The 274,948-nt window shown below is 39.7% G+C and overlaps 3 protein-coding genes and 1 long non-coding RNA gene across 14 annotated transcripts in view; 1 reads left to right on the forward strand and 3 right to left on the reverse strand.

Moving 5' to 3' along the window:
- Positions 1-2,186, reverse strand: part of LOC118891893 — a 15,960-nt gene extending 13,774 nt beyond the window's left edge. Inside the window, exon 1 of the long non-coding RNA XR_005019199.1 lies at positions 2,103-2,186. This is a non-coding gene — a long non-coding RNA (uncharacterized LOC118891893). The remainder of the gene's footprint in view (positions 1-2,102) is intronic.
- Positions 2,187-27,515: 25,329 nt separating this feature from the next.
- LOC118891889 (small integral membrane protein 30) lies at positions 27,516-27,837 on the reverse strand. Its single transcript, XM_036845779.1, has one exon. The coding sequence runs from the start codon at positions 27,759-27,761 to the stop codon at positions 27,582-27,584; it is 180 nt and encodes a 59-aa protein (XP_036701674.1). The 5' UTR covers positions 27,762-27,837; the 3' UTR covers positions 27,516-27,581.
- Positions 27,838-34,447: 6,610 nt separating this feature from the next.
- Positions 34,448-143,822, reverse strand: ALG14 (ALG14 UDP-N-acetylglucosaminyltransferase subunit). Of its 3 annotated transcripts, XM_036845764.1 has the most exons (7): positions 143,560-143,822; positions 139,939-140,090; positions 115,165-115,177; positions 110,452-110,475; positions 102,038-102,169; positions 37,679-37,760; positions 34,448-35,269 (listed from the first exon to the last, which is right to left on the reverse strand). In XM_036845764.1, exons 1-7 carry the CDS (start codon positions 143,693-143,695, stop codon positions 35,146-35,148), a joined length of 663 nt encoding a protein of 220 aa, XP_036701659.1. In that variant the 5' UTR covers positions 143,696-143,822; the 3' UTR covers positions 34,448-35,145. The 3 variants fall into 3 exon arrangements, with proteins under 3 accessions (XP_036701659.1, XP_036701639.1, XP_036701649.1); XM_036845754.1 differs by lacking the exons at positions 34,448-35,269; positions 37,679-37,760; positions 110,452-110,475; positions 115,165-115,177 and adding exons at positions 41,882-42,025; positions 62,946-63,108 and having other exon boundaries at positions 143,560-143,815; XM_036845744.1 differs by lacking the exons at positions 34,448-35,269; positions 37,679-37,760; positions 110,452-110,475; positions 115,165-115,177 and adding an exon at positions 41,592-42,025 and having other exon boundaries at positions 143,560-143,812.
- Positions 143,823-143,952: 130 nt separating this feature from the next.
- On the forward strand, positions 143,953-237,586 carry LOC118891859 (TLC domain-containing protein 4-like). Of its 9 annotated transcripts, XM_036845658.1 has the most exons (11): positions 152,914-152,975; positions 169,461-169,610; positions 172,558-172,615; positions 173,025-173,102; positions 173,526-173,559; positions 194,660-194,825; positions 198,805-198,894; positions 200,646-200,704; positions 202,891-202,985; positions 217,447-217,520; positions 232,495-237,586. In XM_036845658.1, exons 6-11 carry the CDS (start codon positions 194,671-194,673, stop codon positions 232,811-232,813), a joined length of 792 nt encoding a protein of 263 aa, XP_036701553.1. In that variant the 5' UTR covers positions 152,914-152,975; positions 169,461-169,610; positions 172,558-172,615; positions 173,025-173,102; positions 173,526-173,559; positions 194,660-194,670; the 3' UTR covers positions 232,814-237,586. The 9 variants fall into 9 exon arrangements, with proteins under 9 accessions (XP_036701606.1, XP_036701587.1, XP_036701553.1 ...); XM_036845668.1 differs by lacking the exon at positions 169,461-169,610 and having other exon boundaries at positions 152,931-152,975; XM_036845711.1 differs by lacking the exons at positions 152,914-152,975; positions 169,461-169,610; positions 172,558-172,615; positions 173,025-173,102; positions 173,526-173,559 and adding an exon at positions 143,953-143,971.
- The last annotated feature ends 37,362 nt before the right edge of the window (positions 237,587-274,948 follow it).

Genomic DNA, 274,948 nt, shown 5'->3' on the forward strand with positions numbered 1-274,948 from the left:
GAACATGTTTTCAAGTCCTACGTTTCTGAGTCTTTTTATGAAAATGATATGTTCATTTATTGACGTTAAGTTAGATAATGCTCTGGTACCAGTATTTTCCAAAAAAAATATTTTCCCTTCAGAGGCAACTAGTTTAGCACTGTATCTGGAGGTCTCTAAGACCACTCCCAAGTTTGATGATTCATGAGAGGGACTCACAGGACTCAGCAGCCCGTCCTCCTCACAGCTCTGATTTATTACAGTGAAAGGACACAAAGCACAGTCAGCAAAGGGAAGAGCAGGTAGGCGAAGTCTGGGGAAAGCCAGGCACAAGCATCTATGGGTCCTCTCCCAGTGGAGTCCCAAAGGACACACTTGGTTCTTTGATTAAGCAAAGAATTCTGCATGTGAGAGAGACGCCAACCAGATCTCCTTGGAGACTCAGTGCCCAAGGTTTTTGATTGTGCACGCAGGCAGCCTCTGCCTGGCACAAGCCCAAATTCCAGACTCTCAGAAGGAAAGCGGGGGTTGAGCATAAACCACGTTGTGTGTATAAACAGTTTGGACACAGCGAACCGGTCTTATCAGTTAAGGGTGGGAACCTTCTTAAAATCTATGTTCCCAGACACTAGCCAAGGGCCAACCTTGCAAGCAGACCTCTCCTTGTATAGCAGTTTAGGCCTGTGTATTGGTTTCACATGATTTCAAACCCACTTTTTTTTTTTGATCTAAGACTGAAGTTGTTTTGATCCAAGAGTGAAGTTGTTTACATTGAGGAAGCTGTGTCCTGATGTCATAAACATCTATTGTCGTCTCTAAGCGCTCAGTAGCTCAGCTGTTGGCAGGCACTGCTGGGGGCCTATGGATAAGAACGCGTGAGGAGCCACTCTGGCTAGGGGACATTTCAGGCTTAAACACCAAGAGTTGGTGAGGACTTACCAAGACCATTCGGTCTGGGCAAGGCTACCCTTTGCTGATCTAAATAGCTCTCTGAAGACCCTGGGGCACTAGCCCCTGCCTCGGCAAGGTGACTCTTTGCCAGCAGTGGTGAAAACTGTGCAGCAGCCTCGTGAAGGGGAGCATCTTGCCCGCCAACACCAATGCTTTCATCCCTAGCAACAAGGGACTTCCGCTTCTCTAGCAGCTGGAAGTCAGCTCTTGGTTGGCTAAGCTGACTATTCTGAACCAGCTCGTGCAAAGGCACACCTCAGCTAAATTTGGACTTTATTCCTTTCAACTCCCCCTTACCTGGAACAATACTGTAATTAATCCATCATTGGTTTGGACTATGTTATTTTTTTACTGGCTTATTAAGAGACTTATCCTGTATGCTATTGGCTTGTGAAATTATTATAATTCCCACAGTGAACCTATGTTAAATAAATTATTGGCAAACACATTCTCAGTCTCTGAGCATAATTTGTCTGAAAATAAAAGAGCCTGCTATGTTAACTCTTTTCTGCACAAATGTCATCAGAAGAACATCAATAAGCATGATAATGACATTAATAAGTTTGAAGTTTTTTCCCCTAAGTTGATGTCTAGTTCCTCTCTTTGATCATTATGTAATTAACATTTATGGAGTCCTTATCACATACTAGGCACATGGTTTAAGTCATTTAATTTTTACAGTAAACCTAAAAAGCAGGTCATGTTTTTGTCCCCATTGTACAGATGAAAACATTTATATCCAGTGCAGTTAAGTAACTTGCCCAGTCTTACAACTAAAAACTGGTAGTACTAGGATTGGCCAGGAAGGTCTGACTCTAGAACATGTGCTCTGGGGGGAGTTCTTAAAAATTTCACTGTACCCCTTTTATATCTTCTCTTTCTTCCTTTTAATGTGGTCATTGAAAAACCTATACACATATACACACACACACACACATCTATATCTCTCCATGTTGTGCTAGTAGATCACAAGGACAACCAAGAACAGAACCTGGTGTGGGCCGGCCTTTAAAGACATACTTAAATGAATAAATGATTAACCTTAACAACTGAACATCTAGTGTTTATGAAATTCATCCTTAAAAATAACATCATGTTGATTCTTGAAACTCAGCAGAAGGAGCCCAAGGCAAGAAAGCTGGGCCAGCCACACACATAAGTACTTTCCTTACCTGTCCATTTGGACCTTTTGTGAATTGCTGTGTATTTTTCAAAGTTTAGAAGACTTAAATCTTGTGCAATAATGCACATATTTATCATCACTTTTTGAGTTTTTCCAACGTGTAGAGCACAGGATTTCTGCTTTTTTTCCCTAAAAAACAAGAGCCATGAGCAATGGAAAGTGTTTTGGAGGCCTGCCTATCCACTGTTCACAGATTCCTCTGGAGCTCAACTTCCGCCCAGGTGAGGCCAGAACACTGTTGTTATACAGCACAATTTGATTTGTGAGAAAGTTACGTTGGGAACCCAAGTGCCTTTTGAAACAGGCCAACTGTCCTACAGAGGTTGCAAAGGGCCTGGAGGACCCTGCATCTTGGTCCTAGGGCAGGGAGGAAAGCAAGTTTGAAGAAGCAGAACCAAGAAGCGTGAGGCTGCCAGGAAATTAGAGTTGAAAAGATTCCAGAAAGTATGAAACTGAGGAAATGATCATTGTTTCCTTCTCTGTAATCGATTGTTTCAGGGCTCTACCCCAAGGTGATAAAAATACCTAATTTTTAGATGGTGCTTTACTGTTTCTTCAAAGTACTTTCACATCATCATTTCACATCCTCCTCACAGCAGCCTGGAAGGGAGGCCACATCTGTATTATTATGCCCATTTTGCTGATGAGAAACTAAGACTCAGGGATAAGGTGACTTTCCCAATACCTTGGGACTAGTGATTTATAGTCTTTTAAGCTTAGACAGTGCTTCTCAATCTTTAACGTGCAGACAATCCACTGGGGATCAGTAGGTCTAGTAAGTCTGAGGTGGGGTCCAGATTCTTCATTTCTAACAAGCTCCCAGGTGACGTGATAAGAAATCAGAATGCAGAAGGCACTATTCTTAAATTATTTTTTTTATGGTGAAATAAAACCTACATTCACAAAAGTATAAAAATTACGTGCAGAATGCGAGAAAATATTTGCAAACGATGCAACTGACAGGGATTAATTTCCAAAATATACAAACAGCTCATACGGCTCAATATCAAAACAACAAACAACACAGTCAAAAAATGGGAGGAGGACCTAAATAGATGTTTCTGCAAAGAAGACATACAGATGGCCAACAGGCTCATGAAAAGATGCTCAATGTCACTAATTATCAGAGAAATGCAAATCAAAACTACAATGAGGTATCACCTCCCACTAGTCAAAATGGCCATCATCAAACATCTACAAATAATAAATGCTGGAGAGGGTGTGGAGAAAAGGGAACCCTCCTACACTGTTGGTGGGAATGTGAATTAGTGCAGCTGCTATGGAGAACAGTATGGAGGTTCCTTAAAAAACTAAAAACAGAATTGCCATATGACCCAGCAATCCCACTCTTGGGCATATATGTGGAAAAGATGAAAACTCTAATTTGAAAAGATACATGCACTCCAATGTTCACAGCAGCACTATTTGTAACAGCTAAGACATGGAAGCAACCTAACCGTCCATCGACAGATGAATGAATAAAGAAGATGTGGTGTATATACACACATATATATATATATATATATATATATATGAATGAAATGAAATATTACTCAGCCATAAAAAAGAATAAAATAATGTCATTTGCAGCAATATGGATGGACCTAGAGATGATCATACTAAGTGAAGTAACTCAGACAGAGAAAGACAGATATCACATGATATCATTTATATGTGGAATCTAAAAAAATGATACAAATGAACTTATTTACAAAACAGAAACAGACTCACAGACATAGAAAACAAACAAGACCAGAGGGCAGACAGCAGAAGCGAGAAGAACTACAATTCTGCAGCCTGTGGAACGAAAACCACATTCACAGAAAGACAGACAAAATGAAAAGGCAGAGGACTATGTACCAGATGAAGGAACAAGATAAAACCCCAGAAAAACAACTAAATGAAGTGGAGATGGGCAACCTTCCAGAAAAAGAATTCGGAATAATGATAGTGAAGATGATCCAGGACCTAAGAAAAAGAATGGAGGTAAAGATGGAGAAGATGCAAGAAATGTTTAACAAAGACCTAGAAGAATTAAAGAACAAACACCTGGAAGAATTAAAGAACAAACAAACAGAGATGAACAATACAATAACTGAAATGAAAAATACACTAGAAGGAACCAATAGCAGAATAACTAATGCAGAAGAATGGATAAGTGACCTGGAAGACAGAATGGTGGAATTCACTGCTGCAGAACAGAATAAAGAAAAAAGAATGAAAAGAAATGAAGACAGCCTAAGAGACCTCTGGGACAACATTAAATGCAACAACATTCACATTACAGGGGTCCCAGAAGGAGAAGAGAGAGAGAAAGGACCCGAGAAAATATTTGAAGAGATTATAGTTGAAAACTTCCCTAACATGGGAAAGGAAATAGCCACCCAAGTCCAGGAAGCGCAGAGAGTCCCATACAGGATAAACCCAAGGAGAAACACACCGAGACACATATTAATGAAACTATCAAAAATTAAAGACAAAGATAAATTATTGAAAGCAACAAGGGAAAATGACAAATAACATATAAGGCAACTCCCATAAGGTTAACAGCTGATTTCTCATCAGAAACTCTACAAGCCAGAAGGGAGTGGCACGATATATTTAAAGTGATGAAAAGGAAGAACCTACAACCAAGATTACTCTACCCGGCAAGGATCTCATTCAGATTTGATGGAGAAATCAAAAGCTTTACAGACAAGCCAAAGCTAAGACAATTTAGCACCACCAAACCGGCTCTACAACAAATGCTAAAGGAACTTCTCTAAGTGGGAAACACAAGAGAAGAAAAGGACCTACAAAGACAAACCCATAACAATTAAGAAAATGGTAACAGGATCATACATATCGATAATTATCTTAAACGTGAATGGATTAAATGCTCCAACCAAAACACACAGGCTTGCTGAAAGGATACAAAAACAAGACCCATAAATATGCTGTCTATAAGAGACCCACTTCTGACCTAGGGACATATACAGACTGAAAGTGAGGGGATGGAAAAAGATATTCCATGCAAATGGAAATCAAAAGAAAGCTGGAGTAGCTATACTCATATCAGATAAAATAGACTTTAAAATAAAGAATGTCACAAGAGACAAGGAAGGACACTAAATAATGATCAAGGGATCAATCCAAGAAGAAGATATAACAATTATAAATATATATGCACCCAACATAGGAGCACTTCAATACATAAGGCAACTGCTAACAGCTCTAAAAGAGGAAATCTACAGTAACACAATAATAGTGGGGGACTTTAACACCTTACTTACACCAATGGACAGATCATCTAGACAGAAAATTAATAAGGAAACACAAGCTTTAAATGACACAACAGACCAGAAAGATTTAACTGATATTTATAGGACATTCCATCCAAAAAAAGCAGATCACACTTTCTTCTCAAGTGCACAAAGAACATTCTCCAAGAGAGATCACATCTTGGGTCACAAATCAAGCCTTGGTAAATTTAAGAAAATTGAAATCATGCCAAGCATCTTTTCCAAACACAATGCTATGAGATTAGAAATCAATTACAGGGGAAAAAAAAGTAAAAAACACAAAGACATGGAGTCTAAACAATACATTACTAAATAACCAAGAGATCACTGAAGAAATCAAAGAGGAAATCAAAAAATATCTAGAGACAAATGACAACGAAAACACGACGATCGAAAACCTATGGGACGCAGCAAAAGCAGTTCTAAGACGGAAGTTTAGAGCAGCACAATCCTACCTCAAGAAACAAGAAAAATCTCAAATAAACAAACTGATCTTACACCTAAAGGAACTAGACAAAGAAAGAAGAACAAACAAAACCCAAAGGTAGTAGAAGGAAAGAAATCATAAAGATCAGAGCAGAAATAAATGAAATAGAAACAAAGAAAACAATAGCAAAGATCAATAAAACTTAAACCTGGTTCTTTGAGAAGATAAACAAAATTGATAAACCTTTAGCCAGACTCATCAAGAAAAAGCAGGAGAGGACTCAAATCAATAAAATTAGAAATGAAAAAGGAGAAGTTACAATGGACACCACAGAAATAAAAAGCATCACGAGAGACTACTACAAGCAGCTCTATGCCAACCTGGAAGAAATGGACAAATTCTTAGAAAGGTATAACCTTCCAAAACTGAACCGGGAAGAAATAGAAAATATGAACAGACCAATCACAAGTAATGAAACTGAAACTGTGATTAAAAATCTTCCAACAAACAAAAGTCCAGGACCAGATGGTTTCACAGGTGAATTCTATCAAACACTTAGACAAGAGCTAACACCTATCCTTCTCAAACTCCTCCAAAAAATTGTAGAGCATGGAACACTCCCAAACTCATTCTATGAGGCCACCATCACCCTGATACCAAAACCAGACAGAGATACTACAAAAAAAGAAAATTACAGACCAATATCACTGATGAATATAGATGCAAAAGTCCTCAACAAAATACTAGCAAACAGAATCGAACAACACATTAAAAGGATCATACACCAGGATCAAGTGGGATTTATCCCAGGGATGCAAGGATTCTTCAATATATGCAAATCAATCAATGTGATACACCATATTAACAAACTGAAGAATAAAAACCATATGATCATCTCAGTAGATGCAGAAAAAGCTTTTGACAAAATTCAACAACGATTTATGACAAAAACTCTCCAGAAAGTGGGCATAGAGGGAACCTACCTCAACATAAAAAAGGTCACATATATGACAAACCCACAGCAAATATCATTCTCAATGGTGAAAAACTGAAAGCATTTCCTCTAAGGTAAGGAACAAGACAAGGGTGTCCACTCTCACCACTATTATTCAACATAGTTTTGGAAGTCCTAGCCACGGCAATCAGAAAAGAAAAAGAAATAAAAGGAATACAAATTGGAAAAGAAGATGTAAAACTGTCACTGTTTGCAGATGACATGATACTATACATAGAGAATCCTAAAGATGCCACCAGAAAACTACTAGAGCTAATCAATGAATGTAGTAAGGTTGCAGGATACAAAATTAATGTACAGAAATCTCTTGCATTCCTATACACTAACAATGGAAGATCAGAAAAAGAAATTAAGGAAACTAAGGAAACAATCGCATTCACCGTTGCAACAAAAAGAATAAAATACCTAGGAATAAACCTACCTAAGGAGGTAAAAGCCTTGTACTCAGAAAACTATAAGACCCTGATGAAAGAACCAACAATGACACAAACAGATGGAGAGATAAAGCATGTTCTTGGATTGGAAGAATCAATAATATCAAAATGACTACACTACCCAAAGCAATCTACAGATTCAATGCAATCCCTATCAAATTACCAATGGCATTTTTTACGGAACTAGAACAAAAAATCTTACAATTTGTATGGAGACACAAAAGACCCCAAATATCCAAAGCAGTTTTGAGGGAAAAAAACGGAGCTGGAGGAATCAGACTGCTTGACTTCAGACTATACTACAAAGCTACAGGAATCAAGACAATATGGTACTGGCACAAAAACAGAAACATAGATCAATGGAACAAGATAGAAAGCCCAGAGATAAGCCCACGCACTAATCTATGACAAAGGAGGCAAGGATATACAATGGAGAAAAGACAGTCTCTTCAGTAAGTGGTGCTGGGAAAACTGGACAGCTACATATAAAAGAATGAAATTAGAACACTCTCTAACACCATACCCAAAAATAAACTCAAAATGGATTAAAGACCTAAACGTAAGGCCAGACACTATAGAACTCTTAGAGGAAAACATAGGCAGAACACTCTGTGACATAAATCACAGCAAGATACTTTTTGACCCACCTCCTGGAGAAATGGAAATAAAAACAAAAATAAACAAATGGGACCTAATGAAACTTAAAAGCTTTTGCACAGCAAAGTAAACTATAAACAAGATGAAAAGACAACCTCAGAATGGGAGAAAATATTTGCAAATGAATCAACGGACAAAGGGTTAATCTCCCAAATATATAAGCAGCTCATGCAGCTCAATATTAAAAAAACAAACAACCCAATCAAAAAATAGACAGAAGACCTAAATAGACATCTCTCCAAAGAAGACATACAGATGGCCAAGAGGCACATGAAAAGCTGCTCAACATGACTAATTATTAGAGAAACGCAAATCAAAACTACAATGTGGTATCACCTCACACTGGTTAGAATGAACATCATCAGAAAATCTACAAACAACAAATCCTGGAGAGGGTGTGGAGAAAAGGAAACTCTCTTGCACTGTTGGTGGGAATGTAAATTGATACAGCCACTATGGAGAACAGTATGGAGGTTCCTTAACTAAAAATACTACAGTAATCAAGACAGTATGGTACTGGCACAAAAACAGAAATATAGATCAATGGAAAAGGACAGAAATCCCAGAGATAAACCCACGCACATATGGTCACGTTATCTTTGATAAAGGGGGCAAGATTATACACTGGAGAAAAGACAGCCTCTTCAGTAAGTGGTGCTGGGAAAACTGGACAGTTACATGTAAAAGAATGAAATTAGAACACTCCCTAACACCATACACAAAAATAAACTCAAAATGGATTAAAGACCTAAACGTAAGGCCAGAGACTATAGAAATCTTAGAGGAAAACATAGGCAGAACACTATGTGACATAAATCACAGCAAGATACTTTTTGACCAACCTCCTGGAGAAATGGAAATAAAAACAAAAATAAACAAATGGGACCTAATGAAACTTAAAAGCTTTTGCACAGCAAAGGAAACCATAAACAAGACGAAAAGGCAACCCTCAGAATGGGAGAAAATATTTGCAAACGAAGCAACTGACAAAGGATTAATTTCCAAAATATACAAGCAGCTCATGCAGCTCAATATCAAAAAAACAAACAAACCAATCCAAAAATGGGCAGAAGACCTAACTAGACTTTTCTCCAAAGAAGATATACAGATGGCCAACAAACACATGAAAGGATGCTCAACATCACTAATCATTAGAGAAATGCAAGTCAAAACTACAATGAGGTATCACCTCATACCAGTCAGAATGGCCATCATCAAAAAATCTACAAACAATAAATGCTGGAGAGGGTGTGGAGAAAAGGGAAGCCTCTCGCACTGTTGGTGGGAATGTAAATTGGTACAGCCACTATGGAGAACAGTATGGAGGTTCCTTAAAAAACTAAAAATAGAACTACCATATGACCCAGCAATCCCACTACTGGGTATATACCCAGAGAAAACCATAATTCAAAAAGACACATGCACCCCAATGTTCATTGTAGCACTATTTACAATAGCCAGGTCATGGAAGCAACCTAAATGCCCATCGACAGACGAATGGATAAAGAAGATGTAGTACATATATACAATGGAATATTACTCAGCCATAAAAAGGAACGAAATTGGGTCATTTGTAGAGACCTAGAGACTGTCATACAGAGTGAAGTAAGTCAAAAAGAGAAAAACAAATATTGTATATTAACGCATATATGTGGAATCTAGAAAAATGGTACAGATGAACCGGTTTGCAAGGCAGAAATAGAAACACAGATGTAGAGAACAAACATATGGACACCAAGGGGGGAAAGTGGGGCAGGGGTGGTGATGGGATGAATTGGGAGATTGGGATTGACATATATACACTAATATGTATAAAACAGATAACTAATAAGAACCTGCTGTATAAAAAATAAATAAAATTTTAAAAATTAAAAAAAAAAGAAAACCAAACAAAGGGGAAGAGGGGGAGGGATAAATTAGGAGTTTGGGATTAACAGATACACACTACTATATATAAAATAGATAAACAAGATCCTACTCTATAGCACAAGGAATTATATTCAATATCTTGTAATAACCTACAATGGAAAAGAATCTGAAAAAAAATACATATATATATAAACTGAATCACTTTGCTATCCACCTGAAATTAACACAATATTGTAAATCAATTATACTTCAGTAAAAAAAATTACGTGAATACTTTAAAAAATTGCTATGAAGCAAATGCCATGTGACACAAGCACTCAGGTAAGAAATGGAGCATTACCTGAAGCCTTCTCTCTGTGTCCCTCCCTGATCTTTAACCCACTCCCTTCTCCTGGGAGGAAACCCTATCTTGAATTTTGTGATCGTCATTTTCTTGCTTTTCTTTAGAAAACTACATTTTTGAGGTGATGCTTTTTCACCATCCTGGTTCCTGACACTTTGGAGTCACCAGTGTTTCACACATGATGATAGTACACAGGCCAAAGTGACAGACCTTGTCTTTGGAAATCTTTAGTAGGAGAAAATCCCTTAGAGGAGCCCACTATGCAAAAGTGTGCAGAAACAGCGGCACCCTGTCCCCCAAAATACTCACTATGGGAATGGAATGTCCTGGAAGAAATGGATCCTGGATCCTCGCTACTGTACCAAGTCAATATTTAACACATCAGTTACAGTTGGTCAAAGTCCATTACTGATGGCGGGACAGATAAGAAATGTCAGTATCCAGAGGAGACAATAAAACAGAGGAGGAGGGTGTTATTAAACGTTCCGTCTGCCTTTGGGTGGCCTTGCTCATGGGGGTTCCAATTCCCCTCACTTCATGGAACTATCAGCCCTGATTTTCAGTAAAACACATTTTCCTAAGACCACTGTTTGTAAATATGAATCTTTGCTTTGTGCAGCCCCTAGTCTGATTAAAAATTGGACTGGCGGCTTATTCAAAGGGGCTAGAGCATTGGAGCTGCCAATGCTTATGTTCAGCACTAGATGTCCAGGAAGTATTGGTGTAGCAAAGAAAGAGATTGAAACTTCCCAGGTAACTTGTGAATAGGGCTGAGGATGAAAAATAAGGGATGGGAAGGCTAAAAAAAGGCTCTTGCTTCTCTATAGACTGACCCTTCCCATGCAATCTGTACTTTATGTGTATTAGGTAGCTATTGCTGTATAACAAAGCATCTCAAAACTTAGTGGCTTAAAACAATAACGCATAATTTCTTATGCTTCTTTGGTTTGGCTGGGAGGTTCTTGTGCTGGTCTCACCTGGGCTCACCTTGGCTGCAGAGTCAGCTGGGCTGGAAGGATCAACAAGGTTTCACACACATAGCTGATGGCTGGTACTGGTTGTCATCTGGGGTACCACAGATTTCCTCCATGTGGCAACTCATTCTTTTTGTTTTTGTTTTTGTTTTTTTTGCTGTACCACGTGGCATGCGGGATCTTAGTTCCCTGACCAGGGATTGAACCCGTGCCCTCTGCAGTGGAAGCAAGTGTGGAGTCTTAACCACTGGACTGCCAGGGAAGTCCTGCAACTCATTCTTAAATGTTTGTCCCAGGACAGCTAAATAGTCAGGATTTTTGTGAGCTAGTTGTAAAACCTTTGGTGGTTTGAAATCAGCCACAGTGGGAGTGTTTCAACTACAAAAATTGGCAAATGCTATAAATCAGGGCATCTTTTCTGGAGTGCTGGTTTATCAGGGCACTACTACCTACATCTGTGTGGGCCCTGCAGAACCTCAGAGAGTGGGTGCTCAGCATGTGCTTCTGAAATTGAGTCTTTGGTTAAGAGGTAGAGAGTTGCAAACAGTGCTGCAGTCTTATTATCAAAAATGTCAAAAAAACTGTAAAGTGAGGGGAGTAAATCCAAGATAGCTGAGTTTGTTTGAGGGATGTGATGTGATTACTAAACACACACATCCACACATACCCTCCATATTGTAAAGAGTATCAGCTGCTCTGTTAATTTAAACTGTTATGGTGGGTTTTGGACGGGGAGTTTGTGACTCTGACATAAATATGTAAGTGTATACTTACATATCCTGAAATATAAAGGGAATAATTGAGTTTCCCACAGGACGTTATCCATAAAGCGACACTGATGTTGTATCTGAGAGAGATACGAACTTGAGGAAGAGGTCGCACAGTTCAAGAAACATGCCCCTTTGCTATGTTCATGTATCTTTGTCTCTTCCTCCCGGTGTTGTCTATGTTCTGTAGATTTTGATTTCTGTCCACCTGTGACTGCCTCTGCACACATCTCTGCCTCTTCTGATGTTGACAAGTGGCTAGTTTGTCCATATTTCTCTGCATTTGTTTGGGTTTTCCTCAGATCTCTGTTTGGGTGAAAAAGGAACACAGGCAGCAAGGTTGTTTAATAGTTTTTTCTCAGGGTTTGCCATGCCACTTTGCTGAGCATCTCCCCCGTGCCCTGGAATGCGATGGGGAACGTCTCACCACTGACCTGCTGTGTTTCTAGGGGTAGTTTGCATCCTGAGAATGACTGATTAGGTCCTTGGGATACTGTTCCATTACCATCCCAGGTAGAGTCTTGATTTCTTCTACTGCTTTTCTTCTTTTCCTCATTGATCAGCCAGAAAAAAAGGAAGAATAAAAGCAAAGTACATAAACATATTCTACCCCTTTTTAACTGTGTTAAAAAATTCCATCTCCTCTTCTGGCTTTCTTTCCTCTGCCCAATCTTAAAAGTTCGTGTTCCCCAAGGTTGTCTCTTCTGAACTTTGGCTTCTGCCTCCCCTCACTCGTTGGGTGCTCCTTGGTGACTTAATCCAATCTCAATTACTGAAAAGGATGATTCAATACAGGCAGCCCCAGACCCATGTATTCACCTACCGGCTGGACATCTGGACACACTGGAATATCCCAAAGGCTCCCAATGCTCATTACACCCTCATCTACATTCATTATCTATTTCTTTAAACCTCAGTTAATGGGAGTCATTCTAGTCATTTTATTCCTCACCTTGCAACAAATTCTAGTGATTCTACCTATTTCAGTTATCCACTGCTGCCTACCACAATGCCCACAAACTTAGTGGCCTAAAACAACAACGATTTACTATTTCTCATAATTCTATGGTTTGGCTGGGAAATCCTCTTCTGTTTCTCCTGGGCTCGTTACACTGCCTGCAGAGAGCTAGAGAATGAGCCGGCTGGGAGGTCCAAGTGGCCTCACTGACAAGTCTGGCAGTTGGTGTCGGGGGCTGGTTGTTGGCCAGAGAGCCTCAGCTCTTCCCCACCTGGCTTCTCGTTCTCCATTAGGCTAGATTGGCTCCCTCGTATCGGAGTCTCAGGGCAACGCTCCAAACAAGCAGCAGCTACGATGCAGATTAGGCCTAAATTTCAGAACTTTCATGTCACATCTTCTGCATTTTATTTGTCAACCCAAATCCCAAGGCCAACCCAGATTCAAGGAGGCAGAAAAATGGACTCCACTTCTCAGCGGGAGAAGCAGCAAAGTCACATTGCAAAGGAGCATACATACTGAGACAGGAGGAATTTGTGGGCATTAAACAAGCAACCACATGACCATACTAAGGATTATGGAATTTGTCCTATGTCAAGATCTATCACAATCTGACCAGCAATTTAGGAAGATAACTCCGGTAGACTGTACATAATGAATTAGAAAGGCCAGAGATTAGAGGTAGAAAGTCCAGTAGGGAGTTTGTCGCAGGAGGCCAGGGAAGAAATGTGAGGGCATCGGTCATAGGGTAAGGATGGGGAGGGTGAATAGAAGGATGAGTGTAGAATTTCTGGAGTAGAATTCAGAGAGAGTTGAGTATTTACTATATGCTCAGTACTAGCATAGGTGATATAGAGAGATGAGATGGAAGATACTAGTAAAACAGAATCCAGCCAATGTAGAAGCACTTAAATGTTTGTATAAGTTGGAACTTAAAACATATTTAGGAAAAGGAAAAACCTAATGCAAAAAATTAGAGGTGGTAGTGAAGTGCACCCCTCTTTTCTCCTTTTGATAACAGAAGCTTTCTCCTGGTAGACCCATTTGCATGTTTCAGATGGGACTGGTTAGCCTGTCTACATCCTCCCCCAAATACACATATCTTCCCACTCTGGGGGCACAAGGTCCAGCACTGGCCAGAGCAGTCCCCCACTCTGGCCATAGTACTGGTTCAGGGATGCACATATGTCCCAAACCTGGACGAGAAGCATCTGCCCCGGGATGGCCCACAGGCACTGTCTAGGAAGATTGTCTCTTTCTGCTGGGCTTGCCAAGCTGTGAGGACATGAGGCTGGAGCTGCCAATGCCATGTTGCTCATGAGGGATGGAAAGACTGAACTCTAATGGTACACTTTTTGCTCCTGGATTCCAGCCATGCTTAAAACAGATGTAGCCAAGATTTCTCTTTTACACAAACCAAGAAATCCTCTTTTTGCTTAAGCCACTTTAAGTTGCACTTCTTTCACATGCAACTAAAAATGTTCTGACTAATATAAAGACAACCACAGATTGTACAATCAGGGGTCATGAAGATTCTGGTCTGTTACTTCTGTGCACTCCCCTCCATACCATCCTGCACACTTTTCACTACATTGTTCTTCTAAAATATTTTTTTTATGCAAAAATATTCTGAGGATCTCCATTATTTATATACTACTTTGATTCAATTCAAACACAATCCAGATTTAATTTGCCTTTTTAAAAAAAGTCAATATTCTCCCTGGTGTTCTCTCTAGTCAAATTGTTTTTCTGACTATTCCCCAAAAAATTACTTTCTCATTTCTGTCTCCGTTTTCTTACTCAAGCCTCCTATTCATCCTCTTTGGAATGTCCTCCCCATTCCCTCTATCCATTCGGGACTTCCCTGGTGGCGCAGTGGTTAAGAATCCGCCTGCCAGGGGCTTCCCTGGTGGCGCAGTGGTTGAGAATCTGCCTGCCGATGCAGGGGACACGGGTTCGAGCCCTGGTCTGGGAGGATCCCACGTGCCGCGGAGCAACTGGGCCCGTGAGCCACAATTACTGAGCCTGCGCGTCTGGAGCCTGTGCTCCGCAACAAGAGAGGCCGCGGTAATGAGAGGCCCGCGCACCGCGATGAAGAGTGGCCCCCGCTCGCCGCAAGAAGAGAAAGCCCTCGCACAGAAACGAAGACCCAACACCGCCAAAAATAAATAAATAAATTTAAAAAACAAAAAACAAAAAAACTCTGGCAGTAAGATATTTAAAAAAAAAAAAAAAAAAAAAAAAAAAGAATCCGCCTGCCAGTGCAGGGGACATGGGTTCAATCCCTGGTCTGGGAAGATTCCCACATGTTGTGGAGCAACTAAGCCTGTGCACCACAACTACTGAGCTTGCGTGCCTCAACTAGAGCCCCCGAGCCACAACTACTGAAGCCCGCACCCCTGGAGCCCCTGCTCCGCAACAAGAGAAGCCACCGCAATGAGAAGCCGGCGCACCGCAACAAAGAGTAGCCCCCGCTCGCCGCAACTAGAGAAAGCCTGCACACAGCAACGAAGACCCATCGCAGCCAAAAAAAAAAAAAAGAAATCCCACTCATACTTAATGTCTCAGTTCAAGTACACATCTTCCATAAATGCTCTCTCTGAACATAACAGCCCAAGAGTCTTTCCTTCCTCTGAACACCCACTGTATTTACCTTCCGTCCTGCTCATTGCACATGTAATAATATGTTCTGCTTTCTGTTGTTATTTAACCTTGCTATCCTTGTGAGATTTTAAATCTGTGAAAAGTCTAATGATGTGAGGTCCATCACTCAGGAAATTGACACAAGAGGCTCTGTGTCATCACAGAAGGAAACAAATTCACCAGAGAAAACACAAGAGGAATTAGAGTTGAGGTGGAGTAAATCTTCTTAAAAATACATATAAGAAAGTGAGCATTCATGAAGATGACTGTGGTAGCTACCAAATTCTTGCTTCCTTTTCTATAGTAGAGAGTTGTTGTCAGGAAGTAGCTTCCTGGTCAAGGACCACATTTCTCAACCTCATCATCCTTCTTGATGGAGTCATGTGACTAATGTCCAGCAGTGGAAAATGAGTGGAAGTGATGTATGTCTCATCTGGCCAAGATGGTCAAGAAGATGTGCCTTCTCTACTCTCACTTTCCTTTCTGCTGGCTGGACATAGAGGACTCAAGCCTGGAGGAAAGTGGCTCATAGGATGAAAGAAGCCTGGGTCTCTGAATCACCACATAGTGGAAAACTGGCCCCTGACAAGGAGCCCTGGCATTGGGCAGCTCCCTGACTGAGCAAGACTTCAATTCTACTGTGTTCAGTCACTGGAATGTGCAGGATTGTTTGCTACAGCAGTGTATTCATCAGGGTTCTCCAGAAAAACAGAATCAGTAGGATGTGTGTATCTATCTATTTACAGAGAGATTTATTTTAAGGAGCTGGCTCACGTGACTGTGGTAGATGGCAAGTTCAAAATCTGCTGGGTGGGCCAGCAGGCTGAGACCTAGGAAGAGCCAATGCTGCAGTTCAAGTCCAAAGACCATATGCTCAGGGGTTCACTCTTGCTTGGGAAAGGTCAGATCTTTGTGCTAGTCAGGGCTTCAACTGATTAGATGAGGCTCGTCCATATCACAGAGGGCAATCTGCTTTACATGGAAGCAACCAATTTAAATGTTAATCTCATCCAAAAATGCCCTCGCAGAAACACCCAGAATATTTGGCCCCGTATCTGGACACCAGGGCCTAGCGAAGTTGACACATAAAATTAACCATCACAAGCAGCCAGTATTGCCTTAACTTACACCAAGATGTGCTGAGAATAGCGAGCCACCCATGCAGAAATGGCATATTTCTCATGCCCCTGCCTTCACTCAGAGGCTGTTCCTGCTCTGGTAGAGGAAGACGCGTTATTTTCAAAATATGCTGAAAACATCAAACTTTCTACAAAGGCATGATAAAGTATTTGCGAAAGCACTGGAGAGTACACTATAATCATTACACCATAATCCATCATGTCTGCATCAGAAAAGATACAGTCACCTGAGTTTTAATAAACAATTTGTCTCTCTTCTTAGAATCAGGCACAGTGAAGATTATCACCAAGGAGCCTGCCCTACATGTCCATCTTCATCAGAACTAAGTAATGTGTTATTCTTGTGATGAGTGGTTTTTCAAGTGAGATCACCTGACCCTTGTTGTTCACCATTGCGGATTTCATGACATGGTTCTTATTATGAAGCTTGTAAGGAGAGGAGAAAAACAGGACTGAAAAGAGGATTGCTGTACATCCGTATCTCAGGAAATAACTTCCTTGCCTTCAACAGCAAAAAAAGATCACTCAAAAGCTAAGTGTCTCCCTGCCCCCCATTACATCTTATAAGAAAGAGCTGGAAGGGAATTGGTATTGTTTCTTAATGTTTACACAACACTACAGGTTGTGTAGCTCTGACAATAACATTGAAAAGTTTACTATACCCGACATTCTGGTCAATGCCACATAATGATCTAGGTAACTTACTACCTTCTGCCTGAAACCCATCCTAATCAACCCAGAGCTCCTTATTTCAACAGGCATGTATTCATTTATTTAACAAATATTGATTGAGCATCTACTATGGATATAGCACTGTATGAGGAATTATAAAGGATTCAAAGAAGTATAAGTTGTAGTCTCACACATCTCAATAAACTCCGTACATGGTAACTTTGTGTGTGTGTGTATACATGTAAAGGATAAGGCTATTCTATTTTAACCATGTGTTCTGGAAGAAGGGGGCTGTTTTCTGGGTCTCCTCCCTTGAAGGCCATTCTATCTCTCTGGTCTTTGAACTGTAATGAAATTACACACTCACGGGCTTCCCTGGTGGCGCAGTGGTTGAGAATCTGCCTGCCAATGCAGGGGACACGGGTTCGAGCCCTGATCTGGGAGGATCCCACATGCTGCGGAGCGGCTGGGCCCGTGAGCCACAGTTACTGAGCCTGCGCATCTGGAGCCTGTGCTCCGCAACAAGAGAGGCCGCGATGGTGAGAGGCCCGCGCACCGCGATGAAGAGAGGCCCCCACTTGCCACAACTAGAGAAAGCCCTCACACAGAAACGAAGACCCAACACAGCCATAAATAAATAAATTAATTAATTAATTAATTAATTAATTTAAAAAAATTACACACTCACGACATGGACAAGAGGGGACATGGAGACCCGTTCTTTTGTGGGGTCTGGGTGGGAGTGCCCAGCAGCCCGTGGCCCCTTATCCACTTCCCAATGGCCCCTCCTCGATTCTAGAAGGACATCATGGCAGGTGTGGCATGAGGAGACAGTCTGTTCACTTGCTGACTTGCAAAGGGTGTTAGCAAAGAACCAGAGCTACTGCACTCCCAGACCACAGGGAAGGCCACCCCACAGACTCAGCTTGGTTGGTGCCCGTACAACCTGACCGCTGGAGACCAGATGCTGGAGCAAGAAGCCACCCGTCTGTTGCCTCCCTCCCCTCTTCTTCCTTTTATTTTCCTGTCATTACTTCTTGAAGCTCAGTGGGTCTAGTAACCATGAACCTGGAGCAGATCCTCCTTGTTTGGCACTGTGGCAGGGATACCCAGGCCTTCAGTGTGCAGGCCTGTCAGCCCGTCCAGCGTCTCTCATGCCTCAGGGAGGAGGGGGCCATTGGGAGGAGACTTCCTACCTCCCCATATGGTGCAGCTCTTGGTTTATTTATCAGACTGGAAAGTTTATACTGAAGTTTAGGTATTTTTGTTGAATTGAACCTTTAATAATTCCCCTGGCTAGGCTGCAATTCCAACATCTCAGCTTACCAGTCCTTGCTCCCGAATTTACGTGCTGCCCCCCTGCCCAGCCCCGCCCTCAACCCTGCTGAGCCTCAAAAGGGCAGGGCAGCCGGGAGGGCCTGGAGGAGGGTGGGATTCCCCCCTCCCCCCCGCATAAACAAGGAAGTGAAGGAAGCTTCTGTACTCTTACAACGCCCAGCATGAAATGCTGTGAGTCTGAGCATTTATATTACTCACCTGGGATTAAGCATGAAAGCCTTTACTTTTTCAAATCAGTTAAGCATGAGCCTCCGCGATCTGTTTCAGGACTCCTGGTTATCCCTGTAATTATACTTCAGTGCATGCACTGGACGTTCTGAAAAGCTTTAATAAAACAACAACAATAATAGCAGCTACCGTTTATATCTATGCTCCTGGCAGGGCACCAGGTGCTTTAATGGGTACCTTTAACATTTCCAAGCATTCTCATTTTTACGGAAGAGATAACTGAGGCACAGAGAGGTAAAGTCAACAAAAACTTGCCCAAGGACATACAACAGGTCAGAGGTAGAAGCAGGATTCAAATGTCGGGCCTTCCGTTTTACCAAAGTTCTTTTAATCTACTCCGCTATCTCATAGGAAAAATGAAGTAAATCAAATTACACTTTAAACCTGCTGAGATTTGCTATCTATAGGATCTGGGGAATCCTTTCATCAAGTAAACAACAGTCTGTGTGTAAATCCAGACTTTATATACATACGTGTATAATACATAATTTTTGGCATGTTTAAGGTGAGCTGCAATGTTTGGTCATCCTATTTGGGAAAGTAAAGATGTTTCAAGGTACACTAAAGAGGGCTTTGTTATTCCTTTGCAGATATTTATCGAGTTTTGCTCTGTGGGAATACAAAGGCAGGAACAGCAGAGGGTCCCTGTCCCCACAGAGTATATAGCTTTTGGCTTCCTGGAGTGCACAGCTCTTTACTACTGGGCTGCTTAGAAAGAGAACGTCCATTTTCCTTGTGGCAATAAGTCAATAGTTCCAAAAAATTTCTTTTCTACTTATCACAGTGATACATCTCACTGTAAAAGGGAAAAAAGCAAACATTACAAGAATATGAAATATACAAAGTTAGTTTCCAGTATTGCCAGCCCCAAAGGAACAACCAGAACTACAGATGAAAACCTTTCATATTTAAGTCTCTTTCTCCAAAGGGGAAACAGAGGATACAGGCTGGTACCTCATCCCCTGACACAAGCAGCCCTGCAGGCTTTGTGGAGACTTTGTTTCTAGACAGCTCCTAAGCTTGGGGCAAGCAAAAACCCAGCTGAAAGTAAATACGAAACAAAACTCTGGCCAGAGGGTCCGACAAAGGCTTTTTCCCCCCCTGCCTTGTTAATTTATTTCCATGAAAAGATGCCAAAGACATTTAAAATTGGGATTGTTCTAGAAAATCCAGGGTGGATGGCCACCAGATGTATATGGGGAATCAGGGCACACCACAGTAAGCACTCAACAGATGCCTGCTGAATGAAAGGAGCGAAAACTCTGTCCTGATATTTAGAAAATTAAACCAAAATAACCTTGAAATACAACATGCAAGACTTTACAGGTTTTATAGGTTTTCCATGTAACTCCCCCGCCCCACTTTTTAAAAAATACACAGCAAAGGTAAAAACAGCCAACCGTTTCTTGGCTGAATTTTAAAATTTTGCTTTCGGTTTCTGCCATTTCAGTTCCTGTATCACGCTCCGAGGTGCACTGAGGTGCAGCAAACCCCGGGGGTATCCAAGGCCGCTTGAAAAACTTTGACTGCAGCCCAGGCAGCAGGAGATACTAATAATGGGATGTCAACACAGTCCACACTCAGGAACCTCCGGGAGAAGAACCCAGAGATAACCCTGGGTCTGTGGTACAGAGCACTTTGTGAAAATGCCTGACTGCAAAAGGGTAGCACGGGTTTTACAAGGGCCACGAAGAAATGAATTTGAGTTAGTAAAACTTTTCATTGAGTGTTTACTGTGCTGCAATGTGCTTTACATCTATTACCTCACTTCATCTTCAAAACAACCCTCTGAAGAAATCACAACTATAATCCCCACCTTACAAATGAAACAAATGAGGCACAGAGAAGCTCTGTAACTTGACCAGGGTGGGGGGAAAAGGCAGAGACATGAGGTGAATGCAGGCAGCCTGGCCCCAGGCCTCAGCATTAAACCACTCTGCTACAGGGAACTAGATTCAATATCTTGTAATAACCTAGAATGGAAAGTAATCTGAAAAAGAATATATATACATATATATGCATGTATGTATAACTGAATCGCTTTGCTGTACACGTGAAACTAACACAACATTGTAAATCAACTATACTTCAATAAAAAAAACCCATCAAGCCAAAAATTAATTAATTAATTGATTGATTAATTGATTGATTGATTAGCGGGACCAAAGGGGGAAAAAAAAGCCAACCCCACTCTGCTAGAGTGCCTGTCAGATGACAAAGAAACTTGATTGATTACTGCGTTGCTAAGTTTTAGGTGGTTTTTACCCCCCAAAACGTGAACAAAACATAACTGAAATGTAGACAATAACATTTTTTAAAGTTCTTATGCTTAAATCTATCATTTGTTCATTCTTTTCGGGTTTTTTTGTTTGTTTTGTTTTTTTGGCTACACCATGTAGCTTGTGGGATCTTATTTCCCTGACCAGGGATCAAACCCGTGCCCCCTGCGATGGAAGTGTGGAGTCCTAACCACTGGACCACCAGGGTATTCCCTGTTCATTCTTTTTGACAGCATTTATCGAGTCCCTACTATCTGTCGAGCAATGTGCTAGCACCTGTCGAGAAAACAAAGGCGAATAAAGTGTAATCCCACCCAAGAGTGTTTCGAGTGAGTTTTGGAATCACACCTATGTAGGTTTGAATCTCAGTTCTGCTGCCTATGAGCTGTGGGACTTCAGGCAAGTTTCCCAACCTCTTTGAGTTCAGTTTCCTCGCATAGAAAAGAGGGATAGTAGCAGCTCTCTTACAAGGTTGCCCGGAAGAGTAAATGCGCTGAGGTGTGCAGGGTGCCAGCCGAGTGCCTGATACATCGTGCACACAGCAACCACTAGCCAGGCTCTGGCTCAGACACTTACACCCTGTGAGGGAGGTGAGACTCACTAGACAAAACGAATGATGCCTTCCCTCTGGGATATCCCAGTGTGAGCCGTAGAAAACCACTGGGAAGCAAAACCTCAGGGTAGAGAATTCTTTTTTCTTTTTTTTTTTTTTTTGTACTTAAATTATGCAAGTAACAGATAGTTACCTGATCAGGGAGAAAATTCAAATACACAGAAAGCTATACTCTAAAAAGTGACTGTCCTTCACTTCCCTAATTTTCTCTCCTCCACAGTATAACTTTAAATGAAGAAACTGATTTTAATGAAGTCAGTTTTAGAAATTGGTTTCTGGCCTGACAACCAGAATGACAAAGTTCACGCTTAGCCCTTTGCTGTGTTCTTGTTATCAGTTATTCAGTGACAGGCAGGAGTATCTTCTTAGCTTTCACTGCCATAGTTCCTATCTGAGTTCCAGATATGTAATTGTGTTTTTACTGCATATTCTTTAATGGCATTGTATGCTAAGTCAATTGTTCTCACTTTAGTTCTTTGGATGAGATGCAGTGGAAAGTAGGCCTAGGAGTTAGAACACAGGACTTTGTGACTGGCTGGCTTTGTGTTTTGGAGTGTCTTTGGTCCTATGTCCTCACCTGTTTAAAAAAAAAGAAAAGTGAAGGTGTCCACTTATAAACCTTCCATCTCTAAATTCCATGTTTCCACATCTGAGCTATTAACTTCTCTGTATGGTACTCACAGAAGAAGACAAATAGAATATCCAATTGAAATAATTTTTCTTTTGCTGACTGCAAGCAGAATTAGCATATTTGTGCTTTGGCAAACTGTTACTCCTATGGTCTTTTGTTTTGACCCCAAAATGGTTTATTTTATATCTCAAACTTATATTCAAATGATTATATCTGATTTATTTTGCATGTCAGCCTAACCACTAAGCATATGTCATCACATCACTTAATTTATAACAGAACATAAATTTGCTGTGTCGGCTCCTTTAGCTAAAATAGAAATCTAGTAACTTACAGTCATCCACAAAAGAATTCACAGTGACTACTAAATAACGATAACAATAGCCAAAAGACTCTGGAGAGAAATTTTAAAATTCAAGGCAGATTTCTGGAAAAAAATTATTTTCTTTAAAAAAATTTCCATTACTCTTCTTTTTTTCTGTCTTCTTTCTTGCATCCTGCTGCCTTCAGAGAAGGCTTTACACACACACACACACCATTCATTTTCAGAGGAGTGGGATGATTGAATAGGCACAGAGGGAAAGGAGATAGGTTGTTTGTTTTTCCATTAAATTTCAAGCCTCAAATTGAAGAAAATATTTTAAAATAAATAAATAAGTCCTTAAAAAGCCTCAAAATCTTAAGTATAAGTTTTGTTGCCTTTTTCTGGGGGGTAACAGAAGCATTACAGAAAATCTAAAGAAAGCTATGGCCTCTCTTTCCAGAGAATGCATAGATAAATCTCAAAATTTGCAAACATTTCCATGGACCCCAGTTTAAAGATCCCTGGCTTAGTCATTGAAGAAAAAATTATTGAAAAATATTGTATGTATGGGACTTCCCTGGTGGCACAGTGGTTAGTACTCCACGCTCCCAATGCAGGGGTCTCAGGTTTGATCCCTGGTCAGGGAACTAGATCCCACAAGCATGCCGCAACTAAGAGTTCGTATACCACAACTAAGGAGCCCACCTGCCGCAATCTAATAAATAAATAAAATGAATAAAATAAATATTAAAAAAATATTGGATGTATGATTATCAGATATATTACATAGGTAATAGTGGTAAGCTAAATCCTTAGTTTTCCAAAATATTTAATGCATAATTTGTGTATGGTGTAGATCAATTCCCATTTATTATCCAGTAAACTTATGAAAAAAATAATGTTTACAGGTTTGGTTAGACAAATCTGGGTTTTAAACCATTGTACCCCCTCTCTGGAACAGTAGAGGGAAAAGTAAGGAAATCTTTCCATTGTACTAACTTGTTTCTTTCTCAAAACTTGAATACACCTTTTAACACATGTTGCCTTAAATCTACACATTCAGTATCCTCTGTAAGCCAGGACTCACATGGTGACACTTTGATACTTTGTGTGGACATTCACCTCTAAGATACTGTTAGACAATAGAAGCAGCAACAAATCCATAAAAACCCTGACACTGAATAGGAATTGTCTTGATTAACATCAAGTTAGAACCTCCACAAATATCCCTGATGCTTGTAAGAATTCAGTGACTCCTGTTGCCCAAACCAGATCACTCTAGCCTATGTTGATAAGAAGAATGTGTTGGCAGCCCACCAAAGACGTGTTGCCACTTACCCCATTGTTTTTAGGACAGAAATAAAAACCTATCTTGGTTCTTTATGAATTCCTCCAGGGGTTCTCATTGATCTCCAGAGAGGCAGTCTTCTAAGAAGACTGCGTTCAAAAAAAAAATTGTAACATATGGGAAGTTGTAGTAATAATTTGAAACATGGGTACATAAAGAGAAAACCAAAGAGAAAGACAAAAGAGACTCCACTGTAGGGGCCTGGAGTAGCTTTATTAAGCCCATGACTTGGAAGCATGTTGAGAAGTAGACAAATTACTTCCATAACCAGTATCCTGAATAAGCTTTTTCCATCCAAAAAAGGCCTTTGAGAGGTGACTAGGTCATGAGGTTGGAGCCCTGTGAATGGGATGAGTGCCCTAATAAAAGAGACCCCAGAGAGCTCTCTTGTCCCTTCCACTACGTGAGGTTATGTCCAGAACACGGACGCCTATGAACCAGGAAATAGCTCACACCAGACACCAAATCTTCAGGCACCTTGATTTTGGACTTCCTAGCCTCCTGGAATGTGAGAAGTAAGTGTATGTTGTTTATAAGCCACCCAGTCTATGATATGTTTCATAGCCGCTCGAATGGACTAGGACAGAAAACATGGCAAAAATGGAACAGGCATATAGGTTCTAATGCCCATCAATATTCTCAACGATGCCACACTTTGGGTGGGAGAAGATGAGAAGGGGCAAGATGGTGCAGTAAAGCACAGAGGCTAAAAGCACAGCATCTCAAGTCAGGCACGTCTGGCTCTGAATCCTCAAGCTGCTGCCCACTGACTTCAGGTAAGTCAACGAATGTCCCTCAGTTTCTTCATCAAGGAAAGGGGAATAATAATAGTACCTATTGTTCATGGTTGTGAGGGTTCAATGTAAGTGCTAAGTGCTAGGGGCACCGTGAGTACCTAAAACATGCTTGTTAAAATTATCAGACACTATTATGAATTTAATTTCATTGAATCATAGAATTCTTTTAAATAAAAACTGAGCTTGGAGTCCTTTGAGAGCAAGTGCTTACTTCTCATTTTATATGTTAACATTAAAATAAATTATTAGTAATTAAATATTCCCTAGTCCCCCACCAGCTGCCTTTGGCTGGATGCAAATTTAAGATGCTGAGACCAGGTTAGATTACTCCATCTACTAAAGGGATAGAATGTATCAATAAAGTCTGCTGCCATATCCTCCAGCACCAGGAATAGTCCTGGCAAGTAGCAGGCACTTGGAATAGGGAGAAATCTTGAAGAGTATGGCTCGAGAAAGAAAGGGGCAAAAAGGTGTGTGTGTGTGTGTGTGTGTGTGTGTGTGTGTGTGTGTGTGTGTGTGTGCGTGTGTTTTAAAGGGAAAAGGAAACAGAAAAAGAGAATTTGGGAGGCTGGTAGAGGAAGAGGGAATTTGGCAGGAAAAAGAAGCATTTAAAGGAAACTGTAAGGATGTTTTGCTGGTGATGTGTGATGCAACCCTCCTCCCCCTCATCTTCAGGAGAAATCAACATTGTCATTCAAAGCCTTTGGAATCATACTTAGGGTATTTTGGCAGGTGACAAGGCAGTCACTGACCTCCAAGACAGTCCCTGGGCCCAGGAAGTTCTATTACATTTGTGTTGTATCTAGATCAGGGGTCCCCAACCCCTGGGCTACGGACCACTACTGGAGGAAGCACGGGCATGTGATGGGTCTAGGTTGCGCGCTCCCTATGAGGATCTAATGCCTGATGATCTGAGGGGGAGCTGAGGTGGTGATGTTAGTGCTGGGGAGCGGCTGCAGATACAGATTATCATTAGCAGAGAGGTTTGACTACACATAGACCATAACAAGTCAACTGCTTGCAGACTCATATCAAAACCCTATCAGTGAGTGGCAAGTGACAATTAAGTGCATCTGGTGGCAGGCTTCATAGTGGCAAGTGAGTTGATGTACTTCAATTGTACAGCTGCATCTGGTGGCAGGCTTTAAGTCAGAATCCGACACTTATTTTAGTCCACACATGGCCCGCCCATTATTTTGTAGAAGCAGAGTGAACTTTTTTTTTTTTTAATAATTTCCTCCTCCTTTTAGCTACTTTTATTTTTATTTATTTATTTATTTTTGGTTGTGCTGGGTCTTCGGTTCGTGCGAGGGCTTTCTCTAGTTGCGGCAAGTGGGGGCCACTCTTCATCCCGGTGCGGGGACCGCTCTTCATCGCAGTGCGCGGGCCTTTCACTATCGCGGCCCCTCCCGTTGCGGGGCACAGGCTCCAGACGCGCAGGCTCAGTAGTTGTGGCTCACGGGCCCAGCCGCTCCGTGGCATGTGGGATCTTCCCAGACCAGGGCTCGAACCCGTGTCCCCTGCATTAGCAGGCAGATTCTCAACCACTGCGCCACCAGGGAAGCCCCCGCCCATTATTTTATATACCACTTCCGTCCGCACCTCTTTCCTGCACTGCGCACTTGTCTCAGTCAGTTTTGGTAAGCCCACAGGCTAACCCTAGCCAAAATGAGTAAAAAACAAATGTTGCTGGAGAGCTTCTTTGAAAAGGGGGAAAGACCCAATGATGAGAGCAGAAGACTCTAACACTGCCAACAGAAAGAAAGCTGCATTTAAAAGAAAATACCAAGAGTCTTACTTAAATTACGGGTTCATTGCAACAGGTGATTCACACTCTCCAAGCCCGCTTTGTATAACATGTGATGACTGGCTGTCCAACGAAGCCATGAAATCTTCAAAACTGCTTTGCCACATGGAGACCAAGCACCCTGCATTAAAAGACAAGCCTTTGGAGTTTTTCAAAAGAAAAAACTGTGAACACGAAGAAGGTAAGCAATTATTGAAGGTCCCCACATCATCAAATGTGTCTGCACTGAGAGTATCATTCTTTTTTTTTTTTTCCATAGTGGGTTTATATTTAATATAGTACTACTCACCATGGAGATGTTAGCAGTTAATATAAAGATTTTTTTGTTTTTGTTAAACATTAAATCTCTTCTCCATTTCAATGTCAATATAAAGTATTTTTTTACATTAAATCTTTTCTCCATTTCAACATTAGATACATTGAATACATTTTCTAAACTTTTTCCCCCACAAAGAGATAAGTTTTAATTTTTGACCAACTGTATTTAATATCTAGGTACAATATTAACTTGGGAGATAACAAAACAAAAATGCATTAAAAATATGGAGAAAAGACTCCTCAATGATGCAGGAGGCAGTGATTATAACTAAACAGTGGCAATTTCCTAGGATTCTGGGCAAGAGTTTTCTTCTTCCTATTGAGAATTCTGAAACTATGAAATATTACTTATGCAAAGTTCAGCCATCTCATTTCTTTGACCTTCTTTCTAACTAGCAAATGCAAATTACAGATGGCATTTTTCAGTGCATTATTTGTTGTGAAAAAAACGTTTTGTTTTCCATTTAACATAATATATCAGTTTGTTCCTATTTATAGGGAAATAACCAAGACTATGAAGCTACCCTATTTACTATTTCTTGAGAACTTTCAGACACCAAAACTCAGTTCTGAACCTCAATAGCATAAAGGTTTTCAGGGCAAGGTTTGATTCAGGAGGCCCTTCAAAGTCACATCTGTCCATTTCTCTTTCGCGCATATACCCCCAAACAAGCACAAATGCCTGTAATGCTGAGAACCACACCTAACAAGAGAGCGATTGCATCTCCGGCTTCTACTGCTTCAACAACAGGCAGCACCAGAAGCAATGAAAAGAGGACTAGGAACAATTGTGTTGAAACTGAGATCATGATGTTGAGATCTTGAGGTGACTGGTTCTTAAAGGCTGAAGGTTCCAAAGAAAGCGGTTTTTGTTTAACTATCAGTTCAGGATGCTGAGGCTAAGAGGTTCCACGTGACAGCGCCTTCCAGGAAGCAGCCATTATAGGAATGAGATCATCATTCTTAGTGGCTAACTGCATTGCTAAAGCTAAGAAGTCCTTCACTATTGGTGAAGAGTGGATCCTGCCTGCTCCTAAGGATGTTTGTCGTGAACTTTTAGGAGAGGCTGCAGTTCAAAAGGTGGTATGTGTTCCTCTTTTGGCTAGCACCATAACTAGATGAACTGATGCAATGGCAGAGGATATTGAGGCACAACTGTTAGAGAGGAAGTCTACCGATGTTGACAGCAAGGCAACAATGATTGTTTTTGTTCGATATATTTTTCAGGAAGATGCGCATGAGGATATGTTATGTGCATTTTTGTTGCCAACCAACACCACAGTTGCAGAACTATTCAAGTCTTTGAATGATTACATATCAGGAAAACTGAACTGGTCATTTTGTGTCGGTATATGCATGGACAGAGCAGCTGCCACGACTGGACGGCTTTCTGGTTTCACTATTCGGGTCGAAGAGGTGGCTTCTGAATGTGAGTCTACGCACTGTGTCGTCCATGGGGAAATGCTGGCTAGCCGAAAAATGTCACCTGAACTTAACAACGTTTTACAGGATGTGATTAAAATTATCGGGGCTTCCCTGGTGGCGCAGTGGTTGAGAATCTGCCTGCCAATGCAGGGGACACGGGTTCGAGCCCTGGTCCGGGAAGATCCCACATGCCGCGGAGCAACTAGGCCCGTGAGCCACAATTACTGAGCCTGCGCGTCTGGAGCCTGTGCTCCGCAACAAGAGAGGCCGCGATAGTGAGAGGCCCGTGCACTGCGATGAAGAGTGGCCCCCACTTGCCGCAACTAGAGAAAGCCCTCACACAGAAACGAAGACCCAACACAGCCATAAATAAATAAATAAAAAATAAATTAAAAACAAAAAACAAAAAACAAAAATTATCAACCACATTAAAGCACATGCCTTTAATTCACGTCTGTTCACACAGCTCTGTGAGGAGATGGACGCGGAGCACACACGTTTTCTCTTATACACAGAAGTGAGATGACTTTCTAAACGTAGATCACTGGCCAGAGTTTTTGAGTTTCGAGAGCTGCTGCAGAGATTTCTTTTAGAAAAAGTCACCACTGGCAGCACATTTCAGTGACACACAATGGGTCACAAACTTGCTTACTTGTGTGACATATTCAGCCTGCTCAACGAACTCAATCTGTCACTTCAAAGGAGAACGACAACTGTGTTCAAGTAGGGGGATAAAGTGGCTGCATTCAAAGCCAAACTGGAATTATGGGGGCGACGAGTGAACACTGGGATTTTTGACATCTTTCAAACATTAGCAGAGATTTTGAAAGAGACTGAACCAAGGCCTTCTTTCTCCCAGCTGGTGCATGATCACCTATCTCAGCTTTCAAAAGAGTCTGAGCATTACTTCCCAACCACAAAAGAACCCCGAACTGGGAAGGAATGGATCCACGACCCATTTGTGAATAAGCCGGGCGAATCGACTTTGTCCGTGCTAGAAGAGGATCAACTGCTTGAGATCGCAAATGACGGTGGCCTTAAAAGTATGTTTGAGACAACTTCAAATCCCCATACGTTCTGGATTAAACTCAAGGTGGGATATCCTGAGATTGCCACAAAAACACTGAAAAGCGTGCTTCAATTTCCAACATCCTATCTTTGTGAAGCAGAGTTTTCTGCAGTGACAGCAAGCAAAACAAGATTACAGAGTAGAACGGACAGAAGCAACACACTTCGGGTGTCACTGTCTCCCATCACCCCCACATGGGACCATCTAGTTGCAGGAAAACAAGCTCAGGGCTCCCACTCTGCATTATGGTGAGTTGTATAATTATTTCATTATATACTACAATGTAATAATAATAGAAATAAAGTGCACATTAAATGTAATGCGCTTGAATCATCCCGAAACCATCCCTCCACCCACCCACCCTGGTTCATGGAAAAATTATCTTCCAGGAAACCGGTCCCTGGCGCCAAAAAGGTTGGGGACCGCTGATCTAGATGAATAGGGGTCCAGAGAAGTCAAAGGATTTGCCCACAGACCTAATTAATGGCAAGACCAGAACTCAGATCTCCCGATTCCTACCTCACGGGCCTTCGCATGAACTGGTGTGAGGCTCTCTTCATCTGCTGTCATACTTATTCAACCTCACTGTGAAGAAGTTAGAACATGGTCAGTACAACCTATTTCTGGTTCTGCCCACAAACCGGACCTCTGTTCACAGATGCAGCACTGTGACTGAGTGTCCAAAGATTTCAGACCTGGCTTGACCATGTACCATCTGTGGAGCCTTGGAAAAGTCATAACCTCTCTGAGCTTTATTTTCATCATTTGAAAAATGGAAGCCAAGACTACTTTCCTCTCAGTGTCTTTGCAGGGATCAAGTGAGATGATGTGAAAGCTGCATGTAAAACGGTAAGTATTAGACACATGTTTACTGTGTTTTTTTTTCTGGGCGGGGAGGGCCAAGCTGCGAGGCTTGTGTGACCTTAGTTCCCCTAACAGGGACTGGACCCGGGCCCTTGGCAGTGAAAGTGCAGAGTCCTAACCACTGGACCACTAGGGAATTCCCTAGACACATGTTTATTAAGTAGTTATTTCTATTATTATTGTTATACTGCTGTATAATATTTCTTAGAAGACATTATGTTTCCTTTTTTTCTACTCCCTAAACTAATGGTTCACAGGAATTGTCATTTTTTAAAATCTTATTTTCTTTCATTATGTAATATGTAATCAATATAGATTTTTAAAAATTATAGAACAAACTTCATACATAATTCCTTAACTCAGAGAGAGCCATTTTAAACCTTTTATATGTTTTTATCCCTTTTTAAACTTTGCGTATATTTACGTAGATTTTCAAACTGTGCTCGCAATATACACTTATTTGCATCATTTTAAAAAATTTACTTAATATAGCATTTTAAGCATTCTTTTACACCATTAAATATTCTTCAAGAATATGATTTTTAATGACTGCACAAATCGTCCATTATCTGGACATATCATACATTTTTTTAATTTATTTTTTTAACGAAGTATAGCTGATTTACAATGCTGTGCCAATCTCTGCTGCACAGCAAAATGACTCAGTTATACACATGTATACTTTCTTTTTAAATATTCTTTTCCATTATGGTTTATCACAGCATATTCAATATAGTTCCCTGTGCTATACAGTAGGACCTTGTTGTTTATCCATTCTAAATGTAATAGTTTGCATCTACCAACCTCAAACTCCAAGTCCATCCTTCTCTCTCCCCCCGTCCCCTTGGCAACCACAAGTCTGTTCCCTATGGACATATCATAATTTACTAAATGTTTTCCAATTTAGATTGTTTCCAATTTTCTTCTATTATAAATACTACTTTGATAAACCACTTTGTGTATAATCTCAGTTCTAAGCGTACAATCCTTTCTGTACCTCGGTTTACTCATCTGTGAAGACATAATAATATTAACTACTACATGTGGCTGTGTGAGGATCGAGTGAGTGAATTCGTGCAAAAGATGAAGGATTGTGCCTGGCACATAACAAGCACTCAATACCGTTAGTTACTATTATTAAGACTAAGTTTAGATATTTGTGCTTAATATCTAACACATAGCTAAATTGAGTACTTGGTGATAAATACATCAAATTATGACTTCTAAAAATACTGCAAGAATATTTTTATAGCTTTGTTCAGAAATTTGCTTTTTCAAATTACCTATAATTTGCTGGATGTTTCATGATGAATAGTCATTGAAAGCATGTTTCGTTAGATTTTATTTCTGTGCCTCAGGATGTCCTTGGAGGGAAGGTGGGGGTCTTAACATATTAGAAGTCATTTCCTGGTTTTAGAGTTTAAAGGAAATCAACAAAGGCCTACTTATTTGATTGGCCAAACACTTGTTTAACAGGGTTAAAATCTAGTTAAGTTACCTTCTTGATATTCCGTGGTTGGTCTAGCAGCTGTGGGTCAGAAGTTCAGAACAAAAAGTGAAATCCTAGGATTAACTGTCATACTCTTACACCAAATATTTTTCTGTTGAAACAACTTCCCATGGTAATTTTTTCTGGATGAGGCTTGGCCACCACTACTGTCTGCCACATTCTCAGTTGGCACCAATAATGTAGTTGGGGGTAGAAAAGCAGTTCAACTGGTGGAAGACAGCTTTTCAGGACCTTCCCCGTATCTCATGGGGCCCTCGGGGATCTGCGGGGTCTGCAGATTTTGTTGGGTGGCAGCATGAAAGGCAAGAGAGCCTGGAATCACAAGGACAACACTGAGCCCTGGCTCTACCACTAACCAGCTGTGCGACCTCAGGCAATCACTCAAGCTTTCTGCGTCTCAGTTTCATCCTCTGTAAAAATCGATGGTAATAATAATACTAATCTTATTATTCCCACCCCTAACATTTACAGGACCCCAGCCAAGAGCTTAAATAATTCCTCCCCCTCCCCCGCCATTGTCCTTCTCTTTCTACCTGTTTCCACTGAGGAGTTTTGTGCATTGTGTCCTGCCCCCCAGCCTGCAGGGCCTAAAAGCCTTCCTTACTCTTCCCCACCGTAAACCAACCTGGGAGGGCACACCTGAGGAAGAGGACCCCGCAAGTCCTAGAAGCAGGCCTGGGCCACTGAGGCAGGGGATTCTGGGGTCCTTGGCAGCCAGACCTTGGTCCAGAAAGGGAGTGTGGGCTCGGGTGGTCGCACCCTTCTGGTCCCATAAGGAAGGATTGGCAAGTGGAGGGGTCTCTAAAGTGTGGGAACTCCATTGCCTGGGTCTGCGGATTAAATGAGTCACTGCACGCACTGTGCTTAGTGCAGCACCTGGCATTGTTGCTAGCATGTGATAAATCATGCAAGCTACTGTTACTTTTGTTGTGGTGGCAGTGCTGTTGGAAGGGATCTCAAAGATGATCTCGTCCAAATCCTTCATGTTACATACATGGTGAGGAAACACAGACATATTACAATTAACCGTGATTAAACACATGCCTAGTGGCAAAGCCACAACCTGACCCAGGGCTCTTACCATGCAGCTGCCTTTCCTCTGCTCCATAATGCAATCTCCTCAGCAGCACGAAGACTTTAGAGTCAGCGCTGACTTTAATATTCCCAGTCCACGGAGGTGACCTGTGCTATGGCCGTCTTCTGAATAGGAGCAGGGAGTGTGTCCTTGGAGAAAGGGGACACCTTCAGTGGGAGCCAGTGCCGGGAGCCTCCTGTGAAGGTCTCATCAAGTTGAGGTGGGAACACCTCAAATATTTACTGAACAATGAGACGCACAGCCCTTACATGGATAAAGAAGAAGGTGACATTCTGTACTCGAGAGCAGTGTAGTGAAAGCTCCAGGACTGAATATTCTAAGTCAGAAAAACGTATTCTGGTTCAGAAATCAGATTTGCAGACTGACTGAATTTCTTCTCATGAGTTAAATATGAACAAAAGTAATTTGTAAATTTCCTTCCTTGTTCTCATTTTAAAACCTAGTTTGTTTCATTTTACCTGTAATCAATACATTCTTTGACTTTTTAGCAGTTGAAGACTGCTAACATGATTTATATTTCTGAAACTTTTAATTATGGAAATGCTCAAATACATACAAAAGTAAAGGGAATAATATAATATGATGAAGTTTGGGTATAATGATGCCCAGTGTACCCACTGTCCCCCCCGCCCCGCTTCCAGGGAGATCACCTATGGCTAATCCTGTTTCATCTGTAAAACTGCCTTCCTTCCCCACCCTGGCAATGAAGTTTGAATCAAATCTCAGACTTTTTATCATTTCATCCATAAACACTTTGTTTTCTATAAGATTTTGATGAATTTTAAGCTCTTTCTCCATCTGGCTGCTTTAGACTTTAGTTTGTTCAGCTGGGGAATCAACGGACCAAAGCTTAGGCCCTTCTAGAGGCCTTGCATGGTCATAGGTCCAGAGAATTCAGAGCAAATCAGCTTGAAAATGGAGCCTCTATCATTTGGCTGCCAGGCTGGAACTGAACAAGGCAACATTTTGGATACTTTTTATTCCTTGCTGAATTTCTGCCAACTCTGTATATGGTATTTCCATAAAAGTCTTGTTTTCTTTCTCTTTTCTTCGAAGAATGAAACTTCTTTCCCCTTTTTTCGAAAGAGAAGACTGTCATTGCAGACTCCATCCCTCCTGCTGCTGTCGCCTTTTCTTCTGTTTGATTTCTGCACTAGTCTCAGTTTGCAAATTCTGGGGTTTGGCAGTTCACAGGAGGACCCAGGGATGGGGAGGGTGGCCCTACGCAATGTCATTGAAAGATTACTGTACTTCAATCACTGGAGCTCAACTGAAAACTTTGAAAAGTTCTCTTTATAATCATTGAATTTTAAATAATTATCCTAAAAAGACTGAGGGAAGAAAAAGGATGCCAAGTTCACATTTCTCTGCCAGAAACACTGTTCTTATTTTCAGTTGAATGGCTTGGCTATTAATTAAGGCTTCATGCTCCGCAGCTATCTCTTTGTCTACATTCTTGCCGCTAATCATCATACATGTGACACATGACTTCTGTTTAAATGCTAAAGTTTATTAGAGTGGAAAAAAATATCAGTTATACAGGGAAGGAAAAGAGATTAGGAATCAAGTCCAAGCATTTGCTTATTCATCTGCATATGGTTAAAAGATTTAAAAGAATCCATTGGTTTCTATTTCACTGCTACATGCAGGCCAAGGAGCAAGGAGAAAAGAAAAAAAAAAAGCCTTTTCCTATCCATGGTGTAGAAATACATTTTCTTCCTTTTGCCTTGGAGGGAGAAATCATCTCCTCTCCTAATATTAAGCCAAAGTAACCAAACTTTAGAGGGACTGGCTCCTTCTGAAAAGTTATCGTTCTAATTACCTACTGCTTTGAAATGAATTCCCCGAAAACTTAGCGGCAGAAAACAGCAAGCATTTAATTCTGCTCATGGACGCTGTGGGTCAGAAATTCACTGGGCACAGAAGGGAGAGCTTTTCTCTGCTCCATGGTGTTTGAGCCTCAGCTGGGAGGATTAGAAAGGCTGGGAGTGACTCAAATGGCGGGGCTGGAATCATCCGGAGGCTTCTCCCCTCACACGTCTAGCACCTGGACTGAGATGACGCAAAGCCTGTGCTCAGCTGTGACCGTGACCTTGAACACCTACACCTGGCCTCTCCGTGGGGCTTGTGCTTCTCACAGCCTGGTGGCTGCGTTCTGTGAGGGCATCCCCCGGGGAATGTCTGAGTTAGAATGTCACTTCCCACTCTCGCTGCATTCTGGTGGCCGGTTTAAATTCCAAGGGCGAGCAACCAGACTCCACTTCTGCGTGAGGAAGCGGCCAGGTCATATTCAGAGCATGTGGCTGGCCAACTTTGGAAAATACAGTTCACCTCCGTGGTCTGGGTTGAGGCCCTTTAGGGAGGAGGTGGGAGAGGGAGTTACTGCGTGCCAAGGCCATCTTCTCCCTCCAGGCCCCCCACTGGCTCTTTTCACCCAGTTCTTACTCAGCTCTTTCCCAGTGGCCACGCTTTGTCCCCAGCACCTTCAGTGTTTGTTCGGTCTCTGGTCGTGGGCAGAGATGGAATCACAGTAAACAAAAACACTCCCTGTAGCAGCTTCCTGGCTGCTGTGCTTAGTTTTTGGTTTGTCTTTCTTCATCTGTATACACACCCGCAAATATCTGAGGACAGATTCCCTGACTACCGATGATAGTTTTTTTCATTGAGAAATAATTCACATGCCATAAGGTACACCCTTTTAAAGTGTGCAACTCAGTGGGTTTTAGTATATTCATAGTTGTACAACCATCACCACTATCGAATTCTAGAACATCTCACTTAGAAAATCTCACATCCATTTAAAGTCACCCTCATTGCCCTCTCCCACAGCACCTGGCAACAATGAATCTACTTTCTCTCAAAGGATTTGCCTATTCTGGACAGTTCATATAAATGGAATCATACAATATGTGGGTTTTTATGATTGGCTTATTTCCCTAAGCATGTTTTCAAGGTTCATTCATCTATGCTGTAGCATGTCATGAATTAGTCACATCCTTTTTGTGACTGAATAATATTTCATCGCACAGATATATCAAGTTTGTTAATCCATCCGTTAGTCTGGTGGACATCTGGGTTGTTCCCACCTTTTGACTAATATGAATAATGCTGGAATGAATGTTTGGGTACAGGATTTGTGTGAACATGTTTTCAATTCTCTGGGGTATATACCTAGGAGTGGAACTCCTGGGTCCCATGGTAACCTTAATTCTTTGAGGAACTGCCGGACTGTTTTCCACAGCTGCTGAACCATTCTACATTCCCACCAGCAATGTATAAGGGTTTCAATTTCTCCACATTCTTGGCAACATATGTTATTTTCTGCTTTGTTTGATAAAGGCCATCCTAGAGGGTGGGAAGTGGTTGCTGGGCTTAGTTTAAGGAGAGCCTTCCTCTAGGCCACTACATACCAAGGAAGCCACCTTGGTTGCCTGGAGACATAAGATAACTGAGGGCTTACTATGTGTTAGGCTCTGTGCTAAAGGCAGTACATGTATCATCTAGTTTGGTGTTCACAACTCTAAAACTAGGTACCATTATTATGCCTATTTGACAAGTAAACAAAGTGAGGCACAGAATAACTTGCTAGAAAAGGGACGAGGTTTGGAAGACATGAATTTCCCGTACTAAAAAAAAGTTAGAGAACTTGGATACTAATGAAGGAGTCTGGTGGTCTAAGTGAAAGTTTAAAAAAAACTTTTTTTTCAAAACAAAACAAAAAATACCAGGTACATTGTAGCTGACCAAATTCGAAGCTGGCCTCCAGTATTCTAACCATGATGCCCACACCCCGTACGATCCCTTATCCTGAAGGAGAAATGGGACCTATGAATATCATGGGCTATTGCTCTCCTGATTATGTTATATTAATACGGCAAAGGGGTTTTGAGGATGTTATTATGGTTCCTAGTCAGTTGACACTGATTTAATTAAAAGGGAGATTACCGTAGGTGTGCCTGACCCCAGTCACGTGCGTCCTTAAAAGAGACAAGCTGCAGTAGAGACTCTCCTGCTGGCCATTAAGAAACAGGTCACCATGAGCCCTACAGCTGCAAGGAACTGAATTCAGCCAGCAACACCCTGAACAAGTTTGGAAGATCTAGAGTTCCAGATCAGAACCCAGTCCTGGCTGTCACCTTGATTACAGCCTGTGAGACCCTGAGTAGAGAACTAGTTAAGCCCTGAATGGGTTTCTAACCTACGGAGCTGTGAGATAATGACTGTTATTTTAAGCCACTAAGTTTGCTGCACTTTGTTACACAGCAATAGAAAACTAGTACACAGAGCACAGACTGACTAAAGGCTGCTAGAGGAGATGAACTCATTGGTGTGTCATTATACATAAAGAACAGCACTTCTCAAAATGTGGCCCAGGGACCCCTGGGGGCCCTCAAGGTCTTTTCAGGGCTCCATGAGGTCAAAACTATTGTCATGTGATTAAGGCATACTGAGGTGTTATCGGTCATTTTCCTTCTCATTATTTTATAGTTTTCTAGATGCTACAGGACGTGTGATGATGTCATTGCTCTCATGGTTAACAGAATGTGTCCCCGTCTATTCCTATGTTTAAAAAATTTCTGGTTTAATTTCTAATGTGGTAAATATTGACAAATATAGCCCCCATAAACAAAAGTTCATTGGGGTCTTTCAATAATTTTTAATGAGGTCTTGAGACCAAAAAGCTTGAGAACCACTGGTCCAGATGAAATGGAACTAAGTAGGCCTAGACAAAGTCTGAAGGTATAAGAATTTATGTACTTACTTAATGGCTACATTCTGTCCTGAGCTGTGGTAGGTGTGACCAAGAGTGGAGCAAGGCACAAAAGCAGCATGAGGTACAGTCCCTGAAGTAAGGCAAACATAAAGAATTAATTAGCAAAAGCATCCGTGTCTTCCCTTCACAGGTGTTTATGTAAGTACAAGGTACTGTAATATGATGGTACATAATCCGTGCTAACCTTAGGTGTGGGCGGCTAGGACACAGAAGTGTGTAGAGAAGAAGCTGCTGAAACCAGGCTATGGGGGAACAGGGGATGTTTTACGGGAGAGGTGAAATGTAAGTTGGGAGGGGAAGTGGGAAGAGGACAAATATTTCAGGCACTCTGCCTCAAATCTCAGCTGAAACGTCTCTTTCTTAGAGAGGCCTTTCCTGATATCCCTCTCCAGAGCAGTCAGCACTGTATTCCCTTCAAAGCACCCTGTTGATTTCCTTTCTAGCACTTTTAAAATTTTAAACCTAACATAACTGTTCAAGTAAGTCTGGCTGGAGCTACAGTACCTTGGTTCAAATGCCACCTCTGCTACTTTCTAGTTGTAAAATCTTAGATAAGTTACTTAATCTCTTTATGCCTCAGTTCCTCAAAAAAATGTGCTAACAAAGCAAGGAATTTATGTTAAAGAGTTAGCTTAGTTGTGACCATGGGACTAAAAAGGAAGGTTGGATATGAACTAGTTCAAATGCAGAATCAATGGGTGAAATCAGATGACAAGGAGAGAAGAGGATGAAAAGATAAGGGAAAATTCTGGGGATATTAAAAAAAAAAAAGAAAGGCAACCAATTATATGTGGATTAAAGAAAGAGTAAAAAAACAAAAATTTTTCCAAAGTTTGTTGTTTGAGCGAGATGGCAGAGCCTGGCGTCAGGTGACTACTTTGAAGGGAAAAGGAGGAGGCATGTCAAATCCACGTTTAAAGTGAGTGGGAACAAGAACACAGACCACTTGATTTTAGAGTCGTGGGGTGCTGGGGCTTACAGAAGCAAGCTCATGGCAGATGACGAAATCTGGATGTCTGCTCATCGTTTGCCAAAGCTGAAATCATGGGGAAGAAACTACACAAGGTCCCCAACACCGAGCTGTATGGAGGACGACCTTCTTTAATATTCACGATGGCATTACTGTGGATAAAAGAAGCTTCATACATTGCTATCAAACTCTTTTTGGTGAGATGGGGCTTTTTAGGAGATATGAAGCACAGATTCAATGCAGGGAGCTGCACAGTAAGAGGTGGTACATTTCCCAACGTTAACCTATCTTGGTAAAGGCAATTAAACAGTGTGTTTCCAGTTGCTTTTATACGGGGAAGCTTGGGTCATCTCCCTTCTAGCAAGGACCTCTTGCTATTCAGTTTTAAAGTGTACAACATTCCTCTTGTTGGCATGGTTTCATAGCACTCTTCGTTCCAGGCGAAAGCTTCCTGTGATGACTTTTGGATGTCCCTTCTGAAACATTTAGGGTTTGACCTGGCAAGCTGCTGAGACCCTTTAGGACAGCTGAACTGTAGATAAAAATCTTCCAGGGAAGTAGGTGTGGGCAGGATGTGTGGTTTCCCTGCCTCTCATTTAAAGACTGATGCAACTAATTTTTCATGAATAGTCTCTTCCAGTAAGAGCTGCATTCCAGAGTGCCTCAAGAGAAATTGGAAAGGACAAGTTAGCTACTGATTTCTTCAGTTTCAGTTGAGACTAGAGCACTAGCTTTCTTCATGCCTCAGAAATGCACAGCAGGGATACAGTCCCTACTGCAATCTCAAACCAGCGCCCTTTGCTAGTGTGACCCTGAGGACTTGAATTAGCCATAACAATAAGACACAGGGGAATAGGCATTTGTTTACCAAATAATCTGGAACTGAGCAAGAAGGCATGATCCCATGTGCCTCAGCCGGGCTCTGAAACGTGTGCATAGCAGCCCGAACCCAGGAAGATATTTCTGAACTTTTAGTGATATAACACACACAGATTCTTTCTCTGACATTCCAGGCTAACCACTGTCTAAGTTAAGGCTCTGCAAAACATCTGGGACATACGTTTCTGGAAAAAATCATGGCTTCTTTTCTACAATTCTCCATGGCCTAAGCATTGTAAGCTCTGGCCCGACAGGAGCCAGTGCAGCAGGCTTAGTTGCGGGGGCCCTGGGACAGCTGCCCTGGAGCACAGACAGGCATTAACTGCACTGAACAAAGTCCACTCATCAACTATTCACCTAGTGCCACTCAGGAACAGTGACAGAGAAAAACTTTTCAAAGATGCATAAAAGGTACGTGCTGCTGTCTCTAAAAAAAAAAAAAAAAAAAAAAAAATCACTTTCTCCCTAGAAAAGTAGAGGCTTACTTCATCTCCGCTCCTGGTGGAACCACACAAATATGCTACCTGATATTTCAGACCTTTACGTCAGGTGACACAGAGCCAGTGCCTGAGATCTGAGATTTAAAGTCAAAGCACAGTGAACTAGCGCTTGGCCGCCCCGCTGGCCACGGAACCCAGACGGCAAAGTGCTTTCACTATTCTGAGAGTCTTCTGCCATGAGTTTCTCCAGCCAAAAACCTGGGAAAATGTCCTGACAGATGCGCCTACTTTACTTTATTCAGAGAAGGAGAATTTCTAAAAGAACAAGAAAGGCTAGGGTAGCCTCAGCATTTTAATTTTATGTCATCTTGGGTGATCAAGCCTCTTTTCACCAAAAGTCAATTTCTTTGTTAATTTCTTACCATTTCTTTATTACAATTATATCATACTTATAAGACAGATTTAAGAGAAAAAAAAAACAACTTAAACATCCCAAGAGGTCTTCTCATTGTTTGTTGCCTTGTTAAAATAGCAGGGAGGGGAATGGAATTCCTGTTTATTGCAGAGCTGCTGGGCCAGGCCCTGCATTAGGTGTTGTACTTCTTTTGTAGTTGACATGGCTCTTTAGGAGCACAGATTCTCAAGCAGGGCCAGCTAAATAATTGGCAAGGTCCAGTGCAAAATACAACGTGAGCCTCTTGTTCAAAATATGCTAAGAAATTCTAGAGAGAGACAGCAGAGTATTAAACCAAGTGTCGGGCCCTCCTAACTATGGGTCCCTATGTGGTCGCAGAGGCCACACGCCCATGAAACTGGCTCTGCTCTTAAGCTTGGGCTCGAATTTTCGATTCGGCACTTACTAGTCATATGAGCTTGGAAAGTCATCTGTAAAATGGGGGTAATAACAGTCCCTACCTCATTGAGTTGTTATTAGAGTTAAATGAGTTAATATTTGAAAAGTGCTTAGAAGAACACCTGGCATACAACAAGCACTTAAGTAAATGCTAAGTAAATATATACTCTCCTGAGCCTACACATCTTAAATTGCCAGAGATAGCTATAGCCACAAAATCGTGAACTTACTATAACATTAAAAAAAATGTTTTGAGAGTTCGGCCCTGATAAACAGAACCATGTTTTTACTCGTATGACAGTAGTCACCTTCTAATTTATTTTAACAAACAAAAGATTTTAAAAGATATCCTGGAGTGAGGCCAACTACTCACAAAGCAAAACCAAAGAATAAAAACAGATACTGGTTTATGCGCTCAGTTCTGGAAGCCTGTGGAGTGCAAATTGTCATGAAGCCAATTTAATATAACTGCTTCCTTTATGCTGAAAGGATTCACTAGGGACCTCTCTGCTTCCATACAGGAAATAAAGCCTGTTGTGTCTGAACAAAAACTAAGAAATATTTTTCTTTTTCTTTCTATAATGCAGAATACTGTAAGAAAAAAAAAAAAGCTGTAGAACAGGAAATGTGGCTAATCATACAAATTCTATATTTAGTTCTAGAAAATATTAGTAAAATATTAGTAAAACAAGTCAGAAGATAACTTGCAGGTAGTGGTAAACACCTTTATATAGAACAGAAATTTGGAGCACAGAGGCATAAACACTTAATGGTTTATTAATGTTTGTTTTATAAAAGCAACCTCAGTTTCCTCACTGGGTTACTTATACATTTCTTTACTCTTGACCACCAATAATTCTCAGGATTCTCAAAAGCTTTTACAATAAACATGCAGTTTTTTGTTCCCCATTTATAGTAAATATTGTTGACTGCAAAATTCTAAAGAAGTAAGTTGTCATTCATCAAACAATTCGCCCGAGGTAGACAGATTTGGGATATTTCTCCTTAAGAGTCGGCCACTGAACAATGAAGTAATCGGAGAGGTGAAACAGAATCTTTCCGGACAGGGATAAATGTTCCACTCGGCAGATGCTTTCAACGTAGACAATGATCACTTTCTTTATTCCTAGTATCCCAAGGAGAAGGGCAGATATACAGATAGGAACACATGTTCCTGGTCCGTTACATAACACCTTGAAAAAAAAAAAAAAAGTTGAAGGTCAAATAAAAACACAGAATACTGCTCTAATTTTAAACTAAAAACAGTCCAATATTAGGGAGGATTTTTTTATTATTCTAAGTCTTGAGCGATTCCTTGTTAAGATCCGGTCTGTAGCAAACTCGTGCAGTTAGAAGCCAGGTGGGGCTGTGTTGTCGGCTCTCCTGCTTACCAACTGTGTGAGTTGGGACAAAGCGGTTCACTTCTCTGCACCTGGGTGGCCTGTCCTGTGCTACAGGACGTGTGCACACAGTGCCTGGTGCTCAGCCAGCACCCACGGGATGGGTGCGTGTCGACCGCTTTGTGGATCTTGAATGTCACACAAACATATGGAAAACAGATAAAATCAGCTGTGATTCACAGTTTTCTCATATACTGACTTGTTCGTGTTGCTTTTTTAAAGTAATCTAATTAATAGTTGGAGGACTGACATGGTAAGATACAAGAGAAAATGTCTTTAAATGACTAATTATGTAGAATATTTTTGTTGGAGGTAGAATCACTGTAGGAGTTCAATCCAACACATGGGATATTCGAGAGAAGGTTACTAAATGAATGAGATTTTCCCTCAAGAGAATTTAATCCACACTTGTGATCCAGAGAGTTTTAATGCTTTTGACTTTGGCGAATTTTTATAGAAAGCCACTGATTAAAAACAATTTAGTTGGTGAACCTAATAAGAGAAATAAAAATTTAACTCATAGAGTAACTGCAAAGAATTTTTATAAGTTTTTTAAGAAAATGAGGGGAAAGCTATTACACAGAATTGTTGGTAAGATAATTTACTATTATTTTCAGAGGAGAAAAAGCATTTTGCACAACATCTCAATCATATGCTCATGCTGACTGAATTAGTACAATCTAATAAAGCATTTTTTACCCCACAAATCATAAAACAGGAGATCTGTGGTCGTCTACACACGCCTACTGGGTATTACCTACAATGTCACATGATCGCTCCAGCACAAGGCCCACAAAACTTATCAGACATCAGAGAATCTTAGAGAAGAAAGGGTCCCCAGAAATACTGTCTAACCATCCCAGCATTGCAGGGACCTTCCCCAACAGATGTCTGTTGGGGCTGTGAGACAAGGTGAGGGATATAACGGTTCGGTAAAGGTCATGTGAACTAAGCCCCACCCTTCCTGGAGGCAGGACCACCTGGAACACCATTCACAGAGCTTTGGGATCAGAGAGAGTAGCCTGTTTCAGGTAGGAACCAATCCTTTTTAGTCTTCCTTAGCTCCCACCTATGAGTTAAACCCCCTGCCTGTCTTTTATGAAGAACTTTTGTTCAGACTTTCTCCTGAAGTACCAGCTACTAAGCTGCTCTCCAGGCCAGCGTTCTTTAATCCCCACTGAGTTGCCCCTATAACCTTTCTTCATAGACCCTCAATGGAGCATAAAAGAAAGAAAAAATGGGACAGGGAGTCAGGAGAACGGGGTTAAACAAGCTGTGTACTAGCTCTGTGACCTTGGACGATGGTAATCGTAATTACCACCTCAGCTCTCACTACCACTATTTATTAACAACACATCGTGGTCAGGTACTTCACTGAACATTTCACATGTATTCTTTCAGTTAATCCTCAGAGCAATCATTTGAGGCAAGCTTTCATATCCCTTTTTGCAGAATAGGAATCTGAGGCCCAGAGAGATTGGGCCAGCTGCCTGATCACACGTCTAGTCCAGACTAGATGACCTTTCCGTTAGCTCCAGGATTTGATAATTCTTTGAGTCTCATTTGTTTCTAGTTTTGTCTGAAGCCTAAGTTACAAGATTGTTCTGAATCCTTTCAGGGTTTAGAATTCTAAAAATCCTATTAATGCAAGGTTTCTCTAATAATGGCACTATTGACATTTTGGACCAGATTATTTTTCCTCGTGGGGCCAGTCCTGTGCATCGTAGAATGTTCAGCAGCATCCCCGGCCTCTACCCACAAGATTCCGGTAGCCAGGAAGATCAAGAATGTCTCCAGGCATTGCCAACTCTCCAGTTGAGAACCACTGTGTTCATGTATTCCCTAATCCTTGGATTATCTGTGTTGCTTTTCTCAATTTTTTTTTTCCATAGTACAGAACAAAATAATATAAAGGTCGCATGTTGGATCTTGAATGTCACAAAAATATTTTCATGTTTGTTGCCTTTAAAAAAAATGTACATATCCACATGTGTTCCTTTCAGAGTCTGGTCGGCCCGCTATACACAAGCTGTGAATACATTAATAGAGATGTCTGGATACAGGAGCGGAAGTGACTGGCCACTGGTGGGAGATGCTTTAATAACCTGCCATAGATCAGAGGCAAAAGGTAAAAGTGGAAATTAAAGGTATTTTGTTTATCTCTGTTGTATCTCTATTTTGAGGTACTTTACTACAAAAGTCCCAGAAACAATAAAATCACAAAACCCTAAACCAAGTATAAAAAAAAAAAAAATCTTAAGGAAAACTTAGGCAAAGGAAAGCTTCTTTTAATTAAGCACAGGTTTTAACTCTGAGTTTTACAGTAGCCTGGGCAAAAATTTAAAAATTGGGGATTATGGAATTTCTATTATTTCATGGAGCATACCAGAGAGACTTATTCCAAGCACTAAACAAACTAGAATTTACTGAGATAGCCTGGGTAAAGACTTTAAACAATATAATGGTTAAGTTGTCTTTTTAATTTTATAAAAAACACAGAAATACTCTTCATATTTCTATTTCTTAAAACATAAGTTCTCAGTAAACGTGGGTACACTGCTCTTACTAACTCTCTACCTCATCACTTTGTAAGCTCCTTATGAGCAGGGTCAATTTCTAGGACAATCTATGTTTTGCACCTGGAACAAAATAGGCACTCACTAAATTCTGCTGAAAGGAAGGAAGGAAAAGGATTGAAGGATAAGGGAGGAGGGAATCCTTTGCCTATCATATATGAAGTCAAACGTTCGCTTTGCCAGACTTGAGCCTGTTTGTAAGCTCTATCATACACATTTATCATGAACATAATGGCTGTGACTGGCAACTTAAAAATTTTTTACTATCTCAGATCCATCGCCTTTTCCTCAGGGGAACCACTGTATCCCTTGCTCTCAACTTAAATGTTTGAATAGAGTTGACTCCACACTCAACTATAAGGAGAGGACATATGACTCCAGTCTGACCAGTGAGATCATCAAATTTCCCTGGCCAAAGTCATCTGTTCAGGGAAGAGCATATAATCCAGTGAGAAACCACAAGACGTAGTGGGACATTTGTTGGGGCTACTGAGAGAGCAGTACCTTTTCTATTGTACTGGCACCTAGGAGAATGTGGGCCTGGCAATGTTAACATCTATCTTGCCACCATGTGGAGAGCTTGAGAATGAAGCCATCGCAAAGCAGAAGAGAGCAGAGCTGAGAGATGAGACAGGCCAGGTCCCAAAGATAGCATTTAAGATCCATGAATCCAGCTGTGCCTGAGGAAACCAGATCTACCCCTAGACTTGCCAGGTATGTGAGGGAATATATTCCATTTTTGCTTAAGCCAGTTTGAATCAGGACTTCTGTCATTAGCAATAAAAAGCATCCTAACTGACACAGCCCTTTATTTTGTCTAACTCCCTGACTAAGCTCCGACTGTCTGCAGTGCCAACCGGTAGGTGGTTCATACGTGCCTGTTGGATGAATTAACAAATCAATAAACTTCTCTGAGAGCAGGAAATCCAAGAGATGTACTAAAGATAATATAAATTATGTGTCTAGAAAACTGAAGGAGGTCAGGGCTAAAATAAACATGAAGTCATGAGGATAGATGAGCCAGATCAAGGATCAAGAAAAGTTACAAGAGGATTGTTGTTCTGTAGATTTGGGTCACCACAGGTCAAGTCCTGTTGGCTGAGACATGACATCGGCATGCATGAAAAGACATATTTAACTAGGGTAGTCTGAACGTAACTCTTAGCCTAGTAGGAACCCCATACACAGAATACGGGCCAAGACCTTTGGGGTCCTGGGTTGGTTTGAAAGTCAGAGACCATAAAGTTGAGGGTGATCCAAGCATATGAAGGTGAGATTGAAAGCCAGATGGAGAGTCCAACTAGTCTGTAATCTAAAGAGACTGGACAGAAAAGCGGAGTCCAACTCTGAGGCACTGGCCTGAAAACCAGACTTTTGGACACCAGCCTCTTGCTGGTGGAGGAGGAGGCTGGAGAGAGCTAACGAACTGAGGAACACAGCTGCAGGCAAGGTTTTACTGAGCTTCCAGGGCCATGGAAGAAGCTGGAGAACTAGAGCCCATTGTCAAAGCTGAGCTGGCTTGGGAAGACAGTCTCTATGGAGGTCACAGGTTCTGTCAAAACCAACACTTCCATATATAGGATATTGGTTCCACTATGTAGACAGGTAAAAGGGGAGATGAGGAAGGGAGTAAACACTGAGATGTAGGACTAGTCAGGAGACACAGGAAGAAGAGCTCGGTTGTAAGGCTTAAAAAGAAGCCTTACAGGTAAGGTGCTTAATAATGCACCCTTCTTTTTTTTCTTTGTTTGTATTTTATTGATACCCTTTATTTACTAATTTATTTTTTTAACATCTTTATTGGAGTGCAATTGCTTTACAATGTTGTGTTAGTTTCTGCTGTATAACAAAGTGAAACAGCTATACGTATACATATATCCCCATATCCCATCCCTTTTGCATCTCCCTCCCACCCTCCCTAGCCCACCCCTCTGGCTGGTCACAAAGTACCGAGCTGATCTCCCTGTGCTATGTAGCTGCTTCCCACTAGCTATCTATTTTACATTTGGTAGTGTATATATGTCAATGCTACTCGCTCACTTCATCCCAGCTTACCCCTCCCTCTCCCCATGTCCTCATGTCCATTCTCTATGTCTGTGTCGTTCCTGTCCTGCCCCTAGGTTCATCAGAACCTTTTTTTTTTTTTTCAAGATTCCATACATATGTGTTAGCATACGGTATTTGTTTTCCTCTTTCTGACTTACTTCACTCTGTATGACAGACTCTAGGTACATCCACCTCACTACAAGTAACTCAATTTCGTTTCCCTTTATGGCTGAGTAATATTCCATTGTATATACGTGCCACATCTTCTTTATCCATTCATCTGTCAATGGACACCTAGGTAGCTTCCATGTCCTGGCTATTGTAAATAGTGCTGCAATGAACATTGTGGTACATGACTCTTTTTGAATTATGGTTTTCTCAGGGCATATGCCCAGTAGTGGGATTGCTGGGTCATATGGTAGTTCTATTTTTAGTTTTTTAAGGAACCTCCATACTGTTCTCCATAGTGGCTGTACCAATTTACATTCCCACCAACAGTGCAAGAGGGTTCCCTTTTCTCCACACCCTCTCCAGCATTTATTGCTTGTAGATTTTTTGATGATGGTCATTCTCACCAGTGTGAGGTGATACATCATTGTAGTTTTGATTTGCATTTCTCTAATGATTAGTGATGTTGAGCATCCTTTCATGTGTTCATTGGCAATCTGTATATCTTCTTTGAAGAAATGTCTATTTAGATCTTCTGCCCATTTTTGGATTGGGTTGTTTGTTTTTTTGATATTGAGCTGCATGAGCTGCTTGTATATTTTGGAGATTAATCCTTTGTCAGTTGCTTTGTTTGCAAATATTTTCCCCCATTCTAAGGGTTGTCTTTTCTTCTTGTTTATGTTTTCCTTTGCTGTGCAAAAGCTTTTAAGTTTCATTAGGTCCTACTTGTTTATTTTTGCTTTTATTTCCATTTCTCTAGGAGATGAGTCAAAAAGGATCTTGCTGTGATTTATGACAAAGAGTGTTCTTCCTATGTTTTCCTCTAAGAGTTTTATAGTGTCTGGCCTTACATTTAGGTCTATAATCCATTTTGAGTTTATTTTTGTGTATGGTGTTAGGGAGTGTTCTAATTTCATTCTTTTACATGTAGCTGTCCAGTTTTTCCAGCACCACTTATTGAAGAGGCTGTCTTGTCTCCAGTGTATATTTTTGCCTCCTTTATCAAATATAAGGTGACCATATGTGCGTGAGTTTATCTCTGGGCTTTCTATCCTGTTCCATTAATCTATATTTGTTTTTGTGCCAGTACCATACTGTCTTGATTACTGTAGTACAATCTGAAGTCAGGAAGTGTGATTCCTCCAGCCCCGTTTTTCTTTCTCAAGATTGCTTTGGCCATTTGGGGTCTTTTGTGTTTCCATACAAACTGTGAAATTTTTTGTTCTAGTTCTGTAAAAAATGCCATTGGTAGTTTGATAGGGATTGTACTGAACTTGTAGATTGCTTTGGGTAGTATAGTCATTTACACAACGTTGATTCTTCCAATTCAAGAACATGGTATATCTCTCCATCTGTTTGTATCATCTTTAATTTCTTTCATCAGTGTCTTATAGTTTTCTGCTTACAGGTCTTTTGTCTCCTTAGGTAGGTTTATTCCTAGGTATTTTATTCTTTTTGTTGCAGTGGTCAATGAGAGTGCTTCCTTAATTTGTCTTTCAGATTCTTCATCAAAAATGTATAGGAATGCAAGAGATTTCTGTGCATTAGTTTTGTATCCTGCTACTCTACCAAATTCATTGATTAGCTCTAGTAGTCTTCTGGTAGCATCTTTAGGATTCTCTGTGTATAGTATCATGTCATCTGCAAACAGTGACAGTTTTACTTCTTCTTTTCTGATTTGGATTCTTTTTATTTCTTTTACTTCTCTGACTGCTGTGGATAAAACTTCCAAAACTATGTTGGATAACAGCAGTGAGAGTGGGCAACCTTGTCTTGTTCCTGATCTTAGATAAAATGGTTTCAGTTTTTCACCATTGAGAATGATGTTGGCTGTGGGTTTCTCATATATAGCCTTTATTATGTTGGGGTAAGTTCCCTCTATGACTACTTTCTGGAGAGTTTTTATCATAAATGGGTGTTGAATTTTATTGAAAGCTTTTTCTGCATCTATTGAGATGATCATATGGTTTTTATCCTTCAATTTGTTAATATGGTGTATCACATTGATTGATTTGCATATATTGAAGAATCCTTGCATTCCTGGGATAAACCCCACTTGATCATGGTGTATGCTCCTTTTAATGTGCTGTTGGATTCTGTTTGCTAGTATTTTGTTGAGGAATTTTGCATCTATGTTCATCAGTGATATTGGCCTGTAGTTTTCTTTTTTTGTGACATCTTTGTCTGGTTTTGGTATCAGGGAGATGGTGGTCTCATAGAATGAGTTTGGGAGTATTCCTCCCTCTGCTATATTTTTGAAGAGTTTGAGAAGGATAGGTGTTAGCGCTTCTCTAAATGTTTCACAGAATTCACCTGTGAAGCCATCTGGTCCTGGACTTTTGTTTGTTGGAAGATTGTTAATCACAGTTTCAATTTCAGTGCTTGTGATTGGTCTCTTTATATTTTCTATTTCTCCCTGGTCAGGCTTGGAAAGTTGTGCTTTTCTAAGGATTTGTCCATTTCTTCCAGGGTGTCCATTTTATTGGCATATAGTGGCTTGTAGTACTCCCTCATGATTTGTTGTATTTCTGCAGGGTCAGTTGTTACTTCTCCTTTTTCATTTCTAATTCTGTTGATTTGAGTCTTCTCCCTTTTTTCTTGATGACTCTGGCTAGTGGTGTATCAATTTTGTTTATCTTCTCAAAGAACCAGCTTTTAGTTTTATTGATCTTTGCTATTCCTACATTTCTTTTTCTTTTATTTCTGATCTGATCTTTATGATTTCTTTCCTTCTGCTAACTTTGGCGTTTTTTTGTTCTTCTTTCTCTAACTTCTTTAGGTGTAAGGCTAGGTTGTTTGAGATTTTTCTTGTTTCTTGAGGTAGGACTCTACTGCTATAAACTTGCCTCTTAAAACTGCTTTTGCTGCATCCCATAGGTTTTGGGTTGTTGTGTTTTCACTGTCATTTGTTTCTAGGTATTTTTTTATTTCCTCTTTGATTTCTTCAGTGATCTCTTGGTTATTTAGTAGCATACTGTTTAGCCTCCATGTGTTTGTATTTTTTACAGTTTTTTTTCCTGTAATTGATATCTAGTCTCATAGTGTTGTGGTCGGAAAAGATACTTGATACGATTTAAATGTTCTTAAATTTACCAAGGCTTGATTGTGATCTATCCTGGAGAATGTTTCATGTGCACTTGAGAAGAAAGTGTATTCTGTTGTTTTTGGATAGAATGTCCTATAAATATCAATTAAGTATATCTTGTTTAATGTGTCATTTAAAGCTTGTGTTCCTTATTTATTTTCATTTTGGATGATCTGTCCACTGGTGAAAGTGGGGTGTTAAAGTCCCGTACTATGATTGTGTTACTGTCGATTTCCCCTTTTATGGCTGTTAGCATTTGCCTTATGTATTGAGGTGCTCCTATGTTGGGTGCATAAATATTTACAATTGTTATATCTTCTTCTTGGATTGATCCCTTGATCATTATGTAGTGTCCTTGTCTCTTGTAACATTCTTTATTTTAAAGTCTATTTTATCTGATACGAGTATTGCTACTCCAGCTTTCTTTTGATTTCCATTTGCATGGAATATCCTTTTCCATCCCCTCACTTTCAGTCTGTATGTGTCCCTAGGTCTGAAGTAGGTCTCTTGTAGACAGCATATATATGGGTCTTGTTTTTGTATCCTTTCAGTGAGCCTGTGTCTTTTCCTTGGAGCATTTGATCCATTCACGTTTAAGGTAATTATCGATATGTATGTTCCTATTACCATTTTCTTAATTGTTTTGTGTTTGTTTTTGTAGGTCCTTTTCTTCTCTTATGTTTCCCACTTAGAGAAGTTCCTTCAGCCTTTGTTATAGAGCTGTTTTGGTGGTGCTGAATTCTCTTAGCTTTTGCTTGTCTGTAAAGCTTTTCATTTCTCCATCAAATCTGAATGAGATCCTTGCCGGGTAGAGTAATCTTGGTTGTAGGTTCTTCCCTTTCATCACTTTAAATATGTCATGCCACTCCCTTCTGGCTTGTAGAGTTTCTGCTGAGAAATCAGCTGTTAACCTTATGGGAGTTCCCTTGTATGTTATTTGTCACTTTTCTCTTGCTGTTTCAATAATTTTTCTTTGTCTTTAATTTTTGCCAATTTGATTACTGTGTGTCTCCGCATGTTTCTCCTTGGGTGTATCCTGTATGGTACTCTCTGTGCTTCCTGGACTTGGGTGGCTATTTCCTTTCCTATGTTAGGGAAGTTTTCGACTATAATCTCTTCAAATATTCCCTCGGGTCCTTTCTCTCTCTCTTCTCCTTCTGGGACCCCTATAATGCGAATGTTGGTGTGTTTAATGTTGTCTCAGAGGTCTCTGAGACTGTCCTCAATTCTTTTCATTCCTTTTTCTTTATTCTGCTCTGCAGTAGTTATTTACATTGTTTTCTCTTCCAAGTCACTTACCCGTTCTTCTGTTTCAGTTATTCTGCTATTGATTCCTTCTAGAGAATTTTAAATTTCATTTATTGTGTTGCTCATCATTGTTTGTTTACTCTTTAGTTCTTCTAAGTCCTCGTTAAACATTTCTTGTATTTTCTCCATTCTGTTTCCAAGATTTTGGATATCTTTACTATCATTCCTCTGAATTGTTTTTCAGGTAGACTGTCTACTTCCTCTTCATTTGTTTGGTCTGGTGGGTTTTTACCTTGCTCCTTCATCTACTACATATTTCTCTGTCTTCCCATTTTGCCTAACTTACTGTGTTTGGGGTCTCCTTTTCGCAGGCTGCAGGTCTGTAGTTCCCATTGTTTTTGGTGTCTGCCCCAAGTGGGTAAGGTTGGTTCAGTGGCTTGTGTAGGCTTCCGGGTGGAGGGGACTGGTGCCTGTGTTCTGGTGCGTGGGGCTAGATCTTGTCTTTCTGGTGGGCAGGGCTGCGTCCAGTGGTGTGTTTTGGGGTGTCTGTGACCTTAGTATGATTTTAGGCAGCCTCTCTGCTAATGGGTGGGGTTGTGTTCCTGTCTTGCTAGTTGTTTGGCATGGGGTGTCCAGCACTGGAGCTTGCTTGTTGTTGAGTGCAGCTGGGTCTGAGCATTGAGACAGAGATCTCTAGGAGGGCTCTCGCCGATTGATATTACATGGGGCCGGGAAGTCTCTGGTGGTCTAATGTCCTGAACTCAGCTCTCCCACCTCAGAGGCTCAGGCCTGACAACAGGCTGGAGCACCAAGACCCTCTCAGCCACACGGCTCAGAAGAAAAGGGAGAAGAAAAGAAAGAAAAAATAATTTTTTTAATAAAATAATTAAAATAAAAAGATAAAAAAATTATTAAAATGAAAAAGGTAAAAAACATTTTAAAAAAAGGAAGAGAGAAACCAAACCCATAAACAAATCCACCAATGATAACAAGCGCTAAAAACTATACTAAGATAAACATAAAAGTCAGAAACAAGTGAGCTGCAGACAGCAAACCCCAAGTCTATAGTTGCTCCCAAAGTCCACCGCCTCAATTTTGGGTTGCTTCATTGTCTATTCAGGTATTCCACAGATGCAGGGTACCTCAAGTTGATTGTGGGGATTTAATCCACTGCTCCTGAGGCTGCATGGACAGATTCTCCTTTCTCTTCTTTGTTCGCACAGCTCCTGGGGTTCAGCTTTGGTTTTGGCCCCACCTCTGCATGTAGGTTGCCCTCAGGCTTCTGTTCCCATCCAAACAGGACGGGGTTAAAGGAGCGGCTGATTAGGGTGCTCTGGCTCACTCACGCCGGGGGGAGGGAGGGGTATGGTAGTTATAATTGGAATGCGGGGCAAGCCTGCGGCAGCAGAGGTCAGCATGACGTTGCAACAGCCTGAGGCGTGCCGTGTGCTCTCCCAGGGAAGTTGTCCCTGAATCACGGGACCCTGGCAGAGGCAGGCTGCACAGGCTCCTGGCGGGGGTGGGGGGCAGGGGGTTGTGGATAGTGACCTGTGCTTGCACACAGGATTCTTGGTGGCTGCAGCAGCAGCATTAGCATCTCATGCCCATCTCTGGTGTCCGTGCTGAGAGCCGCGGCTCGCGCCCATCTTTGGGGCTTGTTTAGGAGGTGCTCTGAATCCCCTCTCCTCGCGCGGCCTGAAACACTGGTCTCTTGCCTCTTAGGCAGGTCCAGACTTTTTCCCGGACTCCCTCCTGGCTAGCTGTAGCGCACTAGCCCCCTTCAGGCTGTGTTCACGCCACCAACCCCGGTCCTCTCCCTGGGATCTGACCTCCGAAGCCTGAGCCTCAGCTCCTAGTCCTTGCCTGCCCCGGCAGGTGAGCAGACAAGCCTCTCGGGCTGGTGAGTGTTGATCAGCACCGATCCTCTGTACGGGAATCTCTCCGCTTTTCCCTCCGCACCCCTGTTGATGAGCTCTCCTCCGTGGCTCTGAAGCTTCTCCCCCCCTCCAACACCCCCGTCTCCACCAGTGAAGGGGCTTCCTAGTGTGTGGAAACCTTTCCTCCTTCACAGCTCCCTCTCAGAGGCGCAGGTCCCATCCCTATTCTTTTGTCTCTATTTTTTCTTTTTTCTTTTGCCCTACCCAGGTACGTGGGGATTTTCTTGCCTTTTGGGAAGTCTGAGGTCTTCTGCCAGCGTTCACTAGGTGTTCTGTAGGATTTGTTCCACATTTAGATGTATTTCTGATGTATTTGTGGGGAGGAAGGTGATCTCCTCATCTTATTCCTCTGTTATTTTGAAGGTCCCCCCTCTTCTTTTTAAAAATTTTATTTATTTACTTATTTTGGCTGTGTTGGGTCTTCGTTGCTGCGTGCGGGCTTTCTCTAGTTGCGGCGAGCAGGGGCTATGCTTCGTTGTGGTGCGCGGGCTTCTCATTGCAGTAGCTTCTCTTGTTGCAGAGCACAGGCTCTAGGCGTGCGAGCTTCAGTCATTGTGGCACACGGGCTCAGTAGTTGTGGCTCGTGGGCTCTAGAGCACAGGCTCAGTAGTTGTGGCACACGGGCTTAGGTGCTCTGCAGCATGTGGGATCTTCCTGGACCAGGGCTCGAACCCATGCCCCCTGCTTTGGCAGGCGGATTCTTGACCACTGCACCACCAGGGAAGCCCAAAAATGCATCCTTCTTATTTTAGAAAATAAGAAAACCACAAAGTCACTTGCCTTAGCCGACAGAGACAAAATCTTCAGATTTGGGTAAGAGAAGCGTAATGGAAACCCCAGAGATGCCTACTTCCTTGAATCACTGAGCTAAAATACGGGGAGGGGAAGATGAGCATGAGGGAGGGAAAGCTCAGATAGGAGCTGGGTGAGCTAAGCAGGGCTGGGGAAAGGCTTACAGAATGGAACGAATGATCTATACGTGAACATAAAGACTGCGGGAACGAACTGGTGGTGAGGGAGGAACTGATTATATAGAAAAAAAGTGAGTTCTTTCAACACCAGGAGAAAAGAGTAAGAATTCAGAGTATTTAGTTTGAGATTGGTTTGGGAAAAATTGTACCTTCTGAGAACATGACAAAGGATAAAAACGGTGGCACAGGAAGTTTGCCCTCAACAGATTTTTCTTTCAATATTTATAACTTTCCAGCTCAATGTGAAAAGTGAGGAAAAGCAAAAAGAAGATAATGATCCTTCTAATTTCATCAATCTGTTAACATTTTGGTGTATTATCTTCATATACACATTTATATTTCACTATAAAATATGTTCATGTATGCATATATATAATCTGAGAGCTTATATATAAATATTGTAGTTTTTTTTTTGAAGTTTTGTTTAGTTATATTTTTGTGTGTTGTGGAAAATTTTTTAAATTCATGATTTTTAATGACTGCATATATTTAATCCTATGGATATCTCATAATTCATCTAACTATTCCTTCATTGTTGTAAATCCAGGCTGACTCCTTTTTTTTGCTATTCTAAATCATGCTGTTATGAACATTTTTGTATATAAATCTGTGACCCCTAAGGTTTTACTTTTGCATTGAACTATGTTCCAGAGTTCTTGCTGAGTGAGAAGTTAGAAGAAACAGCTTCAAGGACTTAAGGAAGTTGTAGAAAGTTTAATAAAACAACTGTCCTAAATTGGGGATGGGCCATGTGGCCTTTTGTTTTGTTTTTTTTTTTGTTCCTGTCTGGAAACTGAGTGATTTCCCACTGTATGAGTTGTGACAGCAGGCAGAGCCCATCTCACAAGTGAGATACTCCTTTCTGTGTTCCCTCTGCAGCTAGTGGATGGGCCGTGACTTGGCCAGATGTTTCTGCCTAGGTGTGATCAGGAGCTGGTGGTGCAGAGAAGCAAGGCCAGAGGAGAATCTGTTCTGGTGGCAAAGGTGCCACTGGCAGAGTCTGGCATCCAGTACCAGTGGGGCCAGCTACACTGTTCACTATCCAGCAGTGGTAGCAGCAGTGTTCCCCCAAACCAGCTCTGAGGCCATGGAATTTTGACTGTGGTTCTAGCTGCTCAGCTCCCACCTTGTCCCTACATGTTTACTAATCCTATTTCGTTAGCTTTCCCAGTAACTCTGAGAGCTCTCAATAGTCTTTCCCTAAATTCTTTTTCTGTTTCAGTCAGCCAGAGTGGATTTTTATGGTTCGTTACCAAGAACCTGACTGGTATGGAAAACAACAAAGGCTTTGAGAGCAGCAGATGCAGAGTTAGAGAAGGAACAGGTCACATCAGAACCGTCGCAGGATTTCCTCAAGCAGGGCTCAGAGCGCTGCACGGTGAGCACAGGAAGAGGCAGAGTGAAACAAGGATGAGGACCAAGCAGCAGAAAGCACCCAGGGTGAGTGTTTTGGCGTAGGGAAAGGATACTCGAAAGTCCTCATCCAAGAGAGGAGGAGGGCAAGAGCAGTGGGATAAAAGCCGTAGAAAACTGGATAGAGAAGCATCTGTGAGTAATCAAGAGAGTGAGGAAGAAAACGCAGTTGGAGGGCAGGTGGTCTATAACATGTAGAGGATATCGTCAGAGGACCGGAAGGCTGGGGGTGCAGCCTGAGGAAAGGCAGCACTGAATGTCAGCGCTCAGAGGAGGTGGACAGCAGGAAGGAACAGGACGCAGAGCAGATGGGATGACGTGTTCGCTTGGCTCACATTACGGTACACTGTATTTCTTCTTTTTTATGTGTATTTAATCGTCTGAGTAGTAACAGTTCAACAGGAACATCTAAATATCAAGACCAACATGAAATAACCAAATAAAGCCCTAAACACTGGAATCACCAACTATTTATGAACTTCAAGGTCTCTTACAATTCTATTGCTAACACACAGAATTTTCAGAGCTGTCATCACTGTGTATATAGCATTTGGAGGTCTGCTTTTCCAAGTATACCACTCCTTCCTTCCATGTCGCTCCACAGGCATCAGCTGCTTCACCGCTTGAACATGTCACGGTCCACCTAGCCCCTTCCTTACTTCTCTTTACCCAGGCATCGCTTTCATCTTCTTTTAAATCATATCAAAAAGGTAAGTTATAAATTGTTTGTATCTAGGCTAATGGCTTATGTTGTAAAGACGCTGAATTTATTGCTGGCTCCTCGAATATCTGTTACTTGCATTTCATTTGATAACAACTGGACCCAATTCTAATGTGTGTATGCGTGCGCACGCGCGTAGGCTGCCTCACAACGAACAATGCTCTGGACACCAGCTGGTTGTCCTACAATTTAACTCAATTCTGACACTACCTACCTGGATATAGAATCGGATTCCACAGGTTAATGGCTCAGTCCCAAAGACTGCCCTCCCCCTTCAGATGCCTGTCACAAGCCCTGGCTGCTACCTGTACTTCTGGCTATAAATCAGAGGTTCCCACGACCCACTCCTTGAGATCAATTAATATGCTAGAATGGCTCACAGAACTCAGGAAAGCCCATTTACTCACTAGCTTACTGATTTATTACCAAGGATATTAAAAAATACAAACCAACAGCCAGATAAAGAGATGCATAGGGTAAGGTATGGGGCAAGGGTGTGGAGTTTCCATGCCCTCTCAGAGTGTGCCATTCTCCCTAAGTCTCCACATGTTCGTTCACCAAACTGGAAGCTCTCCCAACACCGTCCTCTTGGGTTTTTACGGTGGCTTCATTACATAGTCATGGTTGATTAAACTATTGGCCATTGGTGACTGAGTCAACCTCCAGACCCTCTCCCCTCCCCAGAGGTAGAGGCTGCAGGTGGGACTGAAGTTCCAACCCTTTAATGACACAGTTGGCTCCACTGGCAACCAGCCCCCATTCTTGGGTCCTTTCCAAAAGTCACCTCATTAACTTAACAGGCACCTTTATTGCTCTCATCACTTAGGAAATTCCAAGGGTTTTAGGAGCTGTGAGTCAGGAACTGTGGATGAAGACCAAATATATACAAAAAATATATTTTGGTCATCTGAATAACCAAATATATATTTTTCTTTTAAATCACATAATCATATAATGTAATCAAATAAAGAACAGTAAACTTTGGCCCTGTAGGATCTTGCCCAATTGATAAGTTCCTTATACCAACACCCCAACACTGATTACTCCCAGTCAGCCAGAATATTCTTGCTCCTGCTGCATTCACATAATCCATCAAGGAGCCGAGCAACATGGTGCTTACGGGCCAGGGCTTTGCAATCACACAGATCTGGGCGGTCTGCTTAACAGCAATGTGAGCAGTCCATTCTATGTCTCAGTTTTCTCATTCATGGATTCATTTGTTCAAGAAATAGGTACTGAGCAAAGATAATATGCCAGATACTTTCTGGGTATTAGGGATCTACTAGTGAACAAAGGTCCCTGCCCTCACAAAGTTTACATTCCAGTGGGAAGACAAAAAATAATAGGTATACGTTTATATAATATAAAGCAGGATAAGGGAACAGGGAGATATGGAGGTCAAAGAAGATCTGGGAGGAGGTGACCTGTAAGCCAGTAACTGATGAAGTGGTATGGTATTCTGGGTAAATCAGACAGCAACTAGAGCAAGACGGAGGAGAGAAGATGATGTAGATTTTGTGAACCGACCATAAGTCTGGGCCAGCAAAAAGGGTTTAGGAGGTTGGGGAGGGGTGTGGGCTTGAGACAGATTATAATTTAACAGAGCTGTTAGGTCCAGGTAACACTCTCTCTCAGGGGCTTGAACTTCTTGTGGTGAATAAGGTAAACAGAGACATATATATAAGGGCAAGATGAGACTGGTCCTGATGGTCCTTCAGGGGAGGTGGACAGTACGTTCTAATGTATTCTCCTTCTTGGGAATTAGCAATGGTAAGGTAGAGAATGTCAGGGGTGGGGAATGGTAATCCAACCAGAAACAAATATAAACACAGGGAAGACAGCATATCTACTTTTTAGTATTGCTGTGGAGATCAAATAAGATAACACATGTAAAACATTTAACATAGTGCTTGGCCCATGGTAAAAATTCAATAAATGGTAGCTATTATTATTATTATTATTATTATTATTATTATGTGTATATGTATTTTAAATTATTTCTTTATTTTTGGCTGCGTTGGGTCTTCGTTGCGGTGCGTGGGCTTCTCATTGCGGTGGCTTCTCTTGTTGCTAGAGCACAGGCTCTAGGCACGCGGGTTTCAGTAGTTTTAGCACGTGGGCTCAGTAGTTGTGGCTCGCAGGCCTAGTTGCTCCGCAGCATGTGGGATCTTCCCAGACCAGGGATCGAACCCATGTCCCCTGCATTGGCAGGCGGATTCTTAACCACTGCGCCACCAGGGAAGTCCCAGCTATTATTATAATCCATCCAAAAGTAAAGTAGAATGCTTGTGGCATTTTTCAAATTCTTAAGAGTACTATGTGGCAGAAGGCTTGTCCCTCACTCTGTCACAGACATGGCACTGACCCGGCACGATCTATCCTACCCTTCAGAGGGTACCTTATAAGACTAACCCAACCATCCATTTTAGCCTCTTTATCTTCAAGTCATATTTTTTGCTCTGCCTGATCCACTCCACGTGACGCTTATGTAAAAAAATGATGGAAGGAGCCTGATTACCAGGAGTGGTGTTTTCTCTTTTTCCACACATGGTGAATGACTGAAGGATTCTTGAGCTCCCCTGCTCTGGATCTGGGGAGCCACTGTAGTGTCCTTCTCAGCCAAATGGCCATGAAAGTCTGTGGCCATAATCCGGTAAACAAACCTGATGACCTGGTGAGTAAGCCTGATCTTGTTCATTTCAAAACAAGGGTCGGCTATTTTGCCCTTGTATGGGGAAACTAGACTTCCCAACCTTCTGCGACCATCCTGATTTGTTGGGTTTGGGCTGAGTTACAGGGGTGGAAGTTACGTAGGTGGGAGACATACAGACAGCAGTGTGTCCAGTGTCCCCTCCACCAACCCTGGGATGCCCACCTGTAGTCTGAATGCATGTTAGCAAGATCCTACAAGACCCAGGGCTCCACACGGTTTGGCCACTCCATGTATGTTTATGGCTCCTCCAACTGTAAGTGCAGGGTAGGCAAAAGAGCTCAGAGGTTGTCAGTGCCGAAACTGGGGTGACATTTTATTTCCTGGACCTGATGATCCATCATAAAAGATATATAGATAAAATTAAAACTTAAAAGAATTTTTTTTTCTCTGAATGGTTAAGCTGTACCTACTTTGCATCATCGTTAAAGATCAACGTCAGGCCAGCCAAACATTGTTTTCCTAACCTTCCTGGCTGATTCTACTTTCAGTTGAGGAAACTGAATCTTTTAGTTTTCCTGTTCTCTGGGCCAAATGGTCAAGGTGACGACTTCCTGACTTCTTGGTCTTTTTGTGTTTTCATTGTATTTTCAACACTCTGAAATGTTTTCACGGAGGTCTTTGAATCCTAGTAATCCAGTATTTTTTCCTTTTGTTTTCCCCACACCGTATACTCAGCAGCTCTCGCAGAAGCCCTGATTGCTAACGCTAGATGCAGTCTCAGGAGTCACTTAGTTCAATCCTTGCCCTTTAGCTTGAGAAGGAAGGGAGAGACCTTGACATTCACAGGGCACATACTACTTGCCAGGCCCAGAGCGTAAGTGTGGCATTCTGCGTAATTAGCCTTCTTAAACCTTACCACGGCCCTTTGAGATGGATGTCTTTATCCTCATTTTTTAGACAAGGAGACTCAAGACCAGAGCAATCAAGTGACGTATGAACGATCACACAGCTGAGACTCAAACCAGCTTTAGAAAACAAGCCTGGGGCTCTCCTGTCCCCCACCCTGGTCCTGCACCCGCCAGTCAGGACAAGCATTAGTTGGAAGTGGGCTGAAGGCAAGGTAGGCTCCAGGGCAGATGTGACACAGGGAGTTTAACTGAAGGCAAAATTCTGGCAATTGTTATTAATATTTTATAGCTTTAATAAAGAAATTAGTGGCAGACTATAACATGCCATTGGACTAAGATGGATTATGAAAGCTTTTCAGCAGATAAAATGGGGGCAAATGGTTAACATTTTCAAAAGAACAGGGAGTATCCTTTCTAAACAGGAAGAACTGGCTTGAATTCAAAGCAGTTATGTAACTCCTGACTTCTGTCAAGGCCCTCTCTTAGGCAGATAAGTGATATTTTATTCATGATCCTTCCCTAATTTTTACATCCCTAATTTTTACATTTTTTACATCTACCTATGAATAAAATTGCTATCTTGCTGAACTGAAAACTAGTCAGCAGTTTTCCTTAGATAATTTCTTTATGTATAGATTATGTCTGCAGTATTAAAAAAGGCTTACAAATTTTTTTATAGAGGAGTATCTAATTCCTTAATTCTAAATCAAAAGGATACATAAAAACACTTGTTTGTGAGTTTCTCGTTTTGTGTGTGTAGAAAAGAGAGGTAGACATAGATGCTGAAAGACAGACAATGAAATGGAGGCAAGAAGATAGAATTCAACAGAGTGAGATGTATTAAGGAGCTGGACCTCGTTGTGGTTAAAGAAAATGGTACTCTGGAGCCGAGCTTGGATTCCACACCTAGAATGAACGGGCAGGGCTCTCCATAGAACATGTGCTTCACTCTGTGCATTGAGGCATTCAAAAGGTGTTTCCCTTTCATCGTCCACCACGCATTTATCAAGATCTTAGCACTGGTGCACCTGACTCCATTGGTAACTTGCAGAAGTAGAATGACACTGCTTGTCAAAATCAGGGTGTCTCCTGGAGGTTTTTATTGCCTTCAAGCTTAGCTGAGTTTTGCTAGGTGTGTTTGGCTGTACTAACGACTCTCTCTTATTATACTCTTAGAAGACAGGAGCATTGATAGGAACTGAGAGAAGTGGTAGGTCTGTCCCAGTTCTATTCAGAGAGGACCCCTTTAAACCAGCAAGTAGAGAAGTGACTCCATGTTAGTATTTTGCAGGCCTTCAAGTCCCATTCACCCAGGGATACTTGTCAAAAATGCAGATTCTTGGGGGAGGGAGGGGGATGGACTGGGAATCTGGGATCGGTAGTTGCAAACTATTACATTTAGAATGGATAAACAACAAGGTCCTGCTGTATAGCATAGGGAACTATATCCAATCTCCTGGGATAAACCATAATGGAAAAGAATATTTAAAAAAGGAAGGTATATATGTGTAAAACTAAGTCACTTTGTTGTAGCGCAGAGATGGGCACAACACTATGAATCAACTATACTTCAATTAAAAAATAAATAAGTAAATAAATAAATAAAAATGCAGATTCTTTCCAAATCAGAATCTCTGGGTCTGGGGCCCAGGAATATGCATTTTAAACAAACTGCCAGGTGTTTCTGGTACAAATTAGCACTTGGAAACCTCTGCCCACCACTACAGGAAGGGGGCTGGCACTCTTCATAAGTGGCGCCTCGTCTACATTCCTGCAAAGGGGTCCGTGTGTGCTGAGGGAGAGAGCAGTGGCGGAGGAAACGTGGGGACTGGTAAGCCATCAAAGGCCATTCTCTCTCTCATCTCACCCTGCTCAAAACCACTTTGGGGACAAGCAGCCCAGCTGAACTCATCTGGAAGAGCTTTCCAGTGAGCCTGAGGTTCCTAATAGCAGTGAGAACTGCCAGGAATTGAGGAGCTCCGCCAGGACGCCCCTCCTTCCCTCTGTTGTCTAGATTTAGAGATCACCTCTTAGAGAGCCAGCATCCCTGGCAGGAGTCCTATCTTAAAGACTAGAAGTTCGCGCCTTAATTATCTGTTAATTCTTTAAAAATGATTAGTTGACAACATTGCGAGAATAAGGACAGGTTACAGGGAAGGAAGGCACCTGAGGGAGGGCAGAAAGGGACATTAGTAGGGAGGTGGCAAGGCGGCATATCCTCTGCCACTCAAAGTCACCCTAGCTGTCAAGGTGCCCCATCCCACTGGTGCTGAAGGAGCACCTCTGCAGATGTGCAGAATGGTTTGCTCACGCTTCTCTGCATCACAGTCTGGGCCTTTGGGGAGGGGAGGGCTGGACAAGCAGGGCCTCGGTGGTGGGGCTCAGTCTGTCAGTAGCACCAGAGTGAGTCCTCTACCAGAGTCATCTTAAGGGCAGGGCAACAGGTTTTAATCCAGCAGGTGATCTGGGGAAATCACCTGATTTGACCAAAAGCCAAATTTTGTTAAGAAGAGATTCTTAACCACTATGGAGAGAATAGCAAACCTGCAGCTTTTCTAATTCAAATGTGGAGCTCCCCCCCCACCCCCACCCCCGTTTCTTGAAACAAGTTTTTGTCTTATGGTAAACAAGACGGGGTATCTGAGTCATTGACAGTCCAGGGAAAGGGCAGTGATGAGAGGATGGGCCCTGGAGCCAGACCACTGGGGAGTGAATCCTGGCTCCACTGCTTCCTACCTGTGTGACCTTGGGCTAGTTATTTCACCTCTCTGTGCCTCAGTTTCCTCATCTGTAAAATGAGGATTCAAGTAGTGCTTTCCACATAGCATTATAGTGAGGATTAAGTGAAACAGAGTTTGCCAAGCACTTAGAACTCAGCAAGTCCCTTATGCATATTTGCTGCTCTTATTTTTCTTAGTCTCTCTGCCTAAGGCTGCTTCACAACAAAGACCAAAAGAGGGGTCTTAGAGTTGAAGGGGAACAGAAACCTTGTGTCATCTGTACGGCTGATGTTCTTTCAAGATCAACAGTGGCTCTTTTGACTGAACTGCAGTCTTCTCTCCTCCCACAAATCCTGCTGAGGGCACTGCTGGGCCACAGTCCAAGCATCTTCTGTTGGGGCAGCAGGTTCTCAGGTCCTCTTTTAAGAGCCTTTTAAGGGAAAAGGAGGTGGGATGGCAGATGAATCAACCTCCTATTTTGTACAGTTCAGCTAACAGGGCAAATAATGTACACCAAATTATTACTGGTAGGGCTTCCCAGGACAAGACTGAAAATAAAATTCTGTTAGAGGGACAGTCCATTCAGGGTATAAAATGGAATTATCTTCACCAAGATTAAATCACACTTCCTGACTGTGACAGAGCGTTTCCAGGGAGAGTAAGCGCCATGCAGCCCTTAATGCCACTCGTTCATTGTTGCTCAGGACTCCTACCCCCACTGGCTGTCTAACCCCATTCAGCCTCCCCCGCCCGGCCCACTGCGGTTTGAGTCTTTGAAACAGAGAGCTGGGTGCGGAAACAAGACTAGGCTCCCTCTGGTCCGGGGAAATGTTGGCCATGGGAATTCTGGAGGGGAACTGGAGCCAGACACTCACACATGCTATAGATGCTAACTTTAAATTTGATGTTAATTATAATCAAGGATGTTTAAAATCCATGTTGTAATTCTAATAACTACCACTAACCCATCATTCTGGGTGGTCTCATCTGTATGACCCTGTTAGGAAATTTATTCATGAATTCAATAGTTATGTCCCGGGACTTCCCTGGTGGCGCAGCGGTTGGGAATCCGCCTGCCAGTGCAGGAGACACAGGTTCGAGCCTGGTCCGGGAAGATCCCACATGCCACGGAGCAGCTAAGCCCGTGCACCACAACTACTGAGCCTGCACTCTAGAGCCCATGAGCCACAACTACTGAAGCCCGCACGCCTAGAGCCCATGCTCCACAAGAGAAGCCACTGCAATGAGAAGCCCGCAAACCGCAATAAGTAAGTGTAAATAAATAAATAAATAAGCTCACAACTCAGCCAATGAAAAGCCACTATTCTTCGAACTCTTCCGATGGACTCTTTGTTTACTATCGCCCTTCCAGCTTCCTTTTCCCTTCTTTAAAAGAGTTCCCCTCTCCTTGTGTCCTGGCAGCAGGGATCTGCGCATAATTGACCATGGTTGCAGACCCTCAGATTGCAATTCTTTACTGATCCCAAGTAAACTCATTTTTGCTGGAGAAGTAACTGGCAGTCTATCTATTTATGGTCAACAGGTATTATAATGATGCTTGGCATTTTTCTCAGCACTTGGGCCTGGGAAGCTGAGTAAGCCATCAGGGAGCCCACAATCTGGCACTGTGGCACTGCATTCAGCCCCTGTCAAGCACTGTGCACAAAACGGGCACACAACAAAAGTCTTAGGGGAGCTGGCAGAAATCGCTGATTCACTGCTGGGTCTCTCTAGTTTTGGTCAGTTTAACATAACAAAATACCTCAGAAAAAACAATGGTTTTAAACACTGCCTCTACAAATACTGAACAAAACCCTTTTATAGTATGTCATTAGTTAAAAATTCCCCGCTCCAATACTGAGTCTTTAAAAACTAGGAAATGGCGGGATAAGCTTTAGTCTTTAAACAGAGAAAATAGTTTTCCATTGTTTTATGTAATCACTTACAAAACTAAAATATATGTTCACCATGGATATGCCCAATACTGCTCTGTTAAGAGGGGCACAGAGTGCTATGTCCAATTAATACAATCTATGGATATAAAAGGGTGAGAGAAGAACATCATGGACTGTTCTAAAGCCATAAAGTCGTTCTCCTTTCCTTCCCCTTCCACCTTGCAAAAGTATTCACTGATCTTTTCTTGTTTACTGTTTTCAGATCCTTGTTTTAAAACTGAAAAGTTCTATAACATCCTATAAAAACAGACTACAAGGAGAGAGCCTGTCCCAGGGATTGAATTCTCTCCATCCCACACAATAAAAGAATGCAATGAAAAAAACCCAAAGAAAATATAGTTTACAATACAAAAAACATCTAGCTTAGTATCCACCTAAGTACTTTTGTTAGACCTGTTCTTTGGAAAAACTGAAATAAGGCTTCATGTGCCTTATTATGTGAATGGTTGACATAATTATGCACGAGGCAGGAGAATCTGCAACATCATGGCATTCTTGACAGTGGCCCCCCAAAGCCCCCAACACATTGGCTTATTTCTTTTTCTGCCTTCCTTTTTCCTCCTCTCTCTTTCCCGTTAGTGGAAGGCAAATCTCTGTTATGCCATACCCTGCAGCTTTAACCTGCCAGAGGGCTCCTTCTCCGCTCTCTCCTGGGGGACTGGTCCAGCCCCTCTTACTGGCCAAGTTCATCTCTCTTTTGGCTCTGACTCTCTCAGGCTGGATTCCCATTGTTAACCCTCTAATCCTGCTGGGGAAGGGCCTCTGGCAGCACTGCCATTTAAATTCTTATTATTTTAACTTTAGAAAACAGCCCTCTTACCAGATACATTTCTCTCTTTCCCCCTTCTCACCCAAACCCTGCCAATTCTACTCCTAAAGCCTCTTAAATCTGGGCGCAGCTGTTGATCTCCACTACTTGGTGTGGGCCAACTCCCCTCTCACCTGGTTCACCTCCTCCCTGCTTTGCATGCCCCGCCCTCTCCTCCGTTTCACTCTCGTAGTGCTGCTACATGGCTTTCTCCTAAAATACAAATCTGACCCCGGGAGCAATTATCATCAGTGGCTTCCTGCTGCCCTCAAAATAAAGTCCAAATACCCTGAATTAAAAGTTCTTCCCTAAAACTCACTATCTGTACTGTTTTCCTTCATCATTGTGGTTTCAAGGCTCACCTGAAGTATTTTCTATGGTATTAGAGAAACTCATGAATATCGTTTAAGTTAATATAATAATAATAATAAATGTGAGGAATCAAGACATACATTTCTCATGTAATAATATACCTGTTTGTAGCCATGTATTGTACTTTGGTGACCCTTCAGGAACAACTAGTTTTGTAGTTCTAAAGTAGACTTGATTATCCCAAATGCTTTCTTTGCCCAAATTAATGAGTTGTGTAACACATATGCCAGGGTTAGAAAAGATATGGCCAGTGTGCTTACTGGAAATCAAAAGCTTTAGGACCAGTATTCCTTCCCACTTTTTTTTTTTTTTTTTTTTTAAGCAGTAGTGAGGAGGGGAAAAATGACCAAACTGGGGTCCAAAAAGAGAAGATAAGAGGGCAACAAAGACACATCAAGCCACTGAATGACTAATTCTACTTTAGGCTGGTCCTGGTCGAAGAATGACAGCTAACAGGTACTCATATTCTTTGTGAACAGTATCTCATTTCATTTTAGTCTCCACAGCCACAATAAGAGATGGGTAAGATGATTCATATTTTATAGGTGAGGAAATAGACTGGCAATATTTATTTTGCCTCCTATGGTAATCGCTGGTTAAGTATATACCACTTAGAGTTTTAAGGGCAAATACTCAACCTTCCTGTTTCCCTGGAGGGAAGGGAGTTTCCAGGTCCCAGGAAGGAGGAGTGAAGTTTCTGCTCAGTCTTCTCACTCAGCCCTTCCCTGGGGGGAGGGGTGGCCTACCCATCAGTGACGAGGTCAGGAGAACAGCTGAGGATGTGCAGCTCAGCCAGGCCCCCTGGGCTTTTTCACTCTCTTCTTTTCAGCTTGTCTGTCTTCAACATCTATCCTCTATACCTGGCTTGTGTGCTAAGTAGAGAGGCGGGCCTGTGGCCTAATTCAGCAGAGACGGAAACCCCTGGTGGCTGCATGTATTAGCCACATCCTCCAATCTGGCTTTCATCAGTTGATAAAGCTAATATTTTGATTTCTACTGTCTTATTTCTCAGTTGGTTGGGACCATAAGAGGGGAAGACAGAGGGCTATTAATTGGCTCCCTAAAAGCCAAATTACAGGCACATAATAGGCACTCAATAAATATTTGTTAAATGAATGAATGAATTTGTCCAAGGCCGCAAAGCTAATAAACCACAGAGACTTGAATCTATGTCTGACAGAAGAGCCCATGGTTTTCCAAAATTCCCACTTCCGTGCTTCTTGTAGAGTGTTCTATTTCCAGGCTTCAATTCATGCTTCAGCATGGCTGCCAGGAAACTGGAAACAAAGGCTGGTGTAGGCATTAACTACCTCAAAAACACATGTCTGCCTAAGGACTTAGCTGATAATCTGTTTGCCTACAGCAGTGACTAGGGCCGAGTTCAGCCTGTCTGCCTGTCGTCCGCTATACTGACTGAGCCCTCAGGTACATGAAGAGGGACCTGGAGGATGACAGAAGCAGTGCAGGTGGCACCAGCAGTGCGTGTAACAGACCAGGGAGGAGAAAGGCAGGCAGCCAAGCATGAAGCAGGATGTGCACAAAAGGGGCAGGGCAAGGGCCTGGGGACCAAGGGGAGAATGAGGCCCAGAGGGATTTCGGGGAATGGAGGATGGGAAGGAGGCAGGGGAAGGAAGAATGAACAGAAAAATCCCAGGAGAACACAAGGCCATAGAGACAGGAAATAAAAGTATGTCCAAACAAAGAGCATAAAGCGGAGGCAGATAAAAGAACAAGAGTAAATCACTAGCTATGAAAACAGCCACAAACTGATTTTCCATTTCATGTCAAGATGATGAAAAGTGAGGGCTGTCCTGTGTGCCAGCAGCCTTCAGGAACTAAGAAATAAAACACTCAGGTTGAAAATAGTTTGGGGAGCCAGAGGATGACAAGATTCCTCCTGCAGACAAAAGTGAAATTAAAGGAATGACCGCATCTTCTACCCCTTTTCCCCACCGATCCCCCTCCAGTCACAAAAGAGGGAGGAGCTGCTTGGCGGGCAACCACGTATGACCTCAGCGGGGACCCTGTTCTGACTGAGCTAATATGGTTGCTTTTTAAGAGAATCTGGTAGAACTCAGGATTGTGTGTTCACAAACACCATATAAAAAACAGGGTCATCGCTGCCTTCCAAGCATTTTTTTACAGTCCGTTTAAAGGCCGGACTTCGTCTTTTTTTCCCCTCACTAGAGCAGAGCACAAAGAATTCTCTGACACACTGCACCCACTGCAGATGAAAGTGCTTAAGTGTGAGTGAAAGCAACAATGTTTAGAGTGACATTTACTAGCTGCAAACAGTGAAATCAGAGAGCTCCAGTTCATGGAGATTAAATGTCAGGCTTTAAAACATTTAGCAGAGTATTCGCTATGGAAGTTTTTAAAATTTAGGATTTGGTTTTACGCTGCAAACAGCACTTAAGAGTTTTTAAAGCAAACAACTGAGTCATAAGCTGAATAAGAATATATATTTTGTACTGAAGATGAGACAAGTGTAGGACAGTCACAGAGTTTGACTCAACACTGCCAGAGGTGCTTGCTGGTCTTCACCTGTTCAGATGAATAAGAGAAAAGTGACAATCCCCACACTTCATGTTTTGGAAAATACAAGTCAAAATCCAGAAAACAGGAGTTTCTAGGCACATAATTTTCCACACTGGGCATGGACTTTACAAGCCCAAGCGTTTTTACATTACTGTTTCAGAATGAATGCTTTTTAATGCACCTATAAAAAGTCAGAGCAGAAAACAGATCCCCTTTTTCTTTTAAGAATATTTTCCATGGATAAATTTATGCATGATAAAATTGGCTATAAGTGCCAAATATAACATCCATTTGAACACGATTAAACAATAAAATCTCCAAATCTGACAATATCAGCAGTCCATCCTTCCTTCTTTCAAAAGAGCTGGTAAGCACCTTCTCTATTTTGCTTCTTGTGAGGTGCTGGACAGATACAAAGCCAATGAAAATGATTAACATTTCAAGCTTTGTTCTAAACACTTTATAAGCATTATATTATCCCCATTTTACAGATAAGAAAACTGGGGCTTCCAGAGGTTAAGGACTTTGCCCAAGACCATAGGATCACCAAGTCATGTAGGATTCAAACTCTAGCCACTGACTCCAAAGCCTGAGCAATTAACTTCTATTCAAGGAACTCTCAGTCTGGCAGAAACCACAGGCACGTGAACAAATAAAGATTAACGCAAGAATATGACACAACAAAGATATGAACAGAGACACAGAGTGAGTAATTCTGTCTCAGGTCTGGGACCCAAGGAGGAGACATTTAAGCTGGGTCTTGATGTATGAGGAGGAGTTTTTCAAGGTGAAAAAGGTAACAGTTACCCTAGGCATAGGGAGCTACACTACCCAAACATGGAGGGCTTGGCATGTCGATGGAATGTTCAGCATTCACGGTATATTTGAAGGGGGGTGACCATGGAGGCCAGCAAACAAGGATATTATAATAGTCTGGATGAAGATATAAAGGAAGGTTGGAGCAGGGGAAACAGAGGATGCCGTTGTTTGGACAGCAGAAGTGATGGCCTGTGACCCACTGGATGTGCACAGTGAGGGAGATGAATCCATAGTTTCTAGTTTTTTAAGACTACTGTAAAGACTGAGAATAAAGGAAGTAAGACAGATTGAGGAGCGGGGTTAGAGAAGAGGAAGATGGTACCTTGTTTAGTTTTAGAAAAGCTGAGTTACAGATACTTGAGGGATATCTGGGCATCCTCTCTACTACACTCTCTACTTTAATAAACACTGAGAGCCTCTTGTACCAAGTACCAAGGAAGTTAAAAGAGAACAAAACTGGGTCTTGCCTTTTCAGAGTTCATGTACTGTATAGTCTGGCTCTCAATGGTGGTCATATATTAGGGAACTAACAAGATCATTTCTGGTTGTTACAGTGACTGAGGGGTGCTACTTGCACTTAGTGGACAGGTGCCAGCGATACAGATATTCTGCAATATTTAGTCTGTTTTGTACAACAAAGCACTATCCTGTATCTCACTGGTCATCCATATGGGTGATAATCCATTTACAATTATCTGAGCTTAGAACCTAATTCTGTTTTACAAAGAAAAACAAAAATTTTTTTGCCTGTTTTATATATACACCGAATTTTTCCGAATAGAACTACCATGGAAACTGAAGGAAGACTGTTGTACTTTGTTTTGTTTGGACTTTTACCAAGAGTGTTCACTACTTAAGAAAATTACATCAGGAGTTGGGGGAGATGAAAAAGTTCTGGAGATGGAAGGTGGTGACAGTTACACAACAATGTGAATGTACTTAATGCCATAGAACTGTACACTTAAAAATGATGAAAATGATATACTTTATGTTACATATTTTAAAGTAAAATAACTTATAAATTGAAAAAAAATAAAGAGAAAAAGAAAAAGAATATTACATCATGGGCAGCAAACCTACTCATAGTTTTTGAAAAGTTACCGATGCAATGTGCCTCCACCAGTCTGCACTGTAGCTGTCCTAATCGTGCTACTCCCACATTCCAAATCTATCTACTTCACAGTGTCTCCTGGTGTGGTCATACCTGGAGATACTGTAAAACATGTAATTTGATTACAAATTACTTTCTTTTTCTTTCTACCTTTGATTGCAACTAGGGCATTATATTGTATTTTTGGAATTATGTGCTGCATAGGTGGGTTATATTAACTATGAATTTCATTTCAGGATAGGGAAGGGTGTGTTATATTTGTTATAAAAAGAATACATTAGTTTGAAAGGGTTGAGAATCACTAGTGAGAGAGACATATATAAACGGAACTAAAGTACAAGGAAAACCATGGCAGCACCTCAGAGAGGTAAAAGTACAAAGGAAGAACAAGGGGAAGAGATATAATTGGCCATGTAGGGTCTGGGAAGGCCCATGGAGTAAGTATGATGTGAGCAGGTGCTGACTGACATCCTCTGTTAGAAGAATTCCAAAGATATGGGGCTTGGTATCTGCCTCCAATGATGTCCATTCTTTCTGCCATGGCGTTGATTTTTATCAAGTTCTTTTCGATGTTCTTCCTGTATCTCCCCCACAATGGCCCTCGTTCTGGGAGGCCCCAGTGGGCAGAGCATGATGAATTCCTAGCCCATGCAGCATCTCTGCCAGAATCTGAAAACTGTGGTCTCTGTAATACTCTCTGGTTAATCTTCTCTTCTTTCGGCTAAATCTCCCTGCTTCCTCCAACTGTTTCTCATATAACTTGGTTTCATGTTCCCTTACTATCTGGGTCATTTTCCTCTGAACATGCTCCAATTTGTCAGTGGCCCTTTAAAAGTGTGGTGCCTAGAACTGAATGTGGTTTCCAGCTCTGAAATGTATAACTGTATTTCCTAATATCCCCCCAAAAGGGGAAAATGTTACTGCTCCACACAGTGAGATCAGGATGGGGGAGGGAACAGGGGAGATCTGTCTTAATCATCATTGTATTGCCAGTGTTGAAAATTTTTCCTTTTTTGTTTAAACAAGTTAAATCTGAATTTTTAATGGTCGCAAATAGAGTTCTGATCTCAAAGAGCTTTTTTTTTCTTCCTCGTTTGTTTTTGTTTTGAGGATACAATGAAAATGTGGGTTTGGCTAATAAACACTAAAAATTATTTTTATTTGCCAATAGCATCTGTTTACCACCATCCTATAGTCATTTCTTGTCTGCCAACGTCCCAAGTCAATCTAGCCAAGATTGGCAAGGGTGTCACCCTTTCCAGGGGCTTGGCCTGTAAACTGGAATTAGTATTTCTGCATTAAGCATGGACCTGGTGTGTGTGGAAAGCCCCTGCACTCCTGTGTGTCTAGTGAACGTCAGCTTGAGCCCCACCATGCATAATTCCATCTAGGCTCCTGATTTTTCATGCCATTTTGGTCTGAGACTGAAAGCTTGCAATAACCTGACTGGCTCTTACCAACATTCTGTCCCCTCGGACTGAAACAGCACCAGCTCATCTCTTCATTCTAGATGCTAAGGGCTCTTGAACCACAGTGACACTGTCCACTGGTCTGAATCTTTGGAAGCTACAGCAGAACTCTGCAGAAGAACATCACTCTGACATAAATGCCAGCTTGCTATCCACCCTGAATGCAGAGACTTCAACTAACTGACCAACAAATAGGGGACAGGTTAGCCTCAGAAGTTTAAGCACTTTATGTCACATCTGCTGGCTGCCCAAGTCCCAACACACTTTTGCTGCTGAAAAGACCAGCTCAAAGGTAAACTATGTGAGAGCTGGATTATTTGTCTGTTTTGTTAGTTAATGTACCCCAAGCCCTCGGAACAGTGTTTAGCATATAACAGCTGCTCGACAGATATTGGTTGAATGAATTAATGAAATGAGCTGGTATGGAAGATATCTATCTTTGTTTTGCCCAGTATTCTCTCCTTTTGAGAAATGCTTCTTGATCGTGCTGCCAATCATGAGACTGAACAAGCTAGCAAACGGTGTTACGAGTCTGGAGCTTATTAGTCTGCATGTCCCTAGCCCCTAGATTCCCTACAATTCAAGCAGGTATCTGCACTCCTTCTCACTTCTGGAGAATCCGAGGCAAAATGTCAGGAGGTTTGATGAATGTGAGTGGTACATTTTGCAGGTAGATCATTCAGAGGCTAAACTTTATGTGAATGTCAATCACAAAACCCAAGACGACAGGATAAAATGAATCTCTAAGCTTATGCTTCTAATATTATTGATCTTCATAACTAATCAAATACTAGTGTCATAATTTATCTTATTCACATTCAAATAAATTTGAGATGAAACTTTTTCAAACTTCTAATGACGGATGAAATACAGTTTTTATAATGTCAGCTTTACCATGATAATGTTATTTAAGGTTTCTCAGAAAAAAATTAATCTGTGAAATATGGAAAAAATATATATTGGATTAAAATGATCCAATAAGTGGGGGGTGGGAAGGAGAGCAATAGTTGGATAAGGCTTTTTAAAAATTGTGGTAAAATACACATAACAAAATTTACCCTTTTAACCATTTTTAAGTGTACAATTCAGCATCATTAAGAACATTTATAATGTGTGCGACCATCGCAACTAACCATCTCTAGAACCTTTTCATCATACCAAACAGAAACTCTGTACCCAATAAATAATAACTCCCCACTATCCCCTCCTCCCAGGCCCTGGTAATCTCTATTCTACTCTTTATGAATTTGCCTGTTCTAGGTACATCATATAACTGGAATTAAACAATATTTGTCTTTTTTTTTTGGTCTGGCTTATTTCATTTAGCATAATGTTTTCAAGTATAGATGTTGTAGCATGTACCAGAATTTCATTCCTTTTTATGGCTGAATAATATTCCATTGTATGTATACACCACATTGTGTTATCTATTCATCTGTTGATGGACACTAGGGTTGTTTTCCCCTTTTGGCTAGTGTGCTATGAGCACTGGTGTACAAGTATCTGTTTGAGTCCCTGATTTCAATCATTTTGGGTAAACCTAGGAGTGAAATTGGTGGATCATATGGTAATTCTATGTTTAACTTTCTGAGGAACCTACATAAGGGTTTTAAAGATAACTTATAAAATTAAAAAAATTATTAATTTAGGAACTATATTATGCAATAAGAAAGTTATTCCTCACCTGATACTTCACATATCATTACTGGAGACAGAAAGGCTGCTGTAGTAAATAGAACAGAGGATACATCATTTCCTTGTAGTGAAGGAGGAATTTCCAAATAACTATAGATCCCCAAGAAGGTAATATGTGACAATAATTGCAGCTTGCTAAAATGTAAACACCAGGATATTCACAAACACGAAATATAGTCTTCTTTAGAAAACTCAAACTTTCATTCAGAAATAAAGAAAGAATGAATCCCACTATATAATCATACAACTGTAGTCTCTGTATGCAAAATAATTGATCAGTTTGCTTCTAAAGTGTAAAGGTTATGAAAGACTAGGAAAGACTGGAGAAATGTCAGAGATTAGAAGAGACGATGGAGACCTCGTAAGTAACCAGGATTGGAATCTCGGATTGGATCTCGAACAGAAAAAGTATGATGACGGAAAAACTCACGAAATCCAAATAAAGGCTGTAATTTAGTTAATAGTTATTATACCACTGTTAATATCTTGGTCTTGATAACTGTACTATAGTTATATAAGATATTAATTCCAGTGAAAGCTGGATGAATGATATACAGGAATTCTCTACTATTTTTGCAACTTTTGTGTAAGTTTAAAATGACTGCAAAATAAAAAGGATTCCATATTTTAAAGAAATTATACCATTTCTCTACAATCTCTTTCAGAGGATAGAACTGGAGGGACTACTCCCTAACTCATTCCACGAGGCCAGAATTTCCCTAGTTCCAAAACCAGACAAAGACTTTACAAGAAAACTACAGACCAATATCTCTCACGAACACAGATGCAAAAATTCTCAACAAAATATTAGCAAATTGAATCCACAATGTTTGAAAATAATTACACACCACAATCAAGTGGGATTTATTCCATGTATGCAAGTCTGGTTCGACATTTGAAAATCAGTTCATGTAATCTATCACAACAACAGGCTAAAGAAGAAAAATCACATGATCATATTAATGGATGGAGAAAAGAAGCATTTGATAAAATCCAAATCCATTCATGATTAAAAAAAAACTCTTAGTAAACTAGGAATAGAGGGGGAACTTCCTCAATTTGATAAAAAATATCTACAAAAAACCTACAGCTAACCTTATACTTAATGGTGAGAAACTAGGAGCTTTTCCACTAAGATCAGGAACAAGGCAGGGATGTCCCCTTTCATCACTCCTTTTCAACATTATACTATAACATCCTAGCTAATGTAATGGGATAAGAAAAGGAAATAAAAGGTGTACTAATTGGGAAGGAAAAAATAAAACTGCCTTTGTTGGCAGATAGCATGATCTGAAAGAACTGACCAAAAAATTCCTAGAACTAATAAGTGATTATAGCAAGGTTATAGGATATAAGGTTGATACACAAAAGCCAATCACTTTTCTATTGAACAATTGGAATTTTAAATTAAAAACACATAACCATTTACAATAGCACCCCAAACAATGAAGTACTTAGGTATAAATCTAACAAAATATGTATAAGATCTATATGAGGAAAACTATAAAACTCTGAAAAACAGAATCAAAGAAGAATGAAATAGATATTCCATGTTCATGGATAGGAAGACTCAGTATTATCAAGATGTCAGTTCTTCCCAATTTGATCTATAGGTTCAATACAATCTTAGTCAAATTCCCAACAAATTATCAATATTTTGTGGATATCAATAAACTAATTTTAAAGTTTACATGGAGAGGCAAAAGACACAGAACAGACAACATAATATTGAAGAAGAATAAAGTTAGTGGACTGACACTACCTGACTTCAGTAAGTACGTACTGACTTTGTACTTACAATAAAGCTATAGTATCAAGACAGTGTGGTATTGGTGAAAGAATAGACAAGTATGTCAAAAGAACAGAATAGGGCTTCCCTGGTGGCACAGTGGTTGAGAATCTGCCTGCCAATGCAGGGGACGCGGGTTCGAGCCCTGGTCCGGGAAGATCCCACATGCCACGGAGCAACTAGGCCTGTGAGCCACAATTACTGAGCCTGCGCGTCTGGAGCCTGTGCTCCGCAACAAGAGAGGCCGCGATAGTGAGAGGCCCGTGCACCGCGATGAGGAGTGGCCCCCGCTTGCCACAACTAGAGAAAGCCCTCGCACAGAAACGAAGACCCAACACAGCCAAAAATAAATAAATAAAAAAAAAAAAAAAAAAAAAAAAAAAACAAAAAAGAGAGCCAGAAATAGAGCCACATAAATACTGATATTTGACAACAGAGTGAAGGCAACACAATGGAACAAAGATAGTCTTTTCAACAAATGATGTTGGAACAATTGGACATCTACATGCAAAAAAAAAAAAAAAAAAAGGAGAGAATCTAGACATAGATCTTACACCCTTCACAAAAACTAACTCAAAAAGGATCAAAGACATAAACGTAAAATGCAAAACCATGAAATTCCTAGAAGATAACACAGAAAATCTATATGACCTTTGCTTTGGCAATGACTTTTTAGATATAATACCAAAGGCACAATCCATGAAAGAAACAATTGAAAAGTTGGACTTCATTAAAATAAAAAACTTCTATTCTTTAAAAGACATTATCAAGAAAATGAAGACAAGCCACAGACTGGGAAAAAATATTTGCAAACGATATATCTGATAAAGGACTGTTATCCAAAAAAAAACACAAAAGGACTGTTATCCAAAATATACAAAGAACTTTTAAAACTCAACAATGAGAAAATGAATAAACCGACTAAGAAACGGGCCAAAGATCTTTACAGACACTTCATCAAAGAAGACATACAGATAGCAAATAAGCATGTGAAAAGATGCTCCACATCATATGTCATTAGAGAAATGCAAATTAAAACAACGAGAGACCAGTACAAAGCCATAAAAATGGCCAAAATCCAGAACACTGACAACATCAAATGCTGATGAAGATATGGAGCAACAGGGACTCTCATTCATTGTTGGTGGGAATGCAAAATGGTACAGCCGCTTTGGAAGGCAGTTTGGCAGTTTCTCAGATAATTAAACATACTCGTATCATATGACCCAGTAATTGTGCTTCTTGGAATTTACCCAAGGGATTAAAAACTTATGTATATGCAAAAACCTGCACACAGATGTTTATAACAGCTTTATTCACAACTGCCAAAACTTGAAAGCAACCAAGATATCCTTCAGCAGGTGAATGGATAACTAAACTGTGGTACAACCAGACAATGGAATATTATTCAGCACTAAAAAGAAATGAGTTATCAAGCCATGGAAAGACATGGAAGAACCTTAACTGCATATTACCACCTGAAAGAAGTCAATCTGAAAAGGCTACATACTGTATGACTGCAACTATACGACATTCTGGAAAAAGCAAAACTATAAAGATAGTAAAAAAAAAAAAAAATTCAGTGATTGTCAGGAGTTGGGGCTGTGAGGAATGAATAAGCAAAGCACAGAGTATGTTTAAGGCAGTGAAACTACTCTGCATGATAATATAATGGCAGATATATGTCATTATATATTTGTAAAATATATAATGTGTAACACCAAGAGTGAACAATAATATAAATATCAGGACTTTGGGTGATAATGAGGTGTCAATGTAGGTTCATCAATTGTAACAAATGTACCACTCTGGCGAGGGACGGTGATGATGGGGGGGGGGCTATGCATCTGTAGGGGCACAGGGTACATGGGAAATCTCTGTGCCTTCTGCTGAATTTTGCTGTAAACCTAAAACTGCTCTAAAGAATAAAATCTACCTTTAAAAAAAAAAGTGAGAGAAAGAAACAACAAGCTACAGTATACTGATATTTCTATCAGCCATGTGACTACTCATTTGTGTATTATGGATTTAGAAAATACCACAAGAATGAGTTAGTTCTTTTTGCCATTCCTAAGTTCTACAAAGAAAAGAAAGTTCTTATTGACTGGAAGGGAAAAAAATATCACCATATCATTCCATATTTAGTGAAAAGTTCTACAAATTTGGAAGAGAAAATTCCAACAGGGCCTAGCAGAAATATAAACAAGCAACGTTCCTCATTATATAAACAAAGAAATTGAATAAAGTCAGAGGAATCGTTCTTATCATATACTTAGAATACTGTGTGCTTCTCTGGCCACACTATGATCAGAAAGCCAACTCAGAAAAGAACAAGGCATATAAAAAAATAAATTAAATAAAATTCAAAAATTCAAAAAAAAGAAAAGAAAAGAATGAGGAATGGTGGGTGCATCTAAATTAGCCTAGAAACCTAAAGATTCCAATTACTTCCATATAAAACAGGATTAAGACTCTTTATTACTCCTTATTATTGAAATTCAAAAACTAAATTTGATCATCGTTTTAGTCTTCACTTCTAATGAGTAAAAGTGATAAAAAGTTTGGGGGGGGATGGATACATGTATATGTACGGCTGAGTCCCTTTGCTGTGCACCTGAAACTATCACAACATTGTTAATCGGCTATACTCCAATATAAAATAAAAAGTTTTTTAAAAAAGTGAATTTTAATATTATTTCATCATATGAACTTCCATGTAAACATGGTTTGGATCTTCTGGTGAATGTCATGGTAATCCAAAATCTCTAGTTTAGGGACATACTATACCATCCAACTTGGTGAGAAGTATAGTTGGAATTAAACTTATATGAACTATTTTCCAGTTGCTTTGTCTTATTAGAGAAAGCTACCAAGTTATTATAGTAGAGCCCAGTAAGATTTTGCTGCTCATTAAGTAATAATGAGTTCTCCACATTTGTTACTAAAAAAATACAAATGCCAGATTTGGTGGTCACCAAGGCTATGCTGACAGCGTTAGGGCAAGTTCTGAGGTACCTCTAATCAGGCAATCCTCTGCAGGTCAGTCACACACTACATCATCATACACTGCGTTTCCCCTTGAGAACATCTATACTCCAGGGCCAACAGGGCCTGTTCCAGGCAGCCCTGCTTTGGTGGAATTTCCTAGTATATCAAATTAGAATCAGTGAATCAAAGACTCAAAGCTGGAAGGAACCTTAAAGATCAAAAGTGGCATCATAGGAAAAAGTATAATTTGGTAAGATATTGTCCAACTCTGTGTCTGCGCTGTTGATTAAATGACAAAATAAAACAAAAAAATAATCCAGGAGAATCTTTCCCTCTCAGCAAAGATATTAGTTGCCATATATTTGTAATCATAGAATTGTCTCATTTTTCCAATGCAGGCCATATTTGAACTTGACCAAAAACTATTGTTAATTTACAATTTATCCTAACCCTCTACTGCTTCTGATGGAAGTTTCCTGTGCTTTATAATAAAAATACAGCAACCAGAACCTGGATGTTTACAACGTTTTGCCAACAATTAAACAATCCACCAAACCTGCACTGGCTCTGTAGACAAAAGAAATCAAAAAACTACTTCAGAGTTCCAAAACTAATTTATTGGTCTAATGAGGACTAGACTCCAACTTGGATATTTTACTGTTTTCTGGTCCCCAGTAAGATAAAACGCTTCAGCATATATTTTTAGAATTGAGTTATTTTTATTTTAATAGCATTGCCTTTAAATTACTTTTCCTTAAAAATAACAAAAACAAAACAAAAAACCCTCCAGCATTTCTAACTTTATGATTCTCTAATTAAATTATGAAACTCGATTATGAAACAACAGTTTAGTTTACTTTACCCAACTTTTATCATTTTGTGTTTAGAATCATTCTCAGAAATCCAAATTGGCTGATTACTGAACAAGTTCTAATTACTCCCCAGAGACTGTGGGAGCGGAGGAGGGGGGGCTTTTAGCATTGTTCACTGTTTGGCTGGGAAACAGGCTTCCTCTTGTAGTGCCCGATCTGCTATTGATTTAAAAACTGACCTAAAGGGCTATTTGTTCTGGGCTCTTTGAAGTACATTTGCTGCTCCCGCCTTCTGGAACTATTCTGTCAGACATCCTGAAGCCTTATGCCATATTCTTCACTGTGTAGTTTGTGAACGACGGGATAATGGCTCATTAACGTGCTCTCACCACCAAAAGAGTGCCTGGGATTTAAAACACCTCCAAATAATCACACTGGTGTTTCTGTCTTGAACCTTGAGGCGGTCAGTTCAGTTCCCAGTTCACATGATCCCTCCTTCCTAATCCTGGACTTGGGGCAGTGCCTGCTTCCTAAATTATATACTCTTCTGAGCATGAATGCCACCCATTTCTCATGGTCACCTCTGTCTTCCACGGTGCCCAGCTCAGGTGTCAGCTCACAGCAGTTATTCAATGTAAAATAATAACACCACTGTAAATAATTTATTTATTTACAATTATTTATAGATAAATTACAATTATTTGTAAATTTATTTACAGATAATTTTTTATTTGTAAATAATAACAAGTTTATAAGAAAATAACAAATTCAGGGGGGCTTCCCTGGTGGCGCAGTGGTTGAGAATCTGCCTGCCAATGCAGGGGACACGGGTTCGAGCCCTGGTCTGGGAAGATCCCACATGCCGCGGACCAACTAGGCCCGTGAGCCACAACTACTGAGCCTGCGCGTCAGGAGCCTGTGCTCCGCAACAAGACAGGGCGCGATGGTGAGAGGCCCGCGCACCGCGATGAAGAGTGGCCTCCGCTCGCGGCAACTAGAGAGAGCCCTCACACAGAAACGAAGACCCACACAGTCAAAAATAAAAATAAATAATAAATTAATAAATTAAAAAAAAATAACAAATTCAGGAATGAATGACTTCAAAGGACAGAGATTCAGATTATAACCAGTAAAACAATTTTGCTCTGATATCTAGGTTTTATGATCCTCAGAAGTGGCGTCAGAAAGCAATTCTGCATTGATAGTTTCAGGTCATCTTAAAAAATAAAAAATAATTCAACGAATAACATTTTCCTTAAGAATCAAGTGGGGGAGGGCTTCCCTGGTGGCGCAGTGGTTGAGAATCTGCCTGCTAATGCAGGGGACACGGGTTCGAGCCCTGGTCTGGGAAGATCCCACGTGCCACGGAGCGACTGGGCCCGTGAGCCACAGCTGCTGAGCCTGCGCGTCTGGAGCCTGTGCCCCGCAACGGGAGGGGCCGCGATAGTGAAAGGCCCGCGCACCGCGATGAAGAGTGGCCCCCGCTTGCCGCAACTAGAGAAAGCCCTCGCACGAAACGAAGACCCAACACAGCCAAAAAAGAAATAAAATAAATAAATAAAGTAGCTATTAATTAAAAAAAAAAAAAAATAAGAATCAAGTGGGTATTTTGGCAGAATGACAGCAGAGGAAGACCCGAGTTCCTCAGGCTTGGTTATGCTTCCCAATCCTTTTCAATCTGAAGAGAGCTTTGCACAGTTTTAGACTTGCCACGGCGCTCGTAGAAGAGGGGAGGTCCAAGTTCCCATGCTCTTTGATAACTAAGAGGATGGGGCACACCTGGCTAGTGGGGAGGGAGAGAGGCACAGGAATAAAGGTGATCCAGGAGGCAGTTCAAGGGTCCCCTGAAAGTCATTCACCTCTGAGTGGGACCTAAGAAGGAAAAGAGGGTGATAGCCGAGGAGGAGATATTTAACTGGCAGAGAAGGAAGACAGTGCAGCGCTCTGGGGAGAGCTGGGATCAGGAGCTGCTAATATTTGTCATGGTGTCTTCCAGTTCCTTACAATCCAGTTATTAATCAAAGACCTCCCTAAGCACCCACACATTGCTAAGCTCCCTGGCGGATAATAATACAGCCAGAAGACTGTTTTTGGCCCTTAAAGTGCTCACAATGTAAGTTGGGGAAGGAGAAAATGAATGGAAGTGAGATGACCAGTGACAGTGAAATGTTAGTCCGAGGAGTTCACAGGCGGGAAAGATCTGGATGGACTGATAGTCCAAGACACAGCTCAGAAGAAGTTCCAGAAATTGAGGATATGAATTGTGTAACTGAGAATCAGGCCCATACCGACAAGCTCCTCCTTGAGAGGGGCAGATTCAGAAGGATGTCGTTGAACAGTGGCCCAGCAGGAGAGAGAACCTGACAGACTGCTTTTAGAAAGGCTGGAGTATGTGACGAAAACACAAGAGGGCCCAGAAGGAAATAACAGAGAAGCAAATAATCCTTGGTTGTTTTCATGCCTGAAGGGGCTCACTGTGGCATGAAAATCAACATGAAAACAGTTAGACATACCACATCATCCAAACTGGGCACTGTGCAGACATTCCTTGGCTTAAGTTTAAAAATATTTATTAACTCCTTGTTAGCCTCTCAATTTTTGGAAGAGAATATTGAACCTGGTGATAAAGGGGTGAGGAGGACCTAGGAACCTACCATGGAGGCCCCTTGTGTACATACTAGTTATATTCACATAAGACTACGAAGTAGGTTTCATGGTCTCTTCTACAGATGAGGAAAAGGAAGTTTATGGAGATCAAATAGCTCACTTAAGCTTGCCCAAATAGTAGAATGGCAGACCTAGATTCTGAACCTTACTATACATGCTGCCCAAGCCCATTTCCTTTGTTTCATGTATAGAGTATACACTTGGTTGCTCTTAGAGAGGAAAGAAATCTATGTTTCATTTGTAGTGTGGTCTAGAGCTGAGCCTGGAGCTGGGAGTGAGAAGAACGGGGTTTTTCATCCATGCTTTGCTATTAGTTCTAAGACTCGAGACAAGGCATGTCCCCTCTTGGCTTTATTATCTAAAGTTTATAAAGAGGATGTGGGATTAAATGATTGCTAAGGTATTATCTGTGTAAGTTTATGATTCTAAGAGTACAAGTGGATTCCCCACCAGGGAATGACTTAATATGACTGTTCTAATAAAAAGAGGAGGGGGAATATGAGACACGCATGGATTGCTCTATATAGAAATCCGCCAGGATATAAATAATCTAATAAATAGTTCTGCCACAAGAGAAGTGGCAGCTCCAGGACTTTAAGGAGTAAGGGTTCAGGGGTGGCAGGTTTGTCTTGTTACTGTGCACAGTGAGCCCACCGCCTTCATGTGCATAGCCTGCATTTAGCCCCCCATGTGTATGAGGCCTACAAACCACCCTTTCGCACTGCTACCACCCATTTTTGTTGCTGGGAAAGGCATGAAAGCTGAACACAAACATAATCCGCTCAGGGAACCTATATAAATGAAACAACCAGACGTAAGAGAGCATGTACCCCAGACAGAGCAGTCACTACTCAGCTCTAGGTGATACCTGCCCTGCAGTCACCTGCCCTTCCAATTTTTCAAAAAGAGTCAGAAATATGGATTTTTGTGCCACATGAAATACCTGAAACAACCATGTGGTACCAATGCCGACCAGCTATGTGAATCAGACAAAAACATGTTTGTATCTACATGTGATCAAAGATCATCAATTTGCTTCAGAATTAGCTGATAAAAAAAGAGAATGCAGGAGGCCTAGTCTTAAATATTTTAAAAAGGGCTCACTGAAGTAGACAAAGAAAAGGCATTGAGAAAGACCTTAGCCATTTTATTTGAATAAAGTCTATCAGTAATGCATAAGCTCTTACACATCTAACTCTGATAATGCTTACAATTTTTGTCAATACCCATCTGTTTCCTATAGTCAGTAGTAAGAGAGTCCTTAAAACAAAGGTGAGTGTGCTAATCCAGGGACAAAAAACTGGGAGACTTATGAAAACTTAAAATTTAGTTCTATCCAGGACTTCCCTGGTGGTCCAGTGGTTAGGACTCCATGCTCCCAATGCAGGGGGCATGGCTTCGATCCCTGGTCAGGGAACTAAGATCCCACATGCTGCACAGCACAGCCAAAAGAAAGAAAGAAAAAAAAAAGTTCTATCTCCTAAGAGACCTAAGGGAAGAAGAATTTCTGCAGTAGAAGTTGATCAAGGCAGCTGGAGAAAAGTGGAAGATAATGGGCCAAACCCCAAGGCCATCAACATGAATCCCAATGGGAGGGCAGAGGTGTGAGTGAGAAAGAGGAAGAAAGAGAAAGAAAGGTCAAAGTATGAAAAGAGACAGAAGAGAGAAGGCTGCTGTATAGGGCGGGACAGTAGAAGGATAGGCAAGCTTTCGAATGCGTGTGTATGAGTGATAGGTGTTCCTTAAATAAACTATGAGGAACCCCAGAAATACTCTCAGAGCTAAGTCATCATCATAATTTAAAAAATATGTTTTGGGCATCCACTGTATCTCAGATACTATGAGGTGCAGGAGCTCCAACGAACGTCAGTCATTCAGACATGAGGTGAGCAGGAGTTAGTGGTTTTGAATGGTCGGGAATCAATCACCTTCCCGGCAGAGGGAGTGGCCTGTTCAAAAGCAAGTGGATCTGACATCTGTGCTCTGCCTACCGTGCCTTCCTATTATTCCCATTTGATTGGAGGAGAGGCTAAGCTCAGACAGGCTAAGTGATTAGCTTCGAGTCACATGCCTAATTATTCACAAAGCTGAGAGTAAAACCAAAAACATCCTGATTCCCAGTATGGCATATTTCCTCCTCTACCACGATCAAGGTATAGTGGATGCAAGCCAGAGAAAACGATAATGTGGAAATTTTCAGAAAAAAATGTAAAGCAAATACTCAGAATGAATTCTTGATGAAACCTATATAACAAAAATGAGGAACTCTTCTTCGTGACCTGAAGACTGGAAGTTTGCCACACACAAGCCTCACCTAGTTCCCACAGAGGGGAGGGAAATCCATACTTCCACCCACTCCCAGCCTCGACCCCACCCCAATTCTGTTCTCCATTCCTATTGAGCAGGGAGGGATTTTTTTTCTCCCTGTGTGACTTCACAGAGATGAATCATGGCTCCTTGAAAAGCTGAAACAGGAAAGTTGGCTTGGGAATAATAAAACAGCAACAGACTAAGTCCCCTGAGCTCTGGGCACTGCCTCCACTAATGAGACTTATCTACAAAATACTGTATTGTGTAAGCAAATCTTTTGAAAAATAGCATCTGGAGCTTTGAAGATGTGGACACAACTGACTTGAGCATGACACACCTGTCTTTAGAGAAAAGTAATTATTTAGCCCATAAGCGCAAACCTGTTTTCACAAACTGTCAGCTATAAACATTTTTTAAAAATTGCTTTGTCAAAGATTTGTATAAATGGCTTAAGTATGATTTCAGGAAGACCAAGGATGCAAGACGGTATTCTGCTAACAAATGGAATTTGCTGCCCTTTGCAGTTCTACAGCTGATCCCACTGCAGATTTCATTCTTTACGGCAGAATATGGAAATTTTGACATCATATACATATGAAACTTATAAATCTGCTGTTCACATTTCTTAAAAGGAATGATCAGTCATGACATGTTCTTTCTGTAATTCAAAGGTCTTATCAGCAGGGAATGTTTTGCTATTTTTAAGAGAGCTCTCAAGCTCTCTAACCTGTTTCTAATTGGACCATTTTCATTCCTCTGAACAATAATGCTAAAATATCTTTTTCTGTAAGCTGCAACAATGTTTGAAATTTGTAAGGTGTTTATTCCTTCCTTTAGTAAATATAGAGTAATCACAGTTTCTTCATCCCTGATTATAAGGTCCTTTTGAAGAATATTTTTATAATTATTTGTCCATGTGTCTTAGAGAAAATCAGAGTTTGCCCTTTTTATCCTGTGGCAAGGATCCATGGAAGATGAGAAGCACCTGACTTGCATCTCCTATAGAATGCTGTCCTGGTGTAAGTGGAATCTCAAATCTCATGCTCATGTAGAGAAGTGGTAAGCTTTCTGGAGCTGACTGAATTTCCAATATGTTTAGCACTAGAAAAAGAAATCCATGACCAGGAGGCTTCGCTGTATTCATGCTACAAAAAGTAAGAATTATACCAGGAGGCCAGGAGAAAAAGAAATCACCAAAAAACAAACTACCAAAGAGGAAATGCCAGCCTAAAAAGGTAAGTTTTACCCAATGATTCGTGGGGAGGGAAATGAGAAATTTAAAAGACAGACTATGAAGAAGATGGCATTTAGTCTCCAGAGGCCGTTAGAAAACACTGACTAGGTTTCAATCTTCTTTTTAAAATAAAGTAAAAAACTCTAAGTGGTTTCATGATACTCAGGCATTAAAGTAAAGCAACTGTTGATGAAAATGTTCTGGAATCTAATACAGGCGGGGCCCAACATTGTGAATGTACTAAATGCTACTGAACTGTACACTTTAAAATGGTTAATTTTATGTTGTGTGAATTTCATCTCAATAAAAAAAGTAAAGCAACTGTATTCTGCTTGAGATGAAAGAGAAATTTTTGCCATTTCCTTTTGATTGCTTCGACAAAGACAATATTTAACGCTTCAGAAAAGTGCTATCAAGAAAATCCTTAGATGAATTCCAGGGATTAATTCAGTCGGTGCAAAGGTTAGCCAAGGAGCAGTTATGCAATGCTTTTTCCCCTATTCTATTTTTTCCACCCCCTTAAAAGTGCTAAGCAGTCATCACTAAGTTTTAATAGCTTCTCTCTTTCCTTCCTATATTCCTCCTACCCAACTTCTCTCCTTCAATATTTATTGAAGTCCTACATGCCCCCGAGCACTTTAATAGGTGCTAGGATTGCCAAGATGAGTAACACATCTTACCTTTCCTCAAGGAGTTCACAGTCTGCACTCAAATTTCAAAAACTCCCCAAGCAAATGCCTCTAGTGTTTTCCAATTAAATAAGAAACTGCCTGCATTTCTTCTCATATATATACACATATATAAAATTATTGTATATTATCATGTTAAGTATTTCTCATGTTACTCATGTCCAATTTTCTTGACTATTTTGATCATAATGGGTGTTGAAATTTGTCAGACTTGTTAAGTATCTGTTAATATGGCTATATGACCTTTTTTCCCTACACTTATTAATATGGCATATGATGTTAATGGATTAACTAACATTAAAACAACCTCATATTCCTGCAATACACTCCACTTGATCATGGTGTATTATTTTCTTTAATGTGGTGTTGGATTCTGTATGCAAATATTTTATTTAGTGATTTTGAATTGACATTTATGAGTTATATTTCTCTGCAATTTTCTTTCTTTATATTGTTTTTTAAATCTGGTTTAGGCTTCTGTTTTATTATTTTATTCTTTACTGTCAGGTTTATCAGTTATTTTCAGTATCTTTTAATGTCCATCTACTGCCCGTACAACAATAAGCTTTTTCATTTCTCTCTTTCCTTTTCTTTCTCTCTCATATTTCAGTTGCATTATTTCAAATTTATCACAATACATAACCTTTGTGCATTAGCATATCACCTTCATTCCACCTTTGTTTTATTCTTACGTGTACATTTATAGAATTTAAAATGTTGACCATCTGTCTTTTTGCTGAAGTTTTCCCAATCATCTTTTGGTTGGCTGATGTCATTCATTAGTCGTTTCCTTAGGAAAGGCTGATGAATGCAGAATTCCTTAAGTTTTTATGTGTTGAATATTGTTTTTTCATTGCCTTGGTCTTTGAAGGACACTTTAGCTGAATATAAAATCACTGGTTTACACTTTCTCTCATTGAGTTTTGAAAAACATATTGCTCCACTGTTCCTCTGCTTTTTAGATTGCTTTTAAAATGTCTGATGCCTCAGTCTAATTATTTTGCTTACGTAAATTATTTAATAATTATTCATCATTTAATGATTATTTAATTATTGAAGGCCTTGATGAGTTTATCTTCATATTTGAAATCTAGTAGTGTCTTGGATTTGTCTAGGATGTGTCTTACAGCTGACTTTATAAAATATTTCAGAGACTAGATTTAAAAATTATCAATCTCTTTGTAAAATTAACATAATCTTGATATGTTAATTTTAAATAAAAATAGTAAACAAACAAAAACAAAACAAAAAAAACTCCCCAAGCTACTTCTTCCACACCAACTCGAGTTCCAGACATCTCCAAATCTTTAATGACTCCACTGGACTTGGACTGCAGCAGCCCTTCCTAAGCTCTCACAGTCCATACTCAGTTATTGGTGTTCTGACTGTGCTCCTTTCTTTTCTTTTTTCCCTCGGACCAAAGGGAGATTTTTAAAATTCTAAACAAAAACAGCACTTTAGTGATTTTCAGATACTATAAAAATAGAGCTATGCTGATTCACATGAAACTTTAAAATAAGCACTGTGAGGCTGTGAAACTGGCCGCTTCTAGGAATCATTATTAAAATTGAAGATCGGGCTTCCCTGGTGGTGCAGTGGTTGAGAATCTGCCTGCCAATGCAGGGGACACAGGTTCGAGCCCTGGTCTGGGAAGATCCCACATGCCGCAGAGCAACTGGGCCCGTGAGCCACAATTACTGAGCCTGCGCGTCTGGAGCCTGTGCTCCGCAACAAGAGAGGCCGCGATAGTGAGAGGTCCGCGCACCGCGATGAAGAGTGGTCCCCGCTCGCCGCAACTAGAGAAAGCCCTGGCACAGAAACGAAGACCCAACACAGCCAAAAATAAATAAATTAATTAATTAATTAAAACAAAAAACAAAAAAAAACAACGTACCGATGACTGAGCTGCACGCCGCAGCAATTAAATCTGAATGTCTACAGATAGGACCCAGTCCAGACACTATACTTTAAAAAAAAAAAACAGAAAAGAAAAAAAAAATTGAAGATCATTTCAAAGATTTCCTTTCTCTTGATCCCATCCTCTGGTCTCACTTAGCCACTGGTGCCTCCATCACCTTTTTGCACAAGGCCAGGTCTCTCTGAGTTCATGGTCTCTGATTACCTATCAGTCCTTTCTTGGAAAACAGCTTTGTTTCCATCATGCTTGCTTCCCTTATTCTTATCCTTTCACAACTGAATGTCTTTTCCTTCAACTTTTATTTCTGTTTTCACTGTAGCCACGTTGTTATTCTTAGGAAAACACACTAGCTTTCACCTTGAAAGGAAGAGGCCCCACCAGGCCCAGATCTCATATGTGCCTGTAATGGGCTGAAACAGTGACAACTCAGAGAGTGATGCAGGCAAAGCGAAACAAGAGAAAAACGGTAGGCAAAGCCACACTGGCTTCTGCAGAGAGGAAAAACCTAATGTTTGCCAAGTGGAAAAAGGATCAACTCAGAAAAGAAACAAAAATCATTTTCAAGCTTCGGAGAATCCCCCAAAGTGGAGAAAAAGAAAAATAATTCAAAGCCATCTCTAACTGAAAATATACAGCCTAATTTTGACACAGATTTTGTTCTAAGGTCATTCAAAATGTGAAACAGAAACCATAACATTTAAATTAAATACCTCATTTGTGGATGGAAGTAGCTACAGGTTGTCACCCAGCCAATGTGTCAGTGGCACAGCCGGCAATTTCACCATGCAGCTGGGAAATGCAGTTTGTCAGTCATAAGAAACCAGATATGTGGGAGGATTTTCACATAAAATCACTCCTCACAGTGGACCCTGACCTTCATCAGACTTGCTAAATGAACGTACAACACAGAGCTGGTTCTTCTGTATCTTTATGAAAGCTGCTAAATTTACAGTGCATGTAAGGAGGGGAAATACAAACTGGGAAAAAGTAACACTGGTATTATTTTAATGTGTTCCAGAGGACTGGTCAACAGAGGAACAGGAACTGAACAAACTTAAACAAATGGCTCCCAAGTATGATTTCATTAATCTTGGAAAACAAGAAGCAGTAGATGATTGCGATCTAATTGTTTCTTATTTGACTTGGCTTGAAAAATCTTATTCTCACTTAACTCCATTTATAGATAGGCATCTTGGGCCAGCTGACCTTTTCTTTGTCTAGCTAAGTTTCTTTTGAACATGCTATAAAGGTTTTGATCACCAAAATATATAATACCAGATGAAGGTCATTACATAAAGAGAATCAAACCAACAGCAATTAAGGGGAAAAACAAAGTTCCTGTAAGGGTTCTGGCATATCAACAAGAAGTTAATTGACTCTTCTTAATGTTTGAAACACATGTCAATCAAAAGGGCAATAAAATTTTTATATACTATGCAAACAGTGGTAATCCCAGTTCCACCCAGTTGTGGCTCACCACAGAAAATACATAATTAAAAGAAAAAATCATAGAATCCCATTTATGGACAATAACCCATTATCCATGTCATCAACTTGCTACTGCTATGAACTTAGGCATTTCACAGCTCAAACTGGATATGGAACATGGGAAAAAATGACTAAGTAAAACAATGGCTTTCTTTCACGCAAAGCACGAGTGTACATGTAATAAATACATCTAAATTTGTCATAGTGAATTAAATCAGCTTCAGCTTCAGGCAAAAAGGCAGAGTATTAGGATGAAATGGTCCATTTCTTTCCAGTTTGTTATACATGTAGAATATGAAATTTATTTTTTTACTTGATTAAAAATTAAATTAGGTTTCATTTTTACACGCAGAGTTCTTTCTTTGAGTATTTCATTTAACAACAGCCAGGTTGGAAGGAAGCCAGTAATCAAACACTTCAGACTTGGGAAACCCTTCTGGTTTTTCAGACTCTTAATAAAGCCTGAGAAGAATACCAGTTTAGGGAGCGGGTGTCTTTGTTTTGGGGATGACTCACATCATTCAGTATTCATTCATTTATTTTTAAGTCATTCCACAAATATGTGGAAGGCACTTTTCTAGGAAGGGACCATGGGAAACACACAAATACATGGCCTTTACCCTCAAGAACTTTACAGATCTTTCCCCCTCAACATAAGCATTCCTCTTACTTTAATGATCAGCAACCTAACAAATTCAACGTTCTCTTCCTCACCTTGAAACAAACAAATTTCTTCTCAGGAGTATATTTTCAAGAGAGCGTGAGATCAGCTCACTTATTCAAAGAATGATTCAAAGACTCCTACTTTTAGGAGAAACTAAAAAGACACAATAGAGAAGAAATATTTGGGTTTTGAGAGACAAAACAATGAACTACAAGGACTACTTAAAATTCATATGACTGTGGGATCAATGTGTACATTACACTAGGGGAAAAAGGGCATAGAACGAATTATGAAGGGCCAAGATCAATGAGACCATTTAGACATGGTTTTAGAAGGGCTAACGAAATGTTCCATGTCTCTCACAGTTATCTGTAGACCTATTAGATGGAAAATCAGCAAAGATATATAAGGGCTCAGTAACATCATTCAGCAACAGGAACTAATGGGCAATTACAGAACACACCACACAGCAGAATACACATTCTTTTTAAGCACCCATGGACAATATATTCACCAAGATAGACTGTGTCCTGGATTATAAAACATTACCTTAACATATATAAAAAAAAGAGTATGTTCTCTGACCATAATGGAATCAAACTAGAAATCAATAACAAAAGATAATAGGAAAAAAATCTCCAAATACTTAGAAATTAAAGCACTCTAAATAATCCATGGGTCAAAGAAGAAGTATCAAAGGACATAAAAAATACTTAGAACCAAATGAAAATATAACATACCTACATTTGTAGGATGATGCTATAGCAGTGATGAAAGAGAAAGTTATAACACTAAATGCTTACATTAGAAAAGAGGAAAGGTCTTCAATCAATAATCTAAGCCCCTACCTTAAGAAACTAGAAAAAGAAGGGCAAAATGAACCCAAAACAACCACAAGAAAGGAAATAGTAAAGATAAGAGAAAATAAATGAAACAAAAAGCTGACTCTTTGAAAACATCAATAAAATTGATAAGTCTCTAGCAAGACTGACAAATATAAAAAGAGAGAAAACAGAACTTGCCAATATCAAGAATGAAACCAAGGCTATAACCACAGATCCTAAAGCTGTAAAAGAGGACAGTTGGGAACATTACAATTCTGTGCACATAAACTTGACAATTTAGATGAAATGGAATAATTCCTTGAAAACCACAAACTACTAAAATTCACCCAATATGAGACAGAGAATCTGAATAATCTTATGTCTATTAAAGAAATGTAATCTGTAGCTAAACACTTCTGAAAAAGAAATCTCCAGGACTAGATGGTTTCACTGGAGAATTTTACCAAACATTTAAAAAAGCATTAACATAAATTCTTAACAGTCTCTTCCAGAAAACAAAGAGGGTGAGTCATTTTATAAGGCCAGTTTAATTTCAATACCAAAATCAGACAAAAATAGTACCAAACGAAAAGCCAAAGACAAATATCCCTCATGAATATCATCATAAAAATTCGCACAAATTATTAGCAAATGAAATCCATCTATATAAAAAAATTTTTATACAACATGATCAGGTGGGATTTATTCAGGGAATGCAAGCCTGTTTCAATATTTGAAAATCACTCAATGTAATGTACTGTATCAACAGCTAACAAAAAATTATGATTGTATCAATCAATGCAAAAAAAACTTGTAACAATTCATTTTGTCATTAATACATTAATTTTTCTATTGTCATTAATAAAAACATTCTCAGTAAATTAGGAATAGAGGTTGTGATGGTTAATTTTATGTGTCAACTTGACTGGACCATGGGGTGCCCAGACATTTGGTGAAACATATGTCTGTGAGGGTATTTTGGAGTAAGATTGACATTTGAATCAGTAGACTGAGTAAAGCACATTGTCCTCCCTAATGTGGACGATCCTCATCCAATCAACCAAACACTTGAATAGAACAAAAAGGCTGAGTAAAATCCTATCCTGTTGATTCTGGTTCAGTTTTCCTGGAGAACCCTGACTAATAGAGAAGGGAAAATTCTTCAATTTGACAAAGAGCATCTATAAAAAACCTACAGTTGACATCATACTTAGTGGTAAAAGAATGAAAGCTTTTTCCCTAAAATTGGAAAAGAGACAAAATTGTCTGCTCTCATCATTCATATTAAACATAATACTAGAAGTCCTAGCCAGTGCAACAAGGTAAGAAAAGGAAACAAATTATATACTGGTTGGAAGAGAAGAAATAAAATTTTTTCTATTTGCAGGAGATATGATTGTCTAGAAAATCCCAGAAAATCTGTTTAAAAAAGCAAGATCTCAGGATATGAGATAAACAAAGCTCAACTGTATTTTGATATACTAGCAACAAACATGTAGAAACCAAAATTAAAAACACAATACCATTTATAACTTATAATTATTCCAAAAAAGTGAAATACCAAGATATTAATTTAAAAAACATGTACATGATCTTGATGCTGAAAATTACAAAACTCGGATAAACAAAATAAAAGAAGATCTAAATAAATGGAGAGGCATACCATGTCCACGGATTGGAAGACTCCATATAGTAAAGATGTTAATTTCGCCAAAACTAATTTATACATATAATGTAAGTCCTATCAAAATCCCAGCAGAATTCTGCTGTATACATAGACAAGCTTATTCTAAAATTTTTATGGAAAGGCAAAGGAACTAGAATACCTAAGACAATTTTGAAAAAGAAAAATAAAGTGGGAGAAATCACTCTACCAGAAGTTAAGATTTACTATATACAGCTATAGCAATCACAGCAATGTGCTATTAGCAGAGGAAAAGACTCAGAGATGAATGCAACAGAGATTCCAGGAATAGATAAACACAAATACACCCAACTAATAACTTCTTTTTAAAAAAAAATTCCAACTGATTTTTAACAAAGGGGAAAAGCAATTCAGTGGAGGAAGGAAAGGTTTGTTTATTTGTTTTTAACACACTGTGCTGGGCATCCATAGGCAAAATAAGCCTTCATCTAAACCTCACACCTGATATACAAATTGATTCAAAATGACTCATACATTTAAATGTAAAACATAAAACTATAAAACTATTACGGGAAAACATGAGGAAATCTTTGGGATCTAGGACTAGATGAAGAGTTGTTAGACGTGACAACAAAAGTACGATTCATGGAAGAAAAATTTGATAATTAGACCTCATCAAAAGTAAAAATCTTTGTTCTGTGAAAGACCCTGTTAGGAAGATGAAAAGACAAGCTATGAACTGAGAGAAAATATTTGTAAACCACGTATTAGACAAAAGTCTTACATCTAAAATATACAAAGAACTCTCAAAACTCAAAAGTAAAACAAAGCAATTAGAAAATGGGCAAAAGACATGAACAGCCATTTCAGTGAAGAAGAGATATTAACGACAAATAAGTACATGACAAGATGTTCAACCTCATTAACCATTAGGGAAATACAAATTAAAAACACAATGGTATATCACTACACACGTAAAAAATACTGATAATACCACATGCTAGAGAGAATGCAGAGAAACTAGATCTCTCAGACATTGCTGGTGAGATGTAAAAATGGTATAGCCACTATGGAACATAGTTTGGCAGTTTCTTATAAAAGTAAACTTGAACTTTCTATCAGACCCAGCAATCTTATTCTTGGGCATTTACCCAGATAAATAAAAACTTATGTCTTTACAAAAACCTGTACATGTATGTTCACAGTAGCTTTATTCATAGCAGCAAAAAAATGAAAACAATTCAAATGTCCCTCAATGTATGAATGGTTAAACAAACTGTAATACATCCATACAATGAAATCCTATTCAGCAATAAAAAGGAATTATTGATACATGTAAAAAACTGAAGGGATCTCAAGGGCATTATGCTCAGTGAAAAAAGTCAATCTCAGAAAGTTCCATAGTGTGTGATTCCATTTATAGAACATTCTTGAAATGACAAACTATAGTGATGGAAAACAGATTAGTGGCTACCATGGAACAGGGACTGGGGATAGCACAGGGGAGTTCCTTTGCAGTGATGGAACAGTTATGTATCTTGATACATGGATAAACAGCATAGAACTATACACACACACAACCACACGTGAACACATATGAAATACAGTGAAAACTGAATAAGGTTTGTAGTCTAGTTGACAGTATTGTACTAATATCAATTTTTGAGTTTGATATTGCACTATAGTTATATAAGACCACCACCAGTGGAAGCTGGGTGAAGGGTACATGGAATGCTGTGTACTATTTCTTCAACTCCTTGGAATCTATAATTATTTCAAAATAAAAAATGCTAAAAAAAATTGTGTTCAAATGCTTTTTAAAAGAATCTCAAGCACCAAAATAAGCTGTAGGCTGAAGAGATGGAAAAACTATTTCTGATTTAAATAGTTTTTTTCCACCAACAGAATTACTCTCTATTTCATGCCTACCTGTTGTTTCTTTAGTCCACTTTTCTTGAAGCTAACTAAATTTAAGCTTCTTGAGGACACAGCTATATTTTATGCATCCCTTTCAGTGCCTGCTGCAATACAGACACTAAAAACAAAAAAAACTACTAGTTAAGTTTTTAATTGAGTGAGTTATCTAATTCTGGCAAATCTGATACATATCTAAAGAGAACTAGAATTATGCTACTCTGACTAGCTCTGTGACCTTGGTTACTTAGACCTCTCTGTATTCTGAGCTCCTCATCTATAGAATGGCGGTAAAGAGTACTGTGTCAGAGGACTGTTAGGAGAATTAAATGAGTTAATATATGTGAAGTACTCAGAATAGTGCCTGACACATAGGGAGAGTTCAATAAATGTTATTTTTCTAAAAATTTTTAAAAATACAACTTTTAGGTGTTCTGGTCACATGAATGAAAACGATAAATCAGTAAAACGTTTAAGTGTCCATTTCCTTTAACTTCTACTGGATTTAAATGAAAAGAAGTCTGTTTATGGGGTTTATAGAGGAAAAGCCCAAAACGCCATCTTAACAGTATCCATAATATTTAACCTTATAAAAATGACTACCTTGCTACTGCATTCAGGTCTTAAGTTCCAGATCCCACTAATTGCTAATAGCAAGAAAATATTATATGTAAAATGCTAACTAATAAAAGTACAGTCTAAAGATTTCAACCTTATATACATTATGTGACACTCACTCAACTGACTTATTAATCTTTCACTCTTCTTAAAATGACCTTTTCCTATTCTCTGACTGATTAACTCTTATCTATCTTTGCTTAATGTCATCTCCACTCTCAAGCCTTATCCAGCTCCCCAAAGAGGACCTATCACACTGCAACCACCCAGCTGTGGGCAAGACTGCTGTCCACTGTGTTTACTTACTTTTATACTCTTCACACACAGTATAAATCCTGTCACAGAGTAGGGTCCTTGACAAGTATCTGTGAATGAATGAACCACTGAGCTCTTCTTGTGATACTCCCACAGCAATTTTCACTTACCACCATAAGGCACTTGGCACACTACATTATAATTACTTTCCCATTTGTCTCCCCCACTAGAGTGTAGGCTCTTTGAGGGAAGGGCCCACAGCTCACCCATGCACAGTGACTGGACCGTTCATCAAAGATACGTACTGAGAGGCTACCAAGTGCCAGGCACTGTTGCGTCAGTATAACGAACAAGGCAGTTGAAGTTTCTTATGGAATGACAAACACATACATAAAAAAGATAGCTTTTTATTGGGATTAGTACTATGAAGAAAATAAAGCAGGGCAGTCTGACAGAGGGATGAGGACATGAGCTGGAGGAAGGGCTAGTATCAGGATAGGCCTTTGTGAGGAGGTAACATTTGAGCTCAGAGAACAAAAAGGAGCCAGTCACGTTTACAGCAGGGGTGAAGAGCCCCATGCACAGGGAATGGCAAGTACAAAGGCTCTGAGACAGGAATCAGCTGGGTTTGTTGGAAAAAAAACAAACAAACAGGCAGGTCTGGCTGGCACACAGTAAACTAGGGGAAGAGAGGAGGAGAAGAGGTCAGAGAAGCAGGTTGGGCTAGCGCGTACAGGCTACACTGAGAAATTTGGACTTTGTTCTAAGAGCACAGAAAACCGCTGGACGATTTTAAGTGTGGAGTAACAGAATCTGATGTACGTTATAAAAGAAATCACATTGGTTGTTAAGTGGTGAAGCAATTGCAGGGGGTCATGATCTTCCTTCCATAGGCAGACAAATGAAGAGGCTATGCAGTGGGGGTGGGGTGGCGCTGGACGGCGTGGGGCAGAAAGATGGACAGAAACAGACAGAAATCACGATAAATTGAGAAGACACGGTTGGCAGGCCTTGCTATTGAACAGGGGAAGTAGGTGTGGCAGAGAGGAATCAAAGATGTCTCCTGAGGATTTGACTTGAGCAAGTTTACCAAGATGGGGAAGAGTAGGAAATACCTACTATCTTGAACCAAGAAACTTTCAGATGCCTATTGGATATACAAGTGGAAAAGTAGTACATGTTAGGCACTTAATATAGACTTTCAGTAACTAGCACTTTGAGGATGATAGACTCACCTAAAATCAAACATATAATATAGCATTCCAAACATGACCAACTCTATTTACTGCTTCCAAGGTTACAAACATAAAATAGTAAGCGATTGAAATGACGAGAAATCTCAGTTCATTTGATAAACGATGTCATTTTTGGCTGCTACTGATGCTCCCTGACCCAGATTTTTAATTCAGCAAAGGTGCTGAATTTTATGTTAGAAATTTTAGACAAATGCTGTAACTCGATTCTGGTATTTGTGCCACTTAGAGAGGGTCTTAAAAACACTGGAGAGGTGAGATGCCGAGAGGAGCAAGCAATGACCCACCAAATCACTTTTACTCAAAGATAGGAACATGCCATACATGAAGCTACTGGGAGCCAAAGTTTTTGATGCTTTTGGCCATGATTCACATTTTAAAACTCATATTTGTTAAGATATAATTTACACAGAGTAAAATTTACCCTTTTTAGCGTACAGGTCTGAGTTACGACAAATGCATACAATTAAGTAACGACCACCATCACCACCATCACCACTACAATCAAGATACAGAACGGCTTCTCACCCAAAACAGTTCTTTCAAGTCTTTTTGTAGTCAGTCCCTCCCCCACCCCTGGAGGCTGAAAACCAATGATCTATGTTCTGTCCCAATATCCTTTTAAACTCAAGAACAATCTTATGAACTTATGACTCTTATCCACAGGATGCCTGGCAAAGCCATATTTCTTGAAAAATATGATATGTGAAACACCAGAACCACCTAAAAAGTATTTAATGCCTTTGTAAAAGAAAAAACCATCCACTCCAATTACTAAGGATTAGATTCAGGCCTCCAACACAGAGTTTATCACTTTCCTCTAAGATGCTTTTTGTCTAATAATTGGCTTGGATGAAACAAGCATGACTTTCAATATACACTCAACAAGCAGATTTACACATTTTTTCCTCAAAACAACCTGATGTTTTGGATTACTATCTCATTCAAAAAGTTAAATTAAGATATAAAACATTACATATACTCACAATGGTTTTATATATGATTTTCTATAACAGGAAACTGGTAAATACGAATTTGATTAATTTTCTAAGTCAATCTCATTTGCAAAATTCTGTAATAATACTTTTTTAATAATACTGTTCCTCTTATTTTAATTATCCATTTTGAATTTTAAAAATATTCTATTTTGACAAATATACATGACACTTAATTTTGAAATATATACTATTATTATTATTCAATTAGATCAGGCTTTGTTAAATCTACTAAAGCAGATACTTAATTTGATCTGTTGGGATCTATTTAAATTTTACATTCTTATTTAGAGGGAGTGATGTTTAGTGTAATTTATTTTAAAAGTAATTTATTAACTGATTCTTAATTGGCCTGAATGAATGAACACATCTTCCATGGTGAGCCAGAAATGGTGGTATACAGTCCAGTGGTTAAGGCCTTGGGCTTTGGAATCAGAAAGACCTGGATGCTAGACCTAGCTCTGTTATTTACTGATTATGCATACACTTTGGGCAAGTAACTTCCTGTCTCACAAAGCCTCACTTCCCTCCTCCATTAAGTGTGCATAACAGTACTACCCACCTCATACAGCATGAATGCCAGTACTTAGGACCAGGTCTGGTACATGTAAGTGTGCTCAATAAATGTTAGCTAGTACATACTGGATGGAATTTCCATTTAAAAAACATTGAAATGTTCTATTATTCAGCATTTGCTCTGAAACAACAAGGAAAGTGACTTTATATTTTATAGATGACAAAGTGAGGCACAGAGACAGTTGAATGGAGAGCAGACTTACTGGCCCAGGTGCATACAGTTAAAGAGAAGCAGAAAGTCAGCTGGTTGTTCAGACAACTCAAGTAATTTAAAGTCTGATGCTACTATAGTTTCTAAAAATGGCGGTTTCTTTTTTTTTTTTAAGAAGTAAAGAAGAAATTTTGATGAAAATCATAAGAAAGCTAAGGATGCACAAAAACAGACATATGGATCAATGGAACAGAATACAGCCCCCAGAAATAAACCCAGGCACCTGTGGTCAATTAATTTTTGACAAAGGAGTCAAGAACATACAATGGAGAAAAGACAGTCTCTACAGCAAGTGGTATTGGGAAAGCTGGACAGCCGCAGGTAAATCAATGAAGTTAGAACACCCTAACACCCTCATACCATACACAAAATAAACTCAAAATGGCTTAAAGACTTAAATATAAGACATGATACCATAAAGCTCCTAGAAAATAACATAGGGAAAACATACTCTGACATAAATTGTAGCAATGTTTTCTTAGGTCAGCCTCCCAAGGCAATAGAAATAAAAGCAAAAATAAACAAATGGGACTCAATCAAACTTATAAGCTTTTGCACAGCAAAGGAAACCATAAACAAAACAAAAAGACAATCTACATACTGGGAGAAAATATTCACAAACAATCGACAAGGGCTTAATTTTGAAAATATACAAACAGCTCATATACAAAAAAACAAACAACCCAGTCAAAAAAAATGGGCAGCTCTAAAGAGACAATCCTCCAAGGAAGACATACAGATGGCCAACAGGTACATGAAAAGATGCTCAACACTGCTAATTACTAGAGAAATGCAAATCAAAACACACACCAGTCAGAATGGCCAATATCAAAAAGTCTACAAATTATAAATGCTGGAGAGGGCGTAGAGAAAAGGGAACCCTCCTACACTGTTGGTGGGAAAACAGTATGGAGGTTCCTTAAAAAACTAAAAATAGAGTTGCCATATGAGCCAGCAATTCCACTCCTGGGCATATATCCAGAAAAGACGAAAACTTTAATTTGAAAAGATACATGCACCCCAATGTCCATAGCAGCGCTATGTATGATAGCCAAGACATGGAAACAATGTAAGTGTCCATCAACAGATGAATGGATAAAGAAGATGTGGCATATATATACAACAGAATATTGCTCAGCCATAAAAAAGAATGAAATAATGCCATTTGCAGCATCATGAATAGCACTAGAGATTATCACATACTAAGTGAAGTAAGTCAGACAGAGAAAGACAAATACCATATGATATCACTTATTTCTGGAATCTAAAAAAATGATACAAATGAACTTATTTACAAAATAGAAACAGACTCACAGACATAGAAAACAATCTTACGGTTACCAAAGGGGAAGGGAGGGGGGGAAAGGATAAATTAGTTTGGGGTTAACAGATACAAACTACTATATATAAAATAGATAAACAACAAGGTCCTACTGTATATAGCACAGGGAACTATATTCAATATCTTGTAATAACCTATAATGGAAAAGAATCTGAAAAAGAATATATATATATGTATATATATGTATAACTGAATCACTTTGCTGTATACCTGAAACTAACACAACACTATAAATCAACTATACTTCAATTTAAAAAAGGCAAAATTATTCAAAAAGAAAAATAAAATAAAATTAGTGCCATTTACGGTTTTAAAAAAAGAAAGCCAAGGATGAATACAGGAGAGATCTGCATGTTGTTCTTAACCATTAACTTTGTGTGTGTGTATAAGGGAATTTCATTAAGTGGGAGTTCATTTTGTGAAGCCAGCCACATCAAAGCAACTGACTGGATAATGTTCAGGTTTGAAATAATTTTGAAAACTCGGTTTAAAACAGAAATAAGTATTTCACACTTCCCCCCTTTTCCCTTTTTATTCCTTTAGAAACATAATAGCCTTTTTTATCCCTTCCACTCTTTATAGGCAAACTTATGGCACTCATAAAATTTTAGACTAAGTTTGAAGGAAAATGAGAGGACATCCAGTCCAATCCTTTTGTTTTAAGGTAGAGAATGATGCCCAGAAGGGAACTAAAATAAAATAAAAGCCAAAGTGAGCCTGGGACCAAGTGTCCTAATGCCCCATCAGTTACTCTTTCTACTACAAGGGTATCAAAATACTTAGGCCGGGCAGTCACCAGAGCTCCTCCATGCCCACAGCAGGCATCAGCCATCATGGCACTACTTCCTTCTCACCTTCACGCCTTAGAGTCCTAGAGTCACCACATTCAACCTGGCTGCTGCCATTGACAGTAGTCATGCCCCCAGTGATTTAGCAAATGTAAACCCAACATTTCCAGCTTAAAATGTGAAGACCTTTTTTCTTCCTTCCATTTTGTCTCTTTTAAGTTTCAGAAATAATTAAATCTTTAAGAGTAGTAATGATCTTTTAGGAAAACATCTGAGTTCCACACTCTTAAAATGTGGTTGGAGACTGTGAGATAAACTTATTTTGTCAAAAATTTAAAGATAAATATAAGCAAAATTAATCTATGGTGATAGAAATCACCAGAAAGTGGCTGCTTGGGAAGGGGCAGGTGGGGTGATGGAAATGTTCTATATCTTGACAGAGATGTGGTCAAACTATATACTTAAGATCTAGGCATTTCACTGTTCGTAAATTACAGCTTTTAAAAACCATCTAAAGTACTCACGTAGACAATTCAGATTTTAAAATTCTCATCCAAGGGAGGGACCTGAATTGCAATCCAGCTGGTGAAAGGCAATGACCAAACTGATAGAGATCTTTCAAAATCATCGTAGCTAAATGCATTTTTGTTCAATTATTCATGAGAATAACATCCACTGTGCCAGAACTCATATATATGGAAAGCAAATAAAGAGTTTCTTTAAGGCTATGCAGATTAATGGATTCTGCCTTAAACAGGAATGAGAGTATTATTTAAGTACTGTGTACACTACTGTGATAACATATCTGCTGATCTGCATTGCCTACTGAAGTGCATTTAGCATTTAGTAATAGAACTTCATCCTAAAGACCACAGAGAACTTAAGACTTTTATAGATAAGGAAGGTAAGGTTTTATACAGTGCACTAAAGCTTTCACATTTCTATTTTCTGTATTACTTTCCTATAAAAACTTGAGTGTGTATGACATTCTGCCCACTGCATATCATTTTCTGGTAACAGAGCTTTTTGTTTTTGTTTTTGTTTTTCTGTGCCTACTAGATTGCTAACTTAAAAAAAAAATTTTTATTGGGGTATAATTGATTTACAACGTTGTGTTAGTTTCAGGTGTACAGCAAAGTGCATCAGTTATACAAACACAGATATCCACTCTTTTTTAGATTCTTTTCCCATACAGGCCATTACAGGGTATTGGTAACAGAGTTTTGACAAAATAAGAAGAGTACTGAAAAGGAATAGAAAAAACTGGCTCTTCTCTGGCTGACGAGCAAGCACCTGACGTTGGCTCAGAAACCACAGGTGGCTAGCAGCACAAATTGGCTAAAGATAGTGCTCGGTTAGTCCTTATTGCCATGAGACAGAGGGGAGAAAAGGGCAAATTTAGAGTTCAGGTTATAGCTAGAAAGGGAAGACAAATTTCCCACCTCTTTGAGCAAAGTGCATTGAAATAAATTTTAGCACACATTAGTAAAAGGTCTGGTATAGTATCTGGCGCACTGATGAATGGTAGCTGTTCAAGAAAACAATATGTCCTGTTACTAATGAAGGATCCACAGGAGAGTGACCTTCTCTCTCCTCCGATGCTCATACGTACCAAATCTGGCTTCACTCGGTGAGTCAGGGGGAAGGAGAGCCACAGAGAGTACAAGGTGGTGAGTACCGTGGACAGCCAGGACTGCTGGACCTCCCGGCTTCTGGGAATGCGGTGAATATAGTATTCGGGAAACTAGAAGGAAATAGTGAAAATGCAAATCAACTGGGCCAGTGATACTGAAGTTAAACATAGTAACAGTTAACATTTGTACAAACAGGAAATGCTCTCTCAATTTTAATTTTCATTGGAAATATTTTTAAACTAAGTTATAAAGGCTTTTTCGTGCTTTATACCACACACATCACTGGGTTATGACAAAAAGTTCCTGAATATGATTCAAAATGTTAAAGTCAGTGTTGACAATAAGCTAGGGGAAATTTTCTATAAAATATGTTTCAGGCAAAGACCTTAACATACTTATATACAAAGAGTCCTTACAAATCAGTATAAGTAACCTAGTATCAAGATGGGCAAAGGAGATGGACAGAGAATTCCAAACAGAAGAAACACAAACAGCCAATAAACATTTGAAAAGATCGTTAACAATTAAACAAAAAAGAAAGCAATGAGTCATTTTTCACCTACCTAACTGGCAGAGATTGTGGATACTCAGCATTTTTGAGGATGTAGGGAAATAGACATTTACATTCCCTGGGCAAACACATTAGCACAACTTTTTGGGAGGGCAATTTAGGAATATCTATCAGAATTGTAAGTGTGTCTACTCTTGATCCAGCATTACTGCTACCAGAAATACATCCCACAGATTTACCCACATGCTATCTACTTTATCACTGTTTGTATTTGTGGAAATTGGAAACAGCCCAAATATCCTCCAACAGGGATTGGAGAAGTCCATACAATAAAATATATGGAGACACATGAACAAATGACATAGATTTATATGAACAGATATGGAAGATGTGCCCAGATAAGTTGTTAAAGTGAATATACAAGTTGCAGGACAGTATGTTTAATATGATCCAGCGTGTATTAACAAATCACACAGCTGTATGTGTTTGTATACACATTGGTACACATATCAGTATCTGCATGAAGAAAATCTGGACCTGTTTGCCACAAACTGTATATTTGATGTGGAAGGGATTACACAGGGAACTGAACACCAGAAGGTGAGAATCACTGGGAGTTTCTCGCAGCCTGGCTACCACAAACGTTAAGTCAAGTCGGAGAGTAAAGGACTAAATACCTAATACATTCCTCTCCCCATCCCCCCACCTCTGGCCCTGAGGAACAATATGCTCCTAGAGAAAAGAACAGAAAAACCTTTTCCTAAACCAGTGGAAGACACAAAACTACTGGTCCTACGTTTTTTCAAATTTAGAAAAAGGTGTGAGATTGTGTGTGGAGGCTTCTGTTATGCTCCAGGAGGGCATCTGTGTAGCTCCTATAAAAACGAAAACGGGCTGCACATGTGACCACTCTGTTTCACATATGATGGATATTCCCTCTTCCTTCCATACTACACCAGTGGGGAAAGAAAGATCTGGACTCAATATGTTATTCACTATTTTTATTTATTTATTAATCATTTATTATATCAATGGTTTTTCTTCCAAAGGATTAAGGTACTAAATGTTCAACTAGAAAATAATACTGAATAGTTCCCAAACTATAGACCATACAAGGAGCAGTATCCAAAAGGGGGCAAACTTGTAAGGAATCTTGTTGGAAGTTTGTGCTTGCCTAATTTGTGGAGATTATTAATTTAAAAACATGTAATGGGTAAAACAGTACTGAAACTGAGCCCCCCTAAAACTGAGTTTCCTTACTGAGTTTATGATTAATCTCTCTATCTATTATCTCTCTATTCCCTTTCTTGTCCCCTCTGACCTCTATCCTGTGCTAACTGAACACTTATCCACCGGAGTCAGATGACTAAAATTGCTGTTGTCCATAACATCGTTAATGTACTAAAATTGCTATTATATATATCATCATTAACGTACAAACCCAGGTTGTTTCTCCAGGGCAAGATGAGCTAATGGACCCCCAAGCCACGGACCACCTGGTCTGAGCCTCATAAACCAGAACATCCCGACTCCCGAAACTATGATTAAGAAATGTCACAAGACAATTAATCCCAGCCTTTGTTCATCCCTTTAAAAAAAAAAATCCCTAACTCAAAAGACCAAGTGGGAATGGATCTGAGGCTTGTCTCCCACACTCTTGCTTGGCCCCTTACAATAAACCTTTACTTTGCTGCAAACTCTTGGCTGTCAGAGTTTGGCTTTCTGCACTGTGGGTACATGAGGCCTTGCTTGGTTTCAGCACTAATAGAGCCAAAATGCCTGATCAGAAACCTTTTGGATCGGAAGTGTTTCAAACAGGTAATACAGGAAATATACCATATATTACATAATATCCACCGCTGAAGTTTGGGGAAGTAACCAAACATATTAACATTTCTATAGCAAAACACGAACATTCACACTAAGTGGGATAAAGACTATACTCCTCATGCCAATTCAAACCAGGTTTTACTGTCAAATAAACTTGTGACAAACTTGGAACTTTTTTTTCTCCCTCAGTTTTCCGAGCTTTCTAGGATTTCAGATCAGAGATTGTGGACCTGTACTACAAAATACATTTGAACCCAATAAGATGTCAGTATTATTATAGTAAAAATAACCCAGTAGGGTCTCATTATAAAGGTTTTTTCAATGTTACTTCAAAAATCTGAGGCCTGATCTTAATATCTGTAATGTTTTCTTCAAAAAACCACGGGTGTCTACCATGTCCCTTGAATCTTTTAAAGCTGTGAGCATATAACTTTTAAAAAATTTTATTTTATGGAAGTTTAGTTGATTTACAATGTTGTGTTAATTTCTGCTGTACAGCAAAGTGATTCAGTTATACATATTCTCTTTCATATTCTTTTCCATTATGGTTTATCACAGGATACTGAATGTAGCTCCCTGTTCTATATAGTAAGACCTTGTTGTTTATACATTCTATATATAACAGTGTGAATCAGCTAATCCCAAACTCCCAATCCAGCCCTCTCCCTACCCCCTCCTCCTTGGCAACCACAAGTCTGTTCTCTATATCTGTGAGTCTTTTTCGTAGATAAGTTCACTTGTGTCATATTTTAGATTCCATATATAAGTGATATCATATGGTATTTGTCTTTCTCTTTCTGACTTACTTCACTTAGTATAATAATCTCCAGGTCCACCTATGTTGCTGCAAAGGGCATTATTTCATTCTTTTTTATGGCTGAGTAGTGTTCCATTGTATATATATACCACATCTTCTTTGCTTATAGCTATGTAAAGAAGCAATGAACAATATTTTTGGGTATTTTTAGTGTCCTGAGGGGCTGGAAGGGGTGGTCAGTCTGACTCTGGCTCTGGAAGCCCAGCTCCTCTGACTCCATCTGAGCTCCAGAGAGGCAAACACAAAAGCCTGTAGGGCCTACACAAGGGTCTAGAGACAGCTCTCTTAGACTTGGACATGGAAGAAAAGTTTACATCTCGTCCCGGGGAGCAGCCTGTGGAAGCAGAGAAAATGGGTTCTGGAAGTCTCCAGTCCATTCCCAGAAGGACGGAAACTAGTGGAGGCATGTTGTGGGGTGCGACCTGAGGGTCCTCCTAGATGGAGACTAGAAAAACAGGCCTGAGGGTGAGCAAACAAGGTAGTGACTGAAGAGTGATGACCTGTCTTCTGACTTCTGGCTGCACCATGGAAGGAGCCCAACCTCAGCCTTCAGATCAGATGCTAGGCTGGGGAGGGGAGTCTTGGTTCCACTTGTGGGCTGGAGCTAACTGAGCCAATGACCTCATGCATACAGTGACCCACCACTCAGTTTGCACAGGATGGTCCCAGTTTATACCTGTAGTTCTGGCATAATTATTAATAGCACTCCCTTCTGCTCTCAGAAGTATCCCAATTTAAATGATAAAGTATATGGTTACCCACAGGGTGGGCAATGAGTAGGTTCTTCCTAGTGATAGGTAAGGAAATTTACTCAGAATAGCCCAAGGCAATGTGATGCAAGAATCTACATTACCATCAAGGACAAGAGTCTAAGTGGTAGCTGGGAAGAAAGCCAAGCTGGAAGTCCTACCAGTGAGATAAACAGGAAAACAGAGAGTTGGTGACCAGCGTGGGGAAATGGGGGCGGTGAGGATCGAGCCAGGCAAGGGGTCAGACCATGACCCTGACTGGCAGGAGACCAGGGACGGGGGGAGGGTCCATATGGTACCCCTCTCTGGCTTATGGCTCTACGCTAGAGAGGCCTATACCTCCAAACCCCATCTAAGTCTTCGCCACATTATGACGTTTTGATAATAAGTTCAGGGAACTGGAAATCCTACCAAAAAGGAGATTTCTCTCCAAATCCAAGTCTCTTCCCACCCATTCCCCCACCAGATCAGTTCTCAGAGGCACCTTTCCCGACTGACCTTTCTAAATAACCCTGCTCCTCCCACCTGTATGCACACTCCTCTCTCCTCCATCACCAGGCTTGCTTTTTGTTTTAAAATTACTCTATTTCCTCTACTGGCATATTATATGTTTATCTACTGATACCTCCATGAGAATATAACTTACCTGAGGATGCCAGGAACTTTAATCGTTGCAATCTCAGTGCTTGTAAGAGTATTTGGTTTACAGTTGGTGTACAATACATATTTATTGAATAAATGATTCAATATGTTTTTGCATATTAATATAAAATAACTCAATCTTCCTGTCACCTAGCTGAGATGTTCTTAGACTGGGAATGCAGAAAGGACACAAAGGAGGTAATTTCACAGTGCTTAAACTGGGGCCTTATTTGTAAGGTCCACTCAATAAATGGGTTGAACTGAATGGATGGAATTCCTGGGGCAAGAGGGAAAATGCCAGAGCAAAGCAGGGTATTGAGAGTTTATAAAGAGCCAGAGTCAGGAGGCACCAAACCCTAAGGGGAGATGAGAAGGAACCAAAGACAAACGCCCCCTCCCCATCAATGTGTCCTAGATACACAGCCTAGAGGGCTTCAAGGAACTTCTCAGCCCTTGTGGGTCCTCTCCCCAGAAAATAAGTCCATGAGAGAAGAGTGTCCTGAGGCTTTGAGGTCTGAGCACAGAGGGAAAGGCAGTCTGCTAGGTTAAAGCGAGCAGAGCCTTCCACTGTACACCTAAAACTTCTTGAAAAATTCTATGCCCACTGGTTCTGTATTAAACCTGCTATGTAGGGGTGCAGTCAAGTGGATGGAAACCTGGGGCCATCTTGATAGGGACAGAGCCCTCAGAATAGCTATGCCTGATACACAGAAGTTGGTGCTAGGGTTCTGATGTCCTGTATCACCTAGGAGAAATACTGAGAGCCAGGCCATGACAAAATCTTAGGAGAGTTTTTATTACTTTATATAGTTTTAGAAGATAATCAAATATATAAAGAAGTCAATGAGAAAAAATTATCAATAGAATGCCTGTATTTTGGTCTTCATTAAAGTTCCTTTGAAGACAAAGGAATGGGAGAGAGTTTCAGAGAGCTACAATTCAGGCTCGGCTATGACCAGGCATTCCTAGGGGTTGTGGCATCTAGAGAAAACCAAGTGAAGGCACCTTTATAGACATACTGTTTTTATTAGTCTGTACCTCTGCCTTGAGGAAACTGTCCCTGATCCTCTTCTATGTGCTATTAATGGGATGCAGGACACAAAGGATACTTCATCCATCATTTTACCCCCTGAGCCCCATCTCCAGACCCAACATTTAGTTTCAGAGTGGCCACATGACCCAAGCAGGGTCAGTCTTTTCCTGGATTCTTATAGAGACCCAGGGAAAGCTCTTCCTTTTAGAAATACTGTGGGCTGCTAAACTGGCCCTCAATAATCCATTCTACTGGGGCAAGAAATGCATACTCGTTTTGGTATTCCTCTATTCACTAGGCTTTTCTGTAACAACTCAAAACTGAACTACCATATTTGCCACCAAAACATGCTATTCCTGTGTTCCCAAGCCAGAAATCGACAAATGAACAATAGAACCTATCATAAACAGGTTTCCTGAATAGATGTGAAGATCATGAAGATCTATGTTGGGACTGGCAGGGACGAGGGTTGGTGGGGGCCACTCTGAAACCAAATGTTGGGTCTGGTGATAGGGGTCAGGGGGTAGAATGATGGATGAAGCATCCTTTGTGCCCTGCATCCCATTAATAGGACATAAAAGAGGGTCAGGAGCAGTTTCCTCAAGGCGGAGGTACAGACTAATAAAAACAGTATGTCTATAAAAACTGCCCCCATGTTTCCTTCTTCCAAAACCTCTACACACATTCCTACCTGCCCACCTATTCCCAACATTTCCGCTACTCTCATGGTCCAAGCGATCACCACCTCTCACTGTGACTATTACAATTGCCTCTCAAGTCGTCTCTGCTTCTCCTCTTGCTCCCCTTCATTTTATCCTTTACAGAATCTCCAGAGCGATCTTTTTATAATGTACAGCAGATCTTTCTTTCTCCCGCTTAAAACCCTCCAAAGGCTCACCACTGCACTTGGGATAAGATCCAGGTTTCTTACAACTGCCTCCAAGGTCCCATGTAGTCTGGCGCTGGCTTATGTCTCTAGCCGCTCCCTGCTCGCTCCCTCCAACCACACGGGTCTTCTTTCTGCTGTTTGAATGTGTCAGACTCATTCCTTCCTGAGGGCCTTTTCTGCTCATTCTGAGCTGTCTGCCCTGCTCCCAGACTGTCTCATAGGAAGCTCCTTCCTGCAAGTCAGGTCTCGCTTGAACATCATCTCCTCAGAGAGGATGCAGCTCTCCCCCACCATCCCCTACCCCCAAAACATGGTTGCCCTCCACCGCACTGTCTTATTTTACCATCTTCACAGCAATTTATTGGTAACTCAAATTAACTTGCTCATTTATAGTTTGTCTGATTGCTGTCTGCCTCTCTCCCCAGAACGTGAGCTCCGTGAGAGGAAAGGACTTCATCTCGCTGCCTGCTGTGATCCTGACGCGCAGAATGGTGTTTCACGCGTCATGGGTGCTCACCACTACTCGCTGAATAGATAAATGACTGTCATTACAGTTTCTAGAAGTTCAGTCTGTGGTCTATGCTGGGGAAGATGCTAACTCCTTATCTCATAACATCTCAGGAATGTAAGAGACCAATTAATCGAACCTTCCCACGTCACAGGTGAGGCATCTGAACCTTCCCATGGGGACAGAGCCAGCAGGTGGTAGAGCCGGGACCTGAACCCAGGCCTTCCACGTGTCCTGAAATAGTCTGCTGACTCGCCTTCATGAAGGCCGTTCTCGGTCCCTGTGCCTCCCTGCTGAGAAGCCTGCCCCCTCCAACACACAGTGAGCTGAACCGGCTTCTTCTGGAGCTGTGCTCCCGGCCGCCTGTGGTTTCTGTGATAGCCAACCACCCATCCTGACCCATTTCCTTTCCCTTCTCTGTTTTGTAACTCACCAGCCCTATATACCTACAGCCTTCAACCCCCTGAGTGTGCTGTGTCTCTACCTGCTCAATGGGAATTGGGCCGCTGGCCTCCTCCCACTTCTCTGTGCTTTGTGCTCTGCTCTGCGCTGTAGGTTTGGCACCACTCCCCCACCTACCACTGTCACCAGTGACTCCCTCCTCTGCCCGCGAGCCTCTCTGGGGAAAAAAAATCAGAAAAAAAAAAAAATACAGGGGCTTAGAAATCTTCAGACTTTTCTGTTGAACCTTAGGCCCTTAAGTCCCTTCTGGCAAGTTCTGCTGTTTTGCTGTTGCTCCTACCTGGCAGCCGACTGGGAAAGTATGCTTTAGTTGAGTCCTTGCTTTTTGTGCAAGTCAGTGTGTATACCCTGCAGTATGTGCGTATCTTGCAACGTGATCCAGTCTGTTTCACACAATTGGCAGTCATATAAAAGAGAAGAAAGACTCTTTCTCTCTTATTGTCTCTCCACCATGTAGTTAATGAAACATCCTTTCTATCTATCTATACAAGCTTCCTAATTAAGAAGTGGCAGGGACCATGTCCTTCATTACTGTGTATGCCCACAGAGCCTCCCAGTGTTCCCCACACGTACTTGATTGATGCATAACCAAACCCACAGTGGCAAGACAGACAGCAAAGGTAGACTGCCTAAGAGTAAAAACAAATAACGTGGAGAAATGGATTTTTTTCAGGCTTCTAGTCTGTCTGGAATTATGTGAAACACTGAGTTAAATGCTAATAGTATATGACAACGTGTAACTTTCACAGTATCTTTCAGAATTACATCACTGCTGAAAACCACAAACATATCTGGCTTTAGATTTGTGACAAACTAAATAGAAGTTTATAGTGATTTAGATGGAAATAATTCCACCAAGGAATCCAAATGGCATCATAAACCACAACAGAGCAGGTCAAGTGGTCTATGAAGTCATTCTCTGCTGTTACCACACACTGAAACGTACAATACATTTATTATTTAGTGAATGCCACACTATTGCAGAATCTTGGAAACAAGACAAAATGAAAATGGTAAAATTTCATTCAACCAAAAATGGTTTCAGTTTTCCTTCATAACTGCTTTTTTTAAAATAATGAAGAGTACAATATATAGTAAAAGCACGTTGGATGATTCACCCAATCATTCTGAAATCAAGATGACCATAATTTACCACCCAAAAAAAGTTTTTATATGCATGTCCTTCAAGAACTTGGTAGCTGCTCACTTCAACGTAGGTGATGACAAGGTACCATGAAGTGTCTTGGGATGAACGAGCCGTGGGTTCCAGGCTGGGTCCTGCTCAGATAACCAGCTCTGTCACCTTGGGCGAGTTAGCCTCTCTGGACCTCAAGTCTCTCACTGTGAAGCAAGGAGGCCTGGCTGAGATCAGAGATCCTCAACTAGCCATCATGATCCCACAACTGGTTCTCAAGCCCGTCTTGTCAGAGACAGGCTTCCTTTTACCTTTAAAATGGTATGAATTTAAAGACCACTGTTCCAGGCCTGCCTCATGACTTGGGGCCACTCCTCACTTTACCTCGAGAAGCTCTTCCTTGCCTGGAGGTCTCAGGTTTCAGGGAAATAAAAAAGAAGTTTGTTCTTGAAACACTTAGGGGAGTCTGGCGCAAAAGATTTCTAAAGTCCTTCCTAATGAATATTAGTATTCCTCTTTCCAGCCTTTTATTGCCCCTTTCTTTTGCCAGAAATAATCCAATTTTTCCTTTGGGTAACTCACTCTTGCTCACATTCTCAGCCAGATGGCTTTGGTGGGATTTCAGCCCCTGTCTCCTTAACCCCTAACCTGTAGCTCCGAGAGTAGGCCTGGAATGGCTTAAGCAGCATGGAACAACACTCATCTCTGGCTACGATGATTAGCTGAAAGATGGGAATATAACCCAGTTGGAGACCATCAGGCAGGAGACATTTGCCGGGACTTCTGGGAAAAAGAAGCTTCACCTCTCCCTCTCCTACATGCTGTAAGAGAGCTTCTTCTTCCTTAGACCTTTAGTGCAAAGATATGAAGCCAGGAGGCGCTAATGCTTTTTGCTGCCCTGAGGGAAGAGCCTGGAGCTGCTGGAGGCAGCACTGGGGAGTCTGACGGGAGGACGCTGCAGAGGATAGAGCAGACACACCACTATCCTTGGTGGCCTCCCTGGGCAGCTGGACCAAGTCTTGCCAGAAACAACACTGAATTTTTCCCATTTCGTTAAGTCAAAAAATGCTCTTGGGGCTTCCCTGGTGGCGCAGTGGTTGAGAATCTGCCTGCCAATGCAGGGGACACGGGTTCGAGCCCTGGTCTGGGAAGATCCCACATGCCGCGGAGCAACTAGGCCCGTGAGCCACAACTACTGAGCCTGCGCGTCTGGAGCCTGTGCTCCGCAACAAGAGAGGCCGCGATAGTGAGAGGCCTGCGCACCGCAATGAAGAGTGGCCCCCGCTTGCCACAACTAGAGAAAGCCCTCGCATAGAAACGAAGACCCAACACAGCCATAAATAAGTAAATAAACAAATACTTAAAAAACAAAAAACAAAAAAAAATTTTTTTAAAAATGCTCTTTATTGTTCAAGCCAGTTTTGAGTTTAGTTTTATGTCACTTGCAGTTGAAATACCCTTCCTTTTAGCTTTACAATGGTATGAATTTATTTATTTATTTTTAAAATATTATTTACTTATCTGGCTGCACCGGGTCTTAGTTGTGGCACACGGGATTGCCACGTGCAGGATCTTTAGTTGCGGCACGCGGGCTCTTTACTTATCTGGCTGCACCGGGTCTTAGTTGTGGCACGTGGGATTGCCACGCGCAGGATCTTCAGTTGCGGCAGGCGGGATCTAGTTCCCGGACCAGGGATTGAACCCAGGCCCCCTGCAATTGGGAGCATGGAGTCTTAACCCCTGGACCACCAGGGAAGTCCCTAAAAATGGTATGAATTTAAAGACTGCTTTCCTCTTCTTAAAAAGGAAAAGATATTAAAATCATAGATGCAACAAGTGTTTACAGCGCTGGCTATTAGAACTGTATTCTTCATTGTGAGCACAGATATACTCCCAAGAGCACCTACCAGGTGACAGGAACTGGGCTAGGAGCACAAGGGTAAATAAGACGTTTATAAAGAACTCACTGCAGTCTGGTAGGACAACACAGGACAACTAATAATTGCAATCAGAGAGACTGATACGATAAGAGACATAATTATTAAATATAACGTTAGCACCAAGTAAGAAATTATGAATTATACTTTGATAAACCCAGTCAGGCTTTATAGAAGAGATACTTTACCCAACTTGGAAGAATATGAGATTTACCAGGTGTAGCAGAGGAGGAAAGAAGGTTCTTCCGGCGTGTTCACAGCAGAGAGACATGAAATGGCATGGAATATCTGGGGAACTATATTTTGGCATGTAAAGAGGACAGAGCAGCAGAAAATGGAGCTGGAGAGGCAGGGCCTTCAAAGCCATGCTAAAGTGTATGTACTCAAATCTAAACGCAAAGAGGAGTTACTGAAGGATGCTAAAAAAGGAGAGTACTGTAATCAGATCTGCTTTCAAGAAATACCACTCCGGCAGTGACGAAGAGAATGGACAGAAGGGTGGCAGCTCAACCAGAGGAGGAAAATCATTTGAGAGATCACTGAAAGACGCCAGGAGAATGACGCTGAAGGCCTGAAGCAGGGGTCCCCAACCCCCGGGCCACGGACCGGTGCTGGTCTGTGGCCTCTTAGCAACCGGGCCGCACAGCAGGAGGTGAGCGGGCCGCCCCCCATCGCTCGCATTACCGCCTGAGCCATCTGCCCCCACCCCCCCCGCGGAAAAAGTGTCTTCCACGAAACTGGTCCCCGGTGCCAGAAAGGTTGGGGACCGCTGGCCTCAAGGATACTTACAACACTAAGCTGAAGGACTGGAGAGGGAAAACAGCGGGGAGCAGGGATTTAAGGAGGCTGGGGAGCTTGGGGTGACTCTCAGGTTTTTAGGGGCGTGAACGGTAAAAGGGGAAACAGACTGAGAGCATATCGTTATTCACTGTGGTTCGGTTTTGAGCATAATTTTGTGAGTCAGTAAAACACTCTTCTAAGTACAAAATATATCCGTGTTAGAGAATATGTACAGGTAATTGTCAGGTTGAAATGGGATAGACAGGGGTTTGTACTGGGAACTTGGCCAATGAATTCACTTGGCAGGTGGGCAGACAGAGCAAGACAACTGGGAATCTCAGAAAAGGCAGTGCTGGGAAACCGAGATTCCAGGCAGGCGCCGACAGGTCCCAGGGCGGCCTGGCCTGGAGCAGCAGCCTCGCTTGTCTTTGACAAGTCAGACTTGACAGCCAGTTGTGGGGTCAAGGACGCTAGATGAGGATGCCTGATCTCAGCCAGGCCTCCTTGTTTCCCAGTGAGAGACTTGAGGTCCAGAGAGGCTAACTCGCCCAAGGTGACAGAGCTGGTTATCTGAGCAGGACCCAGCCTGGAACCCATGGTTCCTTCATCGTAGGTCACTTCATGGCACTTCACCCTCTACCATGACTCGAGCATCCTTCACGTCCTTGAAGGACAAGTGAACACCCTCTGCACTCGCTCTTCCACTTTTGCTTCCCTCTAGTGCTCAGCTCATTGGTCAATCCTGACTAAAACCAACACGTGTCATCCTCACTACTTGTAGCGCTCAGAATTATGTTGTCCCTGGCGGGATTGCAACTACTGGCTCCAGAATTATTTCCTGGTGCTTAAAGGCTAAAAGGGACCAAAAAAATCTCCATTTGTGCAAAAGGAAGGATAAAGGGAAACAGGCCACATCCTGATTTTGTGACAACAACAAAAAAGAAATTATTGTATGTTTGGGCCCATAATATAAGTATGCATTTTAAAAATATGCTATTTATGGAAATGTTTAAATTCAAACACTGGTTATTAGAATGTCTTTAATTAGCTTTAAAAGAGAAACAATAGCACCGTATTGTAAAATGTTACTAGCTCTGCATGTTGTGAAAATCCCATACAAATTTCACTGGCACAGGGAAAATGGTCAAATTACCTTAAAGCTGAAATAACTGCAAGACATTATTCACAGTTATTTCAATACCATCAATTCAGAATCTGATTCAAAGAAAGTTTAACCTAACATGCCTTTGTTGTAGAGATGGAGGATGGGAAAACTAAGATTTGGGAAGGAATTTAAGAGATTAAGCTACTTAAAATACTTTAGAACCATATATAACATCTATCTCAAAATCATCATTTATTCACTGAAACAGCCACATCACAGGATCTCTGTGTGCAATAAATTTCAAATACTTTCTATTTTTCACGCATCTAGAATGATCATCTTCCAAATTAGAGATTTTTTTTACTTTTACCTATATCTGAATATAGTTAAGGTCCATTATAAAGAGGAAAAGTGCATATATACATTAGTCACACTCTAAAAAGGTAAAAATGTTAAACTGTAAGTTGTAATACACAATTTAGAAACTGAAACAAAACCCCACAACTGCAATTACATAGTTCACAAACTTATTTCTTTTAGAATTGCTTGGGAATTATGAAAGAGAGACACCAAATGCATTAGCATTAGATTTAGAAGTCTCAGCAGTTAAACACAGTCTTCGTTCACTGTGTGAAGTCAGCAGCCCACCTGGTGGAAAATAGCAGGTGTTGTTAAGTGGAAGCACGTCATGCTAATTTCAGAAGTACTGATAGATAAATCCTGCAATCACGAAACTGTCACTGAATCATACATACGTATGGGCTAAAAGATGAAACCAAAAGATCCCTATTTATTAAAGTAAAAGAAAAACTAAATGCTTCCAAAATACAATTATACTAGTCCCAAAATATTAGTGCTGATAATATGTGGGTTATTTAGAAAATTATTACTTCCACTGGGGCTTTTATCTCTTCTCAGCTTTGTTTCTTCAAAAAAACAAACAAACAAAAAACTTGCATTGTTTTCTAATTATAACTTAGAAAACAGAGAAAATGTTCAAACAAAACCAAAAATGAACCATTATTCATAACTCAAAATGATCCCTATACCCTCTTTGTACAACCTTAAAAAATAATCAGATCACTTAAATCCTTTCTGCAACTGAAAACATTCTAAGATGGTCTCAGGCTTCTACAATTGAAATAATTTCTCGTCTTGTAATTTAACCAACTGCTTTCCCAATCTCCTGTCATGTTCTTGTCAAACACTCCCTCCATTTGTCTGAGCAAGTCCTGCACTTTCCACCTTCCTGCACTTTTTCCCATGTTCGCTCTTCATATTCCCCTACCCTTTTGGAACTCTCCAGCCCAGACAGCTCTCCCTCCTCTGCATTCAAAGCAGCATTTTCTCTTCTCTCTCTAGGCCTGCTGAACATGGCTGTCTTCACACTGGAACTCCCTTCACTGCCATCCTGAGAAATCCCCTTGCTGCTCTCTTGGGCTGGCGCCCAGATTCTGGGACTGGAGTCTTCCTCCTTCTTGGGTTGCCCTTGTTTTGGTGGAGCACATCCTCTGTGAAAGGGTATATGGGGAATCAGTTTGAGGACATTTCTCCACTGTCATTCTGAACGTCATTAGAACCCCCAGTGTGACTCCTTTCCTTTTTCTTTCTGGATGTTTTTGGAATTTTTCTCTTTATCACTAGTTCTGAAATAGTATGATGATATATCTTATTGTGACTACAGTTTAACGAGGCTGGGGATAGTCCTTTAGTTTGAAGGTTATGGCCTTCCAGTGCCGGGAATTCTGCTTGGGTCACTTGTTTTAAAAAAAATTTTCCCATGTCCTTGTTCTTTTTAGATAGTACACCGCGGACATCCAGTTTAATTATTTAACTTTCTTACCTTTCCTCTATTGTATTTATTTTTTTGTTCTGATTTACAACAGAGCTCTTGAATATGATCTTCCAATTTATTTTTATTCCTACAGTTACAATTTTAATAGCCAAAGGTCTTTCTTATTCTGTGAGGATTTAAAAAGAATAGATCTCATTTTTTTTTTTTAAGACACAATGTCCTCTCATTTCTCTGAGGATATTGCTTTCCTTTAATACCCATCCCCCAGCCCCCCACATTCCTTTTCTCAAAGTTCCTTTCCCTGTTTTGCTTTCTCTTATGAATGGGACTCTCCTCCAATGGCTGGTAGTCTGTGGATGCCGGTTCAAACCAGTAGTTCTCAAGAAAGAGGGGGAGATTTCTCCCCCCAGGGACATCTGGCAAGGACGGGAGACATTTTTGGTCACCCGTCACATTTTTGGGAGTGAGGGGTGGGAAAGGGATGGGTGCTACTGGCCTCTAGTGGTAGAGGCCAGGGATGCGGCTAAACATCCCACAGTGCAGAGGACAGCTTTCCAATGAGATTAATCTGGCCCAAAAAGTCAACAGTACCGAGTCTGAGAAACCCTGGTTCCTATTAAAGAACGAGGCACTAAAAGGAAGACAGAAGCTCTGCGTGCTGGGTAGAACTTGTCAAGTAGAGGATAAAAATGGTCAGGACTTGACCACTTCATTGGGGGAAATCCCAAGTGTTGGAATCTATAGTTCTCTTCTCCTGAGCAAAGCATTTTCTTCAAAGCTAATCTTTCATCTCCTATCTGGGGGAAATACATGAATTGATTGGAAAGGAGACCTAAGTGGTGTGTGTTGAGGGGACAGGGGTAGTTATTTACATTCTTTAAACCCTGGGTTTTCAGGGCAATGTCTTATCCCATTCATAATTTGGCTTGTTGTTCCTAAAGCCAAAACCTCTTTATTCAACTTTTCCAGTGGGTAAATCTTGGGTTTTCTATCAGCGTAGGGCAGAGGGGTTGGGAACCTAACTGGTCTACAGGCAGCCTTCAACCAAAAGGCTTCTTTTGAGCCCCACCGTGCACTCCAGGCTCCAAAGGTACCTGGTACCTTTATTATTTTTTAGTCACTAGCACTGCCCAGTAACACTTTTATTAATTCCTAAGGTTTCCAGTATTCAAGCTTTTGCCTCTCCAATTGCAACAAAAAACTTCAGACAAAGGGCACTTCCTTTCCTTCCTTCTTCATAAAACATAGTCCAACTTCTGCATACAGAAACTACTCAATCAATATCGACTTTTGATTTTCAAGAAGGATTTTACTTTTGGGAAGGCTTCTAGGGAGCTGTTCTACCTGTCTCGAACAAAGAAGAGCATATAAAACAAATACACCAGTACTACAACCTCAGCAAGGTGTTTGATGAATAAAGTCTTTAAATAAAAACACTCTCTACATGGAAAGACTGCTAGAAAGCCATATAGAGCCTTTTCAAACTCAAGAAAGGAAAATCATCCCTAGCAAGGATATATGATGTTTCTAAAAAAAGAATTGGAGACAATTTCTCCTCATCTTCCCCAAGCCAGATTAGTCTGTGATACATCAGCCCATTCTAAAGTTCAGCCCTCCCCGCTCTCTACTGAGAAGTAATGCAGGGCCCAACAGTGCAATGCTTAGCAGTGCACTGCCACCTGGTGGCAGCACGAGGGAATGACAGCGACATGGGCTGAGGAGGCAGCAGAGGAGAGTCCAATAACAGAAGTCCTTCAACACCTGGAAGGATTTTCTAGGATGTTTCTGGAGCTTGAAGGACCTTTTGGGGTTGGAAGATGGGAAGAGAGGGAGAGCAAGGGAGGGGAGAGAAAAAAGGGAGAGAAAATACAAGTACCCAGGACTTAGGAAATGGTTTTAAACTAGCAAAGGGAGGGCCTGGGCAGACCCTTTGAATCCCAGGTTGCATCCAGGTTCCTCCAGCCAATGCGGAGGCTGTTGATTCGCTTGGATGGTATGAAATATTATTTGTAAAGACACTTGGAGACTCGGATGCTCCACTGACAGATTTCCCAGGGTCAGGGATGGCAACTCCAGAGTTCTGCTCGATTTCTCTCTTTCCTTCGCATCTCATATCCAATCTGTCAGGAAATTCTGTTAACTCTACTTCCAAAAAAAATCCAGAATCCAACCATTTCCCCCTATTCCTTATCCCTAGTGGTGTAAACTACACTACCTCTTGTTTGGATTGCTTCAACCAGCTCCAAACTGGTCTCCTTGGTTTCATCCTCGAACCCTACAGTCTATTTGTGACACGGCAACCAGAGTGATCTGTTTAAAACAGCAGTCAGGCCGCTGCTCTGAGCAAAACCTTCCAACAGCTCCCTGGTTTTCCTCAGAGCAAGAGGCGAAGTCCTCACATTGGGCCTACAAGGCCCTACACCATCTGGCCCCGCCCTACCCTCCCATCTCCTCTCTGGTGTCTCTCCCTACACTCACTCTGACCCTCAACCATTCCACCAACATCCAGGAATGCCCCACCCTTCAGCTTTTCCAGACCACACCCTCTGCCTGCAATGCTCTCCTCCAGGTGTCCCCATCTTCTTGAAGCCCCTCGTCAGAAGTGCAGATTTTTCCTCCTCATCAGAATTCCCAATCCCGCCCCACCCCTGTGCAATCCTCCCACAGCACTGATATAGCCTTCCTTTTTTTTTTTTCTTTCAGGCATTCTTGCAGACATGTTTTTATTAGTATTCTTGGAAAACACAGAAAGTGTCTAATGAGTCCAAATTATATTCTGAAATCCAAAATATTTGCTGATATAGCAAAAATGTTTACCTAAAAATGTATTCTTTTTAGAGAATTAAATTATTTCATTTGTTAATTCTTGCAGCAGACTAAAAATAGCCAAATTGATGATGAAGAACTTGGTGTAAATTTGCTTCTATGAACAGAATGTGACTGAAGGGATGGAGTAAACAGAGAGTGAATAGAAACCTAAATGAGTTACTGTGCTTTAAATAATTGAAATTCCTAAATTATGTCTTACATTTTCATCCTGATAGCCTTCTAAAAAGCTGAGTGGTTTTCTTATTCACTATGTCTAGCCCTGCTGTCTTTCTGATCCAGCTCAAGTAGAGTAAGTTTCATGATAGCAGGAATTTTTTTTGTCTGTTTTGTTCACTGGTGTATCCCACTGCCTATAAAAATGCCTGGCAAATGAAAAGCAAATATTACATGTTGAACAAAAAAACAAAGTTAAAAAAAACCCCAGAATTCTGACTGATACTTCATCATAGATTTGGGGAAACTTGAAAATCTTTCTAAGTTTTTATACATCATAAACAGGTTTCTGTATTTACTCACATCATATTTAATGTCTCTCAATAAGATTTCACTATTGAGCCCATACTGCTCATTTCCTTTTATTCAAGATCCTTTCCCAGCGTTTTTTTTCTTCTTATTAGTCACCCATTTTATACACATCAGTGTATACATGTCAATCCCAATCTCCCAATTCATCACACCACCACCCCCACCCCCGCTGCTTTCCCCCGTTAGTGTCCATACGTTTGTTCTCTATATCTGTGTCTCAATTTCTGCCCTGCAAACTGGTTCATCTGTACCATTTTTCTAGGTTCCACATATATGCGTTAATATATGATATTTGTTTTTCTCTTTCTGACTTACTTCACTCTTACTGACAGTCTCTAGGTCCATCCACCTCACTACAAATGACCCAATTTTGTTCCTTTTTATGGCTGACTAATATTCCATTCTATATATGTACCACATCTTCTTTAGCCATTCGTCTGTCGATGGGCATTCAGCTTGCTTCCATGACCTGGCTATTGTAAATAGTGCTGCAATGAACATTGGGGTGCATGTGTCTTTCTGAATTATGGTTTTCTGGGTATATACCCAGTAGTGGGATTGCTGGATCATATGGTAATTCTATTTTTAGTTCTTTAAGGAACCTTCATATTGTTCTCCATAGTGGCTGTATCAATTTACATTCCAACCAACAGTGCAAGAGGGTTCCCTTTTCTCCACACCTTCTCCAGCATTTGTTGTTTGTAGATTTTCTGAGGATGCCCATTCTAACTGGTGTGAGGTGAACCTCACTGTAGTTTTGATTTGCATTTCTCTAATAATTAGTGATGTTGAGCAGCTTTTCATGTGCTTCTTGGCCATCTGTATGTCTTCTTTGGAGAAATGTCTATTTAGGTCTTCTGCCCATTTTTGGATTGGGTTTTTTGTTCTTTTCATATTGAGCTGCATGAGCTGTTTATATATTTTGGAGGTTAATCCTTTGTCCGATGATTCATTTGCAAATACTTTCTCCCATTCTGAGGGTTGTCTTTTCATCTTGTTTATGGTTTCCTTTGCTGTGCAAAAGCTTTGAAGTTTCATTAGGTCCCATTTGTTTATTTTTGTTTTTATTTCCATTACTCTAGGAGGTGGATCAAAAAAGATCTTGCTGTGATTTATGTCAAAGAGTGTTCTTCCTATGTTTTCCTCTAAGAGCTTTATAGTGCCCGGTCTTACATTTAGGTCTCAAATCCGTTTTCAGTTTATTTTTGTGTATGGTGTTAGGGAGTGTTCTAATTTCATTCTTTTATACGTAGCTGTCCAGCTTTCTCAGCATGGCTTACTGAAGAGACTGTCTTTTCTCCACTGTATATCCTTGCCTCCTCTGTCATAGATTAGTTGACCATATGTGCATGGGTTTATCTCTGGGCTTTCTATCCTGTTCCATTGATCTATATTTCTGTTTTTGTGCCAGTACCATGCTGTCTTGTTTACTGTAACTTTGTAGTATAGTCTGAAGTCAGGGAGCCTGATTCCTCCAGCTCTGTTGTTTTCCCTCAAGACTGCTTTGGCTATTCAGGGTCTTTTGTGTCTCCATACAAATTTTAAGATTTTTTGTTCGAGTTCTGTAAAAAATGCCATTGGTAATTTGTTAGGGATTGCACTGAATCTGTAGATTGCTTTCGGTAGTATAGTCATTTTCACAATACTGATTCTTCCAATCCAAGAACGTGGTATAACTCTACATCTGTTGGTATCATCTTTAATTTCTATCAGCAGTGTCTTAGTTTTCTGCACACAGGTCTTTTGTCTCCCTAGGTAGGTTTATTCCTAGGTAGTTTATTCTTTTTGTTGCAGTGGTAAATGGGAGTGTTACCTTCATTTCTCTTTCAGATTTTTCAACATTAGTGTATAGGAATGCAAGAGATTTCTCTGCATTAATTTTGTATCCTGCAACTTTACCAAATTCACTGATTAGCTCTAGTAGTTTTCTGATGGCATCTTTAGGATTCTCTAGATATAGTATCATGTCATCTGCAAACAGTGACAGTTTTACTTCTTCTTTTCCAATTTGGATTCCTTTTATTTCTTTTTCTTCTCTGATTGCCGTGGCTAGGACTTCCAAAACTATGTTGAATAATAGTGGTGAGAGTGGACATCCTTGTCTTGTTCCTGATCTTAGAGGAGATGCTTTCAGTTTTTCACCATTGAGAATGATGTTTGCTGTGGGTTTGTCATACATGGCCTTTATTATGTTGAAGTAGGTTTCCTCTATGCCCACTTTCTGGACAGTTTTTATCAAAAATGGATGTTGAATTTTGTCGAAAGCTTCTTCTGCATCTATTGAGATGATCATATGGTTTTTATTCTTCAATTTGTTAATATGGTGTATCACATTGATTGATTTGCAAATATTGAAGAATCTTTGCATCTCTGGCATGCATCCCACTTGATGATAGTGTATGATTCTTTTAATTTGTTGTTGGGTTCTGTTTGCTAGTATTTTGTTGAGGATTTTTGCATCTATATTCATCAGTGATATTGGTCTGTAATTTTCTTTTTTTGTAGTATCTTTGTATGGTTTTGGTATCAGGGTGATGGTGGCCTCATAGAATGAGTTTGGGAGTTTTCCTTCCTCTGCAATTTTTTGGAAGAGTTTAAGAAGGATGGGTGTTAGCTCTTCTCTAAATGTTTGATAGAATTCACCTGTGAAGACATCTGGTCCTGGACTTTTGTTTGTTGGAAGATTTTTCATCACAGTTTCAATTTCATTACTTGTGATTGGTCTATTCATATTTTCTATTTCTTCCTGGTTCAGTCTTGGAAGGTTATAACTTTCTAAGAATTTGTCCATTTCTTCCAGGTTGTCCATTTTGTTGGCATAGAGTTGCTTGTAGTAGTCTCTTAGGATGCTTTGCATTTCTGCGGTGTCTGTTGTAACTTCTCCTTTTTCATTTCTAATTTTATTGATTTGAGTCCTCTCCTGCTTTTTCTTGATGAGTCTGGCTAATGGTTTATCAAATTTGTTTATCTTCTCAAAGAACCAGATTTTAGTTTTATTGATCTTTGCTATTGTTTTCTTTGTTTCTATTTCATTTATTTCTGCTCTGATCTTTATGATTTCTTTCCTTCTGCTAACTTTGGGTTTTGTTTGTTTTCTTTCTCTAGTTCCTTTAGGTGTAAGGTGAGATTGTTTATTTGAGATTTTTCTTGTTTCTTGAGGTAGGCCTGTATAGCTATAAACTTCCCTCTTAGAACTGCTTTTGCTGCATCCCATAGGTCTTGGATCATCGTATTTTCATTGTCATTTGTCTCTAGGTATTTTTTGATTTCCTCTTTGATTTCTTCAGTGATCGCTTGGTTATTTAGTAACGTATTGTTTGGTCTCCATGTGTTTGTGTTTTTACGTTTTTTTCCCTGTAATTCATTTCTAATCTCATAGCGTTGTGGTCAGAAAAGATGCTTGATATGATTTCAATTTTCTTAAAATTTACTGAGGCTCGATTTGTGACCCAAGATGTGATCTATCCTGGAGAATGTTCTGTGCGCACTTGAGAAGAAAGTGTAATCTGCTGATTTTGGATGGACTGTCATTTAAATATCAATTAAATCTATCTGGTCTATTGTGTCATTTAAAGCTTCTGTTTCCATATTAATTTTCATTTTGGATGATCTGTCCATTGGTGTAAGTGAGGTGTTAAAGTCCCCCACTATTATTGTGTTACTGTCGATTTCCTCTTTTATAGCTGTTAGCAGTTGCCTTATGTATTGAGGTGCTCCTATGTTGGGTGCATATATATTTTTAATTGTTATGTCTTCTTCTTGGATTGATCCCTTGATCATTATGTAGTGTCCTTCCTTGTCTCTTGTAACATTCTTTATTTTAAAGTCTATTTTATCTGATATGAGTATAGCTACTCCAGCTTTCTTTTGATTTCCATTTGCATGGAATATCTTTTTCCATCCCCTCACTTTCAGTCTGTATGTGTCCCTAGGTCTGAAGTGGGTCTCTTGCAGACAGCATACATACTGGTCTTGTTTTTGTATTCATTCAGTGAGCCTGTGTCTTTTGGTTGGAGCATTTAATCCATTCACGTTTAAGGTAATTATCAATATGTATGTTCCTATTATCATTTCCTTAATTGTTTTGGGTTTGTTTTTGTAGGTCCTTTTCTTCTCTTGTGTTTCCCACTTAGAGAAGTTCCTTCAGGCTATGTTGTAGAGCTGGTTTGGTGGTGCTGAATTTTCTTAGCTTTTGCTTGTCTGTAAAGCTTTTGATTTCTCCATCAAATCTGAATGAGATCCTTGCCGGGTAGAGGAATCTTGGTTGTAGCTTCTTCCCTTTCATCACTTTAAGTATATCATGCCACTCCCTTCTGGTTTGTAGAGTTTCTGCTGAGAAATCAGCTGTTAACCTTATGGGAGTTCCCTTGTATGTTATTTGTCGTTCTTCTCTTGCTGCTTTCAATAATTTTCTTTGTCTTTAATTTTTGCCAGTTTGATTACTATGTGTCTCAGCGTGTTTCTCCTTGGGTTTATCCTGTATGGGACTCTCTGCATTTCCTGGACCTGGGTGGCTATTTCCTTTCCCATGTTAGGGAAGTTTTTGACTATAATCTCTTCAAATATTTTCTCGGGTCCTTTCTCTCTCTCTTCTCCTTCTGGGATCCCTATAATGTGAATGTTGTTGCATTTAATATTGTCCCAGAGGTCTCTTAGGCTGTCTTCATTTCTTTTCATTCTTTTTTCTTTATTCTGTTCCACAGCAGTGAATTCCACCACTCTGTCGTCCAGGTCACTTATCCGTTCTTCTGCCTCAGTTATTCTGCTATTGAATCCTTCTAGTGTAGTTTTCATTTCAGTTATTGTATTGTTCATCCCTGTTTGTTTGTTCTTTAATTCTTCTAGATCTTTGTTAAACATTTCTTGCATCTTCTCTATCTTTGCCTCCATTCTTCTTCTGAGGTCCTGGATCATCTTCACTATCATTATTCTGAATTCTTTTTCTGGAAGATTGCCTATCTCCATTTCATTTAGTTGTTTTTCTGGGGTTTTATCTTGTTCCTTCATCTGGTACATAGCCCTCTGCCTTTTCATCTTGTCTATCTTTCTGTGAATGTGGTGTTTGTTCAACAGGCTGCAGGACTGTAGTTCTTCCTGCTTCTGCTGTCTGCCCTCTCTCCCAGTGTTTAATATTTAAGGGATCTTTTCTCATGATCTTTTCTTATAGTTACTGGCATATAAGAACATTACTAATCTTTGCATATTGAGTTCACATGACACCTTCCTGAACTTCTCTTATTTGATAGTCTTTAAGTTGAATTTTTTGTTTCAAGATATACTTTATAGAATATATGACTTTATTTCTTCTTTTTCAATATTTATACCTCTTATTTCATCTTAGGTGGATGGTCGAATCAAGAAATCGATGACTAATGCCAGGTATTCTTGTTTTGGTTCTGATTCTAGGGAGAAAGAATGCCTCTAATGGAGATTGGCTTTTGGCTCCAAACACACTTTTTCATATTAAGGAAATCATTTAAAATGTTAGAATAACAGGTTATTTGCACAATGCAGTGTTTTAGGATGATAAATGTGGGCAGCCATGAATATGAATGTGATGCCAACAAGAAGACTAGAGTCCAAAGCAACTGCAGCACATGTAGGCTTTGCATATAACATGCATTCAGCATTGCTGGCCCGAGCAAATTACTGAAAAATATGGATAGAGCACATGGAAGGTTTTATTTAATGACCATAACAACAAAAGTTTGGGATATCTATTACACTAGGCTCTACTCCACATGATACTTTTTCATGTTTATTGCATTTACCTCAAAACAGGAATTCAATCAACATACTACCAAGAATGCTATAGTGCCAATGGGGTGACATGCCCTTTCATGTCAGCAAAGTACTTAATTTAGTCTTTTCGTTTTTAATTTTTCTTCTAATCAAAGTCACACCCACATTTGTAGAAAACTTGGAAAGTTATAAGAATACTTGCAGACTGTATATAACATAAGTACAAAAATGTTTACTGCAGTATTCAGTGAAAAACTGAAAACAGCAATAGGGAAAAGGTACATCAATACTACAGTCTACTAGCCAACCATTAAAAAGTACAAGGTAGACCTACAAGGACCAACATGGAAAACTATGAAGGTATAAAGTTAAATGCAAAAAAGCTGAAAGCAATATATAGGGTGTGATTTATAAATTAGCCATACTCTGTTCCCTCAATGCTGTTTATGTAGTTATGTGTATATACGTACAAGTAATTTCATAATATTTTGTTATAAGTCCATGTATATACAGCAGGAGAAAAAAGTGATACCAGCAGGGTATGACTCAAGCTGGTACAGTGTTTCCCTCCACAGAGTGGGTTGGAGTGGTTATAGGATACTCCCATTTTTTACTTTATATATGCTTCTTTGCTGTCTACAGTTTTTCAGTTAAGAAACAAATAAACAAATTTTGGAAAGAAAAGAGTAATGAAACAAAAATAACCACTTACAGTCCTGAGGCAGATATTCTCGGGCATATTCAATAAAGATTTGCTGAAATATCCACATAAACGTAGTGTCTGTACAGAATTGGTACTCATTTAATATTTTTTGACTAAATAAACAAATAAATAATCTTTCTTGGTGAAACATTATAAGCTTAATTATAGAGGAATGAGAATTCTAGTTAAGTGACCCAAAAGTAAAGAATGTTGGCTCTAACTTTTAACCCTTCAAATCAGTTTTCAGCAACTTCTATTGTTTTATATATGAAAAAAATTCCACTCTAATTTTTATGTGCATTTTAAAAATGTTTTACTCGAATGTCACTGAACTCTTTTCCTTAGTGATATGATCTGAAGGTGCCAACTCATGCTCTAACAGAAGTCACCAGGAGTAAGGGTTGTCAAGCGAGGTGGTTAACAAATGAGGTGCAGACTGAGAAGCAAATAAAGGATGAACCAGAATCTACAGTGCAATGCCCTGAGCCTCATTTCCCCCCGTGTGTCGAAGGGGCGGACATCCCTGCTGAAACACAGGCCAACAAGCGGACTACTGCTTTCCAGGAAGAAAGCTCTGGTGAGATTTTTCACTTACTGTCATTTAATATAGCTCTGGTAACTGGTTCTATTTGGAAAGGTTACTACCCAATTTTTCTGAAAGATATTACTTTAGCTACTCTTTACTTTAGAGCTAATCCCAGGGGAAATTACATTTTCTTTAGATGGCATTTCAAGATATTTTTTTCATATAGGTAATTTCACAGCTAAACATTCGCTTGTTTTTTGTTTCGCTTAGCTTTCTGCCCCTCACCTTTCTAATCTCACTTGCTTTATTTGAGTGGGATCGAGATGTTTCTCCCTAGAGATGCCTGTTTCTCTTAAAAAGCTAGTTAAACTACTTAGAGATACATAGACTATAGAGAGTTAGAAAGTGCACCAGGAATAACTATTTCTCTTCACTCTTGTGTAACTACAAATAAGATGAATTATGTACCTAAAGATTTTAAAGATAATTAAAAGAATACACCGAATCATAGGAATTAGGAGGAATGTGAATGAAGTTTCTGCTACAAAAGTAGGTCATCTCTACCATTCAATTAATAAGATTACATTAATTTAATATTTAGCTTTAAAATCTGCTGTATATTTACATCTAGCACAAATAGACAAATATGAACATTTAAATATTTTTCTACAAACTAGCAAAAACACTTAGAAATTAACTAATTCCATATCAGAATAAGTTATTAACCAAACAAAAGAAAATTCCTATGCTACTTGGGCAACTCCAAGTGATTAACAATGGGTCATTTGTATCTTCTGACTTCTGGGAAGGTCTTCTTTATGTTTTTGGAAGAGCAGGCTTGTGCTGAAAATGTGGGTTTTGGCTTCCTAACAGAACCAAGTGGGAACTGATGTACTTTTATTCCTAAAGTGCTCTGAGAGATATGGATGAGATACCTTGCCCAGGCACAGAGTACAATTACTGATAATGCTTTAAAGTAGTACAGAGTTTCTGGGTTTACTTAAGAGGTCTGAAAAAATCTAACTATAAAGAGATGGTCAAGGCCTTTAACCACAGGAATATTATCTACAGCTAGGAAACTGCAGTTGGTACAGTTACACCAGATTTTAAAAAGTGAGGTGGGACTTCCCTGGTGGTGCAGTGGTTAAGAATCTGCCTGCTAATGCAGGAGACACGGGTTCAATACCTGGTCCAGGAAGATCCCACATGCCACGGAGCAACTAAGCCTGTGTGCCACAACTACTGAGCCTTCGCTCTAGAGCCTGCGAGCCACAACTACTGAGCCCACGTGCTGCAACTACTGAAGCCCACGCACTCTAGGGCCCGTGCTCCGCAACAAGAGAAGCCACTGCAATGAGAAGCTCACGCACCGAAACGAAGAGTAGTGCCCGCTCACCACAACTAGAGAAAGTCTGCGTGCAGCAACGAAGACCCAACACAGCCAAAAATGAATAAAAAATTTTTTTAATTAAAAAATAAATAAATAAAAAAGTGAGGAAAATTGGGTGGGTAGGGGGTGCTATTTACACAAATAGTGCAGAATAGGCATCTAAACAGAGGATATGATAAAACTCTGACTTAAACCAACACCCAAACCCTCCTTCTATAAATGGATTAAAATTCTGTAAGATATATATTGAAATACTATTTTACTGAACTGGAAAGAAGGGAAATCCCTACTTGCCAGAAACAAGAAGAAAATGAAAAGGCAGCAGACAGCCTGTAACACTGAGGTTTGAGAGGAAGACAATGATGCCAGAAACCTAGAGCTGGAGTTTGAGTCCTCCCCACCACCCCCGCCCCCAGTTCTGGAGGAGAGGCATACAGAGGAACAATACATTGGCAGTTGATATTTCCATGACAGTAGCAGCTCCCCTATACCTGAAAGCTAGAGTGCTTTGGGCTCAGTTCGCAGTCGTCTTTTATTTCCTAACTACATTCAATCCCTGGGTGATCTCACAGTTTCTTGTTTTAAGTACTACCATTTCAACACAGATGACTCCAAAATTCATATTCCAGACCAGCCTCCCTCCTCAACTTCAGACTCATATATCCAACTGCACAGTCAACATCCTTGTTTATATGGTTACAGACATCCCACATTAGCCCTCCTGCTCCCTCATATAATCTTCCTCATGTAAATGAATGGCGACTCCATTTTCCTGGTAGCTTAGGCCAAAAACCTGGATGTCGTTCTTCACTCCTCATTTTTCCCCCCACACCTCACACCTTATCTGCCAGGAAATCCTATTAGCTCTTCCTTCAAAATATGTCCAGAATCTCACTACTTCCCAACACATCCACTGTTGCCATCCTGGTCCAAGCCATGTTGGTCTCTCACCTGAATTACTGCAATAGCTTCCAAACTCCTTTCCTTGCTCTGCCCTTCTCCCTTTGAGTTTATTCAGCAGCCAAAATGATCCTATTAAAATATAAGTCAGATCATTATCACTCCCCTACCTAAACCCTCCCAATGGTTCCCCACATCACTCATGGGGGAAAAATCTAAGACTAAAAATGGACCAAAAGGTCTTAAAAAAATCTGACCCCATTATCCTCACTTTGACCTCCATGGCCTCATAACCTACTCAGCTTTCTCTCGCTTACTTTGCTTTGGCCACACTGATCTCCTTGCTATTCTATAAATATGTCAGGCACAGCCCCACCTCAGGGCCCTTCGTTGCAGTTATTGCTTCCTCTTCAAGAATTCTCTTCCCTCAGTTTGCTTCACAGCTCACCTTCTTCAAGCCTTTGTTCAAATGTCACCTTTCCCAGCCATTCTACCCAAAACTGCAACTTCCCTTCAACTCCCCAGTACTCTCCATTCCCTTTCCCTACTCTATTCCTCTCCTCAACATTTATCATTAACATATTATACATTTTATTTAATTATCTTGCTTATTATCCCCCCATTGGAATATAGTCACCACAAGGGCAGAGATATTTGTATTCTATTCACTACTGTATCACTAGCACCAGTGGGAATTCAATAAATACTTGTTTTTAAAAAATGAATAAATGTTAAATTCACAATTACGAAGGAAAAAATTCAAACTAGAATTCTAAACGCAGAATGCAGTCAAAGGAGGGCAAAACAAAAACATATTTTCAGGCAAACAAAAAACATGGAAAGAATAAATCACTTACAGACCTTCCATGAAAGAACTAATAAAATATATATTTCTGGAAAAAAGACATCGGATCCAAAAGAAAGAAGTAGTAAGGGTAAGGAAAGAAAATACTACATAAATCTAAATAATTACTAACTGCATAAAGCAATAATAGTAATAAGTAATTTAAGTGGAATAAAAACAAGGTAGAACCAAAACACTAAACAATAAAATAATACGATGGGAGGAGGTCCTCACAGTTAAAACATTCTAAAAGCTTTTATTTTTCAGAAGGAGGCTGGAGATATTAAGTTTTTGACTTTAAGGTGGATATCCATGTTAACAGTTTAAGGAAAATGGCTAAGATAAGAGAATAATTTCCATTCTAGGAGAAGGGGAAAAGGGAGGACAATGAAAGCTCAATTAATCCAAAAAGAAGACAGAAAAGGAAAAAAAAATTGAAGAAAAGTATGGTAAATAGAAAGAATCAAATAAAATAGTAGAAATAAATCTAATATATTAGTAATCAAAATTAATGTACAGGTACCAAACATGCTTGTTAAAAGACAATGATTCTCAGTTTTGAATTTTAAAATTGTACTTTATGTCATTTATAAAAGACATACTTAAAACATAATGACAAACAAAAGTCAAAAGAGATGGAAAAAGACATACCACACAAACACTACAGCACAGATTACAAAAAATAGCAAGAGAATATTATGAAAATATTAATGCCAATACGTTTGCAAGGTTACCAAAATTAAATATGTTCCTAGAAAAATATCTTAAGTTATACTGATTTAAAAAGAAACAGAAATCCTGCAAAGTCCTATAACCGTAACAAAAAGAACACATCAGGGCCAGGTGGTGTTATAGACAAGTTATACAAAACTTAATATTGTAAAGGAAGAAGTAAATTGTCACTATTTGTAAATGACATGATATTATACATAGAAAACCCTAAACACTACACCAAAAAACTGTTAGAACTAACAGACACATTCAGTAAAGTTGGAAGATACAAAATCAACAGGCAAAAACGTGTTGTATTCAACAGGCAAAACCTGTTGCATTTTTACACACTTTTAACAAATTATCAGAAAGAGAAATTAAGAAAACAATACCATTTACAACTGCATCAAAAAGAATAAAATACCTAGGAATAAATTTAGCCAAGGAGGTGAAAGACTTGCACACTGAAAACTATAAGACACTGATGAAAGAAATTATAGAAGACACTAGTAAATGGAAAGATATTCTGTGCTCATGGATTAGAAAAATTAACATTGTTAAAATGCACCACCAAACCAGCTATACAAGAAATGTTAAAGGAACTTCTCTAGGCAAAAAAGAAAAGGTCACAACTAGAAACATGAAAATATGAATGGAAAAAGCACATCAGTAAAAGCAAACATACAGTAAAGGTAGGAAATTATCTATGCACAAAGCTAGCAGGAAGGTTAAAACACAAAAGTAGTAAAACCATCTATATCCACAATAAACAGCTAAGGGATACACAAAACAATTATTTGTAAAATATGATATCAAAAACAGTAATCATGAGGGGAAGAGAGTACAAATGCAGAGTTGTTAAAATGCATTTGAAATTAAGAGATCAGCAACTTAAAACAACTGTATCACAATCATAATCATATATATCACATACAAAAGAAAAAAGAATCCAAAACTAATACTAAAGATAATCATCAAATCACAAGAGGACAAAAGAAGAAAGGAACAAGAAAGACCTACAAAAAGAACCCCAAAACAATGAACAAAATGGCAATAAGAACATACATATCAATAATTACTTTAAGTGTAAATGGACTAAATGCTCCAATCAAAGACACAGAGTGGCTAAATGAATACAAAAACAAGACCCATATATACGCTGCCTACAAGAGACTCACTTCAGATCTAAAGACACACACAGACTGAAACTGAGGGGATGGCAAAAGGTATTCCATGAAAATGAAAATCAAAAGAAAGCTGGGGTAGCAATACTTATAGCAGACAAAATAGATTTTAAAATAAAGACTGTTACAAGAGACAAAGAAGGGCATGACATAATGATCAAGGGAGCGACCCAAGAAGAAGATATAATAATTGTAAGTACATATGCACCCAACATAGGCGCACCTAAATACATAAAGCGAATATTAACAGACACAAAGGGAGAAATCAACAGTAACAATAACAGTAAGGGACTTTAACCCCTCACTCACATCAATGAACAGATCATCCAGACAGAATATCAATAAGGAAACACTAGCCTCAAATGACACAACAGACCTAATGGACTTAATAGTTATATATAGAACATTCCATCCAAGAGCAGCAGAATACACATTCTTTTCAAGTGTACATGAAACATTTTCCAGGATGTATTACATGGTTCGCTACAAAACAAGCCTTGGTAAATTTAAGAAAACTGGAACCATATCAAGCATCTTTTCTGACCACAATGCTATGAGACTAAAAATCAACTACAAGAAAAAAACTGCAAAACACACAGACACATGGAGGTTAAACATTATGCTATGAAACAACCAATGGATCACTGAAGAAATCAAAGAGGAAATAAAAAAATACCTGGAGACAAATGAAAATGAAAACACAATGATCCAAAATCTATGGGATGCAGCAAAAACAGTTCTAAGAGGGACATTTCCAGCAATACAAGCTTACCTCAGCAAACAAAAAAAATCTCAAATAAAAAATCTAACCTTATACCTAAGGGAGCTAGAAAAAGAAAAACAAAACCCAAAGCTAGTAGAAAAAGGAAATCATAAAGATCAGAGCAGAAGTAAATGAAATAGAGACTAAAAGACAATAGAAAAGATCAATGAAACTAAGAGGGCGTTCTTTGAAAAGATAAACAAAATTGATAAACCTTTAGCCAGACTCATTAAGAAAAAAAGAAAGTGGGCCCAAATCAATAAAATCAGAAATAAAAAAGAAGCTACAGCTGACTCCACAGAAATACAAAGGATCATAAGAGACTACTACGAACAACTATATACCAGTAAAATGGACAACCTAGAAGAAATGGACAAATTCCTAAAAATACATAATCTTTCAAGACTGAATCAGGAAGAAATACAAATATGAACAGACCAATTACCAGTAATGAAATTGAATCAATAATAAAAATACCTCCCAACAAACAAAGTCCAGGACCAGAAGGCTTCACGGGTGAATTCCACTGAACATTTAGAGAAGAGTCAACACCTATCCTTCTCAAACTATTCCAAAAAACTGCAGAGAAAGGAACACATCCAAACTCATTCTGTGAAGTCAGCATCACCTTGACACCAAAACCAGACAGAGATATTACAAAAAAGAAAATTACAGGTCAATATCACCGATGAACATAGATGCAAAAATCCTCAACAAAATACTAGCAAACCGACTTCAACAGTACATTAAAAGGATCATACCCCACAATCAACTGGAATTTATCCCAGGGATGAAAGGATTTTTCAATATCTGCAAATAAATAAATGTGATACACCACATTAACAAAGTGAACTCAACAGATGCAGATAAAACCTTTTCATAAACTTCAACATCCATTTACGATAAAAACTCTCCAGAAAGTGGGCACAGAGAGAACATACTTCAACATAATAAAGGCCATATATGACAAGTCCACAGCTAAGATCATACTCAATGGTGAAAAGCTGAAAGCATTTCTTTTAAGATTAGGAACAAAACAAGAATGCCCACTCTCACCACTTTTATTCAACATAGTATTGGAAATCCTATCCACAGCCAGAGAAGAAAAAGAAATAAAAGGAATCCAAATTGGAAAGGAAGACAAAAAACTGTCACTGTTTGTAGATGACATGATACATAAAAAAATCCTAAAGACACCACCAAAAATCTACTAGAGCTCATCAATTAACCTGGTAAAATTGCAGGATACAATTAATATACAAAAATCTGCTGCATTTCTATACACTAACAATGAACTATCAGAAAGAGAAATTAAGGAAACAATCTCATTTACAATTGCATCAAAAAGAATAAAATATCTAGGAATAAATTTACCTAAGGAGGTAAAAGAGCTGTACTTGGAAAATTATAAGACACTGATGAAAGAAATTGAAGACGACACAAACAGATGGAAAGATATACCATGTTCATAGACCGGAAGAACTAATAATCTTAAAATGACCATGCTACCCAAGGCAATCTACAGGTTCAATGTAATATCTATCAAAATACCAAAGGCATTTTTCACAGAACTAGAACAAATAATTTTAAAATTTGTATGGAAACACAAAAGACTCCAAATAGCCAAAACAATCTTGAGAAAAAAGAACACAGCTGGAGGAATCATGCTTCCTGACTTCAGACTACACCACAAAGCTACAGTAATCAAAAGAGTATGGTACTGGCACAAAAACAGACACACAGATCCATGGAACAGAACAGAGATCCCAGAAATAAACCCATGCACTTATGGTCAATTAATCTAGGACAAAGGAGGCAAGAACACACAATGGAGAAAAGACAGTATCTTAAATAAGTGGCACTGGGAAAACTGGACAGCTAAATGTAAAAGAATGAAATTAGACCATTCTCTAACACCATGTAGAAAAAATAAACTCAAAACAGATTAAAGACCTAAATGTAAGACCGGAAACCATAAAACTCCTGGAAGAAAACATAGGCAGAAGACTCCAACATAAATTGTAGCACTATTTTTTTGGATCTGTCTCCTAAAGCAATGGAAACAAAAGCAAAAATAAACTAATGGAACCTAATTAAACTTAAAAGCTTTTGCACATCGAAAGAAACCATCAACAAAATGAAAAGACAACCTACTGAATGGGAGAAAATATTTGCAAATGATATGATTAACAAGGGGTTAATATCTAAAATATATAAACAGCTCATATAACTCAACATCAAAAAAAAAAGTCCAACAACCTGATTAAAAAATGGGCAGAAGGCCTGAATAGACATTTTTCCAAAGAAGACATCAGATGGCCAACAGGCACATCAAAAGATGCTCAACATCGTTAATTGTGAGGGAAATGCAAATCAAAACCACAATGAGATATCCCCTCACACCTGTCAGAATGGCTGTCATCAAAAAGAACACAAATAACATTTGTTGGTGAGGATGTGGAGAAAAAAGAACCCTCCTACACTGTTGGTGGGAAAGTACATTGGTGCAGCTACTGTGGAAAACAGTATGGAGGTTTCCCAAAAAACGAAAAATAGAACTACTATATGACCCAGCAATTCCACTCCTGGGTATATATCTGAAAAAAAACAAAAACACTAAGTCAAAAAGATACATGCACCCCAATGTTCGTAGCAGCATTATTTACAATTGCCAAGATATGGAGGCAACCTAAGTGTCCATCAACAGATGAATGGATAAAGAAGATGTGGTACACACACACACACACACACACACACACACATGCACAAAATGAACAAGAGATAATAAGTGTTGGCAAGGATGTGGAGAAAAGGGAACCCTTGTACACTGTTGGTGTGGTCACTATGGAAAACAGTATGGAGGTTCCTCAAAAAATTAAAAATAGAACTACTATATAATCCAGCAATTCCACTTCTGGATGCTTATCCAAAGAAAATGAAAACACTAACTCAAAAAGATATACACTACCCCAAGTTCATTGAAGCATTATTTACAATAGACAAAACATGAAAACAACCTAAGTGTCTACCAATGGATGAATGGATAAATACTGAATATAATGTGATTGATACATACATATACACACACACACACACAATAGAATATTATTCAGCCTTAAAAAAGAAGGAAATCTTGCCCTTTGTGACTACCTTGATGGACCTTGAGGGCATTATGCTAAGTGCAATAAGTCAGACGGAGGGCATTATGCTAAGTGAAATAAGTCAGACGGAGAAAGACAAATACAATATGATCTTACTTATATGTGGAATCTAAAAAACCAGAAAACAAAAAACCCAAGCTCACAGATACAGAGAACAGATTTGGTGGTTACCAGAGGTGGGGCGTTGGGGGTGAGGGAAATGGGTGAAGGGGTCAAAAGGTGCAAGCTTGCAGTTATAAAATAAAGAAGTCATAGGGATGCAATACAGCTTGGTGACTGCAGTTAATAATATTGTAAGAAAAAAAACTTTAAAAAATTAATTCCATACTTATACAAATTCCCCCAAAGAGCAAAAAGTTGTGTATACCCTACAACTCACATTATGAGACTAGTGTAACCTTGATACGAAAACTAAAGAACAGCATGAGAAAGGAAAAATACAGGGCAATCTCCGTCATGAAGATAAACAAAAAAATCCTAAATGATATGTTTGCAAATCAAATCCAGCAATGCATTAAAATACAATGCACCATGAACAAACTGGGTTTATTCCAGGAATTCAAGACTAGTTCATAACCATGTAATTGTCCATATAAACAAAACAAGTTGGAAAAACTATAAGATCATCTCAGATGCAGAAGAGACATTTGATAAAAATCAACAACTAAATATTATTTAAAATAAAACTCAACACATTTTTTAAAGCAGAAAGAATGCAAAGACGACCACTACACGGCTCCTATTCATTACTGTTCCGGAAGTTCTAATAACAAAATGAGAAAAAAGAACTAAAAGATGTAAGGATTACAAAGAAAGAATCACAATTATTACTACTTGTAGATGATAAGATTATCTTCATTAATAACACAAAAGTGTACAAATTAGGATTAGAGTGTAGCCAGGTGGTTCTTATAAGATCACTTTATAAAAATCAATTGTATTTCTATATATTGCAACACAGGAAATATCATTAAAAGTTATACCACTTACAACAATAATAAAAGAATACAAGGTATCTAGAAATAAACACAACAAAAGATATGCCAGACTCTTATGAAGAAAATTAGAAATGTTACTGAAGAGCATTAAAGGAGATCTAAATACTGTAATGGAGAGAAAGGTGATGTTTCCAGATAGGAAGATATCATCAAAGAGATGTAAGTTCTCCTGAAACTGATGGACAGAGTCAATTCAATTCAAACCAAAATTCCAACAGAGTTCTTTGTGAGCTTTTCAAAGCTAATTAAAAAACCTATGTGGAAAAAAAAAAAAGATACTTCTGAAGAAAAGAAGAGCTTGACATTAGCTCAAGGAAGACAAATGTACCAGTTAAAGTAGAAAGCTCAGATACAGACCTATACATACATGGAAACTTGATCTAACGGTGGAAGCACCGTGGATTGGTGGGCAAAGGACTATTCAATAAGTGGTGCTGGGCCAGCACTGGTGGCTCCTCTACTAGACACTGCAGGTCTAGAGTGTTCAGTATTCTTGGCTGACATGGGTTCTGCAGCAAATGTATTGATCGCTATTGATTTCTTCAGTCAGACCCTTCCTCTCCCCAGTGTGGTGAGCTCCACGGAAGGTACAAAAGATAGCTGTCAGGGACGCTGCGGGTACAAGTCCCCTTAGCTGAAGCTGAAGTGTAGAGAGAGACGAAAAGTGTATTCCTCCCTTTATAAGGCTTGGTCAGAAGATGTCTCTCTGCCCTGCCTCCTGTCCGCCTAGTGTGGCTCATAGGGGTGGTCAACACAAAGGACAACAGTCATGTTCCTTCTACTGCCCTCAATGGCTCTCTTCTGCATCTCTGCAGAAACTCTCCCCAGCTTTAGATTCACGCATGAGCAGACCATTTCAGGAATGAGATAGTGTTTTTTCTCTAACAGGGGTTGCACTGCCCCAGCAGGAAAGTAACCGACAGAGGAAGCAGGTCGAACAGAGATGCTTAGTCCTATACTGTGGTGTTACTTTGATAACGAGAAAAAAATAATGGCACTTATAAAATTGAAATCTTTGGCTTTCTTAGTAAAGTGCATCAAGCCCAACTTACTGGGTTCTAAAGCATCATGATCCACAGTACATAACAATCTTCTAAATGTTTCACTAAATCCTGACAAAATTCAGCAAATAAACGGTACATACAGTGATGGACCTGGAGGGAAATATTCAATATGTATGCTAAATTAAAACTGGAGCCTCCAAATTGGGTGCAATTTCAGAAAGAAGAAAAGAACACGCACACTAATAATTAGGTAAAAACAAAGATACCCACTCTGTATGCTGAAAAACAATAAGAAATTTGTAATCCTTTGATCTTTATATTTTTTTCTAGTAGTGTATGCCACTGCTAAATTATAAGATTTTTTACATTATTCTTGTGAGAAAATTACCATCATTTTCTATAAACTCTCCAATTCCAGTATATACTCTAAGATAAGAGATTAAATGACATTTTAAGTCTCTGATGCCTCGGATAAGAATTCTCAATGCATTCTGTTCACATTGAGTGTTTTGAATTGTAAAAGAATACACAAAAGAGGCAGAGTGGGCTGTACAGCAAAAGCACAGGCTTTGGAGAAGACATATTCAGGTAAGTCCCACATATTTGGCAGGGCCTTGGCTGAGTTTTTTTTGCCTCTGAGCCTCATTTATCTCATTTGTAAAATGAAGCTACTATTATCTGTTTCACCCGTTACTGAAAGGATCAATTACTGGCATACTCAATAGTCTCTACTATTTTCTCCTTTCACACTTACTAAAAGGAAAAAGTTTGTTTTGCTTTATGTCAAACAGGAGGCTTTTCCTGAAATAGTCCAGTGTATGTATTTGTATAGGGATGAATAGTGTCCTCCAAAAAGTCATGTCTACCTGGAACCTATGAAAGTGACCTTATTTGGAAATAGGGTCTTGTAGATGTAATCAAGTTAAGATGAGGTCGTACTGGAATAGGGTGGGCCCTAAATCCAATGACTGGTGTCCTTATAAGAAGGGCCTGTGAAGACAGACACAGGAATGGCCCTGTGACAATGGAGGGAGAGACGAGAGTGATGCTGACACAAGCCAGAAAATGCCAAGGACTGCTGGCCACCATCAGAAGCTAGGGAGAGGTGAGGAAGGATTCACCCCAGAGCCTCCAGAGAGAACACGGCCCTGCTGACACCTTAATTTTGGACTTCTAGCCTCTGGAACCATTAAAGAATAAATTTCTCTTGTTTCAAGCTACCCTGTGTGTAGTACTTTGTTACAGTAGCCCTAGGAAACTAATACAGTATTGAGTCCTGAAACAGAAATGAAGCATTTTGGCTCATCTCCCACAAAGAAAAAACATACCATTTATTTCGCTACGGCTGAATAGTCATCGGCGCATTCCAAGATTGTTTGATGTGGATTTTCCAAGAACACAATTTAGTAGTGCGTTATTGAGGGATCATGTTTACAAGTGAACAAGACGTAACTAAAGCAGGCTTTAACTAACTAAAAAGGTCAGTGGAGGATGAGTTATATTAGTGGATCCTGATTTCCAAGAAACTTAAGAACCACCAAGACAGGGCCCATATGGAAGCAGCTCTGGAGTCAGTGAAGGCAGGAGTCACCATCTGGTTTCCAATCTTGTTCTTCCTGTGGATGAACTTCATTCTTTTCTCTAGCTGCAGTCTGTCTTTAGCCAGCAGGTGAAAACATGACTGCTGGCAGCTTCCAAGTTTTCTCTTTTACAGAGCTGAACCCCTGAAGAAAGACTACTTTCATTTTCTGGGTCCCCAAGTCCAAAACGCCTGGAGGAACACTTTGGGTGGCCTGAGCTGGGTCGCCTATCCACTCCTGAACCACCTGTTGGAGCCCTGTGGCCGGGCAGGTACCAGAGAGAGGGATGGATGGAGACGATCTAACAAGGAACAGCTCTAGTTTCCTTCCTGATTAAGTAGTTCCACTTTTTTCAATTTACCCCAAATTCTGCTATAATGCTAAAACGAGTGAGCAACCAGGAGCAGAGAACTAATTTTAAAGGCAGATACAGATATAATTGGAAGAATAAGAAGTAGTAATAGATAAATCATCAATACACGTAATACATTGATAAAGAACTTTAAAGAAGAACCAATAAGCACGTGAACTGGATGCTTTATGTAAGTATAAATGAAACAATTTTCACAGTTGGAATTACTGAGAAACAATTTTCTCTATTTAAATAATAGAAGAGAATATAAGAAATCAAGCAACCATTTTTATTTGAAGAGTTATTTTAAAGAAGTTTTTATATTTGGGTAGTAAAAGAACTATATTTCATCAGCAATAAACAGTTGACTGCATTGTGTGAGCAGGGCACTGAAGGGTCATGAGATTGTTTCTAGAGAAAATTAAATTCAATATATAACTTGTAACTTTCTTAGACATAGAAATTATCACTTACCACAGCACTGGGGTTTCTATCAGCTCGATTTACTTCAAAAGAATTTATTTTATGGGCACTCATTTCATCAGTGTCAGCAATGATATAATGTCTAGGAGAGTAAGCATCGGACAAGTTCTCGAGCAGCCTCAGGATCTCCGTGGTATGACCACCTGGAAAAAAATATTGGAAGGCCTGAGATTAAGAAACCGGTAATGGACATATCCATCTGACTACATTATACTATGTTTTGTGTATTTCTCAAAACACAGCAGGAATATTTGGAAATGATAATCTATGCCCTTGTATAAATACTACCTTTATATGGGGGAAGAGGATAATAAACGTATAAAAATAAAATCAGCACCAGCAGTAGGTTGTGCTACTGTACTAGCTGAGGAAGGTACAAAGAAGTATAAGACACAGATCCTGTTATCAAGAAGTCTGGTGGGGAAGGGACAAGACACACAGATATACAGAGAGTGATGCAAGACAGCAAGAAACATTAAAATGGGGTTTGGGGGAGGGAACAAGCAAAAGGTTATGAAAAAACAATGTCCTAAGCATAGGGGAGATCCCTGGTAAAGGCTGAAATGACTTGAAAGGTGCAGCTGATGGACAGATATGAGTAGGGAGGCCACTGGGTGGGGGTGGGATTATTAGGACAGGAGAAGGTAAGATCTGGGATGGGTGATCAAGGCGTGGTGGGAACACTGGGAAGAAAGAGGAGAGTGAAGTAAGGTCAGGAAAGTAGGCTGGAAAATGGGAAGACAGTTGCTGAAGGTTTCTGTGTTGTGAAGTAACATCAGGGAGGCATGAGCACTGACCCCCAGGTCTCAGATCTTCCTAAGGAAGACTTTTGTTCAACAGCTCCTAACAGAGGTCTTAGACCTAACAGAGGTCTCAAATATTTACCAGCTTCACCCAACAATTGTGTGTTCAATTTCTGAAATCGTACAATCTCCAAAATTTTCATACTTTAATTTTAAAACCATGAATTTAAAAACCAACTGTGTTCACTGAGGTTTCCTTCAGGGGAAAAAACCCAAAAGAACATTTACCTATTACATTAACTATATACCAATTAAGCAAAGCAATCAAACTCCTTAAGAATGGGCCCTATCATACCTATCTAACTGCACAATCCCCTGGCCTCAGCCAGGTTGATGTCTTTAACGTTCTCTGTGTTCATCTCATTTGTTACCTCTTCCTTGTCTCTGGTCACACTACAAAGCTCCCCCAACTCACCTCCCTTACTATTGCAAGAAAGCTTTCAATAGCGATACAGTGAACATATAGGATAATCAGACAAATTATGTGTTTTCTCCAAACGCATGTATTTTCTTATAGTAGAAAGGGAAAGATTACTCTCTAGATCCCAGAAGGAATTAGATATAGAAATAAAGTCAGCATAGAGTAAGTATAACAGGAATTAGAATCATGCTTTAACTTTATAACTTGTCAGCCATCTTCTTATGCAGGGCAAGTAATTTACACATCTTATACTCATTTTATCATTTTTGTTTTTAACTTTGAAAAAGTGTGGTGGTTTGCAAAGTAGGTACTTGTTTTCAGAGCTGGAACAATTAAGGATAAATCCGAATATATACATCTTCCACTGCAATTAAAACTTCATTTTAACTGCTTTAACAGTCTTTTTTTTTTTTCCTTAAAAGGAAACTCTCACTGAATACATTCTTTGAAAAATTAACTTTGTTACTGAATAAAGTCATTAAAATGATGAGCTTCATCTTGCATTTTACTTTTTTATTAAGACTTGTCCTTTGGGAATGAAATCTTCTCAGTTCTTTCTTAAAGTATATCCAGAATCCAATCACTTCTCACCACCTCTTTTGCTAGCACCCTGCTCCAAACCACATCACTCTCACGTGGATTATGACCAAAGCTTCCTGGTCTGTTCCCTCCTCTGCACTTGTCCATTCAAGTGTCCACTTGAGTCTATTCTCAACACAGCCTCTAGACTGATCTTCTTAAAAAGAGTTGATCAAATTATTTACCTCTGCTCAAAACCCTCCAAGGGCTCCCCTTCTCATATGGAATAAAAGGCTTTTTGTAAGCCGACCCTTATTGTTACCTCTTGGACCTCATCTGCTTCTTCCCCCCTTACTCAGTCTACTCCAGCCACTCTGGCCTCCTTGCTGTTGGGTATCTGTCATCTCCCCAGGAGGCTTTACCTGACAATTCTGACGAAAATGCAACTTTCTTTCTCCTTGCCTCTTCCTAACCCACATTTTTCAAAGCAGAAACAGAAGGCTCAGTGAGGATAACTAATTTGCACAAGATCACCAAATTAGTAAGTGGCAGAGATGTGATTCAACTCTGGTGTTATGTTCATTTAGAGGCACGTGGTCCTAACCTCTGCATGGTAGGAAGCAGTGGAGTAGTGCCAACAGCTCTGTAGAGCAGGGTTTAAAATACCCTTACGCGATCTGCATGGGGCTTGCCTCCCCACATCCAACTCAGTACAATAGTGCCCTTGCACCTCTGGTCATCCCAAGTGCTATGGCCTTCTTTTCACACCCTCGCAGCCCTCAAAGCCCCAGCTCCCCCTTGTCTGGCTACTTCTTAGTCATCTTTCAAGTCTCAGTTTAGACATCACGACTTCCAGGAAGCTTCCTGTCTCAAGTTCAGAAAAAGTGGCGCCCAGCGTGAACTTCCATAGCAGTTTTTACTTCCCAGGTTATAGCACTTATTGTGGCAAGTACCCATTCTGCTTTTCGTTTTCTGTTAGTTTTTCTATATTCTCCATTTCATTCACTGCTGTGTCCTCACAGCTTTCACACTGCTTGGGACATAGTCAGCACTCCACGGCAAGTCGTATTCGTCAGTTTTGTTATTTCCAGGGCTTAGCTTAGTGCCTGACCTCCCCTATGGCTCAAAATACATTAGGTGAATAAAGTAATGAATTACACGTGGACATAAGTTTTGACCATTTGCTAATACTTATAATATTATGCTATCTGGATGCAATCTCCTGGCATTTCTGAATGTACACAGCATGTATATGTATCGCTCTGTCAGAGCTGTCCATTTAAAGCGGTACGCCTACAGAGCTGGCCGACTCCGTTTGGATTGTATTACCTGATTGCACAGGTTGTTGTTCATCCCCCGGCACAATATCCTGAAGTGTGTATTGTTCTCCCGTTAGTAGGTAACTGTTTCTATCCTCGTGGATTTTGTATATGTATATTTATAAATGTGACAATTCGCTTTGTCTCGCTTATCATGTAGTATTCGTGATTCCTAAATTAAATCCCAAATGCCTAGATTAATAATGCAAAACAGCAGTTTTTATTCAGGCAAATTGCATGTTACCATCACGGGCTTCTGTGTCCTCTCTGTTCACTAACAATTTGTTAGAAAAATATACGCTACAGAGACGCTTAATTACAGACAAGTGTAAGTAACTCATTTGTCATTAAAAATGCGGCCTGGGCCACATCAACAACAGACCAGCATTTTGCCCAGCCTGGGCTGACCCGCTCCAGTCCCGCAGAGAAACTACAAATCTCAGCATGCAACGCTGCACAAAGTGCTAGGGGCCCTGCGAACAGCGCCGCGGTGGACTCTGGGGTTTGTAGTACCCGACCCGAGCCCGCCAGTCACCGCCCGGAGACTCACCGGACCCAGCCACCACCAAGAGGCTGAGAGACCGCCGGGGCACAGCGGCGCGGGGACGCAGCACTACCCATAGCCGCACTGCCAGCAGCACGGCCACGGTTCCTGCCGCCGCCGCGAGGATAAGGGTACCACCCATTCGAAGACAAGACGCATGCGTGCTATCCCCCGGCGCCGGCCGCAGGAGCGGTGAAAGTTCAAAACTACGGGCGCTGCGGAGACCCAAACTCGTGGTGTGGGCCTCTTGGTGGGCGGGGCTTGTTGGCGGTGGGAGGAGTTCAGGGCCAGAGGCGGAAGCCTGGCCTCAGACCACTCCGCTGGGTGCCCGGCGGGATTCTGCGCACGTACCGCCCATGCGTAAACTGAAATTCGCGGATTAAAGCGGTGGAGCAGTTTGGTTTCGGTTCGTGAGGAGGTGAGGCCAGCTGGACGCCCTAAAAAGGACCGCCCAAGTTAGCAGGTGTTCCAAATTAACTAACTTTGTGAATTCCACCTGAGGCCAGTGGCATACGTGCCAAGGGAAATGTTTCTGTTGCACATGCACAGCTACTGAAAGTGCTTGCCAGTGAAAGGTACCTTGGTACAAAAAATTGAATTTCGGGTTCTCATCCAAATCTCCTCTTTGCCAGCACTCATATTTTTAATTTTTCTAGTCTTTTTCACAGATCTCAGTGTGACCAGAGTAGCTAGCTGAGGGTGATCACCTCAAGTTACGGCATGTTCCTGAGAGCAGTGGAAGTTCAGTGGTTCAAGGTAGTGAGATAGAGAAAGAATCGTCCTATTCAGTTAATTTTACCACAAAGGCAACACCTCCCCCAATCCCAATTTTGCTTATTTTTATGTTTACTTAATCCACATTGCAGCAATATAAAAAGGCTGAGATTAGAGAAGCCCCTTCACCCCAAGTGTAATTTGCCTTCAGTCCCCAATGGACCTGTAGGTTAGATAGGACAAGTATACAGATGAGTAAACAAGTCCAGAAAGGTGAAACAGCTTGCTCAAGTGAAATAGTGGCAGATGTAGATTTAGAAACTGGAAACCCTAACTACTGCTGCATAGGAGTTTACGCCGTGTATTCCTTTGCCAAATTCAAACTTCCTTGATTTTCAAACTTGCTTAGATCTTAGAATGTGTTTTTAAAAATGCAGCCTTGGGCTTCCCTGGTGGCGCAGTGGTTAAGAATCCGCCTGCCAATGCAGGGGACATGGGTTTGAGCCCTGGTCCGGTAAGATCCCACATGCCATGGAGCAACTAAGCCCGCGAGCCACAACTACTGAGCCCACGTGCCACAACTACTGAAGCCCGGGCGCCTAGAGCCCGTGCTCCGCAACAAGAGAAGCCACTGCAATGAGAAGCCTGCGCACTGCAATGAAGAGTAGCCCCTGCTAGCCACAACTAAAGAAAGCCCGCATGCAGCAACGAAGACCCAACGCAGCCAAAAATAAAATAAAATAAGTAAATTTATTTAAAAAAAAAAAATGCAGCCTCTCAGAGTACAATAGGGAGCTCCTGAATCAGAATCTCCAGGGGAGAGGACTGAGGTCAGCTCCTCTAACCAATGTGTCTATTTCTATCAGCAGGCAAGTTTGGGAGACATTTAGGTACTTTGTAGCATCATTTTCTGGCTAATGGACCTCACATACTTCCTGTATTCTATCAAATCCTCTTAACCCTATATCCTCACAATAAGGTCATAAGGTGAATATTATTCCCCTCTTTACAGATAAAGAAAAGGATTCTATAAAAGTTAAATAATTTGCCTAAGGTTAGCTAGTGGGGAATTCCCTGGCAGTCCAATGGTTAGGACTCTGCGCTTCCACTGCAGGGGGCACAGGTTCCATCCCTGGTCGTGGAACTAAGATCCTGCATGGTGTTAGTAAGTGGTGGAGAAATTTTATAATTGTGGGCTTAGAAGTCAATGCTTCTCAAATTTTGATGGAATCAGAATCCCCTGGGCTTACAAATACGTAGTTGGAAGTCCAGAGGTAGGGCCTCTGGCGCAGTATGAAAAACAACTTAAGAATATTACAAAAGATGTAGTTTTATTTCATCTACCCACTCTGCCATTCCCAGCAATGGCTTCAGCCTAAGACTCTCAGCCATCATGCTTTTAAAAGAAGACATTAGTTGTCTCAGAAATTTACATCCAGGCAGGGCAGTCTCCAGATTTCAAGAGGTTATCTTGTCCTTGGGTCTTTTTTTTAAGAGTGAGGAAACCTTTTCCAGAACCTCCCACAGCAGACTTTCACTCCTTTTGGCCAAATTAATATCACTTGCCCCTTCATAAAAGGAATGAGACCACAAATCTGGCTGAGGTAGGATGGAGGATGGCCTACAACTCACCTGTGGTATCTGGCAGTTTGGTGGAGGGTGGGTACTGAACAAAACGGACCTTCTCTTGGAGAGGAGGATGTTGGAGGAGGGTGGAGGAAAGATCATTGCTGGGTAGGCAAATAACAGTGTTTGGATTGCTGCGAAGGTAATGCGTCTGAGCTGGTGTTGTAAACTGACACAGGCAATGCGGATGTTTGGCTTATTAATAATGTTAGTCTCTAGGCCCCAAAAGACACCCCTGCATTCCCTAGTACCCATCCCCTCACTACTGTCATTACCAGTGTCTGTACGAAATATCAGTTTGATCACACTTAGTTGTAGATGGAATGAATGGGGAGTGATCAAGCATTTTAGTGGCTGCCAGTAAATGCAGAGAATCAAAGAGGGTGGAATAGCAGACGTTGTTTGGAGTTATTGGTTGATTATTTTGAATTAAGTCTAGGGTCAAACCGTTCAGTGTTCCTGACAAGGAAGTTGAGGACTGCAGGGAGGAGCTGGGTGGCAGGTGGAGACAGGAACAAAGTTGGGAACTCCTGAACACAATAAATCAGGAGTGTTTTATTCACCCACAAATTGCTGGGTGAGCTGAGTCCTGGGCTGTGACAGGCACGGAATATAATTAAGAGGTGAATAATATGTACTGGATTAATCAGAAAAGGCAGGACTGAACAGGACGAAGCAACTAAAATTTCTCTTGGGAAGGTAAGTTGCATTGACAATGCAGTTAACAGTTGCACAGAGGTAAATTATACTGTGTGAAAAGCATGAAAATGTATTAATAATTGATAAACTGAATAATAGTATTGAGCCATAATCAACCATAAGTAAAGTCTGCCTGGGAAGTGATTTTTATTATCTTCTTAAACCTATTTTCTAAAGTTTCTGTGACAAATACTATTCATGAATATTTTTAAAATTAAGATTATTTTGCACTATTGAATGGAATTGTACTTGTTAATTTAGTCAGCATATTTAATGAGCGCCTGCTACGTGCTAGATTTAGGTGCAGGGGATCTTGTATGACAGTAGTAGTCCAGACAAAAACCTTAGACGAGGAAGATGACAGTGGGAGGTAGAAGAGGGTAGATTTGAGATATATTTTATGGATAGAGTCAGTAAGACTCGTTGATGGATTAGATATTGGGAATCAAAGTGGCTCTTAGATTTTTGGCTTCAAAACTGGCTGGATAGTGTCATTTGCTCAGACTAGACAGACAGGAAGAGAAACAAGTTTTTGTGAGTGGAGAAAGGGGAGGAGATGATGAAAATGAAGTGTTCTGTTTTGGTTGTTAGTTTGAATAGCCTGTTAAACATCCAAGTAGTTGTGTCAAATAGGCAGTTTATGTATAAATCTGAAGTGTGGGTTAGAGCTAGAGGTATAAATTTAGAATTCAGCATGTAGATGGTATTTAAAGCCATGGGACTGGGTGAGATCACCTGGGGAGGGAATTTAGGTCAGTCCTGTCCGACAGAAGTTTCTGCAATGATGGAAATGTTTTGTGTCCACGTTGTCCACTAGACACATGGCCTGCTGAGCACTTGAAATGTGGCTAGTGCTATGGAGGGACTGAATTTTAATTTTATTTCATTTAAATTATTTTAAATTTAAATACATTGGCATTAGCCAATGGCTAATGTATTCGATAGCTTAGGATAGAGAAGAGTCTGGGATCATTAATATTTAGAGGTCTAGTCAAGAAGACTGGGCCAGCAAAGAAGGTGGAGAAGAAGAAGCCAGGAAGATAGGAGGAGAATCAGGAGATAATGGTGTCCACAAAAACCACAGGAGGAAAATGATTCAAGAATGGGAGTGCAGTTAGCTATGTCATATGGTGCTGATAGGTGGCATTAGGTGACTTGGGAACAAATCAGTCACTGGGGATCTAAACAGGAGCAGCATTTCCATGGAAGGGTGGTTGTGGAAGGCAGATAGAAATGGGCAGAGGAGAGAATGGGAGATGAAGAGAAGCAGTGTCTGTAGACAGTCATTTCAAGTTTTTCTTTGGAGGGGAATGGAAAAATTGGATGGGAAATATGAGAGAATTTGTAATCAAGGGCATGTTTTTTTTAAGATGGGAGTTAACTGACATATTTATTTGATGTTAAAAATGATCCAATAAAGGAAAATTGATTTAGGTGAGAAAAGGAGTGAGGACAGGAGCACATTTATCTTAAAAATGAAAAGGGTTGGAATCTTGAGCACAAGGGGAGCAGTTGGGCTTTGACAGGAGGGACCCTTATTCCACAGTAACAGAATGGAGGGCAGGGATAGGGATGCAGGTCCTGGGAGGTTTGTAGAATTGGCGGTGAATAGATAAGGGTGTGGAGACTGGGGGTGCAGAAGAGTATGAGAAGCTCAAGAAGAAAGAAGGTATGAAATAATCACCTTGAAGAGTAATTGGCATACTCACCAGGATCAGCCTAGGATTTCTGGGCAGATTGAGATGCCCATCTGTAGCTTGTGATAACAAATATAGAGAGAAACCAGTGGGCGTGATTTTATGTCTTTTCCCCCCACTGGAAAAGGCAGACAGTTGGCTTTAACCACAGTTAGATTTTTGACAGGTGACTACATAAGAGAGAAGGTTCTTTTCAAGGGAGTGAGGTCCATGGAATTTCCTCTTGACATAGTGGAAAGTGAAGACAGGGGAGTGGAGGTGGGACAGTGGATGAATCATGGAAGAGTATAAGGCCAGTGGACTGGAGGCCTAAAGAAAGTTGAAACATTGCAATGAAAAACTAGAGTCAGTGAACTATAGATATAAGAGGTGGTGATCAGAGAGTGGGATGCTTGAAGGAAATATTGTCTTATTGCTGGTGGTAGTATTTAGGGTATGACAATAGGAATGGATGAAAAAGATCATTGGGGGTCACTAAGGGGTAGAGAGGAAGCAAATGAGCTCGGAACTCAAGTCTTCAAAGAGTAAGAGGTTGAAAGATGACAGCAACCAAAAAGAGCATTGATTATAAGCTAGATATATTCCATTTGTCCTTCCAGATCCACGTTTCTCCACCCCACTCAGTGCCATGGGAACTCAAACCTGGATTAAATCAACAGGTTTCCTTGCTCTCTGGTTCTGGTTGGGTTTGGCCAAGGGGGATCCTCAGCAAATTGGATGGAGAGAGGCTGTGCCCCTGAACTGAAGATTTCTGCTCTTCAGTGTGGCCTTCTCTACACATCTCTCTCCTTCTGGGTCCCAGAGTGCCCTTTCCTTGTTCCCTCAGGCTAGGGGTGGTAACAGTTCCGTTGTTAGTAACCCTGAGTCACTGTACGATCCCTTGTGCCTTCCCTACCTCATTCACACCTTTGTAAATACAGTTGACCCTTGAATCGCACAAGGTTGAACTCTGGGCATCCGCTTATATGTGAAGTTTTTTCAATAGTAAATACTTCAGGACTACATGATCTGTGGTTGGTTGAATCTGTGGATGCAGGAACTGTGGCTGGAACCACAGATATGGAGGAACCATGGATATGGAGGGCTGACTATAAATGATGCTAGGATTTTCCATTGCACAGAAGGTTGGCACCTCTAACCCCTGAGTTGTTCAAGGGTCAGCTGCAGTCCCTTTATTAGATCATCCTCAAATTAACCTAATGCACGTGTGCCATCTGTATCCTGTTGGGGATGCTGATACAGGGTGGTACAACTGCATGACCAGAACTTCAAAGGAGCTGGAGTTTTGGAAAGAAGGAGAAAGCTACAGATGGTTTGGAAGCAGTGATAGGGGTCAAGAGGGGTACTTTCCCCACCTCCCGTGTGGGTGTGAGAATCAAATGGCCACTATTTGAGAAACATATTGAGGAAATGTGGGAGAGCAAGGGTTCAGCTTATGCAGCAAAGTGGAGAAGACATTCAGAAAGAAGTTGAAGATATAGAGGAAGTTTGCAGATACAGATCAGGAGGTCCAGAGGTGCACTGAAAGTGTTTGAAAGGTGGTGAGGCATGCGAGTTGGACCAGATTTGGGTATTTACAAGTAACTACAGAGACAAGAATCAGGATGATACTGGCTCATCTGGGAGGCTTCTGGGGATTGAAGTAAATAGGGGTGAGGGCAGGCTCTCAGTTCAGTTCTACTGTTACCTGTTATGTGCTGCACCCGGGGTTGGGGCAGGGACAGTGGTAAGGCAGTTGACAGTTAACACCCAAGCAGTGATTTAACAGTGATCCTGGCTATATGAACTGTGTACCTCTTACCAGAGCCTCCTAAAGAAAAGTCACCTTCTCACGCTCTCATGGGCTGCCTGGGAGGGTGGGCTGCTAGGAAGCCTGGCAGCTAAGCTGTTCCCACCAGAGTTCAACAATCTTCAGTCCTAATGAGGGTGGTAAAGAAAAATGAAGCTTTTCTGCAAGAGCCAGGGAGACCCACTTTGATCAGCATCATGTTTGCCCATGATAAGGTAGGATAAAGCTGGAAGGGAGTTCCTAGTCTGGGCCAGAGACAGAACTGTGGCCACCAGGACTGATGGTTGTATGTTTTAACATTAAAGATCTTCTGGAAGGTTGGGTAGGATGGGTGACAGAAATTGTGCCAGTAGAACCCAAATATCTGAATTATAGCCAAGACTTTTTTTTCCTTGTCAGATATACTTTATATATATTTAAGTCACGACCTTTTCCTGGATGAAGCCACTTCCTAGGACTCCTTGAATGCTAACCCTTGAAGGCCATTATATAATCCTTAACTGGCATTTTACTGTGTGCTTACTATATGCTAAGCCCTGAGAACATGATTTAACTTATCTAATGCTCACAACACCCCCATGTGGTAGGCATTATGATGATCCCCATTTTGCAAATGACAGAGAGATCACATCATTTGCTCTGAGTCACAAAGCTAGGACTTGGTAGTCAGGATTCAGAAAAGCTCCTTACAGTATCACTAAATGTATTTATTGTATATTTACACCAGCTTTTGTGCTATATATTAAAGAAAGAAAGATAGAAATATAGTATCATTTACTATGCCCAACTTTTCATTTATAAAATTAGAACTAAATAGGAGAAAGAGGATTTTGAAAAGTGGTTTTTTCACATGCCAGTCAAGAATTGCTCTTCTGTTTTCTAGCTTTTTCTCCAAGTACATTAAAAAAGGATACTAGATTAGATAGATAGGTAGATAGATAGATAAACATATGTATGCCTCTCTCTCTTTCTCTCCCTCCATATAGTTTATATAAATATATACATATACATATAAATATATATATATATCTTGATTCAAGCCTTGTTTAAGATGAATTTACAGTGAAATTACTAGACATGCTAATTTTGTTCTTTCACTTTATGTCCATTTATCTCAGATAAACCTTTCCAGATATGTTTATAAATCCCTTGCCCTAGCCTTGTGCACCCAAAATGCCTTTTCAGTTCCAAATTTAACAAGACATTAAAATCTTATTTAAAACTACATTCCCAAACTATCACGGTATCATACCAACTTACACCATTTACTAATGACAAACACAATAAAAGTAGCTTCTTTAATTTTCAAAGTTACCATATTTTCAGTTTTAGACTTTTATAAATAAACAATTCTATTTCTGCACATAACACTGCTTGTCTTTGAAATCTGTTGAATTAATTTTCTCCTCATCCCAACCCTCCCTCCCCGCCAAAGCCTCTGCCCAACACCTCCATCAAGTCCGTCTTTTCTTCTTCATCGTACATCTGCCCTTTTTTCTCTGTTTTTCTCAAGTTCTTTTCTGCTTCCATAGAGCTTTTTGTCCTTGATAGAAACACACAAATTATGTCTTCACTCTTATCTGACTATACATTATTCCTTAACTGTATATGAAAAAAAAAAGAAATTTATATACATAATCAAACATGCAGTCTACCATTTAGTAGGCTTTTATATAGTTTCTCAACTACCTCTCACAACCATCCTATGAACTTAAGTACTATTATTATCCCCATTTTGTAGGTGAGGAAATTAAGGCCTTAACCATGCTAAGTCTACACTGCTGGTGCTCTGATTTGACTTCCTATGGATGTACTGCGGCCAGCTAGTGGCTTCAGGGAATATAGTGATGTTACTTAGGGAAGGTAATTAATGCAGAAAATATGTTACATTAAGAAGAAGGGGGTAAGAAGAATGAAATTTACAGATGTGCCACCTAAAGCTTAGTGTTATTTTGTCTCGGAAATTTTGTGTAAATATTATATGAATATACTTTACAACAGCGGATATGTAGCTCTTGCTGTGCCCTTTAACCTGGTTTCTTCTCTGCGTCTCCATGATTTACTTAATATACTGTTCATCTTTCATCTATATTAGGTGCCCTATTCATTGTGAATCCCTTCTGAATTTGTTACAAACAGGCTTGACAATTTACTGGAAAACCGTTTTTGGATAGAAATTTCAAATTACTTAGCTATTTCCCAAACTTAAGATTCCCTTCTCCACACCAGTGCTCCAATGGGATCTTTGCTGGTTATATTTGTTTTGGAATAAGTTAAAAGATAACTTAAATGAACCTGAGAAAGTCTTAACACTTTGTAATACTTTATTAATGTTTACCTAGGGAACTGTGGAATAACTGTGTCTTAACTTAGAAATTTAAAAGAATCTCTAAATTTCCCTTTCTGAAAAGATGCTATGAACTAAACAAAAACTTTATGGTCAGTTTCCTCCACCAATTATGCCTTCTCTCCTAAATCTTTAACTACTGACTCTCATTGTATCTTTGCCCTTGGCCTATAACGCTCAAGTCTCTCCCATTAAAAAATAAAAGCACAATCAATAAAACCCTCCCTCAATCAGGCTGGCTCAGCATAACTCCTTTAAACTACCAGTCAGGCACAGCCCAACCACATTAAAATGGCACTCCAGACTTTAACCACACCTTTTATCCCTTTGCCAGAGTGTTTTTCCACTCCCAGTCTATTTTTAAGCAATTGGGCTATTTCGTGGAACTGAAGCCTTCTGGCGTGCACAGAGCAAAGTTATTTTTCTGGTGCTGAGAGGCAGTCATCCTGAACGTGTGGCCAGGCAGCCTGTTTTCGGTGAACTCCAAGCATACGTAGGCTCCTCTCAGCATATGGACGAAGCATGGCCCTCCCAGAGCTACAGAAGTCAGGTATGGACTGACACAGGCCTGGCCCTAGAATAACACCGTCCTGTGCATACTGGTTACCTCTATAATATACTGACCCAAAGAGTTTCTGAGTGTCTGAGAGCTTGGTTGAATTAGTACTTGTTCACAACGCACATTATGTATATGCTGGGCAGCTAGAACTGTGGACCACCCTGGTCTCTAGGAGCCAATACCCCAACTCCCAGAGGGTGGTTCTCATCCACATGCCAGTGGAACTAGTTATAACTAGTTGCCATCTTATCTCTTCTTTCCTAAAAAGTCAGTGTTCTTAAAGACTAGTCCATGCTTGCTGTCATGTTTTTCTTTGTTCATTTTCACTCCTTAATTCACTGAAATCTAGCTTCTGCCATAATTATTCACTAGTAACTGCTAGATTTTCAAATCCAAAGAGCATTTCCTTTTCTAGTTTTTCCTTGTCTTCTCTCTCAGGCAATTGAAATTTTTCTCCCGTTGACTTTCATTACTCCATTTTCTTCCTATTCTCCTCATATCACAATTGTTCTACCTTCATATTCTTCCAGGGTCTTTTTTTCTCTGTCTAATTCCCTTAAAATAAATTTTAAGAAAACTTTTTATTTAAAAAATATATTCAGAAAAGAAATGGAAATAATAAAATGGAAACTCGGGTACCCACCAACTAGATTTTGCCTTCCTCCCTTCCTTCCTTCCTTCCTTCCTTTCCTTCCTTCCTTTTTCAGACTATCATTGTCTTTCTAAGAAACAAAATGCTTATTTATCCCTCCCTCCCCCACTTTGGCTTTTTATTTCTGAGGTTTCTTAACCTTGGCTATCTTTTCTCCCAGGTCAATTGTTGTCATAATAAAATCCATTCTCTTCTTTTTTTTTTTTTTTTTTTTTAAATAAATTTATTTATTTATTTATTTTTAGCTGTGTTGGGTCTTCGTTTCTGTGCGAGGGCTTTCTCTAGTTGCGGCGAGCGGGGGCCACTCTTCATTGCGGTGCGCAGGCCTCTCACTATCGCGGCCTCTCTTGTTGCGGAGCACAAGCTCCAGACGCGCAGGCTCAGTAGTTGTGGCTCACGGGCCCAGTTGCTCTGTGGCATGTGGGATCTTACCAGACCAGGGCTCGAACCCGTGTCCCCTGCATTGGCAGGCAGATTCTCAACCACTGCACCACCAGGGAAGCCCCATTCTCTTTTTTCTGGTCACATGGTCACTCAACTGGAGATTACATTCCTTATCCTCTTTTGCAGCTAGGTATGATTTTTTTTTTTTTAAATAATTATTTATTTATTTATTTATTTTTGGCTGTGTTGGGTCTTCGTTTCTGTGCGAGGGCTTTGTCCAGTTGCGGCAAGCGGGGGCCACTCTTCATCGCGGTGCACGGGCCTCTCACTACTGTGGCCTCTCTTGTTGCGGAGCACAGGCTCCAGACGCGCAGGCTCAGTAGCCGTGGCTCACGGGCCCAGCTGCTCTGCGGCATGTGGGATCTTCCCAGACCAGGGCTCGAACCCGTGTCCCCGGCATTGGCAGGCAGATTGTCAACCACTGCGCCACCAGGGAAGCCCTAGGTATGATTTTGTGGTTAAGTTCTTGCCAGTGGAATATAGCTAGAAGCGATGGGTACAACTTTTGCCTTACCCTTTTAAAAGAAGATGGCTTGCCTTGGACTGCTTTCTGTCTCCTTCATAGACATGTCTGTGACCGGCTGCAGCCATGAAGATGAGGAAGACATGGTAGGAGAGGATGGAACAACAAGATAGAAGGAATCTGGGTCCTGAATGACCTCATAGAACAGAGTGCCCTGTCAGTCTAGGCCCAACTATGATGTGAACAGGAAAGAAACTTCCATTTTCTTTATGTCACTGATTTCTGGGGTCTCTTTATTACAGCAATATAGCATTTACTCTAATACAAAAATTGATACCTGGAAATAGGGAACTTCTAATAGAATCTTAAAACATATAGCATTACCTTAACAGTCAGACAATTGGCAGTGAGGAAACAGATCTTGCAGGCTGGAAAACTGATGATCCTTGTAATACCACTGCAAAATATTGTAGACATTTCTCCTACTCAACTTGGAAGGCTGACCATGTTCCTTCTATGGCTGAATTTTAGGGGAAGCATTTGGGGAGAACCAGAATATAAAAGTGTGATGGTTGCTCCTCACTGAACTTAGCAAGATTTTTTGGAAAGAAATGAGCTCACATAAGAAATGAGGGGTTTGGAAGCAGAAATGGAAGGAAATAAAGCGTATAGAAAATTGGGGCCTCACAGGGTTGGAAAATCCAACTATTTCTGTAGCCCAAACAGGAGGTAAAAGACTGTTTTTCAGAGACTTTCTTAAAGCCCTCCCATTAAGATTCCTCAGACAAAGAAAGAAATATAGCCTTCCAGCAAAGATCAGATTGAGGATGTTACCCTCACTTATTTTGTAAGATTACGTCAAATTAGCCACCATTAAAACAATGAAAAGAGGAATGGGTAGAGCATAGAAACTACAGAATAAGCTAGTTTAAGAGCCAGATCCAGAAAAGAACTTTGGTACCATTTCTGGCACATAGACTAGAGATGAATAGTACAAAAGCCTATTAAGTTTTTGAGGAAATTGCATTACTAAAGAAACCATAAATCTGACCTGCAAAAGCCATTCATTGTTTGTGTCCTCAGACAGTCTCCAGGCCAGCATAGTCTCCAACATCCTCTTCAATCTTGAACCTGGTGAATGATGGACAAGGAAGAACCTCCCAGAGGGTGAACCCAGGGGTCTTCAGGCATAACAAAAGGCATCCAGAAGGGTTCATCAGGGAACTTCTTCCATGGTCAGGGCAAAAATTTCTGTCTGGAAAGAAAACTATTAAGGATTACTGCTTGCTATATGTTTCCCATTCTTTCCTTTTTCAAATGGAAGTTTTTATTCTATTCCTGATCCACCATTGCATATTGGGTTGAAAGTAGGGATCAAGTAACTATTTTTTTGTTTATATGTCATTGGACTATATGTTGCCACATCTGGACAAGACAGAGAAAGCTGTACTTTCCCTGGAGGTAGTAGACCTTGAGCATAGGCCCACAGATGGTCTCTGTTAGAGAGGGAGGTTGAGATGTATGGGAAGAAGAGTGCACTTAGATATCTGGGTGGTCTGAGGGATTGACTGAATCTCTTTGTTTACCTTTACCTGAACTAATGCAGTCTTCCTGGGTGTTATGATTTGTATATTCAGAAACCTATCACCTGCATAATGACAACTTTCAATTTTGTATGTCCCACCAGGATTCTCTTTTATATTCTAGACCTATATTATCCAAATACTGAACACCTCTGCATAGATTTATCACAGGAGAAACCTTAATCGCCACATGTCCAAGACTGAAATGATTTCATTTCTCCTTAAACATGTACCTCCTCTGTGATAGATTGCAATAAATGGTCACAAACTCATCCCATCCCTCTACACACGCCCCTTTGCATTGTGACTTTTTGTTCTTCTCATCAAGAAGTGGACTCTAGGTCTCCACCTCCTTGTGTCTGGGCTTGCCTTGTGACTTGCTTTGATCAATAAAATACAGCAGAAGTAATGACGTGGGAATTATGAGCCTAGACCTCAAGAGGCCTTGCAGGCTTTGCTCTCACTCTCTTGGAAAGCTTCTGTCATTAATGTGAAGAAACCGGGGCTAGTCTCTTTGGGGATGAGAAGCTATGTGGAGAAAGGTGCCCAGCTGACATCCAGCACCAACCACTAACATGACTGGCAGCATAATGTGCAAGGCCCAGTAGGGCCCCTTGTTTCATAATTATTAAGAATTTTAAGACAGCAATAGAACAGTGAACCAAGCACAAGTTGCATGCGCATGCAGCTGGCCTTGATTGCTAGAGAAACCATTTTGGAGCATCAAGCCCTTGCCAAGCTGCCACAGCTGACTGTCACCACGTGAGTGAGCCCAGGCAAAACCAGCAGAAGAACGTCTCAACCAAGTTCATCCCAAATTGTCAACCCACATAACCGTCAGCTAATAAACAATTGTTGTTGTTTTTTTTTTTTTTTAATTTATTAATTTATTAATTTATTTTTGGCTGTGTTGGGTCTTCGTTTCTGTGCAAGGGCTTTCTCTAGTTGCAGCAAGTGGGGGCCACTCTTCATCGCGGTGCGCGGGCCTCTCACTGTCGCGGCCTCTCTTGTTGCGGAGCACAGGCTCCAGACGCGCAGGCTCAGTAGTCGTGGCTCACGGGCCCAGTTGCTCTGCGGCATGTGGGATCTTCCCGGACCAGGGCTTGAACCCGTGTCCCCTGCACTGGCAGGCAGATTCTCAACCACTGCGCCACCAGGGAAGCCCCACAATTGTTGTTTTAAGCCATGAACTTTGATGATTGTTTGGGCAGCAACAAATAATCAAGTCATCCTTATAATCTCTTATACTGGATAATTACAGCCTGAATCAATTAAACTCGCCCACACTTTCAACCTCATCCTATGAGGCTTGAAGAATTCTTTACGCTATCTGCTTCCCTATGTGTTCTCTCCTTACCCAGAAGTAAGTGTTGTGGAGTCAGACTACTGTGGTTTAAATTCTAGGTCCTCCCATTCTAATTGTGTGACCTTGGGCACATTATTTTACCCTTTTGTGCCTCTATTTCCTTATCTGCAAAACAGAGCTAACCTTGTGTTTTTTATGAGGATCTGTGAAAGTTGAATGAGTAACACGAACAGCACTGAACACAGTAACTGTACTCAATAAATGTTAGTTATTATGATCACCTTGGATTTAACACACTACCCGTGAGATTCAGGATGAAACCTGCAGGAGGACTGCAGAAGACTTCTGGGGTTGTACAGGAATTCAGAGAGGTAAAAAGAACAACAACAACAACAACAAAAAATAACAGACATGGTCTGAGAGAAACTATAAAGTAGTATGAGGTTAGAAACGTGATTTCTGGCGTCAGACTTTCTTCCCTTACATCTCAGCTCTGCCATTTGTTCTGTTTCTTTGGCAAGTTACTTAACCTCTTTAAGTCTTAATTTCATCAACTATAAAGTGGGACCAAGGAAAGGAAATCTCTTATAACATTATTGTGAGGCTTGAATAAGGACTAAATGATTACATCCTATAGGCCTGGCTTATAGACGTCCTGTGAGCCTGGCATATAGAATACGCCCACCACGTGATATTTGAAATGTGAGTATTGGTCAGAAAGGCAAGCCAAGATCACATTGAGAGGAGAATTACCAAATATAAAGTGACACTGTATACAAGACTGTAAGCAGGATATGAGGTAAGAGATTAGGAGCCAAAGAGAGGGTGAACAGATTAAGTTTGGAGATCAAGGCAGAAGTGAAACCATTCAAGACTTTGGTTGCCGCATCAGAAAGTCTGGAAGACATATTACATGTTTCCTAAACCTTTCTGCAAACTATAATGGCAAAGCAGAAAATGCTCTAGGAGCAGATTTTGGATTAGAGGGAACAGTTCAAACAAATCTTAGCATATTCTCCACCAATTAGCCTTTGAGGGTTCTCTCCATTTTTAGGTTGGTTCTTGTCTTTTCCTTCCTCAACAGTCAAGAACCCATTTATTCAGCAATTATTTATAGAGTACCTTGGAGTGCAACGATGAGTGGCAGACCAATTTCCTGTCCTCACAGAGCCTCGGACTAACAGGAGATTCAGACGATTAAACTAGTAATCTCAGCATTGTGTGAGAATTTAGGGATCAGGGAAAGCTTCCTGGAGGAAGTTACATTTAATGTGAAACTTGAAAAACAGATGAGTAGACATCAACTAACCTGGTGTGTGGGGGAGACATGGTGAGTGTGGCTGCAGGGAGAGAAGAATATTCCAAGTAAAAGAACAGCATATGCAAATTCATGGAAGAGAACCAGGAACTTGGGGGGAATTCAAAGTAGTTCAATTGTGCTGAAAAATTGAGTTAGGAGCTAGAAATTGCTGGAGAGGAGGCTAATGGGGTAAAATCTACTCTTCTAAGGAATCTGGACTAAGGGCAATGGGAAGCCATTCAAGTGTTTAAGCAGAGGAGTGACATTTAGAAAGAATACCCTGATTATAATACGGAGAACAGAAGGAGCAGGACAGAGAGCCCGCTACCTGAGTTTGTAAAAATGTTTTATTGGAACACAGCCATATCCATTCATTTACATATTGTCTACTGCTGCTTCCAGGCCTTAAGTGCAGAGCTGAGTAACTGACCATCTGGCCCAGAAAACCTGAAATATTTATGATCTGGTTCTTTAAGAAAATGTTTGCTAATCCCAGGGAGACTACTGTAGTAACCTGGGTAAGACAACATTCCTGTCTTCCCAGCTTTGGGGAAGACTGGAATCCTAGAAAGGCAGTCATTGTCAATAACTGAAGAAATCATGACCTAGATGTCAGTGGTGATAATCTGTTGTTTTTCAACTAAATAAGTGTTCTTTCTATGTTTTCCTCTAAGAGTTTTAGAGTATCCAGTCTTACCTTTAGGTCTTTAATCCATTTTGAGTTTATTTTTGTGTATGGTGTTAGAGAATGTTCTAATTTCATTCTTTTACATGTAGCTGTCTAGTTTTCCCAGCACCACTTATTAAAGAGACTGTCTTTTCTCTGTTGTATATTCTCTCCTCCTTTGTCATAGGTTAATTGATCATAGGTGCGTGGATTTATTTCTGAGCTTTCTATCCTGTTACATTGATCTATATTTCTGTTTTTGTGCCAGTACCATACTGTTTTAATTACTGTTGCTTTGAGGTATAGTCTGAAATCAGGGAGCCTGATTCTTCCAGCTCCATTTTTCTTTCTCAGGATTGCTTTGGCTATTCGGGGTCTTTTGTGTTTCCATACAAATTAAAAAATTTTTTCTTCTAGTTCTATGAAAAATGCCATTCGTAATTTGACAGGGATTGCACTGAATCTGTAGATTGCCTTGGGTAGTACAGTCATTTTGACAATATTCATTCTTCCAGTCCAAGAACATGGTATATCTTTCCATCTGTTTGTCTCATCTTCGATTTCTCTCATCAGCATTTTATAGTTTTCAGAGCACAAGTCTTTTGTCTCCTCAGGTAGGTTTATTCCTAGGTATTTTATTCTTTTGATGCAGTGGTAAATGGGATTGTTTCCTTAATTTCTCTTTCTGATCTTTCGTTGTTAGTGTATAGAAATGCAAGAGATTTCTGTCTATTAATTTTGTATCCTGCAACTTTACCAAATTCATTGATCAGCTCTAGTAGTTTTCTATTTTTTTAAAAATTTTCTTTAGAGTTCTGATTGTCATCTTTTTTTTTCCCCAACATCTTATTTTTTTGAATTTTTGAATTTTATTTTATTTATTTTTTTATACAGCAAGTTCTTTTTAGTCATCAATTTTATACACATCAGTGTATACATGTCAATCCCAATTTCCCAATTCATCACACCACCACCCCCACCCCCGGCTACTTTCCCCCCGTGGTGTCCATACGTTTGTTCTCTATATCTATGTCTCAATTTCTGCCCTGCAAACTGGTTCATCTGTACCATTTTTCTAGGTTCCACATATATGCCTTAATATACGATATTTGTTTTCCTCTTTCTGACTTACTTCACTCTGTATGACAGTCTCTAGATCCAGCCACATCTCAACAAATGACCCAATTTTATTCCTTTTTATGGCTGAGTAATATTCCATTGTATATATGTACCACAACTTCTTTATCCATTTGTCTGTCGATGGGCATTTAGGTTGCTTCCATGACCTGGCTATTGTAAATAGTGCTGCAATGAACATTGGGGTGCATGTGTCTTTTTGAATTATGGTTTTCTCTGGGTATATGCCCAGTAGTGGGGTTGCTGGGTCATATGGTAATTCTATTTTTAGCTTTTTAAGGAACCTCCATACTGTTCTCCATAGTGGCTGTATCAATTTACATTCCCACCAACAGTGCAAGAGGGTTCCCTTTTCTCCACACCCTCTCCAGCATTTATTGTTTGTAGATTTTCCGATGATGCCCATTCTAACTGGTGTGAGGTGATATCTCATTACAGTTTTGATTTGCATTCTCTAATAATTAGTGATGTTGAGCAGCTTTTCATGTGCTTCTTGGCCATCTGTATGTCTTCTTTGGAGAAATGTCTATTTAGGTCTTCTGCCCATTTTTGGATTGGGTTGTTTGTTTTTTTAATATTGAGCTGCATGAGCTGTTTATATATTTCGGAGATTAATCCTGTGTCCATTGATTCGTTTGCAAATATTTTCTCCCATTCTGAGGGTTGTCTTTTCATCTTGTTTGTATTTTCCTTTGCTTTGCAAAAGATTTGAAGTTTCATTAGGTCCCATTTGTTTATTTTTGTTTTTATTTCCATTACTCTAGGAGGTAGATCAAAAAAGATCTTGCTGTGATTTATGTCGAAGAGTGTTCTTCCCATGTTTTCCTCTAAGAGTTTTATAGTGTCTGGTCTTACATTTAGGTCTCTAATCCATTTTGAGTTTATTTTTGTGTATGGTGTTAGGGAGTGTTCTAATTTCATTCTTTTACATGTAGCTGTCCAGTTTTCCCAGCACCACTTATTGAAGAGACTGTGTTTTCTCCACTGTATATCCTTGCCTCCTTTGTCATAGATTAGTTGACCATAGGTGCGTGAGTTTATCTCTGGGCTTTCTATCCTGTTCCATTGATCTATATTTCTGTTTTGTGCCAGTACCATATTGTCTTGATTCCTGTAGCTTTGTAGTATAGTCTGAAGTCAAGGAGTCTGATTCCTCCAGCTCCATTTTTTCCCCTTAAGACTGCTTTGGATATTCGGGGTCTTTTGTGTCTCCATACAAATTTTAAGATTTTTTGTTCTAGTTCTGTAAAAAATGCCATTGGTAATTTGATAGGGATTGCATTGAATCTGTAGATTGCTTTGGGTAGTATAGTCATTTTCACAGTATTGATTCTTCCAATCCAAGAATATGGTATAACTCTACATCTGTTTGTATCATCTTTAATTTCTTTCAGCAGTGTCTTTTAGTTTTCTGCATGCAGGTCTTTTGTCTCCCTAGGTAGGTTTATTCCTAGGTAGTTTATTCTTTTTGTTGCAATGGTAAACGGGAGTGTTTCCTTAATTTCTCTATCAGATTTTTCATCACTAGTATATAAGAATGCAAGAGATTTCTGTGCATTAATTTTGTATCCTGCAACTTTACCAAATTCATTGATTCACTCTAGTAGTTTTCTGGTGGCATCTTCAGGATTCTCTATGTATACTATCATGTCATCTGCAAACAGTGACAGTTTTACTTCTTCTTTTCCGATTTAGATTCCTTTTATTTCTTTTTCTTCTGTGATTGCCATGGCTAGGACTTCTAAAACTGTGTTGAATAATAGTGGTGAGAGTGGACATCCTTGTCTTGTTCCTGATCTTAGAGGAAATGCTTTCAGTTTTTCACCATTGAGAATGATGTTTGCTGTGGGTTTGTTGTATATGGCCTTTATTATGTTGAGGTAGGTTACCTCTATGCCCACTTTCTGGAGAGTTTTTATCATAAATGGGTGTTGAATTTTGTCAAAAGCTTTTTCTGCATCTATTGAGATGATAATATGGTTTTTCTTCTAAATTTGTTAACATGGTGTATCACATTGATTGATTTGTGTATACTGAAGAATCCTTGCATCCCTGGGATAAATCCCACTTGATCATGGTGTATGATCCTTTTAATGTGTTGTTGGATTCAGTGTGCTAGTATTTTCTTGAGCATTTTTGCATTTATATTCATCAGTGATATTGGACTGTAATTTTCTTTTTCTGTAGTATCTTTGTCTGGTTTTCGTATCAGGGTGATGGTGGTCTCAGAGAATGAGTTTGAATTAATTAATTAATTTATTTTTGGCTGTGTTGGGTCTTCGTTTCTGTGCGAGGGCCCTCTCTAGTTGCGGCAAGTGGGGGCCACTCCTCATCGCGGTGCGCGGGCCTCTCACCATCACGGCCTCTCCTGCTGCGGAGCACAGGCTCCAGATGCGCAGGCTCAGCAGTTGTGGCTCACGGGCCCAGCCGCTCCGCGGCATGTGGGATCTTCCCGGACCAGGGCTCGAACCCGTGTCCCCTGCATCGGCAGGCAGATTCTCAACCACTGCACCACCAGGGAAGCCCCTCAGAGAATGAGTTTGGGAGTGTTCCTTCCTCTGCAGTTTTTTGGAGGAGTTTGAGAAGGATGGGTGTTAGCTCTTCTCTAAATGTTTGATAGACTTCACCTGTGAAGCCATCTGGTCCTGGGCTTTTGTTTGTTGGAAGATTTTTCATCACAGTTTCAATTTCATTACTTGTGATTGGTCTGTTCATATTTTCTATTTCTTCCTGGTTCGTTCTTGGAAGGTTATACCTTTCTAAGAATTTGTCCATTTCTTCCAGGTTGTCCATTTTATTGGCATCGAGTTGCTTGTAGTAGTCTCTTAGGATGCTTTGTGTTTCTGCGGTGTCTGTTGTAACTTCTCCTTTTTCATTTCTAATTTTATTGATTTGAGTCCTCTCCTGCTTTTTCTTGATGAGTCTGGCTAATGGTTTATCAATTTTGTTTATCTTTTCAAAGAACCAGATTTTAGTTTTATTGATCTTTGCTATTGTCTTCTTGGTTTCTATTTCACTTAGTTATGCTCCGATCTTTATGATTTCTTTCCTTCTACTAACTTTGGGTTTTGTTTGTTCTTCTTTCTCTAGTTCCTTTAGGTGTAAGGTTAGGTTGTTTATTTGAGATGTTTGTTGTTTCTTGAGGTAGGATTGTATTGTTATAAACTTCCCTCTTAGAACTGCTTTTGCTGCATCCCATAGGTTTTGGATCGTCGTGTTTCCATTGTCATTTGTCTCTAGGTACTTTTAGATTTTCTCTTTGATTTCTTCAGTGATCTCTTGGTTATTTAGTAACGTATTGTTTAGCCTCCATGTGTTTGTGTTTTTTACGTTTTTTTCCCTGTAATTGATTTCTAATCTCATAACATTGTGGTCAGAAAAGATGCTTGATATTCTTTCAATTTTCTTAAATTTACTGAGGCTTGATTTGTGACCCAAGATGTGATCTATCCTGGAGAATGTTCCATGTGCACTTGAGAAGAAAGTATAATCTGCTGTTTTTGGATGGAATGTTCTATAAATATCAATTAAATCTATCTGGTCTATTGTGTCATTTAAAGCTTCTGTTTCCTTATTAATTTTCTGTTTGGATGATCTGTCCATTGGTGTAAGTGAGGTGTTAAAGTCCCCCACTATTATTGTGTTACTGTCATTTTTGTCTCTTATAGCTGTTAGCAGTTGCCTTATGTATTGAGGTGCTCCTATGTTGAGTGCATATATACTTATAATTGTTATATCTTCTTCTTGGATTGATCCCTTGATCATTATGTAGTGTCCTTCCTTGTCTCTTGTAGCATTCTTTATTTTAAAGTCTATTTTATCTGATATGAGTATTGCTACTCCAGCTTTCTTTTGACTTCCATTTGCATGGAATATCTTTTTCTTTTTTTTTTTTTTTTTTTTTTTTTTTTAATTATTATTTATTTATTTATTTAGGCTGTGTTGGGTCTTCGTTTCTGTGCGAGGGCTTCCTCTAGTTGCGGCAAGCGGGGACCACTCTTCATCGCGATGCGCGGGCCTCTCACTATCGCGGCCTCTCTTGTTGCGGAGCACAGGCTCCAGACGCGCAGGCTCAGTAGTTGTGGCTCACGGGCCCAGTTGCTCCGCGGCATGTGGGATCTTCCCAGACCAGGGCTCGAACCCGTGTCCCCTGCATTAGCAGGCAGATTCTCAACCACTGCGCCACCAGGGAAGCCCGGAATATCTTTTTCCATCCCCTCACTTTCAGTCTGTATGTGTCCCTAGGTCTAAAGTGGGTCTCTTGTAGATAGCATATATATGGGTCTTGTTTTTGTATCCACTCAGTGAGCCTGTGTCTTTTGGTTGGAGCATTTAATCCATTCACGTTTAAGGTAATTATCAATATGTATGTTCTTATTACCATTTTCTTAATTGTTTTGGATTTGTTTTTGTATGTCTTTTTCTTCTCTTGTGTTTCCCACTTAGAGAAGTTCCTTTAGCATTTGTTGTAGAGCTGTTTTGGTGGTGCTGAATTCTCTTAGCTTTTGCTTGTCTGTAAAGCTTTTGATTTCTCCATCAAATCTGAATGAGATCCTTGCTGGGTAGAGTAATCTTGGTTGTAGCTTCTTCCCTTTCATCACTTTAAATATATCATGCCACTCCCTTCTGGCTTGTAGAGTTTCTGCTGAGAAATCAGCTGTTAACCTTATGGGAGTTCCCTTGTATGTTATTTGTCGTTTTTCCCTTGCTGCTTTCAATAATTTATCTTTGTCTTTAATTTTTGCCAATTTGATTACTATGTGTCTCAGCGTGTTTCTCCTTGGGTTTATCCTGTATGGGACTCTCTGTGCTTCCTGGACTTGGTTAGCTATTTCCTTTCTTCTGTTACAGAAGTTTTAGACTATAATCTTTTCAAATATTTTCTCTGGTCTTTCTCTCTCTCTTCTCCTTCTGGGATCCCCATAATGTGAATGTTGTTGCGTTTAATGTTGTCCCAGAGGTCTCTTAGGCTGTCTTCATTTCTTTTCATTCTTTTTTCTTTATTCTGTTCCGCAGCAGTGAATTCCACCATTCTGTTTTCCAGGTCACTTATGCGTTCTTCTGCCTCAGTTATTCTGCTTTTGATTCCTTCTAGTGTAGTTTTCATTTCAGTTATTTTATTGTTCATCTATGTTTGTTTGTTCTTTAATTCTTCTAGGTCTTTGTTAAACATTTCTTGCATCTTCTCCATCTTTGCCTCCATTCTTTTTCCAAGGTCCTGGATCATCTTCACTATCATTATTCTGAATTCTTTTTCTGGAATGCTGCCTATCTCCATTTCATTTAGCTGTTTTTCTGGGGTTTTATCTTGTTCCTTCATCTGGTACATAGCCCTCTGCCTTTTCATCTTTTCTATCTTTTTCTGAATGTGGTTTTTGTCCCACAGGCTGCAGGATTGTAGTTCTTCTTGCTTCTACTGTCTGCCCTCTGCTGGATGAAGCTATCTAAGAGGTTTGTGCAAATTTCCTGATGGGAGGAACTGGTGGTGGGTAGAGCTGGCTGTTGCTCTGGTGGGTAGAGCTCAGTAAAACTTTAATCCACTTTTCTGCTGATGGGTGGGGCTGGGTTCCCTCCCTGTTCGTTGTTTGGCCTGAGGCGACCCAACACTGGAGCCTACCCGGGCTCTTTGGTGGGGCTAATGGCGGACTCTGGGAGGGCTCACGCCAAGGAGTACTTCCCAGAACTTCTGCTGCCAGTGTCCTTGTCCTCACGGTGAGACACAGCCACCCCCTGCCTCTGCAGGAGAGCCTCCATCACTAGCAGGTAGGTCTGGTTCAGTCTCCTATGGGGTCACTGCTCCTTCCCCTGGGTCCCGATGCACACACCACTTTATGTATGCCCTCCAAGAGTGGAGTCTCTGTTTCCCCCAGTCCTGTTGAAGTCCTGCAATCAAATCCTGGTAGCTTTCAAAGTCTGATTCTCTAGGAATTCCTCCTCCCATTGCCGGACCCCCAGGTTGGGAAGCCTGACGTGGGGCTCAGAACCTTCACTCCAGTGGTGTACTTCTGTTGTATAAGTGTTCTCCAGTTTGTGAGTCACCCACCCAGCAGTTATGGGATTTGATTTTATTGTGATTGCGCCCCTCCTACCATCTCACTGTGGCTTCTCCTTTGTCTTTGGATGTGGGATATCTTTTTTGGTGAGTTCCAGTGTCTTCCTGTCGATGATTTTTCAGCAGTTAGTTGTGATTCCGGTGCTCTTGCAAGAGGGAGTGAGAGCACATCCTTCTTCTCCACCATCTTGAACCAATCCCCCATAACTCTCATTCTTGATGCTTCTAACTTCTCATACAGAGTGCCTAAAACAGGAACTTCAGTTAGTGATGAACAGGATTTAAATCGTGGGTTGATTACAGTAATACTATCACATGAATGATAGTCATGATGACGTTAGGAGATCAGTTTGATTGGGACATATAAGGGAGATAATATGTTTGTATATTAAGACAATACTGTCATGGAAATTGCTCTTGTTTTTTCTTTTTAGTTACTTTTAAGATAGTTCATGTGACTAGTGCATATGAACACGACTATTGAAGTAGTTGAATTATATCACTACAAAAATTTGATTCTTTTGGAACTGAATATATTTGGCAGAGGATGGGGCTAGGGTAGGAGATGTTTATACTAAGGAATATTTCTAAATTTTAAAATTGTATTTAACTATAGTTATGAATAATTTAACTATCAACTTTATTTTTTTTTATTTTTTCATAAGATGAAGATAGGGAACATACTTGTTCTGATTTTTATCATAATGATATATGGGTTCTTCATATTTCAAAACAGCAAGCATGAATTTTAATATGTTGATAAACAGTAACACTCTAATGTTATCCAGTTAAGGTCTATGTGCCTTGTTAACAAAATGTGCTATAGAACTTAAAGAAAGACATAGCTTCATAAATTTCCCATTTTTTCTCAAAATGATAATGGGTAGATCCAATCTAAAGAGCATGTAGTGAGAAGTGAATGCTCCAAAGTCAGAGAATAGTGAGAAAGTAAAATAACAATCTGTGTATAAGATGAGGTTGGTTAGTTTTAATTTGCTTATCTTTATGAATGAGGGCCATTTATAATGTGTAAGGGTCATTTTTATATTTCTTTTTCTGTCACTTGTCTGTTAAGGTCTTCTTTCTTTTTTCTTTTTGAGTGGCAGAATTTTTTCTTCTTGATTTATAGAAGCTTCTTATACATTAAGGAGGTTAGCCCTTTTTCTGTGATTTGAGTACCAGATATTTTTTTCCCTAGTTTGTAATTTGTGTTTCAACTTTGCTTATGTTATTGTTATTAGTTTTTGCCTTGTAGTAGTTTTTGATTTTTAATTAGTTACATTTATTAATATTTTATGGCTTCTAGATTTTGAGTCACAGTTAGAAAGGCCTTCCCATTCCAAGGTAAGAAGAGAATTCACCTATATTTTCTTAGAGTATATTTGTATGTGTTCACAGTATATATTCAAATATTTGACCCATTTGGAATTTATCCTAGTATACAATATGAGATATAGATTTAAATTAATTTTTTCCAGATGTTATCCATTTATTAAAAAGTCCGTTTTATACCATTGGTTTGAGATGCTCCTAATTTGGGTCTATTTCTGGACTTTTTATTCAATTCCATTAGTCTCTCTATTCCTATGGCTTATCCAAAAGTATTTCATTATTGAGGTTCTGTAGTATTTTTTAATACATAGGAAGCTATTCTTCCTTTTCAAAAGAGTTTTTCTGTGATTCTTGCTTGTTTATTTTTCCATATGATCTTTAGAATCAGCTTGTCCTATTCCAGAAAATAGTATTTTCATTGACATTGCAATAAATTTACAAATTAAAATTTAGGGAGAATTGACATACATTGACTTTTCCTATTTAACAGCATGGTCTATCTTTTCATTGTTCGAGTCTACTTTGGGTCCTGTAGGAGTGTTTTAAAGGTTTTCTCATATAAGTTTTTCATATTTATATTGTTATTCGTATTGTTAATTTATTCCTAGGCACTTTATATTTTTTGCTGCAGTTGTAAGTGGAAGCTTTTCTTCCTTTTATTTTGTAAGGGGGTATTGTGTGTGTGTGTGTGTGTATACAAATATATATGTGTATTTATATATGTATATATACACACATGTACACAGTTATATGTATACATATATATCTATATATATCAGATTTCCACAAATTAATTTTATATCCTGCTCCCATACTTAATTTTCTATTGTTTATATATTTTTTCAGTTGATTTTCTTGGGTTTTCCAAGTATATAATCATAATCTACAAATATTAACAACTTTATAATCTTTTTTCCCAATGGTTATTGTCTTTACTTTTTCTCTTTCACTAGTACCCTTGACTGATACTTCCAGTACCACTGTATTAACAGTGGGAGAGTGGCCATCCGCCTTGTCTTCCTCTTGATCTGAGCAGGAATCCTCCAGTGTTTCCCCGTTAATCTTGAAACTGGCTTTGAATCTTAGAATTAATTTCTAGTCAGACATTACTACTTTACTGTATCGGGAAAACTGAAAATTTGATCCAACAGTAAGGTCTATAAATGTCTAACAGTAAGAGATTGGTTAAATACATTATGGTGCACCCATTGAATGGAATAGTTTGAGCAATTACACAATAATATGTACTGTTTTAATTCATTTTGTTGTTTAAAAAATTTTAAAGTATATGCAAGTATGCATAGAAAAGTATCTGGAAGGATATTCAACAAACTGATCTAAAAGTTATAAACATATACGTAAACTAGTGATTGTTAACATCTATTTAATTTTTAAAAAAATTTTTTTAATTTATGAAAATATTTTGGCACAATTAAAAAAATAAGTTAGAAATTTAAGAAAAATAGATTCATGTTCTTCCCCTTCCTCTGTTTTGGGTCCCTTTCTGTTACTTAATTTTTTAATCACTTATTCTTTGCAGAGTAGCACTAAAATGATAGTGTACAAAGGGGTTTACAAGATATAAGCCACAAGAAAGAAGAGGACTGGAGAAAAGTACACAGCAGATGGGAGATCTCAGTAAATTTTGGAAGCCAGAAGTTGGATGGAGTAGAGATGCAGTCATACCTCGGTATCTTTGGGGGATTGGTTCCAGGACCTCCTTTGGATATCACTATCCATGGATGCTCAAGTTCCTTACATAAAATGGTGAAGTACAGTCTGCCCTCCCTATGACCAGGTTCCACATCCACAGAAATGGCAGGCCGACTGTAATTGACTTGGCAAAGTGGGAGGGGGGCTAACCTAAGTGCTTGGAGGAGACTTAGCATTTGGAGGTGCAGTGTATGGTGGAAGGCAGGGTTGAGGAATAAACCTGAAGAAGGGGGATTGACCAAAGTTGTTTACAAAGCTCTTGGACCACTGGTTCTCTTCCCCACCTCATACAGCCAGCCTGCACTCATGCACTCCACCCTGACTGTACCACTACCAACACAATCTTTCTGTGAAGTATGAAATTTCTTTTCTGGAGAAAGGAGTTTATTTTTTGATGGAGAGTTCCCATAACAAAAGAGCTAGTGAGAGAATAGGAAAGAAAAATATGTTTGAAATAGAAACTTTAGAAGGTTGGAAGATAAAGTTAAGTAATTCTCCTGGTCCAGAATTTCTCAATCTTGGCGTGACTGACATTTGGGGCTGGAAATTCTTTGTCGTGGGAGGCTGTCCTGTGCATTGTAACACGCTTAGCAGCCTCCCTGGCCTTTACTCACTAGATGCCAGTGCATGCCCCTTTTTCCTGTGGTGACCACCAAAAATATCACTAGACATTGCCAAATGGCTGGGGTGGGGAGAATCAACTCTCCCTCCCCCCAATTTAGAACCTCTGTCTTAGACAGTAGAAAAGAAAGATGCAGAGATGATCAATCAGATAAAAGGACAATAAATCTAGAGAATAATATTGAAGTCCCAACATCCTAGTAACAAGAGCTCACAAAGAGAGAACAGAGAAAATGGGAGGGAGGAAATTAGCAAAGAAATAATAAAAGAAAATAATTGCAGATAAGATCAAAAGAACCCCTGAGTATCCAGCACAATCAATGAAAAAAGAACCATTCTAAGGTACATCATTGTGAACGTTTAGACTACTAGAGATAATGGGAAGATTCTAGAAGGAAAAATAGGTCAGATACAGAGGAATGGGAACTAGAAAGGTATTAGACATTGCAGTGGCAACGCTGGAAGTAAAAGACAGTGGAACAATGCTTTTAAAATGCTGAGGGAAAATGATCTTCAATTTATCCAAATTATCAATCAAGGATGAGAACAGAATAAAGACATTTTCAGACAGTCAAGCCCTCTAAAAATTTATCTTCTATGCACCCCTTCTGAGTAAGCTACTGGGGTCTGTGCTTTAACAAAGTAAGAGAATAAACGAAAAATCATGCGTTTGGGCATTAGAAGATATTATTGATGGGCATTTGATAGTTACGTTGAAGCATCTGGATAAAATTCAGGTTAGGTACATTTTTTTAAAAGTGAAAAAACAAAGAAATTTTTAACTCCAGAAAGAACAGGAGATTTTCAAGAAAAGCGTTATCATGGTAACTTACTTGGTTCAGCAACAACACCCTATATTTGTATTGTCAAGATGATATAAACCCTAATTGCTGACTTGAACGAGAGTTGGGATGTGGCTATGTCAGAAGGAAGGGTGAGGGCAAAGTGGGTGGTAGTGTGTATAAAAGAGCTAAATCCTCAAATACCATGACAAGAAGTCAATAAATAATGTCTAAACCTGAAAATCAAGAAACATTGGTATAAGTTTATCATTTAGGAAATGAAGAACACCTAGCAGGGTTGTGGGGAACTGGGGTGAAGCTAGGTGGGGGAGAAGTTGGTCAGGGGACTGATGGGACTCATGGGTATTTTTTGTTAAAAGCCTTTAAGAACCACTTGAATTTTCACTTAATTGTATTACTGTCATTAAAAATAAAAATGCAGACAAAAGTAAGACATATATATTATGGGAAGAAAGTCTCATAAAATAAGAGAACCAAAAGAACACAAATGACATAGAATTTCACCCACCCAGAGATAACCACTCTTAATATCCTGAAATAGTTTCTTCTTGAAAAATTCTGAAAAACAAATGAAAGTACTTTTAATTATTAAAAAAACCTTACAAAAAAATTCTTAATACACTAAAACTACCAATTAAGGGAAAAGTTGTGCCCGGGGCTATTCATTTCTGACTAAATCAACTTTTCTATCAAAATGTTTGGTGCCATTTTGGTTATAGCTTCACTAACAGAGCAGAATGGAGAACTGAGGCAGTTTCCCCAAAATACTTTTGCTTTAATTATCTTGTAATTTCAGGAAGGAACAGCTTTTGGTCTCAGTTTTCCAAATAATTGGCTCTAATTAGAAGTTTAGGAATTTTTGGAAACAGACATTTATCAGGAAAATTTGCCTCAAAAGAATTTTAGTAATTTTTTTCTCTTTTTAAGTATGGAAAATTTCATTTCTCTGAACTGTTTCTTTGAACTATTTCAATGAACAAAAATATAAAAAGTACAATCCAGCTTTGAGACATATTCAAAATGCAGAAAAACTGAGGTAGTAAATACAGAATTTGTGGGAACTGTCCTTGGAAAAACAGTATTGGTAAAACAAAGTTAAGAATAGTAATTAAAGATGTAAATGTGAAAATGAAATGGGTATTTTTGAAGAAATTAAGCTGCATTAAAAATTTGAGGAAAAATGTGCAGTTGATGTATTCTTCTACCTCCTTCTACCTTAGGAGGTAGAAGAGTTTTAATTAGTTTAAAAGCTTCAAAATTCAACTAGTATTTACTGAATTCCTTTCATATATCAGGTCTTGTCCTTGATGTGTTCACTTACACACTCTCTATAATCCTATAACAATCCTGCAGATTTGAGGATGCATTTGTAGAGGCCTAACATGAAGGAGTATGGTGGGATAAGAGTATGCTGGATTCCTGTGGGTTTACTTGGTCTTGGCTACCGCTGTGGGTGTTAGAGAATATGCATATAAAAGATAACCGTGGTGTGTTTATCAGGAAAGAATAGAGCAACTATCAGCCACTGCAGACAAGCACAGGACAGAGTCTGGAGGAGGTAATCTTTTTTTAAAAAATAAATTTATTAATTTTATTTTATTATTATTATTTTTTTATTTTTGGCTGCACTGGGTCTTTGTTGCTGCGGGTGGGCTTTCTCTAGTTGCGGCGAGGGGGGACTACTCTGCCTTGTGGTGCACGGGCTTCTCATTGCGGTGGCTTCTCTTGTTGTGGAGCTCGGGTTCTAGGCACGTGGGTTCCAGTAGTTGCAGCACGTGGGCTCAGTAGTTGTGGCGCACGGGCTTAGTTGCTCCCCGTGGCATGTGGGATCTTCCCAGACCAGGGATCGAACCCGTGTCCCCTGCATTGGCAGGTGGATTCCTAACCACCTCGCCACCAGGGAAGCCCCTGGAAGAGGTAGTCTTGATGCAGATTCCTGAGATAATGTGTGTAATCTGTACTTGCAGGGCTGATCCCACTGATGTGCACCTACAACCATCCTGTCCGTGGATAGTTATGAAATACCTGTGTGAGTGCATAGACAGGTATGGGGCAAACCAAAGTTGTCAAGGACTATGCACACTGTGAAGCGACTGTGATGGGACAGGTTGTTGTCAAAGGGCATTGGTACCCTGGTATGTCCTGAGAGTCTTGGGGAGAAAAAGGGGAACGTGCACTTGGGGGCCTGCAAGATCTTCCTCCCTGCTTGACTACAGGGCAGGTTTCTGTCACTGTAGCTTGGAATGGGTTTTGTCTTTTCTAAGTCAGTCTGAAGTCCATTTGCCAAGACACTTCAGAGATGTCTGTGAATTATTATCCCCATTATAGAGATGAAGAAATTGAACCTCAGTGAGGTTCTTTCTAAAAAAAGTATTTGTGATTTTTTTTTTTTTTGCAAATTATAACAGCCTAAATGTATTTCTTCATTATTTTGTTTTATTCAAAACAATTCTATCTTTTTGATCCAGGAGACCTGGAAGTTTTTGAGGCCGTATTTAACAGGTGAGAAGAGCTACTATTTAACGGCAAACTTTATGCACTGGGCAACTTGGAATTCTCAGCCAGCACCCAAAAAATTCCAAATCCTACTTCCCCACCCTGACAGCAGAGGGGCTCCGCGTGTAGGTGGTGTTTTTCAGGGATTCCGGAGGAGGCGGCTCCAAAAGAACTTGCCTCTTCCACACACGCCCCCTACCCAGTTTGGAACGCATCTGCAGCCCCAAACCAAAAACTGCGAGGGACTTTGGCTAAGAGAGACGTGGCAGGAAAAATCAGCAATTGCCTTTTCACCTCCTTTCTGATAATTAAACCATGCGCTTCATTAACCAGAATTTAGGCATCTAAGGAAAAATGTAAACTCATAATCTGAAAAGAATTTTGGTTACGTGGCTAGGCCAGGTACTGACCGCTGCGGAAGCGGACTCAGACCATTGTCCCACTTGCTAGTTTTGTTACTTGCTTTGGAAAGCCGAGGAACCTTACGCTCTGTCCCTGGCGAGGTGTGCTCTTCCAGGATCCCACAGCAACCCGCCTCGGGTGTTCCCGGTTTTGAGCCCTTTCCGGGACCCAAGTTACAGCACCCAAAGGTCTGCCCTACTGCCGGCCTCGGGGCCCCGGGCCCCGCCCACTTTGGCCTGGGGTCGGAGCCTCCTGGAGCCGGAGCGGGAGCCTGAGCCCGAGCGTCGCGGCCCCTTTAAGGAGCCGCTCTGCGGTAACCCGAGCCCGCAGTCCAGGCGGGCGCGGCGGCCGCGGCGGTAGCAGTAGCCTCCGCGGCTGTTCCTCCCTGCGGCTCGGAGCCTGCGGCTCCCCTGGCTCCCCTGGCTCCCAAAGAGCATCTCGCGGGGCGGCTCTGGCCGGCGCCAGCCCTCGGGCCGGGCCGGATGACCAGGCGACTGTAACCACTCGCCGCCCTCTCCCGGCCCGGCGCACCGCTGCCCGCGCGCGAGTCGCCCCGGGACCCGGCACAGGTGACGCCGTTTGGAGAGGGCTCGGGAGGAGGGCGGGCTCGCTTTGCCCCGTGGCTCTCCCGCGCCGCCGAGCGCAGCCCGCTGGCAGGGGCGCCGCGGCTTCCCGCCCCCCGGCCTAGCGCGGCCGAGGGCTCCAGCGCCGGGAGGCTGGGTGGGCGTCCCCGGCGCGGGAGGCGGCCCGGGGCTCCGGGGAGGGCTCCAGCAGGTGTGTGCTGCCGGCTCAGCATCCTCCTAGCCCGGCGGGCTCCGGCGCAGCTCTGGGCGCAGATGGTGTCCCGAGGCCCGCGGCCCCCGCGCTGCCCGGACGCCCAGCGTTCCACTCGCGTTTCCCGGGCTGTGTAATTCGGGCTGCTGGGGCTGCCTGGGGGTGCCTCCCAGGTCTCAGCTCAAAGGGGTGGGTGCTTTGGGCATCCAGGAAAAGCTTTCTTGTTAGAGGCCGGTACAGGATCAGGTGCATCAAGTGGGTAAGTCTCCCCCTCTCCCACCTCCCCACTACTAAATAAAACAAGAAGCTTTTATTTACGCTTGCAGTTCTCAAGTGGGTCCCATTTTTAGCTACCGAGTGCTGAAGAGTCTAGTGGGAGAGGGACTGGGCACAGAGTCAGAGGGAGAAATTGGTTTCTGTTTCCATCTCTACGACTGTATACCCGAGCAAGTTTATGGAACTAAGTACCTCGGTTTACCCAGCCATGAAATGGGATCCGTAATGCTAGCGTTTTCCTATCGCCCTCCGTGAAAGCGCATTGAGTTGTCTAAGTTCATTAAAGGTTCACTGTTGCTGGCCAGTGTTTTCTTAGTTGTACACATCTGAGTGTGAATGTGGTGCACATTTTTATATGAAATTATAAAATAATTCTTAAAGAGTGATCTTTGATAATGTTTAAATGAATCTGATTCCAATTTGGGGTCAACTTGGAAGAGTCTGTGTGGATGTTAGGAGTTGATGTGTGAAGTAGGAAAAAAAAACTGTCACTTTAGTAAAATCTTTACCCATTCATAAACAGAGTTGAGAAAAATGGATCTTAGATTGTGTATTTTAAGTGAGATACTGCTGTGTGAGCACAGGGTATAGTTTGGAATGCAGTTTCATCTTTGTGTAGCCAGTTAAGGAATTAATGCCAGTCCCCTTTTAAGTGTGCTATGTGTGAAGCAGAGAATTTTTCCCTTGTTTATCTTGTCCTTAAATTGTATGGGTGAAACTGGATTAGAAAAGTGGGCTCCGGCAACACTAGAAAATTTGAAAGATTGGCTTGAGGAACCATGGATTTTAGTTTATTTGCCATCCTCCTTCCTGTGCCATTAGGTGATCCTGAGGATAATATATTTTGAGGATGCCTTTTTTCCCCTACCCCTGCAGCTCCCTTTTGTCACATTACCTCCCTCCAGAGTTTGAATCCTTACTGTGTGACCTTGCGTGAGTTTTACCTATCTAGGGTGGATGCCTCACACCCAGCTGCTCAGTCAGTCATGATTTTTTACACTATTAGCTTTCTGTTCCTGTTCCTTTCACTCTAATCCTTCTTTACCTTGTTGGAAAGAAGAATGGCTTTTTGCAACGCAAGCTGTATACTTCGAGGTGCCTAGGAATGGCAGTGGTCAAGGGACTGAAACTTTATAGTAAATTCCAAAGAAGGAAGCCTTCTACATAGACCCTAGAGTATGGATGCAAGAGTTGGCCTATCTTTTCCTTCATTTTCTGAAATCTCTGTCGGGAGAGATTCATTTGATTAGCAAGGTAAACAGAGGCCTCCGGAGCAGGGAGCCATCAGAAATTTAACTCAGTGCTAGATTGGTTAAGACCTTTCCCAGCTAGGAGTGGGGAAGGAGGAAGAGGCGACTTGGGTGGGGCTGGAGGGCCTGTCCTCCCAATAACCAGGTGACCAGAGAGGTGGTAAAGGAGCCCTGGATTCCTGACTGGGAAATGGGAAAAGGGCCGGGTCCCAGAGAGAGAGTGGTGGGGCTGTGAGGAGAATTCTGGAATGTGCCCTAGATGTGACTTGCCCTTTTTCGCTTTCCCTTTGAGAGTGTTTCTCGCCCTTCCAGAGCCTAGCACAGCTTTCCTGCAGTTCTCAGACCTGTTCACTCTCTCCCTTGTTGCTCTAACCGATGCCCCACGTTTATGTTCCTCCCTCAAAGCTGGCCTTCCGTGTAAGAGAGGAAACTGAGCAGTTTGCTTCATAAGAGACCTTCAGACCTCATTGTCTCCCCTACTCCCTTTCTTGTCGAACTAATGTCCCACATCCTGCAGATTAAGGACTCATCTAGCTTTGTTATCTCTTGGAAGATTAAAAAGTGGGATACTCAGTTTGACTGGGAAAAGTAAACTGAAAGGTCTACAGGAAGATACAGAAAACGAGTTTTTCTCTAGAGGAAGATAATGCATGAATTGTCTGGGTGAGAATTGTGGGCGATTGGACACGGGAGGGCAGGACCGGGGGTGGAGCCGTGCTGGACAGCTTTCGCCCTTGTCCTTGAGAGACGAAAGGATGCCCCCATGCTCCTACAATCACCTCGTTGTGCCTTCTCTCCTTCCATTTGCCTTGTGAGAGGAAGAAGATAGCAACGTGGAGGTGGAGTAGCCATCTGTTCTCAAGGATGGCAGACAGACTTTAGGGATGAGCTACATTCACCTGACGTTGGTATCAGGCACTGGATGTATTACATCAGGGAACGCATTACATCAGGAAAGTGAAGTTAATTTTGTAAGAAAATCTAAGGTATTTCAAGAGTGACTTTGGTGATGTTTTTTCTCTTGGAGATGAAAGGTAGCGTACAAAGAAATGGAGTCCTGCTGCTCTGGGTTTGTTATTCATAGTGAGACAGTTGGAGGTGCTGTGAGGAGATCCTGAAAAGAGGGCTAAGGATAGCAAAGGGGTGTGTGTGGAAAAAAAAAAAAAAAAAAAAAAGGGATGTGTGTGTTTGCTCAGAACATTGGTCTGTTCAAGGAGAAGGCAGTCCTGTGGCTACATGAGAAGGAGCTTGTGAGTCACTCTAAAAGGCCAAGGTTTGTGCAAACAGCCGATGAAGAAGACAGCTCGCAGTCTATTCAGAGCTTGAGCCGGCATGGGGAAAGGAGTCGCTGCGCAGCGGGCCCAGTAGCAAGGGGGAAGTCTGACTAGATGGACATAGACTTGTTTCAGGCATTTCTGGATTGCAACACAGTACAATTTTCACATTGACTCAGGGCACAAGTAAGTATATGTGTATCTGAAACAGGTTTCATGAAACAATATGTACCTTTACTGTGTACTGTTTCTATTTTCATTTCTATTTCTACTCTATTTCTGTTTCTATTCTGTGTTCTGAAAAACTCATCAGCTATTCATGGGTCACAGTCCACTATTTGGAAACCATTTGTCTGATGGATGGAAAAACAGGTTGCCGTGGAGCAGGCTGGGTCTTGGGGTTGGAGACGCTGGAGGAAGTGGGGGGCGCTTAGAGTGGTTGGGAGATCTCTGGACCCCTGTCGGTGGGGACAGGGGGGAGTGTGGGAGCTCATCTGGTGTCTGGAGGGTGAAGGACTCACGTTAGTGAAAGGCAGCTGGACGGGCAGGTGCAAAAATAGAACTTCCTACCAGTTCTGTCCACTTCAAAGCAAAACAGTTGGTTCTGAGGGAAAAGGAGGCGTGGAAGGAGTAAACTTGAATTTGAAAGTAGTATCTTTAGAGCAGTAGATTTTTCTCTGTAGGTTAAATAGGAAGACAAATGGATCCAGAACAAATTGGCTGATGGATTTAGGCTACTTGGATCAGCTGGGTAGGGAGCAAAGGGCGTCACAGTGCAGAGTGGCTGGGTATAGGCAGCACACGTCTCCCCTTCCAGCTTTGAGAAGTTCTTGCAGAAGAAGCGGATGGATGTGTTGTTTCAAAACCCCATTTGCTGATCAAACTCCTTAGGAAGTTGGCTGCTTGCCTCACAGTGAATTGGAAAAGTATTCTCATTACAGTTTATAAAAGGGTTTATCAAGACTTCCTTCGACATCTATTTCAAGATCTACAGTCAAACTGGAGTCAGCATTCATAGTCTTTGGGATTGCCAAAAAGGCTTCTTGGAGAAATAGGTGAGACAGCATCCAGCATCCTTGAGCTAATTCCACTAGCTGTGCCCTGGATGTTAATCAAGGGCAGAGTCTATCTGTAGGCCTTTGATTTCCTTTTTATAATAATTAACCTCTGACTCCAATACCTAACACCCTCACCAGTGGACAAATACAACAAAGCCGGGAGGAAAACGTACACAGGTATCAGAGGTCACCCGGGTTGCTTGGTTACTGCTTGCTTTTATCACCCGCATTCTGACCTAGTTGGATCCTTCCTTTGACCCATCCCTGCCTTGTCTGATTTTCTTAGTTGACATATTTTCAGTGTCTGACTTCGCCGCTCCTCCGCTGTCTGCTATTTATCTGATGCTTTCAATCCTGGTTTCTCTGACATCATCTCTGAGCTCCAGACGTATAGTCTCCACCTGACTGTTCCCACGGAGCCCAGGCTTGGAGCCCACGTTGGATCCTGGCCTGGGCTGTGTTGGTGTCCACTGTGCCATGGCCGCCTTAGAAAAAACTGGTACATTGGTTGGTAGATTTATACATCGGTTTTGATTTAACTTTAAAATTTTGGGGACATGGAGAAACTATCTTGGTCAAGTTAATTTAATTAGTTTTCTTCAAATAGGCTTAAAAAAACCTTTAAAAAGTATATTTTGAAGGCACAGAAAACTTCTCTTTGTTTGGCACATATTTATTTAGTGGAAGAGGAGGAAGGAGGAATTTTCATTTGATAAAAAATTTAGAACAAATGAAAAACCCCCCTTTACAAAGTGTTTCATTTTAGGGACATAATTCCCCAAACTAGTCTTTCTCAATCAACATGTTTTGCTCTAATACATGTAAAAATATTGAGCCAATTATGAATTTAAATGCTTTATCATTTGTTATATGCTGTTTAAAGGACTTTTAAATTCTATAGCTATGTTCCGATGGAGAAAGATTCTTTGCCTTTTCATATTTTAACAACCTGTATGAGTGTTACTGAGCACATCAATTTCCTACATGCTTTGTGCAGAAATCCAGGGCAAGATAAAGTCTATAGGGAGGAAGGCCAGCTTGCGGGAAGGGGAGGCCTGGCTGCTTGGAGCAAAGGCAGCATGTTTGGAGTATCCCAGTTGAGTCTCTCGGAACAAACCCTTAAGACATTAGGCATTTTGAGGATTTGAGAATGCATTATAGCCTCAAGTCTCTAAATGTTTCCTTCAGTGTTTTTTATTTTTAAATTACAAAAGTGACACTTGCACATTATAAGAAACATTACAGACAATCAGTGTTAAAGAGAATGAAAGTTCACTTCTTCCCCTTCCCCCACCTCCCCTGGCTTCACCCCCAACCTCAACCAGTTAGCAGTTTGGGAGGGTATAGCTCTTCAGACCTTCTTTCTGTACAAATGCCAGAACGCGCCAAGCTGTGTACTTATGACAAATTTATCGTTTTGCAGCCTACTTTTTTTCCTACTTGGTAGTATGTGATGGACATTTCTTCTGTATCCTCTTGTTCATTTTGATGTCTGTGTAACTTGGGATAGTGTGTCTGTACCAATATATTTAAACATTTCCCTAGCACTGCACCTTAAGGTTGCTTCTGATAACTAATGCTATAGTAAACACTCTTGTACGTGCATCCTTTCACACTCATGTGAACTTGTTTTGAGGATAAAAGATAAAATCATTAGTATACTGTGTATTTCATAGTTCAGGTAACATAGTGCTATCAAAATGTACATATTCTGCCATTCAGTTCCCCTAAATATTTTTTTAGCAGTAAAAGCACAGCGCTAGACACTATAGGGGTTTTAAAGTGGGGCAATGCACAGCCCTTGCTTACAAGAGCTCTCTCTCTAGAGTAGGGGGATTAGGCATACACACTGACTATAGTATCTTTACTTTTATTTATACCCCACCTTGTTCCAAAAAAGATTAGGGAAGGCTTGCAAAGATGCATACAGTATGACAAGGTAAAGTAAACTTAGGATAAAAAAGAAAAATAAGTCAAAGGAAAATAAGATGGAGGTATGAGGACGAGTGTACTTTGAAGTACTGTTCTCTTCTTCCTGGAAGTTCTGGCTGTCAGCTTTCCAGCAGCCAAAGAAAAGAGGCAAACAATCCAGAACAAGCTTCAAGGTGTCCAAAAGAGAAACCAAATTGGAGGAGCCCATCTAGTCCTGATTCTAGGAGGTGAAACAAATTTCTCCTTTGGATTTGCATCAAGAAAATGCTGCATTTGCAGTGGCCAGCCTTCTCAACCACATTCCTGGTATTGTAGTACAGTAAAACCTAGTGACCTTGCTTTATGATGCATTTCATATCATGTTCCTCAGTTCTGGCCAGAGGTGTCATGCCTTGGCACGGAGCAGTGAAGGGTCATTAGGATGAGGTGTAAGTTCATGGGTTTAATCCAGAAATAGCTTTAAGAGGATGCATGACCAATGAAAACAGCAATGTGATATTGTTCCTGGATAATTTTTTTCTACAAGGTAGTAGAGAATATATAATTTTAGTGGAATTTCTGTGAGTAGAACCCATTTGCCCAAGAATACTAGGCTTGCAACTTAAAAAGCAAGAAGTGAAGATGTTTTTTGATGGCATTGATGTATTTGAACCATAACAAAGATGGAACAAAAGGTTTTCCTTTAAAATAAAAAAGAGCACAACTCTGCACTTGATCCACGTAGGAAGGATGGTAATCTTCACGTTGATCAGCTCCACAAGTTAGAAAGGTCAGAGCCATCATTCCAAGAAGCCTTGAGAGCATCACCAGGCTTAAAATTGTTAATAGGTTATAGAATGAGTATTTCTGGGATTAGGGGGTCTACAGGCTGGGGCAGCTTGACCCTGTTTGTAAAGCTGGGGAAAGTTCAACTTTCCTGAGCCACCTGGATCTGAGCTTCTATAACCCCATTCACTTAAGTCTGGCCTCAGGAACATTGCCCCAGAACAGTTCTTTCCTACCAAGTCTATGGGCCAAGCTTAGGTATTTGACAGGACTTAACCTTGTATTTAAACATGACGTTGGTAATAAATGTTAAACCTGAGGTCACCTGAAGCCACATCAGATTTGTGCATCATCACCTCTCTGGCCTGTGAAATGGTTCAAAGAAACATGTCACTGCATTTAGATTTTTTGGCTACCTGATAGTGTCAAACCAGATACAGAGTCAGATAAGTACCATGTTTATTGATACTTTATTGGTTTATTGGTATAGCAGTCTTTATAGCAGTTATTGTTTATTGGTTTATTGGTATAGCAGTCTTATGGGAGGAGGTCAGAAGAGAAACCACTCTCAAGGTACCCTGGGTAGGGTTTTAAGTTGCTCTTAGGTAACAGGATAAAAGTCCACTTAGAGAATTTAGTAACTCCTTGGCTGTCTTCTCATTTAAGCCACCAAATTTCCCATTTGGATCATAGGTGTAGACAAGCTTCAGGGCCCCTAGGCCAAAGGTTAAAAGGAGGCGGAAATGATCATATTGCTTAAGATACAGAATACCCTATCCCTGTGTGACTTGGTGCTGGCGGAGAGATAGGTGTAACATTTCCCTGTTAGGAAATGTGTTAAGAAAGGGTGGTAATAATAAACGATATCCTTTATTGAGTGGTGTTTGGATCTATTGCTGAACGACAAACCACCCCAACACCTAGTGGCTTAAAACAATTTCTCATGATTCTGTGGGTGGCTGGGCAGTCACTCTGCTGGTTATAGGCTCACTCGCTCATGTGTCTGCATTCAGCTGGAGGGTCAGCGGGGCTGGAAGGTCCAGGATGGCTTGCCACCATGGCTGGCAGTTGGTATTGAATGTTGCCTGTCAGCTGGGCAGCCTCAGTTCTCCATGTGACCTCTCATCCTACAGTAGGCTAGACAGGTTTCCTTACACGGCAGTTTCAGGGCAATGCTCCTAGAGGGTGAAAGGCAGTTGCTGCAAGGTCTTTTGCTATGGATGGTAGGATGGCAGTGTCACAATGCAAAGGAATGTATGGTCATTAAATGATCTACCACAAGTGGCTGGATGTGCCAGGCACTGTGCTAGGTGTATTTAACTTGTCTCATTTAAGCCACATAACCGTCTTGCACCATTGGCGTTCTTATCTCCATTTTGTAGAACTTGCAGGTCAAGAGGTCATATTCTTCTTGCCCAAGACCACTCGATGAATACTGGGATTAGGACTGGATTCTAGCTTGCTCTCTCTGGCCAAATGGAATTTGGCTTAAGGACTCAACAGGTGGGAGAAATTTGCTTAATTGTTCTTCAGCCCCTCTAACCCATTTAATACAGTCTCCTGTTTCCTGTGGGGAGCAAGCAAAAGAGAGAAATAGGGGGCAGGCAGGCAGAGCCCTGCCTCAGTCACTTCCTTGCATCCTGAGGACTTTCTCAGGGGTAATCAGATCGACAATTTGGAGGTGAGAAGACCTCCCTGTCTCCTTAGGTTCTGACTTCCTAGGTTGCTTGGCAGGTGTTCCAGTGATTCCTTTAAAAAAAAAAAAAAAGAACAAAACATAGTTGTACTATTATAAATTGTGTTATTTTAATTTTATAATTTAAAAAAAACATAGTTGCAAAAATCTTGCTCTGTCCAGCTTTTCCTTGATTTCATAGTGTTGGCAGAAAGCCAAGAGATGTCCCCAGCCGAGAGGCTCCTTCTGTGATCCCTCCAGGAAAGGAAGAGCAGAAATATGGAAATAAGTGCATCAGAAGCTGGTAGAGGGTGAACGCAGAACCTCTGCCTCTTCCGGAGTCCCCCAGGTGATGTGGGGTCGCCCGGTCCCTACTTCAGCTTCAGAGCCCCTCTGAAGACGGTCCCTCACACGGACCCCGTCTAAGGCTCAGGGAGAGTGTGGTATTTGAAATGTCGAGTTCCTTAAAGATGGGCTCTCAAATTATATAAACTTCCAGCACCTTACTTTTTATTTGTGTCAGATACTGTATTAGTGTGACCTTCTAATTGCCATTGTCTTCTGGCTTAAGGCATTCTGGTTTATCCCAAATCCAGTGGCTGTGGTTGGAGCTCATAGGTTTAAAAAACAAAGACTTCTTTATGAAAGTTTTGAGTGGAGTAAGATGCTAAGAAGCAACATTTACCAGGTAAATAAAATGTGCCGTCTGTGCTTTGAGCCTTAAGACCCTAGAAAATGAACTTTTTTTTTTTTTTTTTTGCCTGCCTTGAGTCTTCGTTGCTGCGTGCGGGCTTTCTCTAGTTGCGGAGAGCGGGAGCTACTCTTCGTTGCGGTGCGCGGGTTTTTCATTGCAGTGGCTTCTCTTGTTGCGGAGCACAAGGGCTCCAGGGCTTCAGTACTTGTGGCACGCGGGCTCAGTAGTTGTGGCTCGCGGGCTCTAGAACGCAGGCTCAGTAGTTGTGGTGCACGGGCTTAGTTGCTCCGTGGCATGTGAGACCTTTCCGGACCAGGGCTTGAACCCGTGTCCCGTGCATTGGCAGGCGGATTCTTAACCACTGCTCCACCAGGGAAGTCCGAAAATGAACTCTTGAATTTCCTAAGGGAGGAATTCTTCAGCGGGTTGGGAGCTGGGAAAGAAGGGCTTTTTTCATTACAGCCCCACTTCTTGTTAGGCATTATAAAAACAAATTCCAAGCCAGGAGTCAGTGTAAAATGAGATAAAAAATTTTAAATAAGAACAACAAAAAAGTTGCCATGACAGATTAACTATATTAGATTTCATTTGATTTATTTTTAAGTTAATAGCTAGAACATGTAAAAAGTATCAATAAACATAAGCTAGGAGAATAAGAATAAAAGTTTTGTTAAGATTCTAATTAAAAATACCTATAATAGGAGGGAGAATTGATCAAGTGTCGTAGGCAATTAAGGCAAAACATTATTTCTTGAAAGAGCAGGAATTCTCAGGGAGGGTTTAAGGAGATGGGATAACCCCTCACCCTTGTTTTGTCAGAACCTCTTGGTGGGGACTCTGGGCTATGTGAAAAACATATGTCAAGAAACCTTATCCCCCCACCCCCTGCCCAGAAAACAAACTATAGAAAGGAGACTACAGAATCTTCTTGACTGGTAGGAATAAGCAGAACATATACTGAGAAAATATTGTGTGATGCGGGAGGGGTTGGGGGAAGCTTTGGGATATGAACATTTTAAAACCACTGAATTAGAGAGATCAGAGATTCCTAGAAGGCATTTAGCATAGGATGTAAAGGGACAGGATTATGAGAGACAAAAGGGAAATCTTGTATAAGGAGATAGGTAGCAATATGAACTAACTGTCAGAACACTTCTCTGAGTTGTGGTACAAGATGGGGCCACCCCAGAGCCCCTGAGTGAGGGTGCTTCTTGCTGGGGGTGGATGACTCTTACAGCCCGTTTGGGGAACAGAGTTCACCCCTTCCTGTCCTAACACACTGTGATTGTAATTACTACGTAGAATTGTGGGGAGAATAAAGGCCAGTTAGAAATGACTATTTAACCTTAAATGTTTCATTCTTTGTTTTCATCAAACAATCGATAATCCAAAAAAATTGTTTCAAGGGAGTATCCATCGCCAAGGTCCGTAACAGGCAGAATCAAACAGTTTAACTTGAATTTGGTTATATGCTCTTGGAAGAGAAAGGGTTGAAAGTATGGGAAAAATATAAAGGACACCCTTATTCAGAGTTTAGGATCTTAACTGACAGGGAAGAACCATGGAGAAATCTTTTCTGTAGTAATGAGCAATTCCTTGTTGAATCTTAAGTAATATCATATCACCGAGAGAGGGAGTGTAACTTAATTATATTAATGTAGGGTTCCTTAGCCTTTCCTGGTTTAGACTTCATTTCTTTCCATTTGCTTCAGTTTAAAAAGCAGCACCATGAATATTGGAGGATTTATAGAAATTAGGTTGACATTTATGCGGCTGGCTTCCTTTAGACTTCCACTCTAATGCTAATGGTTCTTGAACTTGATGCTCAGAAAAGAAAAAGAGGTGGAATTCTCCTAGCTTTTTTTCATATAGCTCTCAACGCAGAATTAACAACAACAATGAAAAATAAAAACGGTGACTGCAGTTAGCTGAAAACTTTGTACACATTTGATTAGATGCTTAAATTTTTACATGAATGAAAAGTCAAAAGTGGGTAGTATGATGAGTTATTCTTTACTTAGGGGTTTTAACGTCTCCGGTTAATTATTGACATTTCATGAGCATTGAGAAAGATGATTGCAATGTACCACCCGTATGAAAATGCAAATAAAACCAGAATGGGTGGGGAGCAGGTATTTTTCTGGTAGGGTTTTTGTTTGTTTGGTCTGGTAAATATCTCATTTTCTGTAGTCATGTGTTCATTTACAAATGATTTACAGTTTGCTAATAGAGACTTTTTAAAAACTTTTATGTGTTAGGGCTACTGACATGGTAGATAAGTTCAATAAATAAGTACTTCTGTAATTGATAAGAGTATGAAAATACAGTGCAAATTACAGTTAAATATATACATGAAGCCTTTGAACATGTATCACACGTTGTAAGGAGTTTGTCATAGACAAACCAAATATCATACTGCTGTGGTCTGAATGTTTGTGACCCCCCCACCAAAATTCATGTGTTGAAATCCTAACCCTCAAAGTGGTGGTACTGGTAGGTGGGGCCTTTGTGGGTGATTAGATCATGAGGGTGGAGTCCCCATGAATGGGATTAGTGCTCGTGTAAAAGAGATGCCACAGAGCTTCCTTGCCCTTTCGGCCACGTGAAGCCTGTGACCTGGAAGAGGGCCCTCACCCAACCATGCTGGTACCCTGATCTCGAACTTCCAGCCTCCAGAACGGTGGGCAATAAATTTATGATGTTTATAAGCCACTCAGACTGTGGTATTGTGTTACAGCAGCACAAACGGACTAAGGCACACACTCAATATTATTTCATTTATAACATTGGTACTCTCAGCTTTTGGATATTTGGAGGTGAGAATCCTTTTGCAGTGAATATGTGTTCATACTATACTACTAGGGTTGTCAATTTAGAAAATTTTTCTTTCCAGTGTTCTGATTATACTGGTAAAATGAGGGACCTGTGACTGATCAGGTACTAGCAGAATGGAAAGCACATGTAAGAATACGAATGTCTGTTGTTCTCATTATTATATTTCCTAGACATTTATTGAGCACATGCTGTGTGGCAGGCACCGTGTTAGGTATGGGGACACCATGGTGGGGGGGAAATGTTTGTGTTTCCCACCCTCATGGGGCTCACATTCCACTGGGGGAAGGAGATGTTCATTTAAATTGCAGCTGTAAAGGAGAGGGACATGATGCCGTGTGAGCGGACCAGGGGGGGATTGCTCCCAGAGGGCTTCCCTGAGGAAGTGAAGATTGACCTGAGAGCTGAGGGGGCATGAGCGTTACAGTGGGGGATGGAGGGGCGGGGTGGGAGTCGGGGGATAGCTTATGCAGAGGCCTTGTAGAGGGAGGCAACATGGCATCTTTAAGGGACAGAAAGAAGGCCACATTAGCTGGCGTGCAGCAAGCGAGGGCAAATGCCACTTGAGGCTGGGGAGAGCAGGGACCTCATCAGAGGACTGGGCAACCAGTGAAGGTTTAAGTTGGGGGTAGGTGAGGAGGTGACATGACCAGAGACAGCTTTTAGAGCTGATTCCCTTGGAGTCCTCCAGTCTGTTCTCCACACTAAGGAGACCAGTTTGGAGACAATTCAGAAAAGTGGTGGTAGCAGCTTGAGAAAGATGGATGTTTTTGAAAGCTATTTGAGAAGGGGAAGGATATGGTGGCTTAGTAGGAGGGTGCAGAAAGCAAGTTATCAGGGATGGCTCCTAGGTTTCTGGCTGTCAGATGGGGCATGTACAGTGGTACCATTCACAGAAATGAAGAACCTACAAGAGGACCAAGTTTAGAGATTAGGCCATGAGCTTGGTTTGAAATGCGTTTGAAACGCTGTGTGGTGCTGACAGCTAGTCAGTTGGCCATACATGTCAGGAGCTCAGAGAGGAGACCTGGGATGGAGATTAAAACTTGAGATTTTTCTGCATATAAGTGGTAACCGAAGCCACAGGTATAGGTGAAATCATACAGGAAACAAGTAGAAGAGAGTCTGGGACTGAGGCTTAGGGAATTCTGTTACTCAGTGTCTGGGCAGAAGAAGAAGTGTGGTGTCATGGAAACACAGGGAAGAAAGTGTTTCAAGGAGAAAGTGGTCAGTGGCGTCTAATGTTGCTGAGATGTCAGGTGACACGAAGGCCACACATAGAAGTCATTGCTGACCTTAGCAATAGCTATTTCAGGGGAGCAACGAGGGTGGGGACAGGAATGGAGTGGGCTGAAGAGTGAGAGACCTGAGAAATAATGACAATATGGAAAAACCATTCTAGAACTTTGTCCTTAAAGGCGGGGGGCGGGGAGGGAGAGAGGGCAAGAGGCTATACTGGAAAAGAGATATAAAATTGAAGAAGAGGTGGTGGGTCTGTTGATTCTTGTTTTCACTGGGAACTTGAGCCTGTTTAAAAGCCAATAGAAAGGTCTAGCTGAGGAGAGAATAAAGGATAATGGGGAAGAAAAGTTTCCCAAGAAGGCCAGGGAGGATGGCTCCAAAGTGCACAGGTTAGGTTGTCTTGAGATGGGAGGACAGGTGGGTAGTTTAAATGGTTGATAGTATGATATTGAGACTTTTCATATGTTGGCTTCTATTTTTTGTGAAGTAGGATGGGGGTTATCTGTTGAGAGTGGGGGTGGATGGTTGGAGGTTTGAAAAGAGTAGGGGCAACTTGGAAATTTAATTGTGGAACGTGAAAGGATTGGTTGGCGAGGGCAATGTGTTAGGAGTGCAGGGCAGAGTTGAGAGCTGTTTGATCCCTCTGTAATTTCACACTCACCAGTATATGACTGGTATAAACTTTGGTATATGACTTTTTCCAGCAGTGCTCCGACTGTGCTTGCCTTGTCACTGAGTAAATTGTTGGGCATATCCTCGGTTGGAGTTTCACCGGCTCTTGGCAGTGGAAAGGGGATGTGGGGTGTTAGAAAGACTGTTATTGAAATGATGTGCTCTAGGATCTAAGCTGATTAAAGAGGGAAGTAAAAAGAGAAAAGGGCTGCTGAATTGAGGAAAAGCTGAGAGGCCAATGTAACTTGAGAATGTTGTAATACTGAGCACACTTGAAGGAAAGGTCCACAAGGAGAATTCTAGAAATGTTATTTTGGAGGCAGAAAAATGATGGGTAAGGGACAGTAAAGGTCCATGAACGGTTGAGGTGGCATGGAAGGGGTACCATTCCAGATGAAGATTAAGGGACTGAGTTGTTAAGGAAACCTGGGCCTTCTACATATATAGGAAGTCATTCAGGATGATGGCAGGGCTTGAGGACCATAAGAGAAACAGGACCAAAGTCTTTGAATGGGAGGAAATGTTCAGGAGGTTGGAATATGATATCAGTGAGAAGAGGGAGAAGGTGGTATAACTGAATAGCAGGACCAAAACACCCTGAGTGTTTATAGGAGGTGAGGGAAGGGAGAGTAAGCCCTGAAGGGAACCATGAGGAGCAAAGAGGCTATAGGGCCACTCCTGATGCTGAAGGATGAGGGCCTAGGCAGCCACTAGCTGAGAGGTTGCAGAAGAAGAGGGGTGTCTTCAGAGCAGGCCGAGGGGAGGCCAAGCATAGAGCACTGTTTTCTGGGTGTGGAGCCCAGTCCCAGGGGACCAGTGGAAGCATTTGGGAGGTAGAGGGGGTGGGGTGATGGGCTGGGTCAGGTGGCTGGGAAGGAACGTTGGAGCATGACAGGGATAGTCCAATGATGGAGGCTAGATCTCTGCAGTGGGGCTGCCTACATTTTGAGTGTTGACTAATGTAAAGGGGATGAGTTAGAGGCATAGGGCCTAGTGGCCAGAGAATGGTCTTGTTTCCCTGGGCTGGAGTGATGACAGGCCCAGAAATTGCATGTCTTGCATGCTGCTGGAGGTGGTCGACGGTGGAAGCAGACACAGTACTCCTGAGTGTGCACCACACGCCAAGTACTGTTCTAAGTGCCCAGCGTTCTGGGGTTTATTCCCCATGTCAGATTAGTACTGTCGTTATCTCCATTTTCCAGATGAAGAAACCAAGGTGCAGGTAAGGCAAGGCAAGTTACTTGCCCCAGGTCACACAGTGAACAAGTGGTGGAACTGAGGTTCAAACTCAAGACTGTAACAGAGCCTGTGTACTTCCCAACATGTCATACGTACTTAGTACTTAATATTTTCTTACACGCGTAATTTTGATTTTGTAAAACATAAGTGAGAGACTGTTGAAAAGCTAATGTAGTATTTAATACAAAATTATCTTTTTAGATGCCACAATTAAGTTCAGTCCTAGAATCCCAGAATCTTACTTTGCAAGTGCTCTAAAGGTTAGACTAGCACCCAACCCCTTTGCAGACCAACCCTCCTTGTGGTCATTTTACCACTTCCATGACAGATGCTTGGACACTTCTAAATTGTTAGAAGAGTCTTCCTTAAATTAAGCTGAGCTCTTCCCTTTCTGTAATTTTTGCCCATTTGGGCCATTTAGAGTGGTGCAGAGTAAGTTCCCTCTTTCACTTTTCCACATGACAGTTCTTCAGATGTCCTAAGAATGCCCTTCAGTCCTCTCTAAGTAATCTTGTTCCCAAGCTGACATTACTCAGCCCTTCAACTCTTCATGATATGATATGGTTTCTAAAAATCACCATCTTAGTTACACTGCTCTAAAGGTACTTTGACATGTGATTAATTCAGAGTAAAATGGGACTGATACGTGTCTTGATCTATACTCTCTGATTGTAAGTGGTTCTGAGGTTTGTTTTTTGTTATTAGTATCTTCATTACATTATTATTTCCTGTTGATTTGTGTAAATTAAAATGCTAATATTACGTGTGTGTGTGTGTGTGTGTGTGTGTGTGTGTGTGTGTGCACGTGTGTGTTATATAGCTATTATGCTAAGTCCTATACTTGGGTATTGCCTTTTAAAAATTTATTCAGGTTTTTATCTTTCTGATTGGGATTCATTATTTCAGCTTCTGAAGATCATTTTGAAACCTGATTCTGTTAACTGATTATATTAGCTATCTTTCCCAGCTCTGTGTTTTTATGCAGATTGAGTAAACATATAAATATTTGTAAAAATATTACTGAAAGAGACCAAAAAGAGAGACCCTTATGGGATATCGCAGGAGATATTTCTCAAGTCTCTTTCAGATCATTGATCTAAATGCTGGTTCTAGTTTTTCAGCTAACTCTAGATTTACCTAATTTTGTTATCCAGCCACATTTCTTTGTGTTATTAATAAGGATCTCATGAGAAACTTTTAGAACTTTGCTGGAATCAAGTTGTTCTTCCTTTGGTATTCTTTAATCTACAAGGATTTGGCAGTCAGTTAATTATGTGAGTAGGAAGTAGGAAGGAGACCAGGATGACTGAGCTGTGCTAGATTAAAGGTGAAGACGTGTTTGCGGGTGAGAGTGTCAGCCTCTGAGATATGGAACCCTGGGGGGAGGACTGGTTTGGGGTTAAGTTCAGCTTGGGTCATGTAGAGCGTGTGGGCCTCCAGGATGCCCTTATGGAGCCATCCAGAGGGTAGCTGACCGTCCAGGACTGGTACATTGGGAGATGGTGGGGTTTGGTTGCGCACAATGTAAACCATGTTGAATGTGTGGGGCATACACCCCAGCAGAGCCTACAATGTGCAGAGAAAAATTCTGGATTGGGGCGAGGGGAGGTAGTAAACATTGCCATCATCAGGAGTTTATGCTCGATGGCCTCCATTTTTTGGTGAAATGGGAAGAAACCTCATCTATTGTAAGACAGGGAGAACTGGAGATTTGAGAGCAATGAATATTTGGAGTCAATGTGGGAAAAAGGAAAGGGATGGGAAAAGGACTGCTAAGCATGTGTAGGGCATTCTTCCTAGCTCCCCCTTCCTTGCTGCCCTTAAAGACAGCCACATAAGACCTTTTCCCCCTGTATTTAAGGATTTTTACTGCTAATCGGTACAACAGTGGTTCTTCCCTGGAAGTTGTATCAGAACGTGAAGGTTGTGTATGTGTATTGATGATTGGAGGTGACGTTGGTGGTTCCAACACACTCCCTAAGGAACCCCTTGTGCTACAAGAGATAATGAACATGGGGAAATGAGAGTAAAGGTTGTATTCCCAGGTCGGTAGTTCTAGAGTCACCTGGTGGAACTGAATCTTTAGGGGTTTCAGCCTTAAAGCATCTTGTTGGGATTTTAATAGATGAGAAGGTGTTCTCTTGGTTTAGCTTGAGTACCTTCGGATATCTCCTCACTGTTTATATGTCTTCTATGCTGGGTATTTATTCCCAGGAAAGCAGGGAGTGCCCCCCTTAGCACCATGAATTTACCACTTGATGTGGGGGTGATCAGTTTCTTGCTTCCCTACTGGCCCATGAGCATGTCTCCCATTTTGTATTCTGAGTCCCAGCACAGTGCCTGGTATGTGGCGGACTCATGACAGGTATTGGGTGAACTGTTGGCTGAAGTAGAGACTGCATCAGCCTGGCCGGGCTGTTTCCAGTGGTCCTGCTTCTGGGAGTCCTCCTGGAGAAGGGCCCTCACAAGCTGGTGGTTGAGAGGCATCCTTCAAACCTTTTCATGGTTTTCTCTACCAAGAAACCAACTTGAATTAAAGTTTATGGAAACCATCTTGTGGGGAAAAGTACAAACATCCTTTGTATTCAGGAAGCCTCTGGAAGAGTTTCTTTGGTGTCCATAATTCCTGTGAATCAGGATGGGCTAATTAAATTTCATGTCTAGACACTCCCCTTGTAAATTGGCACAGAAATATTTCCCACTTCTGTTCTGGCTGCTGTGTTCTAGGATAGTATCCAAGCCTTCTGCCAGCTACTAGCCATATGTAGAGGTGTATGAACCAAGTCTAATACTTTTCTACTTTTACTGTGTATTCCTCTACTTAATAATCACTAAACTCTAAAAGGCCCTTAATCTGTGTCAGTAATGAGCATTATTTGGTTTTATCCATTTTCACCATTTTCTTGCCTGATTCAGTGAATGAACAGGGGCAGTTGCTTCCTACCGGAAGCTTTGGTTTTCTGGGAAATTTTTTTTTTAATTCCTTAGATTAGTCCCTGACTTGGCATGACTGATGAAGCAAGCAGCTGTTTAATAAGAAGCAAAGCTGGAGTAGAGCAATTTAATTAGCTTCTGTCTGTTGAGCGTTTAATGGAAGCCATAACTTGACTATGTGGAGCTTTTTAGTTTTAAATGGAACATTTTTGCAAAGGGAGATTCTCAACATGTACCCCCCAAACTCTAGTTAACTGAAAGTCCGTTGAAAATATAAGATACCCAGTATAACAAAGACTTAATAAAAACTAAATTTTTTTAGGAATGAGGAATTTAATAGTGAATTGTTTGATTTTTTAATGTATTGCTTAAATTAACAATTCATAAAATGGATAATGTTGCATGATACCTACTATGTTTTATAACATAACATTTAGCAAACATTCATGAAATAAATACTCATTGTATACACTGAATTTTAACTGAGGTAAATAAGCTGCTCTTGCCTAGCCACCCTCCATAACCTCCAGGGAACACACAGAACCCTTCAGGACAAATCATCCTCACATTTAAGATTAGATTCTCCACTCACTACTGGTTACTGGTTTCATTGTCTTTGTTTATCTGCCCACCTGGCATGCAGATCCTTATTTGCTTAATCTGAGAAAAACATTTTCCTTTTTACATCTCACTTAGCAAATTACAATGATGTTTAATTTATGTATAAAACTTACTTTTATGTATTATTTTGTTAATATTAAACCTAGGTTAAAAGACCAAGATAGGTTAAAATTAAATTTTGTAATGCCCAATAAACACATGTTGAATTAAAAACAATTAAATGAGCAATAAAGTTAATGGAATCTCACAGAGAAGAATTGTGATATCAATATTTTTACTGTGCACACACACCAGAAAAAAAATGAGGAAAGAATTCATTACAGACACATGAATTCTGTCAGAAGAGGCCCTGTGGGAGACTGATTCTTATTATGATATCCTGGTTGGAAGGGAATGAAGTGGGGTTATTGCTAGTGCAGTCAATGATGTGGTTTTTCTCTAGTGAATTGGCTTCAGTAGGTGACTTTATTTCTTCACATTAGACAGCTGGAAATATGTATTGATTCATTTCCTTTTCATTTGAGGGTCAGCTCTATCAAAGATGGAGACGTAGAAATGCTGTATTTGCTGGATATGAGCAAATGCTTTAGTGTCTTTTTTTTTTTTTTTGGTCTGAATGTTCCTAAGATTTTTAGGAGCCAGATAAAGTTTAGCTCAATGAGATAGAAAACATACTTTGAATGTGTATATATGCATATTACCATTCTTTGCGCTAACTCTATCCTTAAAACTTGGAGCTCTTTTATAAAAATGTTTTCTTTTAGAGATAAAAAGCCATGGAGGATTTTTGGTTCAAGGATATGTGTGATTGCAAAATATTTTTTTAAAAGTTAAATACTAACTTAAGCAGTAACAGTGGTATGATTATTTTCCAAGATGGTATTATTCTTCTAAACTTTAAATGTTTGTCACACTGTACAATTATTTTTTTCTTATATGATTGGTTTTTGTTTTGCTATAGCAGATAATGTTAGTTCTATTCTTATTTTGGCTTAATTGTTTCTTAGAAATTATCTAACCAACTTTTTTATTTTATACATGAGAAAATTGAGGCATAGAGAAATCAGGTGATTTGTCCTTAGTTTAATTAAAAATATTACTAAAAGAATACCTTCAGTTATAGTACTTGAAATTCCCTCTTAATGGTAAACTCTAGACTTAGGTAATTTTGAGTATCATGATGTTAAATTTGTCTCCTGACATTGATAATATTGAAATCTTTTTTTTTTTTTGAAATCTTTACGATAATAGATCTTCCCCTTTTTTATTTTAAGTACAAATATGAGATACATGACAAATAGCTGGTAAAGTCTTAAAATTCATATAGTTTCCTTGTATTCTTACATTTGTGCTAAATTAAAATAAATCACTAAAAATACAACCACATACTCTTTTAAAATTAAAAGTTAATTTAGGTGTATTATGAGCAATTTAAAGGATTTTATAGCCAACATTTCTCTTAACAGGTTGAAGAAATATGGATACCAACACCATATTGGTCATCAGCGCTGGTTTTACCAGCTTTTTCACCTTTCAGCTTCTTTTCCACTTTGTAAGTTATTGGTTTTCAGCAAAAGTTTCTCCAGGTTTTAATAATCTCAACTTCGAAAAGAAGATTGAATGGAACTCAAGGTAAAGCATACGAAAATGTAAATGACTGATTAAAAAAAAACCTAGTCTTACGAAATAAAATTACGCATTTAAAATATTTCCAAAAAGTCTTTTTCATTTAGGATCTAACAAAATCTTGGGTCAATTTTTTTTATTTGACATTAGGAATGAAAGGAAAGACAAGTAGATAGATCTCATACAAGAATAAATTTTCAATTCTTATTCTGAAAGATGTTAGGGAAAATTTATTTAACTGTCTAGGGAAGTGTTAAGTAGACTCTGGCGGATTGTGGTGGAAGGCACTGTTTTGCATTCTCCTCTGAAATATTTATGATAACAAACACATGTTCTTTGGAAATGGTAACAGAAGTAACATTAGTTGGGGCTGTGAGTAGCCTATATATAGTATCGGGCTGGCTTAGCCCAACCTAGGACAGTTAAACACTACACACCAAAGAACCTTGTGCACGGTTAGCACATCTGTCTCTCTTTTAATGAACTTTTCATTTTAATTCATAGCCCTCCAGAAACTGTTCTTTTGTTATGTAATTCTAAAGTAAAAATTGCTTTTTAGGTCTTTTAAACAAAAAAGTAAATGGAAAACGAATAAGGCATCTAAGGGTATAGAAACCTGCCAGAGTTTTAATTAGTTGGTTTGCGAATTTTTTGTGTATGTGCAACTCATTAATCTCTCACAAGGTTTCAAACACAGACGGACGGACTCTGGTGACTGCTTCACTTGCTTTAGAGCATTTCAGATGCCCAAACACCTCTGTGCATTTGCAAACCTCAGTGAATTAGAGCAGCTATGGGATACTGTTTATTGTTGAAGTTAATGCTAACTATAAAATGAACTCAGCAGATCTCCAAAATTGCTATAATTATTTTTTCATTGAAATTTCCTTTTAGAATTAAAAACTTCTGCCAAAGTCTGTTTATTTGAGAATGGTCATATGTGACCTGAAATGCCCTATCTGTTTGAGCCAAATTGTTTTACAGGCATTCACTTTTATAACTCAGACTGTGAAGAAGACTAGTTGTTTTCTTCTGCACCTTACACTGATTTGTCTGGTTCATACATGTTATAGCTCTTCTCCCCAAAAGTGAGAATTATTTCTCCACATATTTTTGAAAAATAAGAGGTATGATTCTTTTGTCTAAAGAATAGCACAAAAGTATTGTTCAAATGTGGGATACAAAAGACACTAACCATTATTTTGTAAAACCATTTCTAACATGAAGATAGAATAGTTGGGAAAGAGAAGGAAAGGGATATGGAGGGGGACATACATTTTCTGTGACTAAATTTTGAACTATTTTCATTTCCATTTCAACATGGTGAAGGTAGGTAAAGGCATTTGAATCTTGGCGAGCTGCAAGCCAAAGAAACAGGGAGGGTACAGATAGATTGAAGCAAAGGTAAAAATGAAATGAAATGAAATGATGCAATTGAGAAATACTTTGCATTATTCAGTCTTATTATCACTGGCATTCTATGAGACATGGAATCACCATTTGGGAAACTGAGTTCCCATTTGAAAGAGAAGTCTGGGATTATATGATTCATTACGCTATTCAAATACTATTATGCTATGCTATTCTCTCTCAAATTTACTCCTGTTTCCCACTCCAGCTTGGTTTACATGGGACTTAAACTCTGAGGTGGAGAATGCAAAGAAGGAAAAACAGTTGGCTGCTTTTTGACTACACATATATGTCTTGAAATCCAGATTCCAGTCTTAAAACAGACAGATCAACGCAACCCACATAATTCTCCCTGGTAATCAGGAAAGAGTCTCTGAACGATGAGTGGCCCAAATCATCTAGTAGTAAAAGGACAGAAGGCAGAAAAGCTCTCCAGAAAATTCACACCTGAGAGTAACAGTTGAATTAATTATACGTTAGAAAATCTTATACTTAATTGTTACTTTTTCTGCAAACATACATACTTATAGATGTTATTAATATTATATAATTAAATAAATTTATTATTTCCACTTGCTTTCCTATGGCATGGAAAGTCCTATTGTGCAGAAATATTCCTAATTTTTAAATCTGCTTCTTCAAAATATAACTCTTTTGTCTGATTGAGCTATGTAATTTCTGTTGGTAATACTCATACTACTTGCGAGTGATTACATCAGTAATTTTAAAGTGCTATTCTAAAATTGTCATTACTTCCTTAAAAAAAAAGAAACCCACAAACATTCCTTTTTAACCTTCTTTAAACAAAATTGAAATATTTTATCTTGGTGTTTTTTTTAAGACCCTAAGGAATCTACATTTTGCTTTGCCAGGAATCTGATTTTAAAGAATGAAATATGAAATTTTTACTAACAGAAGTTTCTGAACATATAGACTTTTAATACAGAATAGCATGTAAGCACAGGGTGTTTGTTTCTCCTGTTCATTATAGTGGGAGCTATTTGATCCAAGTAACATGTAACTTTTCTCTCGTGAATTATATGCCATTTCCATCAGCTGAGGGCTTGTAATTCTCCCCTTTTACCATATAACATCTCAACAGAGTAGGGAATTTGAGGCCTGAGTATCAGGAACAAAAATTCAGATTTTTTCCAAAAGGAAACTTTTTGATAGAAGGTTACTAAGCTAACAGGTTAGTAAAAGGTTATGCTTTTTCCTTTAATAGAATTTTTGAATGGCAACAGAAAGCTGGTTGTCTGATTATTTAGATGGCATGTTTTATTTGAGATCAAGGAACTTACATTTTTATCTTGCTATGTTCAAATGGAACACAGGTGTGCTTGGCTTGAAAATTCCAGACTTGTAAACCAGGTTAATTGGGTTAATTATCACACTTCAAAATGTATTTTGGTATTACAAAGGACTCAGTGCCTTTAAATTAGTGAGACTCTTTGAGCATTTAAAATATGATTTGATTTAATTTTATATGTTTACTTAGGACCACATCATATATTAGATCAAGTATATTGATTTTTCAAGTTACAATGAGATTTTTTAATATCAAACTTTGTATTGGTTGATATATTTCACTTACTTTTAAAGATTTGGGTCATATTGTAGAGAGATTCATTGCATACCAATTAATTTCTAAAGGGAAAACTTTGCTATTCCTCTCATCCTTTATTCTAATGAAGAGAAGAGAAACTTCATTACTCATAAACTTTTTCATTATGTGAGTAAGCATATAGTATCCTGTATACAGTTCTTTAAGTAGGGTATCATAGAACTTGCATATTGGTTAAGTCATTAAATTTTTAGCAAGATATTCATAGAAACTGATGTTTTCCAACTAAAAGTTGTTCCTTCTATAAAGAAAATGCCACGTGGATCATGTGAACATTTTGTTTTCACTTGGGCATTTCTTTTAAAAACAGATTTTTTCTGAATAAATTCATGGTCCTCCATTTTTCTATTTAGAAGTGATTTCATAATAATGATGAGACACTAATAATAGCCACCTTAGCTTTCTCACAGATTTGTTACAAGAATCAAGTACAATAATGTGTGTATTAAAACTGAAATTTCCAAGGGAATACATTTTCATTTCATGATCCATTCCAATTCTGATCCATGGATATGGAGTTCGTTAAGGCTAGTAGATTTGGAAGTCATTCCTAACTGATTGGAGCGGGAACTAATCCCGCAATGAAGCTGCTGGGGATGGAGCGGGGTGCAGGGTAGTGTGCTTACCAAATGCCATGTGTTTGCACAGAACTCTGTCAACTGGTTCATCAGATATGCTTCTGCTTTAGACCCTTTAATCAATAAGTGATTCATCAGTTGTCTAGCAGGAAATTGTAGACCTGGGCATCTTTCTTGTTATTGATTCCGAAGTAAAGTTGTGGCCCTTGGATTTCTAAATAGCAATTTTGTATTATATTCTCAGATGTACTCCAATCCTATATTTAAATGCTTCCAGATTTAACTTCTTCAGAGTGTTAAATGTCTTGCCAGAATTAGTTAAAATTTATTGCACAGATTCTAAAATCTTTGTGTCTCTTTCATCTCATTGCAGGGTAGTGTCTACGTGTCATTCTTTGGTGGTTGGGGTTATTGGCTTGTACATTTTCTTGTTTGATGAGGCTACTATTGCTGATCCACTGTGGTAAGCTGTTTCTTTCCAATATAGTCAATTTGATTTATGTTTTGATTTTAATTATTAATAAGAACGTCTCTTTACTTTAAAACAGAAAACATATCTATGGTGTATGGTTTGTTAAAATGCTTGTGTTCAGACATATTTCAGCAAGGTGCATTAGAATGATTTATTTTAGATTTAATACAAATAATGAGGGCCATTTTGCATTAGTATAGCAATTATTATCCAAAACAGGGAGAATATGATGATTATGTAAACGTTTATACCGTGTTAGTGAGTGAAATCAAGTTATTGTAAACACTGCACTGAGCAAAAATGAGTTATTATTGAGATAGGGTAGTCAGATAGATAGGATAGACTTAGTCTTTAAATTTATGTTTGACCCATCATTTGATATCAAAGATAGGAAAATGAGAATTATAGATGTCCATGTGAGAGGAATTTAGTACCACATGAGATGATTTGAAGCACGAATAATAATTATGTTTAGCCATAACACGATAATTTGTAAGATGATTCTTTCTGAAGAATTTAAATGTCATTCCAATGGCAGAAGTTTTACAGACTGTACTTCCTGGCATTATATGAGAAGACTTAGTTCAGTTTAGTTTGAGGGATTGGTAGTGTTTTGAAAAAGCACTGCATAGGGATGTGATAGACATGGGTTCTGAGGGATGTGGGGCAATTTGACCAGGTCTTTTGACCATCTCTATTTGACTGCAATGATGTTGGTTTTTATTCATAAATATGGAATTATGCTGGTCAGAGTTATACCAGTATTCATACATTTTCACTGAGAAGATATTTTTCAAAGTGAATTAATTTAGTGAATTTCATTCCTTGACCAGGTTTTAATGTGCTCTACCTAAACAATTGCTACTTTTTTTTCCATATTTTTATTTTACCCACACGATTGTCAACAGAACCAGTTGTTTTGGGAAGTAAATTTTATAACAAAGATTTGATTCGTTGACCAATTTATCCTTATCAAATTTTTACCTATTATACTCTTTGATAGTTTAACATTTTCTTAGATACCATAATTTATTCCAGGTCCAATTTTCCTGGATCATATTTACAGATCAAAATTTGTAAAGAAGATATGACTTCTACTAAATATTTCCACTTGTAGTTTACCTGTTGTCAGTTTTATTTTATGTTCATTTTACCAGTAGTTCACATTAAAAGTCAGATAAAGGACTGATAATTTGCATTTGTTTCTTGGAGCCAAGAGCATGAACAGGGCAAAAGTGTAGGATCTTGATATGTGTAAGGGTCGAAACAGCAGGATTAAATTGTTCTGTTCCGATCATTTTCTAATGTGTGATAATAGGCAAATCTCTCCAATCCTCAGTAAAGTGAGGATAACAGTATAGTGCCTCTAAATCAGGGGCAGGCTAGATGATTTCTTGAGGCTATTTGAGTCTCTGATTCAGAATAAGGAATCAAAACAACAACAACCAGCATCTGGAATTCCATTTGAGTCCTTTCACAAACAAATCATATGAGGACACACTTATAAAATGTTGTCTTTTGGTAATATTATTTTCATAAAACTTTGGGCTAATAAGTATAAACAATTATGATTATTCAGTTAGAAGCATTATAGCTAACACAATACCTTGTGCAAATGACAAGTTACCATTTGAGCGCCTATAGAAAACATTTAAATTATATTTAAATCTCAATAGAAAAAAAAGTAGCTGTCATCTATAACCATGTGCTAAAAAAAGGAACCTGTTTTTTAATATTTATAGGGGTGATCCATCTCTTGTGAAAGTGAATATTGCTATTGCTTCAGGCTACCTCATTTCTGGTATGTGATATGTTGTTCACTGTCTGTTTCTTTTTAGACTACTTATGGAATTATGCAAAGAATACATACATAGTCTATGCTTTTGGTTTATTTATTTAAGAAGCAAATTTTAGGATCCATACTGAGGGAAAAAAATATCTGCTCTAATGGTAGAACATGAAACATTTTTCATGTTGGCTCTCTGGTTCTCAAAGATCAGAGCTGCAGAGTGGGGCCTCAGTTAGGCCTGGATGTTTTTTTTTTCACTAGTGATGGTTCCTTTTTGGACTAAAGAGTCGCTCAGGTGCAATTACCATGACGCTAAGGAAGTTTAAGCCTCAGGGTCTTCACTTGCAAGGGCCCTTGAAATGTGCTCCCATGGTCATGGTTTTGTATTGTTTTGGTAAGATTTGCAAAAGTAAGGTATTTTAGTCATAATCAGTTAAGATCATGGACTCTTTCTACTTCACATTTCCCTCTGTCATATTTTCTCTCATGTTGGATGAGGTTGGAATAACCTTTTATACGACGAGACAGAGGGGAAGTTAAGTTGAGAATTTGCCATTTAAACTGCTCTTTGAAAAGACATTTTGGACTGTCTTAATAAAACAAGAGAGAAATAAGAAATCCCTGATTTGGACATTTATGCAGGGAACCCTATTTTGTAATTTTCAAATTTAATAAACAGCTGAAAGAAAATCCAAGTAAAAATAATGGACTATGGAACAAAAGTGATAAAGATGAGTGATGGACTCAGTAGAAAATTTTCTGCCATCAAGAAGTGAATTGTAAAAAAAAAAATTAGATTAAACCAAAACACAGTAATTTATTAAGAGGAAAATATACATTTGGGATAGAAATAATGAATAGGCTATTGGATTATTCAACAGCCCAGTTAAAAGAAGAGTGAATCTTGTGGACACGTTGGGAAAAGATTTGCTCTTTGGCACAAAATGCTGTCATTGACAAGGTTAACACAAAATTTATAATATGCCTCATACACTGGTTAATGAGTATTGTCAATTCAGAGAGTAGTTACTACCCAGGAAATCTTGTACAAAAGAAACTTGATAAAAATTTTCTCAAATAAGGTAATAATTCAAAACACTTAAAAATAAGTTATGAACAGAAACAAACTTTCTAAACCAAGCTGAATGAAAGGTGAATTCTTTTATTCTCTCTATAGAAAATATTATAAGATCATTATCATATAAATTGGTGACCAAAGAATATACAGCCAAATATAGGAAAAATGTATCTAGAGAAGCATATCAGGCAGTTAATTACTAATAGTTTTAAATTTTCTTGATTTCCACATTTGTGGTATTTTTTCCTCTCCTTAAAATTTATAATTTGATGATATCTTTTACCTTTATATATATTCACATCTAGTTTTGTATTAGTAATTTTTATTTTTTATAAAAGAAGCTCCTCATGCTATAAGCTCCAAACTCACAAAACCTGAATCATCCTCTGGTTTCCATCCATGAGAGCCATTTGTTTCCAGGTTTAAATTTCATGTTTAACCATTTGGTAAAGAAAATACTTGTGTTCACAGTTTGAGATGTTTCTGTTTTATTAAATGAAACAATTTTCTGAATTGTGGTATTGATTTAGAATTTAAAGAAAAATGGATGCCTTGAGCTCTTTTTTAAGATATCTTTTTAATAGTTATAGTTCTTCGTGTTTTGGGGTGGTTTTTTTTTTGCTATTTTGAATTAATATTTAACCACATTCTTTGTTAACTTTTAAATTTTTTTGCTGAATTTGTGTTGTAAATGAGTTGGTCGTTTTATACCTTTTCTGAGATCGTCTTATCCGTTTGAGTTATTATAGTGACAAAAATCAGTAATTTAGCCTTATTTTAAAATTATTTTTATTCTATAATATTTTCATTTTATTTAACCCTTGTAACAAGTTATTCGTTTATACTTTCAACAAATACGTTACATTGCATAGCTATACGCCTGGCACTGTGCTGGATGCCCGCACTTGGTCCTCTTCCCAGAGAAGTCCCAGTAGTGTAGGGGAGACAGTTATCCGGAAGCACATACTTCGTGGTAAAAGGGGTAGTTGAACTCCTGATGTGCGAGACGAGTGCTGTGGGCTCAGAGTGGACTGTGATGTGATGTCAGGAGAAAGTTAAATACACTTGAAAAACAATGAAGCTTTCTTCCTGTGTAATATCTTATTTTTCCTTGTTGCAGATTTGTTGATTCTCATTTGGTATTGGAAAGTGATTGGTGACAAGTATTTTATAATTCACCATTGTACAGCGCTGTATGCATACTACTTTGTACTGGTGAGTGCCAGGATTTACAGTGGTCTGACAAGCAGACAAGATTGGGAGTAACGACTCAAGGGTGAAGATAAATCTAAACATACAATTCTTAATTTATAAAGATCAACCCCAAATGCATTCAGGAATCACTCTTGTGATGTTATCCTGTGTATTAACAAAAATAATAGCTTTACTTACGCGTGTGTGTTAGTGTGTCTATTTGGATTCACACACTTTGAGAAAGTCCGATGACCCCAATTTCCTGAATGTTCACTCAAAACCTTTAGGATCATGTGGCTACTGATATTTGTCTGTCTTTCTAGATGCATGTATGTTTTAACAGCCGGAGCTAGGTATAGATTCCTGTATAACCAGCTGAAGTATTTCTTTTCTGTTTAATTTTATGTACAGTTCCACGTACATGCATAGTTACACTTAAGTATGCTAGAGCAGGGGTGGAGGGGGAGGGCGGGGGGAGTCTTGTTCAGAGGCTTCATCAGAACTTCCAGACTGAGCTAATAGAGGAACCAGCAAATCTGGGACACTAGTGCATATTAACTTTTATTTCTAACATTATTTTTCTACATTATACATTTGTAAATTAGCAATTTTATATCCCTTGCATCTTTGATAGGTTTCTCCTCAATCAATTATTTTTCAACCTAGATATACCACCAAACCCAAGATAGATACTGGGAAATAATAGACGTATGTAAACTCGAATAGTATACATTTTATGTAATACATGTGGTATACCATTCCATGTTTTTCCTGTTTTAAAACATAAATGTAACCACTGGCTTTTTTTTTTCTTATTTGGTATTACTAAAATCTGTATATTACTGGACATTTGTGACGATTTTGAGGGCTTTTAAAAACTCATACAAATGTGTATTAATATTCTTCTATTTTTCTTTATATTGCCCCACACAAGGATAGCTGGTGAATAAGACATCAGATTACATTATTTCTGCAAGAATAAGATACATCAAAGCATCTCTTTATATCACCCATTTAAAGTTATAAGTCTAAATAATTAATGTTTTAAAAACTATGCTGGTTTTAATGTTATAAATAAGTAGGTATTTATAGGATCCCAGTATCCATAATCACTTTATTCTTCTGAAGCAATAGGCTATTCTTACTGGCATTTCCTACTGTTTATTTCCTTGTCTTCCTTTTTAGATTTTAATACATTATAGGTAGTTATAACATATAGACTTCTACCTTTTACAGGTCTTAGATAGTTGCAATACATGCACTTTGTTTCTTGAACACTTTTGCTAAAAAGATGTGGAAACTGACTAACAAAATATTGGTTGACTCAGGGAAGAATGTGTGTGGGTACTCGTGTGAGTTTAATATCCTGCTGCAGGTTAGAAGTATGGTCTCTAAACATGAGTCACAAATAATCATTGTGCTATGAAAAGAATATAAGCTGGTGAAAGATAACAGGTCATTTACATGCATTTGTAAATGTGACTAGTATGAACTGCTGTTCTCTCTCGGCCACTGAAGTCACAGGCTTGGCAAATGGCTGCTGTACATGGATTGGCAAGTTGAATATTTCATTATGTGGGAGGAATACTGTTTTCTCTTTGGACTTTTATGCCTTTATAAAATGTTAGTGAAGTGAATGCTGGATTTTTAAAAAAGAAATTAACTGCTGCCTTATTTAGTAAAGTTGATAAGAAAATCAACTGCAATTTTTTCAAGAGATGGTTGCTTTTTTGATATGTCTTCCTGTTTTCTATTGTATGAAATAAATGAATGGTATGAAAGAAAATTAGCTAATTAAAGTGAATCTATTCATAGGGAAACAAAATAGAAACAAAATTGATGAAATAAATATTTATAGATGTAGAGATCCTATGTCATTTATAGATCTTACATTTACTATTTGAATATAAGAAAATTTTTTCCCATGCAATGAATTCCCAGGTTACTTTGTGCATTTTAAGTAAGGCTAACAAAATACCAACAGCAAGTACTACTACTATTATTATTTTGTATAAACTTTTATGAAATTCTTATCCCTTATGCAATGAGAACTGGCATTTGGAAAGCACTTCAACTTGATACTTCTGCAACTATTTAAGCTGTTTGTAGTAAGCTTTTTTTCTTAAAAGATTTTCTAACTGGAACTAATTAAAACTTAAAGTGAAGAATAGAGGCTAATTACCTGTAGGTTTTAAATATACGCCCTACTGAATAGTTGAATGTAAATAACAACTTTACCTTATCTGGCATAACAAAAGTAAGAGTCTTTTTTTTTTTTTTTTTTTAAAGTAAGAGTCTTTTGAACTTAGGGTATTGTAGGTTGTAAATAGGTTATATAATGTCTTGATCCTCTCTCTAATGTATTTACTGGAGTTTTAAAATTATCTCATGGAATAATTTAGAGCTTAAGAAATCTTCTCTTCTGCCTACATAGAAAGGTAAAAATCCTACAGCTTTTTTCTTGATATTCAGCTTTCATCCCTTGGGCAGGATACTCATTATCAGGGAAAATATGACAGGTTAATCTCTTATCATAAAGGAAGTGACACATTTAGGCTTTAATGTCCTGTGTTTAGGGATAAACCATCCTCTTTTGTTCTCCCTTTCTGACTTCTTGGATAACGTTAGTTTTCTCCTGTATTCCTTGTGAATCACCTCCTCTCCCCAATCAAACCACATCTTTAGATACTGAGTTATAGTATATTTGGGAAACTTTTAAACTTGACAAGAAAATCACTGAGTCTCTGCGTACTTGGCCAACTCTTCTGCATCTTTCCATTACCCTAAGATCTAATCATTAAACCATTCTGCTGCAATTTAAGAAGAAAATTTGGTTTCAGATGCCTCTTGTTACATTTATTTAAGGGTATTAGTATTAGGTGTGATACTTTGAAGGTGAAGATTTTTGATTTTTGTTTAATATTTTACCCCAGTTATCTATGTTTTAAAAACATTTTGCAAACAATTGTGTATGAAGTGGTACTGAAAAATGAGATAAATTATGTAAGATAATGTAAAGTTGTAAATTATGTCAGGAGACAAGAAGTAGAAAAATACTGGTCTTATGTTTAGTCTAAACAAAAATTTCCACAATGCTGTGAAACAAATGCCATGACTCACTAACATTTTATCATTAACAGTGTTAAAAAAGAAAAACTACGTTTTAAGGTGAGTTAAATAGTGTTGCATGTTCTGTTACACTTAAATAATGTATTTCCTCTTTTTCTCCCATTAAGATAGCCTTAAAGAAAAATTTTAGGTAACTATATAGTGGCTGTTACAGCAACATTTTAAGATAACAAAATTTCAAAAATTAACATTTCTGTAGACTAGGTAGGTATTAAAAATAGGTACTTAACATAGCTCACTAAAGCAAGATTCACTAGTAAGGTCTTTGTGATTTCTATTTCCCACTAAATTTATATATAATAAGACATCTTAAGTATTTAAATCAAATAAAAATATTTTTTAAAGTTGTATAATATGTTAGATAACTTTTTTTCCTACTGAAATAAAAAATTGACAGCTTTCTTATACAGTAATGAGTGATAGACTAGCAGAAGTAAGTCTTAGAAATTGTTTTATTAGTATTTCTATAGCTCACTTATACAAATCTATATAAAAGCACTATGATACAGTTAGTTTATTACTTTTACTACTAACTGAGGGATTAGCCATGGTAAAAATATTCAGTGCTCAGTTTTTTATTCATAGAATATGTGTTCTATATGTGTGTGTATATATAAAGATACATACATATTCCATATATGTATGTGTGTTTTTGGTTTTGGAATTTGTTTCAGTATTTCATTTTTAATATAGAATACCTGATGTGAGCATTTCCCATATTTCACGAACATAACAAACCTCCTCTAAGGCCTTCCTCAGTTTCGGTCAGGAGGAATTCTTCTCTTTCTTCCTGGTTCTGTGTTTACTGCTTCATGCTCTTTTGTGGGCACAGAGCATCTCCTCAGATCTGCATAGTGGGATTACCTTAGCAGAGCTGTGTCCCTTTCTTTCTCTAAGCTGGGTTGATGTTTTGAAACCTATTTCCCTTTAATAACCAGGAAAGAAAACAGTTCATGTATTGGACTTGATGTGTGATGATAAAATAGATGTCAACGAAGAGGATTGCTATGTCCACCCTCGTCAATATTTTGTTCTTAATTAGGCTTTTTAAAAAGAAATCTTATCATATGATTCTTCTTACATGAGGTAACTAAAGTAGTCAAATTCCTAGAGACAGAAAATAAGATAGGGGCTGGATGAAGGGGGTGTCGGGAAGTTACTGTTTATGGGTAAGAGTTTCAGTTGGGAATATAAAGAAGTTCTGGAGGTGGATAGGTGATAGCAGCACAACAACATGAATGTACTTAATGCCACTGAGCTGTACACTTAAAAGTGGTTAAAAGGGTAAATTTTGTGTTATGTATGTTTTACCACAATAAAATAAAGTTTAAAATATGCAGGCTTATCAATTGACTGAAGCAAGGTTATGAAGAGGAACTAATAATATGTTGGATGTTGTATTACATTTTTTAAAGTTTCAGGCTGGAATAATAAGCTGAAACAAATAGATGGAACTGAATAGTGATGAATGTCAAGTTTTGCACTTGGACTTGACAATGTATAAAAAGAGGGGAATGACTGGGAAGTGGCAGGTGACCACAATTGTAGTTGTACCGATAGCATGTCTCATCTGCTAAAAAAGAAAGCTGTTTTTAAATGTTTACTCTATTAGGGGAGGTACGGTATCCAGTTCAAACAAGTTACAGTCTCCTAGTTAGACCATACCCACAGCATCTGGAGTCTCTAAAATTGCATATGTTCAGGGGCGAGCTGCCAGATAACTGTAGAGGGGAGATTAGATTAGGTGGCTATTGTCCTGGGATAAACAACTGAAGGACCCAGAGAGGTCAGCTTAGAAGAGATAAGTTGTAGGACAACTACATGGCTTTGAAATGTCCTTGCAAATGTGAGAGGACTGTTAAGTGGGAGAGGAAGTAGACTTACTCTGATTTAATTCAGACATTGGAATTAGGACCAATGGGGATGGTAAAGAGAGGTAGGGGAGACTGCTGTTTTACAAAAGGGACATTCCCAGTGAATAGAAGATTATAACAATAGCCTTTTAAAGTGGTTCTTTTACCATAAGATATCTTCAATCAGATAGATATAAAAATAGATATAATAAGTAGAAGCTTTAGGTCGGAGCTTATACTAAATCATCTTTAAAGTTCTATTCTAAGTCTGAGATTCTGTGATTCAACTGTTTTGATGAACTGATTGGATTTAGTTCTAATACTGGAGAGCTAGACAATGGGCAAGTAAGAATAAGCTACGTTTTGTCACCAAGTTCTTAAGTAACCCAGGGAGGAAGGGGTGAAAGCAGCTGGTCTGCAGATCCATTCACTTCCTTGGGAGAAAGGGAGGGGAAGAAAAGAAGGCAAGTGACCCAGGTCTAATCTGCTTGTCGACAGGACCTTTGGGTAAATAGGGTATGTACCGACATTTGTTAGGAGAAAGAGGTCTTAACTCTGGAATGCTCTTAGCCTGTTGCTGGCTAAGGATTCCCTATAGTAAAGAGAACCCAGGCTCTGTGAGGCCTGGCTCTTTGGAGAATGTCATGTAGTCTGTACAGTTTTTTGGAGGTATAAAATGGAGATGTTTTATAAGATAAACTCTCACTGCGTGTGAGGAACTTGGTGAACCTCACCTAGTAGAGCCTTCACATCTTCTGGGCCAGTGCTGCTTGTTCAACACAGGAAGGACCTGGCTTGCCAACTGCCCTTCACGTCCCAGACCTCTCTCTACTTCCTCTGAATTATCTGATGGCCTCTATCCTTGTAGTAGTTAGTAAAGCTTAATTCTAGGTAAGATCACTGTTTCACATGAGCCAGATTGGGCAATCCAGTCCGGTCCTGTGTGTTAGCTCAGACCTTCAACTCTGTCTTATAAGTAAATCATCAAAAACCTTGAATGATTAAAGTTAGGCAAAGAGTAATTAAATATAGGGTGGATTTTGTTCCTAAATCTCATTTCTAGATTAATGGTGCTCTGAAAGGGTTTCCCATGGAAATGTCCTAAGATTATGGGTCAGTCTAAATAGCCTAGAAAAAGTACCTCATAATTGCTACAGTAGAACATAGTCACATTTTTATATAAACCCCAGTGCCCATAACTTACCTCACACCAATTACATAGCCCTAGTGGTGGGAAAGTGTGCCCATCCCACTCCAAGCCATTGATAGTGGCACGGTATTTAGTATCATGCTAGCAGTAGTAAGTGCATAATAATTTTATTTATCTTTCTCCCTCACCTTCTAAATTCCTGACCCTAGCCACTCTTGGCTGTTAGAAAATTAAATGTCCCGTGATAAGAAAATCCAGATTTTCATAATCACTGGCTGAAAGGAAAATTTTCTTTTAAGCTCTGGAAGGGATCAGACAAATCTTATTTTGTTTTCCCTCATAGAGTCATGCAGAGACCATGGCCAGTATGAATTTTACTATAGGCAAAGCTCCTTAAAGATAGATGGCAGAAGTGGAAACACCATATTGACCAGAGTCAGTTGTGAGTTTTGCCATAATTTACTAACAGTAAAGTATCAAAATTTATAATTTATTAGAGCTGAATTAAACCTGTCCTCTTACTAGTGTCTATCTCACTTGGATTTTAGTAGGTTTTGTTGGTGGGATGAGGATAAGGTAACAAGGAATTATACATAACCTGAATCTTATCTAATGGCCACCTGTGCCTGTGGAAGCCTGTGCCACACGTGATGCTGACTCTCATGGGCGAACTGGATTAAACAGGTCGAGAGTCATTGATGTGCGGGATCAGAGACTATGGAAGCCAGGCTACTGACGCATAGTTCACTGGCTCGCAGTGGTTTTGAACTGAGGAGGTGGTGGTGGGGAGAGGTAAGGAATAAGAATATGATAGCTCCCTAATTCAGTCCCGCAGGTTCCGAGATTTAACTATGGGAAACTATCTTTAAAAATTCAAGTAACACATCACCCAGTGACAACTCTGTAATGCTATAGCAATTTAGGAAATGGAAAGATGAATGTGTTAATTTCCATTATTTTTTTTGTCTGAATATGGATGTTTATAAAAAAATTCTGAGTTTGTAGACATACAGGGCTTAGTAAGTATAACGTTTTCTAGGTCTGAGTCTCCAGAGATAACTACTGACGATACTTACGTATATTCTTGCAGTTTATATAAATTGTGCAGGAATTTTCATATATATATATATATATATATATATATATATATATATATATATATATATATATATTTATGTTTCTTTAAAATTTTCCGAGAGAGCTTTTGAGGTAGATGAGACTTAGTCAGTCTTCCAAAAAAAAAGATAAAAGCATGTTTAGATCAGCCGAAAAAAGTAGGGAAGGCTTTCTAGGTTGGAAAACATGAGGAGAAGAGGTCAGATCTTCATGGGTGGTAGGAAGGACTTGGGTTGTCAGCCTACGGGATTCACGTGGGCTCAGCGGTGGTTGTAAGTTTGGATGAGTCAGATGGGGCTGCCTGATGGAGTGAACATTCTAACTCATCAGCCTTGCGTTGTACTTTTCACAGAATTGTTGTAGAACCTTTAGCCAAAAGATAACTTGATGCAGTTGGCATATTAGAAAAATAAATCTGGTGGTGATAACATAGGAAAAAGAAAGCTGCGTGGGAGAGGATCTCTTTGAGGAGGTTATTGGAATAATGTAGATGATAGATTATGAAGAACTTAACTTTGGTGGTTTTATTAGTGAGGAAGAAACTAAAAGCGATTTTGTAGTCAATAGGTCATGGTGACTAATTTTGGATTTCAGAGAAGGAAAGGAAAGAAGAGAGCAAAGTGACCGAGGGCACTAGAGAAATGTGAGACCCTGAAGGAAATGGGAGAAAGAGTTTGGGCAGGAATATGCTTGTAGATGTTGTGAGGTTTGTGGTGATACATGGTTATTCCAGGGGAAAAGGGCCCATGTGCCATTAGAAATAAGGTGTGTCTTGTGGGGGGAGGGCGATCAGGGTCAGGGACCAGAAGGAGGTTGGTCCTGTAAAAGAGGCAAAGGAGAACTTCAGAAGGGTAGAAAGAAAACCACAAAAGAATACATTTGGAAAACAGTGGTTAAGGCCCCTTACAGCAACATTGTAAGTTAAAAAGCTATGATAAGTAATGTACAAGCAGAGGGTATTTGAAAAAATTAATTAGGTCATTCATTGTTATTTGAAGATTAGAATATATTGACAAGCAAAAAAGAAAAGACAATGTCCCAATCCCACAACCCAGAGATAACTATTTATATTTACTTAATTACCATTTACATTTAGGAGTGTATCCTATTTGTGTATACATATAAGTAAAAAAAATAGCATTCTGGGTATGAATATATATTACAAAAATGGGATTGAAACCAAAAATTTTAAATTGTTTTACATATTGAAGTATTGCATACAACAAAATAACTGGTAATCTTGTGTCAGAAAGCAAGGAACCTATCAAAGACTAATAGGGTCTTGTCGAAAAGACACAGGAACCAACATGATGGCTCTCACTTTGGCTAAAAATGTGACATTTTGATCATCAGTTAGAATACTGCCTTTGGCCAGTGAAACCGATTGACTTGTGAGATCTTAATTATATTGAAAAAAAAAAAAAAAGAAAGGAAGAAGGAAGAAAGCTTGGTGGTCCTTGCATGAGGTCTCATGTGGGTGCTGTTAGGTAGCTGTTGGGACTGGATCATCCAAAGGGTCAACTGAGTTGAAAGGGGCTCATTTAAGTAGTTGGTAGTTGATGCTGGCTCCCTGCTCGGACATCAGCAGGCTCGTTGCCTAGAGCTCCTGTATGTGGCCCCTCCATGTGGCTTGAGCCTCTCACAGCCTGGCTATGGTGTTCAGAGAGAGAGCATCTCAAGAGTGAGTGTTCCAACGGACCCAGGAGGAAGTTGCATGGCTTCTTATGACCTAGCTTCAGAAGACCCAGAACTTCACTTCCACTGCATTCTGCTGTTCAAGTGAGTCACTGAGGCAGACCAGATTCAAGGGGAGGAAAGTAAGACTCCACCTCTTGATATGAGGAAGGGAAGGAATTGATGGTGGTCACTTAGGTGACAGCCACCTCTTGATTTGTCAATGTTAGACATCGTTAATTATCTTCTTGCCACGATGGGTAAGAATTTAACACTCACACCTCTATTTCCCTTCCCTTCTTTTTTCCCATGTAGTTAAAGTAATTTGAGTTTCTCTCTCCGTTCCTTTGGAAACTTTAAACACTTTTATTTCTGGTTTGTGGCGCCTCTTGATCCTTTAAGGTGAAGATGTTTGTGCTTCTGTCCTTCCATCCACTTCTTTTTTCTTTTTTTTAAGGTTGACATTTTTATTTTTTATTTATTTATTTATTCATTTATGGCTGTGTTGGGTCTTCGTTTCTGTGCGAGGGCTTTCTCTAGTTGTGGCAAGCGGGGGCCACTCTTCATCACGGTGCGCGGGCCTCTCACTATCGTGGCCTCTCTTGTTGCGGAGCACAGGTTCCAGACGCGCAGGCTCAGTAATTGTGGCTCACGGGCCCAGTTGCTCCGCGGCATGTGGGATCCTCCCAGACCAGGGCTTGAACCCGTGTCACCTGCATTAGCAGGCAGACTCAACCACTGCACCACCAGGGAAGCCCTCCATCCACTTCTGTCACTCCCACTGTGCTTCCCAGTTTCTGTCATTTGTACTTGTACTCTTGTATCACCAAGATTTGAAAATATTTGCCTTTTATTCTATAATCATATTGTTTTCCTTTATATCCAGTTGATCCTACACAGAGAAAATAAAGTGTTTATTATGACTGTATTAAAATAGTTCACTGCACAACCAGGATTACATTTCCTGTCTAATTTTTGCTTCGAGTTTCTAATTGCCTTCCTTTTTTTCTTGTAACATATGCCTTTGTCTTATATTTGAGTTGTTCCATGTCTTGGAGGATAGCATCCCATCTCTGCAGTCGTCTTTCCCCAGATACCTGCCCCTGGAGCTCTCCATTCTCCTGCTCTCTAGGTCTGCTACTTGATGTCCCAGGCTTCCTGCCTTTACTCCCCTATTTTGGGGTCACTGTTTCCTGCATCCCATATCTGTCTTGGTTTATTGATTCGTGCTGCAACATATCCTCAAATAATTGTCTAAGAAAGAGCATAAAGGAGGTTCACTCTCTATGTCTTCAGCAAGTTCTGAAAATGCTTTTATTTTCAGGCCATTTGGTTGTATCATTATCTCTGTTGATGGCATATGGATATATAATCGTATTTAATCAATTCCCTATTGTTATGTGTTTGTTCTAAGTTTCACTATTGTATATAACTTGAGGAAACATGCTTATGTTTTCATATTTGTGCCTATACATAATTATTTTCAAAGACTAATTTTGTGGGATTTCTGGGCGAATGGTATGTACATTTTTAAGGGTAGTGACATGTTCTACTAAAATTCTCTTTAGAAAAGTTACCCTGTCCCCTCAAAAAGATGTATGTGCGTATGTGATTTAAGTGGTTAACGTGTAGGGATTATTATGTGTAAATGGTTCTTTTCATCAAGAGATTGGTTGGTTTTTGTTGTTGGATCTGTTTGTTTTTGTTTTATGAATACTGGCAGTTCATAGGGCTCAGAAACTTTGAGGAAGGTGGGCCAGAATTTTCTGAGCAAATTGGAAATGTTATCTGGAAAGAAGATAGACATGTACTTGGACAGTCATTAAATATTTGAAGGGTTATCATATGAAAAAAAGATTTTGGATAACCAAGATCAAGAGTAGGACTGGCAGGTGGACGTCAAAGAGGGTACAGTATAGCTCTGGAACTTTTGGAAAGCTGCTTTAGGAGATGCTACTCTCCTCACCATGGAGCTGTGCACGCTGGGGGGCAACCTGGAAGAGCTTTTGTAGAAGGGATTTAAAACTCTGTGGGTAATTGAAATAGGCAATCTTCAGAGGCCATTTTAACTCTACCATGCTGTGATGGTCATAAGCATAAATTTGTGGTGAAGAATTAAGTTTGGGTTGGGTGCAGTATAGTTGTGCAAAGTGAGGTCAAAGGTTGGTATAACCTATTGGGTAAATAAAACAGGTGAGTCTTCTTTTAGAAGTATTTATTTTCCTTTTCAACCTGGATTTTTTTCTGCAGCAATTAGAAAGTAACATTAACTACTTTTGGAGGAGTGATTATTAATATGATTCATCTTTTATAGTAAAATAGCAGTAGTGAACCTACATTTAGTCCTTACTAATTGTGATGGTGATCTGTCTTTCTTATCATCCGTTCATCATCATCATTTCAGGCGTGGCCCTTAGTCCTGTGTAGTCATCCAAGGATCAGGCATCAGTGACTAGAGGTGGAGGCTTCTATCTAGGAAAGAAGGAATAGGTCCTTTTAGGACTTGTTCAAACTTATTTAATCTTCTTTATAGCTATAGTAAGAAAAATTACCTGGTTCAATTTCACTTTTTAACTTAATTTTTTTTAGAGTGCCTTTTCTGTTTTAGTATTTTTCCTGTTTGCCATTAGTATGCATTTTGTCTTTTATAATTTTTTTTTAAACTGTTCTTAAATTTATTTATTTATTTATTTATTTTTGGCTGTGTTGGGTCCTCGTTTCTGTGCGAGGGCCTTCCCCGGTTGTGGCGAGCGGGGGCCACTCTTCATCACGGTGCGCGGGCCTCTCACTGTCGCGGCCTCTCTTGTTGCGGAGCACAGGCTCCAGACGCGCAGGCTCAGTAGTTGTGGCTCACGGGCCCAGTTGCTCCGCGGCATGTGGGATCTTCCCAGACCAGGGCTCGAATCCGTGTCCCCTGCATTGGCAGGAAGATTCTCAACCACTGCGCCACCAGGGAAGCCCTCTTTTTAAATTTTTTAAAAATCTATTTATTTATTTACTTTTGGCTGCATTGGGTCTTAGTTGCTGCGCATGGTCTTCTCATTGTGGTGGCTTCTTTTGTTGCTGAGCATGGGCTCTAGGCGCGCGGGCTTCAGTAGTTGTGGCTCACGGGCTCTAGAGCACAGGCTCAGTAGTTGTGGTGCACGGGCTTAGTTACTCCACAACATGTGAGATCTTCCCGGACCAGGGCTCAAGCTCGTGTCTCCTGCATTGGTAGGAGGATTCTTAACCGCTGTGCCACCAGGGAAGCCCCCATTTTTGAGTTCTACTGAAGCCTGCATGCCTAGAGCCCGTGCTCCATGACAAGAGAAGCCACTGCAACGAGAAGCCCACGCGCCGCAACGAAGCGTAGCCCCAGCTCACCGCAACTAGAGAAAGCCCGCGTGCAGCAATGAAGACCCAATGCAGCCAAAAAAATAAAATAAAATAAAAAACTCAAAAATGTTACCAGAAAAGAGTAGCTACATTAAATAGTACTTTTTTTTTAAACTAAAATTGTAACTTATTGGAATCCATCTAGGGTACTCTAGAGTGTCTTAAAATGATAGATATTTTAGAAATAGATGGCATATATGATGACTTTATACATACAAATGACCTTACAAACAGCTGATCTACCAGAACAAGCCTGTAAATACAAAGTGGATAGATATTCTTAGAGAGCTGGAAACTTAATTCTTATAACTCTAAAAGCCTGCTATTGCTAGTAAGTAAAATTTTATGTATTTTATGCTTAAACACCTTTGTTGAGAAAATATTTAGCTTGAGATCATCATACTGGACTGATAACAGTAATGTGGGCCTCTAAGAGCAGAGTTACAAGTCAAAGTGAATTTTACATTTAACTGTAGTTATTTTACTTCTGCAAAAAAATAAGGATATCCTAAAGGCCTCAGGCATTTCAGAAAAGTATTATTGGAAAAGGAAATAAGGAGTAAAAATATCCTACTGTGTCATGGATAGAAAGATATCATTATTATTTTTTCATTAAATATAGGTAATAACTGTTTAGTCCTATTGTATTTACATTCTCCTTTTTAAAAGTCTTACATTTATGCTTCTTAAAGACATAATAAAAAAAATAATATAACCTACTACGTTTAAATGTCTAACAAAGAAAAATAAAAGGCCAGAAAGAAACATTATAAAAATATTATATTTTTCCACAATTTTATTTATTTAGTCCCACTGTTAACTACTAATTGCCACCATTAACTGGTCCTGTTGTTTAAATAAATGCATTTATTGTAACAGAAAAGTAAATAGTACAGAATAATATATAATTTCAAATTTACACGTATTTCCGTGTTAAAGTAATAACACACGCGCGTAGTTATTTCCCGTGTATTGTCGTGTGGTTTTGGACCGCTGTGTCTGTGTCTGGTTGACTCTAAAGTGTTGAGCGTCCTCTCCTCCCACCACCTCTGTGCACAGTGCTCATGTTGGACGCTGTCTTTGTCTCTCTGCTGTCCTCTTCTTCCTCATCACCCATTTCAGCTTCACTAAGGACAGTGAGTTTGAGATTATAAAAAGTTTTAGATTCACTTTGGAAAGCTAACTCTTGCAGTCCAGCTCTCAGTTTTTAATCCCTAAAATAATTTACATAGAGAAGAACTGAGAATCTTCAAATAAAGAGTCCATTCATTATTATTTTTTTCATTATTGCTTTATATTTTTCCCATTTGGAAGGCAGTGTGGTATAAACAGTAGGAAAAGTATTTCTGAAGTTCTGGTATATCTAATGTTTTGAGGGCAGGTGGGACTATTTCTTTTGTTGTGTAATCATAATTGATTTAATTGGAAGTGCTAGAATGACTCCATTTACCTAGTAACACTTAAAATTACATAAAATTTTTGAAATGCATACTTCGTTTTTCTTTCTAATGCTTATTAACTCTACTATACTTTTCCAGTTATTAAATTAGTGGAAAGTACTAGGCATTATGTTTCTAAATTCAGAAAGGTCCCCAAAGTGTGTGTTTTAGCTATAGGATCTTCTGATTGACAAATATATTTTTCAGGTCAAATATGACAGATATGGTTTAACATGTGTTGTTATGTTTGACAAATGTGTATCTGCTCACAGGCTTATATATTGTTACTTAGGAAGTGAAGTACACTCTTGAGATTTTTAAGGTGCTCCTAATGGATATAAACTACATTCCTGTTTGATATTTAATTGCTATAAAATTTCTCAACTTCCTAAATTCACACTACTTTGATCATTATTTCTACAGTAATTTGAGAATGCTGATACTAATGGCTATGTGCAGAATTCATTAGTTTAGCGTGAGACAACTGCTTGAAATCTGTTTTTCTAAGTGAATATGGTATATACATAAGAGAACATAAGTGTACAATATGTTGTCTTTAAAAAATGCTGTAGAATTCTAATGACATTTCTAAGTTTTCATGGAGAAGAAAATCTGTTTAGCAGACTTGGTTTGTGTTTATGTTGATCATTATTTTATGCTGAGAAGCTATTGAATGTTTCTTCGATATTTGGAAATTTTGATAAGAATGTTTTCCCTGACATTATGTTTTATGTTTTATCACCCAGAGGGATGGAGTGCTGGGATACATTGGGAATTTTCGCCTGCTTGCAGAACTTTCCAGCCCTTTTGTGAATCAGCGGTAGGTTACTGATATCATTAATTATTTTAAACTTGGGCTGTTTGGTTTGGGGAAATTTTTCCCCAAGATCCTAAATTTAAAAATGAGAGTATGTGATATAAATGATCACCATTGTACAAATGAGGAAACTGAGCCTTGGAAAGGTTAGGGAAACTTATCCAAGATTCCCAAGCTAGAAGGTGGTGGTCCTGGCTCTTGAACCCAGCTCTCTTTGTGGTATGATGATACTTTGTTTTCCTGGATTTATCTTGGGTCCAGTTAATATTCCTGACACCAACTTCCTCCTGTTCCCAAATTCTGACACCAACATTATCTTAGTCCCTCTTTTAAAATAATCTTTTCATTTTAGATTTACAGAAAAGTTACAAAGATAGCACAGAAACTCCCATATACCCTTCACCTAGTTTCCCCTATTAATATCTTACATTATCATGGAACATTTGTCAAAACTAAGAAACCAGCATCGATACTTTACTATTAAGTGAACTTCAGACTTTGTTGGATTTCAGGAGTTTTTCCATTAGTATCTTCTTTTTGTTCTTCGATTCAGTCTAGGCTGCCATATTGCATTTAGTTGTCACGCCTCCCCAGTCTCCCCTCGTCTGTAACAGATTCTTAGTCTTTCCTTGTTTTTCATGACCCTGACAGTGTTAAGGGATACTGTCCAGTTATTCAGTAGAATGTCTTCCAGTCTGGATTTGCCTGTTTTTCTCATGACTGGACGGAGGTTATAGGTTTTTGGAAGGAATCCTATAGAGGTGAAGTGCCCTTCTCATCACATATCAGGGGCTACATGATATCCATGTGACATCACTGGGGATGTGAACTTTCATCATGTGGTTGAGGTGGTGTTTGCCAGGTTTCTCCACTGTGAAGTTTTTCCTTTTCTTTACTCTCTTCTTTGAAAGCAAGGACTGAAGTATAGCCCACTCTCAAAGGGGGTGGCGGGAGAGAAATTAAGCTCCACCTCCTGGAGGGAGGTAGTTGCTCATTTTTGACAATGGGTTTATTATTATCTTTTATTACCCTTATCTTGTCATTTAACAGGGGTCTGCTGACATTTTTTCTGTGAAATGTTTAGCTGCTCCTTTCATTCCACATCCATGGTCCCAGTTTAGGGCCTTCGGGATCTCCATGGTTGATTACTGCGATAGCTTTCCAACTGACTTCCTAATTCTAATTCCTCATTCACCCACTCTTCAGTCCTTTCCTCACAGTGCTACCAAAGTCATCTTTCTTGTGTTCCACTTTCAGTACCTTACTTTCTTACTAAACACTGCATCCTCTTTAGATTCTTCTCTGAACTTTCGAAGCTCTCTGTGATGTGCGCCATGTCTCCAGCCTTATTTCTTACCACTCATTAGAGTTGGTTTTGCACCCTTACTGTCTCACGCACCTGTGGATTTTTCTCACTTTTCTTCCTTTATTCCCATCCTCTATTTTCCCTCCATCTTCGAAAAATTTACCTATCTTTCAAGTCTTAGGTCAAAATCCCAAACCCAAGGAAGGCTCCCACAATTACATGTAGCCTTTTGTAACTTAGTACAGAGATAACCCAGAGAATTGGGAGTCAAATCAGACTCATGTGAGTTAGGGAGCTTACCCTGTATCAATCCTATCTCAAGAATACAAGTAATCACGAGATACTGGCAAAGCAAGGCAATGTTCAGGACCATCAGCATGGCTCCCTAGGTCTTTTTTGCATTGGGCATACTCTGGAATGAGGTTACCTATGAGGTCTCTAAGTGATATGTATAGTTCATATTGCTGACATGGAAGGAACTCTCTTGGTTATGAAGCCATCTCCATTTAATACTCAGATAGTTACATAGCTCATTATAACTTTCCTGGGGCAGGGGTCAGACCCCATAAATCCATACATTCTAGGTTCATTTATCATAAGCAATACTAGACTAGGTATATCCTAAAAGCATGCCATGGATGAAGACTCTCCTACTACAAATACCATTAGTATGCTTACCAAGCAATTAGCCTCGTCACCCTTTTTTCTTGCCAGTGGTGGAAGGGATGGTCCTTCCACCTCCAAACAGGAGAGATTAGATTACAGATCTGCTGCTTTCCCAGGTACTTCTGTACTGTTTTATATTGTTTGCCAGTGTTTCATATGTTATAATTTTATTTCTTCAAGAAGATACTAAGTTCCTTAGGCTTGGCCATTTAAAATTTTTTTTTTAATTATTTATTTATTTATTTATTTATTTTTGGCTGTGTTGGTTCTTAGTTTCTGTGCGAGGGCTTTCTCTAGTTGCGGCAAGCGGGGGCCACTCTTCATCGCGGTGCGCAGGCCTCTCACTGTCGCAGCCTCTCTTGTTGTGGAGCACAGGCTCCAGATGCGCAGGCTCAGTAGTTGTGGTGCACGGGCTTAGTTGCTCCACGGCATGTGGGATCTTCCCAGACCAGGGCTCGAACCCGTGTCCCCTGCATCGGCAGGCAGATTCTCAACCACTGCGCCACCAGGGAAGCCCTAAAATTTTTAAAATAAGAGTTCTTCTGCAATTTTTAAAGACTCCGATGATGTGGAAGTATAGAGAGCAAAGAGCGTGTTCTTTGAAGGCAGAAGACCTGGATTTAAATTCAAGCTCCCCCACTTACCATTCATTGTGTGTGAGTGGAAGATTATTTAATCTTCCTGAGCCTCAGTTTTCTTACCTATAAAACAGGGATAATGATACCTATAGGCCTCACAGTTTATTGTGAAGATTCTATGTGGTTATATGTTTTGTTATATGTTTACATATGTGTGTAAAGCACCTGGTGTAGTGCTTGTCATTCAGTACATATGCAGTAAGTGCTAAATGTAGTGTATATTAAATATGCTAAAATTTACTCAGCACTGGAAGTGCATAGTTTATGTATGCTTTATCTACTTTGTAGTATCTTTTTCGTTCTTTAACTCATCAAAATTAGGTTTCCTCTTCTGTCATTTTGCTGGAACGATTTCATTAGAGGTACCATTGACTTCCAGATGCAAAATCCAGTGAACTCTCTTCGGTGCCTATCTTACTGTATCTCTCTGTGGACTTGATGCTATTGGCCACCTCCTTCTTGTAATGCCATAACTCCCCTTGCTTCGTGACCCTGCACTCACCTGGTTCTTGTAGTTCTCTGACCATCCTCTCTCAGCCTTCTTTGTCGGAGACAGTTCCTTAAATGCTGGTGTTCCCCAGGGCTCTCTTCTGGGCCCACCAATCTTCTCTGTGCTTCTCCCTGAGTGAGTTGTGCTTTCAAGGTTTCAGCTATTACCCATTTGCTCAATGTGGTATAATGGACTATGCATGAATTTTAGAATCATATAAGCTCAAGCTGCAATTTAACCTTGCCGCTTACTTGCTCTGACCTTGGCTTATGTAACATTCCTGTACTACAGTTGCTTTCTCTATAAAAAGAGCATATTTAATATTACCTACTTCTTTGTATTATAGTCAAGTGTTTTCTCCTCCCAGGTGGCACATCAGAATCAACATGTCTAAAATAGAAAGCAACATATTTCCCTCTGTATTCTCTTATATGCTCCTGTTCAGCATGTGGCCTGGCCATTCTCCTGGTTATCTCTGCTCAACATGTGGGAATCATCTTTGTTTCTCCCTCACCTGTGTTTGGTCCATCCCAGGTCCTACGTATCACCTCCTAAACATTTCTTGCCTTGGCCGCTTCCTTGCCATCTCTGCTGTCAGTGCCCTAGTTCATCATCTCTTGCCTGGGCTCCTGAACCAGCCTCTAACCCTGTACTGTCCAGTAGAGTAGCCACAAGCCACATGTGACTATTTACATTTAATTTAATTAAAATTAAATAAAATTAAAAATTTAATTCCTCAGTCTAACTTGTAACATGTCCAGTGCTTCCTAGTCCCATGTGTCTACTGAATTGGGTAGAACATCTATAGACCATTTCATTATTGCAGAAAGTTCTTTTGGACAGAAAAGAACTATTCTAGACTGGGGTCGGCAAACCAAGGCTTGAAGGCCAAACCTGCTGCCTGTTTCTACAAATAAAGCTTTATTGGGGCACAGCCATGCATATTTGTTTACCACGACTGCTTTCACACAATAACAGAGTGGATTAGTTGCCACAGAGACGGTAGAGCTTCCAAAACCCCTTACTTTGTGTTACTCTCTGGCTCTTTATGGAAGAAGTTTGCTGATCCCTGCTCTAGGCAGTCCGCCTGCCTCCAGTCCTATTCCCCTTTCATCCTCTCCTGTATTATTATCTTCCACGGCGATCTCCCTAAAACACAAAAATGAACACATAGCCTCCTGGTTAGATCCTCTCAGTGGCACCTGCTGCTTCCAGTATAAAATATGGGTTCTGTAATGTGATGCAGAAAGCTCTCCAAGTAAAGCTATCTTCTCTCTTTCTGCCATATTTCTCCTCAAAAATCTCCTCTCACCCCAACTTGTCCCTGTGCTAGAAAGGCCTCCTGGCTCCTTGCTCATCCTTCATGACTCAGCCCAAGGGTCATTTCCATCACGAAACCCCATCTCTTCCAGGCTGGGCTGGGTGTCTCTCACCCGTGCTTCCATAATAGTGACACACAGTTATACCATTATGATTAATAAATTAAATTATTGTAAAGTTCTCTTTCTCTTTTTCCTGTTTCTTATTTATCTCTGCGTTTCATTAGGTCAAGAGCCAAACTTTGTTGAACTTTGCATGGTTCAGCATCCACACATTGTCTGGCACATAGTAGCAATTTAATTGCTTTTGAATGAATGAGTCCCAAGAGGTGATCAGTTAAGCTCTAGCAATGTCTGTCTCTTGAAGATGATTCAAATTTGAGATTTTGAAGCAGGAGAAAATTAACCTTGACACTTAAAGGACTTTAATTTGTTTCTGTTTGAAGCTCTTTTTGAAAAATCATAATATTAGAGAGTTTAACTTATTCTTTAATTTTGTAGTAAAAAGCTATGCTATACCTTTATTTAAAAGCCTCGAGTCTTTTGTAAATTAAGAAATTGAGAATTGGGGTTGGAATATGAGCAAGAAATGGCATAATGGAACAGCAAGGAGATTATGACAAAATTTAGCCCAGCTACTTTAGTACTGTTAGAGTTTTCCATAGTTTGTTTTCTTTAGTTTGTGATATTTTTATGTTCTCTCTATTTTAGAGCTTTGTATAATTTAAGAAGACACATGGGATGCATGTGGTGGGGTACAAAGGTTAGACACCTGGGCTTCAGTTAATTTTCAGCTGCTGAGTTATACCCGTGCCTCAGGTTTCTTTTTGTACAAAGTAATTTAATGGTGGTAACTTCTTTTTTGCCTAAATGCCCTTAACTGTTATGAGGACATATTTTTGAATTGCTGTTAAGGTTAAATACCTTATAAAAACTTGTACCTATGCTCCTTAATATGTTCCTTCAGTATTTATTGAATACCTTCCCAGTACCTAAATGTTCCAGTCCCTGCCTCAGGGAGCTTCACTAGAGTGTCTGGTGTCATGTCTATGTTTGAGAAAATAAGACTTAATAATACAAAATAATGAGCTAGTAAAATAAGACATTGTGTGAAAAAGGGCAAGAAGAAAAGTGCTGTTATTAATGGTTTAAAACAGCCATTCTTAGGCTTGTTGATCTCATAAATTATTGAGGACCTCAATGAACTCTTACTTCCTATAGGCTGATATCTATGGATATTTACCAGATTGGAAATTAAAACTGAAACATTTAAAAATATTTATTAGGTCATTTAATATTAACAATAATATTTCATGTTAATGTAATTTTTGTGAAAAATAAATTACATTGCCAAAATGAAAAATTTTTCGTGGGAACAGTGCTGTACATTTTTTGCAAATTTTTTTAATGCCTAGCATGATAGAATTCAGCTGGATTCTCAAGTTTGTTTCTGTTTTCAGTCTGTTGTGAAATGTTATTTTGGTTGAAGCATATAAAAAAATCTAACTCTCAGGGTTAACAGTGTAGTAGGGAAAGGAGTATTTTAGTAGCCTTTTCAAATAATTGTTGATATCCTGCTTTAATACTACACCAAAATATACCAAGAGGTAGTTTCTTAAAGATTAGTTAAATGTGGAATCTGAAACCATATCAGTGGACTTTTGATACACTGTTATATTCAAATCCATTAGTCTGTCTTGTACTTTGAATCTTTTACTCATACATAATTTTGTGTCATCATGCCTTGGTCATTTGGAAAATATTGGTTCACTGAGTTATGTAGGTCTTATGATAAATGCTGATACATTTATTAGATAATATTTTTTTAAAAACCCATTACTGACCTCATCAGAAAAGTTTTTAACTCTTCGGAGGCTAGCCAAGAGTTTTTCTTCCAGACAACTGTGCTTTGTGCATACTTCCCATTTTATCACAGAATATTAAAAAGACATGTACTCAAAAGACATGATTTAATATAATTAATCATTCTTACTGCTTCATCCAGGACATTCTTAAGTGAAACTTCTCCACTCAACCCCTCTTTTTTTGTTTGTTTTTAACTGCAAATATGTGGCATAGATTACAATGGTGACTAGTACCATTTTGTACCACTGCTATGATTTGTGCTAAGATGCCAATGGTCTTATCCATCAGTACTTTACACCATCAGAATAGAAGTCAGCACAATGAGAAAGGCAGATAATATTTTAGTATCATTATGAAAATAGTTTTCCCTTGTAGACTCCCCCAAAAGTCTCAGGGGCCCATGAATCACGTTTTGAGACCTATTATTGATTGATGTTTGTCATGCAAGGCTTCAAAGAGAAATTGAGACACATTCTTAAATGTTTTAGGATTTTTTTAAGAAGTGGATGGGAAAAGGAGAAGGGAGAAAGGCGTGAACATAAGGTTTTGAAAAGTGGAATAAACATGCCATGTGAAAGAGAAACTGCATAGACTTGTAGGATCAAAGAGTATGTCTTAGGAGGATAGTGGATAGAGAGGGTGTTGAGTGCCAGGGGAAGCTGATTGAACTTGACCAGTGGACAGTGAGAATGTATTCTAGTGGAGAAAGACATTCTGAAAATAGCACTGAGTAATTCTAGTTTTTGGTATTTGTGGGATAGATTGTAAGATGGAAGGCAAAAGCTTGGGTTAGAAGGTTAGCATACAGCTCTTAGTTGTGTGAATGACTGGTGTAATTTCATTAGTCCAGGAAATAAATAGGAGCCCAAATTAGGCTGTCACGATAGAGTAGATATGATGGAATAAAGATTTTTGAGGGAAGAAAAAGTGAAATTGGTAATAAGAAATTAGAGGTAGAGAAAAAAAGACAAGTTTAAGATATTTTCTACATTGGACTTAGAAGAATGAAAAAAGATGAGGATTAGGAAGAGTAGGCGGGAAGCTGATGAGTTTGCTTTGGAGATGCTGCGTTAGAGGACAAACAGAGCATCTGAGTGGAAATGTAGTAAGAGGTAGAGAGGGATTTTGAAATGATCAGATAGAGGTTACATCTGAAGCCATGAGAAAAGATGGTGTTTAAAAGGTAAAGTTGAATGTCTAGAATTGAGAAATAAGAGAAGGAAGAGTAGATACAATAAAGGAAAAGTTTAGAAGTAGAAGGGGAGCCAGAATAATATTGGGATGGAGGACAACTTTTCTAAAATTGAGTTTTTGAACTCCTAAATTTCCAGAGTTAATATTTATTTATTAAATACAGTGTTCACATGCCTGAAAGAATTACATTTGCAACCAAGATAAAACCCAGGGGTCAGCTCACGACCCAGTCTCCATGTAGAGTCCCAGCAACAGTACAACATGTAAATCCTTATTGGAGTTTTTCCAAGGATGTCGACAAAGGTCCAGTTTGTTACAGCAACACTTCTTAAAAGTCTCTTCATTCCTCTTGAACTCACAGTATCTCCTGGACCCTGTAGCTTTCCCAAAGCTCACACTTCTGACTCTCAACTCCTAAAAGTCACCAAACCGGTACCATATAGGGGGATGGATCCTTTGCTCCCATCCTCTTTTTTTCTTTCTTTCTCTACCTGAAAGTAGCCCTCTCTCCTCTTTCCAAATGTGAATTATACCTGCTAATGCCTTGTTTTTACACTGCATGTGCTTAGTACCGCACTCTGCACAATTAACTCCCAGGGAACTTAATCAAAAGCTCCAAGTCCCTTTAGAAGAACAGGAGGAGGAAGAAGTGCTAAATGACCAAAGACAGAGTTTTCTCTATGGGGTTGGGGAGGATTACACACACATACAATCAAATATGCCTAAAACCCAACATGCATAAAACCAATACCCTACTCTTTGCCTAACCTCCCTTTCCTCCATGACCACCACCAGAGAAAGCTTCCAGTATGAATCATTGGGATCACCATTGACTTAGTCATCCAAGTCAGAAACCTGGAGTCACCCTAGACTGTTCCTAGTCTGGAAGCAAGCCCGATCCATTTTATCTCCTAATATTCTTCCTAATCCTTCCCCGACTCATTCCACTCCACCTGCTGTCATTATAATTTTTGGTCCTCGGTGTCTTTTCTTCTTTACCCATCTAAGTAATAACTGTGGATGGTGGTGAAAGACAGTGTTTTCCCTCTCTCCTTCCATCCCACATGCATGTCTTCTTGCTTCCTCCTGCTCCTCTCCCTCTCGGCATCAATACATATATTCCCAAACTGTTAGCCTTTATTTGTTGGAATGAAGGGGTGTTCTCATTAGGTAAGAAGAGGTAGATTCCAATAAAATAAGTGGTCCTTCTGACATGAGAGAGAAAGATAAGGACAATTATATAAATATTATTTCAACTTGAATTAATATGTGAGTTCTTTCCTTGGAAAGAGACTGGCTTAAAGATCAGGCACCAGTCACATGGAAAAATTGGCCGAAGATAAATGCAGTGATTGTACAGTAAAGCCAAAGCACAAGTTCTTAAAGTCTAGATTTTTAGATAATCACCTTTCCAGACAACAAAAAATTTGGAAAATGCATAAAGTGCCAGGGAACAGGAAGTAGTCTAGGCTAAATATAATGTAGGACTTGTGGCATCAAAGAGAAAAGGCTAGAAATGTAGAGTTAAGGGAGACCAGTTGGGTTATTGCAGTCATCTAGGTAAGAGACACCGAGGACCAAAAATTATAATGGCAGAAGGTGGAATGGAATGAGTCGGGGAAGGATTAGGAAGAATATTAGGAGATAAAATGGATCGGGCTTGGTTCCAGACTAGGAACAATCTAGGGTGACTCCAGGTTTCTGACTTGGATGACTAAGGCAATGGTGATCCCACTGATTCATATTTGGAGTTTTCTGTGGTGGTGGTCATGGAGGAAAGGGATGTTAGGCAAAGAGTGGGGTATTGTTTTTATGCATGTTGGGTTTTAGGCATATTTGAGAATTGGTGATTTGTCAGGTGAGGATGCTCAGCAATAAATCAGAAATATAGAACTACAAGTAGAACTTAAGAGAGGACTTGAAACCAGAGATTTCTGTCAGGGTGTTTGAGCCTTTGAGGAGGAAGAATTTTTCCTCTACCCATCTAGGTTCTTTGGTGGGTCTAATAATCAGTTTGACATAAGGCAGATTAACAGAAGAACAACAGATTTAATTACATATATGTGGGGGTCCCACAGGACAATGAGACCCAAGGACAAGCTGGGCAATAGAGGCTTATAAGCCATCTTGAGCTAAGGAGTGGGATAGGGGCCCACAGAGGAGGGTGATTCACAGGACGATAAGAAGAGCAGATGTTTGGTAAGTAGAAGTTTGTCCTGCCATACAGATAGATCATTCAGATAAAAAGTTATCTCTTGGTAATAGCTCTCTTTGTGGGCCAGGACACCTATCTAAATTCTTTCAGGTAATTCAGGGAGAGGTAGGAGTTTTTCTTGAGTCTGCTGGGTCTTAGTTGCTTTCAGCTCAAAATATTCTGCATGCCAAAGTGGCACATTTTGGGAAGCTTGTTCTGAACTCCTTTAAGCCCATGAGAATGTATAAAATGGCCTTGGTAGGGCATATGGAAGGGAGTGTGCCTGGGAAGCACAAATATTTAAGGGACAGGCAGAGGAAACGGAGACTGAAAAAGTGTAGGTAGGGAATCAAGAGAAAATAGTATCATGGAAATCAGGAGAGGAGAAAGGAAGTATGATGGTTGGCAGTGTCATATGCTATAGAAAGGTCACCTGGGATGAAGGCTGAGATGAATCCACTATCTTGGTTATGGGGATGCCACTGGTGACCAATTTCTTTTGTAGGGGAATGCAATCATATTGTACTGGGTTGTGAAGTATAGCCAGAATGTCTGTGAATACACTGTTGACTTCTCTTTTTAAGAGTTTAGTAGGGAAGAAAAACAGGAGAGATTTTTTTGGATTAGAAAGAATCGGGCATGTTGGTAAGAGAGAAGAAAGAATCAATCTATGCATGGGGAACTGGATGGAGCAAGGGAAAGGGGATAATTGATGGCCTAAAGTCACAGAGCATGGGTACAGAAGCAATTGGCCTTGGAGAGGGCAAGAGAAACCTCTTCATCTGAATATAGAGAAAAAGGTGCTTGAAAAGAAGATTTGAGGCCTTGGGGTCAGAGTTTGAGGAATTCGTGGTTGATGGACTCAAATACCTTAGTAGTAGAAGAGGCCAGTTCCTGATGGGATTGAGAAGTAGAAGTGAATAAGGAAGGGAAGTGACTTGATTGGTGAGACAGAGGTTAGGGAGCAATTCTACGGAGAATGTGGAGTTAAGTGAAAGGAATGCCAAGCAAATTTGAGAATTCATTTGAAATTCAGAGGTCTTTAAGTTACATTTGTGCTATTTATGTTAATATCAATATTGGTGAGTAATAATAGCTATTGATTGAGCTCCTAGTACAGGAGAGTTCTTGTGTGTCAGAACAGCTTCATGGTATAAGGGAGGTGCTATCATTATCCCCATTTTGTAGGGATCAAACTGAGACATAGAGGTCAATAACAGAGAGGTAAGACCACACAGCAGCTAAGTGGCAGAAGCAGGTTTGAACCTGGGCCTTCTGACTGCAGAATACATTACCCACCTTCCCTCTATACTCTACCTAAGGAAAGCTGGCCTGATGAGAAGCTGGGGATAGGCAGGGTGAGTGTGATGGATGAAGGGGCAAGAGAACTGAGGGTGCCGATGTGTGTTCTGAAGGTGCCGATGTGTGTTCTGAAGGTAACTGAGTTCAGGTAGGTAGGAAAGGAAGTGAATCAAAGGCTGGTAGTGAGGGATTTGGGAGTGGAGGTCAAAAAAGAGATATAGATGGAATTGGGTAAAGAGAAATATGGGGTACTACGAGCTGTGCTTAGAAGGGGATGGGTTATTTGAGGTATAGAATTTCTGATTAAACCCAAGGCCACCATGTAGTCAAAGAAAGGAATGGCTGAGGATCAGAGGGGAAATTTTTGGAGGAGAGAAGTCTGGAGGATAGGAGATCTGGATAGAGCAAAAGATGTTGACTTTACTGCTTCAGTGACATTTTTCCTATTTGTGATATTATTTTATTAATTTGAGCATTGCTCTCTAAATAGTTTGTTTTTAACTGCGTTGAATAATTTAGCCCTTCTCTTTTCACCCTACATATACTTATAAATTGTAATACCCCTCTTATCCTACAAATTATTTCTGTTTGATATTTTAATATCTCAGTAAAATATTTTAAGGTTTTTTTAACAGTTAATTTTTAGTTTCTGAAGTTGAGCAGTTTCTAGCTTAGTCATGACTAATTCTGTCAAATTGAATATTAAGATACATGGATACATTTTACTACATTTACAACTTAACCTCTAAAATATAATGAGGTAACATTAGGCAAGATAGTTTTTTTTAAGGAGGAAAAAGTAGAATACAGCAAATACTCACTAAATTTTTTAAAAATAAGCTTTTTACTTAGGAATAATTTTAGACTTCTAGAAAAGTTTCAAGGATGATTCAAAGGGTTCCCATATACCCCACACTCAGCTTCTCCTATTGTTAATATTTACATTTGTATGGTACATTTGTCATAATTAATGAACAAATATTGATACATTATTATTAACTAAAGGCCATAGTATTTTCAGATTTCCTTAGTTTTTACCTAATGTCCTTTTTCTGCCCCAGGATCCCATCCAGGATACTACACTGGATTTAGTTGTCATGTCTCAGATTCCTGGTTGTGATAGTTTCTCAGACTTTCGTTGTTTTTGATGACCTTGTCAGTTTTGAGGAGTCCTGGTCAGGTGTTTTGTAGAATATTTCTCAATTTGGGTTTGTCTGATGTTTTTCTCATGATTAGACTGAGGTTATGGGGTTTTTGGAGGAAGACCACAGAAGTAAAGTGCCATTCTCATCACGTTATATCAGGACTACATGCATAAACATAGATTATCACTGTTATTGTTTACCTTGTTCACCTGGCTGAGGTAGGGTTTGTAAGAGTTCTCAATTTTAAAGTTACTGTTTCCACCCCACCTGCCTTCTATACTGAACTCTTTGTAACGAAGTCCCCCCTTGAAGAGTGGGAAGTTATGCTTCACCTCTTTGAGGGTGCAATATCTACATAACTTATTTGCAATTATTCTGTACAGGATATTTACCTTTTCTCCCCTATTCATTCACTCATTCATTCATTTGTACTACCATGGCTTCATGGATATTTATTTTATACTTTGAATCCAATACTACATTACTTATTTTGTTCAAATTGTTACAACTTTTGCCATTGGGAGCTCTTTCAGTTGTCTTCTGTGTCCCTTTGACATAACTTCATCATCTTTTTTGGAGCACTTCTTTACTTTCTGACACTAAAAAAAATACTCTAGATTTATATTGTGTATTCTCTGTCCCAATGCTAGAATCAGCCATTTCTCAAGGAGTCTTGTTTTCTTTTATTGAACAATGGTATTAGGAACCAAAATATGGGCCCTGGGTGTGCTCATTGCTACTGGAGCATCATTGTTTCTATGCCCTCCCAGCTGACAACTTGGAAATGTACTAACCTGTGTATACACACATATCTATAATTATTTCTATATATATCCATCTGTATATATGTATTAAACTAAGCATGAGTTTATACTGACGTTTCCAACTCTAATCCAGTATCATATGGATCAATCTAGTCTTTTGCACTCAATTATCTGTAACTTTCCACTCCCACAATGAGAAGTCTGGTCCCCACTTCACCATCAGACAAACTTACTTATTTGTTAAATCCCAGTATACATGTATAATGGTTTCAGAATTGTTAACCTCTTCCCCCATGAGATAACAATTTTACCAGCTAGAGCAAAGTGCCTATGTACAGTTTCTTTTGTCTTTAGTCTTACAGTCTTAATTCATTTTCAGAGTTACTTAGGTCACCTATTTTTACCCCACTCCCTCCAGTGAGGTTATGTCATGTATTTGGAATGCAATTAGATTCTTTTGTCACAGGCTACATTCTGCCTGGCATGCCCCAACCTCCTATGGATTTTTTTTAAATTTGCATACACTCTTCATGTTGTTCTGTGGGTTTTGACAAATGCATAATGTCATATACCCCCCACTACAGTATCATACAAAATTGTTTCACTACCCTAAAATATTGCCTGTGTTTCACCTATTCTACCCTCTCCTGCTCTCCCTGAACCTCTGGCAACCACTGATCTGTTTTTTTGTCTTTATAGTTTTGCTTTTTCCAGAATGTCATATAAATGGAATCATACAGTAGGTAGCATTTTTCAGATTGGCTTCTTTGATTTATCAATATGCATTTAAGATTCACCCATGGTGTTACATGAGTTGACAGTTTGTTCTTTTTTATCGCTGAATAGTATTTTATTGTATGTACATACCACAATTTGCTTATCCATTCACATACTACATTGTGAATAACATTATGAAGCAACCTATAATATTTTGGTTGCTTCCAGTTTTGGGCAATTATGAATATGGCTAGTGTAAACACTTGCATGCAAGTTTTTGTGTGGACATATATTTTTAAATCAATTGAAAAAATACCTAGAAGTGTGATTTTGGATTGTGTGCTATGAATATGTTTAGAATTATAACTGCAATGCTGTCTTTTGAAGTGGCTTTACCATTTTGCATTCCCACCAACAATGAATGAGTGTTCCTATTGTTCCACATCTTTGCCAGCAATTGGTATTGTCAGATTTTCAGATTGTAGTCATTCTAATAGATATGTAGAAGTATGTCATTGTTTTAATTTACATTTTTCTAATGACAAATGATTTTTAATATCTTTTTATATGCTTCTTTTCCTTTTGTTTATCTTCTCTGATGAGGTGTTTAAGATTTTTTGCCCATGTTTTAATTAGGTTGTTTCTTTATTGCTGAGCTTTAAGAGTTCTTTATATATTTTGGATATAAGTACTTTATCATATATGTATTCAGTAAACAATCTCTCCCAGTGTTTGGATGTCTTTTCATTTTCTTTTGACAGTGCCTTTCACAGAGCAAGTTTTTAATTTTAGCGAAGTCCAACTTATATTTTCTTCTATGGATCATGCTTTTGGTATTATATCTAAAATACTATCATCAAACCCAAGATCATGCAGATTTTTTCCTGTTTTTTTTCTAGAAGTTTTACAGTTTTGCATTTTACTTTTAAGTCTGTGCTCCATTTCAAGTTAATTTTTGTGTAAGATGTGAAGTCTCTGCCTAGGTTTATTTTTCTGCATATGGATGTCTAATTGTTCCAGCACTGTTTGTTAAAAAGAGTGTTTTTTCTCCATTGAATTACCTTTACACCATTATCAAAAGTAAGTTGAGTATATTTGTGTGGGTCTGTCTATGGGCTCTCTGTTCTCTTCCATTGGTCTGTCTGTCTGTTCTTTTACCAATGCCGTGCTGTCTTGATTATTGTAGCTTTATAGTAGGTCTTGAAAGTGAATCTATCAACTTTATTCTTTTTCAGTATTATATTGACCATTCTAGGTCCTTTGTCTTGCCATATAAATCTTAGGGGGGTGTTCTGAATTTTAAAAATGAAAAACTAGAAATTGTTAATCCTCAGAGATGCAGAATAAATGTGATGTTTCTTTAATTTTTTTCCCAGGTGGTTCTTTGAGGCTCTGAAGTATCCTAAGTTTTCCAAGGCTAATGTCATCAATGGAATACTCATGACTGTGGTGTTCTTCATAGTGCGGATTGCCTCAATACCTCCTTTTTATGGCTACATTTACTCTGTGTTAGGAACGGAAGCCTACCTGAGGCTTGGATTTTTAATTCAATGTTCCTGGATCTCTACTTGTGTTGTTTTGGATGTAATGAACGTCATGTGGATGATCAAAATTTCAAAGGGGTGCATCAAAGTCATCTCTCTCATAAGACAAGAGAAAGCCAAAAAGAGCCTTCAGAATGGAAAACTTGACTAAAAGTGGGCTATTGATAAGCATACTTCATTACTACCCACATTATATCTTCTGATAGGTTGAATTCTTGGCATGTTCTTGTGCTTCTTTATTAATTATACTTGTTATTCTCGGTTTCAATGTCCTTTTTTTTCTAACTGTTAGAAAAGGGAAACTAAAATTTAGTTTTTATCTGAAGATTTATTTTCTGATATTCTTCTGCATTATAAGCATGGATAAAATCTTAAAGGTTTAAATAAAAATGTATAAATATGGTGGTGAATCTTCTTAGAAATCTGTTAACCGGCATTGGTATTTTTCTCTGTGAAAACATGACTATGCTAATTTGGTGCACTTGGTTTTATGTCACCGATTTTGCTGAAAGAATGGGAACTGCTTTTAAATCTGTAGATAGGTCTCCACATTTGTTGTATTGCACTCATTTCTTACTATGGCTGTCAATACCTGTGTAGTGTTTAATTTCCAAATTGTTGAAATGTTCTTTTTCTTAGGCTATTAGAAGTGATGTCTTTTTCATTTAGATATGCTGTCATCTACTAATAATGAAGTATTTTGCTTATTTTGGGAACCTTTAATTAGTTAAGTTATGGAAAATATTTCTTGCATTTTCAGATTTTTCTGACATCACTTTATTATTTTTAACATTTTATCAAATTATAGCTTTTTTCTTTTGTAGTAAAGCTTAAGACTGATCTAATAGAGCTCCTTAAGAGATGAATTCTTCCTTCTAAACATGCATGTTCTAGATGACTATTTGGGCTAATAGGAGGAATCATTAAGAAAAAAGCTTTAACACTGCTGTCTCTATCTGCGTCCCTTGCACTTTTTCTATGAAAAATATGTTATTTCTATTTGCAAAACCTCCCCTGAGTTCAGAACCCAACATCATTAGCACCAAATTCTTATGCAATATGTATTTATCATGCTCCTAAGGTAAGCCTCTTCTTGATGAGACCAAAACTACAAAAAAAAATCAGTATTCATATTTTACTCACAATTTACACCCATGCTTTTGCTTAACCAGCACTTTGAGTGCTTTGAATTTCTGTCTTTCCTAAAGGATAGGAAAATGATAGATAATTTAATCCAAGCATTCTGATTATCAATATTATTGCTTTATCTGGGGATAAATGACTGGTGACTTATTTTTTTCTGTTTGTGTGTGTGGGTATGTTTGTGTTTGCTTTGGTCCTTACAACCCAAATATAGAATTATATAGTTAGCTATTATTGCCTTTATTTATTTTTCTCGAGTACTTTAATGATCATTCTTACCTAAGGAAAAAAATTAATCAGCGTTAAATACTTGAATTTAGTTGAACCCAAACCAAAAGATCTAATTCATTCAGTTTCTCAGTTTGAAGGAGAATGTGTGACTCACTCTTATTGTCCATGTTATGATGATGAAGGGAGGCTAGCTGGATATTTCAGGACTTTTGATTTGATGTGATTTGATTGACTTGGCTGTCCAGTGCAGATAGGGCCTGATACATTGTAGAACATTTGAAGAAAGTATTTGAGATCTCAGTCAGTAACTAAATGAAAAATTGAAATTGATCAGCTTATACCAGGTACACTTATTTTTGAAAGACTTAATTAAAGTAATATAAAATATAGGTATTTGTTTTTAAATCTGCTAATATTACATTGATAATTTGTTACTAAATTTAGTGCCTTCTACACATAGGCACTTAAACATGTATTGGTTGTTTAGCAGGGGTAGGAAAGCACGTGGTTTTATCTTGTTCTTTTCTTGCTCTTTTGCAAGAAAAATGGCTTTTTAAAAGGAAAACATTTATATTAGAAAACTATTTTGGAAATTCATTCCTTTAGGAAGAAACAAAACTTGAAATAAATGTTTTTGACTTTGGATATTTCTGTAGCTTCTGAACACAGATTTTAAACCCACCATCAAAAGGAAGACAATATACAGCTATATATTAGTGAGTTTCCATATAGCAATTTCCATTTTTATAGTTATTTCATGCTTAAAACTTCATTTTTACTTTCACCAACAGCACCTTTCTGCAGTATAGCCCCTCACTATGTAAGTGTAATTAAAATATCAATGTGTTGAACTAAAGTTTGTTATTCCCTTAGTCAGCAATTCTTATTTTATGCTGGCTGCATGATAGTTAATTTAATATCCAGATTCAATATCCAAAAGTAGATTCTATGCATTTCCTCATAAAACAGACATGAAATGAAAAAGACACTGCAAGCTGCCATGCTACTTGAAGTCAGATCTTTACAGGAGCTATACTTTGCTGTTCTGTGATTGTATCCACCTACGTAAGATACAAGTAGTTAAAGACAGAACATTTCATTTATTAAATGATGAATTTTTCATTTATTAAATGACAAACTTTTGCTAGACATTTTACGTATTAAATATTTTGACTACATGGATTAGTTTAAATGATTCTATTAGGCATTCGGATATTTAACAACTGTTAAAATATTTATAGAAAATGAAAGCAAATTGGTATAAATTTTTAAGCAACTCTATTTTTGTAGAAAAGGATTAGTGACAACCTGTAACTATAAAGATGTTCTCTGAACGTGTAGTACTCTAGAAAATAAAAATTCTTACAAAATTTTGAAAATGAATGAAAATAAACTAAATAACATGCAAGATCATAGACTCTGCATTAGATATTTTATTTGGGAGAATTTAGAAATTATGAGCTTGAGTTTATAGAATCTGCATTCTTGTGCCTAAAATCTTTTTAATGAATATTATTTGCATTTATTTAAAACAATATGGAGTTATATCTGAATGCAAAGAAATGAACTCCTGCTTAAATTGTCTTGATACATCATAGTAAGTTGAAATGTAATTTTTATTCCAACTGTTCGTTTTGGTATTTCATGGATTAGCCCTATGTTAAGAGAAATAATAATGTCTTCACCATTCTTAAGAGTGACTGATATACTGTGGATGACCCAGTACTGTTGTACAGGACTAGTTTTAGAAACTACCTAGTTTATAGGTGTTTGAATCAAATTCTTTTCTAAATTTTAATAACCTATTTGACTCAAATCAAAATTTTGCTAAAAGTATCAGTTTTTAAATTGTATGCTTTCTCTGAGGTGCATTGGGCATTTGGAGAATGGTTCTTCCCTTTACTGTTGGTTACACCAGTTGTTATCATGTATTTAGAAATATTCTTCTCATGGAGATATACAGGGGAAAAATGTGTTGTAATATTCATGTTTGTTCTGCTTCATTTTTAAGGAAAATAAATATGTTCCAAAAGACACTATTAAAATAAATGTTTGAACAAATTTCAGTTTCTAGGTTACTCTTCACTCCAAATATGTAAATATACATTTGAATTGGCTTTAAGTGGTTTAATCTGTTGGATGAAATTGAAAAGTCCATGTCATTGTTGACATCATCAATTATACTCCAAAGAAGACTATGTATTTATGTGTTTTGGATTCCGTAAGAAGCAAACTGGTATAATTTTATCAGAAGTGTGGTACAGTATGTCTCAACAGGTACAAACCAGCACAGCAGCAAGACCCCTCCTGTGCTGAGAGGCCTGGGGCACACACACACCTTCCCAGCCTTAACCACAGCTGGTCGACAATAGACACACTAAACCTACTGAAAGTGAATTCTGACATGAAAAACAAGTGTGATGTGTGAGAACAAGGAAAAGCCAGCAGGACCTGGGGTTGGAGGAGGAGACAGCATGACTGATTTGCCCTTAAAAGCCATGATGCTCCTCCTTCAATCCAGAAGTTTTCTCTCTGAATCCTTTGAGCCTTCCATCTCTTCCTCCTAATACCCTAAAGACTTCATCAGCACCTCCCTCCTTTATACTAACACCCTTCTATGTCAACTTTTGAGACCTCCCCATACCTGTAAGCTTCCCAGTCTATTGTGGCAAATTTAAAAGTTCACAAGTATGTTCTTTCATTGAAAAAAAAACCCAAAAAACATTGCAGTAAGTTTCAGTAGTGAACAGACTAACCATAATTTATTAAGAGGCTATAGGAAGCCACTTAACATTGAATAATACTTATTTACAACACCAAGCAAAGCTTATAATGTTATGGTTTTATTGAGAAACATCCGTAGTCTCTTTCTTAAACTGGCTTAGCAATAAGAGCTTTATAACATGTTTCAGCTGGGGATTCATTGCAAGCATGTAGATTATCTAAATGTTCTTCCTCAGACCCCATGACAGGCAGAGGAGGAACCGAGGTGGCCCTGTGTTATGAGGAGGGTGTGCTGGTCTGTGGCGGCGTTACTGAGTCCTGCCCTTTAATCAAGCAAACTTAGCTATGGTCCTGTTTCTTTTAAAAACAAGCTTACAGCCACTGGATTACTCAGAGTGTTTTCCAAAGTACAACACCCAAGGATTTGAGCCCTGTCCCTTTTTAGCCCAGACCTCTTAACTATCTCTGTTAGCTTTGATAAGGTCATACCTTTCTTTGGAAGATATTTTGGGTGGCAGTGAAGCTAAAGATTGGTTTGTTTGCATTGAAAATATTTACACTGATTCCCTCTAAGCAGTAGACAGTTTTGAAATCAGGCCTGATATTTAAGACCAAAAAAATAAAAATAAAAAAATAAATTTCTAAATCTCAAAGATATAAATACCTCTGGCTGAAAACTCGTTAATTATTATCTGTATGTTTTTTCCTTTATATCTTTATGTAATTCTTTCCGTAATTAAGTGTACATTAAGGTATTTGCTACTTCTTGGTTAATGAAGCATAAAAATATAACTGTAAATAAAATATGCTATATATTTTTCTGTTTCTTGCTTGGTTTGCTTCTAATATGATTATGTCTACTTTTTACTCAAGGAATTTTTGCATAGATAAAACTCTTACTAACTTGTAACTGGGATGAGTTATGAGATTTTGGGGTAATTTTTTGATTTTGTAATAATAACTTTTAGACATAGCTTTAATTTGAAAAAGTTACTTGAAAACTGAAGTAAATGTGACAGCTATAGTGATACACAATTTTTCTCTGAGAATATATCACATTAATATTTAATTGTCAAAGATTTTAGAAGTCTTTCAAAATACATTTATTAACTTTGAGAACATACCTTCTAATGTATTTCCATAAGGCTGAAGAACTTTTATTTACAGAATGTAAGACTTGGTAATTTACAAATCAGTGTTATTCAGATTTATCAGATATTAAAATAGCAACTTAGTATTCTTGTTTTGTTTCTGGTTGTCCTTTGGAGGGATTAGTAGACATCTTCAGGTATTTCCCTTAAAAATTTGAAATGTTTGTATACTTTGTATGTGTGCCATTTTAAAGTATATGCAAGTTCTAAGCAATAATCTGCATGTTATACAAGGTTGGCATTACTTTGTCATGACAATTTTATTATTTTAAGAATGTATAAAATCAATATCCTATATATAAATCGCTCCAAAACCCCCCCATGAAAACACTGGGATTTTCTTGTGTTAGAACACTACTATAATGTGGTGCAAAACTTTGTATTTTGTGAAAAAAATAAAATCACAATTATTTAGTGCAAAAGTTTGAGTCTACAAGGTGTACACTTGAATAATAATTAATGGGTGATAAAAATTACTTTTCTCACATCCAATCATCTCTCCTAGCATCTGAATCCTAACGTTAATATTCACTCTTCATGATGCTTGTGGAACTTGTTTACCCCCTTCCCTCCTTTCTTTCCTCCCTTTTCTCCCCGAGGCCCCAGCCTTGTAGCAAATCAGAAGGCGCAGCAAACATTTTAGTCCTGCTTATTAAGGGAAGGAATAGTGCTATCTAATCAATAGGCTCGTTTAGGTTGAGTAAAACTTTGGCAATTATGTTTTTAATCTCCTTCCCTTTGTCCCTTAGGCCTCTCATTGGTCTTTAGTGTTTTTCCCAAATGTCTTGGCTGGAATTCCTACCTTCCCAAATTGCCTGTGGTCTTAACATTGCATCTTGGTCTGAGACTATCCAGTAGATCAGGAAGCAGAGCGCTAATTGAATAGAATACTGAAGTGGTTTGGCCTTTAGATAGCATGAGTCATGCTTCAGAACATGCCTAAAATGTTGTTGTGTCAGGACTGGCAAAGGAACAGCTGAATTTCAAAATTAAAATAGCAGTCACAGCTGTCAGTGGAGGCAGGTCACAGGTAAAATTCCAAGGATTCAGAAGTCCTCTAAGCGAGTGTAAATGGGCGCTCTCTCCCCTACCTCAGGCTGTCTCAAAGATGAGTCATCCTTTATTCTCCTATTTTCCAGTCTTCATCAAAGCCTGCATACTGCTTTCCCTCCCTTTTGATTGTCCTTAAACATACACAAAATAAGCGATGATGGCAGATTTGCAACTTTTGCTCATGTGAGTAACTGATCATTTGACAGATGTTCCTGGATGCTCCCACAAAATTAGGCTCTTCATCTACGGCCTGTGTACCCCCTTCTGCCCAATGAGCCCATTGTTGCTTCTGGCACAGTGCTCCTAGGTCCTCCCCGCCCTGGCTAAACAGCCCCTTCCTCTTTTCATCTACCCCCAGCTAAATTTTACTGCCACATCTAGTTTTATTATTTTCCCCAAATCTTTGGTTATACCACTCCAGAAATTACCTGAGCAGAACTTTCAAAGAAGGTGACTTGTAGGGAGAAAGGAAAAGTCATAGCAATGGTGGGCTGCATTTCTGCTGAGGATAAAGTTCAAGGATAGATGAAAATTTGGAAAGAATGACACAGGAAAGGAAGGAGAAAGGACTTCAGAGAATAGGAAGAATAAAGTAAGAAAATGCTATGTACATGTCCACTGCATTGGGTGACATGAACTTATCAAGAAAAATGAATATAGTGAAATTCCTATACATGGTATAAGAATTTTAATGTCTTTTCTATATTAAGATAAAATATGTACATTATTCATTTTAGATGCCTCTCTATATGTATGTGTTTATATGTAGGGGTATTTGTGTGTGTGTGTGTGTGTGTGTGTGTGTGTGTGTGTGTGTGCACGCATACAAGAGAGCATATCTTATCAGTGTTTCACCCACTGCGGACAATCAGATGCCTTGCTGTGGATGCAGGAATGAGGAGGTGGCCCCCGTGGAGCAGTGGTCCTAGTGGGCTGCCTGAGCCTGCAGGAAACTCCACGTCCTGAGCTGTTGTAGTTACCAAAAGCCAAACTATGCCCAACAATTCAGCTTCCTGGAATGATTTGTGTTGTCAGGTAGCCTCATCATGAGAGGTTTTAGAAGATCATGAGCAGTTTCTAAAGTCTACTGCACTGTGGACAGAAAGGAGGCATGAATGGATGCAGCACAAGAGGGCAGGATTTTGTTTGAATTGTAAATTGGAAAAGAGCAATTTGGAAAGAGCGAGGTGCCTGAGAGCCTAAGGGAACCAAGAAGATGTATCTTAATCTCTGTGAATCTTAGTTTACCTGTAAAAACATTTGCAGTATCTCTGATGTTTCTTCCAATTCGCGTCATATTTATAAGAGCTTCAATTTGAACAAAACAACTAGGAAGGAGCAGAAGTAGCTGTAAGCTTGGTCATGTGATTGAAATAACATTTGAGAGAGATTCTCAGTGTCCAGTGAATGGGAGGACAGAGATAGGTTAGTGATGGAGAAACCGGCCAAGCAACTACAAAGTGGTTAGTTAAGCCAGATGTGTGCCCAAGACAAGGAAGAAAAAATAGATGGGCCAGATCTGATAAATATTGCAGAGGGAGAGCCAAAGAGATTAGAAAAACTCAATGTGACTCACGAATGAGTCTGTGGAACTGAAAGGTGACAGATGCTAGTGGTCGTGACATCAGAATGTGGGGAGCCATGGACTGAGCGGGAGGTTGGAGAGTAGGCAGCTCTTAGGGGACGTCGTGGATGAGACGGAAAAGGGGGAAGTAAGGTCTGGGGTCTTTTGCCATGAATGAGGAAAGAGAAGGTATGGTAGTGGAAGGGCAGAATGGAGCCTGTGGTGGATGTCACATAACGCCAACGTGAAGAAATCAATCTGGCAGAAAGAAAACGTCTCTCAAAGTGCCTCACTGTTACTGTGTGGTTTCAATTGCTTTTCTCATTTCGGACCCACAGTCTTGCCTTGCCCCCTCGTGTCTGCGTTCCAGGTTCCTGAGTGGTCACCGATTCAGGCTCTCCACTCCGTCCTCATGAATCATTACTCCCCATGGTGTCTGCCCAGTGCCATTCAGAGTTTGGGAAAGGTCTAGAGATGATGGTAAGAGGCCCAAAGAACAAGGCCCTTCTATGGAGTCTGGCTGCAGGTCCCTGGAAAGGGCGCAGCCTTGCAATGGGATTGACTCCTCAGGTGAGCTGGTCTTTGGATGGTGAGAGGAGGGGCAAAAGTTCCAAGGGTGTAGCAGAAGCTGGTGTGTCCTGGAGCAGGGGCAGGGAGGCTGCAGTGATTGTGCTAGGTCTCCAGTCTTAGTTCATGAATCGCCAAGGGGTTCCCTCTCCGACTGCCGCAGTCTCCTGATTGGTCTCTGCCACTCCACGCTCTCCCTGCTCATCCATCACCCCTGCTACTGACCAACACATTTAAAAACACAGCTTCAGTTTGTGTCACAGCCCTCCTCTACTCACAAGTCTAAATTCCTTAAACCATCTTTCAGGATTTCAGGGATTTTACCCGACTCCACCTACTCAAGCCCCACCAGCTGGGTACCATGACCAGCACCTGCTCGTCCAGCCACAAGCCTTTGCACTTGCTGTGCCTCTTTCGGCTCACGCATCTGTCGCCTACTCATCCTCGAGACACGTATTAAGAGTATTGGTTCTTTTTTTACCAACAAAAAACAAAACAGACAAATGCATTCAGGTAGAACTGAGAGGAATAAGCTCATCGAATCATTTTAATATTTATTAAGCGCTGGCTAGATTGCAAAGTGGGTTCCTGGAACAACCGGGGTGAAGAAACCCATTCTTGCCTCAGTCTGGATCTCAGAACTTCCTATCCTGAGTAAGCCTCTGAGCCACAGCCAAGCTGTTATGTTTTCTCTCAGCCTAAAGGTCAAAATTAGTTCACCCACCTCCACTGATTGAGCAAGTTGTGGGAGCTCAGCCCTCTTCAGCCTTCTGCACAGACTCTGATGTTTTTGAGTAACGCGGAGGAAGGACTTCATCTGGGAGCCTGGAAAACTGAATCCCAGTTCTGGCTCTACCACCGACCACTAGCCATCTTAGCCAAGTGCTTTCACCTTGCTGGCATTTGTTTTTTCATCTGTAAAGTGAGGAGTTGAGTTGGGAATTGAAGGCCCCTTTTCTTTCGAATTCCATCGTTCTATGATAATGGTAATTAGAATCAGGGTTAGGGTTTAGCCCAGGGTATGGCAGACCCGGCAAACTGCAATTCTAGTATATTGGTTTAAGTTGTGTAAGTTTTTGGGAGCCGGCTTAGATTCTACTTTTGATTGTGACTGTATGCCCTTGAGTGAAGCCCCTTGTTTATGATTCTACCTTCCTCACTTGCAAGAGGAGATGGTATCACTTGCCATCAATGAAGCTAGCCAAAAAGGCTGAGTATAATATTTGCTGAGTGCTTCAACATTTTTAGGGGAAAGAGATAAAGTTTTAATGATGTTCTTTCCCACTATATTTGAAGCCAATTTTTAAAATGCTTTTCCTAGTGTTAACCTTTGGAAGATGTAAACATCTTGATCGTGGTATCCAGATGTGGAACCCATTTTCTTTGTTTCCCACAATGAAATATCAGAAAGGAAAATAGATGACTGATGAAAATGTAAATAGTTATTTCTTTCTCTCCAAAACAAAAAATCTGAAAATCTGAATCCATTTATTTTGAGAAGCCAGTTACCATTAATGGGTCAATTACCTTGATTGACTCAGTATTGTGTAATCAGACTTTCTGTAAGATTTCTGTGTTCTTAGTGACCCTAAGTGTGGGCTGCTGGAGTTGTTTGGTGGACTTTGTGCAGAGGCCAGGGTGAACTGGGGTGGGGGAATTATGCTGACAGTGTTTGTTGTCTGTGACTTGGTTGGGTAGTATACTTGTTTCCTGCAACTTGATTGGTCTTATCTGACCGGTGATGGAATTATCTATAGTAAAGATCCACTCCAGATTTTTCAATCAGTAGATGGACTCTCTAAGGCACTGTATCATGAAGAAAAGTACTTTAAGAAGTAGCTTTGCATTGCTCTAGGGGAAAATGTGAATGATTCTTAGCACTGTAATGAGCTAATTGTAAACACTAATTAGAATTTATATTCTAAAGAATGGAAGAGAAAATGGATGTGACATTATGTTAGTTTTTTTCTTTAAAAATGACTAAAAGGAAAGCTTTTATAACCTGGGACCATTCTTTTTAGAAAGGGATCTAAGGTTTTTATTAAAAATGCGAAGCCAGAAGGAAGATGTTTACACTCCATTGTCTATCCCTTTCATGACTCTCCAATCATTAGTTTCAACTCTTAAATATCCTTATCCTGGATCTAACCAAATATGTACATTTTCAGTGCTTAACCAATGCTTCAGAGACCTGCTGGAAAATCATTCAATCCTGTGTAATTGGAGCTGCCACAAATTCACGATCTCGGTCATTCACTTAAAAAACATTTATTCTCTAGGTACCAGGCACCATGCAAGGCAGAGGAAATAGACAGTGAACAACACTCCTGGGGGCCTTGCCCACAGAGAGCTGGATGGGAATAGAGAGGTAAGGAACAGGAAAGCATATGGTATGTCAAGCGACTCTGTAGGGCATGCCTTCCCTCTTTGATCCCAGATCTAGCATAGTGTTTCACACATAGTGATGCACACAATCAAAAAACATTTCACCAGCACTTACTATGTACCAGGATTTATTTCAGGCTCTGGAGATACATCAGTGAACGAGGCAGGCAAGGAAGTCTCTGCTCCCTTGGAACTTACATTCTAGCAGTTGGAAAATGGCAGTAAACAAGTCTGAAGAAAAGAAATAAATATACAAGGTAATTTCAGGTAGTCAAAAGTGCTAAGAAAGAAATAAAAGACAGAGGAGATTGGGGGCATTTTAGAAAGTCCACTCTGTGGAGGTGACCCTTGCACTAAGACCAGGCAGAATCTGCAAGTATTGTGAAGAGTATTCTAGGCAGAGGAAAACAGCCGGTGCAAATTCCCTGAGGTGGGGATACTTTGGTGTGTTCAGTGAAAAGGCAGCCAATGTGACTGGAGCACTGTTAGTGAGGAGGAGGAGAGAGATAAGACGTGGTGAGAGGTAAGCAGGCACCAGACCACACTGGGCCTTTAGGCCATTGTGAAATGGTTGGCTTCTCATCATGCTTAGAATAAACATTCCAGGTGTTAAGCAATCCAGGTGAGAAATGATGGGGGCTTATAAAGGCTTTCAAACATTTTTTTACCAGAGTCCACAAGAAGAAACATATTTTTTATGGTAACTCATTACATAAACACATATTCATAAACAAAAATTTCATGAGACAATACTCTTACCATGAGTGATGCACCCTGAGATTTTCTATTCGATTTCACTGTAAAAGAAGAAATACTGGTTGTTACCTATTAAACTGATTTCATAACTCACCAGTGGGTTGCACCTCACAGTTTGCAAAATGCTGGTTCAGACTAAAGTGCTGACAGTAGAGAAGGAGAGAAGTGAACATATTCAGGGTGTATTTTATTATTTATTTTTATTTTTAAAATTTATTTATTTTTATTTTTGGCTGCATTGGGTCTTTGTTGCTGCACGCAGGCTTTCTCTAGGTGTGCTGAGCGGGGGCTACTCTTCGTTGTGGTGCGCAGGCTTCTCATAGCAGTGGCTTCTCTTGTTGCAGAGCACGGGCCCTAGGCGTGTGGGCTTCAGTAGTTGTGGCACGTGGGCTCAGTAGTTGTGGCTTGCGGTCTCTAGAGCGCAGGCTCAGTAGCTGTGGCACATGGGCTTAGTTGCTCTGTGGCATGTGGTATCCTCCCAGACCAGGTCTCGAACCTGTGTCTCCTGCGTTGGCAGGTGGATTCTTAACCACTGTGCCACCAGGGAAGCCCTCAGGGTGTATTTTAGAAGCAGAGTTGACAGTGGTCGTTGATGGACTTGAGGGAAAGTAAGGGGAAAAGCCTGATAAATGATGATTTTCTATGATTTTGGCTTGAACAAACGGGAGAATGGTGGTCCTGTATCATAAGATGGGGAAGACCAAGGAAGGAACATGTTTGAGGAGTAGAGGGGAAATCGAGAATCTTCACTTAAACACTTCAAAAAACTGATCATAAATGTTCATGTGCATAGAGATCTGTAATATTAATTGCTCAAATTACAAGCCAACAATAAAACAATCTTTTTATGTAAACTCTTAAAATTAAAAACACTTTTTAAGTGTTAATTTTATTTTTATCATAGAAATAAAATCTGCTTACTAAACTAAAAATGAAAGAAATGTGATCCATGGTCTACCCATAAAAAAATGACCACGGTTAATTTTTTAATGTTTCCTTAACGTAATATCTTCCATGCGTATTTTTTTGGTCATTGTCTAAGCTTTCATAAAGATAATTGTTTAGGATTGGAATTATATAAGCAGTTTAGAGATAATCAGTGGTTTTGGAGGCAGAGAAATTTATGATCATTGATGTTTAATGAGTAGCCTTACTTTTGTAATAAAATCATTTTAATGAGGAACCCAATATTCAGTCCAATGTTTTCTCAAACTTTAAAAATCCATATACATGATCACATAATTTATAACCAGTTTTGGATATGTGCCGATATTTGCACATCTATACTCATCCTTCCGTATCCTCAGGGGACTGGTTCCAGGACCCGCTTCAGATACCAAAATCTGAGGATACTCAAGTCCCTTATATAAAATGGCATAGTATTTGCATATAACCTACAGACACCTTCCCATATACTTTAAATCATCTATTACTCATAATACCTAATACAATGTAAATGCTATGTAAATAGTTGCTGGCCCACGGGCAAATTCAAGTTTTGCTCTTGGGGACTTTCTAGAATCCTTTTTTCTATATATTTTCAGGCTGCAGTTGGTTGGATCCACAGATGTGGCACCTGTGGATATGAAGGGCCGACTACTTCACACACTCTCCAACATCCATCTTTGTCCCCACTGAGAATCCTGGCTACACAGACTTCCAAATTTTTCAATTATAAAATAATTAAATATGCTTGTCTGAATTACCTGTGCTCTTTCTGTCCTCCTTCACTTCCCATCTGATGCATCCCTTAAAAAACTACATGCTTGGGACTTCCCTGGTGGTGCAGTGGTTAAGAACCCGCCTGCCAATGCAGGGGACACAGGTTCGAGCCCTGGTCTGGGAAGATCCCACATGCCAAGGAGCAACTAAGTCCATGCGCCACAACTACTGTGCCTGCGCTCTAGAGCCTGCATGCCACAACTACTGAGCCCACGTGCTACAACTACTGAAGCCCGGGCGCCCTAGAGCCTGTGCTCTGCAAGAATAGAAACCACTGCAACGAGAAGCCCACGCACAGCAACTAGAGAAAGCCCGCGCGCAGCAACGAAGACCAACGCAGCCAAAAATAAATAAATATATTTTAAAAAGCTACATGCTTCTCAGCTACCTCCAAGACTCCATTCCTCTATGACACATGATTACATCAAGCCCAGCTGGGCTTTCATACAACAAAGCGTATTTCACAGTTCTGATAAGACTGTCAGATACTGTGTTTGTGGTAATCTGAAATCCACAAAAATATTTTCTCTCAGACTCAACCGTCTGTGAAGCATTGTCCTAGGCTTTATGTAAACAAATATGAGGGCGAACAAGGCCTCTGCCCTCAAGGTGTTTATAATCTGATCTCATTGCCAAGCAACTTTTTGAAAAGAAATTTTTTGTTTTAGAGAAATTTAAAATTTACTTTAAAATTATGAAGATAGTACAGAGTGCCCATATACGCCAAACCGTTTCCCCTATTATTAACTTTTATATTAGTATGGTGCATAATTTTATAGTCAATTTAAATCATATCATTGATAAAATTTTAAATTCTGACCTTTTCACATTACAGAATATCCTAAACGTTGTTTCCACTTAAAATGAACATAAATGTTGGCCAGATACTCTAGATATTACCTGTGCCAGCCACTTCCTTTATTAGATGAGGAAACAGAGGCACGGAGAGATCTTACGTGTTTTGGCAAAGACCAGAGTAGTGTATAAAACCGCAGCTGCAAGTCCTTCAGTGTCACGTGGCTGCTCCTTACCTAGCAGGGAGAAGACGTGAGGATGTAGGGGATACTTCGTGCATTCATTCAACCAAGTCACTGAGTGCCCACGGAGTATCAGAGATTATTCAGGTGGTGGGGAAAAGGTAACAAAGCTGTTCAATCTCTACCCTCCAGGAGCTGATGCTATAAACGTCTTCGAATTGAGATCACAGGGTACAAGAATATTGAGTGTCTGCTTTACTTCAGTGAAGAGGCCAGGGGGAAAGTGTACTGGGAAATGGAAGCTGAACATAATTTCAGAGGGTTTGTGTGGTAGGATGACTAATGGTCCCCCAAAGATGTCCATGTCCTAATCCCTGGAATCTGTGAATGTGTTACCTTACATGGCAAAAGGGACTTTGCAGATGTGATTAAGGATCTTGATTATCCAGGTGGGCCCAATGTAATCACAGAAGTCCTTATAATGGAGGGAAAGAGAGAGGCATGAGAATCAGAAGGGAAGGGATAAGAGATGCAGCTGGCAGTGATGGGCCTCACAGGCTGGAGGCCAGGAGATGAGGAATATGGGCAGCCTCTAGAGGCTGGAAAAGGCAGGAAACAGACCCCCTAGAGCCTCCAGAAGGAAGGTAGGCCTGCCAAAGCTTTGATTTTAGCTCTTTAAGACCCATTCTAGACTCTGACCTCCAGAACTATAAGAGAACAAATTGTGTTGCTTTAAGCCATTAAATTTGTGGTAATTTGTTACAGCATCAATAGAAACTAATAAAGTTGCTAAATTGGCTATGTAGAGACTACTTTTTATACAAAGAAAGTTTATTAAGTTTATATGATTATAGATTATTAGAGAAATAATAATATGGGAGAAAATATTTGCAAATGAAGCAACTGACAAAGGATTAATCTCCAAAATTTACAAGCAGCTCATGCAGCTCAATAACAAAAAAACAAATAACCCAATCCAAAAATGGGCAGAAGACCTAAATAGACATTTCTCCAAAGAAGATATACAGATTGCCAACAAACACATGAAAGAATGCTCAACATCATTAATCATTAGAGAAATGCAAATCAAAACTACAATGAGATATCATCTCACACCGGTCAGAATGGCCATCATCAAGAAATCTAGAAACAATAAATGCTGGAGAGAGTGTGGAGAAAAGGAAACCCTCTTGTGCTGTTGGTGGGAATGTAAATTGATACAGCCACTATGGAGAACAGTATGGAGGTTCCTTAAAAAACTAAAAATAGAACTACAATACCACCCAGCAATCCCACTACTGGGCATATACCCTGAGAAAACCATAATTCAAAAAGAGTCATGTACCAAAATGTTCATTGCAGCTCTATTTACAATAGCCAGGACATGGAAGCAATCTAAGTGTCCATCATCGGATGAATGGATAAAGAAGATGTGGCACATATATACAATGGAATATTACTCAGCCATAAAAAGAAACCGAATGGAGTTATTTGTAGTGAGGTGGATGGAGTTAGAGTCTGTCATACAGAGTGAAGTAAGTCAGAAAGAGAAAAACAAATACAGTATGCTAACACATATATATGGAATCTAAGGAAAAAAAAAAAAAGGTCATGAAGAACCTAGTGGCAAGACGGGAATAAAGACACAGATCTACTTGAGAATGGACTTGAGGATATGGGGAGGGGGAAGGGTAAGATGTGACAAAGTGAGAGAGTGGCATGGACATATATACACTACCAAACGTAAAATAGATAGCTAGTGGGAAGCAACTGCATAGCACAGGGAGATCAGCTCTGTGCTTTGTGACCACCTAGGGGGGTGGGATAGGGAGGGTGGGAGGGAGGGAGATGCAAGAGGGAAGAGATATGGGAACATACGTATATGTATAACTGATTCACTTTGTTATAAAGCAGAAACTAACACACCATTGTAAAGCAATTATACTCCAATAAAATAAAATACTATATACTAAGGTATAGTACCTGACTCAGGTTCTTTTATTCAAATGCAGATAAAGATGTTAAAAAAAAAGATTATATGATTATAGATTATTAGACTCTAAGTTTCATCTCTGCTCTATCTAATCCAATAACCTCATTTTTTTAAAGGAAAATAATGATGAGAAAAAAAGTATTGTCAAACATTTCCTTATTCAAACTGATTATATAACTTTCGATTCGAAACTACAATGTAGCAGCACAATTCATAATAGCCTCAAACTGGAAACAACCCAAATGTCATCAATAATAGAATGGGAGGGCTTCCCTGGTGGCACAGTGGTTAAGAATCCGCCTGCCAATGCAGGAGACACAGGTTCGAGCCCTGGCCCGGGAAGATCCCACATGCCGTGGAGCAATTAAGCCCATGTGCCACAACTACTGAGCCTGCACTCTAGAGCCCACGAGCCACAACTACTGAGCCCGCGTGCCACAACTACTGAAGCCCGTGTGCCTAGAGCCCGTGCTCCACAACAAGAGAAGCCACTGCAATGAGAAGCCCGCGCACTGCAAGGAAGAGTAGCCCCCACTCGCCGCAACTAGAGAAAGCCCGCATGCAGCAACGAAGACCCAACACAGCCAAAAATAAATAAATAAATAAATTAATTAAAAAAAAAAAAAAAAAATAGAATGGGAAACCAACTGTTATATATTCCCATAATGGAATATTACACAGCAATGCGAATGTATGAGCTACAATTACAAGCAAATATGGATGAATTACATGAACTCATGCTATTTTTGAGCAAAAGAAGTTCAATACAAATAGTGAATACTATAGGATTCCGTTTACATAAAGTTCAAAAACAGGCAAAAGTAATCTGTGATGTTAAAAGTTATATTGATCCCAATCTGTTACTGAAACTCTAACACCTCTGTGAAAATTATATAATTCAGACTTACAGCAATAATTTCAAAAATAGATTTCAAAAACATGACAATTTTAATCATTGTATCCAAAACAAATATCCAAAAATATTGACAAGACAAATGGTTAACATGGTAAGGTGCAAAAGTATTAAATGATGAGTGAAATTTAAAAAAAACAGTTACACTGGAGAAGGGTGAGGGTAATGACGAGGCAGGGCAGGATGGAGGCTCCTGGGATGCTGGCAATGTTCTGTTCCTTGATCTCAGTGCTGGTTACATGAATGAGTTCACTTTGTGAAACCTCATATGATTTGTACAAACTTCTGTATGCTGCACATCAATGAAAAGATTACTTAAAATAAAACTAAATGAATGTGTGGCCCCAATGGTTGTTTTAACATTGGGGTTGTGGCCCCAATGGTTGTTTAGCTTGATATAAAGACTAAGAGCCTTTAGAGAGAAAATAATGAGCAAACCCCGCCTCTGGGCCCTTCTTGGATTCACTGCCCAAAAACAAAGCCAACAACCCTCCCTGGCTTTAGAATATTAGATTTAAGATTTGTCCTAAAACATTTGAAACACTTGCTTTGTGCTGCACTTATTAAACTCTCTCCCCAACTTCCCCCAGAACACTTTATTTCCAAGCTGGTGTTTAAAAATATTATTTAATTATTGGTAAGTAGGCTGGAAGGAAAGTCTTTAATAAGTTAATGATAAATAACAATTGCCTAATTATGATTCTGTGGAAGAACGAGGCTTTCTGGTGTGCTTGGAATTTTATCTACTCTGGGGACCCCTTATTTTGAGCAGGCTGCTGATGGAATGCTAAGCCTAGAGTCTGACTAAATGACCCTTCACGCTAAATATCATGGGGGAAGAATTTGTACAAGGCTCTTGAGTTCATTTAAAGAATGGTGAACAATTTAAATTTAAATACTAAACCATCTGTAAATTAAATGGTTTAAATAATAAGCATTTAAATAATAGATATCCTTTAGATGCCATGGAAAAAGATAATTTCCTATAACAAATATGATTTCTAAGATGTGCGGTCCTGACATAATTTTTGATTGCCTGTAAGAATCAAAATTTTGTAGTTAACAGTTGAATATCTTGGGGGAACTTCTTGCTCTTCAGCAAACATTGAGGAGAACTGCAATTAAATTTAAGTAAGTCTTTACCCCTCCAGACTAGTGCTCCTTGTTTATTCTGTTCTTGAGGTTGCTGCAGTGTGAGTGCTTCCAACATTCTCTTATCTTTGCTAAGGAGGAGGAGAGCCAGTGTTTGGAATTCTCGAAGTACTTATAGCAACAAGACTATTTCTGCACAAGGTTCATTATCAAATGCCATTGTGACCTCCAACATTAATTTTACCTAAAGCTGAAAGAAAATTTGGAGGGTGCTTATAATTTTATGTCACAATTTTAAGGGAGCCCAAATCCTAAAGTTGAATATTGACTTAATACAGTTTATTTTTGGTAACTAACTTCCTACCAAAAAAAAAGAAATGAATGAAAGTTGGTGCTCAGTTCTGCTGGAGAATACTAACAACAAGGGCAACAACCACATCACCTTAAAAACATAAATCAAAAGAAAATAATATATAAAAACCACAGTGCTATCTGGGTAGCTAAAAAAGAAAAAATATCAATGCCCTTAATTTTAATTCAAAGCTGGCAACATTTTTATGTCAAATTAGTTAAGTAATAAAAAAGATGATTTCATGTACTACTTTATCCATACTAGTACTTACGTTAAAAAATTAGTTGGGAGAAATTTGTGACAATGATGTGAGATATTAGAGAACAAAGGAGACAAACAAATGAATAGAGGAACATATCATGGACTGCATAAAATTTACACATTTTAATTTAAAAAATATTTTCCTATCTTCTCCTCATTGTTAAAGTCCTAAAATACTCATCGATAATCTAGTGTAAGAGCTTTCGAAATAAGATTGCTTTCCTTCCTTCTATCCTTTCTCTCCTTCAACAGTGAGTGAGGTATAGTACCTGACTCAGGTTCTTCTCAATTTGCATGCAAAACATCAAGGATTTTATTCAAATGCAGATTTTCATTCAGTAGGTCTGGGGTTGATCCTGGGTTGGTCCTGCGGTTGATTAGAATCTGTGCTTCTAATAAGCTTCTAGGTGATGCCAGTGCTGTTGCACCTTGGACCACAATTTGAGTACCAAGGATTGGAGAGAACAGCCAATCCTCAAAGAGTTCATAGTCTAGTTACAGCCATTTCCATTCTCCACTATAGTTCAAAAAGTTTTAGCTTATTTTTCAGATTATGTATACAGCCCAGATGGCATCAAGGAGCTTGTTCCTCCTCTCAAGATCTAGATAAAATTAGATCAAAACACATCCCTAATTCTCTAGCCTCTGAAAACCCGAAGACTTTCCCACAATTTATGGAATGAGCCCAGAGACGAAACTTGGTCCTTTTCCATTTCCACAAAAAATCCACCTGCACAGGAATGTTGTCATTAGTAGAGAATATTTTGTAGGCATTGTCTGTTTATAGAGATGGGAGAAGAAGACAAAGGGATAGTTGACCTAACACTAGTACAAACACTCTGAAAGGGACTACGGGCTCCTGCTTCCACAGGATTAGTTCTGCATATGGATCTTCTCACTACTTGAAGTGCCATGTTCATCCTGCACTGTGTGCTGTGTCACCCATAGCTCGTGCTTCATGAGGGAGGGAGCTGGTATTTGAGCTGTATCTGATCAGACACCTATTTAGAACTCTCCTTTAAACAAACAGGCTAAAAACTTCCTTCCGTTTGGATGGATTCAGGAAGCTCCATTGTTTAGTTTAAATGTTTAATATGTAATAAAATTAAATACAGGCACATCTTGTTTTATCGTGCTTCACTTTTTTTGCACTTGCAGATATTGCGTTTTTTACAAATTGAAGGTTTCTGGAAACCCTGTGTCAAGCAATTTTCTATTGGTACCATTTTTCCAACAGCATTTGCTCACTTTGTGTCTCTGTGTCCCATTTTGGTAATTCTCACAGTATTTCAAACTTTTTCTTCGTTATTATATTTGTTATGGTGATCTGTGATCAGTGATCTTTGATGTTCCTATTGCAAAAAGATTATGACTCACTGAAGGCTCAAATGATGGTTAGCATTTTTTAGCAATAAAGTATTTTTAAATTAAGATATGTACATTTTTTAGACATAATGCTATTGCACACTTAATAGACAACAGCATGGTATAAACATAACTCTTATATGCACTGAGAAATGAAAAAAATGTGTGTGACTTGCTTTATTGCAATATTTATTTTATTATGATGGTCTGGAACTGAACTGACAATATCTCCAAGATATGCTGTTAATATAAAAAAAACAGTGAAATGATAAGACATGATAATAGACAACATAAAGCAATGCTTAATTAGTTGGTAAATGCTGTATCTATACCAATGGACAGGTCAAACATCAGGTGTTCGTAACTTCTTGTCATTCTTAGAGTCACATAAGCACATAAGCAATAATATAATTACGTTTAGTATTTTACTTAGATATAGGACAAAATATTGCCAATGCCCTCCAGCCAAAGACCACCAGGAACATACTTGTGGGTGAACAAGGAAGGTGGGTTTATTACTCATGGCAGAAAGGAAGAATGTACACCACGGGGAACTGTGCATCTCAGTAAGAAGGTGTTAGAAAGGGTTTATTGTAGGACTGGGGCTCCAGTTAAGTGATTTCAGGAGAGTTTGAGGAAGTGGGGCTTTGCTTAGCATTAAATATTCTCAGAAAACAGGTAATTCTATGATTGGGTATGATTAATAAATCTTAACTCAAAGGAGAGAAGACTAGTTGGAAGCTAGCCTGTAATGGGTAAAGAAGCAGCAGTCACTCATATCAGCCAGGATAGGAGGATGTTTGGCCATTTTTGTGGTTTGGACACTGTTCATGTTATGTCTCTGTGCAGACATGATTATGGAGTGGCCTTGTTTTTGTCCTGACCCATCACAGTCAAAGAGCAGCCTTGTCTCTTGCTGACGGTCTATGAAACTGTTTGTGTTCAACAGTAGAGCCTTAAGGCATAGCTGATAGTACCAGGCCAGCTCCTGGAGGTTGAGGGCTGCTTTTCTTTTTCTCAGTAAATTTTAGAAGAAAAATATCATTAGCCTTGCTTTTTTTCTCAGAGCAGTGTAACATGGAACACCGTTTGAGATACACTACTTTGAACAATAGGAAAATAAATGATGAGTTTTAAGCTGTAGAGTAACATGACATTTTAGAATCACATGTGGAGAATGGACTGTGGCGGATGGACTGGAGGGGGAAGACTAAAAGGCAGGAGCAAAAGTTAAGGTTTATTCATTTATTTATTCATCAAATTATTATTAGATACCTACTGAGTGCTAGGCACTGTGCTGGACTTTGGGGCTGCCATGGTGAATGAGACAGCCCCTCCCTCAGGAGCCCACAGTTTCCCAAGGACGATAAACAAGAACCAGGTACTGACGAGCACTGTGACAGGGCACCTCACAAGAGAGGCCGCTAATCCTGACTTGGGAAGTGAAGGAAGCCTTCTGGAGAAACCAGTTATGAGTTGGAAAAGACAGATGCAAGGAGTGGGAAAATGGGAAGCATGTTTCAAATTGAGGAATTAGCATGCTTGGGGAAGTGTAAGACATCAGGAGGCAACTGCAAAGTCCAGGCAAGAAGCAGTGAGGGTCTGGATTAGTGCAAAGAAGGTGGCAAACAAGAGAAGGTGGTAAGAAGAGGAGAGATTAGATGTGGGAGGTGATGGAAAGGGGGCAACTAAGAGGACTCCCATATTTCTGTTTGGGGTAATGCCACTAGTAAGGGTAGGGGAATAAGTTTTTTGTGGGTGTGTGGTGCACTTTGGGGAAATACAATCATTTTTGGACAGGCTGCATTTGCAGTCCTATGGAACACCCAGATGAAGTTAAGAAGGCATTTGGAGGTAATAGATAGCTCAGAATCCTTTTTTCTAGATATAGATATGGGAGACATTGGATAAAGGAGGTAATAAAGATACAGACTGGATGGAATTATCCAGGTGGAGTACAAAATCTTCAAAAATAGCAATATTTAAGGGTTAGGTAGAGTGAGCAGAACTTGCGTGGCTGGTGTGACCTTCAGAAATTTAGTGTACAAATATGATCACATCTTTTGTTTAACAAATTGACTGAGTCCGTATTAGCAAGGTTTCATAATTTCCTTCCTCAAAAATGTCCATTAATGGCAGGTACTGATTCAGCCCAAGGATCAGGAGCTTTGTTGGTCAGTCTTCTTCCAAGCGTCAGGTGGAGAGAGCACTGGAGTCTGGTAAGCCCATTGCCTTTGTTTCTTGAGTCCACAGGGTATTACCATTGAAGACTAATCCTGCAGTTTGATGGATGGTGTTGGGATGCCCTTGCTGGCCTGTTAGATGACTGTGCAGACCACAGCGGTGGGTATTAGGGTCACAGCTACCCTTAATTCACACTTAACACGCAGCAATTTTCCCCCAACGTGCAACAGCAATGGCAGGATAGTTGGGGAGGTAATTCTGCCACTGTGTGCTGAAAGCAATGTACCCATCTTCCACCCCCATGAATTCTGGGGTCTTTGTGCTGATGTATCTTATTTTCCTGGTACATTCAGCTCTTGGAATCCTTGGTCACTTCTCCCCTAGCAGACTTTACTCAGGACTCCTTGATGGATCCTTAACAGGCTTTCCTGACTTTGAACCATGGAGTCTGGAGTTTGGGGCTCTGATGTCTTTTCCTCAAGCAGGCCTTGAGTTCCTTGTAGGGACTGAGTCGCCTCCTCCCCAGTGTCTAGCTCTGCACACCAATGGGAGAGACAGTTTTTGCTAAGACAAAAAAGTAAGTCATGCATGTCTACTTGCCCTATATCTGCACAACTAAATGACCCTTCTCCAGACCAAGAAGCTCAGGTTCTATCAGATTTAAAAAGAGATCAGCTTGGTGCTTTGTGACCACCTAGAGGGGTGGGATAGGGAGGATGGGAGGGAGATGCAAGAGGGAGGGAATATGGGGATATATGTATATGTATAGCTGATTCACTTTGTTGTACAGCAGAAACTAACACACCATCATAAAGCAATTATAGTCCAATAATGATGTTAAAAAAAAAAAATAGTGGAGGGTGGATAGGCAGCTTTTTTAGCCAAGGAGAAGGAAAGTTAAGAGAACAGGAGAGACTGTGGCAAGGAAACTGGGAATTTTATTTTATTTTATTTTATTTTATTTATTTATTTTTTTTAAATTTATTTATTAATGGCTGTGTTGGGTCTTCGTTTCTGTGTGAGGGCTTCTCTAGTTGCGGCAAGTGGGGGCCACTCTTCATTGCGGTGCGCGGGCCTCTCACTGTCGCGGCCTCTCTTGTTGCGGAGCACAAGCTCCAGATGCGCAGGCTCAGTAGTTGTGGCTCACGGGCCCAGTTGCTCCGCGGCATGTGGGATCTTCCCGGACCAGGGCTCGAACCCGTGTCCCCTGCATTGGCAGGCGGGTTCTCAACCACTGCACCACCAGGGAAGCCCGAAACTGGGAATTTTAAAGAAGTGAGTGATCAATACTTTCAATCTTTATCAGATTAAATAAGTGAAGACTGAGAAGGATCCACTGGATTTCGACTTGGAGTTATTGCTGGCTAGTCACATGACTGCAGTGGTTTGAAGAGTGAATGAAAGGTGGAGTAGAGGCAGTAAGTCTACGCTCTTCTTACAAGAACCTTGGCTGTGAAACCAAAGTGAGAAGGATAAAGTAGAGGTGGTGGTGATATAGGAGGTGGGCTTCCTGAGAACCAGCAAGGGTAGCTCTGAGGAATTCCAGCCTCATTTTATCTGCTTCTTTAGGAATTTCGAATTAACTGAAGGCCTGGTATAGTGCGATCACCTATTGAAATGTCAAAATGATAAATGAGTTATTTTCTTAAAATAAGCTTCATTCTTTAGAACAATTTCAGATTGATAAAAAAAGATTGCAAAGATAGTACAGAAGTTTTCCATGTACCTCACACGATTTCCCCTATTATTAACATCTTTCGTTAGTATTGGTATATTTGTTACAATTAATGAACCAGTGTTCGTACATTATTATTAACTAAAGTTCCTACAATATTCAGATTTCCTTAGCGTCTACCTGATTTTGTTTTTTTTGTTACAGGCTCCCATCCAAGATGCATAACATTTAGTCATCATGCCTCCTTAGGCTTCTCTTGGCTTTGACAATTTCTCAGACTTCCCTAGATTTGGATGACCTCAACCATTTTGAGCAGTACTGATAAGGGTATTTTTTTTTTAATATTTATTTTGTTTATTATTATTATTATTTTTTTGGCTCCATTGGGTCTTCGTTGCTGCGCTCGGGCTTTCTCTAGCTGTGGCGAGCGGGGCTACTCTTTGTTGCGGTGTGAGGGCTTCTCATTGTGGTGGCTTCTCTTGTTGCGGAGCACCGGCTCTAGGCACACAAGCTCAGTAGTTGTGGCACGCGGGCTCATTTGCTCCGCGGCATGTGAGATCTTCCCGGACCAGGGCTCGAACCCTGGATTCAATGTGTCCCCTGCACTGGCAGGCGGATTCTTAACCACTGCGCCACCAGGGAAGCCCCTGGTCAGGGTATTTTTTTGTAGAATGCCCCTCAACTGGGATTTGTCTAATGCTTTTCATGATTAGACTGGGGTTGTGAGTTTTGGGGGGGAAGACCCCAGAATGCCTTTTTTTTTTTTTTTTTTTTTTAGGCAAGTAATACGACTGTATTCGGGAAGATGGCAGACTGGTGCCTCTGAAAAACCATCTTATCAGCGTTTGGATGCCAGTTTCTTTTATAGCACAGAGATGGGGGAGGAGACACCGAAGTGAAGTAAAAAGGCCAGAAGTTTTGCAAATATCCCCTGGAATGGCCAGCCTCGGGGAGGGGATGTGTTAATTTCTTCTTTCTAGCAGCCATCCACAGGTGGGCGGGGTCAGATCCTCTTCCTGTGAGCTGAACAAAGGCACTTCAACATTCAGGCAGAGGGGCAGGGTTCCCTGAGGCAGGCCATTATGTATGATTAAAATAACAAAAGCAACGAAAAGCAAAGGTTAAAGTCAAAGAAACAGATCGAACATGGAGTCTGATTTAGCTCTTTCCTGTTACAATTCCCCTCTGTCAATGTCCATTCCACAATCTTGTGGAAAAAGGGGTGACAATGTTCTAACTGCTCCGTCAGATGCATCTTTCTGAGAGTGTCCGCCATCGGCGTCAGTGTTCCAAATGTTGAGATTCGTCTTTTTTTACACTTTGGAAGTGTCTACTTTACGCCTGTAGACTTAAAAATATTTATAACCTAAAAGTTGAGAGTTATCAGGAATTTTGAAGTCTTCAAGCCCAGGAGGCCGCATCTCAAGTTAAGGAATTTAGCGTTTTTCTATGTATGGGAAGATGCAAGAGTCTGGGCTCACTGAAATCATTTCTTTGATATGCACCACAGCTATCTGGGGCCTGTATCCTGGATTTTCATATCCTGAGTTTCCTCAGGGCTCACCATAGGTAGTGGCTGCAGACTGATGGCTGCTAGATGGCAGGTATTCTTCTCCTTCCTGAGTTTCCTCAGGGTTCACGGACTCAGGTTGGAGGGCTGCAATCGCTGATGATTGATCCTCTCCTCTTGGTCAGGAATTTGACCAATATTTGGGAGACATTTCATGATCAAATTTTGTCCCACGGTGCTGGGAGGCTCATCCCAGGTCAGGCGAAAATTCTTGATATGCCACTCCAAGTGCTAAATTTCGGATTAGGCCCTATTGATAATTAAAGATTCTCTGGATCCTCTGTCTAATTATGATCCAGGAGACATTTTCCCTTGTTGCTTCTTCCCATACCTAGAATCACATTATTACAATTATGTTATAAAAGTGATCTATTTCCTTAAGATGTTTAGCCATAGAAGTTTTGTTGGAGGCCTGGTTACACACTTGGTACTGCAAGAGACAACACTCATAAAATAGGATATAAGTAATGCAGCTAGTAACATTGACAAAGACATAGTGCAACAGGGAGATACAAAGCACAAACAATTTGGAAATAAAGAACTAATTAAAACAATGATTAGGGGCTTCCCTGGTGGCGCAGCGGTTGAGAATCTGCCTGACAATGCAGGGGACACGGGTTCGAGCCCTGGTCTGGGAAGATCCCACATGCCGCGGAGCAACTAGGCCCGTGAGCCACAACTACTGAGCCTGTGCGTCTAGAGCCTGTGCTCCGCAATAAGAGAGCCCGTGATAGTGAGAGGCCCGCGCACCGCGATGAAGAGTGGCCCCCGCTTGCCACAACTAGAGAAAGCCCTCGCACAGAAACGAACACCCAACACAGCCAAAAATAAATAAATAAATAAATATTAAAAAAAAAAAAAAAACAAAACAATGATTAGCATAGTATGAAGTCCACAGGAGAGCCAGCTGGAGAAAACAAATTCTGGCAGGGTCAGGTAGAGAGAAAAAGATAAATATTTCCTCTTTGTTTACAAAGGCATACTTTATCAACTGTTGTAGGTCACAGCATAAGAGAAAAGATTTTTCCAAAAAACAAAGATTAAAGCCAGAATATTTCCCAAAGTCATAAAATTATAAATCATGTTTACCAGTTCATTCATTCCCACGTAATTAATTCCCATTGATCTGGATGAAATAATCAGGTTTCCCATTAGTTTTGTCATTTGTTACCCAGTCCAGTTATATTACCTAAAGGCTATCAGAAACTTATATTTGTTAAAAAGTTCCTATTTATCAGTCTTCTTGGAAAATCTTCATTTTGTAAAAGCATCAGGACAAAAAACTTAAAATAGCATGGTTAAATATGTGAGTACAATGCAATCTTGGATATAACATTTTAGAATAACTAGTATTATGATTGATAACATCTCAGGACATATCAGATGTTAGGGATTCCATATAAAATTTGGAATATCTATATAAATGACATTTATCCGTACTCTGTAATCTAAGGTTCATCTCCAGTCACTTGACAATGTTTCTGAAGTAATTTGACATACCAAATAAACTTAGTTTGACATCTCTCTCTGAGATGTTTCAGAGATGTTCTTTCAAAGTATACCGGAGTCAGATGGAGGCTAAAAAGCTTTAGTCAGATTTTGATATTTGGGAATTTTGTTAAAGATATCAAAAAGGTTTTAAAATACAACAGGATCGTAGGTCACTGTGAAAGAGTACTTATTCATTTAACCAACGTCACAAAACGATTAAAAGAAAACAAATATGGATCACTTAAGGGCACAGAAACTTATATAATCTGTTATCAAAAGAAGCATTTCTAACACAGAGAGAGAGATCAAATTCCAGTCTTGTATTAGCTTGCCTAAAAAACAAATATCCATTTACTTAGTTAACATCAATCTAAATTTAGTTAATCCTGATCATGTACAAAACTTTCTCAGCAAAATGTAACTCCATTCCTCATACATTCTTAACTGAAAACACACATTCTACCATACTGAAATGTTTTATTATTTTCAGTAGCTTTAAATATATATTTAAATTAGAATGCCCGACTCTTGAAAACCTTAATTTCTAGTGACAACCAAGAGGCAAGTAATAGTTACCAAGATCTGGAGAACCTATTTTAGATGATTTTTAGAACACAATTATTCTTATAGTTTACCTAAAATCTCTTATTTATATTTACTTTAAAATTTCATCATATCAAGTTATTTTTCTTGCTGACAAAGTTGCAACAGATGTAACAAGATTTCATTTAACTTCTATTAAACCTAGGTGCAGTGAAAGTACTATACTTAATGTTGATGGCTCTAAAGACATGTCTATATTAATTAGATCAACAAACTTAAACTTAATACCAGGCATTAATTTAATACTAAATATTTCCCAGTTCACATGAACCTGAAACTCATTTAGCTTAATTTCTCTCATATTTAGAATTGTTTGGTTTGTAAGCACTTTTCTTTAAGCCAATTAAATAGAGCTCATTTACAGACTAACCTCAGCAATGTTACCCAAAGACAAAAACACAAACACACAAACAGAGAGACATCATAGTTCTCATTTCAAAATTTCAGCCCGAGTCAGGTACAGCAGTGTAAACCCCATCAGTTTACAAAAGAGGTTGGATTAAAGTTGGGTTTCTGGCAGATGGAAAAAATTAAGCTCACTTGTCTAGATGGTTAAACCCTTTCTACTAATATTTATGGAAAACAAGTGAAGTTCTAAATTACTTTTTATTTAGTACTCTCTTTTTCAAAATTTGCATTTTAAAAAGATGGCAGAGATAAGCGTTTTTTGAGAAGACCAGTTAGGACATTTGTATCTCAAAGATATAGGCAAGTTTCTCCTAGGATGACTTTGTTTCCCCTTTGTTTAATATTTATAAGCCTCTTAAGATCACCCGTATTTATTAGAAAATCAGTCACCTTGTTCCCCACTGTCAATGTTACCTGGGGCTCCTGTGGGGAAATCAGAATCGGACGCCTCAAGTCCAAGGGAGTCCCCTGGTCTTTTACAGGGTATCGGGGTACGGGAAATTGCCCTGCTGCAGAAGTGGCCCCGGTCCAAACTGGGTGCCCTGTTGGGTCTTAGATGGTGATACTAAACCACGTCCCTGTGCCCTGGGGGTTACCATAGAAACTTGTATTTGATCCCCGCGGGTAGGGGAAACAGGAGGCGGTGAATCTGTTGGCGGCACGGGGGGAGGGGGCGGGGGCAGTTGGAACAGCTGCCGGGGCAGCCTGCTCGGCCACTGGGGAGATGAACAGGCTGGGTTGGGGGGTTAAGTTTTGAAATAACATGTCCCCACTCTCATTTTTTTTTTCTCTTCCCTCGTAGAACAGGTTTCCCTTTGTGTTTCCTTTCAGACCACTGCACCATAAGGTGGCAGCCCTCTGACTCCTTTTCCTCCTGATGCGATAGCATAAATGCTCCTACATATGGAATCTTATCTCTTTTCCCTGCTCTTTTGCAGAACATTTCTAACTGCGAGACTGTATAATAATTGAGTGAACCATTCAGGGGCCATCGTTCTTCTGATCCTAACATATATTGGGTCCACATCTTATTACAATAGTATATCATGTCTTTCTTAGTTATAGGCTCACGGCTATGTTTTGCCCATTAATCTGATACATTCCCCAAAGGCCTCTCCTTAGGGGTAGATGGAGTATTTTCCACCTTTAAAAGTCTGATAACACCAAGACACAAAAGACGCAGACAAATTGCAACACAAAAGGCACAAACAAATTCTAGCCTCGATGCACACAAAACTAAGACAAAACCAATGAACTAGTTCCCAGATCAGGTAGACTTACCCTACAAAACCAACGAACTAGTTCCCAGCGAACCAGTTCCCAGGATCAGGTAGAGTCCAACAATTCCCCCCTCCAACAGGGTACCCCAACCAGATTGGCTTGGCCTGTAAAGGAAAAGCCCAGATTGTGGGGGGAATATGTTCCCGGCATGCACGCCGGTTCGACTTACCCTCCAGAATCAAATTGAGTCCATCGACTCATAGCCACAGACTGAAGTTTGTCGGTTCCTTGCTTCAACTGCCAAGCTCTGGGGTAGCCAGTGCCGCTTCAGGGAACTTTGAAGGGAAGATCCTCAGGACAAATGGTCCTTGCAGCTGCTAGGGCCTTGCCCCAGTATTCCCTGACCGGGGCCAGTTAGCCACGAGCAGCAAGGCTCCTGGCTGGCTAAGCCAAATTTGTTACAGAGTCCAAGCCCCCTCTGCTCGCTGCATGACAGGCCATTGAATCGGAGACAAGGTGTTGAGGCAAGGAGTACGACTTTATTCGGAAAGCTGGCAGACCGGGAAGATCTGCGAGTCTCTGAAAAACCATCTTGCAGAATGCCATGTTAATCACATCATGTCAAAGGTACATACCATTAATGTGACTTATCACTTTCTTTTTTAAAATAAATTTATTTATTTTATTTATTTATTTTTGGCTGCGTTGGGTCTTTGTTGCTGCGCGCGGGCTTCCTCTAGTTGCAGCGAGCAGGGGCTACTCTTCTTTGCGGTGCAGGCTTCTCACTGCGGTGGCTTCTCTCGTTGTGGAGCATGGGCTCCAGGCGTGCAGGCTTCAGTAGCTGCGGCACGTGGGCTCAGTAGTTGTGGCTCATGGGCTCTAGAGCACATGCTCAGTAGCTGTGGCGCATGGGCTTAGTTGCTCCGCGGCATGTGGGATCTTCCCAGACCAGGGATCGAACTCGTGTCCCCTGCATTGGCAGGCGGATTCTCAACCACTGGGCCACCAGAGAAGCCCGACTTATTACTTTTGATGTTGACCTTGATCACCTGGATGAATTATTATTTGTCAGGTTTCTCCACTGTAAAGTTACTCCCTGCACACCGGCCTCCCCCATTCTGACCTTTTTGGATGGAAATCACTATGCACAGCCTACACTCAAGGAATCAGGAGACAGGCTCTGCCTCTGTGAGGGTGGCGTATCTACATAGTTTATGTGGAAATCTTCTGAACCACAGCCTTTTCTTTCTAGGGTAAGTGAATTCTTAATCCTCCTATAAAAGACTCAATGACTTCATGCCTTGCTTTCTAAGATTAAACCTGTAGGATAAATTTCATCCAGGAAGTTAGCTATTTGGTTCACATTTTTCAATACAGATTAACATGCTGACAGTAGCAGAAGATGAGAGCAGTGAAGAAGAGCCTCACAAAAATATCACTGGAAGTGTCTTATGCACGTATTTCTTGTACTAGTCATTAACATTTCCATAGGCCAAGAAAAAAGTCATTTAATAAGAACTGCTGATAACTGAGTGATTTGAATAACATGAGCTGAAGTACCGAATCAACATTTTTTGTCACTTTTTATTTTCTAATTTCTCAATAGATAGAACAGTTTAAAAAAAGTCAAGGTTAGTGAGTTTCATGTCCTTATAATCAGCCCTAAGAATGAAAGAGAAACCACAGAATAAAACAAACTGGTTGTGTTAAGCAGCCGTAGGTAGTTTATCTAGGCTCTACCTCTTACTAGTTGTGTGAGCTATGGCAAATTACTTAACTTCTGTAAGCCTCAATTTTCTAACCTATAAGTTAGAATGATAGTAATGCCTACATAACATAATTTTTGAGGATTAAGTGACATAATGTATTTCAAAATATATTTGTAACCTATAAAGCTGCACTAGTCACTCAAGCTACTAATTCCTGGGGCTGACACTCAGCGAGGGTGCACTGCTGCAGCCAGTATAGATCTTTACGCCTAATGTTTGTTAGATTGGTCAGAGCCCAAGGTGCATTAGTGTTTAACATTTTGACTATCACTGCTGCTAGCTGCTTGTGAGCTGCACAGAGAGCCTGCTTCCTCCTGGCCCTCACAGTCATTCACTTATGTACTGTTGGGACTAGCACAGTATCTGAGCCTCTCTACATGTGAATAATTAAGATGCTGTGATGCTTGGAGATCTGGGGGTGGGGAATTTGAAATGCCAGCTTTCCTCTTGCAGAACGTGTACTTGCAATGGCTGAGTCAGCAAGCCAGGTTGGTACAGCCCTTCCCTGTGTGTGGTTCTGTGGACCCCCATCTGTTGCTGTGAACATTTAAGGCTGTGTAGATTTAGTATTTAGTAAAGGTAGTTTTGTTCTTTCCTTGATTTCTTTTATTAAAATGCTACCCAAAGTACTGAACAAATGAGAGAAATTATGCCCCTGAATAATTTCTTGAGTATAAGCAAGTTAGATATCATAGAAAGCTATCAAAAGTTCCAAACCATAGTTGAACTGAGTTAGGAAACAGCTGCTCCAGGGAATTACATGGCACCAGTAAATAAGAACAATATTAAGGAGTATCTCCTCAAATACATTATATATAACTTGAAGTCACTTTATTGAATCACTTCCACTTTTGCTGGAAAAAAATGCTTAGTGCTTTTGGAAGAAATATTTAATAATATAATTTTCCAATCACATTTCATGTTTTGTTTTTCCAAGTCAACATTTTGACTAAATAGTTTAGTTTTTGATTTGTAAAATTGTACTGATTGTCTGAGATTGAATACACAAATATTTTTTAACAATTCCAAACCACTTATTAGTATGTTTTTTTCCTGGCAGTGAAAGCTCCGAGTCCTAACCATTGGACCACCAGGGAATTCCCTTAATGTGTTTTTTTAAGGGCATCACTTTGGGAAAAAAGTCATCATATATTGTATTTTGTGCACATAATTGAAGGAAGAACTGTATCACCAGATCAAGGATGAAGCTGTCTTCAAGAATAACCTGAACAGAAACTGAATGATGCCCAGATTCTCATCTCTCTCTCTCTCCACCTTCTGTAAGCTTTCACTTTGAACTTATGGTGATGGTGGGGTGGGGGGAGAGGCAGGGGAGGAATTTACTATACAAAGATCAAGAACTTTGGGGGTCAGTCAAAACTAGGTTCAGATTCGGTTTTGCAAACTTAACTTGGACATGTTATTTAATGGCTCAGAAGGGATAAAGGTCTGCTCAGTAACAACTCTCTCTCAGGCTTTTTGGGGAGAATTACATGTAATGATATACATAAGGCACTTAGCATAGCAGCTGCCCATAGTAGCCACTCAGTACAAAGTATTGTTATTATTATAAATTTAAGATATTATTTGATGACAAGTCTTTCTTGCCTGCTCTTCTATCATCCCCTTGGCTGAAAAGCAAGCATGCAAAAAGTGCAAAGATCAGCTTTAATAGATTCTAAGATGCCGTGAGTTGTAAGATGGGCCATTATTTTATGTAACACTGCAAAACAAAACAAAATGTGCTGCCATTTGTACTATGGCTCACTTTCTTATCACTTGAAGTTTCTATTTTACACTTCTTGAAAAAGCTTTTTTAGACTTATGTAGATGTACATTATCAAATATCACTCTTGTGCACACATAAACAGGAAGATATAACCAAAATAACTAAAGTAGTCCTAAAACAACTTCACATTCTGTGTCTGTCGACTGTGAATCATATATGAACTCGGAGGCATTGGTGTCTGTTTTTTCCACATATGTCATCCTTTGTTCCAACAAAAGCATCAGTGAGACAGTATTTCTTTAAAAAAAAAAAAAAAAAAAAAAGATGCTCCACTAATGCTAGAATTCTAGGATTTTTTCCAAGTTGCTGATACCCATTCTGCCATTCTGCAAATTTTGATGCTGCTATTTTCATGATCTCACCAGAAATCAAGTCATCAAGGAAAACAACCAAATTAATGCATGTGCAAGCCACATCAGTCTTGTCTGCTGCCTGGCCAATGGCCAACAGAAGGTGCCATCCATGGGATAAAGCTTTTCAATTCCAGAGATGTTAAAATGTAAAAAAATATGTGCATCTAAGAATTGATGTACAAATGGTAGATGGTCTATGTCATTAACACATTCTTCACCTAGCAAAAAAGTCATCATAAAATTATTTGTAATAGTGAGCTCATCTAGTGCATTAATAATATTTGAATAACTGCTCTTTAGTTTGTATAAAATGAGGTGTACTTGTATCAGTCATATTTTTTTTTTTTACATCAACAGACAATGGTAGGCTGAGCTTTTAGGCTAAAAACAACTTGCTGTGAGTGAAGGGATGGTTTTCTTCATTTTTATTAACATCCTACTCACAGAGAGACAAGTTGGTGCCCTTTGAAGATACTTGAAACCTGCAGCTTTTTCTTGCCAAGATTTGTTGTTATACATAAAAATCAAGCAGCAGCAAGGTTTCAATATTTCAATTATTTCAAGAATAATTCCCTTCAACTTTCAAGTTGAGGGCATACTCAGGTCAAATTCAGAAAAACAAAGAAATCTTATAAAAGTATTATAAACTTTCTTTTCCCCCCAATACTCTTTTTAAAAAATTGAGATATATTATACATAAAATAAAATGCACAGTTCTTAAAGGTTTGGTAAGGGCATAAACTCATGTAACTACCACCCCAATCAAGAAATAGAATGTTTCTATCGTGACAAAAAGTTCCCTGGGCCTCTCTCCAATCAATCCCCCTGTCCCTTCAACATAATCTATCTTTTAACTTAAATCATGGGTCAACAACATATTGAAGTATCAGAAAAAGAAATGAGAAAAGAAAAGAATCTTTTAAAGTGATCATGAGTTACACAGTGGAAAATCTGAGTCTCATAACTTCGAATTAATTAAACTACAGTTGCATTGTTATATATAATACCCTGTCATCAAGTGACCTTTTTATTTTTAAAATGATGAGTATTAACCTGAATAATAAATAAAACATATACCCCAGTCACACATTCAGGTGGAAATATGATATATTTCTAGCCAGACTGGATCAGGTACCATGTGGTGTCCCATTTCAGTTTGGGACATAGACACTATATAGATTTGCCTACCACATGACTTCCTGACTTAGTATTGTGTATTAGCTGTAATAATTACTTTAAAATTCATTTTTTCTTTGTTCATAATATAGTCAAGCAAAATGGTAACTGTGGACTACTATTACTCACACGTTAAAAGTTACTGTAAATGTGACAATATACTTCGTCTCCCTTTTCACTCCCCTGTATGAAACTGTGTGGCTTCGTTAGGAGTAATCCACTCTTTCCTTTGCCCATTCATGCTTTCTTCATTCCTCTGAATGTGGTTCAAGTAAAGACATGGGTAGTAATCTGCTTGCTTGATGTTGATGTGTATCAACATATTCAAGGGTGAAAAAAACTGGTGGGAATCAGAGTGGAGGTAACAAGAAAAACAAAGCACAGTCTATTTACTTTGACACTATGACCATGCATTCACTCATTTTTGATTTATTCTACAAATATTGAGTTCCTTTTGTATGCCGGTCACGGTGCTAAGAGTCGGAGATACTTTCAAAGATGGAAGAGAGACATCCCCTCCTCTCATGAAAGTCATACTCTATCGGGATCGTAGACGCATGAGCAACTATAATACAGCCTGACAGGTGTGTAAATATGATAGGTGGAGGGGTAATAGAGGAGGGGTCTTCAACTCAGACTCAGAAGGATGGGTGGGATTCAGACATGAAGAATGAATAAGAATTCACCAGGCAAAGAGGTGGGAAAATATCTTATGAAAAAGGAGAAGGAGCTAAGGACAAAGTACTTGGTAATATGATCCCAGTAGTAGGAACCCTGGCTATGCTTATTCCAGAAGTATAATGTTCCTTTTAAAAGTAATGAAGCTATCAGTGAAGAAATTTCTGGCCAATTAATGTTTCAAAGGGCACTAAGAATCACAAAAATATAGCAGGATTTTATCTGAAACAACAATAGACAAAGTGTTCTAGCCCAGTGTTTTATTCTCAGATAGCTTTTATATTCTAAAGGAGAGAGACAGAGACAAGAGACAGAGACCCTTCCAAGTACTAATAGTGCCACAAAGGAAACTTTTTTCTGTTTTCTCGGCTTGATTTTTCTCCTCACTAAACACAGAGTAAAACAAATAAATGAAAACAACAGGGAAATACATAGACACTACCACAAAGCAAATATTGTTCTGATGCAGATTGTGTTAGAAACTGGTAAACAAGTGCTTCACTGTTCCAACTGCTGGGAAATAACATCACCTTCATTGTGAAATTCTTGACATGTGGGCAGGCAATCTCATCTACTCCATGATTTCAACAGGCTGCCCATTGCCAAATGTGTGGTCTTTTAAGACCTGTCTCCCTCACTTCACTACAACCACAGTTTCACCAGGACCCAGTGTAATACTCAGCACATAGTAAGGCGCTCAATAAATGCTTGTTAAGAATGAAAGCGGAGATCTCTCTCCAGCCATCTTTCCCTGCAGTTTTCCTTCTCCTCCCCTGGCCCTGTGATGGGGAACCTGTAACACAATAGCCAAACCAGTCTTTTCCTGGGCCTCCTCTGATGGCCTTCCGTTCACCTGGCAGGACACTCATCACCCCACCCCAGGAAAGGCTGATGTCTCCCAGAATGGATTTGGAGCTCCTGGAGGGCAGTGATGTGTCTTATTTAGCCTTGAATGCCTGAGACCTCACGAAGTCACTAGCATATAGTAGGCACTGCGTGATCCAGTTGAATACGCAATTGTTATGAAGAGTTTATAAACTTTGCAATGAGTTTATTTGTATTAAAACATATGTTTAGTGCGTTCCTGATTTGCCAGGTGCTGTTTTAGACGTGGAGGATACCAAGGTGAACAAGAATGATAGGGCCCCTGGCTTCGTGGGAGTTAGAATGCTAGTGGACATAGACAGTAGACATGCCTGGCTCTGTTTTGTTTTTTTTTTAAACTTTGTGGGGATTTTTTGTTTTTTTAAAATTTTATTTCTTTATTTATTTTTGGCTGTGTTGGGTCTTCACTTCTGTGCGAGGGCTTTCTCTAGTTGCGGCAAGTGGGGGCCACTCTTCATCGCGGTGCGTGGGCCTCCCACTATCGCAGCCTCTCTTGTTGCGGAGCACGGGATCCAGACGTGCAGGCTCAGCAACTGTGGCTCACGGGCCCAGCCGCTCCGCGGCATGTGGGATCCTCCCGGACCAGGGCCCGAACCCGCGTCCCCTGCATTGGCAGGCAGACCCTCAACCACTGCGCCACCAGGGAAGCCCCTGGCTCTGTTTTTGATGTTAGACTGCCCACAGCTTTCAAGCCCCCCCCCCCCCCCCCGCACCTTTCCCCTCTGTCCCGCCTCTAGGAAAGTGGGCAAGAAAGTCTGGGCACTCCCTGTCTCCTTCAGACCACAGAAACCCCTGTGGTGCCGAGGAGAGCTCCAGCCCGGCCCCGTCCTTAACCAGATGAACCCCGGAGCCACTGGCCCCTGCCTTTATTCAGGCCCTGCTCTTCCCAGAAAATCTCAGCTTGTGAGTAACATACCCTCTCAGACCCTTCTGGGGCCCGTGTGTCCTCGTCACTCTGGACATCTGAACCCATTTGGTGGTACTGGTGGGAGGCCGACCCTGCTCCCTCTGGGGCAACCATGAGATGCATGTCAGCAAATAAACAAGATTTCAGTAATGTAAATGTTATGGGAAAAATAGAATGGGACAGTGAGACAAGGAGTAAAGGATAGTGGGGGTTGAGGGACAGGGTAAGGGTGAGCTCTACAGAGTTATGGTATGTGACCACTTAACCTCTTGGTCAACACTTGACTTCATGTGGGGACTGCCAACTGTCTCCCGGTGCTGTTTTCCCTCTCTCCATAATAAGAAAGAAAGAATAACAAGAATACTTCATTTCTTCCTCCACCTTTACTGGTACATGGCCTCCAAGAATAAAAATGACATTTCCTGGCCCCCTTTTAGCGGGAGCACTCATGGGACTAAATTTCAGCCAGTGGGGTGTGCCTGAGCCCATTCTCCTGACCACATGTAGACTTGGTGGTTGGGACCCCAGTGGCCACCCCAGACCATGGTATGACCGAGGTGGGTCCAGCTGTGAGGAGCAGAGCCGCAAAAGAAGAGTTTGGGCAAATTGAACTTATTTACAAAACAGAGTAGAGTCACAGATGTAGAAAACAAACTTACGGTTACCAGGGGATGGGCGGGGGGAGGGATAAGTCGGGAGATTGGGGCTGACATATACACACTACTACATGTAAAATAGATCACTAACAAGGACCTACTGTATAGCACAGGGAACTCTACTCAATACTCTGTAATGGCCTATATGGGAAAGAATCTAAAAAATAGTGGATATATGTATATTGTATGACTGATTCACTTTGCTGTAACACCTCAAACTAACACAACATTGTAAATCAACTATACTCCAATAAAAATTTAAAAAAAATTTAAATTAAGTCAATCTTAAAAAAAAAAGAGGAGTTTGGAGCCTTACACTGGGGAGCCCAGCAGCTCTGCCTGCCTCCCTCTATTTGAAGGTCTAAGAGAAAACCACTTGTATCTTGTGAAAGACACCGAAGTTTTAGGTTCTGTGCTTTTCTCACCTGAACAAATTCTAAAGTCATGCATTTGTTGAACATATCACTTTAGAACCTGTTATCTTCTCTCTTAATGTCCTTCACCAACTCTGTTCTCTCCACTTAGCTCCAGTTCTTTTCTTCTTTTCCCTTCCCTCCTATTTTTCCCTTTTATTTCTGTCCTTTTTTCCTTAATTGAGTACTATGCAAATTTCAAGTATCTTGATATATTATCTACCAATAACATTTTAAAAATTAACTTTTATTATAGAGAGTATAAAATATACAAAAGTAGGGAGAATAAAATGCCAAATCCTGTACCCATAACTCTGCGTCACCAATTATTAACCTACGGTCAAGTCAGCTCCATCCACTCCCCAGCTTCTTCCCCCTTCCTATGTTATTATTATTTTATTTTATTTTATTTATTTATTCTTGGCTGCGTTGGGTCTTTGTTGCTGCATGCAGGCTTTCTCTAGTTGGGGCAAGCGGGGGCTACTCTTCCCTGTGCTGCGTGGGCTTCTCATTGCAGTGGCTTCTCTTGTCGCGGAGCACAGGCTGTAGGCATGTGGGCTTCAGTAGTTGTGGCATGTGGGCTCAGTAGTTGTGGCTCGCGGGCTCTGGAGCACAGGCTCAGTAGTTGTGGCGCATGGGCTTAGTTGCTCTACGGCATGTGGGATCTTCCTGGACCAGGGCTCGAACCCGTGTCCCCTGCATTGGCAGGCGGATTCTTAATCACTGCGCCACCAGGGAGCCCCTTCCTATGTTATTTTGAAGCAAACCTCAGGCCTTGTATTATTACTGAATAAAGTTTCAGGTCTCTCTATGTGTAAAAAGCTGATAAATCAATCTTCTTCTAGAAATAAAGTCGAATTCCTAACTCATGGTTTCCTTCACTTCATAAAAATCATCCTTTTCACATCACCTTCTGAAGTGTTCATCTTCCTAGTTCCCCTCTTTGCCCCTCCCCCTTCCTTCTTTTCTACCTTTCTCTCTCCCTTTTCCCCTCTGTCTCTCTGCATCTAATACATCTTCTGCTTATGGGGCCCCCACTCTCTTTTTTTACGGAGATTCAGGTCTAATTTTCCCAGTCACAGTTTTGATTTTTTGATATACTCCCTTTTAATTGTCAACCACTGAGAATCTATTTTGCCAAAATGGCAGCATTTACTCATTTATAGTCCCTTTACGAGTTTGGAGAAAAAGATTTTTTATAAAATTCACAGTCCCCAGCCCCGCGGACCTCCCCCCACCCCAGTCCCCCCAGATAATAAAAACTCGCTAAACTAGTAATATGCACTGGCAAAATACAATGAATAAAAATAATACACTTACATTAGTAACCAAAATTAACTATTGGGCTCTAGACAAAGTCTAAATCCCTAATGATACTGAAGACTTGTTTTTATAACATTGATAAGGCATTGAACTTTTATGTCAGTGAACCTGGGCCATGTGGATGTTTTCCCACAAAGCAAGCTGAAACTGTTTTGGTATCACTCATGTGTGAGAATCAAGCATGTTTCTCCCAGGCAGAATGTGACCAATTTTTTGGAGGGAGTACAGATTACTTGGACAAGGTGGAGGCAGATCTTTCCACAAAAGGGTATGATTACAGTGTCAGTATCAAATTCTTACACATTTTACTTGCTTTTATTTTGTTATCCGGGTGAAAAATAAATTTGTGACTCGCACACGGTAACGGAACACAAATAACTATGACCAATCAACACCACTGACTTTTTGTACTTCTGGAAACCTACTATGCTCCTGAGCATTACAGACATATTTCTCCTCTGGGAAGTTGTAGGAGGTACATGTCACGCAGCACCCCTTCGCTTTCACCTCTACCATGATAGTGAGCGTCACACCAGTCAGGGAATGTGGAAATTCTTGTAGCCTCAGCATGATGAAAGAACTTGCAATTGCTGCACGTTGGGTTTACTTGTCTAGACCAAAGACTGAAGAGAGCAAAGGCTTGCTGCTTTCCTCTCTGTTATCGTAAAACAGCTTGTCGAGCCGACCAACAGTCAACGAGTGCCCAGACACTTATGAAGTGAGTAAATACAGAAAGCCTTTAGACAAAACCAGTAGCACACAGCTTATTGGAGTTCAGGTTCATTTGGCAAGTTGGCATTTAATGCCTCTCTTGTTCTTTACTCTTAGTGGTTCTTTTTTATTTATTTTTGGCTGTGTCGGGTCTTAGTTGTGGCATGCAGGATCTTTTCGTTGCGGGGCTCTTTGTTGTGGCGCAGGGGCTTCTTTCTAGCTGTGATGCATGGGCTCCAGAGCATGCAGGCTCAGTACTTGCGGCACGTGGGCTTAGTTGCCCCACGGCATATGGGATCTCAGCTCCTCAACTAGGGATCAAACCCACGTCCCCTGCACTGGAAGGCGGATTCTCAACCACTGGACCACCAGGTAAGTCCCCTACTCTTAGTGGTTTGGTTTTTTTCCCCCCCAATTTATTTATTTATATATTTTTGGCTGTGTTGGGTCTTCATTGCTGCGTGCGGGCTTTCTCTAGTTGCGGTGAGCGGGGTGGGGGCTACTCTTCGTTGTGGTGTGCGGGCTTCTCATTGCGGTGGCTTCTTTTGTTGCAGACCACGGGCTCTAGGCACCCGGGCTTCAGTAGTTGTGGTGCACGGGCTCAGTAGTTGTGGCTCACTGGCTCTAGAGCACAGGCTCAGTAGTTGTGGTGCACGGGCTTAGTTGCTCCGCAGCATGTGGGATCTTCCCAGACCAGGGCTCGAACCCATGTCCCCTGCACTGGGAGGCGGATTCTTAACCACTGTGCCACCAGGGAAGCCCTCTGAGTGGTTCTTGAAGGCATTTTTACTTGCCTCATGGTCTTAATATGATCACTTTTCTTATCACACCCCCACTCACTTCAGAATTAGGATTCTCAGCTTTTTTGACATACTAACACTTAACCTCTCTTGATACTCTTAAAATTGTGTATTCTCATTTCTATGCCGAGTTCTACAAGGTTTGACTTAAAATTGCAGACAGAGTTGAGTATTTAAGTCTACATACTGCACATGATAAAGTGAGTAGAAACGTTTTCCTAGAAAAGTTAAAATAACTATCTCTTGGGCAAGTGGTTTTAACTGGAGGTGAGAGATTTAAAGCTACTCCTTTGTATGGTCTTGGGAAAGCAACTATTTAGAAAAGTTGCATGTATAAATAATATTGTTCTAGGAAACCATACACTACTGGGGGCAGGCGAGTGGAGAGAGAGAGAAAGAGAAATGTTCTAACCAGACATTCATCCACATGTCTAGACGTCATAGCACATTTAGATATTTAGAATTTTCAGTAGCTTATGAATACAAGAAAACTTATTGCATTAAGGTAGGCTTTAGATATTTGACATGTAGCTGATATTTTCATAGTGTGAGAAATATCAAGCTGACATTATGCTTTCTCTGTGTTGATTACTTCCAAATGTCAGAGAGTAGAAACTTATTCATGGGACTTCAGGGCTTTAGGATAGTATCAATTTAAAAGACATTCATATCGACTTCTTTTTTATTTAAACATACTAAATGGAGTATGAGAAGCAGGTTAAGAAATCAATGAAGAAAGGAAGAGCAAAGAAGAAACCTACTGACAAGAAAATTTTAAATAGATTGATGTACTCTTACATCACCTTGCTGACAGCAGGCTTCAGGGACTGCCTCCTAATATTTCTGACAGCTGTAGTCTTACTGTTCACATTATTTCACTCATACCACTTATATTGAATTTGGGAAATTAAAAATAAGATATGAATTACTTGATTTTTGGTCAATCTTTAGTAAATAAGTCAAACAACTAAATTAATATTTTCCTACCACTTTTAATACTAACATTGGACTTCAAGCTAAAATCAAAAAGAATTTAATGATATTTTAAATTAAAAATTTATTCTTTTGTTCACCAAACTCTTTAGCAGCTAATTATGAACCTACTGAACTGCTATTTTGGAAATAACTCAAAGGAGTTATTATTATTAAACAAAAATTGGCCACATCAGAGACAATTATGCGTTTAAATAAACCTTTGTCTTTCCAGTTATGTACACAGCAGTGCTCTTAATTGCTTGGGGTCACTGAAATCCCATGGCATCCTCTGAGAAGCATTTCTCCTGCAGTTTATCTTGTTGGATTTCCTTTCTGTTCTCAGAAGCCAGTATCTTTTCCTTTTTAAAATCTCTTTTTAGGAACAGTGGGAATGATGCTGATGATGGTAATATGAATCCAGTCTTCAAATCAGCCCCGTTTTCCTGACTT

Source organism: Balaenoptera musculus, chromosome 1 (assembly GCF_009873245.2).
Source record: "Balaenoptera musculus isolate JJ_BM4_2016_0621 chromosome 1, mBalMus1.pri.v3, whole genome shotgun sequence".
In the NCBI taxonomy this organism is placed as follows: Eukaryota; Metazoa; Chordata; class Mammalia; order Artiodactyla; family Balaenopteridae; genus Balaenoptera; species Balaenoptera musculus.

Excerpts from the sequence above, each read along its gene's own strand:
- ALG14 (XM_036845764.1), bottom strand. The coding sequence starts at position 143,695 with ATGGGTGGTACCCTTATCCTCGCGGCGGCGGCAGGAACCGTGGCCGTG. Across the intron at positions 140,091-143,559 it reads CTTGGTGGTGGCTGGGTCCG|GTGGTCATACCACGGAGATC; the intron begins GTGAGTCTCCGG and ends ATTTTTTTCCAG. Across the intron at positions 37,761-102,037 it reads ACCGAGTGAAGCCAGATTTG|GGACTGTACCTCATGCTGCT; the intron begins GTACGTATGAGC and ends GCCTTACTTCAG.
- LOC118891859 (XM_036845711.1), top strand. The coding sequence starts at position 194,671 with ATGGATACCAACACCATATTGGTCATCAGCGCTGGTTTTACCAGCTTT. Across the intron at positions 200,705-202,890 it reads TTCAGGCTACCTCATTTCTG|ATTTGTTGATTCTCATTTGG; the intron begins GTATGTGATATG and ends TCCTTGTTGCAG. Across the intron at positions 202,986-217,446 it reads ATGCATACTACTTTGTACTG|AGGGATGGAGTGCTGGGATA; the intron begins GTGAGTGCCAGG and ends TTTATCACCCAG.
- LOC118891889 (XM_036845779.1), bottom strand. The coding sequence starts at position 27,761 with ATGATCTCAGTTTCAACACAATTGTTCCTAGTCCTCTTTTCATTGCTT.